At 44.2% G+C, this 249,323-nt stretch overlaps 1 protein-coding gene and 6 long non-coding RNA genes across 12 annotated transcripts; 3 read left to right on the top strand and 4 right to left on the bottom strand.

Moving 5' to 3' along the window:
- The first annotated feature begins 5,857 nt into the window (after window positions 1-5,857).
- On the top strand, window positions 5,858-169,537 carry LOC310673576. The gene is made up of 2 exons (XR_014509127.1): window positions 5,858-5,908; window positions 169,246-169,537. It is a non-coding gene; the product is annotated as an uncharacterized lncRNA (long non-coding RNA).
- LOC310673551 (uncharacterized protein) lies at window positions 38,233-48,967 on the top strand. Of its 2 annotated transcripts, XM_083432025.1 has the most exons (6): window positions 38,233-38,548; window positions 39,329-39,496; window positions 41,930-42,005; window positions 43,617-43,736; window positions 46,891-47,002; window positions 48,771-48,967. In XM_083432025.1, the coding sequence occupies exons 2-6, from the start codon at window positions 39,492-39,494 to the stop codon at window positions 48,791-48,793; spliced, it is 336 nt and encodes a 111-aa protein (XP_083288151.1). In that variant the 5' UTR covers window positions 38,233-38,548; window positions 39,329-39,491; the 3' UTR covers window positions 48,794-48,967. The 2 variants fall into 2 exon arrangements, 1 of the variants encoding a protein (XP_083288151.1); XR_014509092.1 differs by lacking the exons at window positions 46,891-47,002; window positions 48,771-48,967 and adding an exon at window positions 47,055-47,132 and having other exon boundaries at window positions 38,235-38,548.
- LOC310673571 lies at window positions 64,344-73,356 on the bottom strand. The gene is made up of 4 exons (XR_014509121.1): window positions 73,075-73,356; window positions 72,519-72,645; window positions 67,100-67,166; window positions 64,344-64,684 (listed from the first exon to the last, which is right to left on the bottom strand). It is a non-coding gene; the product is annotated as an uncharacterized lncRNA (long non-coding RNA).
- LOC310673553 lies at window positions 90,268-118,739 on the bottom strand. Of its 4 annotated transcripts, XR_014509094.1 has the most exons (7): window positions 117,282-118,739; window positions 114,626-114,706; window positions 112,174-112,273; window positions 107,759-107,928; window positions 105,235-105,291; window positions 92,552-92,799; window positions 90,268-90,494 (listed from the first exon to the last, which is right to left on the bottom strand). It is a non-coding gene; the product is annotated as an uncharacterized lncRNA (long non-coding RNA). The 4 variants fall into 4 exon arrangements; XR_014509095.1 differs by lacking the exon at window positions 114,626-114,706 and having other exon boundaries at window positions 117,282-118,071; XR_014509096.1 differs by lacking the exons at window positions 114,626-114,706; window positions 117,282-118,739 and adding an exon at window positions 116,884-116,954.
- Window positions 144,414-148,627, top strand: LOC310673574. The gene is made up of 3 exons (XR_014509125.1): window positions 144,414-144,655; window positions 147,109-147,166; window positions 148,103-148,627. It is a non-coding gene; the product is annotated as an uncharacterized lncRNA (long non-coding RNA).
- On the bottom strand, window positions 154,053-156,626 carry LOC310673565. Its single transcript, XR_014509112.1, has 2 exons — window positions 156,531-156,626; window positions 154,053-154,478 (listed from the first exon to the last, which is right to left on the bottom strand). It is a non-coding gene; the product is annotated as an uncharacterized lncRNA (long non-coding RNA).
- A 13,412-nt stretch (window positions 169,538-182,949) lies between the features above and the next one.
- Window positions 182,950-203,983, bottom strand: LOC310673570. 2 transcript variants are annotated; one of them, XR_014509119.1, is made up of 3 exons: window positions 203,872-203,983; window positions 202,252-202,355; window positions 182,950-183,064 (listed from the first exon to the last, which is right to left on the bottom strand). It is a non-coding gene; the product is annotated as an uncharacterized lncRNA (long non-coding RNA). The 2 variants fall into 2 exon arrangements; XR_014509120.1 differs by having other exon boundaries at window positions 203,819-203,929.
- Window positions 203,984-249,323: the final 45,340 nt, after the last annotated feature.

Below are 249,323 nucleotides of genomic sequence, written 5' to 3'. Positions count from 1 at the left end.
TGTCCCTGGAAAATAGGGACACTTGGTGGGTCTGGAATTGCTGCCAGTTTTGCTGATGTGGACAAGAGACATCTAATGTTTAAGACTGATCTGCCTTTCTGCCTTGTCACTCTGTATTTGTTCAGATCAGTTTCACCTGCAATATTCCAACCGAAGTCATTGTGTTCAAGGTCAACTGACTGAGGACTTGCTTGATCTCGGTCAATGAAAAGCAGCCCGTTTTCTATGTAATGATCTATGGAAGATTGGAGGCCCATTTGCAAGTCTGTTCAGATAAGAGGCTAACTACCTTTGAGCAGATAGATCATCATCATCACTCAAATGCTGAACTCATTCCCAAAGTGCCAATGGCTTTGTAGCCAAAGCGAGACCAATGAGCAACGAGACAGTGGTATCATTGTGCTCGGGGGAACTCGGAGGTTTGCAGAAACAGAAGCACAAAAAGAAAATGTTTTAAAAATCAAAGGTAGGAAGGCTCCCTCTTTCCCGCAAAATAAGCCCATTGATGACTTAGCATGCTCTGTCACCAGGGAATGTTCAGAGTCAGCTGGAAAAGAAAGACTGGAGTAGGAAAAATAAGAAGAAGAGGAAAATATACCTGATCAACTCACCTTGTTGTCTGGGGATGTGACTTCTGGGTTTCCACTCACTATGAAAATGTCATTATTTCTACCATGGGGTGGTGGCACATGATTCTGCACGGTCATGGCAATGCTAAAATTCTAGATTTCTCTTTTTTTAATATATGAGTGGATTTCATTTCCACTCTCAGAGAGGGAACAAAGTGAGGTGGGGCAGCTTTTACAAGCTGGGGGCCACATTTCCTCCTTCCAGGGGCCGCATGTCAGTGGCAGGTGGGGCCAGCGACAAAAGTGGGTGGAGCAACAGGTTTGACTGGTACCTTCGTTCAGTAGGATATATTCCAGCTACCCAAAGGTAAGAGGGTTAATAGGGCTCTAGGAGCCTGCCATGCCTACTTCCCAAAGCCTGGCTTAAGCCGGCACTGCAAGGGCTCGGTGATTGAACTGGATGAGTGAACTGGAAGTCTGAAAGAATTCCTCATTTTTAAGTGCCAGTATTCTCTTTTTGGAGTTTTGGTAATATGCTGTGCTGTGTGAGGCCATTTGACGCCCTGTAGTCCTTGTTATGCTTTTTGCTCAAGAGCTCAAGTTTTACGCATTTTAGAGTGCTCTCTTTTGAAAGAACAAAAAAAGGGGGGGTGAGTCAGTTTTAAACTTACTGCACAGAAACCCATTCCTTCAGTCCATCTCTGAGCCTTCATGGTGCTGGCTTAAGCCAGGGTTTGGGAAGAAGGCGCGAGTCTCTGGCAGGGTCCATATATATATATATATATGTGTGTGTGTGTGTGTGTGGTTTTTCAGATTAAAATTTTACAATCACATATCTAACATACAACATAAAAACAAAATTCCAAAGAGTCTCCTGGACTTCCCCCCTCCCCTTTGTGGGTCCTATTATTAATCATTTCCTCCTGCATCTTTCATAATAATCCAAATCTTTTACATCTCCATTATGTCCAAAATTCAACATTAAACTACAAGTGCTATTCCAATCCGACTAACGATTTAAGCTATTTGCAATGGTTTTTAAGATAAATTATAAATTTTCCCCATTCCTTATTAAAATTTTGGTCTTGCTGATTTCTGATTCTTCCGGTCATTTTAGCCATTTCGACATAATCCATCAACTTAATCTGCTATTCTTCTCTGGCCGGGACTTTATCTTCTTTCCATCTCTGGGACAATAACATCTGCACAGCCGTGGTCGCATACATAAATAGTCTTTTCTGCTCCCTAGTTTCTGGCAGGGTCCTAGAGCCACCTAACTTCTTTCCGAAGCCCAGTAAGTGTTTGCAGCACAACATGTACAAAAGTGCAGCAGTCAAAATAATAAATTATAAAAACAGTCAAAAGAAGATCCCATTACTAGTATGCGGTTGTGACACATTTCTGTTCATCTCAGAGCAAAAAGGAATATCTATCCATGCGAATGTGCTGGCCCTTACAGCAGATTCTGGAAGATATGCACAGGTACAGACCCTGAACATTGAATAAGATATAGCCAGAACTTTTCGAAAGGCATTGTGGAGGAGAGGAGACTTTGTAGCATAGATGCAAACCACTTGTATAGGAGCTGGTGGCTGGTCCATTTCTACCTATGCATTGGAGCTACTTTGATCCTTACACAGAACTGCGTAGTCCTTAACCACTTATTAAAGTCTAGACGCAACATTAAAAGCCTGTAAATTGGTTCCAGACATCTCCAGTCAAATTGTCAGCTAGAGCCGAGGATGGATTGGCGAATCTCTTGCGTAATTAAAACTGACTGTTACAGTTTCTTTCGCTTAATTGGTAACACTTTCTTTGTGAGCCAGTGAGTTAAGAATTTTGCTGGATCATTGAAACGAGTTCCCGGGTATCAGATCAGAGCTCAAATGCAGTTTTATGGGTAGCTTTGCAATTATGGTCTACCCTGGTGGTCTCTCCTCCTGCTGTATCTTTTCTAGTTTAAATTTATGCTTTCACCACAACCTTAAAAAGTTCTGATTTTTTTAAAAAACAACTAAAAACACCCCACGGTTTTCAAACTAAAAACTAGCAATATTTTCAAGTTTTCAATAAATATGAAATATTGCACCATTCAAAACCCTCCTCTTTCTTGCAGGGTGAATTAGATGTATAAATCAACAGGGCATCCTCTTACAGTCTTGGTTGGCTGATGCCTGTTTCATATGCCTTAAGAGGATGTCAGCAACTCATTCCACTGCCTCATAACCTTTCCCTTGCCACACTGAAGTGAATCCGCAGGTGATGGTAAACATTAAAAACTTCCCTAAACAGGGCTGCCTCCTGATGTCTTCTAAAAGTCTGATAGTTGTTTATTTCCTTGACATCTGATGGGAGGGCATTCCACAGGGTGGGCGTCACTACCAAGAAGGCCCTCTGCCTGGTTCTCTGTAGCTTCACTTCTTGCAGTGAGGGAACCACCAAAAGGTCCTCGGAGGTGGACCTCAGTGTCTGGCCTGAATGATGGAGGTGAAGACATTCCTTCAGGTATACTGGGCCAAGGCCTTTTAGGGCTTTAAAGATCAGCACCCACACTTTGAATTGTACTCGGAAATGTACTGGAAGCCAATGTAGGTCTTTCAGGACCGGTGTTATATGGTCTCGGCAGCCACTCCCAGTCACCAGTCTAGCTGCCACATTCTGGATTAGTTGTAGTTCCTGGTTCACCTTCACTACGCATTGCAGTAGTCCAAGCGGCAGATAACTAGAGCATGCACCACTCTGTGGGCAGGTACGGTCTCAGCCTGTGTACCAAATGGAGCTGGTAGACAGCTGCCCTGGACACAGAATGCATCTGTGATATTGTTTGTCTATTCACATGGACAATATTGTGCCATTTATTAGAATTTCATCTATACTTATAGATCATGTGTTAGTTTTGAAATGCATGCAGCTCAAGGATCCTAGCACCTTTGCAGAGTTTGCAAAAGAAAAAGAGGGCATCAAAGCCCAAGGCCTGCTCAGCTTGGACTACATTCTCTTAGTTCTGCCATTTGAAAGCAAAAGCCCCCCCCCTTCTCACCCCTCTTTCAGACATGCTTGCGGTGTGTGAAAAGATCTGTGCTTCTCGATTTGTCTTTGAGCCCCTGAAACAGCAGCCGCAGTGAGTGATGAGCATAGGCAAAGAGATTTCTTTAAGCATATTTGGTTTTCTATTGAAATATGCAACATGATCCAATTATGGCTAAGCAATGAGGTTCTTCACGTGCGCAGAGCCACAGGTTGGCCACTTAGCCTCCCATTCATTTCCTTAAACTGTATTGTCAACCGTGCTTCACCCTTGACTAGCAGAGCAGCTGCCCGTGTAGTTATAATCCCATTTAAAAGCCTCCCATTATCGTGCTAATATATTTATAAAGAAAGTAGGCACCTGGGATTAAGCCCAATGTTTCTCCCTTGAAAACGCAGCTCTGAGCTGGAATAATTCCTGAGTCCCCTCACTAGTTAGCTACGGCCAGTTGCTTTGTCCTAGTGCCAAATTGGCTGAATGAGATTAGCAATTAATACCGAACATGCTTTTCTGTGCTTGCAAAATCCTTGTGCTCGCCAGTCGCAATCATATTCTCATCGGATCTTTCTTATTATGCTGATCAGGCAGATATGGTGGGCTTTAGTGAGCTTATGCTCTTCCATGGAATTATGACGGGCATTAAATTAATGCCTTGTCATAGCAGGTAAGGAGTCGAATGAAAAGAAGGTGCTCGCAAAACTGTTAGTTTTAAGTTTATTTCAGTTCAGGTCATCCAAGTTTGCAAAAAGAAATTCTAAATGTTTGAGTTCTTCTTCTTCTTCTTCTTCTCCTTCTTCTTCTTCTTCTTCTTCTTCTTCTTCTTCTTCTTCTTCTTCTTCTTCTTCTTCTTCTTCTTCTTCCCCCTCCTCCTCCTCCTTTAAATGCAATGCCCTGGATTTAAAATAAATGTTCATTTTATCCACCAAACAGAGGTGAAAGATCAGTGGGTATAAACAACAGGGAAGACAGTTTTAAGCTGTGCATCAGGAATAAATTCCCAAATATAAAAATAGATCAGCCAAGGACCAAACTGCCTAAACAGTTTGTGGAATCTTTTTCCACAGGCAACTTTGGGGACTTACCTTTTTCTTTTAAGATACAGGGCATCCTGCCTTGGAGCAAAGTTGTTGTATTTTTTTTTGCATAGCATGTCCCCCCACCATTGGATAGGCAAACTGCTCCCTGAAACACTTCCCATCCTCCTTTCAAAGGGGTTGAGGTGAGCTGTGAGGGAAGTTGCGTGGTTTGGAGCAAGTAGTGATGTATGGAAGTGAGAGCTGGACCATAAAGAAGGCTGATTGCCGAAGAATTGATGCTTTTGAATTATGGTGCTGGAGGAGACTCTTGAGAGTCCCCTGGGCTGCAAGAAGATCAAACCTATCCAGTCTTAAGGAAATCAGTCCTGAGTGCTCACTGAAAGGACAGATCCTGAAGCTGAGGCTCCAATACTTTGGCCACCTCATGAGAAGAGAAGACTCCCTGGAAAAGACCCTGATGTTGGGAAAGATGGAGGGCACAAGGAGAAGGGGATGACAGAGGACGAGATGGTTGGATAGTGTTCTCGAAGCTACCAACATGAGCTTGACCAAACTGTGGGAGGCAGTGGAAGACAGGAGTGCCTGGCGTGCTCTGGTCCATGGGGTCACGAAGAGTAGGACACAACTAAACAACAACATGAAGTAGGGTGGAGAAAACTTTGAGGGGAGTTTTGAGCAATCTGTGAAGGGATATGCAAGGATTCATGGGGTGAAAAGGGAGGAGGGGTTGGCCAGCTGTGGAGGTTAGTTGGTAGGCAGGATTGGCAAGTGGAATGAGCAGAGGTGGCAGCCCCTAATAACCAACGAGCAGCAAAATCTCAGTGCCAGAATATACTTGCTAAGGGCTGGTATTTAACTAGGTTTTCCTCAAAATGGTTGTTGGCACCCATCTGTCTTAGGAGACAATGGAGTGAGCTTCCAGGGGTTGAGTCAAACTGCTGCAATAGAAGAATAGATCTATTGAAATTACTGGACCTGACTTAAGCATGGTCATTAATTTCAGTGAGTAACACTTAGTTGAATACTATCCTAAATTTACTTGCTAAAGCTTTGTATGTTAGATAGTTGTTACAGTACAGAAGCTCTTCCAGACAGAGATGGCAATGGTCCTAACTTTTTGGCACCTTGATTCTGGGGAAATACAGTGGTACCTCAGGTTACAGACGCTTCAGGTTACAGACTCCACTAATGCAGAAATGGTACCTCGGGTTCCTATAATGTCCTGTGTGTGCAGATGGTAGATGCAGGTGTTGCCTGGCACCCCAAATTCAATTGTGAGCCTTCAAAGTCCAGTAGCTGTCGCAGGTTGAATGCAGAGTAGAGAGAAGAGATGGACTAGGCAGAACTGATGGGCAAAGCAGCAGTAGAACAGCCAAGAGGAAACTACACTGGTACCTCGGGTTACAGATGCTTCAGGTTACAGACGCTTCAGGTTACAGACTCTGTTAACCCAGAAATAGTACCTCGGGTTAAGAGCTTCAGGATGAGAACAGAAATCACATGGCGGCAGCAGGAGGTCCCATTAGCTAAAGTGGTAGCTCAGGTTAAGAACAGTTTCAGGTTAAGAATGGACCTCCAGAACGAATTAAGTTCTTAACCCGAGGTATCACTGTAGTTCCTGGAGGAGAAGCTTTGTGCTGTTCAAAGTTATGAAGCCCTGAGGGAGCTCTCTGTTGGAAGATGGGGAAGAGGTAAAAAAGCATATCCCTGTAGCTCCTAAAATCTAGGAATCTGCAAAGATGGCAGCAACCCCATTTCTTCATCCCTACATCTGCTGGCCCCAACTAGGTGCATCTCAGCCAGCCCAGAAGAACAAGCCCCAAGTTCTGTTTGCATACATCTATTTGATGTGGCTCCTTAGAGAGGCACATTTTGGGTCTGGTGAGTCAGGTGAGATTATTATGCCAATGTAGCATTCCTCCTTTTAAGTTTGAAAATGAAGAAAAATGTATCTGGGGTTGGAAAATTGGGAGAGATGTCTTGTGGTTATCTACCAGTCCAAGAATAAAATTCCAAGTTTCTTTGGTACAGAATTCCTCTTTGCAATGTGTAGCAGTTAGGCTGTTATTCGAAAATGAAAAAGAGGATAAACTACCTTTTAAAAAACACCATTAATTTTCATTTTGCATTTTTATTTTATTTTTATTTTATTTTATTTTTTTTAAAAAACAACCGAAAGGGACATTGGGCAGATTCCATCTGAGTGAAAAAAGGGTGGATGGGGGGGGGGTAGCTTGTGGTTAATTAACCCTTTCCTCTCTGGTATCTTTTCAACTCCACATTACCCTCCCCAAACACCTTTTTCATTTGAAGGAGGAAAAAAACCTCTGTGTCTCCTCTATCTTTCTACTCCACAGGTGAAAAGGGAGCTTGGGGAGGGCGATTTTGATTTGAAAAACAACAGGAGGGGGAAATGTAAAATCCAACTCCCACCTACGAGAAGAGCTGCAGCAAGACAAGGGAGTGGTGACAATAGGCTGGGCCCCTTTCCTTGCAAAAAACCAGCATAGGAAAGATTGTGTATGATGCTGAACATGAATGCTGTACTAGAAAAAATCACAGTCACTCAGCCAATTTAGAACAAATGTTCCATGAATACGTCGCAAACAAAATCTTTTGTTTTGAAAGATTATATTTGAGCATGCAATTGTCTTTGTGTATTTTCGTTCTCATTTGTTTGTATTCTCTTTAGGCCTATTGCTCTTGGATGAAAATTGCGTTTTCAGATTTCATTGCAAAGCTACAGTGGTTTATGTTGAGTAGGTATGGGACCTCTGAGGCTTGGCATGTGTCTCGGGACAAATTCTGAACAAAAATACATTGTACGAATGCGCACGTGTTTGGTTTTTTTTCAGTCATGCAAAGCTCTTCGTGACAAATAGGGAAATGTTTTCTGAAGTGTTTCATCTTTGATCCCTCACCTTTAATGGTGAAAATGTTTTTAAATCTTTTTTAATCTTTTATACTACCCCTAAGGAGTATATGAATATTATTCACATATTTTTTCATAGCTAAAATGGGCAACTACTTAAACAATGCCTAAGTGGGCTTTGGGCTGAATTCTCTCAAGTACGCAGGGACGCAGGTGGTGCTGTGGTCTAAACCACTGAGCCTCTTGGGCTTGCTGATTGGAAGGTCGGCGGTTCGAATCCCCGTGACGGGGTGAGCTCCTGTTGCTCTGTCCCAGCTCCTGCCAACCTAGCAGTTCAAAAGCACGCCAGTGCAAGTAGATAAATAGGTACCACTGCGGCGGGAAGGTAAACGGTGTTTTCGTGCGCTCTGGTTTCCGTCACAGTGTTCCTATGCACCAGAAGCAGTTTAGTCATGCTGGCCACATGATCCAGTAAGCTGTCTGTGGATAGACACTGGCTTACTCTGCTTGGAAGCAAGATGAGCTCTGCAACCCCATAGTCACCTTTGACTGGACTTAACCCTCCAGGGGTCCTTTACATACCTTTACCTCTCAAGTATGCAATGGGGAAAAAATTGAGGAGATCTTCCCAAGCAGCTCTGTACACACCTGAGTGTTTGCTGAATGTATGAAGGGGATGGTCAAATCCCACCCACTGCGCACTGCCCTTCCCTCACCCTCCACAGGCTCAGCAGAATGTGCGAAAGGGGTCCTTATTCACCTTCAGCTGTGACCAGAGTCCAATAGTGACCAGAGTTCAAATAGCCCCTTTTAGGACTTAAAGGCACTTCTGTGCACACAGACAGAAGCCACCCCATAAGAGCCCATGCTGCAGCACTTGCTCTGGAGCATGGCTTGACCTTCAAGAGATTGTGAGAGGATGTCAGAAAAGCCTCGGTGGGAGAGACATGCAGCCATTTTGATTCCTTTTCTTGCAGGTACCATTACTGCTGCTGTTATTTCAGAAAAGGGAGTGGGCTTGCCAAGATGTACAAGGCTGAATCAGATAACTGCTGGAGATGGAAAGAGGTTGAGAGAACGTTGTTTCATTTGTAGTAGACTTCTAAAAGTGTACGGTCGTACCTTGGTTTGTGAATGCCTTGCGAGTCGAACGTTTTGGCTCCTGAATGCCCCAAACCCGGAAGTGAGTGTTCCGGATTGCGAATGTTTTTTGGAACCCGGACATCCAAAGTGGCTTCCGATTGGCTGCAGGAGCTTCCTGCAGCTAATTGGAAGCCACGCCCTGGTTTCCAAACATTTTGGAAGTCGAAAGGACTTCCGGAACGGATTCCATTTGACTTCTGAGGTACCACTGCCTTGGGAAATGATCCATAATGAGTTGAAAAAATGTTTAAAAGTACTTTCTACCCCAAACCAGAGTCCTTTCTGTTGGGGATAATTCAGACTGAAATTCCCAGGTGTCAAAAACACTTATTTATGTATGCCACTACTGTGGCTCATGTTTTTTTAGCCCAAAATCGGAAAACAAGCCAGGTCCGAAGAAAGAGGAATGGCAACTTAAGCTGATGGAATATGTGCAGCTTGCAGACTTAATATCTAGAATATGAGAACAAGAAGAACATACGTTTAGAGAAGCTTGGACATTGTATATTGAATATATGGGGGGAAATTGTGTATATTTGAAAACGTAGGCATCATTAAGATAAATTCAACAGTGTATATAAATTATGGTGGATGCAATAATGGAATACTTTAGTTTCTGTAAAATATGCAGGGATTTATGATATATAAAAGAAGCCATGGAAAGAGAAGAAGAGAAGTCATTGATATCTTAAGGACGTAAAAATTAGTACTTTAAATTGTAAAACAGAACATTTAATAAAAAATATATATAAAAAGAAAAGAAAAGGGAGGCCGATATTTTGCAGATTCAGATCTCGATCCTGTTAAACCAGGAATAACAGCTCTGCTGCAAGTTTCACAAGGATGTTCACATGGAAATGCAGCATATGTTCAGCAAGGCTCCCTTCCTCCCCATTTTGAGATGGGTGGGTGCCCGTAATATTCATTGTTTCCCCTTCAAAAGGCATTTTATCCTTGAATCTGTTGTTTTGTTCATTGTACTGGTCACTTTACCTTGTTTAAAGATCTGCTGCATTTAGTGTGTGTATGGTTTTGTTGTTAGTGCGTGCGTGCGTGTGTATATATTTGTAAGTGGCTTTGAGGATTGATTTTGAACATGGGATATAAATAATTTAAATCAATAAATAATGGATAAAATTAGATAGCAGGAGGGAGAAGGAGCCGAATGCAAAACAGAGAATTGTACTATAGGGTTACCCATCTATTAAAGTGGCTTCCGTACAGAGGAGATAATTTGTATGAAGCAGAGAGGAGAGTTGCGGAGTGATATCTGCTTTGTGAATCTATAAATAGTCAAGACTCTGTTCCCACCCCTGCAAATCATAGCCATTTACTTCCAAAGCAATGTCTCCATTCTCATTGTGGCTTGGTTCCATCTCCACTCAATGTCCCGTTAGTAGCAAATTAATTCAGTATCCACACCAGCCCTGTGAATCAGAAAATTTAATGTCGAGTATTGGTTTGGCTGCTGAGTTATTCCCATTGGGGTATGAATGCCCCATTCCTTCTTCTGCCTCCACAGCCCCGAGCGGTGCCAAAGCAAATAATGATAATAGAATGAAAGAAAGAATTTGCTGCGTGCAAATTTACTGCTCTAACTTTGCTTCAATGCCGAGCTGTGAAAAAAAAACAAAGCCAGCCTTCTCTATTTGTCTTCATTTAGAATTATTGCTCTACTTTTTATTACCATCTTTCCAGCTCACATTTCTTTTTCAGGGAAAGACTTATAGGATTATGGAATTGGAAGCGACCTCAAAGGCCATTTGCTTCAGCCACCTGCAGTGAGGCAAGATCTATCGCGCTCACACGCTAACAGAGCAACTCCGATAGCAGAATATGGCTTGGGACTGTCCTCGTTACAATTTCCCAGAAGGAAACAAGATGCTAGACTTCCATTGGCTGCCTCCCTGACAATTAGGGTAGGCCAAAATGGTGCCCTCCGACTGTTCTTCGACAGCAGCCCCCAACATCCCTCTCCACTGCCTATGCTGGCATCTCTGGAAGGCATCCTTTGACTACCATGTTTGGATCTAGTGTAGTAAACTGGGAGAAACTGACAAGACTTCTACAACTGGATTATAATGCCAGCTGAACTAAGGTGTCCATTGGCTTCGTCTTTTCTCCCGTAAGATTTTATTGAAGCTTTTTCATAATAGTGAGATAAAAGAAACCTATCTAAATAAAAACAAAAACAGAGAAAGAAAAAAGAAAACAGAGTGCTCTCTCAAAGGTAACTCTCTCTCTCTCTCTCTCTCTCTCTCTCTCTCTCTCTAATTTAGAATACTTGCATAAATCCCTGCATATTTTACAAAAACGAAACCATTCAGTATTCCATTATTACATCCATCAAAACTTAGGGTATTTACCATGTTGAATTTATCTTAATGCTGCCCACGATTTCTAGTGTGCACAATTTCCCCCATATATTCAATAAACAATGTTCAATCTTCTTTAAACATATGCTTTTCTTGTTCTCTTATTCTATATTTTAGGTCCGCAAGCTGCACATATTCCCTCAGCTTAAGTTGCCATTCTTCTTTAGTTGGGACTTCGCTCGTTTTCCATTTTTGGGCTAATGAAACACTGGCTGCAGTAGCGGCATACAAAAACAACCTTTTTTTTTTTTTACACCTGAGAATTTCAGTCTGAATTACCCCCAACAAAAAGGACTCTGGTTTTGTTTTTTGAAAAGTACTTCTAAACATTTCCCCCCAGTTCATTATGAATTATTTCCCAATACTCTTTTACCCTTTTACAGGTCCACCGCATATGAAAGATGTGGTGGACCTGGAAAAGGTACAGTGGTATCTCAGGTTACAGATGCTTAAGGTTACAGACGCTTCAGGTTACAAACTCCGCTAACCCAGAAATAGTACCTCGGGTTAAGAACTTTACTTCAGGATGAGAACAGAAATCGTGTGGTGGCTGTGCGGCGGTAGTGGGGGGCCCCATTAGCTAAAGTGGTACCTCAGGTTAAGAACAGTTCCAGGTTAAGAACAGACCTGCAGAATGAATTAAGTTCGTAACCAAAGGTACCACTGTAATTCTTAATCCTTGTCTCCCACTGAAAGTGCTGGACCCTCCCAGCTCTCACCTGGGGGTTTTCCTTTCCTCTCCCAGACTCTCACCCTGGGAGGTCTTCCATGCCCTGCCTCTCACTCAGGGTCCTTCCACCCACCACCATGGGTGTAATCCTTGGACCCCATAACAGCCCAGACATCCTGGCTGACTAAGAACTCAGCACATGGGGTGTTGGGAGCAGTGCCTTCAAGAGGAACAAGAAATCTAGGATCACAGTGTCTTACAGAAGTTGTTTGGACTTGATTTCCACTCTCAGTTGTTTCCACATATGCAAAGAACACACACAGAGAGAACTTAGCACAGATTGGTGAGCCTGGAGGTATTAAATGATGCATTGAAGTCATGGGTTTCCTTCTGAGCATTTACTGGTGCAGTAAACTTGAGGATCAGTCCCACATTCTGCTTGGCTTAGCTAAAAGGAACGAGGAGCAACTAAAATTTGGGAAATCATCTATAGATGAGCCGATACCCCTCTGCTTTTGTGAGAAGACTATTAAAGAGTGCCTTCACACATGGAGGAGAACTAATGGCAGTTCCAGATTTCTGGCCTGCCTTTAATTATCCCAAACAATTAAAAGTCTTGAAGCAAGTGTCCTTGAGGGATCTGTCCCAGCTACAAGCAGGAGAGTTCAAAGCCATTGTAATGCATTGTTAATAGCAAGGATGTAACTTTCGTTCCAAAAGAACCACCAGGCATTCATGGAAAATCATGGGCAATGGCTTTTTTCCTTTAAAAGAAAAAAGGGAAAAAAGATTCTGGATAATTTTGGCAATAAATAAGCTGCATAATCTTGGCAAATATGGATGAATTCATTATCTCCAACTAGTGGAAAATATTATAAATGGCAGTAAATGAAATAAATGGGTGTTTCCACTGCAATGTGCTATTCTCTGAGCCACCCAGAAAGAACACACTTTGGCTCACTGGGTGGGTAGGCCTTAGACGAAGTGCAAACTCGTGTTCCTGGGCTTAAATGCTTGTTTGAGGAGGGGGTGTTTTATGCTTTCATTGTAAAGGGATATATATATATATCTGACAGTCAAAAAGCCTTGATTTTTGGACTTAGGAGCGAAAGTTGAGTCTTCCAGCAAGCCTTATGCATTACTGCATTCCAGTGCAAACCACATTTTTCATTTGCAGTACACCTTAAGGGTTTGGAGGAACTCAGTGACTCACCCGAATGGAAAGTCATTCGTTGACCCACATATGCAAGGGAAATAAATGGTTTATTTTGGATTTGTTTACTGCTTGCTACCCATGTGCCGAACACCAAGAAGCAGTCTTTACGATCAGGAGAAGAATTGCCCAGTATTTGTGGGAAGACAGCAGAATCTGTCCTGCAATACAAAGCTATTCCGAACCAATAATCAATGCTGAATTCAGTAGGACTTGCTTCCAGGTAAATGTGTATAGGACTGCTGCCCTAGTTGGGAGTCATTCAAGGCATAGCAAAAAGTTGAGTCTTGAAAGGCTTCAGGCAGGCAGTTCAGGTGAGTCAGCTGAAAAAACCTGTTCTGTTCCTTTCTCCTAAATGTTGCCATTGATTGCAGCACACGTTGCAAAGAGCAGAACAAAGTGATTCCAGCGCTGTACATTCAGCTGAGGAAATGCACATGTCAAGTTCAGAACAGCCTTTTCGGTCTAAGTGTTCTTCTTTACATCTCTCTGGGACCTAAAAGTGGACTGACGTGGGCTTCTTTCCTCTGAGATGCTTTCATGGTGAATGTGGAAATCCACAGCTTCTTAGCTCTCCCGTTTGGTCTGAACTAGTAGCCACCCTCATAATAAATATCAAGATGGAAGATGAAAAAAAATCTTTTAAAATAATTCCAGTGGCACCTTTAAGACCAACTAAATATAAGCTTTCAAGGTATGAGCTTTCGTGTGTAGTACACACATCGTCAGATACTCTGAAGAAGGTCGCTTCAACCTTATAACTGTTGATGACTGTTATGTCAGTTGGTTCCACAGGGAAGGGCAAGGGATTTTTAAAGGGATAGATGACCAAAATTAGCTTTAGTATATACGTATAATGGGACATCAATATCTCTATTCAGACCAGGTGTCTCCATGGTGTTTAGTTTGGTAAGGAGTTGTAATTCAGCAACTTCTCTTTCAAGTGTATAGTAGTATATATAGTAGCCATCCTATTTGTCTACTCTGGTCCAAAAGTTACATCAGTTCAATTCCACCTAAACATTAGGAAGAACTTCCTGACAGTAAGAGCTGTTCGACAGTGGAATTTGCTGCCAAGGAGTGTGGTGGAGTCTCCTTCTTTGGAGGCCTTTAAGCAGAGGCTTGACAACCATATGTCAGGAGTGCTCTGATGGTGTTTCCTGCTTGGCAGGGGGTTGGACTCGATGGCCCTTGTGGTCTCTTCCAACTCTATGATTCTAAATCTAATTGAGAGAGAGAGAGAGAGAGAGAGAGAGAGAGAGAGAGAGAGGGAGGGAGGAATGTTTTCATCAAGTAATTAACCAGTGGCACTACATTCATTTATTTATTTTGGAGAGAAAAGAAAGCCTACAATCTTGCAGTTTTGCAAAAGTCATCCCATTGTGAGAGAGACCAGTATTGGCTGGTGCTAGTCTTGGCGCACTGGGGAGAAAGGCTCCAATGTGGTTTAGTTCAACTCAACAGCGAGGCATCTTTTGAAAGTGCTTGGCATCAACACAAAGCTTTGCTGTTTAGTTTAGCAAAGGTTGCTGGTGGACCTCAACATTTGAAAAGTTCATTAACAGCCAGCAAGGTGGCACATGGTTCTTTATGACATTGTACGCTGTGACATCAGAGTAACAGAACCAATGGCAGACAAAGGGTGTGCTGCTGGGCAACTGACTCCCTATTAGATGCACTAACAAAGATCTGCTGTGATATCAGAGGGTGTGTGTGTGTGGGGGAAGCTGATTCAATGTTATTGGTTGTGGGAAGTACTTGGCAAAGTTAAGGGCATCAGGAGAAAGGAGGTGCAGTTTGTGGACCATTAAACCCAAACTTTAAAAAAAAAAAAATACCACAGAAGAGGCATGGTAGTATGAGGAACCGCTTGGCAGAAATAAAGATCACTGTGAGTAACCAATCAGTTGCTGTCATTTTACAAGCTATTGTTCCTTTGTCAGTTCTGTGGGTTTCCACAGTTATGAGATCTGTTGAAGATAGACAAGACCAAACAGACCGACCAGGAAGATGGAAGTGAAAGAGCTTCAAAGGAGCCTCAGCATCCATGGAAATCTATGATGGCAGGCCCTCAGCTAGCTGGGGCAGAAAGACATGGCGTGACCAGGCGCGACAGCCCCAGCCCCCAGGGATCATAAGGAAGGAATAAAGACTCTGACTATGTGGTATGGAATTAAAATTAGGCCACAGCTTTATTTTTTTTAATAAATATTTTATTAAGTTTTACATGAGAAATAAAAACAACATACAGTAAACAACAAACAAAACAAAGAAAAGTACACAGTTACACGAACATAAGACACCAAAACAACAAAAATAAAAGCAGTTTTATCTTCATAATAGCCTTGCATTAACTTATTTCTCCGACTTCCCCAAACCTCCCTTCCCTGTATTCTAAATCATACAATTGAGCAACAAATCCCTTCCCTCTGTCATGTTTAAATTCTTATCTTAGTTTGAGTATCCTAATTTAACTTATTCAATACTTGTAGCTTAAAATATTAAATCTTTTAATTTTTGAGATTTTAAACCAATAATCTTTTACATTCAATCTGATGTCGTTCTAACATTCATTAATCTTGTAGTGTTTCTGTAAATAGTCTTTAAACTTCCTCCAATCTTCTTTCACCGTCTCTTCTCCCTGGTCTCTGATTCTGCCAGTCATTTCTGCGGATTCCATATAATCGATGACTTTCATCTGCCATTCTTCCAGCGTGGGTAATTCTTGTGTCTTCCAATGCTGTGCGATGAGTATTCTTGCTGCTGTTGTAGCTTACATAAAGAATGTCCTATCCTTCGTATGTACCTGTTGGTTGACTATGCCCAGGAGAAAGGCCTCTGGTTTCTTCGGGAATGTGTATTTAAACACTTTTTTCAGTTCATTATAGATCATCTCCCAGAAGATCTTAATCCTTGGGCACGTCCACCAAAGGTGGAAGAATGTACCTTCAGTTTCTTTGCATTTCCAGCATTTGTTATCAGCTTTATTAAACTTCTGAATGTAGGAAGACCTTGGCTTTGGCCTTGGGGAGTGTATCCCTCTCAGGCCCCCAGCCGGGGAACTGGGGCACTTCAGGGTAAATGGGATATGGGGGTGTTCTGTGAGATGTAAGTGCAGCCCAGCCCATATCCCCACAAGCAGGGTAGTTCACTGATGACCTTTCAGTGTATGTATGGCCAGTGACACCCATATATATAACCCCTTTAAGAGGGGACCCTGGAATTGCTGCCGCAGGGGGGTGAATCATCACTTCACACCCCTGCCCCCATTATAGGGAAGAAAAGACTAAAGGATTCCACCCAAGGCCATAACCGTCAATGTTGTGATGAATTGCTATGCTGAAGACAAAACCTGCCAATGCAGGAAAATTTCTTCCCGGTCCTTCAACAGCAACCAGCCAAAGACCGTAGCAGCGCCTGCTAAACAGGAAGAAAAAGTTAACCTGCAAACAAGAAAAGATTAAACAAAGGGATGGTAGGGAGGGTGAATCTCCAGAGCCGACTGCCTGGCTATTGTCAGCTCCACCCCCTATTTATAAATGGGGCTGGCCCCACCTCCCAGCAAGAAACTTGATTACTGAGGCTGGGTGTGAACCTCCGAATAACAACACTGAGAAGCAAGCCCCCATCTACTAGAGAGTTCCCTGGGAACTGTAGCCACACGTGCGATCCCGCAAAGGGCACCCACATATAAAGTATGAGTGTTCATTGTGCAATATTAATAATTTATTTATATCCCGCCCTCCCCAGCCAAAACTGGGCTCAGAGTGGCTAACAACAGTAAAATAAATACAACATTCTAAAATCATTTCATTATAAAATTAATTCAAAAATTAAAAGGAGATGTGATAGGTTTGATTGGCCCGTATCTATTAAAATAGATAAATAAAGGTCATAACAGTTTCCTTTGAAATAAATGTGTGTGTGTGTTAACTTGGCTATCTCATAGAATTGTAGAGTTGGCAGGTACACTGAGAGTCCAACCCCCTACAATGCTGCAATCTCAGCATTTTACCACATATTACAGAATACAGTGGTACCTCTGGTTACAAACTTAATTTGTTCCAGAGGTCCGTTCTTAACCTGAAACCGTTCTTAACCTGAAGCACCACTTTAGCTAATGGGGTCTGCTGCCAGCACCACCACGCGATTTCTGTTCTCATCCTGGGGCAAAGTTCTTAACCCGAGGTACTACTTCCAGGTTGGCGGAGTCTGTAACCCAAAGTGTTTGTAACCTGAGGTGTTTGTAACCCAAGGTACCACTGTATAGTGGTACCTTGGTTTACGAACTTAATCCATTCCAGAAGTCCAGAATGGCCCCGTGCTCAACTTGCATTCCTTGGCATCCTCAGTCTGCTCAGCTGTAATTAAAATGAGTTTCTCTTGAACTACCACATTGCCTGATAACTGATGCTGTGCCAGTCCATTGATCCATGCAGCCTACAACGGGAGAGAGAGAGAGAGAAAGAGAGAGGGGAGTGAGAAGATTATTTCTGTGATGCCCTTATATTGGCACCAAGGGGATGTCAGGCTTTGAAACCTCCAGTGTTTGAAAATCTAGGTCATAAAGTTCCACACCAATCTCCTGCCTTGGGAGACAATAGAAACATCATTTTCTTTCTTTCTTTCTTTCTTTCTTTCTTTCTTTCTTTCTTTCTTTCTTCCCTCTCTCTCTCTCTCTCTCTCTCTTTACATAATTTTTAAATTACATTTTCTGTTTTACAATTTTGAATCCTCATTTAAACATCCTTAAAATATCAATGACTTCTCTTCTTCTCTTTACATGGTTCATTTTGCATAGCATAAATCTCTGCATATTTTAGATAAACTAAACCATTCCATATTCCATCATTATATCCATCAAAACTTATTTACACTGTTGAATTAATCTGAATGCTGCCCACATTTTCAAGTGTGCACAATTTCCCCCGATAGATTTAATAAACATTTTCCAAACTTCTCTATACATATTTTCTTCTTGTTCTCTTATTCTGTATGCTAGATCTGCAAGCTTAAGTTGCCATTCTTCTTTAGCTGGTTCTCCCAAATCTCCGGGCAGAGATCTTTCCCAGCCCAAGAATCCTTTGTAACTGGAGACTGAATTCAAAGACTTCTGCATTTGAAGCTTATGCCCTGTCACTCTGCCGAGCTGTGGTCCATACACTTCCCCGCCCAGTTGCACTTCCTTTCCCATGCAGAGTCACCATTTACAACAGGAAGCTCAACCAGGGTGTGGTAATGCTCCTTGCCTGCTACAAGGGAAGGGTCAACTTCAGCTGCTGCCTATCAGTGCTCTGGGCAGAAGAGACAAAGCAGCATTGTTGTGCTTGCCATACTTTATTGGACTGGGCAAGCGTCACCACCAGTAGGTGTTATGTACTAAGCTTGGATCCTAGAGCAATAGGCAAGTAGGATCCTAAAATGCAGCAACTGATTGGCTTGCAGGAAAAGACCAATCAGGCTCCAGGAGGGAAGCAGAATCAGCCAATCGGACGGGACTCGTTGTGTAAATAATGTATATAAAAGCTGGAGGTTGTTTTTTTTTGGGGGGGGGCAATTCAATCACTGTTTTACAAGCTGCAATAAAGAGCATGAAATCACTACAGGACTCCGAGTATATTTCACTGTAGGCAAACTGAAATGGGCACTTTGTAAGATAAGACCTCTTCTGCCCCCTAAAACAAGGGGTTTTGTTCAACACGCACTGATCAGAAACACACATCTCCAAAGCTTTCAAATTCATTTTTGTCCCCTGTAAAATACATACGTTGTATGCCCTACCCACCCAAACAATATGCATTTTATGTGCACCTTTTTGTGCACCACAAAATCCAGGGAAATGTGCAATCCTGCTGGGAGATGCATTCTGGTCCTCAAGTGAGTTTGAGAGTTTTGGATCAGGTTGAATCACGGCGAAGAGCAGATTGTACAATTTTTTTCCTTTGCACCCGGTGGGCATGAGAGCTTAGAGAGAGCGGTGAGAATGTCCCTTTTGACCCCATTCCCTGAAGCAAAAGCAAAAGAGCCCACTCCCAACTCTTTGCCAAGGCTCTATATTAAGTCCTATATTTGTTTCATGATATGAATATTTGCATGCATGGAGTTTATCTCGGTTCATTCTGGGGCTATGCTGTCCCACCTCGAAGTCTGGCTTGGTGCCAATGCTAAGAAGGTGTCATAGAGGAACACCTCCCAAACATTTCTCCGGAAACACTGTATTGTAGCTGATGGGCTAGGCTTTGAACAGCCAACTTGGGAGACTTTCCGCCTCTTAAAGACAAGCTATATCTTTTTTTATTATTATTATTTAAAAAATATTACGTTGCCCTTCTTACTATGGAGGCGGGGGGGGGGGGGAGTTGGCACGAAGCTGCCACTATCAGCAATACACTTTTATTTCCTGCAACATGTAGCTCTGCTCTGATGTCACCTGGTATTTCCTAGGGAACACATTAATGTTCAGTACATTCTAGAGCAGGGCCAAAATGCCTCAACAAGGATATTTTTTTCCTCTGAGAAATTCTCTGAAAATTTACTCCCTCCCCCCAAGCTGTTGGAAAAAACCAGTCAGCAAAATGCCCCCTCCCTGACTTCTCTGCTTGAGAATAGAGTGGAGAATTTCATGCGCTGCTATGTATCCAGCTTTTATACTGTCTAACATTTTGCTAATACTGCTGAAGAAACCAATAGGTTTGCCCCCGAGTCATTCCAGTCCATGGACAAATGACATAGTTTGATTATGTATTACCTGAGCCAAAATTTCTCCAAAGGGAATTCTCTGAGAAGTTTTCTCATTTGAACAGTTTGAAAACTCGATCTCCCTCCCTCCCTGAGAATAATAGGCAAAATGCCCCTCTTAATTTTGCCATCTTTAGGTATGGTGGGGACAGTCTGATAATTTGCAGCAAAAATGCGTCCATTTAAATAATCACTGCCTTGGCGTGGTTAAGATTCAGTTTGTTGCTCAAAAGGCAAACAATGAGTTCAGGATTTTACCTGACAGGCCTTGAGGCGGCTACAGAGCAAGTGACCAATATAATTTAAATATCTGGCCTTTAAAAAAACCCCCAAAAAAACCCCATATGCAATTGAATGCCCAACAGTTTTGCTTCCGCAGAAGGGATCCAAGCATGCCAATTATTTCACTTCAAAAATGCATCCATTTCTCCCTAGGCAAAAAGAGTCTGATTATTTCCCATCAGTTCAACCCAGAATGAAGAACGATTTCCTCTTTATATTTAGCTGTTCGTTTCTGGCCGTAAGTCAGCTTCAAATAACCCAACGTTTCAACTTTCTTGTTATTTAAAAGTGTGTGAGTGTTTCAAGTGAGGTGTAATCAAACCAACGCCCTTAACCCCGCTGAGACACTGCTACCAAACTAATTATGCAGGTTGCAGCTGCACGATCTTGCTAAAGATGTGAGTAATAATTTTGCTTTAAAATTAAATTACTTATCTTTGAAAAATGCTTCCCCGCCTCTAGTGTAGCACAGGCAAATGGGAACACGCTTAGAATGCATAAGTGAAAATTCAGTAATGGAAAGAAAGGGAAATTGTCCAGACCTATCAGGGTGTAGCATATGTAAGCCGGGGGGAAGATGCAATGTTATATGGATGTAGAATTGCAATAAAAGCAAGGAAACTCTTAGGCCTCATGTATAGAAGACAAGGCCGGATTTAGATGAAGAGAGGCCCTAGGCTACTCTACTTGTGAGGCCCATCCCCATCCTCCATCCTCACAACTAGAAGAAAATGGAAGAGTGTTATAAACAAAATTGAGTGAAGCCAAGGATGATGACGGGTATTTAAAATTCTACAATTCACAATTTCTCCTCCAAAGGACATAAGATATTATTGTTAAATACCATGGTGATTTAAAAAAATGCATAAAATTAACACTGAAAAACTTTTGCAGTAACTGAACTTTGTAAACCTTTTGCGGCTTGGGTAGGCCTGGAACTAGTTCTCATGTCTTGTTCCTCTCTAAGGAATCAAGTTCAGCCTTCATGGCATTTCACCATGGCTCAGCATCCTCTGAGGTTAAACTTTGGCCTCTTGGAAGCTTGAAGGTTCCTAAACCTTCTATGAGTTACAGATGTAACTGCTATGACTGTCTTAGCAAACTCATAGCACACCTTTTGGGTGGTTTACCCTTTGTGGTCCTTTCAGATCTGCATACTATACACAAGTCTTCCATGCTCGGCTTCTCCTCTTCAGGAGAATGTTGGGTAGGCCGGGTCGTCCTCTTATATACCTGCTTGGGTTGAGAAGCCATCTGACTTTCATCTGAATCTCATAGCTCTCCTGTAGCTGCCTCTGATTATCATTTAACTATTGGGGGAAATAATTAGCATCACACATCATAGGCATGGAAGTTGCTGAACCAATTAACCAACCAGAAGGATTACTGTTAATAGCACCAGTTTTCCTATAACTTGATATTGCTGGAGAGTTTTGATGAACTGCAAAAGCATTTTTAGTTTGCTTTCTGTTGCCACCCTGGAACTTTTCTTTATTAGTGCCACTTTGTTTTGTACGATTCCTTGCAAATGAAGGTAAACAACTTTTCTGCTTGTATATGTTGATAATATAATTTTGGTTACTGAGGACACACAAGATTGTACAAAAACAAGATTGGCTGCAGGCCTGGCCAGGACATAGGTGTCCTGACTGTGACAAAGGTGACCCCTGTGCTTGCTTGCTTATCAGCTTTTGGAAACTTCAAGGTCCCTGCTCTCCCTTCTTATGGTCTTTGTATTGGACCTGGAGACTCCAACAGAGAGAATTCCATGTCAAGAAGGAGGGCAAGTGTGCACTCTATCAAATGACAGGGCAGAAGTTACACGGAGCAGGGCCTTTTCACTGGTAGTGCCCATTGTATGCCTAGCTCTTCCTAGACCTGCTCTCTTTTGGCCTGTATTTTGGAGCTTTATAAATTAGGAAGACTTTGGAAGAACTGGTTGATAAGTCTTATCAATTGCTAACGTATGAGTGGATTTTATTTGCTGCTATTCTGTGCTTCTGGTGCACCAGGGTTTTCACCAGCATAATAGAGTTGGCCAGGATGCCAGAAGGGATACGGTTTATGAGCCTTCTCCATTATCTGCACAGCAGGGGGTGTTCAGTCAACAGTGCAAAGGCTGAGCTGAAGCATTCCCGGCTGGTTACCTGCTTTCAGCAATAGGGGGCACAGTTTGGTAGTACCCAATTGGTTAACTGTCAGATTCTAGAGCTCCCTATTGGTGGCGCTTAGGTAATTCACAAAATACAGAGTCCATTCATAAAAGCAGTGTTCATTCATAAAGCAGTAATATAAATCTCCATTGCTACATATTGGGTGTATATTTCAGCGGTTGAACGTACAAGCTTATGGCTATGCTGTAGTGTAGTGCTTATGCGACTGTGAATAAAAGGTGGCTGGGCTCATTGTCTCAGGGTTTGGGGGGGAAGAGGTGACAAAACTGATTTCCAATAAGTGCCCCCCTTTATTTCCATAGCAAGTCCTTGACTCTGTACTCAGAATAGTGACACCAGGGAGCTAGAAGGTGCAGGGCTTGTCAGTCCAACCCCTGCACAGTCTCATCAGGGCTGACCTTAAGGCAATTGGAGCAATTGGGCCAACTTGGGCCCTGTGTGCTGCTCCTAAAGGGGCCCCTGCACCAGGGCAATGTAGATGGATTTTATTTATATCTATAAGATTTTGCAGACTTTGGCTGTGAACTGGGGCCCTACCAAAAATATATATTTAAAAAATCAAGTTGCGCCCCACTGCTTCAAATGGGGCCCCACTGGCTAGCCCTGAGTCTTATAGTTGCTGGGTCTGAGTTGCCCTGCCCTTGCATGAAGTCTTGGGTTTACAATTTTGGGAGAGGGGAGACTGCGACGTGGGGGAGCGGGCAGGCTGGCGAGGCCCCATAGATTTAGAAGCCCGAGTTGCCCTGCCCTCACATGAAGTATTGGGTTTGCAATTTTGGGAGAGGGGAGACTGCGGCACTGGGGAGAGGGCAGTCTGCTGAGGCCCCCTAGACTCAGAGGCCCTAGGCTTCAGCCTACTTAGCCTATACATAAATCTGGCACTGATAGAAGATTTTGACACAGTTTCAAAATCATATCCCACAGTGACACCGATAACACTGTCCCAAAGGATCCTCAACCTTCTTTAGCAGCTTTTGAGAGGGGTGCAGGGGGGTTAGAAGGAAGGGAGAATCAGCAAAAATCACCTCATCTCCTTTTTTGTGAACAGAAGCCTTCTCTGGATTAAGTAGCCTTCCCCAAGCAGAGGGACGCAGTTGAACACAACCCTATATTTTTATGTTAACCACCTTGCAGAATGCTCTGCGGGAAGGTGAGATGGAAATAATCTAAATTAAATAAAATGTTTATGTGTTGGAGGGATCAATACAATAGTCTCTATCTTTTTTTTAATTAAAAAAAAAGCAAGGAAGGAAAGAGGATATATCTTTTACAATTCCTGCCTCTCTAAACAATACAAAACAGCAAGAACGACTCTTGAAGATGTTGGGGGTCTTTTTGTGGGCTTTAAAAATGCACCATGCCAAATGTTTATCTCCCTCCAAGGGCTAGAGGCATCAAACAGCTGTGTATTTTCATTTATGCAAAGCAAAATATACCTGTATATAGATGTGATATATGACTCAGAAGTGAAGCAGTTCTGGCCTCATAAGCTTTGTGGACGGAGGGCTACCTGGGGTGGGGGTCATAGGCTTATGGGGGAAAGAGCTGTGGAAACGAAAGGGACAGGAATTCAGGGGTGGGGCTCAGACACACACACCCCGAGTTGCTCATGATGAGGCTACTGGTTTTCTTCTTTGGTGATCACTCGTAGCCGAGTAAGATTGTCTTCCATAAACACGGTTCTAACAGTGAGCCCATAAGTGACTGTGGAGGCCAATTCTTGATCCATACATCCTTCCACAGTGGGGGCATTGGTTTCTGGGCAGGAGTTGATCATGACAAGGGTTTGCCAAGTGTGCTTTCCTCTTAGCACGTTTCTCCCTTTTGTCCTGAGTTCGAGGATTTTCAAAGCCCATGACACCTTTGGTAAAGGCTGTTCTCCAGTTGGAGCGCTCGCAGGCCAATGTTTCTCAGTTCTCGGTGTTTATACAGTGGTACCTCGGGTTAAGAACTTAATTCGTTCTGGAGGTCCGTTCTTAACTTGAAACTGTTCTTAACCTGAGGTACCACTTTAGCTAATGGGGCCTCCCGCTGCCGCCACACTGCCGCTGCGCGATTTCTGTTCTCATCCTGAAGCAAAGTTCTTAACCCGAGGTACTATTTCTGGGTTAGAGGAGTCTGTAACCTGAACCGTCTGTAACCCGAGGTACCACTGTACTACATTTTTTAAGATTTGCCTGAAGAACATCTTTAAACCTCTTTGGTTGACCACCAGCATCACACTTTCCATTTTTAAGTTCGGAATAGAGTAGTTGCTTTGGAAGACGACAATCAGGCATCCGCACAACATGACCAGTCCAACGAAGTTGATGTTGAAGAATCATTGCTTTGACACTGTCGAAGCACTAGGCTACTACCCCAAAACATACCCCAAAACATAGCTAAGATTTATTTATTCGTCTTAAAATTGTGTCCTTCTTAGTGTGGGGAAAGGGGATGCATTTCAGTGGTAGAGCATCAGTATTGCATTCAGAAGGCGCCAATTTCATTTCCTGGTATCACCAGGAATGGCTGGGATTGGCCTCTGTCTGAACCCCTGGACAGATGCTGCCTGTCCGTGTGGACAATGCTGGTGTAGATGGACCAATGGCCTGACTCAGGACAAGGCAACTTTCTGTGTGACCGGAAAAAGCACATCAATAATGTCAGAGCTGGCTCCTGGTCCCAGCTCACAGAGGACCAACGCTAGCCGGTAGTAATGTACAAAAGTCTTTATTGAAGTACAGTTTCCATTTCCAAGCCGCAGCGCCCCAGCTCTACGTCTAGGGTTTAGACCGGCGAAGCTCCATCTGAATCTCCGCCCCCTGTACACCAGTTTAAGACTCTAACCTTACTCCACCTCTTCCTTCTCTCCTTTCTCCTCTGGGTCCTGCTACCCCCCTGGGTCCCTTCTTTCCTGGACTCTTCCGACGCAGACGTTGACCCCCCCTGACTCCTCCCTCTCTCTTCGACGGGCTTTAGGACCCGGCTCCCTATCCGGGCTGCCAACTGTGCTGCTCTCCTGTACATTTGAACTTGGCGCGCGCGCGCAGCTTTTAACCTTCCTCTTGACCGTTTCCTCGCTCCCCGACGGAGGCGTGGTCAATCCTGCCTCATGTTCTCCCGCTGGTGGCGCGCCGCCTGATCCCGATGCCTGGGACTCCTCCCCCCTACTGCACTCTGGTGTGGACGCTGGTCCGGATTTCCAACTGCTGCTCTCTGAGTCCCCTCTGGCCCCTTCTTCCTGAGGTGCCCCCCTGGGCACTCCCCTTGCCCTGACCATGGGAGCCCCTTTTTGTGAATCCTCCGATTCACTGGAAAGACTCAGAGACCTCGGACCGCTGTCATCGCTGACATTTCCTTCGGACTCCTCCCCCTCGCTCTCCATTTCCTCCCTATCCTGTGCCTCTGCTCCTGAACCCCTGACAAATAATAATAATAAAAAAACTCCAGGCAATTCTTTAATAGTTTTGGAGAACCGTGTGTGGCAGTGTCATTTTACACTCGCTGAACATGCTTTCCGCTGCTGCTCATTTGGCCTGACTTGCATAACTCCCTCACGGTGATGAGTAACGCATCTTTCACCATCTCATGTCATGATTCCTATACATCATCCCTGTCATATGTCTGTATCACTATCTAGGAACATCAGCTCTCACTTTCCGGTAAAGACATCCTCATCATTGCATACACCTGACTCAGAAGTCTGTGAGTTTATAGGCTTGGCTGCGAAAGCTATGACATAAGGATCATAGAATCATAGAATCATAGAATCATAGACTCATAGAATCATAGAGTTGGAAGAGACCACAAGGGCCATCGAGTCCAACCCCCTGCCAAGCAGGAAACACCATCAGAGCACTCCTGACATATGGTTGTCAAGCCTCTGCTTAAAGACCTCCAAAGAAGGAGACTCCACCACACTCCTCGGCAGCAAATTCCACTGTCAAACAGCTCTTACTGTCAGGAAGTTCTTCCTAATGTTTAGGTGGAATCTTCTTTCTTGTAGTTTGGATCCATTGCTCCGTGTCCGCTTCTCTGGAGCAGCAGAAAACAACCTTTCTCCCTCCTCTATGTGACATCCTTTTATATATTTGAACATGGCTATCATCTCACCCCTTAACATATCAACCACATATGTTTTTTCCCTCTTTCTGCATATATATACACACACACCTGTAATACAATACAGTCATACCTCGGGTTACAGCTGCTTCAGCTTGCATTTTTTCGGGTTACGGACCGCCGAAACCCGGAAGTACCAGAACAGGTTACTTCCGGGTTTCGGCAGTTGCACATGCACACAAGCACTAAATTGTGCTTTGCACATGCACAGAAGCGCCAATTCGCAACCCGCACGTGTGCAGACATGGGTTGCGAATGCTGTGAGTTGCGAACATGCATCCCACACGGATCATGTTCGCAACCCCAGCGTCCACTGTATCTGAAATCACTCTACAGGACCGAAAATTACTGGGGTCATGCTCCTGTGATGTTGGCATCCTTAGCAAATTCTCTCTGACCAAGGTCCTCCTTGGTGTCTCAGACCAGATGCCGCCGTGATTGTTCAGCAACTTGCAGAATTGGACCAAGGTCAACCAGCTGAGACCACTTACACATGGGGTTCTTTAGCTGTTCCTCACAACTTGCAATTCATATCCTAAACTGGTTTTTCCCTCAGGATCCTGATTACACATCGGGACTGGTGCCTGTGGTGGTGTATGTTCTGCACACCCTGGACAACCACACAGGACCAGAGCAGCTCATTATGTCATCCAGTTCAACCCCCTGGAGCTGTCCCATATGGGAATCGAACCTACAACCTTGGCTTTATCAGCACCATGCTCTAACCAACTGAGCTATCCAGGCTGATTTTCCTGCTAGCCACTCACATTCTTAACCACCACAACGTATCAGCTCATTTATCCCATTGGGTGCAAGCTGCCTATGTTATGCTAGCTGAAGAATGCAGAGTATTTGTTGGTTGTGGAAACTGTAGAAATTTAGAGACCCTCCTTCAGACAGCACATCTTCTTAAGGGCATGCATAGTGAGGAAGAAGACACATAGCAGTAACTCACCACTAAAATAATAGCTACCTATGAACAGGAAATGAGTAGCACGTCTTGTTTAATAGGTGGCTGGGTCATATTCTGCCTTGGGGGGAAAGTCTCCTCTCCTAGCTACCTGGCTATCTAAGGCAAACGTTGAACAGGCCGCCTATAAATGGGTAAATGTGTCATTTGAAGGTTACCTAAATTTCTATTGATTCTGTTTAGCTGGGTAGTTCCTTGAGGCACCACAACTAATGGAGAGACACATGCTGCCCGCTACAAACCATATGTACACATGCATACACATGTGTGGGCTTTGTGGAAGTGTATTGTTGACACAGATACACACATCAAAGCCTCTCAGACATCTTCTTAAAGGGTCAGGTCAGTCACTTTTTGGTCAGCATACTTTATTAATTCAAGGAAACAGGTCTGACAGGGCAGCTTAATAAATCATGAACCTCATGCATGATGTATGTATGGGTCAGGAAAGAGGTTAGGAAATTAGCTTAGCTGGTAAAAGTATAAGCTGCTCCAATCTAGAAGGTGTATCCGCAGGCCTTAAACCAGTGCCATGGGACACAGATTTATGATTTGAAAACTGAGCCTCACTGACAACATTTGACATTAAATCTGAATGATGGTTGGGGCATCCTTCTAAGCAGGATGGCTTTGTGGATTCAAAATGTGCACTGTCTGCAAATGAGATGTCACAAACAGTGAGATTATATTGGCACCAAGGGGATGTCAGGCTTTGATACCTCCAGTCTTTGAAAATCTTGGCCATAAAGTTCCACACCAATCTCCTGCCTTGGGAGACAATAGAAACATAGTTTTCTTTCTTTCTTTTTACATAATTTTTTAAATTAAAATTTCTGTTTTATAAATTTGAACACTCATTTAAACATCCTTAAAATATCAAGTGACTTCCCTTCTTCTCTTTCCATGGTTCATTTTGCATAGTATCAATCCCTGCATATTTTACATAAAATATGTGAGTAAAATTGCAAAATGCAATCCCATATTGTTTTTTTTAAAATATTTTAAAAAAAGCAACAAGAGGGGAAATGATATATAATGAATGGAAAAGGTTGCATAAAATAATATTTGTAAAAAAACAACCCAGAAGCTTCTCTTTCACAAATTATAGGGACAGAACCACCTAAATTGTATAGAGATTTATTTATGTATGCTACTACAGCAGCAAAAATGCTACTTGCCCCAAAATGGAAAGAAGCAGAAGTCCCAGCAAAGGAAGATGGATACAAAAACTTATGGAACATGCAGAAATGGTGAAACTTAACAGAAGAATAAGAAATCAAGAATATATATATATATATATATATATATATATATATATATACCGGTATATAATAAAAAAGAATGGAAATGATTTATGGAATATTTACAGATAAATTGCAAACAGATAAGAACATTGGCAGGATTATTGTAATAACCTGCCATTTCATAAGAGTATATATTTAAAGAAGATGAATAAATGAGCAAGTTAAGTTAATTTGGATATGCAGAAGATATTAAAAATAAATTTAAGGAACCTCAGGAAGGGGAGAAAGTCAAGCTTTGAAATTTTAAAATGATTGTAAAATTTGTGAAATGTATAAACTTGAAAAGTATAAAGAAGAAGATAGAGGTGCCACTTAATTTCCCACAATGCCCCAATGCCGTGTTGTTTTGGGGCATTATGGGAAATTCAAAGAGTAGGCAGACCCAGTTATCCAGTGCTGTTAGAAGTATGGGGCCTGGATTTTACTCCCGAGGAGGCTTAGAGCAGGCATCAGCGGTGGTCCCTGCTGTGATGCCAAGTCTCTTGCTGCTGCCCATGGACGCTAGTAGGGAGTCTTTTGAACTGTCATTTCTATCAAGCATCTATCAGAGGGGTTCTGTGGCGAAGCCTTAATCAGGGCAATTTCATTTCTATGCCTAATCCTCGCTTCCAGAAGAGCTCCCGCTGATGTCAGTCACAGGATCCAGTAATGACAGGCAGACTTTCATGGTATGGGGAAAATAATTTGCGCTGTGGCCAAGGCATGTTGTGATGTGTAGGACAATTAAGTCAAGCAGGAGCCAAGAGTCCTGGCAGCAATTCTATATGGCCTCATCCTACTGCAATCAAATTCTTCCTTTATTACTCAGCTGGCTTCTGAAGAAACTTCATGGACAAACATTATAGCTGGTTTTTTGGCGGCAAAGATAAAATATATAGATGTTTTCTTGGCTGTGCGCAAGCTTTGGAACATGAATCCCACTTCTTCCTTTTACCTTTATTCATGCACTATAAAAATTATTAGGAAATCTGGGCTTTCCGTAGGGTAGAGTTGGGAAATGTAGTGCCTCCAGATGTTCTTGGATTCCAGAGGTCAGGGGTGATGGGAATTGTAGTCCAGAAACATCTGGAGGGCCACGGGTTCTCTACCCCTGGCGAAGAGGGACGTGGTGTTGGTTGGCATCCATCTGTCTTGGGAGACAACGGAAGAATGTGCCTTTGGGGGTGAAGTCAAACTGTTGGACGGTTTGTGTCCACAGAGGCTAATACAGAAGAGACATGTTGTCAGGAACATGGCCACCCAGAGCGCAGGGGATGAGCTAGACTCAGAGATTGAACTAAGTGAACGAGGGTCTGATTCTGCAGATGAGAACTGGCTGACAGAATCGAGAGAGAGCAGCCAGACCCTTTTTGGAGAAGACTCTATTAGCTCTCAAGCAGAGGGAGAGTTGGAAGGCAGCCAGAACGTTGCTAGGCAACCAGCAGATAAGCAGATGTCTGAGTCTGGGTTGAGTCAGAGTGGGGAGGAGGAAGGTGGTCAACCTCTTCCTCCCCGTTCTAGGCGTTCGGATAAAATCAGAAGGCGACGGAAGGGCAAGAGGGAAAAGGCGGGAGTCTGGTGTCCTTCCTGCTGCGGGAGGGGCGAAACTTCAGACTGACCAACAAACGTAAATGCAAGCAGGTGAGAAGCTGGGCTCTGGATGTTTCTTTTGTAAATAAACATCATAAAATTGCAGGAGAGTCATTACTTCTTACCAGGGTTTGAGATCATTACATGAGATCATTACACAAGTTTTGTTGCAGATGGGGCAGATGAAGGCTAACTAACCAGCCTAAACTTCCAGGCAGGGAACATTTTCATAAGTAGTTACGTTGCGCTTTGCGTAAGTATTTCCTTATGCTTCACCTTTGATCACAGAGATCTTTGAATGGAGCACTTTTTGGTGGTCCCCCACACCTCTGAGATCTGGTCAACCCTTACCAGGGTCCAAAACTTCAGTGTGGTAGGTCCTGCCCTGAGGAACTTCTTACCAATAGATGTCCAGCAGGAATCATTCTTGCTTTCTTTTAAACCAGGGGTGGCCAAACTTGGCCCTCCAGCTGTTTCGAGACCACAACTCCCATTATCCCTAGCTAACAGGACCAGTGGCCAGGGATGATGGGAATTGTAGTCCCAAAAACAGCTGGAGGGCCAAGTTTGGGCACCACTGTTTTAGAAGTATTTGAAAACTGTACTGTAACCAGATCCCCACCCCCCAAAAAACCAACCAGTCTTTATTGATTTTCATAGATATATATTGTTTTTGTGTTGCACACCACCTTTTTAAAATGAAAGTGTGGTTTATAAACATTGAAATAAAATGAATAAATTACTAGGTTGCTTTAATTCAATGGAAAGATCAAAGAGGCAGACATCCTTTTTTCCCTGCCAGTCCTGCTTGCTGGAGGGTAGCCCTGTTGAGTTCTATGCGACTTATTTCCAAGTCTGTATGCTTAAGACTGTTATTCAAACACACACACGGCCTGGTCTGCAAGAATTGCAGGCTGGAATTATGCAACTCAACAGAAGGAGCTGGCACCTTATAAAGGGAAGGAGGCAGGAAGTGTAGCTGGCAGATCGGTTCCTCCACTTCTCCTTCGATGCTATTTTGTGCTCTTTTAATTCCTTGCGCAGCAAAGAGGAAACTCCAAAGGGACGTTTTTTGCTTGTTGCTTCCCTTTGAAGAACAAAACCATGCCTTTATTTACTTATTCCCTGTTTTTCATGACAGGGTTTTGACACAGTCGGGGGAGACAAATCATTTACAGTCTGTCCGCAGGGCTCTGCGAGCAACTTCACAACGTAAGAAATGTGAAGCGGAAAATCTTCCCCTCGAAAAGATGAGGAATTATAGGATAAAAAAAAAAGGCAAACAGTAAAACTTCAAACGTTAAAAGCTTCTGAAATGAGAATGGGTTTCAGCTTAGCCTTTCGTGAGCACCGGGAGAAGAGGCACAGCCTGGCGCAGCTTAGTGGAAGGCTGCCTCAGCCTCTGCCAAATCTCCTGATGCCCATCTCTTGGTCCCTCAGTCTGGCATGACCAGCGCAGGTGAGCAAAATCAGGGCTTTTGGGATTGGGAACAGAAGCCAGGGCGGCTTCTGTCACTTTGTGATGTCCCGACGAAACTGGGACACCTGAGGGGTCTGCTCTGTGTGTTTTTAATGTGCATTAAACATATGATGCGTACACAGCACTACAGTGGTACCTCGGGTTAAGTCCTTAATTCGTTCTGGAGGTCCGTTCTTCACCTGAAACCGTTCTTAACCTGAGGTACCACTTCAGCTAATGGGGCCTCCCACTGCTGCCACACCACCGCGCAATTTCTGTTCTCATCCTGAGGTAAAGTTCTTAACCCGAGGTACTATTTCTGGGTTAGCGGAGTCTGTAATCTGAAGCGTCTGTAACCTGAGGTGCCACTGTACTTCTTCTTCCTTAACTCTGCATTCCCATGTCTCCCTTGTCACACAGTTCTTCGACATCCATTTCCTGCTCTGCACTCAGGGGATCCGAGTTATGTGTGGAATGCTTATATATGCTTCCATTGAAATGTTAAATGTTTCAATGAGTTTTGTGGCCCCCTCCTAAAGGTAAAGGGACCCTGACTGTTGGGTCCAGTCGTGGACGACTCTGGGATTGCAGTGCTCATCTCGCTTTATTGGCCGAGGGAGCCGGCGTACAGCTTCCAGGTCATGGGGCCAGCATGAATAAGCCACTTCTGGCAAACCAGAGGAGTGCATGGAATCGCCGCTTACCTTCCTGCCGGAGAGGTACCTATTTATCTACTTGCACTTTGACGTGCTTTCAAACTGCTAGGTTGGCAGGAGCAGAGACTGAGCAACGGGAGCTCACCCCGTTGCGGGGATTTGAACCACCAACCTTCTGATCGGCAAGCCCTCCTAATTATGGCCTTATTAGAGCCACTGGGATGTGGATGGGCAAACTGCGTAGCAAAGGGAAGCGCTACTTGAAAAGGACTTTTCCAGTATAACCCACTTTCCTTCACAAAGCCCAGTATGGGGAAATGTTTAATCATGCAAAGCAAGTTATTGGGTTTTTTTTTTTTAAAAAAAATTCCAACTTCTTCAAAATGAAGGTCAGGTTCCTTTCTGGGTGACCGTCAAGGGCCACATGCCTGTGTGGTGAGAGAGACCAGAGGCAACAGGGAGCTGAAAAACTAATGTAAATTTTACTTTTGTACAGTAGGTTGTTTCTACAAACATACACAAACACACACCTCTATCCAGGGAAACAAGAGTCACAATCACAGTTCAAGGATGCATTTCAGGCCAGTTGAAGCACTCAAGGAAAAAGTGTTGCCACTGAAAAGTGTCATCTGTGGAGATGAGGTGAGGCTGAAAAGGAAGTTGGCTTGAGGACCAGAAAGAGTGTTCTGGGGGGACACAATTCACTCCTGAGGTTTTCCACTCCTCTTTTCCACTCAACCTAGAGGCTAATGAAATGATTTTCCATCATAAAGCCATTGAACAAGCCTCATCAATTGTCATTCCAGACTCTCCAAGTGTCTCTATTTTCCGGGGAAAGTCCCAGATTTACAGAAGCCACCCCAGTTTCTGATCTGATTCCGGAATGCCCCGTTTTTCCTTAGGATGTCCCTATTTTCATTGGAGAAATGTTGGAGGCAGTGGAGTTATGCAACCCCCAAGTCAAGGAGATAAGTAACTATATAGACTTTAGAAGACATCTGAAGTCTTCTAAACTATAGAAGACTATACAGCCCTGTATAGTTTTACTATTTTTTTTATATGTGTTGGAAGCTGCCCAGTCAGATGGGTGTAGTAGTAGTAGTAGTAGTAGTAGTAGTAGTAGTAATAATAATTTATTATTTGTACCCCACCCATCTGGCTGGGTTTCCCCAGCCACTCTGGGCGGCTTCCAACAAAGATGGAAAATACACTAAAATGTCACATATTAAAAACTTCCCTGAACAGGGCTGCCTTCAGATGTCTTCTGAATGTCAGGTAGTTGTTTATCGCTTTGACATCTGATGGGAGGGCGTTCCACAGGGAGGGCGCCACTACCGAGAAGGCCCTCTGCCTGGTTCCCTGTAACTTGGCCTCTCGCAGTGAGGGAACTGCCAGAAGGCCCTCAGTGTCCGGGCAATTTCAATGTCAGGGAAATGTTGGAGGGTACAGGAATAAATGGATACCTTCTTGACAGCCCCGTGAAGAAAGTTCGCCATGAAGGTGTCTGAAAAAGCCTCTAGATGTTAACGCAGGAAAACACAAGAGAATTTTTGACTGAAGTAAAACGCCAGCCCCACCACACTGTTCCTTCCTCATTTCTAGAACAAAAATATCCAGGATTAAATAAGAATATGTTTTCCAGGCTAAGTAGATCTTGCTTGCATCTTGTGGTATAAACAAGGAACAGAATATAATTTCCCGCCTTCGCTCCCTTGGCTCCTTCCATTGCCCCAGGGCTGAATAGCCTGGCAGTGCTCCCTTTTTGGGGGGGGGGGGCCTTGGCTCATGTGCTCTCTGGCTCCTTCCCTTCAGGGTCCAGGAGAATGAGAGCCCTCACAAGCTCTGCAGCTGTTCCGTTCCTTCTCTTGATAATGCCTTCCCCTAACAGGATCTGTCAGCGTGGTGGGAATGTATCCCCTTTTTCTCTCACCTGTGCCCACATGCCCACAGATGCCTACAGATGCACCATATTTTGAGGCTTGAGAAACATGTGTATTTCTTTCAGGCCGTGTATTTTCTTCTTTTCCTTCTCCTCCATACAATGAACTTTCTTAATCCTGAAAGGGGCACCGTCCTCCTAAGGCGAATCCTCAGCTTATCTGCCAGTTCAAAATTAGGGAAATAACTTAATGTCTCACATTGAATGCAAGTGATCTGTAGAAAACGTCAGGATGCCATGTATGATATTTTTCCAGGACTCATCCTCTTTTCCATGGGTATGTAAAAAGAGAGTCTTCATAGTGATCCATAGCTTTATGAAAAGACTCTATGACCTGAAAAAAGAGACAATGCACGTACTTTTGTAATCCAGTAAAATCGTAATTTTTTTAAAAAATATATCTTTGCTGCACAAAACATAACATTGACCCCTAAAAAGGTAAAGGTACCCCTGACTGTTAGGTCCAGTCGCGGACGACTCTGGGGTTGCAGCGCTCGTCTTGCTTTATTGGCTGAGGGGGCCAGCGTTTGTCCACAGACAGCTTCCGGGTCATGTGGCCAGCATGACTAAGCTGCTTCTGGTAAACCAGCGCATGGAAACGCCGTTTACCTTCCCACCGGAGTGGTACCTGTTTATCTACTTGCACTTGACATGCTTTTGAACTGCTAGCTGCAATCACACAAGGAGGAAAAAATGGTGCCATAATGTATTAGTAGGGGGTAGATGGGATCGGTGAAAGTGTGGCATATGCAGTTAGCTTATGTTTCCAAAATGTTAAGATGGAAGAGCGAAAAGACCATGGAACGTGGAAACAGATTTAAAAGAAATTGGTACTTTTGTCAAATATAGAACATGGAGAACATTTGGCTTGGCCCTAACCTGGAGGTAGCCAACCTAGGTTTTCCTTTATTTGTCTCTCCTCACATGCGCTTGGCTGGTTAGTCCAATAAACCCCTGAAATGCATTTTACATCTTCCAGTTTTCTCTGGCAGAATCCGAATCCCTGCTCTGTGCACAAATCAAACATCGAAAAAATGTGAGTTTTGTTTTCCCTGTTTTGTTCTCCCCTCCCTGTTCCACCCTCAATTTGTTATTGAAATGAGGAAAAGAGGTTCCCCATGCGAATGAAATATTCGTTTAATTTAAGCAGAGCTTTTGGAGTGGGCACAGAGAGAAACCACAACCTCCTCCTCATTTCCTGAACTCTATACTTAATATTAACATTATTATTATCATTGTTATTATGATTTCACTGTATTTATAAAACAGCCTTCCACAGAGCCCAGGGCAATATGCAACAAAGGATAAACAAACAAACAAAATTGCACTGATGTTGAAAACAAATGCAAAACTCAGATTATTCACAATATAATGAAGATCCTCTCAATCACACTGAACATGCTAGTTTGGCGTAATCGCAGAAAGAAAATCTTAGCACGAGGAGCATATATAAAACTCAGCAGTTATGGCGTAGAAAGTGGTGGCTTTCAGAAGGTCATAGGTTCCATTTCAAACACCTCAAGGTACCATTGAGAATAGGCTGGCCTCATAACCTACTTTACAACTGAGAAGAAATGCCATTGGCAGCAAAACCACATGCCTTCATCTGTTCCAGCTGCAGCAAAATATGTCTCTCCTGTATCGGTCTCTACAGCCATGACAGGCAACCTTCCAACAGTTTTGACTTCACCCTCAAGAGGTGCACTCCTCCATTGTCTCCCCCCTAGACAGACAGATGCCAACAACTGAGGACAGAAGGAGTCTCGGATTTGAGGAGTCCAAGTCCAGTTGAAAGATACATAACCAAATGATGGAAGAGAACAGCAGGGCAAGGTGGGCCTGAAGTTGTCCATCAGCAGTCAAAACCTGGACAGCATCCTGACCCTTCTAGGAAGGAGGAAGAGGGAGACAGTATAGATTTACAACAGGGGTTTGAGGGAGGTAGCAGCTCAGAGGCAGATGAGGGGCAAAGCTGGGAAATCATGGGAGAGCTGGGACAACACCCAGCTGACATGTTGTCATTAGAAAGGATTCCAGACCCTCCATCTCCCTGAACCTGGCAAGCCTTAAAAGTAGGAGAGCAAAGAGGTCAAAGACAGAGGGCACCTAGCAGCACCTGTAGAGGTGATGAATGAAGAAGTGGGAGAGATGGGGGGTGGAGATTCACTCGGGACAACACCATTATCCAAAAAGCTGGGTTCTATAGCCTCTCTCTGTGAAGATTAAAATAAAAAAGGATGGTAAGAAACTTTTCCATGTCTCTATACTTTCCTGGGCAACCAGCTGGGAGCAGCTGACTGCATAGTAAAGGTAAAGGGTAAAGGGACCCCTGACCATTAGGTCCAGTCGTGGCTGACTCTGGGGTTGTGGTGCTCATCTCGCTTTATTGGCCGAGGGAGCCGGCGTACAGCTTCCAGGTCATGTGGCCAGCATGACTAAGCTGCTTCTGGCGAAATCAGAGCAGCGCACGGAAACGCCATAGGTACCCACCGGAGCGGTACCTATTTATCTACTTGCACTTTGACATGATTTCGAACTGCTAGGTTGGCAGGAGCAGGGACAGAGCAACGGGAGCTCACCCTGTCGTGGGGATTCGAACCGCCGACCTTCTGATCGGCAAGCCCTAGGTTCTTGTGGTTTAACCCACAGCACCACCCGTGTCCCCAGCTGACAGCATACTGATGCTCAACTAGGTACATGTGCAGAAGAAATTTCACATGACGCCACCTGTTACTGTACATACATTACTAGAACCTGCTAAAGATCCAGAGCTCAATGGAATGCAGATGTCTTCCTGTCGCTTGGGTTATATCTGCAGGCATCGTGTGCTGAGAAACAGAGGGAGAATCTGCGACGATGTGCCGAAAGCCCTACAGCATAATCATAGGGAAGCTAAGGAAACAATGCAACATTTAGGATTCAGAGGATAACATTAGGAGCATTAGACCCCTTCACTTTCCCTCCCTCCTAAATGATATAAATGACTTTCACCTGCACAAGTGAGCCTGGAATAAAATACCACAGTGTCCTTTTGCCATGTGTGTATTTTGGTTATTGTGGGTTAATGTGGGAACCTGCAGATAATTAGCACAAAGGGCTATGCAAAGTGTTACATTTGTTTTAAGTGTTTGTTTTGGCTTCCCCTAACAGGCTGGTGTCCAAATCTTGTGCTCAGGCCCCACCTTGGTTAAATTTGTTCTGCTACACAGAACAAACTTTTAAAGCCACATATAACCAGGGTACATGCTGCAGCTGTGTTCGGGCTACTGCCTTACTGTCAACAAATACATCAGCACAGCCGATCTTTGGGGTAGCTTTTTTGTACAATCAAGAGGAAGTGAGGCCAATCTGTCTCTGCTGGAAACAATGCAATGGGTGGGTTCCTCCTACTTCCTGCCTCTTGTGGTTGGCTGATCAACCCCAGGATCTCAGTCCATATATATCCCCTGGTCCTTTGGTTTTCCCCTCTTTTCTTTTCTTTTTTAAATTTTATTTAGGATTTTCAGGTTTATACATTTCACTAATTTCACAATCATTTTAACATTTCAAAACTTGACTTCCTCCCCCCCCTCATTCTGTGGTTTCTTAAATTTATTTTTTAATATCTTCTGCAAATCCAAATTAACTTAATTTGCCCATTGATTCATCTACTTTAAATACATACTCTTATAAAACTGCAGGTTATTACAATAATCCTGCCAATGTTCTTATCTGTTTACAATTTACCTGTTAATATCCAATAAACGATTTCCATTCTTTTATAAAAAGTTTGTGATCTTGGATTCTTATTCTCCTGGTAAGTTTCACCATTTCTGCATATTCCATAAGTTTTTGTGTCCATTCTTCCTTTTCTGGGACTTCTGCTTCTCTCCATTCTGGGGCAAGCAACATTTTTGCTGCTGTAGTCACATCCATGAATAAATTTCTATACAGTTTGGGCAGTTCTGTCCCTATAATTCCCAAATAATGTTCCTCTAATGCCCTGTGTTATTATTCATCATTCATATTATTATCAGCACCAGAATGAGATCATAAAGGCCAATCTCTCTCCTTCAGGTGGACAACATCAGCACGAGGACACAATGACCAGTCTCTCTCCTTCATTGGCCATTATCAACATGAGGTCACAATGACCAGTCTCTCTGTCTCTCCTTCAGGGAGGCAGCATCCTCATGAGGTCACAGTGGCCAGGAGAGGAGAGGAAAAAACCAGATCGCAGCAGGCTGTGTGTGCAGATGGTAGATGCAGGTGTTTCCTGGCACACCAAATTCAATGGTGAGCCTTCAAAGCCCACTAGCTGTCGCAGGTTGAGGGCAGAGTAGAGAGAAGAGATGGACTAGGCAGCAACTGATGGGCAAAGTGGCAGGAGAACAGCTGAGAGGAGACTACAGAAGAAGAGAGGAAGGACAGGAGAAAGCACCCAGCATTTGGAGAAGAAGAGAGAAGGTAATTAGGACAAGAGTAGCAATGGCCACCTGTACTTGTCCCTGTGACAGTCATAAGGCAACCCATGAACCTATATAGTTCTGTCCCTATAATTCCCAAAAGCGAAGCTTCTCCTGGTCCCCCCCCCCATGTTATTTTAAACAACCTTTTCCATTCATTATAGATCATTTCCCCTTTTGTTTTGTTTGTTAAAATAAAATATTTCAAATTAAAATAATGCAGTGGTACCTCGGGTTAAGAACTTAATTCGTTCTGGAGGTCCGTTCTTAATCTGAAACTGTTCTTAACCTGAGGTACCACTTCAGTTAATGGGGCCTCCCGCTGCCACCGGAGCACGATTTCTGTTCTCATCCTGAAGCAAAGTTCTTAACCTGAGGTACTATTTCTGGGTTAGCGGAGTCTGTAACCTGAAGTGTCTGTAACCTGAAGCGTCTGTAACCCAAGGTACCTCTGTATGGGATTGCATTTCGCAATTTTACTCACAGCAAACCCCTTGAAATGAATGGACCCAAGATAGTCATGGGCATTCATTCCAATAGTTCTACTTTGACTAACATTGGATGAAGCTCATCCTAAGGGCCTGATCCTGTGATTGGCTGCTGCACTTGGATAATAGCATACCCTGTTAAGGTGCTGTGACCTGGTCCACAGTGGCCCAGTTTTCCCCACTGAGGTGGCCGTAGCACTTCAAGCAAAAGAGAGATACTCAAAATGCATTTTCATCTCCTAGCCTTCTCTGTGGCATCTTAATTCTCCATGGTGTCTTCTTCTATTCTCCAGGAAGCATTTGGTCATGTTAGATTTACCAGCACCAATGTCTGAGGGAGTCCACGCCAGACTGCAGGGCTGCCACCTCAGTAAAAAACGGATTGTGATGTCACAGAGACTGAAAAGGTTATTATGACATCAGCTTTCACACACCAATGTCTACTTGGCCAGCTGTATGAAGTGGGTCACTCAAATGGGTCAGAATATTTAATCCTGAGTACAGAGAGAAGGGGGAATTTTATTTATTTTTACAATGTGAGCACAAAAAGATCGAGCTTAGCTGTCAATGTGCTTTAGCATCATGCCAGACACAAATTGTAGAATCATAGAATTGGAAGGGACCCTGAGACTCATCTTGCCCAAACCCCTGCAATGCAGGAATCGCAACAGACAGTCCCCCATCCAATTTGAAACCATACCAAACTCTGCTTAGCATTATTATTATTATTATTATTATTATTATTATTAGGGTGTAACTGTGGTCTAAACCACTGAGCCTCTTGGGCTTGCCGATTGGAAGGTTGGTGGTTCAAATCCCCACAACAGGTTGAGCACCCGTTGCTCTGTCCCAGCTCCTGCCAACCTAGCAGTTCGAAAGCATGCCAGTGCAAGTAGATAAAGAGGTACCACTGTGACGGGAATGACATTTCTGTGCGCTCTGGTTTCTGTCACGGTATTCCATTGCGCCAGAAGCGGATTAGTCATGCTGGCCACATGACCCAGTAAGCTGTCTGTGGACAAACACTGGCTCCCTCTGCCTGAAACGAGATGAGCACCGCAACCCCGTAGTCGCCTTTGACTGGACTTAACCATCCAGGGATCCTCTACCTTTCTTATTCCTTTCTTATTCTTATTCCTAGCTGTGCAAAGGATTTGTTGCCTTTTTAAGCTACTTCCCAGCCTGAGTATAACTGCTGCTGGTCCGATACAGAATGAGGGATTAGAAAAGGGATGCAGGAGCCTCTTGGATCATCGCTCCCATCATTCTTGACCATGAGAGCCAGTGTGGTGTAGTGGTTAAGAGTGGTAGTCTCGTAATCTGGTGAACCGGGTTCGATTCCCCGCTCCTCCACATGCAGCTGCTGGGTGACCTTGGGCCAGTCACACTTCTTTGAAGTCTCTCAGCCCCACTCACCTCACACAGTGTTTGTTGTGGGGAAGAAAGGTTCTATCCCATTCCCTTTTGTGCTTATTTTATTATTTTATTTTAAAAAACCCACACATGGGAACATTTAAAAATATGACCCTCCCCTGCAGCCTGAAGCTACACAGGCTGCAACTCTATTCTGCTTCCTCTGTAGATGAGGCATATGCCATTATTTTACATTAAGTTCGCTGTCCACTCATCTTTGGTCGGCTTTTCTGGAAAACATCTTCAAATACATGATCGTTCCTCCCCCCCCCCCCCCCGTCCCATGGGTGCAATAAAGTTTCAGTGATAAGCATTTTACTTTACTGGAGACGTTTTAATTGCTATGCATTTAAACTGCTGTCACATTAGGAGTTAAAGATCTTAATTTCAAGGAAAGAACACCCTCCCCTTTAAAATGTTCCTAATATGAAGCGGTACATTTCAGCCTCTACTCCCCCTTTACCAAATTCAAACTGGATGGAAGAATATTTTGTAATAGACTGAGAAGGCAATATAAAATTAACTAAAGCTGGAGCTGGTGCCTTAAAAATATTTGGCAGGATTCCCTGGAAAGCCACATTTGAACATTTTTTAATATATATTACAAGGCAGACAAGAATAATTATCTTCTCTTGAAGTACTGCGAGTGAGAGAAGCGTATTGTTAATGCCTTTTGAAAGAAAACAACGCAGGCTGCCAAAGAAGCATGTTATGGAATCTGCTTCTCCCCTCCCCTCCGCCTTTACCAGTTTGATGGATTCATGTTAGTGTTGAAGAATACAACAAAAGCAAAATGCCTCTTTCTGCTGTACACAGGCAAACACGGACACATTAAGTGGATGTGACTTGCCAGAAGCCAAGGCAGGGTTTGCTCAATGAAAATGTCAATGCACTTTTTTTAAAAAAAAGAAAATTTGGCCCAGTACCACCAAGCTCTATCTAGGGCACACTAACATCGAATATCACCCCATAGATTTCGACAGAAAGGAAGGCAAGATTTGTGGCCATGTGGTCAGTGCTGCTGACAGGACCCATCTCCAGCAAACCTCACAAAGTATAATCCCATAATCGCTGTTTTGCCATATCCTTGCTGCGTGGTTACTTAATACACAGAGCCAAACGCTTTCCACTCCTTCCGTTGATTTTGGCTGGGGGAAATGGAACTGGACAACATCAGGGTGGAGCAAACTTTATTACATTTTCATCCCTCTCACTGCCCCCAAAGAGTGTCACAGCCTTCTCCAACAAAATGCCCTGCTAATGTTTTTAGATTATGATTTCCATTCTCTTTGGCTGTTGGCCGTTCTGGCTGGGACTGGTTGAGATTGTATGGAAAGACCCCAAATATATTTTCTTAGCAATTGCATGTTTTATCTTTTGATTAATAATTTTCTCTCTCCTCCTTCGAGAATTTCGGTTCCTTGCTTTGCATCTTTCAATTTGCACTGCTAATATTTTGCAACATGTCTCTCCTTTTCCAGCTCAGTAAGGAGAAGTGGTTGTATTCCCTTGAACCCAACCCAGAAAGCTTTTTATCCAACAAGGACATCAGCTGAAGTGCGTGAACTGACATTCAGATAGCCATGCAGCTGGTGATTTGGCAAAGATGCTGTAAGGCCATTTGTGATAATCTGAAAGTGCTATCAGCCTCCATGGACAAGTCTACAACAGAGTTAAGAATATTAATTATTGGCCTCTGGCTGCATGAACAACAAAAGATTTACTGGCTTGAGGCAAAGGACAAGATGCCCCCCGCATCCCACATATGTAGGTCTTGAGTGGTCTTGCAGTAGGGATGCGGGTGGTGCTGTGGTTTAAACCACTGAGCCTCTTGGGCTTGCTGATCGGAAAATCGGCGGTTCGAATCCCTGTGATGGGGTAAGCTCCTATTGCTCCGTCCCAGCTCCTGCCAACCTAGCAGTTCAAAAGCACACCAGTGCAAGTAGATAAATAGGTACTGCTGTGGTGGGAAGGTGAACGGCGTTTCCATGTGCTCTGGTTTCTGTGTCAGTGTCCCGTTGCACCAGAAGAGGTTTAGTCCTGCTGGCCACGTGACGCAGAAAAGCTGTCTGTGGACAAAAGCCGGCTCCCTTGGCTTGAAAGCATGATGAGCGCTGCAACCCCACAGTCACCTTTGACTGGACTTAACCGTCCGGGGGTCCTTTACCTTTTTATTTTTTATTTTTTACCTGCAGTAGAGTCTTGTTTCAACACTGGAAATGGGACAGTGTCGTTTGTCTTACCAAAGATGAGCAGGATAGTTTGGGTTTGTGCAAAGGCTTAGCACAAACTGTCTGTCCCCCCGACACCACAGCACCCGAAACCCCAGCATCTACCGGACAAGATGGCGGCTTCATACTGCCTGATAACAGGGCTGGCTGTATGATGACTTTTACATGGCTCTCTTGTTTCGATGGCCTGCAACTCTTTGGTTGGTAGCCATAGAAGCATTCAACCTCTGGCTTACTGTTCAAGGTAAAGGTAAAGGGACCCCTGACAATTAAGTCCAGTCGCGAACGACTCTGGGGTCTCTTTAAAGGCCGAGGGAGCCGACATTTGTCCGCTTCTGCAGACAGTTTTTCCAGTTCATGTGGCCAGCATGACTAAGCCGCTTCTGGCAAAACCAGAGCAGCGCACGGAAACATCGTTTACCTTCCCGCCGGAGCGGTACCCATTTATCTACTTGCACTTTGACGTGCTTTTGAACTGCTAGGTGGGCAGGAGCAGGGATCGAGCAACGGGAGCTCACCCCGTCGTGGGGATTCGAACCGCCGACCATTCGATTGGCAAGCCCAAGCGGCATAGTGGTTTAGCCCACAGCGCCACCTGCGTCCCTGTTTACTGTTCAAGTGCCTGCCAAAAATGCCCTGCTTCAGGATTACAACCAGCCTCTACAAACTAGAATGAGCTTGGAGGGCCTCCCATTTCTTTACATTAATCTTACTAGAAAGATTATAGCTTCCTATTATTTTGTTAACATATAGAAATTACTTAATATATATATATATTTAAAAAAGAAGAAGAAGGAAAAGGCTGGAAATACTTCTACTTTGCTACTGCTATTAATACAACTGTTACTGCTAATAAACAGTGACAATTACTTGGAAGCTTTGCTAGGCTCTCCACAATTCCCTTAATTTTCCCTGACTGATGTTCTTTACCCCTCAGAAAACAGAACATGTTTTGGAGGAATGTTCTTGGAAGCGGCAGGGAAGTGGATGGCAAGCAGGCAAATACGACAGGCAAAAGATGCAGAATTCTTTCCTGAGGAATCCTTCCAGACTTGAGGTTTAATAAGGGGTGGCTTGAGGTGTTCTGCGCCTGAGACAAAATCAGTGGCATAGCGTGGGGGGTGCAGGGGGGCCTGGCCGCACCGGGCGCAACATCTGGGGGGGTAGGGTTAGGGGGCGCAAATCCACAGATTAGGGGGCCCAAATCCACGGGTTAGGGGGTGCAAATTACTTGCCTTGCCCCGGGTGCTGACAACCCACGCTACGCCACTGGACAAAATGTCCTGCTGACCCCCTGCCTGTGATGGTTGTGTGTGAGGGATCAGGGAAAAGCCCTTGCAAAGCCTCACCCCTAGACAGAGGGTGGGGCAACTCTGCCAGGGCTTCCAGAACACCTTCCTATCATCAAACTCAGTGAGAGGAAGGTGTTCTGCAGAGCTTTGATGCTGGTCTCTCGCCACCTCTTTGGTTGCTTCCCCAGTGGTTGAGGAAGTTAGTGGGGCAGGCAGGGTGCCCATGGGAGGCGGCTGCCTCTTGTGACTACAGTGCTTTGAAAAAGGCAGTCAGGTCATGTATCCCAGCAGTGACCAGAGGAGGAATGACTGCTGGGATGAGCGCAGAGAGAAGAAAAACTGTGGTGGATCTGCAGTAACACACCGGGACAACTTCATCTGCCCAATCTGCAACAAAACATGTCTATCCCATATTGGCCTCTATACAGCCCCAGCAGCCATTGCAACTCCCCAATGGTTTGGCTTCACCCCCAAAGACGCAGTCCTCCCTCGTCTCCTGAGACGGATGCTAACAAACAACATTGTTAATATTATCATTTTTATTACTATTACGATTTCTTAGATTTCATGCCCACTCTTCACCATGGGGTCCCCAGTAGCAACGTATGTATGTATGTATGTATGTATGTATGTATGTACTGATGCAAAATTACATGCAAGCGCTTTCATTTAAATAGCAATGCAATATTTCTCACCATAGCAAGGAAGACCAGGTGGTCTATGAGACTACCAAGTCTGCAAGCCAGATGCTTGTTCATGAACAACTTCAAGGCTCCTCCTGCTCCCCCTTCTTTTATCTTCAAGCTGAACTTGAACTGGACTGTCCTTCAAAGAGCAGATGCTCTTCTGCAAAGTCAGAGACACTGGAGAATTGTGCTTTTGGATGTGAGGGGTTGTTGGGTAGGCTTTATGAGGCTGCTTCAGGGAGAACCAGAAAATAACCTGAGGGCCTTAAAAACATGCTTCTCTTATGCTTGTGATGTTGCTATGCACTATGTTGGTCCCCGTATTCGGGGCCGGGGAGGACCAATTGGCTTTGTCTTGGTTTTTTGCCTAGGGCCATAGTACTCCTCAAGGTGGCACTCCTGTGGGGATGATCCTATTTGAGGTATGTCATAGGTGTGTCATATGGGAAACACTGGCTTGCAAGCGCTCCAATTGGAGAACAGCCTTTACCAAAGGTGTCTTGAGCTTTGAAGAACTCAGGAAGGGAGAAACGTGCTAAGAGGAAGGCACACTTGGCAAACCTTCACCATGATCAACTCCTACCTGGAAACCTATGTCCCCACTGTGGAAGGATGTGTGGATCCAGAATTGGCTTCCACAGTCACTTACGGACTCACTGTTAAAACTGTGTTTACGGAAGACAATCTTACTTGGCTACGAGTAATCACCAAAGAAGAAGATGCCATAGGTCCTCCTTGCCTCAGGGGCAACCCCCTGTGGAAATACTTCCAGGAGACGGGCTAGTTGTTAATTTGTTCCTCATCTGCCTAGGAATACATGTGTGCTGATTTGAGTAAAAGGAGAAACTTGTGGTTTTCATTATAGGCTGTAAACATTCACAGCAGAAGGCCTTGAAGGACAATCTCCTCATATTCACTTAGCCTATAGAAATATTAAGTACTGGAATATGGTGAGGCTAAATTTATAAGACCAAGCCATATGGGGGTGCCTAGGGCCTAAGTCAATATTGTCACTTAGCCTATAGAAATATTAAGTACAGTGGTACCTCAGGTTAAGTACTTAATTTGTTCTGGAGGTCTGTACTTAACCTGAAACTGTTCTTAACCTGAAGCACCACTTTAGCTAATGGGGCCTCCTCCTGCTGCTGCGCTGCCGGAGCACAATTTCTGTTCTCATCCTGAAGCAAAGTTCTGAACCTGAGGTAATATTTCTGGATTAGCGGAGTCTGTAACCTGAAGCGTATGTAACCAGAGATACCACTGTACTGGAATACGCTGAGGCTAAATTTATAAGACCAAGCCATACGGGGTTGCCTAGGACCTAAGTCAATATTGCTCAACCTTGAGTGCCCAGATGTGGCTCAACTTGCGTTTCCATAATCTCTTATAGGTTTAGATAATGGTCAGGAACGATGGGAATTATAGTACAACGTCTGGAGGCCCAAGGCTGAGGAATGCTGGCCTAGGAATAAACCCATGCATGTATACACACAGCTCCAGGCTGCATCTAGGTGCTTGTCTGAATGCAGCCAAGTTGACACAGTCCAATTTGCCCCTCTTCAAAACAAAGGCAGTGCTAACCACTGTAATTTCAGTTGTGGAGCGGAAGGGAATACTCCTCAACTCACTTGATAGAACTCGATCCCTTCTCGTGGTACAGCAAATAGGCTTAAGCCACCCAGTCTCTTAGCGTAACTCGTCTTCTTAAGATGTGTGGACGAATAGGAAGCTGCCTTTAAAAGGTGTGTGGACGCACCTCTGGCTTGTAAACCAGAGGTGCCCCTGCCAGTCTGCAGCACACTAGCTCCAGAGCTGTGGTGGTGCCATTCGGTCGGCTACTGTGAGGGGTGGAGGAAAAGGCGGGAGGGAGAATCATGTCATTTATTTTTATTTTTAAAGACAAATCAGGCTGGAAAAGCAGGGCGTCCTGAAATATAAACTAGATGAAAACAAGCTACAATGAAATTGAAAGGGGGAGGGGGGGAAAAAACCCTACATCGGCGTGTCATTTTACAGTCAATGGAAAATTAGGACCAGATGAAGCTTCAGAGGCCCTGGGCATTTAATTTGCTGAAGTTGGTCAGTCCTTTGTGAGATCAGAATTGCTCTGTGTTTCCTTGGTGTAAGCAATACTGTGTTTGTTTGTACATGAGCATAATCTGGAGGGGGGGGGGGGAGAGAACAAGCAAAAAGAATCAGATTGTTTTGGTATTCTTATTTGCATAAACATCAGATCCAAGAAGGAAGGATTTGCCTGCGATTCGCGATGCCAAGAGACTTTGGGAAGCAAAACGGCATGTTAAAGAAGCATTACATTTCTTCCCCAAGCCCAGTTTTCTATGCAGGCAAGTGCATTTGACACAAGAAATACTTTGTTTGCCTGCATTTGTTTTGCAGGATCCCACTGTATTTTTGTGTTATGTCCATCGCTTCCATTCAACGAGGTCATGGTTCCCTGGGCAAGCTCCCAAACAGGTATTTTGCACAGCATTTCCTATCCTGAGAACCTCAACCTCTTTTCCAAAGCGAATTAGGTTTCTGGTCCTCATGTTTCCTTGCAGATGATTTTGTGCTCAGGAGGGGCAGCATTAATTGGCACCCACCACGTAGAACTACAAGAATGCAGATTTAACGAATATTTCTTTCCGCAGATAGAGAGAAGCATGGTTAATTGTGTTCCCTTGTACCAGTATTTGAGGGACACACAATGCCATTCTGATGGATGTTGCCACAGGGCTTCCACACTAGGTTCAGTATATGTGGTGATTGTCAGTGTGTTGCTTCTCTGCTGGACCAAGAGGATGTGAACACAAGGCGATCTCTTTCATCAGGTCTTTAAAAAGCAGGCAGAAGAGAACCATGTTAAGACAGGGGTTAGTAACCTGGTCCGGTCCCCCCCAGATGTTCCACGGCAATCACTGGTTTGCTGGCTGGGGCAGTGTTAGAAACTGAGATATGAAAGCCAGGAGCTAAATGGCACCTTAAACCTAGGTTGTGGGCGCAACAACAGAATGTCTAGGCTTGTTTTTTCATAACTAGAATACAAAATTGAAAATGCATGAACTGCAGCTAAAATATTGTGGTCATTTTTCACGTGATCTAGTCCTTCCCCTGCCCACCCCCCTAATATTCTTAAGAGGGTCTCTTCTCCAATCTTCAGAGAGTAACCAGAAGTGGGAGGAAGAAAAAGGCCCTCCTTTCCTTCTGCTCTGCAGTTTTAATCTGAAATCTTAGGCGCAATACTGCGCCCAGAGCTCAGAAACGGCTTGCGCTAATGAAGTTCGCTGTCACAAAATGTGCCTAGAACAATGGGAGTTTCGAACACCGGGCTGGGGCGGTTGTGAGCTGGAGCCCAGCAACTTCTGAAACAGCAGGTTCTCTATCGCTGATGTAAGACCAGATCCTTGTTCTATTTCTTGGAAAAGACAGGATAACTTCCATGAGCTATTCCTGTGTCTGCATCACTCAAAACAAAGCCTATGGGTGAATTAGGAATATACGCAATGACTCCAACCAGTCCTTCGATTCTAGGATCTTACAGTTTGCAGGTCTGTTGGCGAACTGGCTGCATGTGTGTTTGTCATTCAGTATTTCCGATCAACAGATCGTTCTTTAATTGGATCTCATCATCATAATAAAAAGAGTAAAGCCTCCTTGGTCTTTTTGTACAAGCTTCATATGCAGCTTTTGAAAGAAAGCTCTTTTCCTTTAACTGTATTCTGGGTAAGACGAATGCGGTTCCTCGAAAGGAAAACAAAAAGAGTTTGGCAAAGCGAAGTTGCCCAAAATCTCCAGGAGACTGTGCTCCATTAGATGATTAGAAAATCTGCGATGATCACACACATAGATCTGAGGGTTTGGAGGCACACAGCTGCAGTTTCACAATGTTGGCTATATTTGCCATCTGTCTGTAAGCAAGCAAACTCTTGGCTCCGGAGTCTGCTGAGTCTTTATTCCTCCTCCTTCTCATCACCTCTGCGCTGGGTTCTCCGAGAGGATTATTTGAACATTAAAAGAAAATAAGCCTTCCTCCTGTCCTGAAGTGTGCAACATAAATAATGGGCAGATTATTAATGCAGAGACAATATTTCTGTATGGCTCTTTCCTTAAACGATCAGAACTCGCAGCGAGCCTGAAAACCGGCAGAGATGCAGGGAAAACCAATGTAATCATGTCATCCGATATCGTGAAAAGGAGAAGGAGAAGCAGAAAAGAAGGTTGATTTTTAAAAGAAAAGGAAAACTTGGCTGGCTAATATGGTACTTTTGGAAGCTTGTTAAACTTCCAGAAATATGCAATGATTAATCATATACTCCCTGTTTCGTCTCCTGTATTTGCCTATGGGTCGCAGGAATGTGTGCTGATTTGGGTAAAAAGAGAAACTTGTGGTTTTCATTACAGGCTGTAAACATTCACAGCAGAAGGCCTTGTGGGGGGTGATCTCCTCCTCCTATTCACTTAGCCTATAGAAATATTAAGTACTGGAATATGATGAGGCTAAATTTATAAGACTATATGGGGGTGCCTCTAGGCCAGGGGTCTGCAACCCGCGGCTCCGGAGCCGCATGTGGCTCTTTTACACCTTTGCCGCGGCTCCGGGGTGGATACTAGCGAGGGGAGGAGGCGCATTGTGCGCCCCGACACTCCCCACTGTGGCAGGCGCTGTACTGGCTGTGACGTTGCATGGGGGCGGTGCGTGTGTTAGTCACGCACCGTCCCGACGTCACCTTCCCGCCCACCCGCGCGCCCACTACATTGTAAGGGGCATGTACGCTGGTCACTGCATTGAAAGGGGGCATGTACGCTGGTCACTGTTTTGAAGGGGAGTGAAGAACACACACACACAAAAAGGTAACTTGTTAATTTAACGTTTATTTCTATGAGGAGGAGTAATTCTGAGGGGTCAAACAAAGAAATAATAAAAAAGTGACAAAAAGTTGTTTTTATAATTATGAGTTTTGCGGCTCCCAGTTTTTTTTTTCTTCGGAAACGGGTCCAAGTGGCTCTTTTTGTCTTAAAGGTTGCAGACCCCTGCTCTAGGCCAATATTGCTCAATCTTGAGTACCCAGATGTGGCTCAGCTTGCATTTCCATAATCTCTGTTTGGTTTAGAATGATGGGAGTTATAGTACAAAGTCAGGAGGCCCAAGGTTGAGGAACGCTGGCCTGGACAAAGGGGAGAGTCAAGTGCTGAAAGCATGCAATGATGGGAGAGGCTGTGGCACGTGCAGTCAGGCACATGCTGAGCATGTCAAAAGATATCTTCAGTTTAAAAAGCCTTCTATAGAAGGTGATGAGAAACATCTCAGAGAGAATGCAAATCTGCCATTCAAGCTTAAACAATACTGGTCTATATGGAGTAATGGTCTTGGTCAATATATGTTGCATGTGGCAGTGGCTGGTGGGAGCATTAGATTGGCTCAGCTGCTGCACCTACATCATCATCATCAGCATCACTTTATACCCTGCTATCCACTCTGGGCAGCTTACAGCGTATATTAAAACACAAGAAAACATCAAATATTAAACACTTCCTGAGTTTTCCCACTACCTTGTCCCTCCCCTACTTGGTAACTGGTGGCAATACATAGCTTCACACTTAGCCCATCTAATTGTATGTAACAATAATTGGAGTCTCAACTAGATCATCCATGACAGATGGCCATCCAACCTTTGCTTGAAAACCTCCAAGGAAGGAGAGTCCACTGTCGGAAAGTTCTTCCTGATGTTTAGTCGGAATCTCCTTTCTTGTAGCTTGAAGCCATTGGTACAAGTCCTACACTCTGGAGCAGGAGAAAACAAGCTTGCTCCATCTTCCATGAAATAGCCTTTGAGATATTTGAAGATGGCTATCATATCTCCTCTCAGTCTCCTCTTTTCGAAGGCTAAACATACCCAGCTCCTTCAACCATTCCTCATAAGGCTTGGTTTCCAGACCTTTGGTAGTTGTGATGGCCTGGGACTCAGGCTCAGACTCGGAGCCAGAGGAGTCTCAGTCCGCACCAGATCCTTTGCTTCAGGCGGCATCCAAACCTAGTCTAGCGCCTGAGTCTGAAGAGTCCCAGTCTGCACAGGTCCCCTGCAACAAGCACAAGCTGGGCCGAGGCAGGGGCCTGGCTCTAGATGCAGGGATTGTTGCCTTCAGCTGGGCCATCACTTACAGCTGCTCCACTACCAGTTGGGTCAGGAGAGGCTGAGGCGGCCTCTGGGTCTAGTAACCCACCGACATCTCCCAAGCTGCAGAGACTAGGTCTGAGAGAAGGAGAGACCTGAGTACTCACAGGAGGAGTGCTCGCCTTCGGGCAAGACAGGGAGGTGAGTCACCGGGGGATCAGGACCGGCCATTACCCCGACAGAGATAAAAGGCTGTCGGACCCTGCATCAGGTTGCGGAAGCAACATTGCTGTTTGTCAGAACCTGCCTGTGATCCTGTGCCTGACCTTGCCTGGTTTCCTGCCTTATGTCCTGCCTTGGCCCTCTCGGACTGACTCCTCCCAGAACCCTTGGATTTGGGACCGGACCTGGACCGCGTTACTTGGGTTACCCCCGGGCCCAGCATAATAGTCTTGGTTGCCCTCCTCTGCACACATCCCCAGGATTCTTTGGAGTTAGGGGGCATTTGCTGTAGGGGGGAAGCATGAGCATATCCTTAAAGTACCTTTCAGTTGCAAAGAGACAGACACATGCAATGGAACGCCATGAAGAAAAATGATACAAAACAGTAACCAGCCCTTTCGCTTACAATCTCCATGCTTCTAGCAGAGCTTGAAAGACAAGCCCCTGGCATTATCTGCAAAGACACCGCGCCCCCATGTAATCTTTACGGAGGCTTTAAACAATTAAGTAATTGCAACAGGAACAGGAATGTTTGCATCAAAGGGGTTGAAGCAGCAATTTCCAAGTCGTATTGTTTTTGACTGAGACAAACAGCCTCAGGTATATTCACCAAAGTTATGACAGACCAATGCCAGAATTTGATATGGCTGCCCCACCCCCAAGATCAGTGTAGGTTTCTCTGAAAACATAAATGCCTGCAAGGTGTTACCTACATGAATGTATTTGCGCAACGAACTTTAAGTAAACCTAGCACTGAGGTGTTTTCAGAAGTAGTATCTACAGCTAAGCAGCCATATCCTTATTCATGGTGAGGGGTGCAAGTCCTCAGTAAACAGGTTTGTCGGCAGAGCATGAGACTCTTAATCTCAGGGTTAGAGCCCCATGATAAAGGTAAAGGTACCCCTGCCCGTACGGGCCAGTCTTGACAGACTCTAGGGTTGTGCACCCATCTCACTCAAGAGGCCGGGGCCCAGCGCTGTCCAGAGACACTTCCGGGTCACGTGGCCAGCGTGACATCGCTGCTCTGGCGAGCCAGAGCCGCACACGGAAACACCGTTTACCTTCCCTCTAGTAAGCGGTCCCTATTTATCTACTTGCCCCCGGGGGTGCTTTCGAACTGCTAGGTTGGCAGGCGCTGGGACCGAATGACGGGAGCGCACCCCGCCGTGGGGATTCGAACCGCCGACCTTTCGATCGGCAAGCCCTAGGCGCTGAGGCTTTTACCCACAGCGCCACCCGCGTCCCTACAGAGCCCCATGATGCCCCCCCCAAATCCCGCATTGCAGGAGGTTGGACTCAATGACCATTGGGTTTCCTTCCAACTCTTCAATTCTAAGATTTTATGATTTTAGGCCAAACCAGACTGGAATCTCACCAGTCAGAGTCAAACGAAGGCTACCAACACCCGGGCGAGGGAAACTGCTGGCTGCGCATGTGTTGTGCCGCTACGTACAACACATGTGTGGCGACGCTACATAGGGCGCATGCATGGTGTTGCGTGTGACACCGCTCATGCGTTGTATGTAGCAGTTTAGTACCAGCGCCGCCTGAGCGCTGTGCAGACAGTGGCGGGGTCCTCTGCTCACGGTGGTGGTATCCTCCGCTTGTGGCTGTAGCGGCGACAGAGGGATCCCCCCCCCATCTTTTTTTTTTTAAATAATATTTTATTTTCCACATTCAATAAACAAAAAAAAGAACAAATCGACAAACACATCAAAAGGAAAAAAGCAAAAGAGAAACAATACATACATTATACAAAAACAAAAAGAAAAATGAAAACGGTAAGAATAAAAGAGTTAAAAACAAATATTGTATCATTGTATTCTTCAGCATTAACTTGGGTCTGCGACTTCCCCATGCCTTCCCACTCTGTATTCTAGGTCTTATATTCTGGTAGTAAACTCTTTCCCTCTGGCGTATCTTTGGTTCAGATTAATATTATTGTCTTATTTATCCTTACATTTCCCTATGTCTTGTTAAATATACTTTCTTTAACATTGTCATTTTTATAATAACATTCTTTTACATTCAATCTGATAACCTCAACCGTTCGTAGTTTTATAATGCTTCTGTAAATAGTCTTTAAATTTCCTCCAATCTTCCTTCACCATCTCTTCTCCCTGGTCTCTGATTCTGCCGGTCATTTCTGCAAGTTCCATATAGTCGATGAGCTTCATTTGCCATTCTTCCAGCGTGGGTAGATCTTGCGTCTTCCAATATTGCGCGATGAGTATTCTTGCTGCTGTTGTAGCGTACATAAAAAAAGTTCTGTCCTTCACTTGAACCTGTTGGTTTACCATACCCAGGAGAAAGGCTTCTGGGGTCTTTCTAAATGTGTATTTAAATATTTTTTTCAATTCATTATAAATCATTTCCCAGAAAACCTTAATCCTTGGGCACGTCCACCAAAGGTGAAAAAAGGTACCTTCTGTTTCTTTACATTTCCAGCATTTGTTATCAGGCATATGATACATTTTTGCAAGCTTGACTGGTGTCATGTACCACCTATATATCATTTTCATTATGTTCTCTCTTAAGGCATTACATGCCGTAAACTTTATTCCAGTGGTCCACAACCTTTCCCAGTCAGCAAACATTATGTTATGGCCAACATCTTGAGCCCATTTAATCATAGCCGATTTCACTTCCTCATCCTGTGTGTTCCATTTCAGCAGCAAATTATACATTCTAGACAATATTTTTGTTTTAGGTTCTAATAGTTCTGTTTCCAATTTTGATTTTTCTACCTGGAAGCCAATTTTTCTGTCCATTTTAAATACCTCCATTATTTGATAATAATGAAGCCAATCTCGGACTTTACTTTTTAGTTTGTCAAAACTCTGCAGTTTCAGTTTGTCACCATCCTGTTCTAAGATCTCCCAATACTTCGGCCAATTTGCCTCCATATTGAGTCTCTTTACTGCCTTAGCTTCCATTGGAGACAACCACCTTGGGGTTTTGTCTTCCAAAAGATCTTTATATCTAATCCAGACATTGAACAGTGCTTTTCTGACAATGTGAATTTTGAACATTCTATGCACTTTAACTTTATCATACCATAGATATGCATGCCAGCCAAATGCATTATTGAACCCTTCTAAATCCAATATGTCTGTGTTTTCAAGAAGTAGCCATTCCTTCAACCAGCAGAAAGCTGCTGCTTCATAATAGAGTTTTAAGTCTGGCAGGGCAAAGCCCCCTCTTTCTTTAACGTCTGTTAATATTTTAAATTTTATCCTTGGCTTTTTGCCCTGCCAGACAAATTTAGATAGATCTTTTTGCCACTTCTTGAAACAGTCAGTTTTATCAATAATCTGCAGTGTCTGAAACAAAAATAGCATTCTTGGCAATACATTCATCTTAATTACAGCAATGCGCCCCAGTAGTGAGAGTTTCAAGCTAGACCACGTATCTAGATCCTTTTTTATCTCCGTCCAGCATTTCTCATAGTTGTCTTTAAATAAGTTCCCATTTTTTGCTGTCATAGTTATTCCCAAATATTTAACTTTCTTCACTACTGTTAAACCTGTTTCTTTCTGAAACCTTTCATTTTCAATTTCTGTCAGATTTTTTGTCAAAACCTTAGTTTTTGTTTTATTTAATTTAAAGCCTGCCAATTGGCCAAATTCCTGAATCAGTTCTAAGACTTTTTTTCCACTAGATTCTGGCTCCTGCAACGTCAAAACCAGGTCATCTGCAAAGGCTCTTAATTTGTATTGTTTAGCTCCGACCTGTATCCCTTTAACCAATTGGTCCTTTCTGATCGTATTCAGCAACACCTCCAGGACCGATATAAAAAGTAGTGGGGAAATTGGGCACCCTTGTCGTGTTCCTTTTTCTATTCTGAACTCTTCTGTCAAAACATTATTTACAATTAATTTAGCTTTTTGTTCAGAATAGATTGCCCCTATACCATTTTCAAATTCTTGGCCTACCCCCATGCCTTGGAGATTCTTCTTCATAAAACTCCAAGAGATATTGTCAAAGGCTTTCTCCGCATCCACGAATATCAGCGCCGCTTTTGTATTTATATTTTCCTGTAAAAGTTCCAAAATATCAATTATATTTCTTACGTTCTCTGATAGATGTCTTCCTGGGAGAAAGCCTGCTTGATCTTTATGAATCTCCTCTGTTAGTACCTTCTTCAATCTTCTCGCCAAGATATCCGCAAATATTTTGTAATCCACATTTAACAATGATATAGGCCGGTAATTCCTAAGTTGATGTTTTTCAACGTCTGTCTTTGGTATAAGAGTCACGAAAGCTTCTTTCCACGATTCTGGAGCCTTTTTCCCCTGAAGTATTTCATTACATATTTCTTTTAAGGGTTGAGTTAGCCAGTCTTTCAATGATTTATAATATCTTGCAGTCAGCCCATCAGGTCCCGGAGCTTTGCCTAGTTGCATATTTTGGATGGCACTCTCTATCTCTTGTTCTGTTATCCTACTGCTCAGTTTAAGTTTGTTTTCTTGCGATATTTTTGGTAGCCCATTCACTTTCAAAAATTCTTCTATCTCTGTTTCTTTCTGTGGTTGTTGAGAGTAGAGCTTTTTAAAATATTTTTGAAAGGCACTCCTGATCTCGTTGGGATATTGCAGCATTCTTCCTTCGACTTCCACACTTGTAATAGTGTTCATTTTTTGTCTCTTCTTTATTTGCCATGCCAATAACTTTCCACACTTATTTGCCGAATCAAATGTTCTTTGTCTCATCTGTTTGATTTTCCATTCAATCTCTTGGTTTATTAATTGCATGTATTGTACTTAATACAACTTTATCTCTCTTAATATTTCCTGTGATTTTGGGTTTGTTCTCAATCTCTTTTCACCTTCCTTGATCTTATCCAAAATCTTTTCTCTTTTTTCCTGTTGTAATCTTCTCTTGAGTGCATTTTGTTGGATCAAAAAGCCTCTCATAACCGCCTTACTTGCGTCCCATATAATTCTTTTCTCCACCGTAGTGTTCAAATTTATTTCAAAATAATCTTTCAGAGTTTTCTGGGCTTTCTTCACAAATTCCGCATCTCTAAAAAGAGAGTCATTCATCCTCCATCTGAAGGATCCAGTTGGTTGTAAGTTCATTACCATCTTAATAGCGTTATGGTCGGAGCAAGTCTTTGGGCAGATTTCCACCTTATTTATCTTTGGGGCCAGTTCTCTAGTGGTCCAAATTTGGTCAATTCTAGTCCAAGTCTTTTGGGCTTCAGAAAAGAAGGTTCCCTCTCTTTCCAGGGGATGTTTCGTTCTCCAAATGTCAATCAAGTCCAAGTTATCAGTCATTTCAAAAAAGGTTTTCGGTAGTCTCCCATCTTTGGTAACTACCTGTCTTTGTGCCTTATCCATATTCGTTGAGACTACTCCGTTCATATCTCCCATTAGAATCACATTGTACTCCATATAATCCAACAATGTCTCATGCAGTCTTTTAAAGAATTCTGATTTTCCTTCATTGGGCGCGTATACGCCCACCATCAAATATTTCTGTCCGTGATACTGTATTTCAGTAGCCAAGTATCTTCCTTGCTCATCTTTAAAAACAAATTTTGGCGCCAGGCCTTCTTTAGCATAAATTACAACTCCTCTTTTTTTTAACTTTGTCCGATGAGATAAATTCTTGTCCCAACTTTTTGTTAATTAAAATTTTTCTGTGAAGCCTGGTCACATGTGTTTCTTGCAAGCAAATCAAATCCACATGTTCTTTTTTTAATATGTGAAAAATGGATTTCCTCTTCCGAGAAATGTTCAAACCATTACAATTCCAACTCAAAAGCTGCAGAGACATGTTGTATTATTGTTATTCTGTTCCTCCCGTTGCTTCTGATAACTTGTCTTCTTCTGCTCCTGGTGGAGTCTTTCCATCCAAATTTAGATTCAATATTGCCTCTGCTGTCTTCTTCCTTCTTTCCTCTAGTAGGTCTGCTGTCCCTTTCTGTAGGTCCTCCCCGCAGGCCTCCAGAAAACTGTCTCTGTCTTCCACTGACTTTATTTTAATCTTTCGTCCTTTGAAACTAAAGGAGAGTCCTTCTGGGAATTCCCACCTGAAGATGATATTATTTCTTCTCAGCAAGGTCACCAAGTCTTTATATCTGGCTCTGAGATCGAGCAAAAGTTTGGGGATGTCTTTAAAAATTTCAGCTCTCGATTGAGAAATTTCCAAAGGTTTGTGAAAATGCAGACCTAGGATCTTATCCCTCTCCTCCTTGGATCTTAATGTGATCAGACAATCTCTGGTTTTAATCTTTTTACTTGCTCTTCCCAGTCGGAAAGCACTCAAAATTTTTATTTCTTCCTTTTCTGGATCTAATTCCCAAAATTTCACAAACTCTTGTGACAGGTAGTCCCGCAGGCTCTCCTTCTCAATTTCAGGCAAACCTCTGATCCTGAGATTTGCCTCTCGTTCTTTCAAGTCAAATAGAGAAAACTTAACCTTGTAGTCCTCCAGCTGTCTGGTCATCGATGGTAATTTCTCCTCCGTGGCAGCTGCGACCTGTCGAGCTTCTTCTGCAATCTTTCGCGTTTTATCGGAGTCGCCCAATAATTTCTCTATTGCAGCTGTATTTTGCCGGATGCTCAGCGTATTTTGATCTATTTTTGAAGATGCATCTGCAATCCCTTTGTTCGTTTCTACCACCTGATTTTTGATTTCTGCAATCTCCTTCTTCGTGCCTGACACCTCCGCTGTAAGTTTATCAATGGCCCCTTGTAGTTTTGAAAAGCCAGAACTTATCAGTTCATCTGTAGTAGACATTCCTTTCCCCTTCTGCTGTAAGGCAATGCCTCCTGTAGGGTCTAGAGAACCTCTTCTTCCTGGAAGAAAGGATTTGCCCGATCTTGTTGTCTTTTCCTGATAACTCTGATAACTCTCTTTCTCAGCCATAAGCCAAGCTTTCCCACGGTCAGACTGCAGCTGCAGCTGAGCTTGTGGCACAAACAGACAGTCCGATAAGAAATTGCAGTAAGATGTTACAGTGGAAAATTACCAATAGACTTGTGACGATGTCTGTGCCCACTAGGGAGACTCTAAGATTCCATAATCAGAAGAGACAAAATGTCCTTTGGTTTACAGTCAAGACCGAATTGTATCATCAATCCTTTTGGCGACAGTTTTATGGTTCTAACACCTTTATAACAGTTTTATAGCACCTTTAACTCTCATTAATCAAGCGCCGTCCACTATCCCCTTTCTGAGGCTAGTATTTTCAAATTCGACAGCTCAGAACCTGGGAGTCAGAGCGATGTTTCTGTTACCGCAGCCTCTTTCTCCGGGGGATTTAGTCTTTCCCAAAATACTCCCCCTCCTTCCAGTTCTTGGGAGGGGGGTTGCAATCCTTTCTATGGCTTCAGAGTAGCTTTTTCAGTCTCTTATTTTAGAAGGTTAAAAGCATAGTCTTTACTTTCTACTATATACAAAGCGGAAGGCTGACTTCCTGTTTAGACCTTCCCGCCTCTGTTCCGATCATTCTTAAAGAAATTTAAAGTCCCGATTCTTTTCCAATTCAAGTTTTCCAAATTAAAGTCCTTCAAATTTACTGTAGTTTACTCACGATTATTCTGTTTTGTAATCCAAATTGTAACAAGAAGAGGTCGAACGCTTTCCGATTGGCAGTGCGACGTCGCTCTGAGAAGGTAGCGATAGCCTCACAGCACCACGCCGGCCCCCCCTCCGTTCCCCGGGGCTATTTACGACCCGGAGACGATCTGGAGCTGCGCTTTCGGTGCCCGCTGAGTCCCACGGCCGTAGGCTTTCCCCGCCTGCGGTTTTATGGAGTTTCTGCGTCGTCGAAGCAGTAAAACCCCGTCCTTCTCAGAGCTCTTCCTCTGAGACATCAGAGGAAAGCAGCCATCTTCCGATCGCGTTCAGACCCGGAAGTCGATCCCCCCCCCCATCTTTATGGTGCTTGGGCATTGCCGGCGGCAAACTGCTATGTACAGTGAATGTGTGGCGTCACTATGTACAGCCATGCATGGTTTGTACATAGTGGTTTGGCAGCGCCACTGCCTGAACGCCGTACAGATGGTGGTGGGATCCTCTGCTTGCGGCTGCAGCTGTGAACGGAGGATCCTCCACATGCGGCTGCAACGGCGCGATGGCTGCTCGCGCTGCCATGCCCAGGGGTGGCGAGGCGAGCACCCCACGGGGTACCTTCTTGTCACCCCCACGACATACAAGACGTAACCGGCTGTACATTTGAACAAATAATCCAGTCCACTGGATCTTCTACTTTCTTCGTTGAACTTTATGAGCTACTTCTGTTGAAATTTACAATTCAATACAATGAATAGTATACAGTGGTGCCTCGCAAGACGAAATTAATTTGTTCCGCGAGTTTTTTCGTTGAGTGAGTTTTTTCGTCTTGCGAAGCACCACTGCAGTTAAACACTAACAACGGCGGGGAGGGGCGGGAAGAAGCAGGGCAGCTGCTGCAGCCGGTACCTCGGACTCACCCGCGCCTTGTGGCCACTGCGTGACGTGGCTGCTGGAGGGCGGCGGGGCTTAGGAGCGCGACTCTGGCTGCAACGCTGGCTTCTGGCGGCAACGGCTCTCTGAGAGGAGCGCACGAGGGCGGTGGGCAGCGGCGCGAGGCAGCCGGAAGGTCGGCCGTCAGCCGGAAGGTCGGAGGGAGCCGGAGGAGTCGTCAGCCGGAAAGTGGGAGGGAGCCGGAGGAGCGGGGAAGCGAGCGTGCGTGTGTGCAGTGACCGTCGCCATGACAGGAGAGGCAGGGCTGTTTCGTCTAGCGAAGCAAGCCCTTAGGAAAATCCGTCTTGTGAAGCACCTCAGAAAACAAAAAACCCTTTCGTCTAGCGAGTTTTTCGTCTTCCGAGGCATTCGTCTTGTGGGGTACCACTGTATATTATTTTTTATAGCTGGTTACGACTTGTGTGTTTATTGAATATGTTTCACGTAACCGGAGGTTTGTTGTTGTTTTACACCCCCCCCAACATGGCACCTGGTGTGCACCGCCCCCCCTTGTGACATCGCTGCTCCCAGTTTCCTAAACACCCACTGCCCCCACCGTGAAAACAGGCACTGATTGTCTGTTTTCTTGGGGGCAGAGGGAGGAATTTCACATATATGCAGTGCTTTTTATTTTTTCTAAAAAAATGTTTAGGGGTACTTTCATTTTGACTCAAGAAAATCACCATTTTATAATTCACATGGAAAAATAAATGCAGTAAACAGACAAAAGTACCAAGATTCACAAAATGTTTAGGGGTATGCGTACCCCTGCGTACCCCCAGAAAAAAGCACTGTATATATTCATGCATGTATGTGTGTGTAGGCAGCACTTTATGAGTTCTACGTGCCATGGCTGATGGGTTAATCTTACCAGGTGGCTGATGGTTTGTCTCATGATTTCTTACTTAAAAAAAAGAAAATAAAGAGAAAACAAAACACTGTACCCCTCACTGCAAGTTGTCCCTCTGCAACTTTCTGACAGCTCTACTTCCTGGAATGCTTTCAGAGCAATGTGATGGGATGCAAAATGTGGCCAGCCGGGAATGGAGGGAGCCTGTAGTGTTGTGGCGCTTTTTTATTTTAATGATTATTAAAAGCCAGAGGAAACTCCCGAGAACCTTCAGCCACCTGTAAATTTAGGAAAGTTAAGTTACAATACCCCTCCAAACATCGACCCCTCTGATCTTTAGGGTGGGTGGGGCTTCATTTTGTCCCCACCCACCCAACAAATTGCCAAAGGTAGCTACACTCAAAAATGCATATTTCTTTAAATCACATTTCTAAGCATATGTCTGCGGCAAACAAAATTTTAAGGTGCTTCCTAACTGCCATGTTCAATGCTGAAAAGTAGATTCAGATTTGGTGATTCAAATCTAGACATCTGCTCAGAAGCTTGCTCACTGGACATTTTACCGCTAAAAAGCTCAGGGACGCGGGTGGCACTGTGGATTAAACCACAGAGCCTAGGGCTTGCCGATCAGAAGGTCGGCGGTTCGAATCCCCACGACGGGGTGAGCTCCCGTTGCTCGGTCCCAGCTCCTGCCCACCTAGCAGTTCGAAAGCACGTCAAAGTGCAAGTAGATAAATAGGTACCGCTCTGGCAGGAAGGTAAACGGCGTTTCCGTGCCCTGCTCTGGTTTGCCAGAAGTGGCTTAGTCATGCTGGCCACATGACCCGGAAGCTGTACGCTGGCTCCCTCGGCCAGTAAAGTGAGATGAGCGCCACAACCCCAGAGTCGGTCACGATTGGACCTAATGGTCAGGGGTCCCTCCCTTTACCTTTAAGGTAATTTTCAGGATGTATTGGGCCAAGACTCACTGCAAGTTTTCTCCGAAGCTTTCCCCTATGTCCCATAAACATCTACCTAGACAAAAGCCCCTCTGCGTTCAGTGGGACTTACCCCTAGGTGGGACTGCAGCAGTGAGTAGCCTGCTGATTTTTCAAAACAACACAACAACAATAAATACATGGCTTCCTTGACAAAATGGCTTCTACATGGTTTGGCCCATCCAGTCCCTGCATATGTAAGATGGCATCTTCTTTGGTTCTGTTCCAGTTCTGGGAAGCACTGTCAGCTTGAAAGCATGCAAGCGTGACACGTGACGTCAATCAGTGTCAATCCAATGGCCAGGGTGAGATTCTCACATGGTATCAGTTAGAATGCGCTCACCACCTGGAACTTAATCATTTACTGTTTTATATATTCCATTAAAGTTTAAGCCCTCTTTCTTGTAATCTCCTTGTTCCGAAGACAAAGTTGTACTTTGTTGAAGGTGAATCAGTCTAAGAGAACAGGATGTTTTTGTATTAAATATTAAGTGCTCAAGGTTTACTTTAGCTGAAGGTCCTGGCTGGCTTTCACTCTTGATTGAAATCTGACAATCCTGCATTCCTACATAGCTGAGGAGCAGAGTGTGTGCTTGCCAGCTCCTGATAGCCCGACACAGCGAAGCATGATGTGAAGAGGTGCCTGCACATTCCTTGCCAAAGTGCAAACATTTGACATAATTTATTTAGAACTAAAATGGGGCTTTCCATTTTCGTTTGTCCTGCAATGAAGGAGCGTAGCATGAAGCAAACATTACCAAAGCTTCAAGGAACTTTGAGACAGCATCAGCCACCCCCATCCTATAGTGCATCTTCTATCATACTATTTCTTGGCGAAGATAGGAATGGTGGCGAGGCTGGAAATTGAAGGAGGTTGGGTAGCAAAATCAAGGGCTGACCCCCTATCTTAAGCCCAATGGGGCTTGAGTGCTGGATTAGGACTTTGGAGGCTAGAGATAGATCATTTTGATAGATAGATAATTTATTATGGTCAAAGACCAGCTCACATAATATAACACAATAAAAACAGCATTCATAAAGATAAAATATACAATCGGAGCAGATTGCAGCAATAGCTCATGTTAAAATTAAGATATATACATACACCCTTACAACTGAGATTTGGGCTACCATAAAAAATTGACCCTGAGGTGCCCCAAAGGGCTATTTCAGCATTTCCCTAGTAAGCTATTTTATTCTAGAGGATGATCTGTGCCTACAAATCTGGGCGCAGGTCGTCTTATGATCGTTGCCTAAGAGGAAAGAATTAAGTTTAGATTTGTCTGAAAGATTGGCGAGCCTCTTCAGCAAAGGATCAACGTTGTCTCTACGAATCTCAACATAATAAGGACATCTAAAAAATATATGTTCAAGGCTTCCTATTTCCCCTAATGGGCAGGCGCAAAGTCTCTGTGCATATGGGATCCTTCTATAGGAGCCTTCCAGAACCAGTGAGGGCAAGGCTCAGCTTCTAGCAAGAGTAAAAGCCCTTCTTGCATTTCTGGATGTGAGGAAATAGAGATATGCTGCTGGAGCGGCTACGTATCTCCCGTTTTCTATGATTTTATAATCAGGGACCCTTGTACAGTCCTGTTGTTGGAGGCTAGAGATCAATCCCCACTCATCTGTAAAGCTCACTGGGTGATCTTAGGCCAGTCCCTTGTTCTCAGGCTAATCTACATCACAGGGTAGTCGTGAAGAAGTAAAAATGGGGAGAATCATGTAAACCATCTTGAGCTCCTTGGACGAAAAGTGGGATACAAATAAATATTAGCTGAGCCTAGACTCCTGCTGTAGTTAGTCCCTGTTGTTTCCAGTCCACCAACGATACATAAATGATGGCTCCCCTTCCTATCTGCATCTTGTTTCCTTTGCATTGAAATGAATAGTATGGAATCATGTAATGATAATGTAATCAGCTTATGTTAAAATTCTGCCTCTGTGGACAGCAAGATGAATATTGTAGTCTTTGTTGGAAAGTGAGCTGCAGTGGAAGGGAAACAGCACTGCATACGACAAAGCAGAGGTTGGATGGCCATTGTCATGGAAGCTCGAGTTGAGATTCCTACATTGTGGGGAGCTTAAACTATATGATCATCAGGGTTCCTTCCAACTGATTCTATGATTCAAAGAAAGATATTGGTGCTTTCTTGCATCCCTACCCATCACCAATAGGGACACGGGTAGCACTGTGGTCTAGACCTCTGAGCCTCTTGGGCTTGCTGATCAGAAGGTCAGCGGTTCGAATCCCTGTGACGGGGTGAGCTCCTATTGCTCTGTCCCAGCTTCTGCCAACCTAGCAGTTCAAAAGCACGCCAGTGCAAGTAGAGAAATAGGTACCGCTGTAGCGGGAAGGTAAACGGCATTTCCGTGTGCTCTCGATTCCGTGACGGTGTCTAGTTGCACCAGAAGCGGTTTAGTCATGCTGGCCCCATGACCTGGAAAGCTGTCTGTGGACAAATGCTGGCTCCCTTGGCATGAAAGCAAGATGAGTGCCGCAACCCCATAGTCGCCTTTGACTTAACCGTCCAGAAGTCGTTTACCTTTACCTTTACCCATCACTAGCTAGCATAAGAGTACAGTGGTACCTTGGGTTACATATGCTTCAGGTTACATACGCTTCAGGTTATAGACTCCACTAACCCAGAAATATTACCTCGGGTTAAGAACGTTGCTTCAGGATGAGAACAGAAATCGTGCAGCAGCGGTGCAGTGGCAGCAGGAGGCCCTATTAGCTAAAGTGGTGCTTCAGGTTAAGAACAGTTTCAGGTTAAGAACAGACCTCCAGAATGAATTAAGTTCTTAACCTGAGGTACCACTGTATATGACAACTTCTCTCACAGCTCAGCACTTTAGCAGGATGCCAAACACAGAAAACGCTATTTAGAACCAATTTCTAGTGGAGTCTGTGTCCTGTTTGTTGCCGGTACTAGCAGTGCCCTTGTTCACTGTGTGGCAAGAGAGACAGAGTAGGACCGATGTGAGCGGAAGCCTCTGGAGCATGCATATTATGAAGATTTATTTATTTACTCTTTAGTAAAATAAATAAATTAAAAACCCTACAAGGTTAACGGTGTAAAATGTTTATTGAAAACATACCAACAAAGTGAGCAAACTCTTTAAAAAAACCAGTAGACATAACAGAATGATCACGACCGTAGATAAAATCAACAGAACTTAAAAACAAGTATAATAAAATTACATGTCTGGGTAGGCTTGCCGGAGCAAAAGAGGTTTTCATCAGGCGTCGAAAACAGTTCAGCGAAGGTGCCTGCTTGATCTTAATCATTCCAGAGCACGGCTGCTGTCATACTGGATCGTAGGACAGGAATGGCAATAATCCATCGGACGCCTCATGTTTACATTGTGTAACTTTCCCCCCAGCTGATTTGGTCCGATAGGCCACAGCTATATGAACATACGTCAGAACAATATGTAATAAAATGGATAGCATCCAAGGCCGGTTCACCCATAAGGCAAGGTGAGGCAACTGCCTCAGACAGCAGCCTCAGGTGCCAAAATCTCTTGGGCCAGCCCTGAGAGCATCAAATCTCCTCCCACGTCCTTTTGGCAATGCATCAACTGTGCCTTAAATGACTCGCCCCTAGCTTTAACTGCCCAGTAAATCAAGGAAGCCACATAAGCACTACAAATCCACCATTCAAAGGCTAATAATGATAATAATGGGAAAGTCCTGCATTGACCCTATGAGAGCGAAGGCATGGGTTGAATTTTCAGACACAAGTATGTTCTCCTTAAACTTCTTGGCTGATTTATTTTTTTCTCGTAGTAAATCCGGATCAGGTTTGACTAAATATTGACTGAAATGTAGCAGTGTGTCAAGAAACCCAGGACCTGATTCCGTAAGCTGATCCATATAAACTCCAGCTGTGCCCAAATAGAATCCATTTAGATTTAAACATTTGTTTTAGAATGTTGAGACAAAGGCACATGATCCCTTATTTTGGAAGCAGAGCATAAACTTTGACCGTATGGATATTCTTGGAAAGCCTTTCAAGAGTAAGGGAAGGGGGCCGGAGTCCTGAGATGTTCATTGTTATTCTATATATTACAAAGTATGTTCTCCTTCATGGAGAGCACGTGTTGCGGTGGGGTCTGACATGCTACCCCTCTGTTGCTGGGCGGGATAGTTTGGATGACCATCTGCAGTGATTGGGCTGTTGGGTTACTGGGAAAATCTTGATGTTGCCAATTAGTGGGACGGACCAAAGGTTATAAAATCAGGCCACGCAGCACTGACTCTGTTCTTTTGCTGCATGCATTGGAACACTCACCCACCCTCCCTAATTTGGGGCTATTACATTGACCTTGCTATGCCTGTCATGGGGTCGTCTGCTTTTGGGGCAGGGGCCTGGTAGGAATTTTGTCCATTTGGCTGATTGGCTGGTGCCATTTGTTTTTTGCCTACTGCATAGCGAATCGTCACAACTTGTAAGTTGCGGTTAGGCATCGGTTAAAGAATTGGTTGGTGGAGGGGTGAAAATTGGCGGTGCCTGCCCCTCCAATGCTGCTGCTGCAAGGGAATTCCGTTAAAGGAATCCAGGGGCTTGCCATTCTTTCATCTGAATCCCTGGCTGGGGTTTAGGCCGCGCAAGACTCTGGGAGCATGCGGGGAGAGGTGAAGGTCTGGTGCCCGGCTCAATGCTCTCCCCAATATGGCTTTTCCTTACTAGCTTTCACTGGAATCCAGAAGTCAGTTCTGTCCTAGGGTGGGGACAGATAGTCGGAACCAATTCCTTATCATCCACTCACATTTATGTATTTTAATAAAATTGTGGCCAAAGTTATGCCAAAAACCTAAACAAAAATTTTGTGTGAATTGTGATGTATTTCAGGGTGGCTTGGGAGACCTTGACATGCAACTGGGCTCAGCCGGAACTGCAACCAAATGTTGCAGTGGGAGTGCTGCTGCTTAAGATTCTAGCCCCTGCATTCCCCACAGTGCTCCTAAGAATGTTCTAGAACACATTTCCAGTTAAAGATGAGCCTCTCCTGTTTCTAGCAAAGCCCTCTTTTTGTCGGCTACCCAACTATGACATTTCGAAGGGCTAAGCATTCGGAACATTTAATGAAGCATATTTTCACAAACATAATTTCATGCATAAAACCTTGTAACTATTTATTCTGCTGTTATTCCCCACCACCACCACCAAAAAAACAAAAACAAAAAACCCCTTTCATCTTGCAGTTCTAAACCTGTCTCAGTGCAACTATATGAAAATGATGTACCGTTGATATTTAACTCCCAGTAAATTAGCAAAAATAAGGGACACGGGTGGCGCTGTGGTTTAAACCACTGCGCTGCTTGGACTTGCCGATCAGAAGGTTGGTGGTTCGAGGCCACGCGACAGGGTGCAAGTAGATAAATAGGTACTGCTCCAGAGGGAAGGTAAACAGCGTTTTCATGCGTTTCTCTGGCTTTGACAGAAGCGGCTTTGTCATGCTGGTTACATGACCTGGAAAAACTGTCTGTGGAAGTGGACAAATGCTGGCTCCCTCGGCCTGTAAAGCGAGATGAGCGCCGCAACCCCAGAGTCATCTGCGACTGGACTTAACTGTCAGGGGTACCTTTAAAACAAAAATGTAGAAAACAGGCACAAATATATAATGCAAATGTAAGGAAAAAGAAGGCACCTTTTATCATATGTGATGGACATGTAAGGTAGTACAGTGGTACCTTGGTTTTTGAACAGAATGCGTTCTGGGAGTCTGTTCGACTCCCAGAACCGTTCAAAAACCAAAGCGAGGATTCTGAGCTAGACATCTGGCTTCTGAAAATCGTTCAAAAACTGGAACACTCACTTCTGGGGTTCGATGGTTCAGGAGCCAATTTTTTCGGGAGCCAAGGCATTCAGCTTCCAAGGTACAACTGTAAAAGAATTTTGGGAAATGATATATAATGAAGTGAAAAAAATGTTTAAAATAACTTTTTCTTTTAAAAACCCCCAAAGCCTTTCTTTTAGGAATTCTAGGTGCCAAAATCCCAAGGGAGCAGAAAATGCTATTTATGTATGTGACCATGGGTATGCAGATCTTATTGGCCCAGAGATGGAAAGAAGATAAAGTCCCTTCCAGAGAAGAATGGCAGATTAAATTGATGGATTATGCTGCAATGGCAAAAATGAGCAGAAGAATCAGAAATCAGGAAGACCAAAATTTTAATAAGGAATGGGGAAACTTTATAATCTATTTTTAAAGCCATTGCAAATAGCTAAAATTGTTAGTAGGATTGGAATAACACTTGTAGTTTAATGTTGAATTTTGGACATAATGGAGATGTAAAAGATTTGGATTATTATGAAAGATGCAGGAGGAAATGACTAACAATAGGACCCACAAAGGGGAAGGGGGAAGTGCAGGAGATTCTTTGGAAATCTTGTTTTTATGATGTATGTTGGATATGTGATTGTAAATCTTTAATTTGAAAAACCAAATAAATAAATTTATATAACAAATAAACCTGTCTCAGTGCGGCAAAGGTAAAGGTAAAGGTACCCCTGCCTGTACGGGCCAGTCTTGACAGACTCTATGGTTGTGCGCTCATCTCACTCTAGAGGCCGGGAGCCAGCGCTGTCCGCAGACACTTCCGGGTCACGTGGCGAACCGGCACCAGAGCAGCACACGGAAATGCCGTTTACCTTCCCGCTATAAAGCGGTACATGTTTATCTACTTGCACTTAAGGGTGCTTTCGAACTGCTACGTGGGCAGGAGCTGGGACCAAACGATGGGAGCTCATCCCGCCGCGGGGATTCAAACCACCGACCATGCGATCGGCAAGTCCTAGGCGCTGAGGTTTTACCCACAGTGCCACCCCTTTTAAACCAACGTTGCTGTTTATTGCACAAGTTGTGTGGTACGCTCTGAGGGCAAGCTGTTGAAGATGTTCTTTTGCCTCAAAGTGTTCTGGAAGAAAAAGCACGATTTTGTTTTATGGTTAATTGTTCCGTAGCCAATCCAGTGAGAAGTCAAGGCTCAAAACCATGAATCATTCTCCACACTTGGCTCCAGCTGTGGAATAGTGCATCCCATAGGAGTCTTCTTATTTCTGTTCTTTGGCTGCTCATTGGCCTGGTCTAGAGTGGAAATTGCTGGCCCACATAAGTAGCAATTTTTTATTTCATTATTTTTTTTAAATGAAAATCTAACAGTTGGCTTGTAGGGTGGTTATCAACAAGAAGACAGAGTGTTACTGGGTGTCCAACCCACCCAGTAAAAAGTCCCCCACCCACTTCCCATGCTACATCTTTCATCACTTAAATTTGATGTTGCTCATGTGTGCTGGGCTCCGTTGAACTATCTCTTGGGGCTAATCAATTAATTATACATTGCATCTCTGTCCTGATGTATTTCATAAGGATTTTTAAGTAGCGGCATTGATTTTTGCGCTTGTGGATTTGTCTCCATTGGCCATCCTGCCCAGCCACCTTTACGAAAGACCAGAGGCCAAAGGTGAACTGGGAGGCTTCCGTTTAATTTTTCAAAGATGGCAGGTTATTTATGAGTACCGCTTTGCTTACGTGTCATTTTCCCTCTGCTAAGCAACTGCATCAGCGTTGGTTTGTTTTTTGAAATCGTTTTTATTTGATTTTCCAAATGTAAAGTTGTAACAGTACCAAATACATATCCATATATAGAGATTTCTCTGAATCTTGAGACTTCCCACTATCCCCTCCCTGGGTCCTATTGTCAACATTTTCTACTGCATATTATTTCATAATTTATATTTCATATCTTTCCATATTGTCCATAGTGTTTGTTGCATTACAAGTGTTATTAGAATCCTGCTAATGTTTTCATCTGCTTACAGTGGTCTCCTAAATAAATCATAATTTCCCCCCATTCTTTCTTAAAGTTTTGGTCTTCTTGGTTCCTGAGCTTTCTGGTCAGTTTTGCCATTTTGGTGTAGTCCAAGCAACCTTTTCCAGCCGTGGGCCGGTCCACCGTCCCTGAGACCATGTGGTGGGCCGGACTATTTTTTTTTGGGGGGGGGGGGAATGAACGAATTCCTATGCCCCACAAATAACCCAGAGATGCATTTTAAATAAAAGCACACATTCTACTCATGTAAAAACACACTGATTCCCGGATCATCTGCGGGCCGGATTGAGAAGGCGATTGGGCCGCATCCGGCCCTCGGGCCTCAGTTTGCCTACACCTGGCGTAGTCCATCAGCTTAGTTTGCCATTCCTCTCTGGTAGGGACTCTTCTTTCCATCTCTGGGCTTTCAACATCCATGTGGCTGTTGTCGCATACATAAAAAAGCATTTTTATGTATACATCAGCAGTTAAAGATTGAGCAATGCACGGGGGCGACATTCATTCTCCAGACGCAACATGGACTGAAACCCTGAAAGGCTGAAACAGTGGGACAAACTGGAACGAAGCTTGCTTGTACAATGGACCATGAGAATCTGGCTTTGTGTTACACTCATTGTGTGAAGAGTTGTGGGTGGCAGTTGTGGCACCACACAACTCACTACCAGTGTCAGGCCATTTTGATCCCTCCCAATGGCCAATGGGAGATGTTCCCTCCCTTTGGCCATGGAGAAATTCAGGTTTACCCACTTGCAATAATTGGTCAATCATGGGAGGCCTCAGCTCCTCACCTGACACTTTTTGGTCTCCCACCCTCCCATCCTCATTTCTGTGGTTTTTTTGTTTTTTTGTGGTTTATTGTTTTGCTAATGACCTTGCTATGCAATTTTTTGGTCGCCATATTTGAGTCCAGGAAGGAACTTCATCTCCAAATCAATTGGCTGGTCTCAAGGTTTTTGTTAGTATTCAGTGGTCTGTGTTTGCCTGAGCTTGAGTCTGGACCAAGGATTCTGAGCTCCTGTGTTCTGATATCCAATCACAGAACATTTCAGGATTTGGGCCTCTGCCATTGGCTCTTAAAATCTGAGTAATGATTCGCAGCTTGGATGTTTAGACATTTAATCAAGTAGGGAGTGGGAGTGGCCCAGGTCTTCAGAAATATATATAAGCAGTTGCTTTGCCCCTGTTGTCCAGTTCTGCTAATTCAATAAAGTTTATTGCTGTAATCAGTGTGTCTTGCCTCATGGGAACTCAAGTACACTTCAGTTTTTGTCTCCCTCACAGCAATTTCCACAGATTTGGCACTACTGCCTGGTTGTAGGGATTGATGAAACATCCTATGCCCTTTTAAAATGTGGGGTTTTTGCGGGGTGGGGGTGGGTTATAGGGTTGTTTTCATTTCAATTATATATTTTGTGGTTTTAAATTTTGTTTTTGTTCTGTGAACTGCCCTGAGACCTCCAGGTATAGGATGCTATATAAATTCAATAAATAATAATAGTAATAATAGTAATACTAGTAGTAGTAGTAGTAGTAGTAGTAGTAATAATACTACTATAACTATCCATTCTGATTTCTCTCAATTTGTCATTTTTTCCAGTCTTAAGTTCAGTTTTCCACATTTCTGCATTGCTTTTCTTTTTTAATAATAACAATAATGCCAATACAACAATTTGCCAGCATTTTATTATGCATTTGCATTTCTTCTGATATACACATTTTTGCAAGCAGTATCTCTCAATAGCAGGGGTCGGCATGGTTTACCTCGCCTGGGCCAGTTCACTCCAGCGGAGATCGCTCCGTGGGCCAGATTGTGTGTGCACCAGAGCGTGCGCGTGTGCGATTTCCAGCATCTGTGTCTGCGCAGACGTAATTTCTGGCATCTGCATCTGTGCAGACACGATTTTTGGCATCTGCACATGTGCAGACATGATTTCTGGTGCCACAGAAGCGAGTCCTCGCGCCGCATTGCGCTAAACTGGCGCAGCGCGTGGGGACTCACTGAGCAGGTGGCTGTTTGGGGGTGGCTCGTGGGCCGGTTAAACGGCCCCCGTGGGCTGCTTGTGGCCCATGGGCCTTAGGTTGCCTACTCCTGCTCAATATAACACATTTGTGTGTGCTTTTTTGTGTGTCAAACATGCATTTATTTGCACACTTCCCCCCAATATATATATTTTTGCACACATTGTTTTGTTGAGAAGGGAAGACTCGTTTTGTCGGAAGTCTTTTTTATTTAAGTGTTTATTTAAGTATTAATTAGGAAGATTAAGTTTTTTATGCATGTAAATCTGCCTTTTCTTCTTTCTTCTTTCTTCTTTCTTTTCTTTTTTCTTAATTCTTTTTTCTTTAATTTTCTTTTTGTAGTATGAGATTGTAAATTCTTTGTATATGTGTGTAATTTAAATTAATAAAGATTATTAAAAGAGAGAGAGAGAGAGAGAGAGAGAGAAGGGCACTGCAAAAATCGGAGGAGAGTGAATTTTGTAGCACTGTTACACTTTGATTCAAATATTTGTTTCAGGAAGCGGGAATCAAGTAAGGTCACATAAAAATGTCAGGCAACTGGATGTCTGCCCCACCCCAATCTAGGTGGACATGGGGAATTCACCGGAGGAATAGAGGACACCCCCCTTTGCTGTGGACAGAGGGAGAGAGAGACTCTGTCATATTACCTCGGTAGCTTCGTGTCACTGCAGCCCTCCATAAACAGCATTCCTAGCTTCTGATTAGTCAAATGTTTTGCATGTCTCCGAGGCCTTTCAGATAGCTAAAGTTGAACTTTATTTATTTCCTTTGGCTAACTCTCAAAAATATGAATTGTTGTCCACTGAGAGTGACCCCTTCATCTTTGCTAAATTGAATTTGGCCACTTTGACTAAAGATGGAGCGGATAATTTGTTTGCATGGCTCCAGGACGGTCGACATGTAAGCCAAACAGTCAGAAATTAAGGATGATGAATTATAGCAGGGATGGGAGTTTCACACGCAGGGTCCAAATGCAAACCCAATTTTCCAGGGACAGTCCTGGAATTATGAAAGCCATCCTGCTTCTGATTTGATCCCAGAATATGCCCAGCTCCAATGTGTCTTTGACCTCTAACAATGCTTCTCACTTGCCTGGGTGGGAGATAGAGGGTGTGTTTGAGGAGATGCATAACAAGTTGCCTACTATGCTAGGGTAAATTTCACATTTATTCCTATGCCCATATTTGTCTCTGATTCTGCCCATCACAGGCATTTGGTCTCAGAAGAGAATGTGGAAAATTTCCCCCAGCCCTGGGTTACAGTGCTGGGGGTCTGATTCTGAAGAGCCAATTAAGAAGGGGGAAAGTGAACTCTGCCACATTAGGCCCTTGCATGCAAAATAAAGAATGAATTAAAAAATGACTTAGAGAGAAATCCTACCTTACTAGGGTAGTCGCAGTGGGGAGAATTGGGTGGTAAAGCAACTCATGCATCCTGTGTCATGCCAATTTGCTGCAACAAGGACACTGACCGCAAAGTGAAGAGATTTACTATGCCAATTCCAAGGCTATGATTGTTCAGATGGGAAATGATATATAGAAGAAGAAGAAGAAGAAGAAGAAGAAGAAGAAGAAGAAGAAGAAGAGTTTGGATTTTATATCCCGCTTTATCACTACCCAAAGGAGTCTCAAAGCTGCTAACATTCTCCTTTCCCTTCCTCCCCCACAACAAACACTCTGTGAAGTGAGTGGGGCTGAGAGACTTCAGAGAAGTGTGACTAGCCCAAGGTCACCCATCAGCTGCATGTGGGGGAGCTGAGATGCGAACCCGGTTCCCCAGATTATGAGTCTACCGCTGTTAACCACTACACCACACTGGTGTATGAAATGAAAAAGGATGTTTAGAATAACGTTGGTACAAAAACCCAAACCAAAACAAAACCCATAAGCTCTCCAAAAGGGGAGACAGAAGTACCTAATTATAGGGACAGAAGTACCTAAACTGTGTAGAAGTTGTGCTGCCTCTCTGAAGGAGAGAGAGACTGGCCTTTGTGACCTCATGTTGATAGTGGCCAATGGAGGTAAGAGATGGCTATTGCACTTTGAAGGCTCACCATTGAATCTGGGGTGCCAGGCCACACTTGCACCTACCATCTGCAAACACAGCTTGCTGTGATCTGGTTTTTTCCCTATCCTCCCCTGGCTACTGTGACCTCATGAGGATGCTGCCTCCCTGAAGGAGAGAGAGAGAGAGAGACTGGCCATTGTGACCTCATGTTGATAGTGGCCAATGAAGGAGAGAGTCTGCTCCTTGTGTCTTCATGCTGATTGGTGTCCACTTGAAGGAGAGAGATTGGCCTTTATGATCTCATTCTGGTGCTGATAATAATATGAATGATGAATAATAACACAGGGCATTATAGGGACATTATTTGGGAATTATAGGGACAGAACTACCCAAACCATATAGAAATTCATTCATGTATGTGACTACAGCGGCAATAATGCTAATTGCCCCAAAATGGTAAGAAGCAGAAGTCCCAGCAAAGGAGGAATGGATACAAAAACTTATGGAATATGCAGAAATGGCATATCAGAAGAATAAGAAATCAAGATCACAAACTTTTTATAAAAGAATGGAAATGGTTTATTGGATATTAACAGGTAAATTGTAAACAGATAATAACATTGGCAGGATTATTGTAATAGCCTGCAGTTTCATAAGAGTATATGTTTAAAGCAGATGAATAAATGAGCATATTAGGTTAATTTGGATATGCAGAAGATATTTAAAATAAATATAAGGAACTGCAGAAAGAGGGGGAAAGAAAGTCAAGGTTTGAAATGTCAAAAGGACTGTAAAACCAGTGACCTGTATAAACCTGAAAAGTATAAATAAAAAATTAAAATAATAATTAAAATATATAATTGTTCAAATCCATTGGGGGACATGCCAAACCCCAAACCCCATCATTCTCTTGACTTGCCTCCATCCTCTACAGCACTTGTGCAGTATGGGAACTGCCAACTCTGGTGGGCTTTAAATACCTGCTGAAAAGAAATTTATTTCATCAAGCTTTCGCCGACTCTTCATTTCTGATCACTCACTGCTCACTTTTTCTGGTTCAATGCTCTCTCAACAAGCCGAGTTCCATTCACTGGGCAGAAAAGCAGCTACCACTTGAAGAAAATAACATTTGGGAAAAAACCAGAGACTTTTCTATTAGGCATTTTAGGTACAGAGATTCCGAGAGAGCAGAAAATACTTTTCATGTACGTGACAACAGCAGCGAGGATACTACTAGCCCAGAGATGGAAAGAAGACAAAGTTGCAACCAAAGAGGAGTGGCTGGTGAAGATAATGGACTATGCCGAAATGGTGAAATTGACTGGGGAAATCAGAGACCAGGAAGAGAAGAAATTCCAGAAGGAATGGGAAAAATTTATAATGTATTTAAGAGAACACTGTAAACAACTAAAACCCTTGGCAGGATTAGAGTTATGCTTGTAATGTCAAAATACAATGGAAAAATGGTTAATAATATTTCTAACAAATTAGAGAAAATAGGATAAGCTGAAGGAAAAAGGGATTGATAACGGAAACCAGGGAAGGGTGGTGGGAAGTCAAGGGTTTCTGAGAATCCTAACTCTGAAGGTGAATAATATGCTTAAATTGAAATTTGTTATGGAAAAACTAATTTTTAAAATTTCCAAAAAAAGAAAGAAAAGCAGCTGCCGCAATAAGTTTGCTCCCTCCACTCTTTTCCTGTTGGAGAGAACATTCTGCTCTAGCCACCATTTTCTCTTGGGATTGGAGAACTGAAAGGAAGAACACTGTGGCCTCAGCCACCTGCCAGAGAATTTAAGGCTACTGGATTATGTCTGGAGGTTTGGGGTACTACGTTTATAGAGTTGCAATCTGTTGTAAATCATCTTAAGAATCTTCTGACGGAAATACCAGGATACAACCCTTCAAAATCAATCCATCAGTAATGTACAAAGCTGCAACTCAAACAACCTTATGTGGTCATTTGTAGCTCTCAGGCAAAACTTTGTTGAGCTGCCCGGTTGAGCTGCTTCTGGAAAATGATGGGTCAGCTCAAGCGGAATCCAGGGGGAAAGGCTTTCTTTTGCCTCTCAAGTGTTGCCCAATGCGAAGCAGATGGGGAGGCAGCATCAGAAGGAGCACACATTGTTTGGCTGCTTTTCCCACGGCAAATGTAAAGTGTAGCCAGACATACAAGGCACACATGCTCCACCTGAAAATAAATGCTTTAGAATGGAGTAAACATATGTTCAAAGTTCTAGCCATTTATCCCACATTTTAGCATGTCTGTAGCTCTATTCAGGTGTTCTAGACAGCATCTTAAAAAGCAGAGTCATCACCTTGCCAACAAAGGTTCGTATAGTTAAAGCAATGGTTTTCCCAGTAGTGATGTATGGTAGTGAGAGCTGGACCATAAAGAAGGCTGATCGCCGAAGAATTGATGCCTTTGAATTATGGTGCTGGAGGAGACTCTTGAGAGTCCCATGGACTGCAAGAAGATTAAACGTATCCATTCTGAAGGAAATCAGCCCTGAGTGCTCACTGGAAGGACAGATCCTGAAGCTGAGGCTCCAATACTTTGGCCACCTCATGAGAAGAGAAGAGTCCCTGGAAAAGACCCTGATGTTGGGACAGATGGAAGGCACAAGGAGAAGGGGACGACAGAGGACGAGATGGTTGGACAGTGTTCTCGAAGCTACCAGCATGAGTTTGACCAAACTGTGGGAGGCAGTGGAAGACAGGAGTGCCTGGCATGCTCTGGTCCATGGGGTCACGAAGAGTCGGACATGACTAAACAACTAAAGAACAACAAATCTGAGGGAGGGAGAGCATACAGTGGTACCTCGGTTTAAGAACAGCCCTCTGCAAAACCAGAAGTAATGTCCGGTTTGCGAACTTTAAGAATGGAATGGTGGAAGGGCACCGGCGGTGGGAGGCCACATTAGGGAAAGCGTGCCTTGGTTTAAGAACGGTTTCGGTTTAAGTATGGACTTCCGGAACGGATTAAGTTTGTACAGTGGTACCTCTGGTTGCGAACGGAATGCATTCCGGAGCCCCGTTCGCAACCTGAGCAGAATGCAACCTGTGTCTGCACATGTGCATGCACGGGTCGTGATTCGCCACTTCTGTGCATGCACGTAACGTCATTTTGAGTGTCTGTGCATGTCCGAGTGGCGAAACCCAGAAGTAACCCATTCTGTTACTTCCGGGTCGCCGCAGGACGCAACCTGAAAACACTCAACCTGAAGCGTCTTTAACCAGAGGTATGACTGTAAACCGAGATACCACTGTACTAGTTTTGTCTCTCCTTGGCTATCTCCATGGGTCTCTGTGAGTTGGAGGGAAAACATCTGTATTGTGGATCCTTTTCTAACCCTGCAGTTCGTATGAGATTTAGTTATCCTTCCAACTTGTGGAGGGCAATGAAGCTAGCATGCTTACCCATGCTGTCCCTCATCATATGAAACATTTAGAACAGTGTTTCCCAATCTTGGGCCTCCAGCTGTTTTTCAACTACACTTCCCATCATCCCACTGGTCCTGCTAGCTAGGGATGCGGAGAATTGTAGTCCAAAACAGCTGGAGATGAAGGTTTGGGAAACCCTGACAGAGAAAACCTAACTAGGATTTTCCTGTCTTTAGAGTAAATAGCTGGATACTCCATTCACAATCCAAATCAAGTTAGTTGTATTATTCAGGGTGTATTTAGTTACCTTTGGTTTTCCTATCCTCCATTGTTCCTTATCTTCTCTGTGCACTTCTCAGGGCTAAACTCTTTTCTCTGAAACAGACCCAGTACGTCTGTTAGGCAAGGGAAGCCAGTGTGGCCTCTCCAGATGTTGTTGTCTCAGCATCCCCATCTACTTACCATTCTCACTAAGGCTCATGGGAGTAACAACTGGAAGCCAACATTTGCTCTAAGGTATTGTAGCACAGTATACCCAGCAAACTAATCAACATAGCTACTCTTCAAGAGCATGTACAAAGAGCAAGCATCTCCACCCCCGTTGTTCAGCCCAGACACTGAGGTCCAGTGCCGAGAGCCTTCTGGTGGCTCCCTCACTGCGAGAAGTGAGGTTACAGGGAACCAGGCAGAGGGCCTTCTAGGTAGTGGCACCCTCCCTTCAGATGTCAAGGAAATAAAAAACAATCTGACTTTTAGAAGACATCTGAAGGCAGCCCTGTTTAGGGAAGTTTTTAATGTTTGATGTTTTATCGTGTTTTTAATATTCTGTTGGGAGCTGCCCAGAGTGGCTGGGGAAACCCAGCCAGATGGACAGGGTGGTAATAATAATAATAATAATAATAATAATAATAATAATAATAATAATAAACAACTTATATAGGCAAGTTTTGCAATCTGAACACAGTGTGTTTTCAGGAAATTGTTTGTTAGACGAACGTTCACATAATGAGTGATCTATGAGGAAATTTCTAATATGTTCCTGCCCATGGGATTTTGACCCTCCTCCCCCAAAACACCCCCAGAAAATAACACTATGAGATCTTGTAAAGGCAAACAAGGAATGAAAAAGTGCTCTCTTATTTATCTGGTCTCTCCCACTACCTACCACCATGGTTTCTGTTTAAATGGCTGCTGTGGACCGGAAAAACACAAGAAAGTAAGGCTTGTTTAAGGCTGCTTATTTGTTTACAGTACTACTTGCAGCTCTGGTCGTTTGGCTATTTGAACCTGTAGTGTGTATAGTGAGATTTGGGTGTTAATTCCTTGTTTTTGGACCTGTGTGAATTATTCAACACTGTTAAGGGCAGAAGGATCTCATTTCCCCAAACACAATCTCATAAGTCTATTAAATTATATACTGCGCTTTAAATCCAAAGCATATTTACCAGGGCAGGGGTAGTCCTCCTGGTGTTTCTGGACTACAATTCCCATCATCCCTGACTACTAACCATGATGGCTGAGGCTGCGGGGAGTTGTAATCCAACAATATCTGGCTTTCCTGTATTTGGGAGTAAGTCCTTTTGAACTCAGCTGGACTTACTGATGCTTATACATGCTTAGGAATTTTTGTGGGATTTCTGTGCATGGAAACATTTTCCCCCAGTCTTTGCTTGTTGTTGTTGTTTATTCGTTTAGTTGTGTCCGACTCTTTGTGACCCCGTGGACCAGAGCACGCCAGGCACTCCTGTCTTCCACTGCATCCCACAGTTTTGTCAAACTCATGTTTGTAGCTTCGAGAACACTGTCCTACCATCTCGTCATCTGTCGTCCTCTTCTCCTTGTGCCCTCAATCTTTCCCAACATCCAGTCTTTGCTGGGGGGGGGGGGGGAAATTGTTGAACTGTGTTAAAATATGCAGGTGCCGATTGATTGATTATGTGAGGCTGTCATGCGTTTGGAATTAAGTCAGTCCCACTATTAATTTGGCCTTTTGCTTCATTCCAATAAAGCCCCTTTAATCTCTGTTATTTATGCAGATGATTCGTCAAGCGGAATCTTCATAATAATGACCACCCCTCCAAAAAAAACCCCAACACCCCCTTGCAACCATCCACAAAACATCTCTCTCTCTCTCTCTCTCTCAGGACAGATGGCGAGGGCTGAAACTTCATGAATTTGTTATTGACCTAATTGGAATCACATTTGTGCATTGTTCTCAAGATACACTGAGGGGGTGGATATAGAACGGTGCCAGTATAGAAATGTGGAACTGTGAAAATCCTACAGAAGGCAAGGGAAGTAGGGGGCATTTCAGAACCCCTTGGGTCATTCTTGCTGCCAGAGCAGACCACTGTTGACCCGGGGTCAGACATGGGGAGGCACCTCACAGCTGCAGTCGTTCCCCTTCATTTCCCAGTAGAGGTTCTTCTAGGGAGGGATCAGCCTTAAATAGGATATCTAAAGCCTGGGAAAAGCCACACAGATATGGAGCAATTTCCAAGCTAGTAATTAGGGAAGCTATATAGTCTCAATGAATGGAGTAAATAAAAGCTGTGAAGCCTAGCCCTGACTTCATTATGGTTCCTGAACGGGACCATGGAATAGGAATCACATATCCACAGATACAGAAAGTGGTCAGCAGCTACTGAACAGAAAACAAGATGCTACAGGTTCCTCTTTCAAGGCAGATCTGCCCCAAAATGGAAAACGAGTCAGGTCTCAACCAAAGAAGAATGGCAACTTAAGTTGACAGAATATGCACAACTTGCAGGCTTAACATACAGTGGTACCTCTAGTTACGAACTTGATTCATTCCGGTGGTCCGTTCTTAACCTGAAACTGTTCTTAACTAAAGGCGTGCTTTCACAAATGGGGCCTCTTGCTGCTCCTGCACCGCCGGCACACAATTTCCGTTCTCATCCTGGGGCAAAGTTCTCAACTCAAGGTAACTCTTCCAGGTTAGAGGAGTTTGTAACCTGAGCATTTGTACCCTAAGGCATTTGTAACTCGAGGTATGACTGTATAGAATAAGAGAACAAGAAGAACATATGTTTTGAGAAGACTGGAAAACGTTTATTGAATATATGGAAAATTATTGTGTACAGCTGAAAATGCCAGCAGCATTAAGATAAATTCATCGGTGCAAATAAGTTTTGATGGATGCAGATCTTAGGGATGCATCTCATTTGCCTTTTGGGGGCGATGTCAAATATGGCATTTTCAGTGCATCCATACATTTCTTCTGAAAAAGATCCCATTGCTAAAAATATATTAAATTCCTATTTTTCTACACAACTACCCACCAGTTGCATATTCTTTCTTTCTCTTCCCAAATTAGCCATGCAAGGGACCCCACTCAGTTAGGGATCAATGTTGTGATGTGAATTGAAGAACACTCAAACCTGAATGGAGCTGAAATGGAGCGCAAATTGGGAAGGCATATCTGTGTGTGCCAGTTCTATCTCCAGCACTCCTTTCCTTGCCCAATCCACCTGCAGCCTTTTGCAATGAGAAGAAGGTCTGAAAGGAGTTTCTAAGCCCATTTGGTTTAGAAGTACCTATGTTTTTTTAAAAAATGAGCAGAGCTTGCTGTGAAGTTTTGGCTTTTCCATGTGGCATTTGCTGCTATGATTCTTCAACATCAACTTTGTTGGACTGGTCATGTTGTTCGGATGCCTGATTATCATCTTCCAAAGCAACTACTCTATTCCGAACTTAAAAATGGAAGCGTAATGCTGATGGTCAACAAAAGAGGTTTAAAGACGCTCTCCAGGCAAATCTTTAAAATGTAGTATAAACACCGACAACTGGGAAACACTGGCCTGCGAGCGCTCCAATTGGAGAACAGCCTTTACCAAAGGTTTCATGGGCTTTTGAAGACACTTGAACTCAGGATGAAAGGGAGAAACATGCTAAGAGGAAGGCACGCTTGACAACCCCTCACCATGATCAACTCCCGCCCGGAAACTTATGTCCCCACTGGAAGGATGTGTGGTTCCAGAATTGGCCTCCACGGTCACTTACGGATTCACTGTTAAAACCATGTTCATGGAAGACAATCTTACCCAGCCATGAGTGATCACAAAAGAAGAAGATGACAAGCTGCCATAGAGAATTTGTCCATCTAGTTCACCATTTAGCCTGACTGCCAGCAGCCCTCCAGGTTCCTAACAGCAGCAGATGGCATGATGGGTTGGGGTGGAGGTGCTGCCCTGATCCCCCGGCAGCTGATTTGCAATGAAGGTGGTGCAATGTGGACATACCAGTGGAGGTCCCCAATATAGGTATCAGATTTTTGTTTGTATATAGAGTCCCCTTAACAGGCCAGTTTAAATTAAGCCTTTTCCTGGATCCCATCTCACGTCCAAGCCTAACCACTTTACTAGGTGGCTGTGAAGCTGAAGGAATTGGTAGCAGCGAAGAAATAAAAAATAGGCAAACATGGGTACTTGTAGGGTAGACAAGTGAGGCTGAAGAACCTGGGACCACTGGCATTGTGGGGTAGAGGTAGAAGCTCTCCACAAAGACACCAAAAACATAACGGAAACATCCCCCCCCCCTGGCATTTCGTCAACGGTGAATGGGGTGGTGAATGGGGGGGCAGCTGTTTAGGCTGACACCTAATTTTGTTTTTTTTTTAATTTATTATTATTTTTATTATTTACAATGCACACACAACATTACAGATACAACCATTCAAATACCGACAATACAAATACACTACACAAATACAAACATAAATATTACACCTATGTGGCTTCCCTCCACCAGTGTTCATCATTTCCTGTATTTCTTATATTCTTATTTATATTGCAATTTGTAACTCTCATCTTTAATATTGTTATTTAACTATTCATTTGTTATCTGTATCAACTTTACAAACTTAATCTAAACATGGCAGACACCTAATTTGGATAAGGGTGGTTTGTTTTTTTTAAGCTAAAAAGTCCAGGAATTGTGAAAAGCAAGTAGATTGCTAAGTTATCAGCCACCCATTAGTCCTGGAATTTACAACAATTAAATCCCTCAAGCGTCCCCGGCCAGTGAAGTTCGGAGCAATTTCCTCACATAGGAAGGAGGGTGGGAGGAGAGAATATTCTACTTGAGCAAGTGTTGTGATTAAGAGGAAAGGAAAAAGAGAAAGTCGGGTTGTTATCTTGGGACGGTTGCTAAGTTGGGAGATGGAGGTGACAGCTCCCAGAGACAGGTGACTGATGACAAAGAACACAGACCTTTTCTCAGCAAAGAAATACTGCTCCATGAAGTGGAACAGGCTGGCTTGCTGTTAAAAGCAAATCCCAGCTTGATATGGCTGAGCACATGCAGAAATCCTTAGCACTTCAGCTGCTAGCAGAACAAGAGAGAAAAAATACACTTTCTAATAAGAATAAATAAATAGTTTTCTTATTTACAGCCTGCCCATCTGACTGGGTTGCCCCAACCATTCTGGGCAGCTTTCAACATGTGTTAAAACATAATATAAACGTTAAAAACCTCTGAATTCAGGAGCCCCCGCCTCAGTATGCAACATGTTGAGTTGCCCGACTGGGCACCCACAATGAACATTTTGTGGGTGCCCAGGCCCCAGAGCCCCCTGGAGATGGTGCCTATGATAGCAGGAGAGGTCTCAATAAGCATTGTTAAAGCATGTTTAAAACAACCACAACAAATGGATATTAGATTTTTAAATATGCTCAGTGGAGGAATAATGTTGCTTGCTGCTTTCATTCACTGGCAGTGGGAGAAGTATGCTTTAATTTTTTTCGGCGACGTAGTTCACATGTCCTTGGAGAGACATCTTGATTCTGGGCTTGGAGAAGAAAAACTCTGGCCCCAGTGAATTCTCCCCAGGGAGACATTTATTTACATACCCTGCTGTGCAGCTTTGCATCCAGAACTGTGGAATGCACACTAATGTGCGAAGAAATACAAAACCATACTTAGCTGGCGTGCATTTAAGGCTATTTCTGCCCCTATATGAAATCCTGGGCCGAAAGAACAGCCAAAAAACTTGGTATTTCTCCATTACTGGGTGGAATACAAATAGCATTTCCCCGCTGCTTGAAAATCTAAACTTCTTGGGGTGGCAGGAACGTTCATTTCTAGTGAGGGGATTCAGAGAAATTAATCCCCCATATGCAGTAAATCTGAAATAAAGAGCGCTGAGAAAATCTGTGCAGTTGTTTGTTTAGGCAGATAAAGGTAAAGGGACCCCTGACCATTAGGTCCAGTCGTGGCTGACTCTGGGGTTGCAGCGCTCACCTCGCTTTATTGGCCGAGGGAGCCGGCGTTCAGCTTCCGGGCCATGTGGCCAGCATGACTAAGCCACTTCTGGCGAACCAGAGCAGCACATGGAAACGCCGTTTACCTTCCCACTGGAGCGGTACCTATTTATCTACTTGCACTTTGTGCTTTCGAACTGCTAGGTTGGTAGGAGCTGGAACTGAGCAACAGGAGCTCACCCCGTCGTGGGATTCGAATAATAATTTATTATTTGTATCCCGCCCATGTGGCTGGGCTTCCCCAGCCACTCTGGGCAGCTTCCCAAAAAATATTAAAATCCCCTAATACATCAAACAAATCCTCTAATACACCAAACAATCCTCTAATACATCAAACGTGCAGGAGGCACGTTCACAACCTGCAGCATTCGCAACCCGCAACGCTGCATCCGTGCACACGCGGGTTGCGATTCGGCGCTTCTGCGCATGCGCAAAGTGCGATTTAGTGATTCTGCGCATGCATGAGCGCCAAAACCCAGAAGTAAGCCGTTCCGGTACTTCCAGGTTTCGGCACGTCCGTAACCTGAAAACGCTCAACCTAAAGGGTCTGTAACCCAAGGTATGACTGTACTTTTGTAAACCAATAAATCTTTAATAAAAATATGTTAAAAACAAAACAAAACAACAGTTCAAAATTTGGCATTCAGCCAGGTCACATGGGATTTTCTACCTATAGATAAGAGAAAGCTGGTAAAAGATAGCAAGGAAAGTGATGGTCGGCCGTGAACTCAAGGCTCTTCTACTGGGTTTCAGACTTGATAACTGACCATCTTATTGTTTCCATCTTCATGAAATATCCTGCCATAAAATGAACCAGATGCATAACCCCAAGTTCACACATTCCAAAGTGCACGTTGAGTTACATGTTGCCAAACTCTGGGTTCTGTAACAGAATGGCAAACATCTTCCCAATCACCAGATGCTTAGTTCAAAGACTGCACCAGCGTTCAGAGCAAATATCATTTGTGAATTTGAGATGTTTGTTCAAATCAAACTTTGAGCATTGATTTTTAGCTTTAAAAAGGCTGAAAGGGCAGACCTCTTTGGCATTACTACTGAGCTTTCCACATGAAATATGTGAGACATTATACCACACAGCACATTCATAAGGACTTTTGCTTGCCCCATAGACATATACTACATCTAACATGCTGAACTGGTTAGTGGGAGGTATTTTAACAGGAATAGAGCCAAATTTTAGCCAACAGGTTGGATTCTGTTTCAGCTGCAAGAGCTAATCTTGGAAAATATATTTGGCCTCCCATTTCTCATTTTGCATTGTTGTCCTCTTCCTCCTCTTATCATTGTGTTACGTTTTAATTGAAAGAGACATTTGATCCCCACAATAATATTTTTCAGTACATGTTCTGATATGTCTCTTCCTTGTCATATATATAAATATTGCCAATCATATTTTATTGATCCTTCTGAGCTGAATTGACAGCCCAAAGTTAACTTTTACAAGTACTATGGGGCTTTTAGATAGCAAGTGCAATGGTAAATGTCAATGGACTGTTCTCAATGATTACTCTGTGACAATATGCCTATAGGCAAATGTAAACTCCGCCCATGCCTGAGTTGCTGCACTATTACATCAGCAATGTGATCAGAGACCTCCATTAATGCCTCCTTAGAGCAGTGGCATAGTGTCTGTAGGGGGGGGGGCACTGGGGCGGTTGCCCTGGGTGCAAAATTTTAGGGGTTAAAAATGTCAGCACCTGGGGCTGCCTCAAAACTGCTGCGCTCCATCGCTGGGCTCCATTGAAAACGGTTTCTCTGTGCAAACCAGGAAGTGACCTCTCCAGACAACTGAATGACTCTTCTTTTCTTATCTCTGCTGCTGTTATCTCCTGGGTGAGTGATGCAGGCACCATTAGGCAGTTGAATGTGCATGCATACTCAGCACATTTCCCTCACTCCCACTCACCCCTTCCACATGGCCCCGGGCGCTGACAACCCACGCTACACCACTGCCATTGAGACTTTCTGAGTTGCAGGTGCCTTTAGAAAAAGCAACACAACTCTCTCTGCTTACTATTTGGCAGGCCATGCTTCCCCTTTTAGGTGTAAAATAGACATACATGTTGGCACATGCCAGCTTGAGCCTTGCAAAGTCTGTTTTAATTTAGGTGGACATCCAAAGAGCCTGGCTAGTGCCAAATTGTTCCTGTAAGCTGAGGACCCCCCGTGACTAGCATCTTACATTGTGTGTTCTCCCCCCCCCCCCCCGTGTTGTTATCATTTAAAAGCCCTTGTCAGATGTTTTCATCAGCGGTGTCTGGTGCCTATTGGGATTGGTAGAGCTGGGCCATAAAGAAGGCTGATCGCCAAAGAATTGATGCTTTTGAATTATGGTACTGGAGGAGATTCTTGAGAGTCCCATGGACTGCAAGAAGATCAAACCTATCCATTCTGAAGGAAATCAACCCTGAGTGCTCATTGAAAGGCCAGATCCTGAAGCTGAGGCTCCAATACTTTGACCACCTCATGAGAAGAGAAGACTCCCTGGAAAAGACCCTGATGTTGGGAAAGATGGAGGGCACAAGGAGAAGGGGACGACAGAGGACGAGATGGTGGGACAGTGTTCTCGAAGCTACCAGCATGAGTCTGACCAAGCTGCAGGAGGCGGTGGAGGACAGGAGTGCCTGGCGTGCTCTGGTCCATGGGGTCACGAAGAGTCGGACACGACTAAACGACTAAACAACAACAAAGGATGGAAGGAAAGAAGCCCAGACAGTAGCGGGAGCCAAAGCCAATGGCAGGCAGAGCCACGTTTTGTCCCCATTCTCCCCCATGCTTCAACAGCAGGTGTCCTTATTTTCCAGGGACAATCCCAGAATTATGAAAGCCACCCCTTCTTCTGATTTGATCCAAGAATGTTCCTACTTTCCCCACCAGTGCCACTACCGAGCTTGGAGAGGAGGATGAGCTGATACTTTTCCTGAGAAGCAGTGGTAGCTGCAAGGGAGCATATCATTGCCTCTCTGTGGCTGCCACTGCCAGGCTCCTCCCTTGGGCAGCTCATAGGAGCTGGTGGAGAGCAGGAGATGAATGCAAGAGGCTGTCGCCCAGCACTGAATGACGCACTGGCTCTGAGTTGCAGGCAGAGGACAGGGCAGTCCTGGGCGTGAAGAAAGGGGGAGCCAAGTCGAGTGAAAGGAGCCTTTATGGCAGCCTTTCTCAACCTGTGGGTCCCCAGATGTTGTTCAACTACAACTCCCATCACCCCTAGCTAGCTAGGCCAGAGCGTAGGGATGATGGGAGTTGTGGTCCAACAACATCTGGGGACCCACAGGTTGAGAACTGCTGCTTTATGGGGGTTTTTATGCATTGTGTGTCCACATCTAATCTTGCCCCTTAAAAAAAAATATTTATTGGAGTGTGTTTATAAAATAAAATCAGGGTCAAGGCGTTTTCTCAGGATGCTGGAAGGTGTGTATGCTGAGTCCCCTTGTTGTAAGGTAAAGGACCCCGGACGGTTAAGTCCAGTCAAAGGTGACTGTGGGGTTGCGGCGCTCATCTTGCTTTCAGGCCAAGGGAGTCGGCGCTTGTCCACAGATAGCTTTCCGGGTCATGTGGCCAGCATGACTAAACTGCTTCTGGTGCAACAGAACACAGTGATGGAAACCAGAGCACATGGAAACGCCATTTACCTTCCCGCAGCAACTGTACCTATTTATCTACTTGCACTGGTGTGCTTTGAACTGCTAGGTTGGCAGGAGCTGGGACAGAGCAATGGGAGCTCACCCCATCGCGAGGATTTGAACCGCTGACCTTCTGTGGGTGGTGGGCAGAACCAAAAAATAGGGGGTGGGATGGAGGGGGGGTGTCAGTTGGATGGGCAGTGAGGAATGTCCCTATTTTCATCTGGGGAATGTTAGAGGGTATGAATGCTATGACTAGGAAGTAGGAAGCTGACAGACAATGGTACCCACAGATCTGTTTGTAAGAAATCAGGCCGTGCAGGTGTGTGTGTGTTGTAGGTTGAAGGCACCCTGAGGTTGATCAAAGCAGTGGCTTATTTGTGTAAATGGACCAGCCTCCACTGATTTTTGAAGTACATCACCCTGAAAGATTGAAATGCATATATAAATGTTTCAAGTAAGTGAATGTACAATTAGATATATGCAATCAACAATTTTTTAGAACAAAAAAATTGATTCATTGCTAGAACGGAGCACTGCCAAAAGGTGAGGTCAGCTTGGAATTTGGGGAGCTGTTTCAGGGGGACCGAACTGTTCCAGGGAAGCAAACATGGTCCTTGGTATGTCTGACATAGGTGTGGGCTTGTTAGGCAATGCATTCCACCTGCAATAGTCAGAAGGGGAACTCCAAAGTTAGACTTCGCACCTTGCCTAAAACGATTTTGAGAATGCACATACTGTATTATTTGCTCGTACCAAGGCTATGCACATGGAATGCACATTGATTTTAGAGTCAATAATTATTAGGAGGATCTTGGACCCTGATGGAGACATTCCTGGCCAGTGAGGACCCCCCCCCCCCAAAAAAACCCAGCACACTTGGCCTGTTAGCTATTTATGTATGTTCAGAAAAAAGGCAGTTGGTCTACACTGTGGATGTCAAACTTCAGAATGCACATACCCTGGTCAATATTTGCTGGGTCTAAAGGCACCAATTTAAACAGTTTTCAATGATAGAGGAGGTGCATTTTTGAAAGCATCCTAATGATAAAAAAATCCATTGATTTTTCAGGGTATTTGCAGTGGTCTTGCTCTCACATAATATTTAACAACCAATATAAAAAAACCTCTCGTTACCTAAGAGCAAAAACTTTGCAAAGACACCTGTTCTACCTGTATGGAATGGTCCCTGAGGTTGCTCTTATTCTATGTTGATACACCCTGGTTCAATGTTTGTGCCATTGTTGAGCGGACAGATGTCCAAGCCATTTGAATTTCTGCATTTTTATTACTTTTAAAGCCTGGTAAGTACCGTATTTTTCGCTCTATAAGACACACCAGACCACAAGACGCACCTAGTTTTTGGAGGAGGAAAACAAGGAAAAAAATATTCTGAATCTCAGAAGCCAGAACAGCAAGAGGGATTGCTGCGCAGTGAAAGCAGCAATCCCTGTTGCTGTTCTGGTTTCTGTGATAGCCGCGCAGCCTGCATTCGCTCCATAAGACGCACACACATTTCCCCTTACTTTTTAGGAGGGAAAAAGTGAGTCATAGAGCAAAAACTATGGTACAACTTGTAGGATTGAGCCAAAACTGCTCATAGGTGTTTTGGGTTAGGGTTAGGGTTAGGGTTAGGGTTAGGGTTAGGGTTAGGGTGTGTTTTTGCACATTTTTGAACAGTGTTGAAGAACTCCCAATTTTTAGTGATTTTTCTGTATTTCTTGTCAATATATTCACTTATTTTAATTGCCCACATGCCCTCTCACTCTCTCACTTGCCCTTAGTGAATTGGCCAAGCAGCCAAATCGATCTGGTGGGAATAAAATTCTGATGCCATTCACTGTGTAAACCTTGGGTGAGTATGATAGTTCCATGCAACTAAGCCATGAAGCATTTGCCTGAGTTGCCTGCAGTGATATCATCATGCTGTCAAATCTGATTGCCTATGTAGCTTATTCACTATGTGATCCCTGATTGTCTGGGATCATCCATATGGTTAATCTATAGGTGGAAGAAGCCACCTCCAAACAATGGCATAAATGAGGCTCAAGAAAAGTGAATATTCACAAATTTCCATCCATTCTAGAAAAAGGTATTTAGCTCACCAACATCTTTAATTCACTTCCTGTAAAATTGAAACACAACACTATCTAGCGCACCTTTAGAGACAACCAATCAAGTTTGGATCCAGAAACGTGTGGCAAATCCAAAACTGCCATGTCATAGGATGTTTCACCCCCATTGAGGTTAAGGGGCTTTTCAAAAAGAGTTCAAATTAACCCCAGAAGATTCATGCCTGGGAATCTAACAGTATATTTTTGTTCTTAATCCTATAAAGAAAATGAAAAACGATAAAAATGGCATTAGGAATCAACCTTTGGTTTGGCAAAACAAAATAATAACAATAATAACAATAACAATTATTATTAGTATTATTATTAGGTAAAGGTAAAGGTACCCCTGCCCGTACGGGCCAGTCTTGACAGACTCTAGGGTTGTGCGCTCATCTCACTCTATAGGCCGGGATCCAGCACTGTCCGCAGACACTTCCGGGTCACGTGGCCAGCGTGACAAGCTGCATCTGGCGAACCAGCGCAGCACACGGAAACGCTGTTTACCTTCCCGCTGGTAAGCGGTCCCTATTTATCTACTTGCACCCAGGGGTGCTTTCGAACTGCTAGGTTGGCAGGCGCTGGGACCGAACGATGGGAGCGCACCCCACTGCGGGGAATCGAACCGCCGACCATGCAATCGGCAAGTCCTAGGCGCTGAGGTTTTACCCACAGCGCCACCCGCGTCCCTGTATTATTATTATACCCCACCCATGGCTTTTCCATGTGACATTTGCTGCTATGATTCTTCAACATCAACTTCGTTGGACTGGTCATGTTGTTCAGATGCCGGATTATCGTCTTCCAAAGCAACTACTCTATTCCAAACTTAAAAATGGAAGCGTAATGCTGATGGTCAAGAAAAGAGGTTTATAGACGCTCTCTAGGCAAATCTTAAAAATGTAGTATAAACACCGGCAACTGGGAAACACTGGCCTGCGATAACTAGAGCATGCACCACTCTGGTAATACAGTCCGCGGGCAGGTAGGGTCTCAGTCTGCGTACCAGATGGAGCTGGTAGACAACTGCCCTGGACACAGAATTGTCAGCAGGAGGTTAAAGAAGATTATTACAGCCCATTGAAATCATTGCTCTGTGCTGTCTCCCCAGATGGCACCATTCAGGATATCATGAACTGCAGCTTCCATCAGCCCCAGTTGGCATGGCCAGGGGTCAAGGTTGATGCAAGTTAGAATCCAACAACATCTGAGAAGCACCATGGAGGGGAATGCTGGCTCAATGAAAGAACACATGCTTTGAATCCATTAAGGCCACATTATAGAGTCTCTGACAGAAGACCTGAGAATTCCTGTCACAGAGAACTGCTGCAGAGTAGACAACACAGAGTTTGTGCCACTAGCTGTCTGACTCAGTTTAAGGCAAGCACTTGGGTTAATTTCTATATTCATCACGGATTTTATATGGATACATTTTCTTTCTTTCTTTCTTTCTTTCTTTCTTTCTTTCTTTCTTTCTTTCTTTCTTTCTGGTGAATATTGATGGAGATGACTGCCATAAAATGCTATAGGCCTTTGATGTTTCTAATAGAGGATGCAAATGCTTAACAGATGAAAATTATGTTGCTAATAAGAAAATAACCATGAAATGCAGAAATACAATTAGAAAAACTTGTAAGGAGAGCTGAAATATCCAAGACACTTAGTGCTGAAGACGAAGGGGGAGAAAGGAGGCAAAGTATCCTTTGAAGTATGTAAATATTATTTCATTGATCTGCTGTGGGATTATTTTTTTCCAGGCCCATATTTCAACGTATATTGGCAAGGATGAAAGATCCTGTGCGGCATGAATTGTTGCAAATATCTGAAAGCTGAGCGGATGTTTTTTTTCCTAATGAGAAACATGGAATGCACAAAGCAAATAAGTAATCTTCCTCTCAGCTTCTTAGGTTCACGGAATGCACTGTAGAGCTACGGCAAACAAAAGAAAACAAATAATTAGCTTATGGAACTCTCTGCCATAAGATGTGGCCACTTAGCTGGTTTGAAGGGTGAGTAGATAAATCCATGGAGTCTTGGCTTAAGCGCATTTGCTTTTAGCTCCATTTCCCGATGTCCACCAGGGCCCACTGGGAACAACCTGGCACTTTGCTTGACCACCCAAGAATGGTCCTTTCTCCCCACCAGACCTCAATCTTAATATAAACTGAACATTCTCCACTCTGTTGGGGAACTACCAATTGCTTCTCAAGATCTCCCAGAGTCCACCCCTTGAATGTCACCCAGAGCCTTGAGAGACCTGGCAACCTTACACAGACAAAAATACATACCCACCAACATTTCTCCGATGGTGTCCCATTCCATAATGATAATTTTACTATTTATACCCTACACATCTTACTGGGTTGCCCCTGCCATCCTGGGCAGCTTCCAAGAGATATAAAAACATAATAGAACATTAAACATTTAAAAAACCTTCCTTATACAGGATTGCCTTCAGACGGCTCCAGCATTTCTTCAATGAGAATATGGACATCCTAAGGAAAAGTGGACACGGGTGGTGCTGTGGGTTAAACCACAGAGCCTAGGACTTGCCGATCAGAAGGTCAGCAGTTCGAATCCCCGCGATGGGGTGAGTTGCCATTGCTCGGTCCCTGCTCCTGCCAACCTAGCAGTTCGAAAGCACGTCAAAGTGCACGTAGATAAATAGGTACCGCTCTGACAACTGAATGACCAACCAACTGACCGAGTGACCAACCAACTAACCGACCAACCAACCAACCAACCGACCAACCAACCAACAGATCGACCAGCTGACCGACCAACCGACTGACCAACTGACCAACCAACCAACCGACCAACCAACTGACCGACCATACTGACTGAACGACCAACCAACCAACCAACCAAACCAACCAACCAACCGAACGGCCAACCAACCGACCAACCAACCTACCAAATGACCAACCAACCGACTCACCGACCGACCGACCGACCGACCTACCAACCAACCAACCAACCAACAAACTGACTAACCAACCGACCAACCAACCGACCGACCAACGAACCAACCAAACAACTGAATGACCAACCAACTGACCGACCAACTGACCAACCGACCAACTGACCAAACAACCAACCAACTGAATGACCAACCAACCGACTGACCGACCAACCAACCAACCAACCAACCAACCAACCAACCAACCAACCAACTGAATTACCAACCAACCAACCGACCAACCAACCAACCAACCAACCAACCAACCAACCAACTGAATGACCAACCGACCGACCAACTGACTGAAAAACCGACCAACCAACCAACCAACAGACCGACCAACCGACTAACCGACCAACCAACCGAATGACCAACCAACCAAGCAACCAACTGACCAACCAACCAACCGACCGACCAACCAACCAAACAAACAACCAACCAACTGAATGACCAACCAACCAACTGACCAACCAACCAACCAAACGACCGACCAACCAACCAATCAATCAACCAACCGAACGGCCAACCAACTAACCAACCAACCAACCAACCAACCAACCAACTGAATTACCAACCAACCAACCAACCAACTAACCGACCGACCAACCAACCAACCAAGCAACCAAACAACTGAATGAGCAACCAACCGACTGACCGATCGACTAACTGACTGACTGACCAACCAACCAACCAAGAAGAAACACACCAACCGCTCCGTTTCCGTGCGCTGCTCTGGTTCACCAGAAGCGGGTTAGTCATGCTGCCCACATGACCCGAAAGCTGTACGCCAGCTGTACCCCAGAGTCGTCCACGACTGGACCCAATGGTCAGGGTTCCCTTTTTACAAGACCACCACATATGATAAAAAGAACCTTCTTTCTCTTTACATTTCCATCAGTTCCTAGGATTCTTTTGAGGGGGAACCAGAACTGTTAAAATGCTACAAAGGTACTTTAAATGTGTGGTTATGGATGTGAGCTATGACTTCCACATCTCTCTGTGAGACCCTTTCTGCTTTCCTACTTACCTAACTAGCAGTCGGCTGGTAGAGAGACTGGTTATTCTTTCCAGAGGTCTGAACGGATTGCTCAAAGAGGATTCCTTTTCCACAACTCTCCTCTCCATTGCAGTTTTGTCTTGTTTTAAACTCCATTTCCCTCCAAACCACCATTCTTCTCTCCCTCCAGGCTTCCCGCACCCACATGAAATCAGGATGAGGGCTGCTAAATTTCTTTGTTTTTTTGCTTCATGTAAATATTTAGCAACCACACTTTCCTAAAAGAAAAATAAAATGAAATAAGGTGATGTTCAGCATAAAAACACATGAACAGCAAAAACATTTAAAAAAAAACAACCTAGTCGGTTAAAGAAAGAAAGAAAGAAAGAGAAAACGTTCACATCCCAAACGCCTGCCTAAACAGTGCAGTTTGTTAAAGAGGTCCAAAAGAAAGCAGGGAGCTTTCCTGCCAAACCTCTAGTGGCAAGGAGTTCCACAGGGCAGGGACTGCCACACTAAAGGCCGCAGGTGGTTCAACTTTTTCTGTAGGAGTCGGAAGCAATGCATTGGTGTAAACAGAACATACAGTAACAAATGGTGCGGTATGGCTGTGACATTTACCCGACCTCACTCTGGTAGAATTGCTACTGCATACTGGGATGGAGAAGGGCCATAGGGAAGGCAGCATGGTGCTAATACAACAGCAGAGCTGGCATGTTTGCACCATGCAGAACCCACCACTGCCTCACCCCTCTCTATTGTTTAGGAATTTTTATTGGAGGCTGTTGCTATTTTTGACATTATTATTTTGTATCTTTATTCTAGACCTTATTAGGATTTATTTGGAAATGGTCTAATTTGGTCGTGTACTTTTTGATGTCTCATTTACAGTGGTACCTCAGGTTACATACGCTTCAGGTTACATACGCTTCAGGTACAGACTCCGCTAACCCAGAAATAGTACCTTGGGTTAAGAACTTTGCTTCAGGATGCGAACAGAAATCGTGCTCCGGCGGTGCAGCAGAAGCAGGAGGCCCCATTAGCTAAAGTGGTGCTTCAGGTTAAGAACACTTTCAGGTTAAGTACGGACCTCCGGAGCAAATTAAGTACTTAACCTGAGGTACCACTGCATACTTTTATACTTTTGTTATGTTTGTAATTATGTGATATTTTCATGTCGTGTGCTGCCTTTAGCATGGTTTTAACCAGTGCTTTTTTCCCCCTGCAGTGACTATGGTGACTATGGGGTTGCGGCGCTCATCTCGCTTTCAGGCTAAGGGAGCCGGCGTTGTCCGCAGACAGCTTTCCAGGTCATGTGGCCAGCATGACTAAACCACTTCTGGTGCAATGGAACACCGTGATGGAAACCAGAGTGCACAGAAACACTGTTTACCTTCCCGCTGCAGCAGTACCTATTTATCTACTTGCACTGGCGTGCTTTTGAACTGCTAGGTTGGCAGGAGCTGGGACAGAGCAACAGGAGCTCACCACATCATGGGGATTCGAACCACTGACCTTCTGATAGGCAAGCCCAAGAGGCTCAATGGTTTAGACCACAGCGCCACCTGCGCCCCATACTTTTCTGGGGTACACATTCCCGACACCTCCCCCTCCCCCTTATTAAAAGTTTGGCACTTGCTGTTACAACTTCATGGTGAGTACTGGCACCTTTTTTCCTTAAAAAAAAAAAAAGCACTAGTTTTAACTTTGGAAAGGCGGCATACAAATATAATGATGTATGTATGTATCCCAGTATGCAGCAGCTACTCAACTGGAAGGAGGTCAGATCGGAAAGTAGGAGTGTCCCTATTTTCCAGGGATTTACAGAAGAAGTCCCAGTTTCTGATTTGATGCTGGAATGTCCCACTTTTTCTTAAAAAGATAAAGGTAAAGGTAAAGGGTCCAGTCGTGAACGACTCTGGGGTTGTGGCGCTCATCTCGTTTTATTGGCCGAGGGAGCCAGCATACAGCTTCCGGGTCATGTGCCCAGCATGACTAAGCCGCTTCTGGCGAACCAGGGCAGCACACGGAAATGCTGTTTACCTTCCCGCCGGAGCGGTACCTATTTATCTACTTGCACTTTGACGTGCCTTCGAACTGCTAGGTTGGCAGGAGCAGGGACCGAGCAACGGGAGCTCACCCCGTTGCGGGGATTCAAACCGCCGACCTTCTGATTGGCAAGGCCTAGGCTCTGTGGTTTAACCCACAGCTCCACCTGCGTCCCTTTTCCTTAGGACGTCCGTATTTTCATCGGAGAGATGTTGGAGGCTATGGAGTTATGTGTCCCCAGAGCTAAGGAGATAAGTAACTATACAACCTTTACAAGACATCTGAAAGCAGCCTGTATAGGGAAGTTGTTTAATGTTTAATGTTTTATTATGTTTTTATATATGATGGAAGTTGCCCAGTGTGGCTGGGGCAACCCAGTCAGATGCGCAGGGTATTATTATTATTATTATTATTATTATTATTATTATTATTTTCATTGGAGAAATGTTGGGTGGGTGGGGTGAGTGTGTATGTTTTCCTGGACCATGGGTATTTATTTTCATGGCTTTGTTTTTATTGAATTTTCACAGAAAAAAACCCTGCAGCAGACACGTTTGGGGGAGTAAAACAAAAATAAATTGGATTTCAAATCCCTCTAACTTGGGTATTTATTTTGTTTCATTATCAGGCCAATTAGAATGTTGACAGAAGAAAGCAGTTTGTCATCGCTCCCCCTCTCCCCCCGCAGCCGCCCAAGTCTAGAGCAAAGTTTAGAGGCTAAAGAGGCTCAGCTATAACAAGAGGGGAAGTCACAAATGAGGGTTTCATTAGACGCATGCCGTCCTCCGCTCCCACAGGTCTCAACAGGTGTAACATCAATCAGAGTGCATAGCCCTGGCCGCAGAACCTCTGAAGGTTTTCTGGCATTCTCTCTCTCTTTCTCTGGCTTCTCTGTTCAGGGTCAATAGCCGAGTGTCCAGGAAAAAGGCCACTTCTGGAAACATCTACCTTTGAACATCCGCTTTCATGTTAATGATGACAGCCTCACGATGACAACCTCGAAGAGCCTGTATGTGACGTACAGCTCCAACATTAGCTGTGACAAATATAGTGATACCTCAGTTTTCTAACGTGTCTGTTTTCGAACATTTTGGCTTTTGAACGCTGTAAACCCGGAAGTAAATGCTTCGGTTTTCAAACTCGCCTTGGAAGTTAAACGTGCCGCACGGCTTCTGTATTGAGTTTTCCGTAAGGAGTTTTCCGTTTTGAGGCTTCCGTACTGAGTTTTCGGTTTTTGAATGTTTAGGCACTCGAATGATCTTTTGGAACGGATTACGTTCGAAAACTGAGGTACCACTGTATTAAAAACACAACAAAACATCAACCATTGAAAACTTCCCCATACAGAGCTGCCTTCAGATGCCTTCTAAAAGTCATATAGTTTTTCATCTCCTTGACATCTACCAGGAGGGTGTTCCACAAGGTGGGTGCCACTGCTGAGAAGGCCCCCTGCCTTGTTCCTTGCAACTTCTCTCAGTGAGTGAACTGTCAGAAAGTCCTTGGAACTGGACCTCGGGGTCTGGGCTGAACGATGGGGGTAGAGATGCTCCTTCAGGTATACAGGGCCAAGGCTGTTTAGGGATTTGATCCCATATCTGTGAGGGGGGAGGAGAGCTTTCAGTTGTGGAAGGGGCAGTCTTCTGTTATGGAGAAGGATAGATAGTAACTCAGATTGAAAGAGAGCTTGATAGCTTTGCCCCAAGCCTGGAGTTCATTGTTGGGTGGGTGTGTCGCATCAGTCTCTCTCTCCTTCCATCTCCTTCTCTTATGTATAATAACACCATGGGTGGTCTCTCTCCTCGCTCAGCCTCCCTGCCTGAAATCTGGCTGTCTCTGTAGCTAGCTAGCTGTAACTCAAGCACCTGCATGCCAGACATCATGGCTGGCTCAATATGTACAGAACCTCAGCAGATCTGACTTCCAGAAGATGAGACAACCCTCCCTTCAGACAGAATTCTGCCAAAAGAGACCGTACTGCAACTGGGTTGCCCGTGTGGATAGCAAAAAAGGAAAGCAAAAATGAATGAGAGAGATGAGCTGTTGCTGTTCATATTTCTCAAGCAGGACAAACATGGTAGCTTCCCCAGTTCCAAGTTTAAAGCTCTTCGTTTTGCTTACTAGGCTCTGGGAGGCTCCTGGAAGATAATAATAATAATAATAATAATAATAATAATAATAATAATAATAATAATAATAATAAATTTTATTTATACCCTGCCCTCCCCAGCCAAAGCTGGGCTCAGGGCGGCTAACAACAATCAAAACAATCCAACATTCTAAAAACTTTTCACCATAAAATCAATCAAAAACAAATTGATGGCAACCAGCAAGCAAGACCCTGTGCAGATTGCCAGAGGAGGGGGTCAGGCTGCGCCCTGACCAAAGGCCTGGTGGAACAGCTCTGTCTTAATTGTCCCTGCCTTTCATGCGTTTCATTTGCACGATTGCAGCTGGCTGGCTGCCAAGCGCAGAAATCTGTGATTGTGCAAGTTAAATGTGCACAAGTTGTGAGTCGACGGCATGTCTCTTTGAGCTGGAGCACGGCTGAATTCAGAAAAGTGCAAATTTGGAAGGAGGGCTGCATGATTCTGTGGTGATGATTTTTTGGTCCAGGAAATGCAGAGTAGGTAGGTCTGTATTAAACAGCCAACTCAATCAAATTTCCCCCTCATCTCTTCTCAAAATATCCTTTCTCTGGCTGATACACAATGTATGGGATGTGTTAGTTGCCAAAATGGGCGCTGAGAAGTATGGATTCTCATACTCATCAACTCTCCTGCTTTTAGCAGGATGTCCTGGAATTACAGAGGCCCCCCCCGGCTTCTTATTGGATCCTGGGATGTTCTGTTTGGGCTCCCGTGAGAGTGCAGCCCCCAAAGACGCCAGTTTTGGAGGGCTGCGCTCTCATGCAAGTCACGTGACTCATGCAGGGCCCAAAAGACCCGCATCCCATTTTTTTCTGTGGGTTGTTGGAGGGTTTGGATTCTTAAAATTCTGCTCCGCCAATGCCTGCCATTGGTTTTGAAATGGAAGACCGGCCTAGGTATGAATCACTTCACAGCAGTGAAACTCACTGAGGCAGCAGCAGTGAGCATCAATCAGGCTAACCTACCTCACAAGGTTGTTTTTTGAAGCTAAAATGCTGTTCAAAGCAGTTCCCCAGAGGAGAGTGTGTTGGGGGTGGGGATGATAAAGGCAAAGGTACCCCTGCCCGTACGGGCCAGTCTTGACAGACTCTAGGGTTGTGCGCCCATCTCACTCAAGAGGCCGGGGGCCAGCGCTGTCCGGAGACACTTCCGGGTCACGTGGCCAGTGTGACATTGCTGCTCTGGCGAGCCAGAGCCGCACACGGAAACACCGTTTACCTTCCCGCTAGTAAGCGGTCCCTATTTATCTACTTGCACCCGGGAGTGCTTTCGAACTGCTAGGTTGGCAGGCGCTGGGACTGAACAACGGGAGCGCACCCCGCCGCGGGATTCGAACCGCCGACCTTTCGATTGGCAAGCCCTAGGCACTGAGGCTTTTACCCACAGCGAGTAAAACAAATACAGTGGTACCTCAGTTTTCGAGCGTCTCAGATGTTGTTTTGGTTTTCGGACGCCGAAAACCCAGAAGTAAATGCTTCCATTTTTGAACACGCTTCAGAAGTCAAATGGTTTCTGCTGTGTTTTTCCCAATTTTCTCCATTGACTTTGCAGGCCGCCCTTTGTGCCTCAGTTATCAAACGTTTCAGAAGTCAAATGGCCTTCCAGAACAGTTCGGCAACTGAGGTACCACTGTACTGGTAAACAGTAAGTCGGTTACAGAGCGAATGTAGAACTTGTCACTTTTAAGTGAAGGAAGACCATAAGGACTGAAGAACTATTTTCTTCTCTCTCCCACAGTCCCCTCCTGTCAACCCCCCTCCCTTTCACCTCTCGGGCTAAATGAGCAGTCTTGTTTGTGAGATGGGCTTTCCCAAATTCTCACAGCTCTAATCTGGATACCATTTAGTGTGACAGGCTCCTTCCCGGGTTCCCACAGCTGGTTAGTGTTTTGAATTCCTGGCTCATGAACTCATATCAGGCTACATGGGCTAATGCTCAGAGCGCAACCTAGGGCTGATATCTTTGATGACAGAGTAATGGAGGAAGCTCTGGTGCTTTCGCTGTGTTTATAAATCTGCTGCCATTTGTGTGCTGTTCTTCAAATTTTGGTGGAGAAATGGCAGATTGTCCATAATACCTCGTGGAAGCAGTTAAAGCATCAACAGAGGTGAAAATAAAGTGGTTAAATATAGTTGGTGAAAGGCCAATAGAAAATTCTGCCATCATTAGTTCCTCTCTCTCTCTCTCTCTCTCTCTCTCTCTCTCTCCCTCTGTGTGTGTGCATTTAGGAAGGTACACATTCTTTCACTAGTATTGCAGGCTGGTTACAAACATCACATAACAAATACTTCAGCTGATTCTTCCCAATAAAATAGTATCAGCCTTCTAACTTTGACCTCTCTCTCTGTAAGTGGCTAAATATTTAGGAAGTCTGCAGATCAAGGGTGATAATAATCAATGTAGGCAAGACACACACAGAGATCCTCAGTTCTTCCATCTGCAATATGGAGGAAAATAATACAGTGGTACCTTGAGTTACAGATGCTTCAGGTTACAGACGCTTCAGGTTACAGACTCCGCTAACCCAGAAACAGTACCTCGGGTTGAGAACTTTGCTTCAGGATGAGAACAGAAATCGTGCTCTGGCGGTGTAGCACCAGCGGGAGGCCCCATTAGCTAAAGTGGTACCTCAGGTTAAGAACGGATCTCTGGAATGAATTAAGTTCTTCACCAGAGGTACCACTGTACAATAATACTGCAAAACAACAAAATCTAAAAGAGTAGATAGCAATTGCTGATACCTCTGGATCTTGATCTGAAGATAGTTTCAGTGCTGAACAGCACCATATTCATGTAGAATAGGGGTAGTCATAATGGTGCCCTTCAGATGGTCCCACCATGCCTGCCCATTGGTCATGTTGGCTGGGGTTGATGAGAGCTGGAACCCAACAACATCTTGAAGTCACTGCACCGACTACCCCTGTTGGGCATATATATTTTGCTTCAGGATGAGAACAGAAATCATGCTCTGGTGGTGCAGCAGCAGCGGGAGGCCCCATTAGCTAAAGTGGTACCTCAGGTTAAGAACAGTTTCAGGTTAAGTACAGACCTCCAGAATGAATTAAGCTCTTAACCTGAGGTACCACTGTACTGCTATTTCTTACAGGGTTGTTGTAAGGATTACAACCAGATAATGCAGTTAAAATGCTCTGAACTCTTGAAAGGGCTAAAGAAATGTTCTCATATGATACTCAATCCATAATGTACACAAAAGGAAAACTTGTGTGTATGATCAACTAACACATGGTTATTGCAGAAATTTCCACTGTGGGTGTTTTTTTCAGTGTTTTGGTTTGACTGTTCCTTTTTTTAGTTATGTGTGCTGATGTTTTGGTGTTTGGTTCCATATTTGTAAATTGCTCAGGAGCCACTTTGAGTGCCACATTAATCACCACCTCCATAATAGTAATAAATAATCAGTATATAATAGATGATAATCAGAACAATAATCAGAGTAACAGTAATACAGTTGTACCTTGGAAGTCGAAAGGAATCCATTCTTGAAGTCCGTTTGACTTCCAAAACGATCAAAAACTAAATCACAGCTTCTGATTGGCTGCAGGAAGCTCCTGCTGCCAATCAGAAGCCGTGGAAGCCTCATCAGATGCTCGGGTTCCAAAAGAACATTCACAAACTGGACCAATCACTTCTGGGTTTGCGGCGTTTGGGATCCAAGGTACGACTATAAATAGATTTTCAGTCCCATATTAGACTGAAGATGATAAGCCATTAGGGTTATAGAAGCTTGAGGAACACATGTGCTTCAGAACTACCTGCAGAAAGCAGACCATCAGTCAGTCATGTTTTGCTCAGCCCTTGCCACTGCTTCGTGAGATATCTAATTCACACTTAGTCAACCCCAAACCCAGCCACCCTTCAGAAATTGCACTTCTCCAGTTTTTGCCTTGCAACTCGTCATCCAGGTAATGTGTATGAAAACACATACGGTATACAAAAAAAGGCATCATAGTGGGGAAATCGCTATCCAGAAACATGTATATTGAGAGAAACCCACACTAAAATGCTGAAGAATTTTCATGAGGACTTTTTTTTTAATGACATGGAAATTTGGAGAACTGAACGTAAGTTTGGGGAAAAAAATGAGAAACTGAGCATTGACAGATTCACCCACCTCCAGCCATAAATGAGCCACTCTTTCTTTACGTAACGGTAGCTTCCGGGAAAGCTCTCTCTTGTGTGGGTGAAGGAAGCAAACCCACTGGTGTCCAAAAACACAACCCAAATTGTGTCTGCTCATAAGTAAGTCCTAGTGAAGTCAATTGGGCTTACTCCTAAGTAAGTGAGGCTGGGACTGAAGCCTTACCATCAAGGCACCTTTTATCATATGTGGTGGAAGTGCAAGGTAATAAAAGCATTCTGGGAAATGATATATAATGATTTTTTAAAAAGTTTAAATTAACTTTTATTAAAAAGCCAAACAACAAAACAACAACAACAACACCAGAGGCTTTTCTATTAGGAATTGTAGGTGTAGATATTCCAAGGGAGCAGAAAAGACTTTTTATGTATGCAATGACAGCTGCATGGATGCTATTAGGCCAGAGATGGAAAGAAGATAAAGTCCCTAATAGAGAAGAATGGCAAATTAAACTGTTGGACTATGCCAAAATGGCAAAACTGACCAGAAAGCTCAGGAACCAAGACTAAAACATTAACAAAGAATGGGGGAAATTGTGATTTATCTTGGAGGCCACTGTAAGCAGATGAAAACACCAGCAGGATTGCGATAACACTTGTGCTACGGAGACAATGGAGTTATATAAAATATAGATTATTGGAAAAGATACAGTAGAAAATGTTTAACAAAAGGACCCATGTAGGAGAAGGTGGGAAGTCCAGAGATTCGAGGGAATATTTTAACTGTTGAGATGTGCGATTGTATTGTTATAATTTTATATTTGTAAAATCAAATAAAATTATATTTTTTAAAAAGAAGAAGTCTTACCATCCATTTACCACCCTTCCCACTAGCATTTATAATATGCGGATGGAAGCATGTGTGCTCAGGTTGTGCCCCAAAATAATTTTATTTGGATAGCCCCAGTGATTTTTTCCTGGGGGGACGCAGGGGGACACATACCCCCCAAAATTTCGTCAATCTAAGTTTGGCCTCATTGAGGAGCAGTATCTCAATATGAGTAGGAAAATGAGAGTACCCCTAAAGCGTGTTCTCACTAATAGAGAGCACGTGTTGCGGTGGAGTCTAGCAGGCCACCCCACTGTCGCTGGGCTGCTCTGTTTGGATGGCCACAGGCTGTGATTGGGTACTTGTGTTTCTGGGGAGATTTTGATGTTGCCAATTTGTGGGTTGGGCTCAAAGGTTTTAAATACAGGACACGCAGCTTTGAGCATCCTCTTTTGCTGTGTGCATTGGATCACCCGCCCACCCTCCCTGAAATGGGGATTTTGCGCTTGACCTTGCTATGCCTGTCATGGGGTAATCTGCTTTGGGGCAGGTGCCTGGCAGGAATTTTGTCCATTTGGCTGATTGGCTGGAGCCATTTGGTTTTTGCCTACTGCGTAGCAAATTGTCACAACTCGTAAGGTTTGCGGTTAGGCATAGGTTTAAAAATTGGTTGGTGGAGGGGTAAGTGCCTACCCCTCCAAGGCTGGTGCTGCAAGCGAATTCCGTTAAAGGAATCCGGGGGCTTGCCATGCTTTCATCCAAGTCCCTGGCATCGGGCTTGGCCTCTGGGAGCATGCGGGCAGAGGTGAGGGTCTGGTGCCCAGCTTCATTTCTCCCCGATATTGTTTTCCCTGACTGGCTTCCGCTGGAATCCGGAAGTCAGTTCTGTCACTGGGTGGGGGGGACAGATAGTCATAACCAATGCCTAAGCAACCACTCACAGTTATGTATTTAAATAAATGTATTTAAATTATGCCAAAACCCTTAAACAAAAATTATGTGTGATGTGTGAGTTATTGGGGTGGCTTGGGAACCTCAACATGCAAACATTTTTTTTAGGGAAAAAGCACTGGACAGCCCCGCACCTTTGTCTTTTAGCATTTGGACAATGCTGGCCTAAGTCTAAACCCCCTCTTGCTAAAATAGACTGTGCTTCTGTTGAGGAGCTGCTCTGTCACCATTCATCTTCCAGATTGGTTACAACTAACCGGAGCCGGTTCCACTGCTGGTCTCCGTTCAGGAAACATCCAAGTCTTTAAGAAACATGGGAGAGCAAATGTTTACTGACCGTGTAATTAATATGATGATTTGCTCTGTCTATTGGCCCTTAGCACCGCATTTCCTGTGAAAGTGGTAGAAAGCTTCCCCCTTTTTCTCTCTCCCCCCCTTTTTTTGAAAAGCAAGCTGCTATTTTACTTTGACGAACAAGTCATCTTCCAAATGAACAAATGATCTATTAGAAGCTGAACAGAGTATTCCCATGGGAATAGGCATTTTGCTCCTTTTTTACAGCTAATTTCTTTCATACGGCAGGTTCCCAGACACATCAAATGCCTCACATGTTAAGCTGTTAGTCAAGATTTATAGGCTCTGTGAGCGTAAGTCAATGTTAAATCGTTCTGATAACATGAGGGCTGGCAGGCAAACTTCTTCTCAGGGATTTTCATTTTCATTTTTTTTTTTAAGAGGGAGGGAGGGAGGGAGGGAGGGAGGGAGGGAGGCTGAGATCAAATCGGAGTATCTGAAGTGTTTCCTTGACATAAGAAATGCCTTTCTTTTGGCCCATCCTTCCTATGTCTACTTGCTTCATTGGAGACTTCAGCACTGAGATGTTCTAAGCCTGACAAGCTACAAACCGCTGCAGAAAAGTACAGTGCTGTAAAAGTGCTAGTTATGATCACAATATTAAAATGTCCAGTAGCTGGCCTATATACCCTACATAATGTGACAAGGCTGCCCAAAACATTTATTTTGCTACCTGAGGAAAAAGGTAAGATGGCGTCACCTCCACTTCCTCCAATCAGTGGTGTACAAAAGACGGTAAGCCCATACCCTCCAATATTTCTCCAGTGAAAATAGGGGTGTCTTTGTCAATAATACTACTACAGTCATACCTTGGTTGATGAACACCTCGCAACTCAAACGTTTTGGCTCCTGAACGCTGCAAACCCAGAAGTGAGTGTTCCGGTTTTCGAACGTTCTTTTGGAAGCCGAACGTCCGACAAGGCTTCCGTGGCTTCCGATTGGCTGCAGGAGCTTCCTGCAGCTGATCAGAAGCTGCACCTTGGTTTCTGAACATTTTGGAAGTCGAACAGGCTTTCAGAATAGATTCCATTTGACTTCTGAGGTACCACTGTACTACTAATCAGCCTCGGTCCTGCATACCTGAAGGAGTGTCTCCACCCCCATCATTCAGCCCGGACACTGAGATCCAGCGCCAAGGGCCTTCTGGCGGTTCCCTCTCTGCGAGAAGTGAGGCTACAGGAAACCAGGCAGAGGGCCTTCTTGGTAGTGGCACCCGCCCTGTGGAACACCCTCCCTCCACATGTCAAGGAAGAAGCAGCTATCCTATTTTTAAAAGACATCTGAAGACAGCCCTGTTTAGGGACGTTTTTAATATTTAGTGCTGTATTGTTTTTAACACTGGATTGGGAGCTGCCCAGAGTGGCTGGGGAAACTCAGCCAGATGGGCAGGGTATAAATTATTATTATTATTATTATTATTATTATTATTATTATTATTATTATTATTATTATTTATTATGTGACTGGGTTGACCCAGCCACTCTGGGCAGCTTCCAACATATATAAAAACATTTAAAAAAACTAAACCTTTAAAAAACTTCTGTATACAGGGCTACCTTCAGAGGTCTTTTAAAGGTTGTATATTTACTTATCTCCTTGGCTTGTGGGGTGGAATAAGTCCATACCCTCCAACATTTCTCCGATGAAAATAGGGACGTCCTAAGGAAACGCAGGACATTGCAAGAAACCAGGATGGCTTCTGTAAATATGGGGCTGTCCCTGGAAAATAGGGACACTTGGTCTGTAAGCCTAGCAGTTGAATGCTACTTCAACACTGGTAATGGGAGAACCTCCTCCATTGCAGCTAAGGGCAGCATGCTGGTCTGGGGGCTACAGAATAGGCTGTGTGACATATTCTGTGTGCTCCCTGGCCCTCAGCACCTGCTGCCTGAGATGGCTTCTTCCCACTGCCTAATGACAGGGCCAGCCTTTATAAATATATATGGGCATAGGACTACTCTAAATAATACACTGTAGGCATTTTAAAAAATTATAAAATGGATTATATAATCAATTGGAAAAGGTAGTAAGAGGATGCAAGAGATCCAAATACCTCAGCAACTACAACAGAGGCTGCATATACAGTGTATTTCATTTTTGCTTCTTTTCCGCTTCTTCTATCTGTCTAGGATTTAGCAACAGCACAATTTCTATATCCCCAGTCCAGCTGTTTGTTTAAAGAATTTATAGCCTATTCCTTTTCAGTTCTCAAAGAGGGTACTAACAATAAAATAACCACACAGAATAAAAGTGATAAAGATCAAAACAACAATATAGTGTGCTACCTGGATTCAGGTTGTGGCTTCCCCCTTCCTCGTCCAGCCAAATGTTTGTGATTGTATCTTCAAAGGAAATAGAAAACTCAACACCCTGAACGGAGACAACCTAAATTCACGAGCAAAGGCCATTTATCTCATTGAAAGCCGTGGGAGATCTAATGACAGCAGAGAGATTTCTTTAGAGGGACCACCGCCACATTATGCCCCTTCCCAAAGTTTGAGGTTATGTAAGAAGTAGGCATTGTTGTGGTTCTAAGCCTGAACTCTAATCATCTGCCATTTTGCAGACGTTCTGGTTGGAGACTGACTTACGGTGCCATATTTAGAACTGGTCCACGAGCAAACCAGTCACCCAGACAGCTGGCTTTTGGGAGGGATAGACTAGCTTAATAGAAAGTTTGAGCACTGGAGAATAATAATATGAATATAAATAAGAGATCCCTCTAGGGCATGATTCTCAAAGGGTGTGGCACACCATACTGGCTTGGCAGGAGAGGACAGCAAGTGTGTTGGGAAGATTCAAGGACAACCAAAGGAACATTTAAACAAATCCCTGTAGTATAGTATTAAAATTATTGTTTATATCTGCAGGATATGGGCACATATCTTTTCAAAATGAGAGCTCTTTTCAAGTTGTTGTTTTCCCCCAGTGTGTTCCTTATCAATAAAAAAAAATTCAGCATGGTGCAAGCAAATTTATATTCTGAAAGTGTGGCCCAGAGAAGAAAGTTTGAGAAAGCATGTTCTCCTTCAGGGAGAGCATGTGTTGCGGTGGGGTCTGCTGAGCCACCCCTCTGTTACCAGGCAGGGTCTCTAAAGATGGCCTGGGGCAGTGATTGGTTCACTGGGTTGCTGGGGTAAAAGTTATGCTGCAATTTTGGTGGGAGGGGTAAAAGGTTTAAATACTCTGCATGCAGCCTTGTACTTTCTCTTTTGCTGCGTGCAACGGATCACCCGCCCACCTGCCCTAGAGTAAGGCGTTGTTGCGTTGACCTTGCTATGTCTGTCATGGGGTCGTCTGCCTTTGAGCAGGGGCCTGGTAGGAATTTTTCCACCTGGCAAATTGGCTGGCTGGGTGGTTTTTGCCTACTGCGTAGCAAATCGTCACAACTTGTAAGGTTGTGGTTAGGCATTTGTTATAAATCTGGTGGAGGAGGGGTTAGGATAGGCTGTGCCTGCCCCTCCATGGTTGTTGCGGAAAGGGAATTCCGTTAAAGGAATCCTGGGGCTTGCCATCTTTTTGTCCAATCCCTGGAATGGGACTAGGGCCGGCAAGCCTTCGGGGAGCAGGCGGGTGAGAGTTGAGGGTCTGTGACTCAGTTCCAATTCCTCCCTGACTTGCTTTCCCCCGCACTGTCTTTCGGTGGTGCCCGGAAGTCAGTTCTGTCCCCAGGCGGGGGGACAGATAGTCTTAACCAATGCCTAAACAACCACTCACGGTTTGTATTTGAATAAAGTTGTGGCCAAAATCATGCCAAAAATCTTAAACAAAAATTACGTGTCTGTTGTGAGTTATTTGGGGGGTGGATTGGGGACCTCGACACGCAACCACTGATCTTAGGGCATCGTGTGGTCTAACACGACCACAATAGAACGCATACGAGCACACAACACAAATCAGGAAGCTGCCTGCACATGACTCTGGTCGGTCATGTAGTGAGCCTGAGCACCCTGTAGCACATTCCAGGGGGCCTCTTGCACTCAGCGCCATGGAAACTGCCCCCACACAGATGAACCTGATGGATAATAATAATAATATTTAATATTTGGCTCCCAACTGAATATTGAAAACATGATGCAGCATTAAACATTAAAAACTTCCCTAAACAGGGCTGCCTTCAGATGTCTTCTAAAAGTCAGATAGTTGCTTATTTCCTTGACATCTGATGGGAGGATGTTCCACAGGATGGGCACCACTACTGAGAAGACCCTCTGCCTGGTTCCCTGTAACCTCACTTCTCACAGTGAGGGATCTGCCAGAAGGTCCTTGGCACTGAACCTTGGCACTGAATGGTGGGGGTGGAGATGCTCCTTTAGATATACAGGGCTGAAGTAGACAGCTGCCCTGGACACAGAATTGACCTGTGTCTCCATGGACAGCTGTGAGTCCAAAATGGCTGCACACCTGGTCCTTCAGGGGCACCGTTATCCCATTCAGGACTAGGGAGTCCTTCACACCAGTGCTAAGGAGTCTACAAATGTTCCAGCTCATACGTGGCCACGTGAAAATGTTTCTCAGCAGTCTCCCATGTGAGACCGTCAACACTTCTTAATTTCTTAATACCCATCAACAGGAGGCCAGGAGATTATCTATCTATCATCTATCTATCTATCTATCTATCTATCTATCTATCACCTGCCTCTCACCCTAAGGTTCCAAGGCGGGTTACAACATTAAAACACAATATTCAGGAAAGTTAAAAACAACTTACGATCACAAAAATAAAGTGGCTCCTGAAAATATACACCTTTTGTATGGGAGAAACTTCATGGCAACTTTCCAAAGTTCAGTAGGTTAGTTTCTACTTACACTCCCCATTCCCTGCCATCTCTATCCTTCCTCAAGGCAAGCAAGAAGAGTTCAGTGACGTGTTTCTGCCAGGCAAAAATGTCACACTTAAGAATATTCCATGGGGTGAAGAGCTGTCTGTGAAGCAACAGAGCTGGTTTGGAAGAGGCTAGGATGCATGCTTTCAAGGGCTGAACTCCATAAAACAGCTAAGCAATTCTACTGCAAAGACCAGCTACAGAAGGTGCCGACTGGCTAGCATCAGTGACGTCACAACAACAACAACAACAACAACAACAACAACATATCTTTATTGTCATTGCCCCCTTTGGGGACAATGAAATTACTTGACTGCTCCATAAAAACACTAATTAAACAATACAGTATGATACAGCAAGGGAGATTAGTTGACTTTCAAAGTCCGGGCTTCCCATTCATGGCCGAGATCGCTCTGGAGAAGAAGCTATTCTTAAGGCGGCTCGTTCTTGTCTTCATCGTCCTGTATCTCCGTCCCGATGGCAAAAGCTCAAAGAGACAGTGACCAGGATGCGATGGATCTTTTACTACGTCCAGTGCCTTCCTATGGCACCTTGTGGTATAAATCTGCTCTAAGGTGGAGAGTGGGCAGCCAACAATGCTCTCTGCTGCCTTAACAACCCTGCGCAACCCCATCCTGTCCTGGGTAGTACAGCTTCCGTACCACACACATAAGCCATAAGTGAGCATGCTCTCAATGGCACAGTGATAGAAGGCAAGCAGCAGTTTCTGCGGAAGATGGTTTTTCCTTAGTATTCTCAAAAAGTACAGTCTCTGCTGTACCCTAAATTCCTAGAGTGGTTTTGCCATTGTTTTGGAAAATGTTTCTTTCCTTTCTTTATGGGAAGGATGGATACATAGTAATATATATATATATATTCCATAGGCAAGCAGGCTGACTGAAGCATGAGAGAGAGAGAACAGCTGATGGCCAAAACAGCACTCAGTTCACTGGTATAGATGTCTGTCATACACAGGCTTTCCTAGAATGTCTCTGTCTGTTTCCAGCCATAGTTGATCATTGGCAAGAAAAGGAATATATTGTCATTTTGTCCATTCAGTTTACTCAAGCCCACAATTTGTTTCCTTCCCACCTCCCCAACTACCCAGGAGAAACAATCAACATTTCTTTCATCTCCAAGGTCAACATCCTCTATGTATTAATGTGGCTATTATATAATGAGTTTTACATCTTGCTATAGGTTTAATTAGGATAGAAGCTTTTCCATGGTTGTTTAAAATCTTCCAAATTGTAGAGCAATTACTCTGCGTAATACCCCGACAGCTATTACATTTGGTTTTACTGCAAGCAATAATTGCTCACATTTTCTTACAAGTATGTAATCAACACATTAAGAAGGGAATCTCTTCTTGTGGAGATGAAAATGAGCTCATTTTCATTTAGCCGTTAAAAGAAAAATGTGGGAGATGCTCAAAAATAGCACATTCTCTGTCCTTTGGGGGGGACGGGACTACAAAAGGTTAGTAAAAAATAAAGAATCAATATGGTGTCCTTTCATCTTGGGATACCCGATACTGTTTAAGCCATCTACCCGAAAGGGTTGCTTCACTTATTTCAGGAGCACCAGCAAAAGCTTATTCACAAGACCCAGCCTGATAGTACTCAAGTTTGTGGTCCTATATAACAGTCCAAACCCCTCCTCATGTGTGCATTCTCTGGGAGCAGCCATCAAAAACAATCCAAATAGCCATGAGAAACGGAAACGGAAGCTATCTGTGACTTGGACCAGGTATGAGCAACATCAACTGTGCAAAGGCTTGCATGCTAGTTGCATTAGGGAAAATATATGATAACCAAGGAATCTGGGCATATCATTTCTCTGTGGAAAGGTAGCAGAAGATTATCTCTTCTTCACCACCAATTCTACCCTAGTGGACTCCACAGCCAGGATGGTAAAGGATGATGGGATATGTAGTCTAGCAACATTGGATGGGCACCAGGCTAGTAAAGGCAGGTGTAGACCTTTAGCTGTGCTCTATGCTATGTTCAAGGGACGCGGGTGGCACTGTGGGTTAAACCACAGAGCCTAGGACTTGCCGATCAGAAGGTCAGCGGTTCGAATCCCCGCAACGGGGTGAGCTCCTGTTGCTCAGTCCCTGCTCCTGCCAACCTAGCAGTTCGAAAGCACGTCAGAGTGCAAGTAGATAAACGGGAAGGTAAACGTGTTTCCGTGCGCTGCTCTGGTTCACCAGAAGGGGCTTAGTCATGCTGGCCACATGACCCAGAAGCTGTACACCGGCTCCCTCGGCCAATAAAGCGAGATGAGCGTCGCAACCCCAGAGTCAGTCACGACTGGACCTAATGGTCAGGGGTCCCTTTACATTTACCTTTATGCTATGTTCAGAGGGAATGAGGACAAACTTCCCCACCTTTAACACTTACTCCCTCCCCTCACTGGTTGCCTTAGCATTTTAGTGTGGTAGTCTTTGGGGGCACTTAGCAGAACCCGTGTTTTGTCCAATAAACATTCCTGTATGGGGGCATCTTGACTTCACCTGGTTTTGGCACGCCACAATCAGGTGCCGTCACACAGTGTGGCAACTTAGAATTGCAATAAATGATCACTCAGTCAAGAAGATTGCATCCCTTCAACAAGTAAAAACCTACTGGACTGGCATGTGAACCTTACTTACCTCAATGCTGGTGACAAGATAGCACCCCTCTCTTGCATATGAAGCACATTGTAGGTGGCGCTGTGGTCTAAACCACTGAGCCTCTTGGGTTGGTGGTTCAAAACCATGCAACAGAGTGAGCTCCCGTTGCTCTGTCCCAGTTCCTGCCCCCCTAGCAGTTTGAAAGCATGCCAGTGCAAGTAGATAAATAGGTACCGCTGTGGCGGGAAGATAAATGGCATTTCTGTGTGCTCTGGTTTCCATCACAGTGTTCTGTTGTGCCAGAAGTGGTTTAGTCATGCTGGCCACATGACCTGGAAAGCTACCTGTGGACAAATGCCGGCTCCCTCAGCCTGAAAACACGATGAGCACCACAACCCCATAGTCGCCTTTGACTGAACTTAACCATCCAGGGGTCCTTTACCTTTTTACCTTATGACAATTTAGGGGACTGAGAGGGCCATGTGACAACATGTAGGATGATAGGGGGTTCAGGAGGAACATCTGAGAACTGCTGTTGCTGCCCCACAGCATTTTCTGCCTGCGGCTGTTGCTCCTCTCTGTCTAACGGTAGGGCCAGTCATCCTGGATGATACCTGAGTTTTCTTTGGGAATATAGGATCCAGAACAGGAATTTGAACTGGCTAAGTGTGGTGTAGTGGTTAAGAGCCAGTGTGGTGTAGTGGTTAAGAGCGGTAGTCTGGTAATCTGGGGAACCAGGTTCGCGTCTCCACTCCTCCACATGCAGCTGCTGGGTGACCTTGGGCTAGTCACACTTCTTTGAAGTCTCTCAGCCTCACTCACCTCACAGAGTGTTTGTTGTGGGGGAGGAAGGGAAAGGAGAATGTTAGCCGCTTTGAGACTCCTTAAAAGGGAGTGAAAGGCGGGATATCAAATCCAAACTCCTCCTCTTCTTCTTCTTCTTCTTCTTCTTCTTCTTCTTCTTCTTCTTCTAAACTGAGTGCTGCCACTTCAAACTCTCCAGCCCCATAAACTGCAGCGAGGAGCTGCAAAAGAGCTTCACTCGTTATGTTCCATATGCAAAGAAGATCAATGGCAGGGGTTTATGGTTGACAGAGACGGTATCATTCTCAGATCATATTCCAACGTCATTCTGCAAAGCGGCGGGGGGTCTTTTCTGTATCGCAGCCTAGGATCAGAAATGGTTTCATGTGTGTTTCTCTTTATGCATGTGTGCGCACGTTGAATGTTTGTTCTTTGTTTAAATAGGCCACGATTTAATCAAGGCAGTATGCCCAATAACGCAACCCATTCTCAGCAGCAGGCAGCATCTTTGCTTTATCATCAGAAGTGATAAACCTAGGGAGAGTGTCAGAGGGGTTAGCCACTTGGTCTTGTCAAGCATCTCCTCCAACACATTTGCTGTGGTGGTGTGGGAACCTCTCTCTCTCTCTCTCTCTCTCTCTCTCTCTCTCTCTCTCTCTCACACACACACACACACACACACACTGCACATGTGCAATATGAGAACCTGTTCAGAAGATGAGGAATCTTCAGAAGATGAGGAATCTGGCACTTGCTAAGAACCGAAAAAGCATAAAGACACCCAGCAAGTTATTGGTGTGTTGGTTGGTGGTCTGTGCACATACACACACACACAATTTCAGAAGGGAGGATGCCAGCATATGGTTCCCATCTTGGAATTTCTCAAAGCTCTTTTTTCACGCTGACTCACAGATCGTTGCAACGGCTCGGGGACCCCCCTTGGTGGGAAAGTAACTAGTCAGTGCCTTGGAATCACTTACTTGACAACGTGTGCCCTGTCACACAGGAGGGGAACAAATTATAGCTCTCGGCGATCATGAAGTCTTCAGATGTTATGGTTTTCTTATACAGAAGGAACTTCTGTGTGAGGAAAACACATAAAGAATGTTTATATCCTCCTCTATTTCATGTGTGTGTGTGTGTGGACTGTGATTGCTTGTTGGCTGGACAGAATCCAGACCTTTAATGTACTGTTCCTATTTGCACACAAGTAGGGGTGGGCAGACCTGCCCATTTCAGTATCCCTCAATTTCTCACTTAGAATGATCATGGGCCATCTTAAAAAGCTGACCCTGATTTTTTTAGTTTTTTGAAGACTCTATATAGACACATGCAAACATATAGTAGAGCATCCCCCCCCCATTTGTTTACTTTGATACTGACATATCATCATCAATTACATGTTAAGTTACCTTTGATTTGGTGAATTTCACAAAAGGCTATCCAAAGGCTAAACACTTGGACTGATTGGCTGGAAAGGCTGTAAGAATGAATTAGGCATTTTGCTGTTCTCAAATGTGGCTGGATTAGAAGTTACAGTATTTTCCAGCCCTTTTGGTCAATCACTATTTCCCCCCATCCTATTTGACTACTGTGAATGTCACAGCTACAGCATCCTCCCCTCCTTTCCCCTGCCTGCCTTTTTTATGAATGGGATGCCCTGTTGGTCAATCTAATAAAGGTCTTTTCATTATACTTTCTCTCTATGTCAGATGGCATTTAGAGAGGTTAAAGGGGGGAGAGTTTCAGAAAACGCATGGCATTTTCCCATCGGCTACTGTTATGATAGCACAGATTAATGTGGCAAGTATGATGCATAACAGTTCATCAGCACATTTACGGCGCACATAGGCAGAAACACATTAAATGATACATTTTCTGTGAGGGTGCGATTTGGGCTCTTGAGTCCCATTACATCATCCACAGCATCTCTATTGTCAAAAATCCAAAGGGGTTCTTTGCAAACATCTTTTGACTTAAAAATAAATAAATAGCCAAAGCTAAACCCTAACTTGATTTTTATTTTCTAGGAATGTTGAAAAAGAAGAAGAAGAAGAAGACACGTCTCTAACCAAGGCTGGCACTGCCACTCTCATCTATTTTTGTCAGTCTTTCACAGCTGTGGTTGCAATGTAGTAGCAATTATGGTAGCCCAAGCCAATAAACCACTCTGAGGAAAGGAAATCAGTTCCCTTCGTTTGTCTGACATGGCCCAGTTTGGGGCATTCCATCAGCTACTCCTCAGTCATAGAACCTCTTAACAGATACAGCATGAATCATATTTCATTCTCAGACTCCTTTGAAAACAGGGGTTGGAACCAAAGCTTCTGAGTAATTAAAAAAGAAGAAGGAGAAGGCAAGAATATCCTCCCATGGTGAGCCACTCTATGCCGTATCAAGCCACGACTTGGCCTGCACACCTCTGTGTCTGAAAACAAGGGAGACTCTTTTGAAGAGTCTCACTGTTTATTTGCCTGGATCCCTCTGTGCAGACAGACAGCCCTGAGAAACTTCTGTACACATGCTACAGATGTTTTCCTGTCTGCCTTTTCTTTTGGCCGAATGTGTCTGACCTCTAACATGCCCACAGGGAAGGGAAACCAAAATAAAACACATATACAAAATGCGGGGATCAGCGGCTGGGCGGCAACACTGCTCTGAAGGCTCTGGACAGGGTAGTAGATTACAAACTGAACATGAGCCAAGTATAATAGTGGGTGCGACGACGTTACCCAGAAGGCAGTGCCATTTTTAAGCCCCATAAGAAAATGCAAGAATGAGCAAGCCATCCGAATGTTGTAGCCTTTGGGGAGACTTGTCTGGAGAAATCTGAGTCTAGAAGGGAACACGACATTGGAAGATGGAGGCTGAGCTATTTTTTGCACAGTGTAACTTGGAGAGCAGGGCAGGTGTTTGAGAAGCGGGGGAATGGTTTGAAGGAAAAATAGGAAAACAGCATACACAACTGTGCACATTCTGCATTGAGTAGGGCAGGCAGAGATTTCCTTCCTGTCCTGAGTTTGTTGCAATCAGCTCTGTTTCTTTTCTGCTACAGTTCAGCTTCTGCTAAAACCTACATTACCTGTCTCACTCGTGGCTGTGATCGAAACGAATGCAATTACAGTGGTACCTTGCAAGACGAAAAACTCGCAAGACGAAAGAGTTTTTTGTTTTTTGAGTTGCTTCGCAAGACAAATTTCCCTATGGGCTTGCTTCACAAGACGAAAACGTCTTGCGCCTTTTTCTTAAAACCGTCAATGCATTCCTATGGCAAACCGTCAATGCATTTCCTATGGGAAACCGTGCTTCGCAAGATGAAAAATTCACAAAACGTAAAAACTCGCAGAATTAATTAATTTCGTCTTGCGAGGCACCACTGTAACTAATTTCAATACTTTTCAATGGAAGGGAAATGTCAAAAACAATGCACACCTAAGAATTTTTGGGAGATGATTGTTCAAGGTCTTTGCAGCTATTGTTGGATATGTGGTGCCTTTTGATCCACGTTTAAGTCTTTTGGGAAACATGGAAAAGGATATTCAATCAGAACACATAACGACAGTAGGAAATTGGTTGAGAGCTGTAAGAGTTTTCCTGGCCACTAACTGGCCAGGAAACACCTCAAATACCCTTGATGATGGAATGGATGCTAAAATATTGTGCAATAGTTAAACTAGTGGAGATAGTTGGATCAAGGGAAGGGAGATTGGAAAAGAAGCAGTTTGAAAGATCATAGTACTCCTTTTTTCGTTTATTTAAATCAGCAGTATAATCTACAGGTTTTTTTATGATTTCATGCTGCTGAGATGAGCAACATAAGGAATTCATCATTTTGAATGCTGCAATATTAGGAAATATTTAGGAATTGGCTATGAATGATCTAACAAAAGCTGGATCTGGAGCAGGTATCATTTGGGCTCTCCTTCCAAAAGCAAAAATGAGTGGGCACAATTTTCTAAAACAAGCCATCAAGACTGTGTGGGGTACAATTGTGCATAATACATGCTTACACCTTTAGCAGACCCTGGTCTCCTTTTCAGAATTAACACCCGTTTGCAGCACGCTGCAGCTCAGGCTTCCCCCTCCTGTTTCAGAGGTTTAAACTGGGTAGCTAGACCTGGACAGTTTCAATCTCACCTGCTGAGAATATCAGCTTTCTGGTGTTTGGTGGGGACAGAGAACTCTTACAGTGAGCTTAATTAAGCATGGACTGTTTGACTTAGCTGGGTTTGGACTGCAATAGGTTATTTTTCCTGGCTGGGAGCCAACCAAATAAAGTTTGTCTAGGATAAGTAGAACAGCCAGCCTCCATCCTGCTGCACCCATTCATGAGTGTCTGAGCCACTCCATGGAATGTTATAGTTTTTGAAGTGGGGAGATCCTCGATTCCTTTCTCCGTTTTGCGTTGTCGCTAAATGGAAACTTTCTGTGGGATCTTAGCTTTCAAATCAGTGATAACCACCCCACCCCGAAGCTAACGCCAATACCAGTCAGTTACTGCACTGTCAGGAAAAGATTAACGTTGCGTCAGGGTGCGGAGGGCCATGTCTTCCATTATTCAGCATCTCCCAGCATTGCATTGCATTTTAAAATGTACACTTGGAATGCCATAGGCATGTGACTGAAATGTAATATATGGAAGCAGTGCTTTTTTTCTTAAAAAAAAATGCTTAGGGGTACTCTCATTTTCCTACTCATATTGAAATACTGCCCCTCAGTGAGGCCAAAGTTAGATTTACAAAATGTTTAGGGGTATGCGTACCCCTGCGTCCCTCCAGAAAAAACCCCACTGCCTTTAACCAATGACAGTTATCAGGATTCTTTTTTTTTGGGGGGGGGGGTGCCATAAGTATTCTTTAAATGTATGCTGTTGGTGTGACCTTAGAGAGAGAGTTGTGAGCAGATGAAAACATTAGCAGGGTTGCAATAACACTTGGAATGTGGCAAATGCTATGGATATAATGGATTTATATACAATATGGACTATTGAAAAAGATGCAGTAGAAAAGGTTTAATAATAGATCCAGTGCTTTTTTCCCTAAAAAATAATAATATATGTTTAGGGGTTATGGTGAATTGAATTATGGTGCTGGAGGAGACTCTTGAGAGTCCCACAGACTGCAAGAAGATCAAACCTATCCATTCTTAAGGAAATCAGCCCTGAGTGCTCACTGGAAGGACAGATCCTGAAGCTGAGGCTCCACTTCATGAGAAGAGAAGACTCCCTGGAAAAGACCCTGATGTTGGGAAAGATGGAGGGCACAAGGAGAAGGGGACGACGGAGGACAAGATGGTTGGACAGTGTTCTCGAAGAGACCAGCATGAGTTTGACTAAACTGCGGGAAGCAGTGGAAGACAGAAGTGCGTGGCGTGCTCTGGTCCATGGGGTCACAAACAGTCGGACACAACTAAACAACTAAACAACAACAAATGTTTAGGGGTACTTTCATTTTCCTACTCATATTGAAACACTGCCCCTCAATGAGGCCAAACTTCACAAAATGTTTAGGGGTGTGCGTACCCCTGCGTTACCCCCACCCCTGAAAAAGCACTGTATGGACGTGACAAGCTCATGTTGAGAAATACCTATAACATACTGTGGGGTTTGTCCGTTCGTTTGAAAATGTCTGTACAGGGGGAGAGAAAGGGTTAAAATGTAGACCAATAGGAAAACAGGAGGCAGAGCCTACCTGTTTATAAAAGGGCTTGCCCAAGGTTTGGGTGTGGGTAGTTGGTTGGTTTTAGTGGGTTGGTTGGTTGGTTGGTTGGTTGGTTGGGAAAGGTAGTTGGAAAAGCAGTTGGCAGGCAGTTGGAAATAGAGAGACAGTTAGGGCAGTGGGTTCTTGTGTGAGGGGAGGTAGAAGAGATAGAGAGAGGATAAAATAAGACTAAGAAGGTAAAGAGTAACAACATTTTGGAATGCAGTTTGTTTGTGTCTGCAATAAACTACACTCTTCTTTGTTAACTTGAGAACCTGCTGAGACTACGTGATTTACCGGGGAGGACCTGGTTGGTGGCAGTGGATTAGTGGTGTATGGGTCACTAGTCCATGAGACAACCGGGGGCTCCGTACAAATGCCACACATACCATCACACATGGTAGGGAGTCAGGGTTGACTGCAGCTCCCTGTCAAATGTTCATCTGAAGCCAAACCTGGGTTTGCACGGCGTAATGTGTGAAACAGCCTTCAACTGCTGCTTGGTCGAAGATCTTCCTGGAGTCTTCAGCGAGGAAACTTCCTTTTCTAATTTCTGCAAAGGAATGTGCTTTGAATGCAGAACTATCAAAACAGGAGAGCAAATGGGAGTCATGAACACAGGAATACCATTGGTGATGGTTTTAAAATGGGATGAGACAGTTGTGGCAAGCTTTCTCTCATTCACTGTTGAAAGTCAGCCTGAGTGAAAGTTATTGGGCCAGGCTCCCCCCCCCCCCCAGTGATTTGATGGGAGTTGGATGAAAGTAGGCTCTGGGGGATAAATTATCTGCATTTTTCAGGAGCCACAAAGGGCACGTTTCTCTTCTGTTGCTTAGACCAAAAAGTAATATTTACTGCTGTTTAAGCATGGTAGAGTTTTCCGGTACCCCAGCAGCATCTGTCTTTATTGACAAACAGAAGATCATGGGAATGATTCAAATTTTGTCAAGGGACAGCCTACGGTTCAATGCCTGAGGAACAATGCCACATTAAAAATGAAGGGAGATGCCGGTGAGCTGCCATGACTTGCAGCAATGACAAAGGGTTTATTTATTTAAAAAGAGAGAGAGAAAACCTTACTTTCTGCTACCTCAGTTAAAAGATACCCCCACCAGAAAATTCAGTACCTCCACCCCCAATTTTTTTAGACACTTCCTCTCCACCTTTGCGAGCAGGATTTAGTTGAAATCTATATTTTCTACCTCAAAGTGAACAAATCATCCATAGTTATCAATCTTTCAAAAAATGTAAATGCTCAAGCAATTGGATGCTGGGTAGCTGGCAATTCATCAGATTTAAACTAGATTGCTTCTGTACATGTCTCATGATGTGCTCAGTTTCTTATCTATTTGTGTCACAGGCTGAATACACATGGTCACCTCCGGACATTTTGTCTACATTCAGAAAGAACAGTAGATGCATCCTGGCCCCGCCCACAACAGCCACACTGAATTCAGGATGTCAGAGATTGGGCAGCTGTGTGTGGGATGTTGAAGACAAGCTCAATAGCCATGGTTCTTGCCTCTCTCCTTGTGTAGGCTACACACGTGGGGGCAACTGTGTGTCTATTCCTATGAAGGGCTTTGTACCATGCTCTTCAAGATGCCTTGGGGCAAAGATGCAAAAACCATTGATCAGAGGTGATTCTTGTTATTACTGCAGCTGTAAGATATGCCACGATGAGCAAATGAAGTGTGGCAAATCTTGATTCACCTGACATACAGTGGTACCTCGGGTTACAGATGCTTCAGGTTACAGACACTTCAGGTTACAGACTGAAATAGTACCTCAGGTTAAGAACTTTGCTTCAGGATGAGAACAGAAATTGTGCTCTGGCAGCACGGCAGCAGCAGGAGGCCCCATTAGCTAAAGTGGTGCTTCGGGTTAAGAACATTTTCAGGTTAAGAACGGACCTCCAGAACAAATTAAGTTCTTAACCCGAGGTACCACTGTACTCAGAGAATAACACTGGTGTGAACTGGCCTTATTTTCTTCAAATTGCATGAGAACATCTATAATATTTAGCTAAGCAGCCTTGATTTGCTTGTTTAGATTAATCAAATGCTGTCTACATATGGTTATGAGGAAAGCTTAGAACGGAACTGAATAATTAAGAGTTTGAGAAAACAAGAAGTCACAAAACAGGAACTCTTCTGAAATACAAACCACTAAATGGTTTGATATGAGACCACGTTGCTCCAATAACACTGGAATGAGTAAGAGTTGCGCTGGGTTTTCTAAGAACAAGCAGGTGGGTAGAACAAGTGCATAGAATGACAGTCAGTGTTTGCTTGGATAGCAGACAAATGTCCAGTGAATGCAGACACAATCAAAGCTGTTCTTTTGCCCAGTAAGAATGCTAATTATACTGCCTTCGAGTTTCATAGGGTAAAGTACACTCTGTTCATGGGAAAAACCCTCCACACTTTGAGATAGCCTCCCATTGAGTCAGAAATTGGCAGCAATGACACCAGCCCTTTTGTCTCTGGTCTGACCCTAAAACGGTTTCAGCAAAAAGGGGTCATGGCTTTGGATCTAGAAGGAAGTAGGAGAAGGCAAATTATATGGAGAATTCTGTCTTTACCAGGGTTCCTTGGCACCCTCCACCGTGCCCCAAATCTTCATCTTTTCCCAGTTCAGTCAAAACAGATTAGAGGGTATCAGGGATACATTGCACTTTGGAAAAGTGGGGCAACAGCAAATCACCAGAGCAATGACTTTAAAACAAAGTTGTTGCAAAGTTTCTAATGGAGCATCATTCCTTGCCATGCCCAAATGATAGGTTCATGTGGTCACCTTAAGAGATGACCCACAGCCTCCATTTATCATTTAAAGGTCCAGGTAAAGGGACCCCTGACCATTAGGTCCAGTCGCAGAGGACTCTGGGGTTGTGGCGCTCGTCTCGCTTTATTGGCCGAGGGACCCAGCATTTGTCCACAGACAGCTTCCGGATCATGTGGCCAGCATGAGTAAGACGCTTCTGGTGAACCAGAGCAGCGCTCAGAAATGCCATTCACCTTCCTGCCAGAGCAGTACCTATTTATCTACTTGCACTTTGACGTGCTTTTGAACTGCTAGGTTGGCAGGAGCTGGGACTGAACAACGGGAGCTCACCCCGTCGCGCTGATTTGAACCGCTGACCTTCTGATTGGCAACCTAGGCTCTGTGGTTTAACCCACAGCGCCACCCGCGTCCCGCTATATATTAGAATCTTGGAAATTACGGTACAGGTGTCATTTCCCTTCAAATCTGCAAACCTTTATACTGCAGACAAAACTTTAATGCAAAAACTTATGGAATACGCAGAAATAGAAAAACATAGCGGAAAAATAAGAAATCAATATCACAAACTTTTTATAGAAGAATAGAAATGGTTTGTTGAATATTTACAGATAAATTGTAATCAGATAAGAACATTGGCGAATTATTGTAACAACCTACAGTTTCCTAAGAGTATATATTTAAAGTAGATGAATCAATGAGCAAATTAAGTTGATTAGGATATGCAGAAGATATTAAAAATAAATTTAAGGAACCGCAGAAAGAGAAGGAAGGAATTCAAGTATTGAAATGTTAAAAGGATTGTAAAATTAGTGAAATGTATAAAATTGAATAAATAATAATAATAATAATAATAATAATAATAATAATAATAATACAGGGCATTCTATAACAAAATATATTTTGTCTTCCAGTGAAAGCAGGGAAAACAAGCTTCCTGAGGAATCTGTCAAACCTTCAGGTGCGTTAGTCCTTTGTTGCTTTGTTTGCTTCTGCAGAAAACCAGGGACCTGCATCAGGCTGGACTCTGAATTGGTTCTGTGAGAAACAAACGGGAGATTGGGGTAGGGGGCGGGTTGCAATAGCAAATGTTCTGACATGAATTGCTGCCCTAAAGGGGCCTGGCCACCAGGTTGTTTCACATAAAGCTCTAAACAGTTACCAGATGAGCAATAAAAGCAACTTCCCAGAACAGCAGATCAGCTGCAAGCTTGAGTCAGTGCATTTTTAGGATAAGGAGCCATGGAGTAGAAGCCTTCCCCACCCCCAAGTTGTCCTTACCTGGAACAGTTTGTTTCTGCTATTGTGTTTTGGTCAAATGAACAGGGGGGAAAAACGCTAGCCATTTAAGATGGCCTTAATGTGGCTTTGAAGAGGGGTGTGTACATCCGTTTTCCCCATCTGCACATGTGATGAATTGTTCTAATGATCAGCAACTATATCGATACTTATAAGGAAGATGATGCTGTAATGAATTTGCTAGTCTTTAAGGTACCAAGGCTCCAGCTCTTTCCATGCATTGTTTGCATGTAGGACATGGTAGTCTAGAAAAAATGCCAAGGCAGAATCTGATCTGAACATGTCAAACCACTGAGAGCCTTATAGATACAACTACAATTTCAAAAAGCCATACTCCAAAATGGATGAGGAACAAATACCCTAAATCAGTTGTAGAAATCTAGAAAACATTCAAAAAGTAAAAAATTGTTGCCCAGTGTTATTATTATTATTATTATTTTACATTTGTACACCGCCCTATACCCGCTGCTCTCAGGGTGGTTGCAACATAAAATCACAATACAGTGGTATCTCAGGTTACAGACTCTTCAGGTTACAGACGCCGCTAACCCAGAAATAGTACCTCGAGTTAAGAACTTTGCTTCTTGATGAGAACAGAAATCGCACGACGGCGGTACGGCAGCAGTGGGAGGCCCCATTAGCTAAGGTGGTACCTCAGGTTAAAAACAGTTTCAGGTTACGAATGGACCACCAGAACGAATTAAGTTCTGAACCCGAGGTACCACTGTATAGAAAAACAAAACAAAAACAACCCAGTCAACCTCCCCATCTGCAACATATTTTAAAAGAGTACTGGATGCCAATCAGCCAAAGGTCTGGTTAAAGAGGAATGTTTCTGCCTGGCACCCAAAGGTATATAATGAAGGCACCAGCTGAACCTCTTGGGGACGGGCATTCCACAGATGGGGAGCCACTGCAAAAAAGACCCATTCTCATGTTGCCACCCTCCGGACCTCTCAAGGAGGAGGCACATGAAGAAGGGCCTCAGAAGATGATCTCAGGGTCAAGGTAGGTTCATATGGAAATCCTTAGTTAAGGCAGACATCTCCGACGGTGGAATTAAATTTTATGCTAATGTGACCTTTAAAGCCCTAAATGGCCTCGGTCCAGTATATCTGGAGCGTCTCCAACCCCATCGTTCTACCCAGACACCGAGGTCCAGCACCGAGGGCCTTCTGGTGGTTCCCTCACTGCACGAAGCCAAGTTACAGGGAACCAGGCAGAGGGCCTTCTCGGTAGTGGCATCCTCCCTGTGGAATGCCCTCCCACCAGATGTCAAAGAGAACAACAACTACCAAACTTTTAGAAGACATCTGAAGGCAGCCCTGTTTAGGGAAGCCTTTAATGTTTGATGCATTACTGTATTTTAATATTTGGTTGGAAGCCGCACAGAGTGGCTGGGGAAGCCCAGCCAGATGGGCGGGGTGTAAATAACAAATTATTATTATAATAATTGCTCCGTCAGTGCAAATGTCTCTCCCTTCCTCCTGGCCTGGGGATTCTCTTTTTTTAAATAATAATAATAATATTTATTGAATATTTTATAATTATGAAGAGAACAACAATAAAGAAAAACAATACATAAATTCAACAAACAATACATCAACAATAAAAAGAATACAGTACAACAATACAACATAAAGAAAACAAAAACATTTAAACACACATCCAAATTTTATATCTATATCTTTCATTTGCTTATTTCCTCGACTTCCTCACACCTCCCTTTTTTGTATTCTAGTTCGAATTGCTGGTTCAACAAATCCTTTCCCTCTTCTTCAGTTTTTATTCTGTAATTTATCCTAACACATTTTAACTTTGAATTTTCCACTTTATCCCATTAACAATTAATATTCATGTAATTCTTAATAACATTTCTGCTAAAACCTTATAATTTCATTCCAATATTCATCTAACATTCATTAATTTTGCAATATTTCTGTAAATATACTTTAAATTTTTTCCAATCTTCCTCCATCGACTCTTCTCCCTGGTCTCGGATTCTGCCAGTCATTTCCGCCATTTCCATGTAGTCCATCAGTTTCATCTGCCATTCTTCCCGGGTGGGTAACTCTTGTGTCTTCCAATACTTTGCGATGAGTATTCTTGCTGCTGTTGTAGCATACATAAAAAAGGTTCTATCTTTCTTTAACACCAATTGGCTGACCATGCCCAGGAGAAAGGCCTCTGGTTTCTTCAGAAAGGTATATTCTTTTGACTCCCTCAGAGCTGATGGCATGAAGAGGGAGCAGAAGGGGGACAGATGCTGTTGAGTTAGTGGGGCTAGTTGTGCCGACTTCTGCTAGTGCAACTGTTCAGCTGAATCTGGCCCATAGATATATTTCATTGGAATACAAGCATACAATGGCTTAGCTCAAAGGCCGTTCACCTGCAGATGGCTAATTTGTAATTTCAGTGATTTTCTGCAGTGCTAACAAAGGACAAGAGAGAGATAAATAATTGCTTTTCATACCAGGTGCTTGTTGAGCGGAAAAAGTTATTTGGACTCTGAATATCTGAATCAGAACAGTGTGAAACTCTATTTGAAGTTATCCCAGATGGTCATTTGTAAAATAAAAACTTCAATTTAATGTGCCAATTCAGTGTTACGGAGGCAGAGAATGTGTCAGATTTGGATTCTCTATAGCATTGGCACAATTTCCCTTCTAAGTCTCTGTGAAATGTTTTTGACTACTTATAAAACCCATCCTTGCTCATTAATGTAAAATAAATTTTGAAGCCATCACAATATGTTCCTCACATTGATTCAAATGAATAAGAATTGAAACCCGAAAGCAAAGCAGCCCAGTCATGGAATATAAATTAATTCTGGATTTGATTTATTGAATATATACTCTGACTGAAATGTTCTCCATTTGTCAGAATCAGAGAATTGAATCACAATAGTCTGCACTCAGATAACACTTTATTCCATGTTCTTGACATTTCTTGACCTGATAATTTTTGCATTTGATGTGATCTTTCACATCACATAAAAGCCACTTGTAGTTGAAGTTTAGCATTCATATTTGTGTTAATTGTTTTCAGAAAAAAACCCTGCCTGCCACACTGTTAACTCAGAAAACCATGGGAATTTTGTGTTGTGATTTCACATGGCAAAATGCAACAGGTGGGAATGTAAAGGAATGTTGGAAATTGGGACAGAAGTGCTAGCATTACAATCAATAAAAGCAGTTCACATTTTAATGCAAAGTTCCCTAATTCCCTCTTCCTGAAACAATTCGTGAATCGAAATGCAGCTTGTCCATTGAACTTCTCTGAATTTTGCTATGTAGTTCTCCAACCAAATAATGTAAACAAATGTTTGGTGGAGGAAATGTGTGAAAAAATGCATATATTTCAGGAAATTGCTTGCAAAGGTGTGCATATTAGGGAAAACTGCATACCAAAATATGTATAAGGAGAAAATGCTGGTGAAGTTTCATCAGTTTATTGATTTGTTTTTTAGAAAAACCATAGACTGATGTGGAATGACCGCTCCCCGCTTAAAACGGGGGGCACCCTTTGTGTGGATGCGCACAGCCCCTGGATCTGGAGCGGCTCCATCAGCACAGGCTTGGCTTCGCCTTCCCCCAGGTGGGATACCTGGAGGTCTTCGCCTACCTCAGTAAGTTGTCCAGTCCCGCTTGGGAGAAGCGTTGCCAAGGAGACCAGGCCAGGTAGGGGAGGGACTACCTGCCCACACAATAGAGGGAGGATCTTACCTTGGAATCCTCAGTTGGCTCCAGAGCTTCTCCCACCATACCCACCCTCAGTTAAGTCTTATTTTGCAGGTTAACTTTTCTTCACAGGTATGCGGGCGCTGCTACGTCAAGGTCGCTGTTGAAGGGCCGGAAAGGAATTCCCCTGCATTGGCAGGTTTTGCCTTTCCCGTAGCAAAACGTCACAACTTTGGTGGTATCAGGCCTTGGGCGGAATCCTTTAGTCTATCTTCCTCTTTGTAGCTGCGATACCAGGGTTCCCTGTTAAAAGGGTTTCTGAGGGGAGGCTTTGACCGTACGCTGAGAGGTCGTCATTGCTCTCCCCTGCGACAGCGGCATAACGGGGGCGGCTATCTCTGCTTGAACATATGTTCTCCAGAGCTGGCCCATCCCCCCCCCCACACACACTGGGTAACCCTGATGTTCCCTAGGTCCCCGGCTGGGGACTGGGGAGGGATAACGCCCAATGCCTGAGCCAAGGTCTACCCACATCTGAAATATAATAAATTTGTGGCCAATTTAATCCCATAGCATGTTGTCTCGAGTCATTATTCCACATGACGGGGGGGGGCGCCCGGGGTCTGGGGGACTCCGCCTGTCCACGCAAATGAATTGAACTAAAAAAATTAAAGAGAGAAACCAAAATTGACAGGTTAGTCTAGGTTTTCACACAACTTAGGACTCAGCCACACCTCTGTTTACCGACCACTTCCCCCCGGGAAAACCCATGGTTTGGCTCTGAATCAGAACAAACGGTAGTTTGGTTTTCTGCTGATTGTGGTTTGTTCTGATTTAGTGCGAGAGCAGTGGGGAAAAGCAGTGGCGCAGTGGCTAAATAACTTGAACCTGAGACTAGAAAACTCATAGCAAGTGGGAAACTGCTCAGACCTGTGTTTTCCAGGCACAGAACAAGTGGGAATGTGGATGAGCCCTTAGTTTTTAAAAAATTCCACAGCATAAGCCCATATTTTCAAAGCAATGGACTCAAGGTGCCTCCGTATTTTCCCCACATTCTAGGCCTTGCTTGGGGAGTCCCACTATTATGTACTGAGTTGAATAGGATCCAAAATGCAGCAGTCTGATTGGTCCTAGAACAATAGGATCCAAAATGCAGCAGTCTGATTGGTCCTAGAATAATGCAGCAGTATGATTGGTCCGCAGGAGCCACCCAATCCAGCTCCAGCTGGAAGTGAATCCACAACCTGATTGGTTTACAGGAGAATCCTGGAATTAGCCAATCACGTGCAGCCCATTGTGTAAATAATGTATATAAAGCAGATATTGTGGGGGAACTTCCATTCCTCCTCACCACTGAGCAGAATAAAGAGCATGAAATCCACTCTTGACTCAGAGTACATTTCACTGGCAACGAAGGTGGGATCCGCCTGAGCTAACCGCCACACACAGCACTGCAGCACTGCCACCTGCCGCACCGCTGCCTCGCACCGTGTATCCAGGCTTCAGCTCCGGGACCCAAGGAACTCAGAATGGCAACTGACAGCAGCTTCTCGCCGTTCAAACCAGCATCCGGAGACTTGATCCCCACAAATGGCTTTTGGGGGGCACACTGGGTTGCAGTGGGGTGGCAAGTACAGTCGTACCTTGGATCTCGAATGCCTTGGCTCCTGAACAAATAGGCTCCCGAACGATCAAAACCTGGAAGCTGAATGTCCAACAGGGCTTCCGCGGCTTCCGATTGGCTGCAGGAGTTTCCCGCAGCCAATCAGAAGCCGTGTTTTGGTTTTCAAAAGTTTTGGAAATCGAACGGACTTCCGGAACGGATTCCATTCAACTCCCACGGTATGACTGTATGAGGAATTACCTGTGTGTAAGCATCCTTGTTCATTTGGTGCTACTGGATACAATCCTCAGAAGCCTGCAACAGAAATGATAATTAAAAACATTTCTGGAAGAAAGGATTCAAAACGAATAGAAGTGCCTATTCTTTCTTTGATTTGAAAGATTGTGGCAGCACATCACAACTTATGTAAACTGTGTGGGCATGTAATTGGAAGACCTATTTCAACTGCTGCAGTTTCTTATATTCCATCTACTTAGAGCGGACCCATCCATTTGATAAGATTTTCTTCCTTCTGGGTTCAGATTTCCTACAAAAGGCTTAGCAGAAGCCTTTGATCCCGGAAAATCCAAAGACCCTTTGGAAAGCTTTATGAACTCTAGAGAGGGCACATGAGCTGCCCCGGATTGGAATGACCTTTGCCTTTTTCATCTTTAGCTTTTAGGATAAGCCACCACCGTCTCACAAGTCAGGCAAAAGAAAAACCCTCTATCCGACTTGCAGTTCCTAATTAAGATTCCACTTTCCCAGGTCACAGGGACATTTAACATCTTCAGAGAATGAAGAGTTGACCGGGGAGGTGGGGAAACTCATACCATCCTATCTTGTTAGCAATCACATACAGGGCTTGAACTATTGGGCCAAGGTGGGGGAAGGATTTAATGAAATCTACAAAGCCCCACTTCCTGATTTTCCCCTCCCCCGTTTTAGCCAAATCTGCCCCACAGGGCTAGTCCAAGATACTTTGCTTCCTGAAAAAGCGACCCTTCACCACAAAGCAAAGTGTAAGGTATCCCAGGCCTTCCAACTGCCCCAGTTTTCCAGGGACAGGCCTGGATTTACAGAAGCCATCCCGGTTTCTGATTTGATCCCAGAATTTACCACCTTTCCTTAAAAGGTAAAGGTACCCCTGCCCGTACGGGCCAGTCTTGACAGACTCTAGGGTTGTGCGCCCATCTCACTCAAGAGGCCGGGGGCCAGCGCTGTCCGCAGACACTTCCGGGTCACGTGGCCAGCGTGGCAAGCTGCATCTGGCAAGCCAGCGCAGCACACGGAACGCCGTTTACCTTCCCGCTGGTAAGCGGTCCCTATTTATCTACTTGCACCCAGGGGTGCTTTCGAACTGCTAGGTTGGCAGGCGCTGGGACCGAACGACGGGAGCGCACCCCGCTGCGGGGATTCGAACCGCCGACCTTTTGATCGGCAAGTCCTAGGTGCTGAGGCTTTAACCCACAGCGCCACCCACGTCCCGGTAACCACCTTTCCTTAGGACGTCCCTATTTTCATTGGAGAAATGTTGGAGGGTATAGAGTTATGCGACCCCAGAACTAAGGAAATGAGTAACTATACAACCTTCAGAAGACAACAGGAGGAAGCCCTGAATAGGGAAGTTTTTAAAAATATTTAATATTTTTATTATGTTTTTATACATGTTGGCCCAGTTAGATGGGTGGGATATTATTATTATTATTATTATTATTATTATTATTGAATAGGATTTCCCTATTTTCATCAAAGACTTGTCGGAGGGTATGCAGGCCAGTTATTTTGGTCTCCAAAAATCCCCCAAGTACCTATTTTCCATCCCTGGCAGCAAAATAATAAATAATAATAATAATAATAATAATAATAGGCCTTTAGACTGATCCAAGAGGGCTCTTCTTACATTCTTAAATTATGGTCCAGCAAAGGTTGATTATATTAAATATACGATTGGAAAGGGTAGCGAGCCGGAGTTTTGTCTGAGAGTGTCTTCTAGTTAGGAGACAAATTGCTCAGACTGAAGAGGAAGCCTTTGGGCTGAGCTATTTTTACAGGGTTGAGTTGGATAGGTTCCTGAGTCACCTGTCTTGCTCCAGATTCAACTGATGCAGCTTGTAATGCTGCCTATGTAATGCTCCTTGGTAGCACAGTTCTGCAATTCCATCTGCAAGCATGTTGTTGTCTCAGTGGTACAGGAGATAACGCTGCCAGGAACCCTTGTGTGAAATCCCCCTTGCAGTGGTGTAGCATGTATTGCTAGAGCCCAGGGCCACACGGAAGGAAATTGACTGACAACGGATGCGTATTCAACTGCCTAACAGCGTCTGCGTCACCCAGGAGATCACAGAGATAAGAAAAGAAGAGCAAGTCACTTACTGGGTCCCAGGGAGAAGCCATTTTCAACTGAGCCCAGCAATGGAAGCACGCAGTTGTATTGAGACAGCACTGGGAATCAAAATTTTGAGCCCCTAACAATTTTGTCCCCGGGGCAACTGCCCCTGTGGTGCCCACTGACCCCATGCCACAGCCCCCAGTACATTGCAGAGAGGGTTGTTGGCATCCTGTGCTAGGGAAATGCTGCAAACCTCTCCAAAAAACTTCCCTGCTAGACATTTAAATCAACCCAGAACACCCCTGTAATTCAAATTGTCCTGTTGTTGGAGACACCAAGTCATTCCAGCAACATTTTAAATACTGGGGAAAGGAGCCATTAATAACAACAACAACAACAACAACAACAACAACAACAACAACAACAACAATTTATTATTTGTACCCCGCCCATCTGGCTGTGTTTCCCCAGCCACTCTGGGCGGCTTCCAACAAAGACAAAAAATACACTAAAATGTCACACATTAAAAACTTCCCTGAACAGGGCTGCCTTCAGATGTCTTCTGAATGTCAGGTAGTTGTTTATCTCTTTGACATCTGATAGGAGGGCGTTCCACAGGGCAGGCACCACTACCGAGAAGGCCCTCTGCCTGGTTCCCTGCTTCTCGCAATGAGGGAACCACCAGAAGGCCCTCACTGCTGGACCTCAGCGTCCGGGCTGAACGATGGGGGTGGAGACGCTCCTTCAGGTATACTGGGCTGAGGCCGTTTAGGGCTTTAAAGGTCAAGCCCAACACTTTGAATTGTGCTCGGAAACGTACTGGGAGCCAATGTAGGTCTTTCAAGACCAGTGTTATGTGATCTCAGCGGCCGCCCCCAGTCACCAGTCTAGCTGCTGCATTCTGGATTAGTTGTAGTTTCCAGGTCACCTTCAAAGGTAGCTCCACATAGAGCGCACTGCAGTAGTCCAAGCGGGAGACAACTAGAGCATGCACCACTCTGGCAAGACAGTCTGCGGGCAGATAAAGTCTCAGCTTGCATACCAGGTGGAGCTGGTAGACAGCTGCCCTGGATACAGAATTGACTTGCGCCTCCATGGACAGCTGTGAGTCCAAACTGACTCCCAGGCTACGCTCCTGGTCCTTCAGGGGCACGGTTACCCCATTCAGGATCAGGGGGTCCTCCACACTAGCCTGCCCCCTGTCCCCCAAGAACAGTACTTCTGTCTTTTCAGGATTCAACCTCAATCCATTAGCCACCATCCATATAATTTTATTTATACCCTGCCCATCTGGCTGGGTTTCCCCAGCCATTCTGGGTGGCTTACAGCATATTTATAAAGCATATCTGCCTCCTTTCCCAGTTACCCCCTTCTGTGTGAAACCCTCTTGTGCTGTGGAAATGGGGCAGACAGTACTTTGTGGAAAAGAGAGGTCATGTCCCAGCTTGGGAACAAGACTGGGTCATGCCGAACTGCTACCTTGCCATTGGCACAGAGACACTTGACGTTAGATCCTATAGACCCCCAACAAGGCTGGCATATGGGAGGAAGAAGGCTGGCAACCCTAAGTCATACAGAAAATATATATATATAAACATCAGATCTTTCTAAAGCCTTGAGATTTAATCTTGCTCCAATGAACTGGGTGATGCATTAAAAATGTGACTGCTTATCTCAGCTTCAGCTTACTCGCTGAAGTGGATGAGTGAACTTTGCACAGCTGGGTGTGTTTAAAGTAGTTAAACTGTAACATAGGTTGAAAAGGGTCCCGTACTATCACCTTGGCTCCTCTTGTGTAAATTATTACTTTGTATAAAACTGTTACAGCTAGGTCTGGCTTTTAAAACAACAACGTTAATTGGATATACGGCATAGAAAGACCAAGCTCAGACTCTGGGTATTACTATTTTTTAAAGAAAATAAAGGAATGCATTGTCTTAATGGGCACATAAAGGTAAAGGTAAAGGGACCCCTGACCATTAGGTCCAGTCGTGATCGACTCTGGGGTTGCGGTGCTCATCTCGCTTTATTGGCCAAGGGAGCCGGCGTACAGCTTCCGGGTCATGTGGCCAGCATGACTAAGCCGCTTCTGGCGAACCAGAGCAGCGCACAGAAACGCTGTTTGCCTTCCCTCCGGAGTGGTACCTTTATCTACTTGCACTTTGACGTGCTTTTGAACTGCTAGGTTGGCAGGAGAATGGGCACATACCTTACAACAATTAAGCAGGCCTTCACATTATTTTTGTCCCATGGTTTATACCAATGATGAAGAACCCTCAGTCCTGTTAAGGGGTCTCTGTGAGAAGTAATCTATAGCTCCTCATATTCTTTGAGGAAAATCATGTGCTTTAAATATAAGGTGTGCGCACAGCCCAGTTATCTAAAGACGGTAACTAATTATAGGTAAAAGTAAAGGTAAAGGACCCCTGGATGGTTAAATTCAGTCAAAGGAAACTATGGAGTTGTGGCGCTCATCTCGCGTTCAGGCTGAGGGAGCTGGCGTTTGTCCACAGACAGCTTTCCGGGTCATGTGGCCAGCATAACTAAACCACTTCTGGTGCAATGGAACACCGTGACATTAACCAGAGCACACGGAAATGCTGTTTACTTTCCTGCCACAGTGATACCTATTTATCTACTTGCACTGGTGTGATTTTGAACTGCTAGGTAGGCAGGAGCTGGGACAGAGCAACGGGAGCTTACCTCGTCACAGGGATTCGAACTGCCAACCTTCTGATCGGCAAGCCCAAGAGGCTCAGTGGTTTAGACCACAGCGCCACCCGCATCCTACATATATTAACTCTGTGGTATTACAGTCTGTGGCCATATTAACTGATACCGGTGAGAAATTGGCGAAATGTGTTTTTAGGGCCTTAAACGTGCCCAGTGCCTCTCGTTTCTTGAGACTTAACACAAGTAGTGTTTCTGTAGTTTTAATAATTAGAGATGGTAATGTTGTGGTTCTTTGGCCCCAGAAAATGAGAGGCACTGGATATTTTCAGGAGTAAAAAATAGCTTTAAATTCTTGCCCCTGTTTGACGTGCTGGGGCCTAATTTGGCAATGTTTTAAAGCAGTTTCTCCTTGATAAGAAAGCTTTTCCGTGAACCTTCGGCATTTGCTCTAGAAGAATGTAGAATGACTGCCCAGGGACTCTCTCTCAGCTGCTCCTTGTTTATCAGGGAACAAAGGCTTTTTCATATGTTTTAAAGTGGTTCAGAGAAGGTCTGGGATTAGCAAGCATGGAGTAAAACTGGGCCACTCTAGTGAAGTGTGGCGGAGATCTGAATTTACAAGCTTTTGCCCTTGACATAGAAACCTAGCCCAGCTCAAACAATATCAGGTTTTTGGAGAGAGAAACTCAAGTTCATTTCAGCTGAATTATTGTAAGACTGAAATATTGAGAAAATTATATTTCCCATAATCCCCTGTGTTCAGCAAACACTATGCGCAAGAAATTGTGCACATTTATTAACTTATGCTAGTCTCTGACCGTAATAAAGATTTGATTGATTGTACATAACGGCTCATACACCTTGCTTGGGGTGGTTCTCTTCTCTACGAGATGTTTGGAATTTTATCTCAAGCTTTCCTTGGGTCATTTATGGATTTTCCCAAGCTGCTGGCCTAGCTTTAAGAGCCCTCTATTTACGGTGATGCCTTTGTGTATATTCCTTTCCTTTCCAGGAAGGAGGCACTACGGATGGAGCTCCGCTAGGGCGGGGGGTGAGATTGTTCAGTGAGAAGAGGATATTGGTTGGGAATTAATGGTGACACCTGCTGAGGAGAAAGACAAGTAACCGGAAGATGTTTACTTTCCAGCTCGTTAGTCAAAGTGGGACTACGTTAGGATCAAGGAGATGGGCATGTCAAGATAACGGACTTCAGTCCAAATTTCACACCCCAGCCATGCTTTTTGATGCTTGTGAAGTTTGGCATAAACTCTGGAAAGGTTCCTTAGGCATTCAGCTTTAAGAAATAGTCAAATAACATTGTGACATTCTCTTGCGATGCAGCCATCGTTCATAGGCTAGCTTCAGATGTAAAGGAAAACCGTAGCTGGCATTTAATTCATGAATCCTGTCAGCAGGAGCCCTGCATAAGGATTTCTGATTGTGCAAAGGGTCTTTCCCTCTCACTTTCCCCCCTTGCAGCTGCTGAAAAGGGGGGGGGTATTGGGAGAACCTCTGGAATAGCATGCTGTGGGAGGAGAGGGGGAATTAATAGCAAATCAATATTCCTGAAAAGTGTGCAAGAAATGTATTATGGAAAGCACATGCCAAGCATGAACTGTGACCCATGCTAATGAGAGGAAGGTATGGAGAGGAGGGGAGAATCCCGGAGAAAGCAGTGAGACTTGAAAATATGAGCAAATTATACTGAGCAATGCACTTTAATATCATTTTAATCTCCTCGTTCTTTTTCATCCATTTCTGATGTTCCAATATCCTTGACGTGCTGCAGACATTCATATTATCCCACTGCAGCTAAAATCAGTATTCTGTTCTCACAATCACTTTTGCAAAACACAGAGGTGGGTTGAAGTCCTGAGGTAGCTCTGGGCAGGGGCGAACGAAGGTGTTGTGACACCTGGGGCAGGGTGTCGCTACGTAGGGTGCATGTGTAGCATCACTATGTACGATGCATGCGCCCGATGCCGCACATGCGCTGTACATAGCGGTTTGCCGGCACCACCGCTCCAGCGCCATATGGACGGTGCTGGGATCCTCTGCTCGTGGCTGTAGCAGCGATGGAGGGATCCCACCGCCATCTGTACGGTGCTCAAACGGCGCCGGCGGCATGTGCCGTACTTAGTGACGCCGCACATGTGCTGTACATAGAGGTTTGCCGCCGGTGCCAGGATCCTTGGCTCGCGGCTGCAGCCATGAACGGAGGATCTTCCACATGTGGCTGCGGCAGCACGATGGCTGCTCGCACTCCCGCGAGCCCCCGCGGGGTGCCTTCTTGTCACCCCCCCTCCAAGGACATGGCACCTGGGGCGCACCGCCCCCTGCCCCCCCATTGCAACACCACTGGCTCTGGGGGGTGGGGACCAAAAGTGGCTTAACTTCCATATGCTAAGATCTAGATGGCTCTCAGACATAAGACCAGAGGACTCCTCCTTCTATTTTGTGGGTTGCTTTTTTGCAATCCTGCCCTGTTGAGCGGCATTTTGTTTCCCATAAAAGCGAACTCCTGAGCTGGTGTAAATATCTCCCCAGTTGGGACAATGAGTGGTGTCATTTGGCAGAGATAACTTTGGATCCTAGTTGTTTCCTAGTCTGCCCTGAACACCCCCCCCCCAAAAAAAAAAATCGCCTGTGAACTGGCCTGTGCTGGCTGAGCCAGGATGTTGAAGATTTCTGTGGCAGAAAGTGGATCTAACACTGAATCTCTCTCTCTCTCTGATCCCAGAAAGGGAGTTCTAATACACCCTATGGGATTGCAGCCTTGATCCCATGAAAGCAAAAAAAAAGGGGGGGGGGAAGGGGTTTCTCATTCAGCTGCCAAACCACCTGAACACAAACAAAGCAAATCAAAAAACAAGAAGTGACACGTTCCACGTACATCTTCAGAGGAGACTTATACTGGAAAAGGCTGATTAGAAATAAGTATATCATGTATGGGACGCGGGTGGCGCTGTGGGTTAAACCACAGAGCCTAGGACTTGCCAATCAGAAGGTCGGTGGTTCGAATCCCCGCAACGGGGTGAGCTCCCGTTGCTCGGTCCCAGCTCCTGCCAACCTAGCAGTTCGAAAGCATGTCAAACTGCAAGTAGATAAATAGGTACCGCTCCAGCGGGAAGGCAAACAGCGTTTCTGTGCGCTGTTCTGGTTCACCAGAAGCGGCTTAGTCATGCTGGCCACCTGACCCGGAAGCTGTACACCGGCTCCCTCGGCCAATAAAGCGAGATGAGCGCCGCAACCCCAGAGTCGGTCACGACTGGACCTAATGGTCAGGGGTCCCTTTACCTTTACCTTTATGTCATGGAATAGAGAGAAATACAAAAGACCTTGCCTGTCATCTACAACCATTTGCATCTCTGTGTGGCTGGGAGATAAAGTGGCGACTATGACTCATACTAGTCGACTGTATCCCCTCCTTTGACTTCACTGTTGCTATTTCCTGATAGTAATGAAAATAATAAAGAAGGATTTTGGAGAGGGAGAATAAAGTGCAATGAGGACTTTTTGAATGTTATGTCTATGGATGTCCCATTGACTGACACAACATCTGGCCCTAAATATATTTACTGGTGCCAGTACCAGTAGTTGGGGTGGGTGAACTTGGTGGGTTTTGAGGTTTTTGACATGTCTCAAACTGCTAATTAAATATGTAAAGTTAGTTTGAATTCACAGACTTTCCCACCACCCCTATAATTTAAAGCTATAATTTCTCCTACCCACAGATGATTCACTTTTAAAAAGAAAAACATGGTTTCCTTGTACGTTTGGATTAGGAAAGCACCCAGAAAAAGGCAGATTGACGATATATGTCGTGTCTCAATTTTGCTGTCTTCTACACACACACACCCAACACATCATCGACACAGATTTTTTCCTTATTCTCTTCTACCTTTCACATTCTTATTTCATACATCTACTCTTTCAGGGAGTTCTCCCTCTTTTCTTTTAATAAAAAGGTAAAGGTACCCCTGCCCGTACGGGCCATTCTTGACAGAGTTGTGCGCTCATCTCACTCTATAGGCCGGGAGCCAGCGCTGTCCGCAGACACTTCCGGGTCACGTGGCCAGCGTGACAAGCTGCATCTGGCGAGCCAGCGCAGCACACGGAACGCCGTTTACATTTCCGCTAGTAAGCGGTCCCTATTTATCTACTTGCACCTGGGGGTGCTTTCGAACTGCTAGGTTGGCAGGCACTGGGACCGAATGACGGGAGCGCACCCCGCCGCAGGGATTTGAACCGCCGACCATGCAATCGGCAAGTCCTAGGCGCTGAGGTTTTACCCTTTTCTTTTAATAGTCTCTCCTGAATGTTTCCATTTATTTATTCATTTGATCGATCAATTGTTTTCTACTCCACATTTCAGTTCAAGGGGGATTACATAAAAATTTCAAAATGCAATTAAGCGGGTGGGGGGGGGGACCTTTTAAAACCACTGGTAGAAAACATCAAATTAAAAGCACCAACCGAAACCCAGGACAAAGGACACAAAATGCAGGTTAACAATACTGGCAATTGACACCCCTCTCAAAAGGTTTTATCAAAATTAAATGCTTTTTAACTAGCCTGATACTATAGAGAGACGAGACACCTTGATGAACCTCCATGAGCAAGGATCCCACAGTGAAGGGTCCATCTCTTAAAATTCCTTCTTGTCAGTCTCAGAAACCTAGGGTTCTTGAAGCACATTCTTGCCTCTTAAAGGTAAAGGGACCCCTGACCATTAGGTCCAGTCGTGGCCGACTCTGGGGTTGCGGCGCTCATCTTGCTTTATTGGCCGAGGGAGCCAGTGTACAGCTTCCGGGTCATGTGGCCAGCATGACTAAGCCACTTCTGGCGAACCAGAACAGCACAGGGAAACACCATTTACCTTCCCGCCAGAGTGGTACCTATTTATCTACTTGCACTTTGACGTGCTTTCGAACTGCTAGGTTGGCAGGAGCAGGGACCGAGCAACGGGAGCTCACCCCGTCGTGGGGATTCGAACCGCGACCTTCTGATGGGCAAGTCCTAGGCTCTGTGGTTTAACCCACAGCGCCACCCGCATCCCTTCTTGCCTCTTAACCTACTGTAATTGTTTAAATGCTTGAACCCCACCTGGCTATGTCCACCGCCTCAAACAAACCAATTACTGTGGATGGTCCCCTAAGCGGTCATTTGACAATAGGGTTGTGACTTAAGACAAAGGCTCTGCAGAACTTGTGCATGAGAAACAGCAGTTTGACGTTTGAATAAAGAGAGAAAGAAGCAAAACTTTCTAACTAGAGTTAGAAAGAAGCACCTGGGTCCAGCCTCAGGGGTGGAGAATGCACAAGATAGGCTCTTGTGTTCTTAACATTTTCAGTGGCTCTGCAGGAGTGCCTGTTTGCCTCCACTATGCCCTGCTTGCATATTCTTGTCTGGTTCTGTTGCTGAATCCTGATTCTCTATGCACCTCCATTTTAAAAAATGTTTTGTTGTTTTATTTATCTTTTGAATTACAATGTTTTTTATTAAGATTTTCACATAAAAGAAGAAAAAGAGAAATACAAAAATAAAAAACAAATAAAAACAATTCAAGTTTCATAGTATTTCTTGCATTTGCTTGTTTCCCGGACTTCCCCACACCTCCCCTCTCTGTATTCCAGTTCAATTATTTAGTCAGCAAATCCCTTCCCTCTATCTTATCCTTATCTTTATCTTAGTATATTATACCTTTAGTTTTTCGTCTTTTTAACCTTCCATTTTTCCATATTCCTTCACCACATTATTACTAATAACCCTTTAACCTCAATCCAACATCATTCTAACATTCATTAATTTTATGATATTTCTGTAGATAGTCTTTAAATTTCTTCCAATCTTCCTCCACCAGCTCTTCTCCCTGGTCTCGGATTCTGCCGGTCATTTTCGCCAATTCCATATAGTCCATCACCTTCATCTGCCATTCTTCCAGGGTGGGTAAATCTTGTGTCTTCCAATACTTTGCGATAAGTATTCTTGCTGCTGTTGTGGCATACATAAAGAAAGTTCTATCCTTCTTTGGCACCAATTGGCCGACCATGCCCAGGAGAAAGGCCTCTGGTTTCTTCGGTATTTATCTTTTGAATTACACACACACACACACACACACACACAATCAGTTTGTTATATGCTGCAATAAGGCTCCCTTTTGGGGGGAAAGCCAGCCTATGAAATCTAAATAAAATAAAATAATAGTATTTGTGAATTAAGAAAATATTTTAAGAACACCCTCAGTCTCCAGTGCTCTTTGATCCAAAGGAAATGTCTGGACTTAGTGCTGTTGCCCCTGAAACATCCCACTTCCTGCTTGGAAGTGGGGATTGTGTAAGAGTATTATTGGGAAAGATGCCAACTGTACGAGTTTATAATCAGCCCACGTCCTTTTCGATGTCTTTCGTATCATTTTACATTCGGACTCTTGTTTCCTTTAGGAGCAGAACTAATGCACCAATAAATGTGCTTAAAACTAAGCCAAATAAGCACACAGATACAAATGGCAGTTTTCTACTTTTTCATTCCGCAGCCTTGTCTCCAGCTGCTCTCCATCGCCTGACAATCCCGATTCGATCAGATAGCAGTGCACTGTTTAGTAGAATCCCAAACCTGTTGTGAGCAAGAAACAGATTTTCTCAGTGTTTCAAGTTACTGACTTTTTGGGTGGCAGAGACTGAAATGGTGGAAGGGGGAAGGGGCGTGTCAATGCTTAGGAACATCTTGTAAATGTGTGTGTGGTTTTCCTGGTTGAAGAGGACACAGCCTCTCATTTTGAAAATGCCACCAACTGATAAGAAAGAGATGCTGGTGAAGGTTCTTCTGACCCAGACTAGAGTATGAAATTAAGGGACTTGTAGAAGCTTGCTTCAAATGAGAGGTGAGTTTTTAAAGCCCTGATATGGCTGAAATGAAATTCTGAGTTGGAGATGAATTCTTGGTTTTCCCCACTGTCCATTGCTAAAAACTCTCCCAACCAGCCTACACACTTCCAAAACACATTCTCCCAACCCCTTCACTAACCTCTCAAATAGTGATTGGATCGACAGTGATGGCGGTAGGGCAAAAGATCATTTTCATTTTATTAGTTTATACCTAACTAGCCCATCTTTTCTCCCAGGAGCTCAAGGTGTTATCCATGGTTCTTCCCCCCACCCTTTATTCTCACAACATCCTTGTGAGGTAGGTTAGGCTGAGAGACTGCAACTGGCCCACAGTCACACACTTAGGTTCATGGTTCAATGAACCCTGGTCTCCCATGTTTTCTTCCAGTACACCACAACATGGCGAGGGCCTTCTTTACACTTCCTTCCATCCTTCTCCATTCCCCTGACATGCTGGTGAACCAGGCTTTATGGTCTAATGTGAACCCCACATCTGTATAGGGTGAAGACACTTGCCCTGGAGACCCCATTTTTGACATGAGGGTTCTGCCTCCTGGCCTAATACATCTTCAAAATGATGTAGCCAGTTCATCTTACCATGACTTCCTTTTTCTTGTTCCTATATATCAGTAGTGGTGGCTCTCCACAGATCTCCAGATGTTACTAGACTACAACTCATCCCTCACCATAGGACATGATGCCTGGGGATGATGGGAGTCCATCAAAACCTGGAGGAGCACATTTCCTCCATTCCTGCCATATCTGTTGTGCCACCATTCAGTAATTCTGAAGGGTCCTCTCCCGCAGATCTTTCCATCTGCACAGCAAACCAAGAAGAAAACACTATAAGCAGCAGCCCCAGCATCCCCATGACAAGATGCCTAATGGTCATCAGGGAGAGGAAGCAGAAGAGATCCTACAAAGTGCCTGAGATGGAACCTACAGAGATCAAGTGAGACAGGAGAGGGCAAGGGGGTGCCCAGTATCAGAGCAGACAAGCTTATGCATTTGTCTGAAGTAGCACGATCCACCCCAACAAGACTGATGCTAGAAGGAAGTCGCGGCACAACTGGGCCAGCTCTAACATTTTACAGACTGAGGCAGCTGCCCCAGGTGGCGAGTGTCTAGGGGGTTCTGGGAACATGGATTGTCAGTGAGGTGTTGGGGAACAGAGCCATACATGAAATGCAACCTGCCCTGAATCCCTGAAGGTTGTCTGCTGCCTTCCAGTGTGGTGGTGGATACCGTCCTGTTTGTCACCGGTGCTGAAGTAAAATTCAACTGCCAATCCATTCAGGATCTGGAATGGAAGGGGTCATCAGGCAAAACTGTGTCAGTGAATGGCCTGGGATTTGGACTCGGAGGCTGAACCTGAGGAATCCCAGCCTGCACCGGAGTCCCCGCCTCCAGAACCAGCTGAGCCAGGGCTGGGGCTTGAGCCTGAAGGGTCTTCACCTGTGCTGGATCCTCAGGTGCAGGCACCAGCTGAGTCTGCTCTGGCTCCTGAGGTGACGGAGGACCCATTGCCTGCAGGTGCTCCACTCTCAGCCCCGTCAGGGGAAGCTGAGGTTGCCTCTGGGTCCGGTAACCCTCCAGCCTCTCCTGAGCTGCAGAGGCTCAGGGCAGAGAGGTGGAGGGAACTAAGTTCCCGCAGGAGGAGTGCTCGCCTCCAGGCCAGGAGAGGCGAGTCACCAGTGGATCGGGGCCACCCTAATGCCTCGGGGCAGATAAAAGCCAGCCAGCCCCAGTCCCAGGTTGCGGGAGCAACATTGTTGGTAGCCTGTTCCTGCCTGCACCCTGTCCTGCTCTTCTGCCAGAGTTCCTGACCTCACCCGACTCCCTGCCTTGGACCCAGCTTCAGCTCTGACGGACAGCCTCCATACTGCACCCTCGACCTCAGACTGGACTCGGACCTCATCGCACTGTTAACCCTTGGGACCAGCACAGTCTGTCTCAGGCTGGCCCCGAGACTCAGAGAATGTATGAGGTCCTGAAGGGCCATGTCTCTCAGCAGTGCCAGAAAATTGCTCCCTGGCACTGCAAGGGGGAGTGTGGGAAATGGGCCTGTTTCAGTTCTGTCCTGGAAGGAGTGCAGTTGCTAGATGAATTTAGCGTGGTAGCAGTTTACAAGACACATGTCATGCTCTTCTTTCTTAGTCTCTCTTGACGTTTTTAACGGTGCATCCTAGAGCAAAGCCTCTCCAAGCCGGTGGATGGCAGGGTTCAGAGGCTTCATCGCGCTTGTGTTTAATGCATTAGCTGGCAAAGCTTCAGCGCAGGGGTGGCTGGAAGGGGATACATTTGGTAAATGTCTCCTCTCCCCTGCTACCTATCTGATTTCTCTTGAACCAAATTTGCTAAGCTCCAGTCAATTTTCTAATCTCTGCTTGCTGACAGACTGCAGGCCAAGAGAAAGACAAGTTTAAAACCCTGAAAATGAAGTGCATTTTATTTATTATGCTGTCTAAGATGTTTTCAATGAAGCAGACAGAGATAGTGCCTTGCCAAATTAGTGTCATGACTTTCCAAAGGTTTTGGCTAGTTAGGAGACTTCCAGTAAAAATACACGATGGCGCTCAGACCTCTTGTGGGCGATCCACACCTCTCTTGGAGCCTCCTCTTATTATCTTGTGGGTTCTGGTGGAAGGAAAGGGAGGGAGAGCACCCCCCCCATGAATGGCTTTGGACCTCTAGTAACTGTTCTGCAAATTATATTAATAACAAATGGAGAAAGAGTTTAATATGCCAAAACACTTGGTTCCTCCCCACCCCCCAGCCCCGTGCCTCTGGTCTTCCATAGCCGTGACAGCGAGAATATAAACAAACATTAGCAAGAAAGCCTGGTTTGATTAACGAGAACCAGGAATGGGAAGATAGACAAGAGCTGAAGGAGAACAGGATTTCGGCAGGCATTAAAAAGGATGACACTGCAGCTGATTCTTTGAAGACCCCGAATACCAGTAAATGTTCTTCCGGGCTCAAGAAATGCCTGCCCACTTTGGCCTTGTCACTTGGCATGTAGATCACACTCCTCACTGCTCAAACCTTTAAAAGCTGATTTTGGTTTGCTAAGGATTTGTAGTCCATAGGCAGCTGCTCCACTAGTTCTTTTCCAACTCCACCCGACTAATTTCCACGTGGTTCAAGTGGTTGCCCCCAGCTTGTTTCTGAACAGCAGGAAAGGGCCATAACTCAGTGACAGGCCATATGCCCAACAACAGGGGTAGTCGGTGCAGTGACTTCAAGATGTTGCTGGGTTCCAGCTCTCATCAGCCCCAGCCAACATGACCAATGGGCAGGCATGATAGGACCATCTGAAGGGCACCATCATGACTACATGACTATTCTACATGAATATGGTGCTGTTCAGCCCTGAATCTATCTTCAGATCAAGGACCAGAGGCACCAGGGATTGCTATCTGCTCTTTTAGTTTTTGTTGTCTTGCAGTATTAATCTTCATTGTCTTGCAGTATTATTGTACAGTGGTACCTCTGGTTAAGAACTTAATTTGTTCTGGAGGTCTGTTCTTAACCTGAAACTGTTCTTAACCTGAGGTACCACTTTAGCTAATGGGGCCTCCCGCTGCTGCTACACCGCTAGAACATAATTTCTGTTCTCATCCTGAAGCAAAGTTCTTAACCTGAGGTACTATTTCTGGGTTAGCGGAGTCTGTAACCTGAAGCGTCTGTAACCCTAGGTGCCACTGTATTGCAGTATTGATCTTTAACACTGTTATATTGTTGCATCTTTATTTGTCTTGTAAAGGTGGTCTTGGAAGATTTTTTTAAAGGGCTGGGTACAAATAACTTGGCACAAGTTTACCCCGCTGTGTGATCGCTGGGGAGAGGGTGGGAGGAATAAGGTGACATGTGCCTCTCTGCCTGGTTTTACCAGTAGAGGCGCCAGCTGCAACCAGGTAGGGAGAAAACAACCGCTGGCAGCAGCAATCAGAAATACCCAAATGGGGCATTTCAGGGGCACTTGTACAAATGTCTCATAGGTGTCCTGAGTTGAGATTTGCTAGCCTGGAGCCAGGATAGTGAAAAATAAGAAAGGAGTTACTGGTTTGCAGTGATGAATCTGACACTCCCCTTCTCCTCTTTAGGTTGCGCAGCCCATGGTCTACAAGGTAGGATTATCCACACATCAGCTCCATCAAATACAGTCAACTGAACAGGTGGACGATAGGAAGGCGACCTTAGGCTTCAGCTGATTCAAATGCATGAGTTTAGCTAGTCCTATATGATCCTATTCAACATCCTTTCTCTAGCTGAGTTGGTCCCCGGTTCAATGCTTATTATGGTTGTACATATTGAAATATAAAGAGAAGTATGTGCATACTGTACAGAGCCATTTGTTAGACCTTCCTTTCATTCATCCAATATGTATTGTCATCTGAAAATCAGACTTCACAAGTTAACCTGTGGTTTCAAAAATGTGAAGATGAAAGCAGTGTTGGGTGGTGTTTTTTAATTTATTTATTTTTTTAAGGAGAAGAAAACACTACATAAAGTCTGCGTCTGTGTTGCTGGATCGCTATGAAATAGACTTTTTTTTTTACCACCAGGAAAGTTTCTGAAATCTATTAATATTTCTGGCACCACCTTCAACAAAAAATGCCACTGGTTTCAGTTAACAGTAGGCATTTTAAATCTTATAGCAAGAATGTCAGAAAATGGCATACAGACATTATTTTCCTCTGAGAGATCCTTGAGAAAGTTGGGGGGGGGGGGAGGCAGAGACGCTAGCCTGGTTGTGGACCACAGAACAATAATACAGCATTTTGACTTTTACAAGCAATCATACTTAACACAACCATTATAATTTACATCTCCAGATGTCACCGTCCTTTCCAGAAACTCATTGAGGGCCTCCAGCCTTGAGTGATGCCTGAAAAGAACAGGAAGATGCACAGAAAACATTTGGTCCTCCATGCCAAAATATAGTTATAGAAAGAATGACTGTTTAGGGATTCTTTGAGGCAAAGGCATAAATTAATGCTTCAGTGTGCAGGCAGGATTGGATGTATGATCTCATTGCAATTTATCCTTCTATGCCAGGGCTGGGGAACTTGTGGTCTTCTAGATATCATTGGACTGCAACTCCCATCATCCCTGACCTTTGGCTGTCCTAACTAGGGATGGTGGGAGTTGGAGTTCAACATCTTCCCCAGCCCCATCCTAAATAACCAGGAAACCATGACGTCTGTCAGTGGAGATCAAATTTCAGAGATGCAACTTTTAAAAAATCCCAGGGCCTAAATATTAAGAGTACAAATTTGCATGGGTTATTTGTACCCATGGATTGGGTGACCATGCTAATCATCCTTGGCCATTGGCCTTGCTGGCTGGGGCTGATGGGAATCCAACATCTGGAGGATCACAGGTTCCCTCATCTCTTCCATGTGTGTGTGTGTGTGTGTGTGTGTGTGTTCCTGGCTAACCTATGAATAGTGGATCATGTGGTTCTTTCTCAGACTGTAGCAATCAATGAGCAGACATGTTGATGGATGCCTCCACCTACTTGTAAAGGTTACCAGTTCAGACATGGACCACAAACAACAGCTGCTAGAAAGCCCCAACCCTTACCTGTCCTTTCAGCATTGCTGCTGACCACACCTGATCATCTTCAGTTTTGAGGCAGCCTATGAGGTTGGGCTATTGAGTATACATCTGGATCCCTTCGCTACTGCTACTATGGATGCCTGTTTTGTTTCAAAAGTATACAGGCTATATAGGTAAAAGTAAAGGACCCCTGGACAGTTATGTCCAGTCAGAGGTGACTATGGGGTTGTGGCACTCATCTCGCTTTCAGGCCAAGGGAGCCAGCGTTTGTCTGCAGACAGATTTCCAGGTCATGTTGCCAGCATGACTAAACCACTTCTGTTGCAGCAAAACACCGTGACGGAAACCAGAGTGCATGGAAACACTGTTTACCTTCTCACCACAGCGGTACCTATTTATCTACTTGCATTGGCATGTTTTCGAACTGCTAGGTTGGCAGGAGCTGGGACAGAGCAACAGGAGCTCACTCTGTTCCAGGGATTTGAACCACCAACCTTCTGATTGGTAAGTCCCAGAGGCTCAGTGGTTAGACAAAGTACAGGAAAGACATATGGCCTCTGCCCACTTACACACTATGTGAATACTCTTTCAGGACTTCCTTCTTAGCTAATTTACTATTATTCATATTATTGGAATTATTGGAATTATTTCCTGGTCCAGGGCAAATAAATGAGCATTTGCTAAAGTCTTTCATAGCAGGCTAGAAGCTGAGCAAGAGGCTGTTAGAGGCTGTCAAGTTTATTCTCATGTGGATTAAGCAATTCCACATTCCAGGGGTTGAAGGCAGGTGATGTGTGAGGCTTCATCTAAGAGGTGAGCCATTAGGACAACTCTAATCTCTTTCTTCTTCTTTTTCTCAACGGGGGTGTCTCTTTTCTTTCTCTCCTCCACTTGACGCAGCTATCAGGGATGAACTTTGACAGAGGTAGTGATAATGTGTCAGGTACTTACAGCCGAAAGGGCTGGTGGGGAAAACTCTTTTCTTGTCAAGAGTTACTTTTCTTTTCCCTGTGTAGGATTAAAGAATATATGCCAGGCCACAATTCAAGTCAAGAAAGCTTCCCAGTGTCCCTCGAGAATCTTCTTGTGGTAGCCAAAGACAGAGCAAAGCTCACATGGCCTCTTAACATTTGGCAGATGAAAATAAGAACACGTGTGTTGCGTTAAGGGACTAAACAGCTCAGAGTGTGGTAGTAAGCAAGGCTGAGAAGCAAGCTGGTTGTTTCCCAGGGGGCCTGGCATTATGCCTTCCCCACAGAGTATTTCTGAACTGGTAATCTCAATGTAAAAGTCCTCAATAGATACAGCACTTTAAAAATATGTATGTCACATCCACATAGCACTTAAGGGCACAGAACAGCCAACATAGTGTCCTCAAGAGGTTGCTGGACTCCAGCTCCTATCAACTGGCATGGCTAATGACCATGAGTGATGGGAATTGTAGTTTCCTCAGTTGTCCCAGCTTGAGGATTAACTGTGCACATTGTAAATGTGTGGGACATTCATGACTGAGTAAAATGGTTGCTTCAGATAATCTTTTAACTTAAAAGTAATGACCGGGGTAGGGACGCGGGTGGCGCTGTGGGTACAACCACAGAGCCTAGGACTTGCTGATCAGAATGTCAGTGGTTCAAATCCCTGCGACGGGGTGAGCTCCCGTTGCTCGGTCCCTGCTCCTGCCAACCTAGCAGTTCGAAAGCACGTCAAAGTGCAAGTAGATAAAGAGGTACCGCTCCGGCGGGAAGGTAAACGGTGTTTCCGTGAGTTGCTGTGGTTCGCCAGAATCAGCTTAGTCATGCTGGCCACTTGACCCGGAAGCTGTACGCCGGCTCCCTCAGCCAATAAAGCGAGATGAGCGCCGCAACCCCAGAGTCGGTCACGACTGGACCTAATGGTCAGGGGTCCCTTTACCTTTACCTAATGATCGGGGTAAATGAATGCCACAAAATAAACCTCAAATCATTTTCCACAACTGTTTGCAGATATTACACCACCATCTTTACCTGCTGATGGCTATTTTTTTCTTTGTTTCTTTTCTCCTCAAGCTGACCCAAGGCATTTTGCAGCCTGAAGTTGAGCCCAGTTTATGCCTGACCCCCCACCCCAGGCCACCCTTCTTGAAAGTATTGTGATGCGATTCAGAAACCACTTCCAGCATCCACCTCTTCCTTCCACCTTCACAGTGCTGCCTTGAGAAATAAAGGCCTCTGGTTTAGCTTTAGAACATCAAAACTTAGCCAATTTTGATTTGGAACATAATGTCTCCCTATGAGAGCAGCGCTACCAATCCTCACTCTGAACTGGCTTTATGATATCACCAAAGAAGACAAATCAGATTGGCTACATGGCATGGTCATGAAGCCAAATCAGAGTGAGGGCAGGAAGCACTGACCCTGCTTGCATTTGGCTCATAAAGACACCCAATAACCAATTGTATTTGATGTCTCAAAGCCAAATCAGAGGGATAACATTCCTTCCTGCCATCTCTCTGGCACAGAGGAAGGAGAAATGAAGCAAAACAGCATTGTGAAACTCAAGTCACCCCGGCCAGAACTGCAAATAAGTGATGAAGAAGAGATAAGATGAGCAACATAGGGTTTCATTTGAAGGTTGCCACAGAAGACTGAGAGAACACCTAAGTCATGAAGTGCAACAAGAACTTTATTGTCTCCCTTAAACAAGAACAGAACAGACAGGGGACATGCCTTTCTCTGTCCACATACAACTAAATCCAGTTCCACCTGGTGTCTAAACTCTATAATGGCACTACCCACAAAAAAGTTAAACGTTTGTTACAGAATACTTGACTCACCCCTAGTTCTCGCTCAATATGTCATCATGGCAAAAAAATCACAGTTATCTCCTTTGAAGAAACATGTAGCAAAATCTGGCAGAGTTTCTCAGGAATGTTTTTGGAACAGAAGCAGCAGCACATGGTGGCAATTATTAGATGATTAACAACCTTAAAGAATAGTATGCATAGATAAAGGAAGGGCATTTTTTTAATTAATAGAAGAGAGGTCTTGATGCTATGTTCCAAGTGGAGCAAAAGGACTTATGTTCACCACCCATCAGCCCACAGACTCCCCAGCCTTCTGAGAACAGTATCCTTTTCCATGTGCTCTGCACAAAGTATTTTCCGCATGTTGGAGAATCTGGAATGACTCCCAAACATGTGGGAAGATAATGTCTGATATGAACAGATTTATTTATTTTATTTTTTAAAAAAACATCTTGTTAACAAGCACTTGCTGGCTTTGTTGGAATCATCTTTAGGAAGACTCCCTTTAGTTAATGTGATTTTTTTAAAAAAGTATTTTATTTGGCCTTGGAATGTTCATATTATATGGTGGTGTTTTTTCTTACTCCCCCCCCCCCCCCCCGAATCCTCTCCAGACAAATTTCATTGTATTGTTGCTCCAGGAAATTCTGACTCATGGAATGCTCTTAAGAGGTAAGCTTCCTTTTTCAGAACATTTGAAAAACTGCCTGGTAGAATCTATAGATAACCGAAACCCTGTTAACCCTAGAATAGTTAACAGGGGAAACAGTTAGATGTAGCTAATGACCACTCCCCACATTAAATGGGGGGTGCCCTTTGCGTGGTCGCACACAGCCCCCTGGACCCTATGCGGCACCATTAGCGCAGGCTTGGCTTCGCCTTCCCCAGGTGGGATACCTGGAGGTCTCCGCCTACCTCAGCCAGTTGCCCAATCCCACCTGGGGAAGCATTGCCAAGGTGATCAGGCCAGGTAGGGGGAGGATCTTATCTGGGAATCGTCACATATGAAGTGTCAACTCCATCAAAATGCTAATGCTTCTTCTTAAAGCTGATGTAGAGGAAACGCTTGCCAAGCACTTAACCATAGATTAGTAATCAAAATAGGGATATGGATTTGTGCCTGCTCAAATTTCCATGGTCTTTCTTAACTATGGTTTGCTGTAACCGTATTTACTTGAGTCTAATGCGCCATCAAATCTAATACGCACCTCAATTTTCAGAACCTTGAAATAATAAAAAAGTATTTGCTGGTGAATGTAAATGTGCCACCGAATCCGATGTGCACCTTAATTTCTGTAATGTAATTTGGCCAAAAAATGTGAGCAGAAAGAAACATATTAGGCTTTAAAATGAATCTTGAGAGGTTTAGTTTAACTGCTTAATCTCTGTTCTGATGTGTTTTATATTGTAATTGCTTTAAATTGTCACAGTTGCATCTGTGTTACGCTTTTGTTGCTTTTATGAGCTGCTCATTATGTACTGCTCTGTGATTATATATTAGTTTATGTACCCCCACCCTGGGAGAAGAAGGTAAGGTGAGAAATACTAGAAATATTTTTTTTTTTTAAAAAATGATTTTATGGTTCATAGTCCTTGATTTTTATGTAGGTCACCTGGAGAACTTTGCTTATAGGGCAGCACAGAATACCACAAGGAAACAAACAAATAATAAATCACTGAGTCATCTGTTCTCTATTGCTCAAAAGAACTGGGATGAAAGGTAGATCCAATTTCCCTGCGAGTCACAGTATGCCCGCGGAACAAGAATCAGATGTTACTGTTTTCACTTCGAAAACTTGTGCCTGCATTTGCAACATAACAACTGCACCCTTTTTATGTCAGGTTGTCAACTCTCTTTGCATGTTTCCCTTCGACCTGTATGAAAATGTCATCAGAGCTAAACTGAGCTGTTTTTCACGCCCGCTACCCCATAAACAAGAGAAAGCAGGACAGTCATTAAATTTTATGAATGGAATCCATCTTTTCAGTCCACCAGAAGCCGCGTTCATAGTGGTGCAATTTGAAGCTTTTAAAGGCTACAACACCACACGGACTAGACTAGAGCTTGCCCTTGGTTATCATTACAGCTTTCTTTTGAACTCCAAGGGGCTGGTGTTCAGCAGAAAATACCTTGCTTATATAGGGAAATATGCACAGACATACCAACATGTCGCAGCGCAATCTTAGGTGCTTCTGGAGATGCTTGCTCAAACTCACCTTCTGTCCAATTCTGTCTGATTCACTTTTGGTTGGGAAAGAATCCGTAGCCGGATGCTCAAACTCTTCTGTAAGACAGCCGAGAGTCTAAGAGTAGAGATGAGCATCCGTGGTCATGGACAGGATTTGGGGCTTGCCCAGGGTTGTTAACCTTCTTATCACAAGATGAAGGTATGACAGTAATGAAGGTTTGGCAATGGATTGGATGTAGGTGAAGCTATACTTGGAGTGGATTCACTGAAATCCATGTGACTTAAGTTCCATTGACTTCAGTGGATCTAAGTCTGGAGCCCACCTTCTCTTTGGAGGAGTGGGATGCTTAGAAGATGCATAACATACCCTCCAACATTTCTCAGATGAAAACAGGGACATCTTGTTGTTGTTGTTTAGTCGTTCAGTCGTGTCCGACTCTTCGTGACCCCACGGACCAGAGCACGCCAGGCACTTCTGTCTTCCACTGCCACCCGCAGTTTAGTCAGATTCATGTTTGTAGCTTCGAGAACACTGTCTAACCATCTCGTCCTCTGTCGTCCTCTTCTCCTTGTGCCCTCCATCTTTCCCAGCATCAGGGTCTTTTCCATTGAGTCTTCTCTTCTCATGAGGTGGCCAAAGTATTGGAGCCTCAGCTTCACGATCTGTCCTTCCAGTGAGCACTCAGGGCTGATTTCCTTAAGAATGGATGCGTTTGATCTTCTTGCAGTCCATGGGACTCTCAAGAGTCTCCTCCAGCACCATAATTCAAAAGCGTCAATTCTTCGGCGATCAGCCTTCTTTATGGTCCAGGGACATCTTATTCCGTGCTATTTTTCTAGAAAAAGGTGCCGGAACTCACCATGAATGCCTCCCTTGTGCTCTTATAATGGCAACGGCACACAACTGAGAGGTGCTGGAACTGAGTTCCTGTGAGTTCTGGCTGGAAAAATGCCCTGTTTCTATTTTACATCAGTGTCACCCCTCCCCAGACCCTTGATATACACACACTGCCAACGGCAGTGCACAATTCAAAGTGTTGGTGCTGACCTTTAAAGCCTTGAACAGCCTCGGCCCAGTATACCTGAAGGAGCGTCTCCATCACCATCGTTCTGCCGGGACACTGAGATCCAGCGCTGAGGGCCTTCTGGTGGTTCCCTCACTGAGAGAAGTGGGGTTACAGGAAACCAGGCAGAGGAATACAGGAAAGGGATGTGGCTGACTGAGCTGCCCCAATGGTTGTTACCAGGTGCAGTATGTAACAATACCGTACCAGCAAATGTCTTGGTTATATGAGAGAGACTTAGATGATACATGGTAAAACTTCCAGCATCCTACCTTGGGCATCAGAGGAGGCACCTCTACCAGATGTTTCAAGGCGGCACCTCCATGCCAGTAGTGTAGTCTCTATAGTTGGTGGCCATGACTGTCGAAGGGCCTCCTATGTGACTGTGTGAGCTAGGTCCCCTTAGGCTGCTTCTGTCATCACCATCGCTGTAGTCTGATGTGTTGATCCATACCAGTCGGAGGAGCTGAGGAGCACAGTGGAAACAGCTGGTGCCTCACTCCTCTCCCCATGGGTCCCACTGCACCACTGTGAGGGGCTGTGCGGCCCCCTCTTCTCCCTGCCCCACACTTCCCTATCCCCTTTCCCTGCTTGCAGAATTTGGCACTCTGCGTGATATTGGGAGAAGTCATGCTGGCTTAAGGGTTTTCATGACAGTCCCGGCATCTGGAGTGCTGAGAGAGCACACCTAACTAGTTTCTTGGAACAGCTTTCAATTTGTTCAGACAGTATACTTTAAGGTTTCCTGCCATGACAGTTAATCTAGTCCTGGGTGAACTACAAGAGTGGGGAGATGCCTTTTTCAGACCGAGGGCCGCATTGCCTTCTGGTTAACCTTCCGGGGCCACCTGCCAGTGGGGGGCAAGGCCCGAGACAAAAGAGGTTGGAGCAACAAATGTAGATGCCAACTTTGTGCAGTAGGCTAGTTTTGTCACACACTCACACAGGCCTTTTTAGATCAACAGTATCGAAGCAATGATTCATCAACACCAGCTTCATTGAATTGGTCATGTTGTTCCGATGCTTGATTATCGTCTTCCAAAGCAAGTACTCTATTCCCAACTTAAGAATGGAAAGCGAAACACCAGCGGACAACAAAAGAGGTTTAAAGACTCTCTCAAAGCAAATCTAAAAAAAATGTTGTATAAACACGGACAACTGGGAAACACTGGCCTGCGAGTGCTCCAGTTGGAGAACAGCCTTTACCAAAGGTGTCATTGACGTTGAAGAAACACGAACTCAGGGCGAAAAGGAAAAATGAGCTAAGAAGAAGGCACATTTGGCAAATCCTCACCATGATCAACTCCTGACTGGAAACCTTTGTCTCTACTGTGGAAGGAAGTGTGTGGATCCAGAATTGGCCTCCACAGTCATTTACAGACACACTGCTAAGACTGTGTTCATGGAAGACAATCTTACTCAGCCACGAAGAAGAAATCTCTATCCAGGCATACAAGCAAGCGGCATTATCGACATTCAAGGCAGGTAAAAACACTCAAGGAAGGTGGTGTCATGAGATAGGCTGTAGGGGTTGAGGAAAGCACCCAGTGCCAGATAGAGAGGCCTGGAGGACAACATTTGATCCTGGTTCTAAGGTTTCCCATAATTGACCTAGAATACCAATGAAGCCACAGTGGTTGCTCCTGGATGCTGTTAGTGGAAAATTGCATTTTCTCATATATATATATATGAGACCCAAACCCAGACCCTCTCCACAGATAAATTACAGACACCATCCAGTAGCCAAACCAGGGTGGCACCTCCGGATGCTGCACCCCCCTGCAATCCCTACACAGATCTGGCTGGCACAGGCCACAAAACCACAGCTCGCCCCTATACACGAAGCCAAGCCAGAGCACAACCAAGTGCAGTACAGCCATCTTCTCAGAAAAACTCTTCACAAAGTTCAAGAGTTCAAGACACGAAGGCTTTAGCAACTAATCCACACCTAATGACCCACCTAAGTGGGATTCAGGAAATCACTCAAGAAATCACTCAAGATATCCCTCAAGTAATTAAGGAACAAAAGAAGAAAAGGCACACTAGCCTGGGAACCTCCTCTCTGCCCAGAACATTGGAGGCTATACACCACACCTCCTCAACAGTATTTATAGGAACTCAAACACTAAGATCCTGCTCTGTTCCAGTAACAAGAAGCCGAAAGCACCAGCCTGAAGATGACGAGTGAGACCTCGTCGAAACGTCGCCTAGACACCCCAACTTTTACACGGGAAGACACCCGAGGACACCAAAACCTGCATTCCTGTACCCGTGAAAATCTACGAAAGCAAATATATATATATATATATTTTGGTTCTGGAGATGAGAGTCTTGGCTACGGAGTTTATTTGTGCAGGGTGGTGGTGTGATTGTGCATGTAAGTAGCGGTTGGTGTGTGTTTTTTTCCGGTAGATAGTGTGTCCTAGGGAGCCATCAGGTTTTTTGTAGATTAGGACGTCAAGGAAGGGAAGTTGGTTGTTGGCTTCTATTTCCATAGTGAATTGTATTTTGGGGTGTAGGCTGTTGAGATGTGTGAGGAAGCTATCCAGTTTTTCCTTCCCGTGTGGCCAAATTACAAAATTACAAATTACAAATTACAAAAACTTTGGCTCAGATATGTTGACGACACCTTTGTAATTTGGCCACACGGGAAGGAAAAACTGGATAGCTTCCTCACACATCTCAACAGCCTACACCCCAAAATACAATTCACTATGGAAATAGAAGCCAACAACCAACTTCCCTTCCTTGACGTCCTAATCTACAAAAAACCTGATGGCTCCCTAGGACACACTATCTACCGGAAAAAAACACACACCAACCGCTACTTACATGCACAATCACACCACCACCCTGCACAAATAAACTCCGTAGCCAAGACTCTCATCTCCAGAACCAAACGCCTGGCTGACGAAGACCACTTGACAACTGAGTTACAGAATCTCTCAAATGTGTTAATTGCCAATGGATACCAGCAAAACAGGGTTACGAAGCTAATCCAAAAAGAAACACCCCCCAAAAACCAAGACACAGAAGAAAACAATGGCATAGCCCTCCTTCCTTATATCAAGGGCACTACAGATAAAATTAGCAAAATCCTCCATAAACACAATATCAAAACAGCCTTTTGCACCAACCAAAAAATAGCCAATATCCTCAGAAACCCCAAGGATAAAATTCAGTTGGAAAACCAAGGGGTCTATGAAATACCCTGCAAAGTCTGCCCAGCCACGTACATTGGACAAACAAACAGACGAATAAATGCACGGATCGCAGAACACAAGAATGCCGTCAAAAAAGAAGAAAAAACTTCCTCTCTTTTCCAACACATGAAAGAAACAGGACACGAAATTAATTTTGCAGATTCCAAATTGCTCTTTAACATGGAACATCACCACAAGAGAATAATCATGGAAGCCATCGAGATAGAGAAACACCCTCACAACATGAACAAGCGTGACGACACATCCCGCTTGCCAGACATCTGGAAATTAGCCCTCCCCACAAAATCTGACACCAGATCCAGAGGCACACAGAACGCCATCACCAATCAACCACACCAGACCCAAACCCAGACCCTCTCCACAGATAAATTACAGACACCATCCAGTAGCCAAACCAGGGTGGCACCTCCGGATGCTGCACCCCCCTGCAATCCCTACACAGATCTGGCTGGCACAGGCCACAAAACCACAGCTCGCCCCTATACACGAAGCCAAGCCAGAGCACAACCAAGTGCAGTACAGCCATCTTCTCAGAAAAACTCTTCACAAAGTTCAAGAGTTCAAGACACGAAGGCTTTAGCAACTAATCCACACCTAATGACCCACCTAAGTGGGATTCAGGAAATCACTCAAGAAATCACTCAAGATATCCCTCAAGTAATTAAGGAACAAAAGAAGAAAAGGCACACTAGCCCGGGAACCTCCTCTCTGCCCAGAACATTGGAGGCTATACACCACACCTCCTCAACAGTATTTATAGGAACTCAAACACTGAGATCCTGCTCTGTTCCAGTAACAAGAAGCCGAAAGCACCAGCCTGAAGATGACGAGTGAGACCTCGTCGAAACGTCGCCTAGACACCCCAACTTTTACACGGGAAGACACCCGAGGACACCAAAACCTGCATATATATATATATATATATATGAGAAGGCTAGGCTTTATTAATTATTTAAACAATGCAGCCTATCGTGAAGGCACCTGCTTAGAGCAAAGAAATAGTTTTGTAGCTCTAAAATCTCTCCCCCACACACACATTGTTGCCAAAAAGGTAAGGATTAACAATGAATGACGAGAACAATTTTATATTAAAAAAGTAAATACAAACAGCAATTTATTTGGCAGAAAGAGCCACTTCCCATTTCTGGAGCATGTTAAACTGAAGATTATTGACCTCTGCAGCTGCTCTGGGCGCCAATGTAATATTTTATATGGCCCCATCAAACCTTTTTTTTTTAATAGGTAAAAATGTTGATTGCTCACAGCTAAATACCAGGAGCTTGTGAACATGCCAACTGGAAAGCATTAGCTTTCCTCAACGGTCCCAACTGCACAGCCAGCATATGGTTTTCTTCACCAGTCAGCGGACCCTGTGGCAAAGGACAAGCAGTCAGCAGGATTTCTGTCAGCATCTACTGAAACAAGATGGCGGGGAACTAGGTTCTCCCTAGAGGTGTGGTCCTTCAGATTTCCAGAGCAGTTGTTTCAGCTCAGTTGCTTAGGAACACTAGAAGACAACAATAACAAAGAGTATTGTGGCATCTTCAAGACAAAGGTTGAGATCCAACTTTATGTCAGGCTATGTTAGGCTCCACCCAATTTGCTCCGCAGAGACCCAACTAGACAGAGCAGATCTTGGTGTGTGTGCATGTGCAGGAGGAAGAGGAAATGGAAGTCCTGTCTGTAGGAGTAGGAAGGTCTGTTACACAAAAAGGACACCCCAATTGTCTTTCACACTAACACATGTAGAATGGCATACACTTTCAGGGATGAGACCAGGGTTTCCCAAACTTGGTTCTCCAGCTGTTTTTGGACTACAATTCCCATCATCCCTGACCACTGGTCCTGCTAGCTGGAGATGATGGGAGTTGTAGTCCAACAACAGCTGGAGACCCAGGTTTGGGGAAACCTGGAGTAGACTCTAATCAAGGACTTGCCAATGGGCACATCTGCAGACAATGAACATGTTCTGGTACAATACATATGCTATGGAACTGTCTCCCAGCTGAGATTTGACAGGCATCCTCTTTTTGACATTCAAGTGACCCTTGGACTTTTTTGCGCTGGCAGCCCTTGTAGTTGTGCAATTTATTTATTTTTTCAACAGATATTCAGGAATATTCTTTTAAAAAAATGTTACTTTGAATATTTTTATTAGGAATTTCAACATAACAATTTATCAAAAACATCATCCTCATCCCCCCATTTTTTCCCTCCCCCAAAAAGACCCCCCCCCCGACTACCCTCAGCTCCTTTCTCTGGTTTTTCAGCACATGTTATTCTCTGCAGATTATAAAATTGTAAAGATCCTTAATTTATCTATCTATATATTACCAATAAGAGGTTTGTGAATGTTTATTCAAAAGTAGCTGTGCAATTTTTGATTAGCCAGTCACCTTGATGATTATCAGTATCATATTTTATGATACGACAGCATAGACACGCTTCTATTAAAAATAAATTGATGTATTGATGTCAGATGATTGACAGATGTCAAGTTGGCTCATAGGATGGTGAGGGAGGTAAGGATCATATCTTCCCAGAGAATCCAGTTCCCCACCTCTGAGTTAGCAATTGCACTGGGAGAGCAGCTTTTCTTGTTACACAGGAAAAGGACCGAAGAAACACCTTTATTTCATTCAATTGGCTCTAATTCTTAATGCTAAAAGGCAACGTTTTGTATGAAGAACCAAGCATTCCCACACTATCATTTGCATTAAGCCATATTGCTAAGAGTTGAAGCTGCAAATGGAATCACATGGCCTTCGGGTTCTTTGCCACAATTGCTGTGCTGTGATTTAAACTCTTTAGTTGAATTTAGGGTGAATTGAATTCTGGTTATTACTGTTGTCACTTGGAGTACCGTTGCATGCTTAATAGCTTTGCAATGCTGGTCTCATCTGCATCATGCCAAGTAGTGTCCTGAGTAATGGATACCACTGGAAGATTAGTAACAACAACAAAGAAATTTGCATGCCTTGTGGTCAGAATGTTGGAATACTCCAAACCTTGAAATAATATTCATCTGAATATCAGCTGAAACCATACGCTTTAACTCTTGTAACTTGTAAAGGTTTAAGTTGTGTATTCTAAGGGTGGAAAAAAATGTACAGTTCACGTTTTAATGTGAACCTATTCAGTTCACACTTCCCAAACGAATATGCAAGCTGAAACACAGCTCTCCTTTGAAATTCACGCTGACCTGAATTTTACGGCCTCGTTCTTCACAAAGAAAGTGAACAAAAATGCGGAGGATAAACATGTATATTTGTGAAAATGCTGTACAAAACTGCATTCCATTAGGGGGAAATTGCTAGGGGGGAGAGTGTTTATTATCGGCAAAATTTAATTCTAATAGGACAAACAGGGCTTTAAAAATATATGTTTATATTAATTTTTAAGAATAGGAAAAATGGGGCTTTGTGTAGGATATTGGGTGTTTTGGAGTTTTGGTGGTGAAGGTTTCAGAGAAGGTCTGTGAGAGGAAAAGTTTGAAGCATGAAGGGTATGTCACAAATTGTCCTTCAGCTGTTTTGGCCTCTAAGTACTTTATACATACCAGCTCCCATTAGAAAATAGTCTCCTTTCCTCATATTCCCATCTCTCTCTCACTCTCTCTCTCTCTCTCTCTCTCTCTCTCTCTCTCATGTTGTGGAAGAGCCTGGGAAAATGTAATGACTTATGACCGGGTTCACCTCAAGAGCCTGCTGTGTTGAAGGAAGCATATTCAGCAATCGCGGCAGGGGACGCCTTTATAAATATCTGGAAGAAAGCAGAGTAGGTCCGCTTATTGATTAAATCTGCCGATACCAAGGACAGTGGGGGGTAAAGGGTTGGAAGGAGTGTGACTCAGAGAGATTAATCTTCAAATTAAATACATGACCTTGTGGTATTCGTTGCCCTTTCGAGAATAGGCCGTTGTGTATCCTTAGCAGTTTATTTGCCTACGAAAGCTGGGTTCAGAGGCAGCATCTGGTTTTCAGAGGTTTCCCATTGTTTTTATTCAGTTCTCCAGCTGGGATGGTTAAGGCACTTCAAAGTCAGGCTTGGATTAGAATTCAGAACTTTTTCAGCTAGCCAAGGTTTTGATGGTCACACTGCACAACTTCCTTGATGCCGTTTCGCCAGATCTTCCTTATGGAATATTTTGGTTTTTGGCAACAGATCTTGACTTTAGAGCAGCTATACAGCAGAATGACCACACACGTGTTGAAGCAATCTTGTCATGTCCATCTCATCTTGCTACAAGAGCATATTTAGGGGGGAAAGAGTGGACTAACTTTCATACTATGAGCCCTGGAGAACTTTCAGGAACTTTGTTTCCAGCAATTCAACAGAAAGCCAACAACTTCTTTATCTGCCTTGAGTTTAAGAGTCCTAAGAGTCAGGTTCAAGGGACGGCAGATGGCAGACTACTGCAGGGCTTGAAATTCTTGTACTTTCCTACTTGATTGTCTATCAGTGCAAACAGATTGTAGCATGAGCCAATGAACATCACCAGGTACTTAGTGGAGCAAGATCACCCAATGAATGCAGTCATTTTAGACTGTTCTTGAAGCATGAACCAAGGATACAGTAAAAGGTAAAGGTACCCCTGCCCATACGGGCCAGTCTTGACAGACTCTAGGGTTGTGCGCCCATCTCACTCAAAGAGGCTGGGGGCCAGCGCTGTCCGAAGACACTTCCGGGTCATGTGGCCAGTGTGACATCGCTGCTCTGGCAAGCCAGAGCCGCACACGGAAACGCCGTTTACCTTCCCGCTAGTAAGCGGTCCCTATTTATCTACTTGCACCCGGGGGTGCTTTCGAACTGCTAGGTTGGCAGGCGCTGGGACCGAAGGACGGGAGCGCACCCCGCCGTGGGGATTTGAACCGCCGACCTTTTGATCGGCAAGCCCTAGGCACTGAGGCTTTAACCCACAGTGCCACCCGCGTCCCTAAGGATACAGTAGGGAACAATAATTACTCACCTGCCTTCCCTCTTGAGCCTGTTCTCTGAAGGATTGAAGTATTCCAATGATGCCATTGTAGTTGCTGTTTTATTTTATTTATGCTTTTCAGATTTATACATTTCACTAATTTTACAATCATTTTATCCTTTCAGAACTTGACTTCCTTCCCCCTCTTTCGGCGGTTCCTTAAATGTATTTTTAATCTCTTCTGCATATCCAAATCAACTTAATTTGCTCATTTATTCACCCACTTTAAATATATACTCTTATGAAACTGTAGGTCATTACAGTAATCCTGCCAATGTTCTTATCTGTTTACAATTTATCTGAAAATATTCAATAAACCATTTCCATTCTTTGTTGTCCTGATTTCTTATTCTTCTGGAAATTTTCACCATTTCTGCATATTCTACAAGCTTTTGTGTCCATTCTTCCTTTGATGGGACTTCTTTCCATTCTGGGGCAAGTAACATTCTTGCTGCTCTAGTCACATGCATGAATAAATTTCTATACAGTTTGGGTAGTTCTGTCCCTATAATTCCCAAATAATGTTCCTATAATGTCCTGTGTTATTATTCATCATTCATATTATTATCAGGGATGACCTGTGAACCCGTAAGAGAAGGGACAGACTGTGCCCAAATAGCACCATCCTACAGAGCTACCGGGGATGTGGGTGGCGCTGTGGATTAAACCACAGAGCCTAGGGCTTGCCGATCAGAAGGTTGGCGGTTCAAATCCCTGCGACGGGTGAGCTCCCGTTGCTCAGTCCCTGCTCCTGCCAACCTAGCAGTTCGACAGCACGTCAAAGTGCAAGTAGATAAACAGGTACCGCTCCAGTGGGAAGGTAAATGGCATTTCCGTGCACTCCTCTGGTTTGCCAGAAGTGGCTTAGTCATGCTGGCCACATGACCCGGAAGCTGTATGCCGGCTCCCTCAGCCAGAGTCGTCTGCGACTGGACCTAATGGTCAGGGGTCCCTTTACCTTTACCTTTACAGAGCCACCACTGGATGCAACCCTGTAGCTTGATGATGCTACATGTATAATGAGAATCCAAGGTCAAATTTCTTGGGACTCGAATGCACCTCCAGCTCATTAAGGTTTTTGCAAATAGCTATCATGGGTGTGTATGGATCTGGATCGAGACCCCAGGGAAGTGCTGTCATTGAAGGCTTAGCAGGCACCCCAGACAGGAAGCTAGGGGGAAAAACTTCAGTCTCTTAAGCAAAAGCAGAAGAGGAACCTTATGACTTCATCCATGAACCACTAAGTCCAGCGCCACCTAGGGACTAGATCATATTATTGCACAGTCCACCCAGGAGGAAAGGTTAACCCTTTTCTTCCTGTGCCATTTTCCTGATGAAATCACCCGCCTCCGAGATCCTGTTTCTTCTGGCTAGAAAGGTATATGTGTCCAAGTCATGTTAGCCAGTAATATTTTACTTGCCATTCATGCTGCAACTGGAACGACATTATTTGCTAAACAGGAAGAGCTGCACCCATTTAGGACTCATGGTTATTCAGTTTAATTTTGACAATGTTGCTTTTTTACTGCCTAATCAAGTGATCAGTCGGTTAAAGGCAGCACAGTTGATCAGCTGGAAATTTTAATCAATTGGCATTCCCCAGGTTTCATGTGTCAACAAGAACATTATTAATTTCCCATTTCTTCTCCCTCAGACTTGTAAAAGGAACCACCCACAGCTTGAAAACAATGCGCCCAGTGGCTTTCTTTCATTACAGTCTTGAAAAAATAGAGCAGGAGAGCAGGGGAGCAGAGTGTCTCAAAAAAGAAATGCCATATGGTTGATAATGTCTTTGATAAACAGCATTTTGTGAAGAATAAAGCGGAAATAAAGTGATACCCCCCCTCCATAGTGCCACAGTTATTATTATTACTATTATTCACTGAATTTATATACCACCCTATAGCTGGTTAAATATACTGCAAGGGAAGGAAGGCGATGTAGAGACACACTCAGCCTATGCTTAACACACTAGGCTAATTGTTTGAGAACAGCTTATCATTTTGGAAATGTGACCCCGTCAATATTGTCAAGGTCATTGGAACTGGTGTCGATTTGCTAAATAGAGGATTGGCTGGTAAAATGAAATATGTTTTGCAAGAAGCTCTGTTCCCATCACTTTAAGAACTGAAGCTAGAAATTGAGTATGTTGGAATAGAGAATGCTAACAATACTTTGTACCTATGTTGTACGTTGGAGAGGACGTGTAATTGTAAGCTACTTTGGGATCCAATGTGGACTGGAAAAAAGGTTATATTCATAATAAATAAATAAATAAAATAACCCAAAGATGAAACAAATACAAAAATGTATTTGTTAATGTAACCGAAATGTAAATGAGATATAGCGTGGCCTCAAATTATTGAAATGAAGGTTGTGCACCAGCCACAAGATTTACTTCAGACTCCAGTTTGGCACTCTGGAAAAGAGCATGATTAGGTGAGAAGCACTTTGGAAGTAGTTCAGTTTGTCTTAGCATCCAAATCCAGATTCAGAAAAACTTAAATTTACCACCTCTCTCCCCACCCCCCCCCCACAACCTACTCACTGTTGTGGGCAAAAAAATGGCTATAGCTACTACTACAACAACACAACATGGGATTTGCATGTTCTTAATCCTACTTATTACAATTTTAATTTATTACCTGCCTTTCACCCTAAGGAGACATATAATCCTGTCAGTTATAGGCCTCTCTCTGCACCCTGGCATTTTCGTTACATGGCAAGCTTACCCAGCTCCACTGATTCTAGAACAAAGTGTCATGTGTGTGCAGCCCAAATTTACCTTTCTCCTTCTCTTTGTTTTTATGGAGGACAAACTGCTTTAGTTCTGCTTTGGCTTCTTTGAAATCAATGTCACCAGGTCAGTCTGTCTGTCTCTCTCTGTCTGTCTGTCTGTCTCTCTCTCTCTCTCTCTCTCCAAATCTATCATCTATCTATATCTATCTATCATCTATCTATCTATCTATCTATCTATCTATCTATCTATCTATCTATCATCTATCTATCTATCTATCTATCTATCTATCATCTATCTATCTATCTATCTATCTATCTATCTATCTATCTATCTATCTATCGTCTATCTAAAATCCTGACCCAGTGATAATAATTTATAAAATACTTGATTGCATTTATATTTACTCGCAATCTCATTTATAGTTCAGAAGCCCCAAAATACTGTCTGTGGTTTAAGGCAGGATTCAGGACTGGGTAGCCGTCATTCATAGAATGTTTAGGAAATGTGAGGGTTGAATTAAATAGATAGAGATGGATGGATGGATGGATGGATGGACGGAAGGACAGACAGACAGACAGACAGACAGACAGGCAATGAGTCCAGTTGGTGATCTTGAGCACAGGAAAGAGCTTTTGAACCAGTGGACGTCTCCACTAATAGAAAAAGAGGGAATGCAATTCACTCCCACCCCTGTAGTTCTTCACATCACCTTCAACCGTTTTGGAGTTTCCTCCAGTTTTCTAAGGCTGATAGGTGGGGATCGGTGGCTGTGTGAGAAAATGATAATCAGAAATGCCCTATATTCTTTTTCTCTATTAGCAGAGGCATCTGCAGGATCAAAAGCCCTTCTGTAAGCACAAGGACACCTATCAGATCTTGATCTGTATATGTATGTGTATAAGCATATTTTCTTTCTCATAGGCTAGTTTTGCAGATTCCAGACCTTAATAGGTCTCTTGACTGCACATCAAAACTCCATTATCACAAAGAACTGTTGCTAAATTCCTTTAAGACACTTACACTCATAGAGAAGTTTCACCAGCCTTCCTTATCGGAAAAGAGTCTTGGCTTGAAATCAAGCAGGCCTTTTGGGTTTAAAATCTGACAGGCTTCAAAGTCTCCCTTACGAGCACAAAAACTCAACCAATCCCATAGTGGAGTAGTGATTTTCCTGCCGCCCAGACTAGAGTATATCATGCTGTATGGATTAAGCAGCTTAGAGACTGGCAGCCATAAAGCATTCTCTGCAGGCTCTGATGTGGCTTTGGAAAAAAAAGTTTGGCAGGCACTTATGCCACATTTGCCTAACAACTAAAGCAAATTACTGGTAACATGAGAAACTTGCAAAGATCTCGCTGCCATTAAGAAGTTGCTTTTGAGACAACGGTATCGGCCCACCGATAAGGTATCATAAAAAAACCTACCATCTCCACCCTTTACCACCAGCAGCTACAGCTTAGTCAAAGGCAGGGGAATGCCAGAAGGCAAAGATTCATAAAAGGGAAAGGTGGATGGCAAAAAGGACTAGGCCATTTCATTTTGGAGTTGGGAAGAAAGGCAAGCGGAAGAGAAATCATGCAGAAAGGTCACTTGGCCTTGAGACGGTAAGGGTCACCCAGCGCAACAGCACAGAAAGACCAGAGGTGGGAAATGAAAACTACTAGCTCTCTCATGATACAAAGAAAGGACTTTAACAGGGTGGCATCTTTTGATGTAAAGAATATTTTAAAGAAGAGCCTGGTTTTATTTAAGACATACACACACACTTCATTTTCGACCCCCAAGGCGGTTTGTTTGTTTGTTTGTTTATAGTGTAGGAGATTTAACTGAGTCCCTGTGCAATGACTTCTGCTTCTGCAATGGGGCTTTCCCACCTCTCCTACCCCACTGTGCCCTCCAAAGTTGGCTCGGGATGTGTATGTGTGTCTGGAGACCCCTCGAAACATTGGATTGGGGAGGAGAGGGGGGAATCGTTCCATCTGGCAAGCCGAAATGCTTGTGCTGACAGTCAGCAGCGCACAATATTGAATTCCTCCCATAGGGTGGCATCCAATTAAAAACTTCTGTTTTAACAAGGATTTCCATTTGCGCAACAGAAATTCCCCCTCCCTCTCCTTTCCCCGTGCCATGTCCAAATCTTCTCCGGAGAGCTGGAAGGACTCCCAGAACAGATTTTTTTGGGGGGGTGGGGGGTGGGAGGAGTGGGCACATGGGGAGAGGAGAAAGTTGCACTGCACAGTCAGAATTCCTTGCACTAACGGAGCTACTTCCTTTGATGCTTTTATTAATTTATTTATTTTGTAACAACGTTTGTAACCTGCCAACTCATATGGGTGTGGGGGGAATCATGGTGGTGTACAATAAAGTCATTTAAACATCTTGAAATGTCGTAAGATGTTTGCCCATTAATTCAACAGGGCATTTTCTGACAATTTTAGGGGTGACTGGGTAAACACAGGGGAAGGTGGTCCTCCAAGTATCCTGGCTTCAGGTTGTTTAGGGCTTTCTAGCTTCTTGGGAGAAAAGCAATGACAAACCTAGACAGCATCTTAAAAAAGCAGAGACATCACCTTGCCAACATAGGTCCGTATAGTTAAAGCTATGGTTTTCCCAGTAGTGATGTATGGAAGTGAGAGCTGGGCCATAAAGAAGGCTGATTGCCGAAGAATTGATGCTTTTGAATTATGGTGCTGGAGGAGACTCTTGAGAGTCCCATGGACTGCAAGAAGATCAAACCTATCCATTCTGAAGGAAATCAGCCCTGAGTGCTCACTCCAAGGACAGACCCTGAAGCTGAGGCTCCAATACTTTGGCCACCTCATGAGAAGAGAAGAGTCCCTGGAAAAGACCCTGATGTTGGGAAAGATGGAGGGCACAAGGAGATGGGGACGACAGAGGACGAGATGGTTGGACAGTGTTCTTGAAGCTACCAGCATGAGTTTGACCAAACTGCAGGAGGCAGTGGAAGACAGGAGTGCCTGGCGTGCTCTGGTCCATGGGGTCACAAAGAGTCGGACATGACTAAACGACTAAACAACAACAAATGTCACCAGCAAGACCTTGACCATAGTCCAGTTAGAAGGAAAGTGCTTAATGGGATGCAGGTGGTGCTGTGGTCTAAACCACTGAGCCTCTTGGGGTTCCCGATCCAGAAGGTCAGCAGTTCAAATCCATACAATGGAGTGAGCTCTTGTTGCTCTGTCAAACCTAGCAGTTTGAAAGCATGCCAGTGCAAGTAGCTAAATAGGTACCACTGTGGCGGGAAAGTAAACGGTGTTTCTGTGTGCTCTGGTTTTCGTCATAGAATCATAGAATCATAGAATCATAGAGTTGGAAGAGACCACAAGGGCCATCGAGTCCAACCCCCTGCCAAGCAGGAAACACCATCAGAGCACTCCTGACATATGGTTGTCAAGCCTCTGCTTAAAGACCTCCAAAGAAGGAGACTCCACCACACTCCTTGGCAGCAAATTCCACTGTCGAACAGCTCTCACTGTCAGGAAGTTCTTCCTAATGTTTAGGTGGAATCCTCCCTCTTGTAGTTTGTATCCATTGCTCCGTGTCCGCTTCTCTGGAGCAGCAGAAAACAACCTTTCTCCCTCCTCTATGTGACATCCTTTTATATATTTGAACATGGCTATCATATCACCCCTTAACCTCCTCTTCTCCAGGCTAAACATGCCCAGCTCCCTTAGCCGATCCTCATAAGGCATTGTTTCCAGGCCTTTGACCATTTTGGTTGCCCTCCTCTGTACACGTTCTAGTTTGTCAGTGTCCTTCTTGAACTGTGGTGCCCAGAACTGGACACAGTACTCCAGGTGAGGTCTGACCAGAGCAGAATACAGTGGCACTATAACTTCCCTTGATCTAGATGCTATACTCCTATTGATGCAGCCCAGAATTGCATTGGCTTTTTTAGCTGCCGCGTCACACTGTTGGCTCATGTTAAGTTTGTGGTCAACCAAGACTCCTAGATCCTTTTCACATGTACTGCTCTCAAGCCAGGTGTCACCCATCTTGTATTTGTGCCTCTCATTTTTTTTGCCCAAGTGCAATACTTTACATTTCTCCCTGTTAAAATTCATCTTGTTTGTTTTGGCCCAGTTCTCTAATCTGACAAGGTCGTTTTGAAGTGTGATCCTGTCTTCTGGGGTGTTAGCCACCCCTCCCAGTTTGGTGTCATCTGCAAATTTGATCAGGATGCCCTTGAGTCCATCATCCAAGTCGTTGATAAAGATGTTGAATAAGACCGGGCCCAAGACAGAACCCTGTGGCACCCCACTAGTCACTCTTCTCCAGGATGAAGAGGAACCATTGATGAGCACCCTTTGGGTCCGGTCAGTCAGCCAGTTACAAATCCACTGAGTGGTAGCATAGTCAAGACCGCATTTTACCAGCTTCTTTACAAGAATATCATGGGGCACCTTGTCAAATGCCTTGCTGAAATCAAATCCATTGCACCAGAAGCAGTTTAGTCTTGTTGGCCACATGACCCAGAAAGCTGTCTGTGGACAAACGCCGGCTCCCTCAGCCTGAAAGTGAGATGAGCGCCACAACCCCATAGTCACCTTTGACTAGACTTAACTGTCCAGGAGTCCTTTACCTTTTACCTTTAAAATGCTTAATGCCCTTCACTTTGTCAATGCATCTCCTCCCCATTCTCAGACAAATCAGTTGGCAGTTTCCCTTTACTGTCAATTTTTTCTCCTCAACTACAGGACATGTCCAAAGCCATGCCCAAAGTCCATTTTGGAGGTCTAATCTGGCCTGCCAGTTCAACCCAAAAAATAGCTCAACAACTACAACTTTGGGATAAAACCATAAAAAAAGCTCAACAACTTCAAGGGAAGTAATAGTGACACTGTATTCTGCTCTGGTCAGACCTCACCTGGAGTACTGTGTCCAGTTCTGGGCACCACAGTTCAAGAAGGACACTGACAAACTGGAACATGTCCAGAGGAGGGCAACCAAAATGGTCAAAGGCCTGGAAACGATGCCTTATGAGGAACGGCTAAGGGAGCTGGGCATGTTTAGCCTGGAGAAGAGGAGGTTAAGGGGTGATATGATAGCCATGTTCAAATATATAAAAGGATGTCACATAGAGGAGGGAGAAAGATTGTTTTCTGCTGCTCCAGAGAAGCGGACACGGAGCAATGGATCCAAACTACAAGAAAGAAGATTCCACCTAAACATTAGGAAGAACTTCCTGACAGTAAGAGCTGTTCGACAGTGGAATTTGCTGCCAAGGAGTGTGGTGGAGTCTCCTTCTTTGGAGGTCTTTAAGCAGAGGCTTGGCAACCATATGTCAGGAGTGCTCTGATGGCGTTTCCTGCTTGGCAGGGGGTTGGACTCGATGGCCCTTGTGGTCTCTTCCAACTCTATGATTCTATGATTCTAACTTCAGTCCTAAAAAAAAAAAAAAAAAAGGTTAACAACTTTGGTTAACGACCATTCACTTCATGAAATCTGGCGCTCTTTGACACTACTGACCTAAAGCATTTACCTTAGTACTTTCCAGTAGTGAACAGCACTGTGGGGCTGTGTCTTTTAATTGACCTCCTGGCAAGGGAGTCACTGCTGTTTACCAGGAGGAAGATGGGAAGAGCAATGCAGCAGAGAGGTTGGTGCGATGCCAACACACTGGTGGAGCCAACATGGCAGTGTTTGCACTGCACTGACCTTCCTGGTGCCTGGCCCATCGTGCTCTCCTTCCCAATAAGCAGCAACAACTCAGTCGTCAGGACATCAGGCAAGTGCTTCCAATCTATCCTGCCGTCCGCGGCTGGTACTGTCTACCCCAACCATCTCTCCCATGGCTCACACAGAGATAATACTCAGTCCTGCTAATTAAGATCCTTTAACAGGGACCTTCTGTGTGCAAAGCATGAAGCTATGGTTCCTGTAATTGCACCCCGTTGCATTTCTTATTTTTGTCTTTTATTCTAATTTGAAAGTCTTGGTATGTTTTCTAAGCTGCTCCCACCCCAAATTTTGTTTTTTGATAATAAGTGGGTGTTTGTAGTAAGCCACTTTGGACACTGTGGGAAAGTGGCATATAAATTGATTAAGCTAATCATGGACATTAACTGCCTCCACACTAATAATGTCTCCCTTTGCCCCTAATAATGCTCTTCAAAGGGAAGTGATTTCCTGTGGGGAAGAAATACAGCCGTGTGTGTACGTTTGCCCTCAGCCTCTCCCCTCATATTTATTTATTTATGTTTTCATTTTAAAAAATACTTTGTGGTTTTCTTTCGATATTTCCCAATTAAGTTGCCTAAGGTAGGGGGAGAATGGCAAGATCGTCTCAGTATATTTTCTCTATAATTCTTTACAAGGTCCTCTGTGACTTTGGTTAATTGTCACATTGCTTAGCCCTTTTATTTTTGTTCTTTAAAAAAGGAAAAGAGAGCCTCATTTACCTTAGGTATAGGAATTTTAATGTCGGAAGCGAGATGGTTTATTCATTCAAAAAATATTTTATGGGAACTTGTTCCAAGCTGAAGGAACTCATGTAAAAACTCGCTCCCTGGGGAACCACTTTCTTGCAGTCTCACATCTGAAACAAAGGAGGAATTTTCTTTGGGTAAACTCAAAGCAGAAAGCTCAGGGTCACAAACTAGGATTTCCCTCGCCTGCAGGACAGCTTGTATACCGAAAGGCCCTCCATTTCCAGCAGATGTACGGAGACTCTGTTATATAACCCACACATTTGTTGTCCTGTCAGGCCAGGATGTGGAGTCAACCTCAGTGAAATTAAGGACAGCGAAAGGTCCTCCTCAGATCACAAGACTTTAATGAATTCAGAATGGATATTAAAGACAGCTCTGGAAGGTGGTCTAGTCACTCATTATTCTCCTGTGGGAAGGCTTTAGCGGTTAAACCAGATTAGCTAAATGCTGTCATTTCATAAGTCACTTGTGATTAAGAGCAACCAGTCTGGTTTTGTGCTCCCCTTCTTCAAAGAGAGGCACATGAAGCAGGAAAGAAGGGGTGGGCGAGTATTTATTTACTAGATTTACACTCCTCTGCCAATGTGCTCAAATCAAGTTTACAAAAATAATGCCTTACAACAACATGGCTGATGCTAAAGTAAAAAAAAAAAGGAATAATGAGGGAAGGGGGGAAATTTATGCAGGGTTACATGGAGCAAATCCCAGAGAGCCCAGTGAGACTTATTTCTGAGAAATAGGCACAGGATCAGGCAGTCATGTTCCAGTTCCAGTTCTTAGGCTGTATACACACTCTAGGCTTAAAGCACACCCAAAGCACGTTTAGCGCTGTGGTCTAAACCACTGAGCCTCTTGGGCTTCCCAATCAGGTCAGCGGTTCGAATCCCCACAGTGGAGTGAGCTCCCGTTGCTCTGTCCCAGCTCCTGCCAAACCTAGCACTTGGAAAGCACGCCTGTGCAAGTAGATAAATAGGTATTGCTGTGGCGGGAAGGTAAATGGCATTTCCATGTGCTCTGGTTTCTGTCACAGTGTTCCGTTCACTAGAAGCAGTTCAGTCATGCTGGCCACATGACCCAGAAAGCTGTCTGTGGACAAACGCTGACTCCATCAGCTTGAAAGTGAGATGAGCGCCTCAACTCCATAGTCACCTTTGACTGGACTTAATCGTCCAGGGGTCCTTGAACATTTTTTTTTACCTTCCTTCAAGAGTGTGGTGCTTGGCCCCAGCTAGGGCAGTGGAAGGGCCTTTATCGCCACACCTGTCCATTTCTGATACAGCCAGGTGGTATGGCCATAGACAGGAGGCGGGGATCTTCTCTAAGCTCAAGGGCCACATTCCTTCATGGGCAGCCTTCCAGGGACTTCCAATGGCCTGGCTCAACAGAAGGCAGCTTCAAGTTCTCCAAACTGCCATACAGCTTCAGTTTTTCATTCAGTGGGTCCCTGGTAGCTCCAGTTGCAGAGGATCTCAGGTGGGACTTCTACCTGAGACCTGGCTGCCAGTTGCAGTAGACCAGGGTCAGTGATGATGCAGTCAAACACAACTGGAGGGTATCAGGTTCCCCAACCCCAGAGTTGAAAATGTTGAGCTATGTGGACCAATGGTCTGACTCATGTTTATATGTTGTTACTTTACATGTTCTCTTAACACCTTGTGTTTGATGGCCAGGTAAGTAGGAAATGTACTGCTAAATTAGGATTTGAACCAAGTCTGTGTCTAATCCACTTACCAGTTTTTAGCTTCTCTACCTTAATCATTTCATCCCTGAGGCTCCTGGTCTGCTGGCTGGCATCACCAACTGCCTTTGTTCTTTCCATTTCAATAACACTTCTAACCCCAAAATATGTGGAGGAGTAGAAAAATGTCCCTGCGGGTTTCCTATGGCTGTCACTCCTCTTCATCAGACAAATGAAAAGATGTTTCAGCTTTTATTGCATGTTTTTTTTCTTGATGTCTGCAATTGAAAAATTATTGAGACAGGGCACAGATGTTCGGAAGGTTGGCATTTTATTCACATGAGTGTTAGAGTGGCAGAGTCTGACTCACACATCTAAGACGCTACCTCACTGGGATCCTGATCCTGATCTCATTGTATCCAACAGGCCAAGAATTGATGAGTCAGAAATAAGGAACAAAGAACCTTTGAAGAAACATGGTTCCAAGAATTCCTGGCAGTCTCAACCCTAGTTGTAAAGATTACAGTGAAGACCATCTAGACAAAGTTACAATGATATTTGTGTGTGGGAAAAGACTGGAGAAGAAAAAGTCTAGCATGTAGGGAGGAGGGCAGAAAACCCTCTGAAACAGATATTGGGAAATGTGGAAAATACAGCTGATGATGCGCAAATTCATATGGATCTGAAAAAAGAAACACTGACTTTTCAACCAAAATCCGCTCTGCCTCAACCTCACCTTTTCTTTAAACTGCAGTTGCTGATAGACCAGCCTTAAGGTAAGGTTGAGTTCACGCAATCAGTTCTAATGACAGCAAACACTTGATGGGCTTCTCCCAGCTTGCCTGCCACTGTGAGGTTATTGTCACAACTGATAGGAGAGGTGATCCTTGACAGCTAATCTGTGCTTGCTTAAACCATCTTATAGCTATTCTTCTGTTTTACCTCCACTTCTCTTGCAAGGGTGTGAACCGATATGGGTTGATATTTGGATGCTAAGGGGCCTTACTATGCATCAATCTGGTATTGCACTACCTCCATGAATGTTGGAAAAGAGAAGAAGTACAGCTTAGGGCCTCTGCCCAGCTGTAATCTTTCAACATGGTCACCTAGTGAGACCCTGGATAGTTGACTTGCACCATCCCAGGGCTCAACTCTGAGGGATCCCCATGGAAGGAGTTTGGGCACATCCCAATCATGACAGAGTGTCATTCCAACAGCAAGGGCTGAGTGGAATGAGGAACTGGATCCTTGCCCTACTGCCATGGGAACCCAACTTTCTGCTGTAGTTAATAAAGTTTTGGCTTGGTTTTACCCAACACCTGTGTCCTGTCTCAGTTACTTCACTGCTCTTGCAGGGCCTCAGATTGTGCCTCCCTGTGCAAACTGGCCATCCCTCTGGAAATTGTAATATTTAGTTTATTTACAAATACAGAGGTTGAACATAGCTGGAGATGGAGACTAACAATCCAATGCATTGCTTCTGAATCAAATTTCCAGGGAGGCAGCCAGCATATACCAAACTCTGTATATGTTGTGTGAAGACGATCAGATCAGAAGAGTCTTAATTTGCATCAGTCACCAGCCATAGCAATAAAATAAAATAAGATATACTGGTGACAGAGGCAAAAACTTAACTATACAAAATACATTTGGGAGGTTTACATCAATAATCAAATAATAGATCTTATTCTAATTGCCCCTGCTAAAAACCTTGCAGTTTTTGCTGTCACCTGATCATCTTGATCTGCTAGAAGAAAGGTCACTGTAGCAATAGCTGAGTGACCCGGCATGGACAATAGTAGAGGGGTAATATCCTCACTCCTCAAATCTTTATAACGAATGCAAGCCAGAAGCACATGAGCCACTGACACAATATCACCATCTCCACATGGACATAACCATTTTTCCAGAGGATTTTTTTGAAATTGACCTTCAAGTGCAGCTGAAGGCAGTATATTGAATCCTGCAAGAGCAAAAGCGCATCTATATTTTGGAATTGTTAAATTTTGCAGATATGGTGCAAACTTTTGCAAATAGTTTCAAAATCTCTAGGTGGGAAATAATCATACCAAGGACAAAATTTCCTTATTCTGGCCAAATTATTCTGTCGCTGTGCAAAGAAGTATTTCTTTTTGTCTAGCCTAAATTTTCTGCCATTCAATTTTGTTGGATGACCCCAGTCTCCTATTTAAAAAAAACAACAACTTTGTTTATTAGTGTTTGAAAATAATCTCCAAACAAGATGGCAAAGCCAGTCCCATGCTCCTGCTGATGCATTTGCACTGCACTGACATCCCTGCTACGTTACCCCTACCTCTCTTCAACTTGGTATGCAGCAGAGACTCAACCAGAGAGAGGTCAGGTAAGTGACACAGCCTTTCTGCACCATCTGCTACTGGCAGCATCCCAGAATGGCAGCTTGCTGAGTCTGGCACATGTGAGCACACTTTGAGGAGCAAACCGGCAGGCTACAGGTGAACAGAAGAACAGCAGGCAATGTTGGCATGGCATCTTAAATGCATGTGCCCCCTGCCAAGGGATGGATTAGGAAAGGGGGACCAGATGGCAAGAGGCAAGTGGTTGAAGCTACAGCAGTGTGCATGAGCCTGTATTGCAGCCTACTTAGCCAGCCTGCAGTTGACTGCAAATTCTGGACCAGATAAGATAGGGTTGCCATGCATCCATATTTCCCCAGACATAACCGGCATTCAGCTCTCGCAAACAGTGTCACTGAAATGACTGGGGAAATCCAGGCGTATGGCAGCCCATGTCAGTAGTGTAGATTTTGACAAATTTCAAATTTCATGAAAGATAGCTCAAAAACTCAACAGCTTGATAACTTTGCAGACAAAAAACAAAAACAAAAAATCCTCAACAACTTTTGTTTCTGGATTTTCACTTTTTGAAATGGCAACCCTAAGATAATTTCTTCCGGGAGAAATAATATTCAATTCTCAATATATATGAGCATTACAAGCTGAACAAATTCATTTCCTAAAACAGATGATTCTGAGAATCAGTGACCGCGCTGCATCTAGTTAGGATTTGCTTCTGAGTAGGAAAATAAGAAGAGTCTCCTGAATCATGCCAGTGGCCCAATACTTCAAAAGTATTGTAAGATCTCAAGCCCACCCTTCAAGAACTCATTGAATTCTGTAAAGAATTCAAGAAGATTGTTCCAAATTCCTCTTGAAGAAAATGGGGGGGGGGGGGCGGACCCTGGTAGCATGTGGCTTGTCAGTTTTGTTTTGTTTTTCTTTTCGCTGACACCAGAAAAGGGAGTTCCACTTTCCTGAGAAAGGAAGGTGGAATGACTCATACGGCACTGAGGAAAGCAAGACCCACACTGGATAAAAGACAAAGAAAATAATTCCTAGCATGAGCAACACTGGCTGTGCCAAAGAAAGGATTTAACAGAAATGGAAATCCCCTACCTGACGGTAGAAGGTAAAAGGACGAGTGCAGCAAGCGTTCTCCTTCCAGTGTTTTAAAAGACAAACCAGGTGCATTTGGACATTTGACAACTGAGCTAATCCTACCATTTGTGCCAACATTGGCATTTCCGATCCAGGAATCATTAATTATGTGGGTTAAACAGTAATATCATTTTCACATATTGGACTTGGTAGGCTTAGAGAATTCGTACATGAGCTAAAGGTGTGATCAAGGCAGGCACCTGCATGACGCTTACTCTGGAGGAATCCCACTGAAAGGACTTCCCACACTATATCACCAAAGCAGGGGCTAAAATTAACAGGCAAATCCTCCTGAAGGATGAGATGAGAATAGGTTGGGACTTGTATTACCAGGCAGTCAGTTAAAGTTTGCTGAAGTTGCACCAGCAATGGTGGCTTGGTGCAACATAGCAATCTTCACAATGGAAGGAAAGAGATCAGGCATAGGCAAACTCGGCCCTTCAGATGTTTTGGAACTACAACTCCCATCACCCTTGACCACTGGTCCTGTTAGCCAGGGATGATGGGAGTTGTAGTCCCAAAACATCTGGAGGGCCGAGTTTTCCTATGCCTGAAAGAGATCATAGCAAGAGCACCACATGAACAGGATCTGAGCCACTAAGAATTTTGACAAGCAATGGCACCGGGATTTTCTGAGTTTCCTGGTTTTGAATTCGTCTGGCTTGTAATTTCCTACAGAATGGCTTGTCTAGCCTGAAATGCTAAACAAGATCCTGAACTGCCTCAGTCAGCCTTCAACAGGCCAGGTGCCCAAAGCCAGCAGAATAGCAGGCTCATGGGCAGAAGCACTTAAGCATTAACCCCGCAAACTTGATGAAATTGCGTGCCAAGGCCCTGGGCCCCGCAGTTCCCTTAGATATTAAACACATGGAGATGAATATGTAGGTTTATGGGATAAATTAGGCCACAACTTTATTGGTTCCAGATGTGTTTGGTTTAGGCATGGGGTGAAAACCAGGCTATATTCCAACTCCTGCCCGTCTTCAGGGAGTCTAACTAAGGGTAAACCACCAATAGGGGGAGCCCTATGACATACATCAAATCGGGGCACTCCGCAGGGTCCCCGTTGGGGTCATGGCATGGCCCTAGCCCACATCCAGGCTTTGGACAAGATCCACACCCCCAGATCGCTTTAACAGGATACCCTTATTGAGGAGGGGCAGGCAGCGGCTACAACTTCCCGTCCCTTAAACAAAAGCTTACCCAATGCCTCATACCCTGATTGGACAGCTGGGCGCATGATGTGGCCAGGAGTAAGCATGATGAGGGCGGCATCCCTCAGCCCCCAGATGGATCACTGAGAGGTCCTGGATGCCTGGCTGCAATGCCACCCACCAGGGAAGGTGAGCAGACCTCTCATTGATTGCTGCAAAATTGTATGAATTCCTTCAATGCAATTTATAACATCCTGCTGCATGAACAAAGGGCATCGCATCAACTTGTGTTCCCTGTCACTTCAGTCATGCATGTGGAGCCAAAGAAAATACCATTCCCTATCTGCAGTGCACAGAGACGCAACACCGTCAGAATGCAGCCAGTAACGTTGACAAGCCAGGAACGAGAACTTTCAGGGAAAACATAGGCTTTCCCCCAAATGCTCTCCAAGAAAGCTTGCAAGAACAGAGCTGCTTTCAAGATGAGGGAACTCTCCCACTCATTTCCGCCATGCAAAGTCAAACATGCAAAACTGGCCTGTTTTTATTTGCATTGAAAGTGATAGGGTAAGTTTGCACAGCATAAACATATAGACGCCTTATACTTCTGAGTCAGGTTATTGATTGATTATGGTGTGCTCTGCCCAGAAGTAGCTCTTTCCAGGATTTCAGGACCTTTTCCTGGTTCCACCTACCCAAGATCCTTTTAACTGGACACAGGGCCTTAAAAACTACAGTGGTACCTCGGGTTACAAACACCTTGGGTTACAAACACTTCAGGTTACAGACTCTGCTAACCCAGAAGTAGTACCTCAGGTTAAGAACTTTACCTCAGGATGAGAACAGAAATTGCACGGCAGCTATGCAAAGGACCAGGGCTGTACTTCATACCTCTATTCATTGGACCTCTATTCATGAAATCACCTTTGAACACAAATCTCAAATGAAAATCAGGGCAGTTGTGAGTCTAAGGCTACAGATCCAGGGAATTCAATGGGCCCAACTTAATAATCCTATGCAGGTTAACTCAAACGTTAAGGCTAAATGAGTTCAGTGAGAGTTACTCTAAAGTAAACATATTGCAGCCTCACTTCTCAGTAAACAAGGATAAGATTGTGCCACAGTCCTAAGCACAGCTGCTTAGAAACTCAAATGAAAATCATTGTGATGTAACTCCAAATGAATACATTTTGGACAGGGAACACAAATTTAGGTTTTGGGCTATATATCCTTTCTCTAAACCCTCTGTTTGTTCCACTGTTTAACTCCATAAGCTGCAACTGAACATTTCTGGCTATAACAGTGGAATTCTATACAATTCTACTCAAAAGGAAGGCCCATTGAGCAATAGAGCTTACTGTGGGATAAACAGAGGATTGCAGCGTAGATATTGTTTCTTTTCTGGAAGCTTCTGTTCAGCACTCATACAGCATCTGCAATCCTATATTTAACCTGGGATTATTTTTATGGTCTGAGATAAGGAGTAGTGCCTTTGATTTTATCAGACATATTTCCAGGTTTTTTTTTAAAAGAATGATCTGGATCACTGGGGGTTCAAGAAGCACTTCAGAGGTACCCCTTTCACTCAAGCTGCCTCATACAGATCGCATTTCAACTCTGATAAGCTCTAAGTCCTCCCAAGGCAGCCCACTTTAGTTTAGAATTCATCCTCATCCAATGCGCACCCCTAGTTTTTAAATGGAACGGTCTTAATCCTCTGTTTCATCCATATCAGTTTACATAGTGTCTTTGTGCCTTTTAGTGGTTTGCTATTTTATTTGACAGCTTTTGAGCTCTTACGGTTTTATGAGTTTGTACTTTTTCCTTGTATTTTTATATGTTGTTCTGTTGTTCCCCGCCCTGGGAATTTAACATAATTTGGAAAGCAGGCTATAAATGCTCTAAATACAGGAGTTTTGGCCATGGATGTAGTGACTGGTATTTCTCCACTACTTACATCTCTCACTTCTGAACAGGGAATTTGTGGGGTGGGGAGCGGACGGCTAATTGACAGCAGACACAAGTTTTCATCGTATCTGAATGGTGTCAGATGTGAACAGGATATGTAGAGTGTTCAGGCCTGTCTCATGCATCTAATCAAAATGACAGACATGCCATTTATCCCTTCCATTTCTGTGTTTTTGAGATGCAAAGAAGGAAACAGAACTAGCTCTGATAAAACCTTCCATCTATTCCTGCCATGAGCAATGACTTCATGTGAGCGCTCTCTCTCTCTCTCTCTCTCTCTGCATCTCTCTGATGCCCTCCAGATGTTGCCAGACTACTGCTCCCATCACCCTTGACTGTTAGACATGCTGGCTGGGGCTGATGGGAATTGGAGTCTTACAACATCTGCAAGTCACTAGGCTGAGGAATGTTGCTCTATATGATGTTAACTGCATAAAATAGCCCCTCTTGGTTACACCCCATTCCTCCAAAACATAGAGGTCAGATGGGAAACACCTTTTTAAAACTCTTATAGGCAGAGGTTGACTAATAAAAGGATCTTAACGTATCAGAGATCTTCTTACTTTCCAGGCAGACGTACAGATAAATGATCTTCTGTGTTTATTCGCTGCCATAATTCACATGGAACATCTACTGAATCGAAAGGTGATGTTAGGGTCCAAACCCCTAGTCAATGTGAGTGTTGTGTGATTAAAAACTGCAGCTTTGGACTGCAGCCAAGTTTTTACAGGTCAGATAACATAGGGGAATATTTCAGTCTGCGCCACTTCCTGTGCTCCCCATGAAGCATGTTGAGTCAAAACATAATGAATGCTGGTTACATTCCTCTCAAAACAATAGTCCCTATTTACCAAACAGAATTCAACATATAGATGGTAGATATATATATTTTTTGAGGGTAAGTTTCTTGACAGTTAATTCCATCCCCTCTCCCTATATGCTCTACATCAGACATAGGGCATACATAGAAAGGGAATACAGTGGTGCCTCAGGTTAAGTACTTAATTCATTCCGGAGGTCCGTTCTTAACCTGAAACTGTTCTTAACCTGAAGCACCACTTTTGCTAATGGGGCCTCCTGCTGCTGCCACGCCCCCAGAGCAAAGTTTCTGTTCTCATCCTGAAGCAAAGTTCTTAACCCGAGGTAATATTTCTGGGTTAGCAGAGTCTGTAACCTGAAACGTATGTAACCTGAAGTGTATGTAACCCGAGGTACCACTGTACTGTATATAACGTTTGGAGAAGTCGTGCCATATTTAAAATATATGCAGAGAACATGTTACTTATTTTTGTTTTACTTAACTAATCCCCAGATCTGATGGCTGGAGGGCATTTGAAAGACATGGAGGTGCCTTACCGCTGGTACAGAAGAGCTGCTTCCATGAAGCGACACATCTGCAACTTAAGACCCTGCTACCCCGGCGTGTATCTCCCCAGGCATAGCGCTACTACTGCTGGCTCTTTGGAGGCAATAATCACCATTATTCCCCCAAAATGAGGCATTATTATTATTATTAATTGAATTTGTATACCGCCCTATACCCGGAGGTCTCAGGGCGGTTCACAGAAAAGATCAATCAACATAAAAACCACAATATATATAAAAAAACAAAAACAAAAACAAAAACAAAAACCCCAATTACACTCCCCCTCCAAAAAAGAGCCACATTTTAAAAAAGGTATAGGATGTCAATCAGATCAACCAAAGGCCTGGTTAAAAAGGACCGATTTTGCCTGGCACCTAAAAGTGTGTAATGAAGGTGCCAGGCAAACTTCCCTGGGGAGAGCATTCCACAGAAGGGGAGCCACTACAAAGAAGGCCTGTTCTCAAGTTGCCACCCTCTGGACCTCTTGAGGAGGCACATGAAGAAGGGCCCCAGATGATGATCTCAGGGTCCAGGGAGGTTCATATGGAAAGAGGCAGTCCTTGAGGTATTGCAGTCCTGAGCTGTTTAAGGTCAAGACCAGCACTTTGAATTGGGCCTGGAAACTAATTGGTAGCCAGCGCAGTCGCTCCAGTGAGCAACCTGGCCACTGAATTCTGCACTAGCTGAAATTTTCGAACCGTCTTCAGAGAGCCATTGCAGAGGTTGTCCTGGATCTACTGAATCCAAGACCCATTCATTTTTAGAGGGACCCCAGAGGGTTCCTATCCACAGCCTGGAGATGGAATATAATATAGCTTCTCTCTCCATCCCACTACAAGCAATGAAGGGGTATTTTTAAAAGTAAATGTCCACGCGGTAAAGAAAAAAGTCTGCACAAAAGCAAGCCCCTACCCATCCCAGCCAGAACACGCACCCCACAGTTCAGACTGCACTCTTCACACTTCAGCCTTAACGCAGCAGTGAGTATGTGGGCACACATTTAAACTTTAGTTAGTGGGGGGGGGGGGGATCTCTCTGCTAAGACCAACCAATTTTCAAAATGTGGTAGATAAGCTTTGGCGTTACACAGAACTCTTCCTTAAAATGATGTCCGTCAAAAAAAGAAGCAGCATTGGTAGAGGCAGTGCTATTTTTCTAGAAAAAGAGGTGCCAGAAGTCACAATGAACAGCTCCCTTGTTCTCTTAGAATGATAATGGCACCTGCCTAAGAGGTGCCAGAACTGAGTTCCAGTGAGTTCTGGATGAAAGCAAAGCCCTGGGTAGATGATGTTTCTGCGTGAGGAGACAGTGCTAAGGCCTTGTCTCTTTCTATGTTAAAATGTTCTGGAGTCAGCTGCTGATTTAATTCTAGAACCATACATGCATTTCTGAAGAGAGCTCTTCTATGGCTTATCTCAGCATGTCTCTGGCTAACCTCAAGTCTTAATTACTAAGGCTCATAAATGTTGCATCACAATATCTATTCAGTCTGGAAGGGCTTCCTCTTTTATTATGTTGACCAAAATCAGCCATAGACATGGGGCAGACAGAAGGATCATCCAGATGACTTATTTATTGAGCATTCATCCTCATTTGCTCGTGTAAATATTCTATGGTTGCATTATGCATTTGTTCTGATTTGTTTGTGGGGCAGCTATATGACAACAAACATTCATCATGATTTGCTTGTCGGGTGTTTTCACATCTTAATGTTAGTCATTTGTTCATGCCACACTTTTCAATGCTTTCGTTTTCCTAACTGCAAGAAGTCTGCTTGTCTGTTGTTGCACCAGGATGACACAATTAATCTACTTTAATTGTTATATGCACCTGAATCCCTCCTGCAAAATACTATTACAGTGGTACCTCAGGTTACATACGCTTCAGGTTACACACTCCGCTAGCTCAGAAATATTACCTCAGGTTAAGAACTTTGCTTCAGGATAAGAACAGGAATCGGGCTCCGGCGGTGCGGCGAACAGTTTCAGGTTAAGAACAGACCTCCAGAATGAATTAAGTACTTAACCTGAGGTACCACTGTAGTCTGGAGGTGCCTGTAGAGGTTTGGGATGGAGGATGTTGTTGTCTGAGCAGGCACTGAAAAGCCTTAAGGGATGGCTTGCTATGCAATTCCCTCCTATACATGCAGACAATGTATAGGCACAGCCTGTAGATTTTAAAACTTGTTTTCACAATGATAAAAAGCTATAAGGGACTCTGAATGCTGAATCTAATATTTAAATTTGCAGTGATACCATACACATGTAATAATATGAGACCGATAAGCCTTAGAAAGAGGAGCCACACCAACTGGAAGATTTGTCAAAGGATGACAAAATGTGAACTTTCTCTTTGGAACCACAAAGGTGCTGTTCTTTTAGGTACTCAAACAAGGTCCCAATGAATTTAAAATTGCTGGCAATCTGAATGCAGGTTCGTCAGTGAAAGCAGATGAATGAAGAATGGGTCATACAGACCCACACTGTTGAGAATTGTGTGGGCAGTTTGTAGGGTGCCTGGGGAATATTAAGGGGGAGGAGCAATTAAGTAATTATCCTCATTCTGTCATTCTGTCTGTAAGCAGAAATACGAGAGGAATTTGGGTCCTGATTCAGCACTGAACCACAGTAGGTTTGTTCCCCTAGCCGCATGTAGACCCAATGACTTAGCCAGATTATTCACCTGCTTGAAGGCTGTTGCAAGCTTCATCATGTTCCTAAAGCAAAACCACAGACATTCTTGCTTGGCTGCTAAAGTAGGTCTGTGGTTTTGACCTAAGTAGTAGTAGTACTTTCCATAGAGGGATCAAATGATGGCATCTCAGTGGGGACCAATTAATACCGCAAAATATTAGCTTTCCTTTCAGGACCACACGTAGGAGTAGAGTTTACATAGGTATCCCACATCTTAGATCACCATGTAGGGAGTCTCTTAAAAAAAAATGCAGGATATGCAAAGCTGTGCAATCTTATAAAATTTATACCCTTCATGATTTTCTTAGCAACACATTCATGTCAGGCAACAACAGCTAGCAAAAGCTAGCTCTTCAAGATTAATTTTCTTTGTTATAACCAGTCGGAATCAGTGTGGGGAATTTTATGACACTTCGTAGACAGTTCTGAGGGAACAGTTCTGAGGGAATGTAAATGTACAGACACTAATTTTGCCACCATAAACATAAATACACAATTCAAATACATATCATAAAAACAGGAGAAATAAATAGCTGATTGACGTAAAAGTGGAAAATATTGATTTGAATGGTTATAGTAAAATATGCAGGAAACTATGATATGTAATATGAACCATGGAAGGAGAAGAAGGAAAGTCATTGGATTTGTAAAATGATTAATTTGATATGTAGAAAAATGAAAACTCAATAAAAATTATATATATATTAAAAAAACCCAAGAGAAATAATCCACACAGCATAAGCTATACCTATATATTAGCATATGCAAATTTATGCAGATGTTCTCTTCTTTCATGATCCATAAGTGGCCAGCCTGAGCCCTCATCCCCACTCCCTGCTTGGGCACTATTGGTAGCAGTCCTAAAAGTCTCAAGCCCTCTATTCCAATTATCATTTTGTAAAATGTAGGAGAAACAAGAGGGTGGCTACTAATTGCTCTGAATTGCTCACCCCAGTACCAAGAAAGCCTTGGAATTTCAGGGGAAACATCAAAATTCATTTCATATTTATTTGTTACACTCTGATTGCCCATCTTCTTTTCTTCTTCTGGGACATAAAAAATGGATTAGATGAAAGTTTTATGTGCTGAGTTGGTCAGGGAAATCTGCCTTTCTTGTGCATATCTATAATTAAAATGCTCTGGATATGTAGTCTGATGGAAAGTAACAGAGATGGAAATGGAGACTGTATCTGATGGGCATGTAAATATATTGAGCTTGTTTTATGACTTGTTGTTCTTTTGGCATAACACAATCAGCCAATTACATATTAAAAATATGAGTCGTTGATTTGTTGCTTGCATGGATGCATTTATCTAGTCAATTTTATGGGATAGGGAAGTCAGATAGGCCCCAGACCTCTTTACAGATAGCCTGGTCTGTTGTAAGCTCTTGCACAACATCATAAAACAGATGCATAATCAATGTCTGACTTGGACAGTTTTTAGTGCAGTTTCTTCTTGAGAATGGGAATATCTGCAGAGATCTATCCCTTATTTTCCTAAACTGTGACAAATCCATAGTAGCTCAGACTCTCAGTTGATTGACAGCTTATGCCCTCTACCACATACATTCAAGAAGGTTCTATCAAGCAAACAATTGACAGTCCAAGCCTATACGTGTCTAAGGTAAAGGTAAAGGGACTCCTGACTATTCGGTCCAGTCATGCCCGACTCTGGGGTTGCGGCGCTCATCTCGCTTTATTAGCTTAGGAGCCGCCGTACAGCTTCTGGGTCATGTGGCCAGCATGACTAAGCCACTTCTGGCGAACCAGAGCAGCACATGGAAACGCCGTTTACCTTCCCGCCGGAGCGGTACCTATTTATCTATTTGCACTTTGAAGTGCTTTCGAACTGCTAGGTTGGCAGGAGCAGGGACCGAGCAATGGGAGCTCACCCTGTCACAGGGATTCGAACCGCCGACCTTCTGATCGGCAAGTCCTAGGCTCTGTAGTTTAACCCACAGCACCACCCGCGTATACGTGTCTACTTAGAACTAAAAGCACAGCACTAAATAGGGCTTACTCCCAAGCAAGTTAGTATAGAATTGCAGCCTGAATCTCAATATTTGCTACATAATGAAGTGGCTTTGATGCTGAATCACCACAAATAGATCTCAAACCATTCAGATGGTATTACAGTACCTTATTTTCCTGCTAGCGGCAGTTCCAGCCTTGCTGATGTCATCCATTTTCTCGCCATGTGTCTCTGATTAAGGACGTTATTGGTTTATTTATTACAAAGCTTTAGTTGAGTCTATCTTCCACCCAACACTGCCAGTCTCCAGTTTTTCTTTTCCTAAAGTATCTGTGTTTGGTCTTTAAATCATGGGATTTGTAAAACAATTTAACTCATATAGAGAAACATCTTGCCAAAGGGGCAAATAGAAAATATGAAAGTAAGCCCCCATTCCACCTATAGGAGCCCCTTCTTCCCCTAGGCCTAGGCAGAGGCAACTGGTTCCCTTGCAATGGATACAACTATGAAGTAGTGAATTGAATAGAACAGAAGGTGAGAGGTGTTGGGGGAGAGGTGTTTGCTGAATTCTGGGCTTGCACAGGGCACAGGTGAAATCTGAAAAACCAAAGTCCACCCTCTGGCCAAGGCTGGGGAAGCTATACCTCTCTTGTTCTCATGGTGGCCTGTTGGAAGTCTGTAAGCAGAACATGAACAGCACAACACTCTTGTGATTCTTAGCAACTGCCAATTTCCCATAAAGATAACTCAAAAACTGCAAAAAGAGCTCAACAACTTTTGTATTTTCACTGCATGAAATATGGCAACCCTAACTCACAGACCTGCCCCCTTTGACAGGTCAAGGTTGTATAATTGCAATTATTTCAAACTAAGCCACCTTGAGGATAATTCAATTTAAAGGCAGGGTATGAAACTTCAAAACAAAAAGGAGCAAAATAATAATAAAAATCCTTCAAAGCTCCTGTGCCTACAATAGCAAAGATTAATAAGCTGTATTGATTGTACTGCAGTAGCTGTCAGAGTACCTGCCATTTTCTGATATTCTGATATTTTTTAATACTTGTGTTAGTCCCTTAATTCACTAGGCAATTTTAAACTGCAAGAGCTTTGGGTCAGGGTTTCAGTGCATAGGGAAGCCAGACTTGTACAGTGGTACCTTGGGTGAAGTACTTAATTCGTTCCAGAGGTCCATTCTTAACCTGAAACTGTTCTTAACCTGAAGCACCACTTTAGCTAATGGGGCCTGCTGCTGCTGTTGCGCCGCCGGAGCACGATTTCTGTTCTTATCCTGAAGCAAAGTTCTTAACCTGAAGCACTATTTCTGGGTTAGCGGAGCCTGTAACCTGAAGCGTATGTAACCTGAAGCGTATGTAACCTGAGGTACCACTGTATATGCCATCTTTTAAGATCCAGCACCAACCTTTCATCCCAGATTGCACCATGGGACCTGCTTCTTTTTAAATGAAACGAATAGATAAACATACAGTAACAGTTTGTTCTTTTGCTGTTGGAGAAAGTCATAGCAATTCTCAATATTTTGTAAAGCTCTGGGTGAATTTGCAATCTTTGGCAACTCTGAAAAGACAGTTGGTAAGTGAAAATTGGTTGTTGGCTCTGAAAAGAGAGTAGGTAATGTTGGTTAATGTACTGCTGTTTTGCAATTGAAAAGTCTTAATGGAAAGTAGTTACTATTTTTTAAAAAGAAACAAACATAGGCTGTGTGATTGTTCCCTCCCTCTATGTCTATATGTTTTAATACTTCAAATCAACTAGTCTGATGATCTGGAAAATAACAACTTTTTAATATTTTTAAAAAATGCATTTGCCATTTTTCTTTCTTTCTTTCTTTAGGATGGTCAGGTGCCCTATGAAAAAGAAAGCCAAACAAGCAAAAGAGGAGGAGGAGGAGGAGGAGGAGGAGGAGGAGGAGGAGGAGGAGAAGAAGAAGAAGAAGAAGAAGAAGAAGAAGAAGAAGAAGAAGAAGAAGAAGAAGAAGAAGAAGAACAACAACAACAACAACAACAACAATTCTGATGGTGCCACATTTGTGATCCACCTTAGATTAGAACAGTGTCCAATTGTGAGTCCTGCCTAACTGGTTGAAGACCAGCTCCCTTTAGATCGCATGAGAGATCACAGGGTCAATTTCTTAGCACCGAATCCTCCTCTCCTTGAACCAGCTTCAAAGGTATCAGGATCAACTGCCTGGTGGCAAGTATAAACAGGAGGTACATTGCATTTCCCAACCCTTGGAAAGCACCAAAGAGCTCTCAAAGGAGCTTCTTCCTGACTCTGTGGTTACAGGGTGTTTTTATTAAACCACTTACGTTTTTTAGAAATGCTTCAGATCAGAAGCCAAATCCTAGGTCAGCATACCCAACTTCTTCCCTCTGCACCCTCATCTAAAGATGCTTCTCTTGATTTCCACTCCTTTATATCACTCTTTTGGGTCAGCTGACAAGAGAACTGAAGCCTCCTTTTTTCAGCAGATCAGCAGATCTGTGACTCCAGTTGGATTCTTTTTCCTTTTCCTGGTCACACTGTGGTGGGATCCAACACTTCTTTTGTGAAAGGGTTGAATACATCTTGGTTTCCCATCTCCTAAAGAATGGCAAGCCATCTTCATGTTTAAAGCCCTGTGTGACTTAGGCCTGAATCATCTGAAAGTGAGCCTTTCCCCTATAGCTTCTCTCTGGTGGCAGATGGTACCATCTTGGTAGTTCCACTGCCCTCAGAAGCTCAAGGGGTGGCAGCCCTGGCCTCTGACACCTGAGAGAGATATTTTTAGAGCCCATTCTATTCTCTTGATTGTAGTAGTTTTAAACTGTTTTAATATTGTATTTTTTAATTGCTGTGACCAACCCAGGGACCTATCTATCATCTATCTATCTACTTATCTATAGATATATAGATATAGATATAGATATAGATATAGATATAGATATAGATATAGATATAGATATAGATATAGATATAGATATAGATCAAGCTCACACCCTATAAGTGTCCCAGGAAAACCAAGACATCCCATTTTTTACCATCAGAGAACAGCCATTTGGTTGCCATGATATCGCATGATTTCTCAGTGTGATTCCCACCACCACACACACACACACACACACACACACACAAAAGAGAGTGATTTTTTCAGGACTGTGATTTTGCTTGGTACCCTAAAATGTGTGTTTTTTGACAATGTGCCTGAAAAAGTTTTTTTTTTTGGGGGGGGAGGGGTACCACAGTGGAAAAATGTGTGAGATCACGGCACCAAAATGGCTGCCATGCTTCGGTGATTAAAAAAAAAAAGGGAAGATGGCATCTGGGAAGATGGTGTCTTGGATTTTAGCTTTAAAGTTTTGGAGAGCAGGCAAAGTTCACATATAGGTGCTTTTATAAATCTGACCTGAGAAAAGTGTTTATGTGCAATCGTCTTTAATAATAATATAGGATTTTTCGTTGATTTTATTATAGAAGTCAATGCAAAATCTTGGCTTTTGCTTTTCCTATATCCAAGACAACTGCAAACTGGACATGAGTCAGCAGTGACATGAGTCAGCAGTGTGATGCAGCTGTGAAAAAGGCTAATGTGGTTTTAGGTTTCATTAACAGAACCACAGGTTCCAGGTCACAAGAAACACACACACACACACACACAGAGAGAGAGAGAGAGAGAGAGAGAGAGAGAGAGAGGTACCTCGAGTTACAAATGCCTCTGGTTACAAATGCTTCAGGTTGCAAACTCTTCTGCTAACCTGGAAGAGTTACCTCGAGTTGAGAACTTTGCCCCAGGATGAGAACGGAAATTGTGTGCTGCCAGATAGATGATAGATAGATAGATAGATAGATAGATGATAGATAGATGAAAGATAGATGATAGATAGATATTGCTTTATTCTACACTACTCAGACTTCATCTGCAGTGCTAGATGGATTGATATATTATCGGCAAATTAGACTGGGTTCTAAGGAGATGGATGAAGATGGTCAGGGCAATAGAAAACAAATCCTATGAGGAAAAATGTCAGGGAGCAGGAACGTTTAGCTTGGATAAAACTGGGAGGTAGGTGGGAATGATGCCACTTTCCAAAGACCTGAAGTGTTGTCACATGGAACAGGGTCAAGACATGTTCTCTGCTGCCAGAGTAGATCTAATTAGCTGAAGTTATAGGAGGGTAGATTTCAGCTGAACAGAAAGAGAAATGTTTTAGCAGTAAGAGCAGCTTGACAATGTTATAAGGCAGTGAAATGGATAGAGATTCAAATTGAATTATCGGGGAGAAGAGATTGCAATGTGTAGTGGGATACCGCCATCCGTGTTCTCAGGTTTCCAATAAGAACAGACACTGCTTCTTAATATAAAACAGAAGTAGAACACCAGTCATCTTAACAGTGACAAAGCAGCAAGAGATTCTTCTTCTCCTGCTGCCTCTGGAAGGCAGGTGGTCCTCCTCCTACAATGATCAGCCCTCCACTCACCATACGCCTGTTGCCTGTTACTTTACTGTCTCTGTGGGTGCTCAGATGAGTTTAGAAAAGAGTGCTTCCGTGCATTTACTCCAGAATTTGAGGCATCCACCAAGGTGTGCTTCTGAGTCTTCTCGGATATCCAGCATGCTGCCATAGCCAAAAGCATTCTTTATAATCTGCAACGTTTCTACACGCTATTCATGTACGAGAAGAGGTGCTGGGTTTCAAAAACAGGGCATCTTCACAATCACACCCAATTCTATCAGGTGCTATTTGTTTTAAATGATGGAAATATTCATTAATGTCCATTCACGAGAATGAGAAACATAGTATAAAGTAAATCAGAAGAGCTCCGGCCATCACCTTGATTCTACAAAAAACCTAGGTCCTCGTACATGTTCTTCCACACTTTGTGTCCCCGGTAGTTTATCATGCACTTGAAGAGATATGCAGCACACACTCGATAGCTTTGTAGACTAGTTCTCTCACTCACATATCCAGTCCCCTTTAATTAATGTGTAAACACAACCATGAGGATGTTTTGAATGGCTGGGGAAATTGTCAGCACATAGTGTGTGTGGCCATTTTGCCTTCCATCTTATGTAAGATACTCTAATTAAAAATCATGTTTTCAAAAGAAAAGAAAAAAAGTAATTTTTCACTGCTCAATCTTAGCTCACTTGCAATTTTCCTTCCTGTTCATGAAATGCCCCCCAGTTAGATTTTAGTTCCACGCCATTCTATACTCTGAAAAGGCAACAGAATTCTAGACAATGGTTGAATGTTATGATCTAAGAATCATATTCAAACTGTAGTTTTATGAGGTCATAAAATTCTACAGTGTAAAGGCTACATTTTTATTGCCACACTTTCTGTGGGCAATGTTCTCTTGACTGTTAAATGAATTTGTATTTCACAATTTTAGGTCCTCCGTTCGTACTAGGCTTCTACGCTACGTTAGCCATTAGCCGTGCTAGGTGAATGACTGTCTCCCACCCTGTCTGCAGCATTCTGGTCCCATGCATGAACATTTGCAAAGCACTGTGGGAAGGCAGAAGCCCTCCTCATAAGGAGCTGCTGGTCATAGTTCAGTGGTAGAGCACCTACTTTGCATGCAGAAGGTCTCAGGTTCAGTCCGACAGTTGGATTCAGTAGAAGGCAGCTTCCAGTGTTCCTGTCATGAGAATGGTCTCATAAATTCACAGTATCCTTTCCATCCTCCTCTCTTTGCCACCTCATGTTTCAACTGTCATAGGTGCATAGGCATCAGCTCGCAGTCAACCCATTGAGGACCAAGCTGGACATCCTGAGAAACTTTATAAACAGGACACCCCTTGCTCTCTGACCTTCAAAAGTTGGAAGCAATAGGCACAGCTTCTTTCGTATCTGTACTATTTTCTCACACATTTCCTTGGAAGCATCCTGGACGGGCTACCGTTATTAACAGGATATTGAGCTGGGTGGCCCACTGAATCAATTTGGTTCCTGGTTCTAACAAGTTCTTGACTTGTGTAGGCTCAAGGTGTCCTTCCTTCCTTCCTTCTTCCTGACTGACCCTACTTGGATTTTTTGGGGGGATACATATGAGTCAGTTCCTTCACTGTTATTTTCCTTCAGGTTGAATTCAAGGTCGCCTTGTTGCTTTCGCCTTACAAGGCTCTGGTAGATGGGAGTGGATGACATAGTCTTGTTTACTGTATGTTGGAGCTGAATATACCCCGAGATGTTTACAGGTATTTCCTGCACCACAGGAAAAGTGGAGGATTTCCATCCTCAGCAGAGGCGGCTCTCCTGACTCATTGGAGACAAGGAGCGCAAGCTGTGTGTTCTTGCTCCTTCCTGTTTCTTCACCCAGCGCAATGTGGTGGGGCTATTTGATGTCTGGAGAGGAGAGGCAGCAACTGCTGTGTGCCAAAATCATTGCTTCCTTGATGATGTGCTCAAAAAAAAAGTCCTGTGGGGGAGCTGATCTTTTATTTTAACTTTCAAAAGGAAGCTGTAGCAACACATACACACACACCACAGCAAGAATGACTAGATTCCAGGCTCTGCCTTTCACTTTGGCTGATTTAAGCATTTTGGGATGGTTGAAGTTTTCCAAACACCTCTACACTTCTAGGCCTGGCAGAAGGCTGTCCTCCTCCTTTCATGCTTTCCAGATGTGAGAGCTAAAGGGAAGCTGACTTACAAAAAGAAAACAGGCTTCTTGTGAAATGTATCTCTCTTTCCTTTCCAGAAATAAAAACAAGATTCCCGCCCCCCTTTCCTAAGAGAGTTTGGATCCCTTATTTAGACTGTTCGCATATTCATCTCTATTACTGAAGGCACATCCTTCCGCCAAACAGGAACCAGTTGAACGTTCTTACATTCTTCCCCCATCAGAACTCTGAGACCTGCTCTTTGGTTGGGGTTTAAGGATTTCTAACAGGATATAACAATCAACCACACAAAACAACACATCCCAAGATACTTGCGTTGGGGGTGCATTTTAATTTTAGTAAGCTGGTTTAAAGCATGTGGGTACAAGCAGAATTGTCCTAAGGGACACAAGGCAATCAACAAAACTCCTTGCCCTGATACAATTTTTCTTGAATTGCATGTGCAATAAAGGTTTGTGTGACTCAGTCTCAGTGGCCAGATATGGCAATGGCTTTCTATAGACCTCCATGGAAGAATTGTCTTTCCATCGTATAACTGTAATCTAAATTAGCTTCAGAAACAAATTATTAACTGCCATTTATACTTTAATAATCACAATGAGAGAACAAAGAACACAACTAGGAATGGCAGTTCTCCCAATTAAGGAATCCACCCCCTGCCATCCCTATTAATCTATGTCACTTCTATATCTTGTAATCTGAGCTTGTACCCTCTGTGCTTTCTGTTCTGCTACTTTCTGAGCTCTCCATGACTTTGGAAAAGGTGGGGTGAATGCTGTCCAGAGACTGCGAATCTGTTAACCCTCTCTCTTCCAGTGTTTCTTCTCCTAGCTGTCCCCTATCCAGTATTTCCCAGCTTCTGCCTTCTGAACTGTGCCCCTCTGCAAACCACTGTTCCAAATCTATGCTGTCCTCCTGCTCCTGGGAAGATTCAGGATCTGGAGCAGGGGGAGGGGATGGCTCCCACCATTCTTCCTCAGTGCAGCCCTCCTCAGCATGGTTCCTGACAGATGAACACATAGTCTGGCGTAATGTAAAACCTCTTCCTGTATTCCTATTTTCCTCCCAATGGGTATCTGTCACCAATGGTGCCTGTGCCTGTCATTTCTTACAGTGCAGACTCCAGCCCAGCACACATTGTATTAGATCGGATTTTAAAAATGCTGAATTCTAGGCTCAGGGGTGGGGCCAAGGGCCAAAAGTGAATGAAATGAAGTTCATGTCGGGAGAAGACGAAGTTTGGATTTGATATCCCGCTTTATCACTACCCGAAGGAGTCTCAAAGCGGCTAACATTCTCCTTTCCCTTCTTCCCCACAACAAACACTCTGTGAGGTGAGTGGGGCTGAGAGACTTCAGAGAAGCGTGACTAGCCCAAGGTCACCCAGCAGCTGCATGTGGAGGAGCAGAGACGCGAACCCGGTTCCCCAGATTACGAATCTACCACTCTTAACCACTACACCACACTGGCTCTCAGTAGGAAAGTTGGGTGCCAGGGGCATCGGCCTGAGTCTGAGAGGGAATGTAGAGTTCAGTCCAAGTTCCCCAATAGAATGCCCCAATCACATGGTTCAGGAAGTGTAACACCATGCCACTATTGCCCAACGAAAGCAAGCCATGAACAACAAACCAAGAGTGCTGATTGCTTCAGCTATATGGGGGGGGGGACATTTGCTCTCACACATTTCAATGGTGACTCATCAGATGCTATCGCCACCTTTCAGAAGAAGTCAAAATTAGAATGTGGGCATGCCAAACATTAGAAGAAAGAGTTCTGCTTTGTAATTTAAGAGCACTAAGCTGAACTTTAAAACAGTGTTATTTGGCATCATTTTTATTATTGTTTTCCCCCCCTTTGAATTGTAATCAGTGTTTGACATTCCCAAGTTTCTTTCTATAAAGTCAGAAAGAACAATAGAGAATTGGTGACCCTTTTTTTTTGGATGGCTACAATGACTTCAATATTTAATGGCTGTGATTTTGGCTCCGATTGTTTGGCACTTGCACTGGAAAGCAGTTAGACTCTCCAGCAGGCATATTCCAAAAGAACACACCCATTTCTCACAATCTCAAGTGTATATCAATGGTGATATCTCTTATGCAACAGTAAAACATATCATCTTTCCCAGATGCTTGTGTTATCTAATAGCACACGAGACGCTATATATAATATACGATTGCTCTGAATCCACTTGAGCTACACTTTATAAAGCTGTTTCTGTAAGTCTGGCTACATCAGAATATGGATGGGGCTGTGTGTTAAATGTGCATTCAGCTGAAAGCAATGCAATGCAGATGGACAATATCAACACCCAGATGCACATTCTAATTTCCTTTTGTTTGAAACACTGATTTATGCCTTTGATTCCATATCCAAAATGTGACTCACCTGTAGATCTCCTTTGCAGGGCAGAGGTGACATGCAGATCTTATCTAAACCTATGTAAATCAGTGGCGTAGCGTGGGGGGTGCAGGGGGGCCGGCCGCACTGGGCGCAACATCTGGGGGGGGGGGGCGCGCTCGCACTTGCAGCTCTCTGCCCCTACCTGGCTCACTCACTCTCTCTCACTGCAGTGCTGGCTGTGCGAATCCGATCCGAGCCGCCGGGTCGCCGCCCACAGTGGAGGGGAGGGTGCCAGGCACGTGGTGCGGTGCGGAGAGAGAGCGAGGGACTATCTGGGGGAGGGACAGTGCAGCGGGGGGGGGGCGCAAATTACTTGCCTTGCCCCGGGTTAGGGGGCGCAAATTACTTGCCTTGCCCCGGGTGCTGACAACCCACGCTACGTCACTGATGTAAATGAAAGCCACTGTAGTGTAGTGTTGGACTAAGCTAGGGCCTGAGAGACTTGGGTTCAAATCCCTTCTCAGCCATGAAACACAATTTATTTCATCCTAAACTACATCTCATATTGGCTAAAATGTTGCTTTTAAACTATCATGGATATTTATTAATGATTAGCAAAGAATTTTAAGGCAAAAAATGTTAAGAGTCAAATTGCTAAGATCAATGGACATCAGCAACTCAAGCCACAGATCACGGCCCCTGAACGTACGGGGTTCAAACAGGGCTCAGCAATTCCCCATTCCATGTTTTCTTGACGAAATCATAAAGAATGGGATTTAATTGTTGTCCTATGTGGGGGGAGGAGAAACAGGGTGCTAACAGGGCCGATGGGAACCCTCTGTGTTCAGGAACAGAGTCCACAATTGGAGTGGGTCATGCCCAAAACGTTTACATGTTTCCCCAAAATTTCATGCTCAGCGCCTTAGCTACAATCTGAGGAAGAACATTTTGCAACCTACCCTGATAAAGCACCCATCTCTGCCTTCCAAGTCGGTGAGCTGGATGGAACTCTTCAGGTACAGCTTGGATTATATTCCATGCCAACCAGGCAGAGTTTCAGACTCCCTTAAAGCTCAAACCAAAGACAGCAGATTATCCTTTCTAGAAGCCCGGAACAGTCAGTGAGTAGAGGCAGGGTGGGTACCTGGCTTCCAGACAGCAAAGTCATGGCCACTTACAGGGAGGGAGAAGGGATGGGACAGGAATGAGGAGGTTGGCACTTGGTTGTGTCGGAATGTTAAGGATAGTAGGAGAGGATATATTAATTAAATATTATCCTTCCTTCACTCATGCTAGTGGGTCATGTAGCAGAGCAGATTCCCCACAATTCAGCAGGAAGCTAGTTTGCAGATTCATTTGAATCTCTTTAGTTAAGCAATCCGGTCTGGCTTGATCAGAATGGATTATTCCTGGTGTCCCCTTTTATCCCTCTTAAAAGAATAAAGACACAAGAGTCTTTCCTTAAAAGTAACAAGAAGTTTACTCACATTCAGTTCACAGTATGATCTCTGAAGGCAGGCTTTAGCCATAGCTGTCAACTTACAGATTTGAAAATAAGGGATTTTCTGGGCACAGGTATGTTCAAATTCTGAGCCCCTACGAGCCAAAGACAGAAAGCCCAGCCAGCAGCCAAACAAAGCCTCAATTGGTGGTTCCCACAGCGCAGCAACCCAGCAAAGGGGATGCAGCAAGGAAAACCACCATGACCTCTCCGCTGGGAAGCGCCGAGCAAAGGCGAGTCCCCAGGCAACGTGGCCGATTTGATCGGCACCAGGCATGCAAGCTCTACCCTCCACCTCCGGCAGGGAGGGAGGGAGGGAGGGAGGGAGAGGAGCTGCCTCCTTTGAAACCCGGGAAATTTAAGGGACACCATCAATAAGGGACAGCAGTGGGACACGGCGCTGGGATAAGGGAGTTTCCCGCCAAATAAGGGACGGTTGACAGCTATGGCTTTAGCTAGTAGTTACAGAACATACTGTGAGTTCATCCCTTATGGGAATTGAGCCCATGTGCTGCTGACTGAGAGCAAGCAACCAGCAAAATACATTAAGAGAACAGCATCAAGAGAACAAAATGGCAGCAGGAGAGCAGCATGTCATCAAGAGAGAAGATGGCTGCATGACTCGGCTCTTTTATGGAGTCAGCCAGGATCACGCCCATCTCCCTGGTCACATGCAGGGGGAGGATGCTCCAGACCAGTGGAACAGGCAGTTATACTGACTGGATTAACATCGTCATTCCTGTGCCCACTCTAAGGAAACAAGGAATGTTGTATTTGACTGCTCTAATGGATTACATCCCACTTGTTGGGGGCGTTGATGGGGTCACTCTGGCACTCCTGCCCAAGCATCTATGCAGCACTAAGCTGCCTGTCACCTCATCCCCTGCCTCCCAGTGAGGGGTAAAACATGCACTACTTGGAGGTTAGGTACCTGGTGACAGCCCTCCTTACCAACCTCTCCTGCCAGAAACAACTCCAGAGAAAGCATTTATGCTGGTCCCGAGGGTTACCCGTGCTGCGAGGTACGAGCAGTGGCGTAGCGTGGATTGTCAGCACCCGGGGCAAGGCAAGTAATTTGTGCCCCCTAACCCGGGGCAAGGCAAGTAATTTGCGCCCCCCCCCCCACTGCACTGTCCCTCCCCCAGATAGTCCCTCGCTCTCCGCACTGCACCGCACGCCTGGCACCCTCCCCTCCACAGTGGGCTGCGACCCGGCGGCTCGGATCGGATTCGCACAGCCAGCACTGCAGTGAGAGAGAGAGAGTGAGCCAGGTAGGGGCAGATAGCTGCGAGTGAGAGAGCGCGCCCCCCCCCCGATGTTGCGCCCGGTGCGGCCGGCCCCCTGCACCCCCCACGCTACACCACTGGGTACGAGTCCAGTCTGAGGTCACGGTATGGAGGCTGCCCGGCAAAGCTGAAGCGGGGTCCAAGGCAGGGAGTCGGGTGAGGTCAAGAACTCTGGCAGAAGAGCAGGACAAGTAGCAGGCAGGAACAGGCTACCAACAATGTTGCTTCTGCAACCTGGGACTGAGCTGGCTGGCTTTTATCTGCCCCGAGGCATAGGGCGGCCCCGGTCCACAGATGACTCACCTCCCCTGGCCTGGAGGCGAGCACTCCTCCTGCGGGTACTTAGTTCCCTCTGCCTTTCTGCCCTGAGCCTCTGCAGCTCAGGAGAGGCTGGAGGGTTACCGGACCCAGAGGCAACCTCAGCTTCCTCTGACGGGGCTGAGAGTGGAGCACCTGCAGGCAATGGGTCCTCCACCCCCTCAGCAGCCAGAGCAAACTCAGCTGGTGCCTGCACCTGAGCATCCAGCACAGGTGAGGATCCTTCAGGCTCAAGCCCCAGGCCCGGCTCAGGTGGTTCTGGAGGTGGGGACTCCTGTACAGGCTGGGATTCCTCAGGTTCAGCCTCCGAGTCCAAATCCCAGGCCATCACAGCAGTTAAGCCAAGGCTCTCCCTCTATATAGTTCTTCAGCCCAGGAATGCAGTTTGGAGAAACATCAGGCCTGTTGGAGTATCTTGTCAGAGGAGACCCTGAATGAAGAATGAAGCTGCACGGGTGCCTAAACACTGCCACCCTCTTTGGTAACCTAGCTGCTAACTGTGAACCAAAATATAGTCAGGGGGTCAAGATCTAACATCGGTGCCAGGAGTTTTTCAAATGGCCGGATCTGGAACTTTTCACTTGGTGCTGCTCAGAGCAGGCACTACAAATTCAAATGGGGGCTATTAGCTTCAGTGACTCAGGGATGCTTTCGGAGCCATTAAACAAACCAGATCACTCTTTTAATGTCAAGGATATCAAATATACAGAGATGTTTGCACTCTGAGATTGTGAGAAGATGGAGCCTTTCCAATGACAGATCTGGGATGAACACCATATTAGCTTCTACTATTTACTTCTACAGTCCTTAAAACCATTTTTACTCCACAGATCAAAAGGCCAAAATCTGTCCGCAGATATAACTGAGCTGCGTTAGCAGTGAACATGCTTTGAGCTGTCGCAGAATTACACATTCAGTGCCAAACAATCTTAAGCTCCAACTAGAAATCTGACCGTCTTTTGGATAGAGATGTTTAAACTATTTGCCACATTAATAATTTGTGGCAGTGTCCCGCAGACTAAATATGCATGTGTTGCTGAATCATAAGTTCACTGGAAGCCCACAGTCAGAAAACTGGCCGGTTAAATTGAATCAGTATGAGAAAGTCAGCCTTCCTTACCTCTTGGCACTCTTCCCTACTAACAGCACTTCACCCCCTCCTGTCTTGAGTGGAGGTGTAACCCCATTTTCCTCCTGGACTTCTTGAGACACCTCCCACCTGGTTGTGTAGCCCCTGTCTTCACAGTTTTAGAGCACTGCTCAGTCTGCCCCTTCTGTTTCCTGGTCTTGTGTGAGATATCCCTTTCCCCCCCTCTCCATTAAGATGAACTCATATCAACAACATTAAAATTCAACATTCTGTAATTGATTCCTATCTTTGCCAGCACCACTTGAAATGTCTGCAAACATTATTTGATATTACAGTAATTCGACCCCTCGTAGTGATGGGCTTTTAGAAAGGACTCGATTCAGCCTACTGCATAAAATGAAAGCTCTGCTACCTTCTTCCACCATAAGGATCCTTGACAAATGTTGCTTTTCTGCTAAACTAATGCTAAACCTTCACCTTTACAAAGCACATCTCTCTATTCTAATAGATTCTCTTCCTCCACATTTCTCAATCATTTTGAGGAGGATGTGATATGATGTGTGGTTTATCTATCGCAGTGGCGTAGCGTGGGGGGTGCAGGGGGGCCGGCCGCACCGGGCGCAACATCTGGGGGTTAGGGTTAGGGGTGCAAATCCGCGGGTTAGGGGGTGCAAATCCACGGGTTAGGGGGCGCAAATTACTTGCCTTGCCCCGGGTGCTGACAACCCACGCTATGCCACTGATCTATCGCCCTCTTTAGAATGCTTCAGAAATACGCAAAAATAAAAATAGTTACATGTATGGTTCTTCTTGCTTCCTTCCTCCCCTCCAACAAAAAGCATTTATATGAAGACTCTTGCTCATTCCCAAGAAATCCATCTATGTTTGGTGCCCGATGAATTCCTGCACGAAGTATAGCAGATGTGTCGGACTAGGAGGGTGTGCTCTGACAGGGAGATTTCCCGGGAGCTAGAAGGCATTTTCTCATGAATCCTTGTGTCATGACATTTGACAGCACAGAAATGGCCCTGTGTTCCTTGGCTCCCATCAACAAGGCTTGATGCCATATTTGTTTAAGCTGGTCCTGAACAGTTTTTTCCAGAAGTGCCGTCATCCTTGGAAATCCCCTTCTCTCCAATTAGCTATTTTGAATCACTTTCCCAACGTCCTGTGCTTAAATTTTAACTCTCTTCCAAAGTGCTCAAAGCACCTGACGCAAAGGTAACTGCATTGAGTCTGCTGCAAAAATAGCAATCAAAGAATCTTTGACTTCCTAATGACTAATAACTTTTTTGTGGCATAACTTTCATAGACTGAAACCCACTTCATCAGATGCATAATCCTCAATTGGCAGGTAATATACATGTCAAAAGTCTGGAGTGGGGATTGGAAATAGTAGAGCCAAATGATCTACCTGAAATGTAAGAGGCCCAGTATGACTGTGCCATTTATAGGCAAAGCTCCAAGATAAGAACAGAGAATTAATTGGTGATAATATCATTGTACAAAGCTTACTATGCAAATGTAACATCTGAAGTAGGAGATAAACACCCTTATCTTGATCCATACTTACACTGAAAAGAATCCAATTTGCTGATAAAGTCTGGTGTAAAGTGACTAAGACCACAAATAGATAGGCATTCCCGATAGCCAGGGGTGGTCCACCCATGAGGCCAGTTGAAGTGATCACCTCAGGAGGCAGGATCCATAGGAGCAGCAGATCCTGATGTAGATCCCCCACCCCCATTCTCAATGTAGATCGTCACTCACACCTTCTTCCCTGGTGGGGAGGGAGGCACCATTTTGCGGTTTGCCTCAGGTGTCAAAATATATTGGGCTGGCTCTGCTGATAGCCATTGACAGACCTTTCCTCATCCATGAATTTCTCTAGTTAGAAGGCCACCATGCCTGCTGAAGCTGGTCTGGGTCTGGTCAGTGCCTAGATGAGTGACCAGCAGGGAATCACATGTATGCCATCTTGAGTTCCATGGCAGAAGAAACATGAGATTAAAAAGGCAGTACAATTGAATAAAAATAAGGCCATCTATGCCACTGTTCATCACAATTTCATTTGGGAGAAAACACATAATTTAATTATACATTGCCCTGATTTGTCCTGAACCTATTGCCAACCTATAACCAATTGCCAACCTATTACCAATCCTACCCCTTTTTCTGAAATACTGTGTTGTCATTCCTTTACTGACCTGTTGTTGTTGTTTAGTCGTTTAGTCATGTCTGACTCTTTGTGACCCCATGGACCAGAGCGTGCGAGACACTCCTGTCTTCCACTGCCTCTCACAGTTTGGTCAAACTCATGCTGGTAGCTTCGAGAACACTGTCCAACCATCTCGTCCTCTGTCATCCCCTTCTCCTTGTGCCCTCCATCTTTCCCAACGTCAGGGTCTTTTCCAGGGAGTCTTCTCTTCTCATGAGGTGGCCAAAGTATTGGAGCCTCAGCTTCAGGATCTTTCCTTCCAGTGAGCACTCAGCTGGTATAGCACCGGGTGAATGTGATCTTGCAGCGAGGACCCCGTAAGGAGTCTCGCCCCGCATTCTTTACACGCTGGAGTTTCTGGGTCAGTCTCAAGGGCAGCCCAACGTAGAGCGAGTTACAATAATCCAGTCTGGAGGTGGCCGTCGCGTGGATCACAGTGGCTAGGTCAGGGTGAGAGAGGTAAGGAGCCAACTGCTTAGCTTGGCAGAGATGAAAAAATGACACCTTTGTTGTAGCTGCAATCTGCACCTCCATGGAAATGGAGGTGTCGTAGATTACACCCAAACTCTAAACGGACGGTGCTGGCACTAATTGCACCCCTGCAAAAAATGGGAGTTGCCCCCCCAATCCCATATCATCCCTTCCCAGCCAAAGGACCTCTGTCTTCGAAGGATTTAACTTCAACCGGCTCCCACGTAACCATCCAGCCACAGCTTTCAAATATCTGATCAGTGTGTCTGAGGACGAGTCAGGATGGCCATCCATCAACAGATAGAGTTGGGTGTCATCAGCATACTGATGGCAGCCCAGCCCAAAACTCCGGACAAGCTGGGCAAGGGGGCGCATAAAGATGTTGAAAAGCATCGGGGACCCACTTTTAGTGGAAGCACATGGGTGGATTTCCACTGATTTTTGCTCCTCTCTAAAGATAATCATATTGACACCAAGTACTATGTAAAAGTAAACACATATAAAAGTAACTTGCATGTTACACTTATTCGCTTATGTGATTGTAGCTTTATGCATGTAAGATGAGCTCTACCCACACTGGGGTATGCATAAAAAATCCCAATATTAGTGAAAAAAATACATACTAAATATTATGCATATATTTATGAAAATAGCATGCAAAATATATTAGGGGAGAGTATTTTACAAAGATGTGTAATCTGGGGCTGCACCCACCTTGCATGTCTTATATGGCATCAGGTGTGGGGCTAGGTAAGGACATGACTGATTATGCAGCTGTTCCCTGCCAACAGCAGAACTGGACTCCCAACCCATTATCTGATGGGCAAAGCGTTTGATCCTGCTTGGTTGCCATCTCCTCCCACCTCCATGGGCCAACTTTGACAGGTGGATGGGACAACCCTCCTGTCAATCACCTGGTGATATGTTATTGGTGATAGCCTTTCCCCCTCCCTCCCTCCTGAGGCTACCTGAGTAGGACCATAACTCTCCTCTAGAGAGCACTCCTGTAAGAGAGACTGTAAATACGACACAACTTTTTGTTGCAGACCTTGCTTGTAGGGAAGCATTGATTTAAAAAATCCCTAGTGTCAGAGCAAAGCTTGTGAACAAGTTCCAAGGGGATGAGGTTTACAAGCTGAGGACAGGGAATTCATTTAGCACAATGATCTCTGGGTAAATCTTAAGGAAGGAAGCTCAGAGACAGGAAGGGTGGGTGTGGATAGGAAAATGCTACTCTGCATTGGGCCTTGAATCTTAGCCCATGGATGGATAAGACGGGATCTAGAAATTAATGTGTGATGTGGAGAATTCAATTATCTATCGAACAACCTTCAAGTCTGGCAGCTGGTTCAAAGCTGATAAGGAGGAGACTGGTCATAAAGTTCCCATGGAATGTTCTCATCCCTCGCTGGCACGTGTATGAGTTAAGAAAGCATGAATCAGAATCTAATTCTGCCAAACAGTGATTGGATCCCTCAGAGGCACTGGCCTATGAATTACCCTAACAACACGCTCTGTTGAGCTATGGGAACTATAGAGGGTGTTTGTTTTTCTCCCCTCTTGTCGTCCTGTAGCCTGATTTTTCCCACACTGTTTTCTTGTCCTTTTAGTTTTCAAAACATGCAGCTGAAAATGCAATATATTCATTGGGTTATGCCACCAACTTTTAAAGGGGAGAGGGGAAATCCAACTTTCATCTTGAACGTAGCTAAAATCAAGAAGTCTGGCGATGCTTGGAATCTCCTGGCCAGCCAAAACTTTGTGGCATGTCTGGAACTCTGGGAATCGGCCAATGGGAACATCTAAAAGGGGTCATCATGCAGACTGGTGTAGGACAGATTAATCACGGATGGCAAAGAATCTTCCCAGACTTTACTAGAGACATCTCATTCTTATGTCCAAGTTCACTTTTGTGCAGGAGAAAATAGCTCTTCTGCAGTTATTTCCCTGCTGTTTCTTTACACACATTTCCAGAACAAGGGGGGACATGGGTGGTGCTGTGGGTTAAACCACAGGGCCTAGGTCTTGCCGATCAGAAGGTTGGTGGTTCGAATCCCCGCAACTGGGTGAGCTCCCGTTGTCCGGTCCCTGCTCCTGCCAACCTAGCAGTTCAAAAGCACGTCAAAGTGCAAGTAGATAAATAGGTACCGCTCTGGCGGGAAGGGAAACGGCGTTTCTGTGCGCTGCTCTGGTTTGCCAGAAATGGCTTAGTCATGCTGGCCACATGACCCGGAAGCTGTCTGCAGACAAACGCTGGCTCCCTCGGCCAATAAAGCGAGATGAGCGCTGCAACCCCAGAGTCAGTCACGACTGGACCTAATGGTCAGGGGTCCCTTTACCTTTACCAGAACAAGGGAAGACACGTGGATAAAATCCCTGCACCCCAAGTTACGAGCAACAGTTGCTAATTCATGACACAGACATCAGTAGTGGGATGGCTTTATGAGTTCACCCCATCATGTGATCCATTACTAATGTCTGCCTAAGTAAAAGAGTTGCAGCTGCTTACCTGGAAGCAGCAGGGTGATGGTAAGGATTAGCTTTGTTGGTGTGTCTGCACAGCCCCACCCTCGCTGCCACCTTGCTGTATCCCCATTTGGGAAAGCGGCAGCAACGCCAGTGTCAAGAGAGCAGCTATCAGGCCCCAACTGACAGGTGTACACTCAGCCAACTGGCTCCCCCAGTAATAGAATTATAGAACCATATGATTGTAGAGTTGGAAGGGACCATGAGGGTCATCTAGCTAAACTCCCTGCAATTGAGGAATATCAGCTAAAGCATCCATGGCAGATGGCCATGCAAGCATTTGAAGGAAAGTCCATAACCTCCCGAGGGAGTCCATTCCACTGCTGAACAGCTCTTACTGTCAGAAGCTTCTTCCTGATGTTTAGTTCGAATCTACTTTCTTGTGACTTGAATTCATTGGTACAGGTCCTACCCTCCAGAGCAGAAGAAACATTTTCCCCGTGACAGCCCTTTAGATATTTGAAGATACTGTAGCTATCATGTCACCTCAATGCCTCCTCCTTCCCAATGTTTAGTGAAAAAGAAGACTCTTGGATTATTCTTAAATTACAGTGGTACCTCGGGTTACAGATGCCTCAGGTTACAGATGCTTCAGGTTACAGATTCTGCTAACCCAGAAATAGTACCTCGGTTTAAGAACTCTACCTCAGGATGAGAACAGAAATCACGTGGCGGTGGTGTGGCAGCAGCAGGAGGCCCCATTATCTAAGGTGGTACCTCAGGTTATGAACAGTTTCAGGTTAGGAACGGACCTCCAGAACGAATTAAGTTCTTAACCCAAGGTACCACTGTGTAAGGCAAAGGTTTATTGTGGTGGCAGTAATGTGTGTAGAAAGAGGATTTGTGAACCACAAGGATGTTGTATGGGCGCAACTCCTCCTCTACAAGCAAAGGCTGTCCCACCCAGAGTTAGGAGCAGAGGACAAGATTGGACTTCATCTGCCACAATGTTGTTCCCAACTACAGGGTTTTACTTTTCCCCAAAGGAATGAAGGCACCCATTCACTTAAAAGGAAGAACTTTGGGGTGCACTCAATAATGCATTACTACCGTTCTGAAGTGGGACAGGCCAGATAAAGGTTTTTCTGCCAGAGCGGGAACTATGTCCAAAATTATCGGGATGTAACAGAAGGAAAGGGAGAAACTTCCTAGTCATCATCCCCCGATAAAGGTAAAGGTAATAAGTAACCCCTGGACCATTAAGTCCAGTCAAAGGCGACTATGGGGTTGAGGCGCTCATCTCGCTTTCAGGCCAAGGGAGCCGGCGTTCATCCACAGACAGCTTTCTGGGTCATGTGGCGAGCATGGCTAAACCACTTCGGGTGCAATAGAACACCATGATGGAAGCCAGAGCTCACAGAAACGCCATTTATCTTCCTGCCACAGTGATACCTATTTATCTACTTGCACTGGTGTGCTTTCGAACTGCTAGGTTGGCAGGAGCTGGGACAGAGTAATGGGAGCTCACTCCGTCATGGGGATTCAAACTGCCAACCTTCTGACTGGCAAGCCCAAGAGGCTCAGTGGTTTAGACCACAGTGCCACCCCTGTCCCAAACCTTGATCCTAGGCTGGCCAGTGCAGGTGTTATTTTCTGTCAGAAAGTTGTCCCACAAGTAACTGGGCTGCTGACATTCTATACCAGGTATAGCAGGTATAGCCCAAAGAGGCTGAGGTTTAGACCAATTGAAATTCAGTCCAATTGAAGCATTTTTAATCCCAATGATTTTGGTGGTAGAATGGGATTTACAGCAAAAAAATGGATTTACAGCACTTGTTGGATCACATTTTTTGAAGTTTAGGTTAAACTTATACAGAATCTCAAACCCTATTTTGAAAGCCTTGAGTAGCCCTTATCTGAGTGCCGCAGAGGGTGGGTAAGGAAGGGAGTGTTCTGTGGGATCCTAAATCTGAACTAGTTCTTACGGATAGTGTGTCAAAGTTTTTTGTTGCTGCATAATACTCTTATCGTGCAATGTAGAGGCATCCAGATACCACAGAACATATTAGCTGTGCTTCTGACAGTCAGCTTCCAATGATAACAAAATCATATGGCTTGTTTTATGGGTGGGCTGAGTTTAGAAAACTCAACTCCCAAGAAGAGAACATTTGAAAGGGAAACTCCTTTCCACCATCGTACTAGTTCTTTAAAATCCTTCACCTTCACCCTTAATGTTTCAATCTGCTCTCAGTTGGTGGCATCATATAAGAGAGCCTAAAGCATTGTGGCAAAATTAATTTGGTTCACTTTAACTTCATCCCAAAAACAAAAAAACATGAACTGCATGAAAAAAATAAAAATAATTCCATTTGCTCTTTCCAAAGCCAAAGAAGCTAGACGAGTTCTCCAACATCTGTTTACATTTTCAATATATTCAGCAACATGAAGCACAAAATGATATTTAGGGAACAAATTCACTCACCTCAGAAGCTGGCTTCTGCGTTTTGATGCCATGTCACATATCACTAACCTTACTGAAGTGCTTCCAAGTCAAAGTTGGAAGATATTGAGTGATTTCAATGGGGCCTGGAGGATCAAACCATGAGAAAAGAGCATGACAAAATGCTGTGGCAGATTTTCATAAGAACTTAGGAAGTTGCCTTCTACTGTTAGGACATTAGTCCACCTAGCTCAATATTGTCTACACTCAGTAGTGACCAATGGTGCTACACAGGTGTGGGGATGCTGTGCTCTCCTGACTTCCTAGTCCTGAACATTTCTGTTGCTTACTGAGAGGGAGAGGGGATGGGGCAAAGCCAGTGTGGTGTAGTGGTTGAGAGCGGTAGTCTCGTAATCTGGGGAATCAGGTTCGCGTCTCCGCTCCTCCACATGCAGCTGCTGGGTGACCTTGGGCCAGTCACACTTCCTTGAAGTCTCTCAGCCCCACTCACCTCACAGAGTGTTTGTTGTGGGGGAGGAAGGGAAAGGAGAATGTTAGCCGCTTTGAGACTCCTTAAAGGGAGTGAAAGGCGGGATATCAAATCCAAACTTTTCTTCTTCTTCTTCTTCAGCATGGATGGAGTGTCAGATTGGCTCTGCCACACTATGATGAGCTATGTGGTAGCAACCTGCAGCCTTGGGAAGGCGAGGAGAACAATACAGACCCACTTTCAGGCAAGGAACATTCGAAGTCTTACCTGAGGATGGAACCTGGGTTTTTCTGCATACAAAGCATATGTTCTACCACTGAGCCATGGCCCTTTATCTACATTTTCCCTTGCCTGATTCATTTTATCACAGCGATCCATCATTTCTTCCATATAAAAGGAAACTGAGTTTTCCTTCCACATATCTCATAAAATATATTAAATTTGAGCAAAAGCAGAATATTCTGTATCTTACAGATCCAATGTTTAATAGAATGTTTTTTATTGAAAATCAATATTCTTGCTGTAGACAGCAAACGAAAACTTAACCCTCTTTTGGCTCAAGAAGCAACTCACTCTAAGAAATAAACTATTTATTTGCAGTACAGAAATCATCTCACTGATCCAGATCAGCTTGTACTTGTACTGATCCTGGATAATTTATGCATTTCACATTAATAATATTCACAGCTGTTAGTTTTTGGGTGTGAAAAATGTACATTGGGTATTTCAGCTCTTATTTACCATTAGTTTAGACCTTTGTTCTAAATGTTTAAATTTCATCTTAATTTTGAATTTAGCTTGTTCCCTGTTATAAGAATGACTGCAACTCTTAGTCAGCCAGTACCTCCTCCCTTTCAGATTTTTTATTTGCATTTGTAACAGAAAATAACCAAACAAACAAACAACAGTGATTGAAACAATCTATTGCCAGCTGACATTGAAACTAAAAATACCCCATTAACTCTGTTTGAAACATATGCATTAATAGGTTTCTAAATGAAATGGATAGTTATATGGCATGCATTCAAATGTAAAGCGGGCAGTGAGCTCTTCAAACCACTGGCTGAAACATGGAGAAAGTTTGTCCTTCTAGTCTAGCAGTATAAGTCTCTTAGCCACCATAACACATCGCAGAATCCATGTTTGTTGTCCATCGGCTAGTTGGGCAATACCTGGGATCAATCAAAAAGTCACAAAAATGTGGCAAGCTTTCAAGTTCTTCATGATGCTTCATCAGGTAAGATGTTACATGAAACAGGTTGCCATGACACTCCTTCAGGCAGTTGTCATCATCATGAGGTCACAATGGCCACTGTCTCCTTTTCAAGCAAGCAGCATCAGTAGGGAAGATGCATAGTTGACTTCAATTGCCAGCTGGCAAATTCAATCTCCTCCCTCTCCACAGCTGCAGCGTATGTAGTGTACACAGAGTCACCCAGAGGTAGGTGGGCATAATCTCTCTTTGTCTCACTGTGGAGGGCAGCAGCAGCAGCAGCAGTGTGAGAAGAGGCCACCATGGGCAGAGGAAAGGAGGAGACCTGGCAGCTGAACACCCCGAGAGTTAGAGGGTAGTGGACACTGTCAGAACAAGTTGCTTTGTTGGAGCTCTCCATGGTGCTGCCTTGTGGGCCTCTTTTCAAGGTTAGGTTGGAGAAGTTGATAGGTCTGTTCTGGCTTTTCTAGGCCGCTATGGCTGCAGACTTCTGAATACCAGTGGCTGGGAACTGTAGGAGGGGAGATTGCTCTTGTGCTCAACTCCTGCTTGCAGGCTACCCATGAGCTGGTTGGCCATTGTGAAAATTGGATGTTGTGCTAGATGGGCCATTAGCCTGAACCAGCAGGCTCTTCTCCTATTATTAAATGTACATCTGGTGCATATTATTGTATAGTTATGTTTCTCTCTCATTATCTTCCTTCTCTTACTGCTCTTCTGCTCCTTCTTTAGAAGCTATTTCATGCTCTGAAAGAAAGTATGGATCAGGCTCTTAAGCTTAACTTCACACAAGTTAACACATGCTATTGCATGTAATGGCCTATATAGTATACATTGTATACATACGATTGTGTACCCGTCTACTGCAATTATTAAGTTTGCAGATGACACCACCATAATGGTTTCAATAACAGGTGGAGACGAATCAGCATATAGTGGGGGGGGGGGTCCAAAAAATATCTACATGGTGCCTAGGGAACAACTTGCACCTTAATATCAACAAGACAAAGGAGATGGTGTTGGACTTTTGGAGGAAGAGAGGAGAACTAGCCCCACTGTACATCGGGGAGGGCTGTGTGGAGAGTCTCTTCCTTTAAATTCCTAGGAGTTTATCTCAGTGAAGACCTTACCTGGAAAATAAATACAACCCAGGTGGTTAAGAAAGCCTAACAGAGACACCATCTCCTCAGAGTATTGCGGAAGAACAATGTCAATCAACATTTGATGATCTCCTTCTAACGGTCAACAATAGAAAGTGTCCTTTCATACTGCATCACGGTGTGGTATGCTGGTTTGACAACAACTGATAGGAAGTGCCTACAGAGGGTGGAGAATACAGCATAAGATATTATGGGCTGTCCCGTGAATCCGCTGGATGACACCGCGGAAGAATGTTGCCTCAGGAGAGTGAGGAAAATTCTCAGGGATGATTCACACCCTGGCTGGTACTTTCTTGATCTCCTGCCCTCAGGTAGAAGATATAGAAGCATGATTAGCCACACCAACAGGGTAAAGAACAACTTCTTTCCGTGGGCTGTTAAGCTGCTGAATGAAAAGATAACAACAGGGCAACTGACTTTCGGGTTTGGCGTGTGTGTGTCAGTAAATGAGGGGAATTAAGACTAAGAGAGCTGAGTGGGGTGTGCTCGTGTAATCTCGCTGTATACAAGTTGTACAAGTGACAATAAAGTATCTCTCTCTCTCTAGATAGATAGATAGATAGATAGATAGATAGATATAATCAATGGGCTTGGACTGAAGTCCACGGGCATTGTGATTTTAAACTGCGGCTATTTATGCACTGTAACTAGTGCATAGACATGTGTCAAGTAGGATCGTAATCTCTACATAAACAAACACATTAGTTAATTGAGGCCCATTGATGTCTTTCAATTGAGTTTAATAGGCTTTTAATGAATACCAGCATGATGTTTTGGTAGAAAGGGGCCAATTTTTATCATATTGGTTAAAAATAAACATGAAAAGATGCATAGGTTGACTAACTTCTTCAGTCTGCCTGAACCCAAAGTGGAAGACTCATTCTGACATCATAAGCATGGGCCATATTCCATCTTGAACGTGCGGGCAAATTTCACTCCTCATCAAGAAATGTTGGCAAAGGTCTCAGTCTGGGTTTAGGAGGATCAGTGCCAAGCGGTGTTTGCTGTTTGATACTGGATTAAGCATTTCAGAGCTGAGTCGGGGAAACCGAACGAGGCTCCACAACCCAAACCACAGCACTGATATTTTGATCAGAATAAAACTTTCAAAGCACAACATCATCACCCGCTCATTATTTTGTATATTTTCTCTTTCTCACTTTTTTTTTCTTTTTAAAAACAAAACAAAAAACCCAATTCCCAATTCCCACTGTCTTCCCCACATACTTTCAGAGGCAAATATCATCAGTCGGCAATTATAAGATTTTTTGCCCTGCATACAAGGATTTTGTTAGTGTGATGTTTTTCATCTGGTATGTCTTTGTCTGTTACTTTCCTCGTGGGCTGTTCTGCTGAATAAAGGCAGACATTACTCAGAATGAGAATGGAGACTGTCTCTGTTACTCTTCACTGAGGCTTTATTTAAAATGCATGCTTTGCCAGTGAAGTTTGCATGGGCCTTTTATTCCTGCATCAGCTCTAGCCCTTCAGATGTATATTTGTTACACGGCAGTAATGCTTGTTAAAAAAAAAAAAAAAATCCATTGGTTTGCCACAGGCATTAACATTGCATTTTCAATCAACTATGAAACAGAAAGAAGGCATACAGGATACATAATGCATAATAAATCTGCTTTTTGCTTGAACTGATCTGGTTGCTCTACAGATTTAAAGGCAGAATTATAACAATTATAGAAGGTTTTTTCTACTTCTTAATGTCAGCTAATTAAGTTAGATATTGAAATAACATAAAAACTTATGTTATGATCCTAAGAACAAGCACTTCTCATTAAATCTGGTTTTAGAGGAACAGTGCTCTCTTCTCCCATGGGCCCCTGTCTTGATTAGTTAGTTAGTGATGTGTTTTCTTACATCATTTAGAGCCCAACCTTCCTCCCACAAGATAGTTCAGAGGGACTAACAATGTATAATAATAATAATAATAATAATAATAATAATAATAATAATAATAAAAAAATAATAATAGCCAGTGTGGTGTAGTGGTTAAGAGCGGTACTCTCGCAATCTGGGGAACCGGGTTCGATTCCCCACTCCTCCACATGCAGCTGCTGGGTGACCTTGGGCCAGTCACACTTCTTTGAAGTCTCTCAGCCCCACTCACCTCACAGAGTGTTTGTTGTGGGGGAGGAAGGGAAAGGAGAATGTGAGCCGCTTTGAGACTCCTGAAGGGGAGTGAAAGGCAGGATATCAAATCCAAACTCCTCTTCTTCTTCTTCTTCTTCTTCTTCTTCTTCTTCTTCTTCTTCTTCTTCTTCTTCTTCTTCTTTATTATTTATACCCTGCCCATCTGGGCAGCCTCCAGCAAAATATTAAAATACAATAATTCATCAAATATTAAAAGCTTCCCTAAACAGGGCTGCCTTCTGATGTCTTCTAAAAGTCAGATAGCTGTTTATTTCTTTGACATCTGATGGGAGGGCATTCCACATGGCAGGCGCCACTACCGAGAAGACCCTTTGCCTGGTTCCCTGTAACCTCACTTCTCGCAGCAAGGGAACCACCAGAAGGCTCTAGGCACTGGCCCTCAGTGTCCAGGCAGAACAATGGAGGTGGAGACGCTCCTTCAATAAAGTATAACCAATCAAACCCGCATTCAAATTGCAGCAGTTCATACCTTCAGTACAGAACTGGACAAATAAAGAACTGGACAAATAAAAATGATTTAATGTTGCATTGCACCTGAACAAACCCATGCTAGGGAACTTCCTCAGACTGCATGGAAGGGAACATGGGAAGAACTTGACATCATGCTAAGGCAATTGTTCCATCTGGGCAAGGGTTTTAGCTTGCTGGATGGTATGATCTCCTCTTCCCTCACACCACACCCCATTCTGGGGGTTTTCCTGATTGCCCCAAGTCTATTTCAAGAGCATGGGATGCACAGGTGATGGAGGAGGGAGCGGAAGCCCCCTTGTACAAGCAGAAGAACTTGCAATGGGCTTCTACTGATGGGAATCCCACCCTGTTGTTGTTTTAGTCTCTCTTTTTTAATATAGGTTAAACCACAGAGCCTAGGACTTGCCAATCAGAAGGTCAGCGGTTTGAATCCCCACAACGGGTTGAGCTCCCATTGCTCGGTCCCTGCTCCTGCCAACCTAGCAGTTCAAAAGCATGTCATAGTGCAAGTAGATAAATAGGTACCGCTCCGGCGGGAAGGTAAATGGCGTTTCCGTGCGCTGCTCTGGTTCGCCAGAAGCGGCTTAGTCATGCTGGCCACATGACCCAGAATCTGTACGCCGGCTCCCTCGGCCAATAAAGCGAGATGAGCACCACAACCCCAGAGTTGGCCACGACTGGACCTAATGGTCAGGGGTCCCTTTACCTATTTATTAATTTAAAGTAAATACATTTATGAAAGACAGATGTACATACAAGTAAACAAACATACAATCAAACAAACAAATAACAGAAAAATCAAACATACCACCACAGACTAAGATATAAGAAGATTAATATAATTATCATTAGGGACGCGGGTGGCGCTGTGGGTAAAAGCCTCAGCGCCTAGGGCTTGCCGATCGAAAGGTCAGCGGTTCGAATCCCCGCGGCGGGGTGCGCTCCCGTTGTTCGGTCCCAGTGCCTGCCAACCTAGCAGTTCGAAAGCACTCCCGGGTGCAAGTAGATAAATAGGGACCGCTTACTAGCGGGAAGGTAAACGGTGTTTATTTATCCCAAATAAATAAATATTCAACTATCTTCACATGGAATTTTTCAACACCTAGAACTCTGTTATTCTTTCAAGCAAACAGTTTCAAGTTGCATGGTGGCATGGGCCGTAATTTTCTATATTAAAGATTCAAATTTAGATCTTGTTATAATAAGTGCAATAATGTCAAAGAGTTCCTACTCTCTTAGAGCTCCACTAATGGATAATAGTAACCATTTGTTATGTATGCTACTACTGCGGCCTGTGTTTTGTTAGCCCCCAAATGTAAAATGAGCGAGGTCTCAACCAAAGAAGAATGGCAACTTAAGTTGACAGAATATGCACAGCTTGCAGACTTAACATATAGAAGACGAGAACAAGAAGAAGATACGTGTAGAGAAGATTGGAAAAAGTTTATTGAATATATGAGAAATAACTGTACAGCTGAAAACGCTGGCAGCACTAAGATAATTCAACAGTGTAAATAAGTTGTGATGGATGTAAGAACAGAAAACTGAATGGTATAGTTTCTGTAAAATATGCAGGGATCTATGGTATGTAAAATGAAACATGGAAAGAGAAGAAGGGAAGTCATTGTTATTTTAAGGATGTAAAAATGAGTACTTTAAATTGTAAAACAGAAAATTTAATAAAAATTAGACAGATAGATAGATAGATAGATAGATAGATAGATAGATGATAGATAATAGCAACCATTTGAATAGTTTCATTTAAGCTAAGCGTAATGATGCATCCACAAAACCCTTTGTCTCACTGGATACATCAGATCAAAATACTATAATGAAAAATCTAAAGTAGCTATTGTATATCAAGAGTCATCATTTCTTAGAGGGTTTTCTTAATGATCAAAGCAGGCCATCACATGATAATCCTAGTCATCACATGAGAAACATTCGCAAAGTTTGTGCCCAAGCAATCTGTGGCTCCGTTGCACAAACATTTGTGTGGTACTTCTTCTGTCTGCCGCCAAGTGCAACTCACGCTGTGTCCCAGAGGTGCCTCCATTTCCATGGCAATCGCTATTAATAGTGTGCCTTTCAATTTGTTAAGCATGAGGGATCTATAAAAGGGAAAGCTATTAATACAGCAGGGAATTTTCCCACAGTAAAAAGAAATCAAAGTTGAGCTTCATTCGTAAGACTGCTGTAAATGAAGGACTTGTTTCCGCCTTACCTCTATTGAGCTGTTTTATATAAGGCTGTGGTTTGTATATTTGCTGCGGGGAATCAGAGTACATCGCTACGTCATAGGATCGCAATGCCCTTTACCCTACAACAAAGCCCACTTACATCTTGGCATGCCTTAATAAACACCTTGGGCTGGAGTGGAGCAGGTTATCATCCTCCTCTCTCTCTCTCTCTTTTAATGATACAGCAAGAAAAAGAAAAAAAGAGAAAACACAGATACAGAATTACACACAGGAATAACAATAAACACAAAATTTTCTTAACAAACAATAAAACATAAGTTGGTCTTAACACTATAGACCTGACCTCCGTCTATTCCTTATTTCAATTTCTTATTACTTATTGCCAATACACACTTTTATCATCATTTAACTTTTTCTTAATATATCTTAACTCTTATGGCTAACTTGCAACTATTACTGAAGTTCCTCGAATGCTGCAACAGAGTTTAAACTACTATATTTATATTTCAAATATCCTTTGAAAACCTCCCATTTTGAGACAAATTCAGGTTATCATCCTTCTCTTGGTGTAGAATGATTGAGTCACATTTTTGTACACATACAGCTTCGTGAATGGGATTGTTGTATTTGGGGAGGGGCCACCCTGCCTTAGCTTTGCCAATACTTAGCAAGCATATCAAATGTAGCAATTTGGATCTTTGCAATCAATTGCATGTGCCTTTTCAGGCAAGGTCATCATGGAGGCTGAGGTTTTCCTCTAATATTGACCCTCTATTGAATTCAACACAACTTACTCCGAAGTGGAAATATCAAAAGCTGACCAGAAACTGTTTATGTATGCTACTACGGCAGCTAGAACTTTATTAGCCCAAAATTGGAAACAGCAAGAATTACTGACAGTAGAGGAATGGCAGACGAAGATGATGGACTATGCAGAATTGGCAAAGATGACGAGGGAAATTCAAAACCAGAGCGACCAAGTGTTCCAGGGAGAATGGAGTAAATTTATTGAATATATAGATAATCATTGTAAACATATAAAGACACTAGCTGGACTGTGGTAAAGTTCGCAAGGTTTAAAAGAAGAAACTTTCTGCTTGTGCTTTAAGTTTTAAATCATTCAAGTTAAATGTAGAAGTTAGATGATATAAATGTGCGGTTCTAAGATGTGTTTTATAAAAACCAGATGACGGAACGGAGGGAATTCAAAAGCTCTGCAGAGCTAAAAATTTGTGAAAGGTGATACAATGTTATAATATTGTGAAAAAAATGAAAATTAATAAAAAATATTATTTAAAAAAGGACTTAAAGGTAAAGGGACCCCTGACCATTAGGTCCAGTTGTGACCGACTCTGGGGTTGCGGCGCTCATCTCGCTTTATTGGCCAAGGGAGCCAGCGTACAGCTTCCGGGTCATGTGGCCAGCATGACTGAGCCGCTTCTGGTGAACCAGAGCAGTGCACGGAAACGCCGTTTACGCGCTGGAGCGGTACCTATTTATCTACTTGCACTTTGACGTGCTTTCGAACTGCTAGGTTGGCAGGAGCAGGGACCAAGCAATGGGGGCTCACCCCATCGCAGGGAGTCGAACCGCCGACCTTCTGGTCGGCAAGCCCTAAGCTCTGTGGTTTAACCCACAGCGCCACCCATGTTCCTCAAAAAAAAATTATGACTTACTCCCAAGTAAATGGGGTTAGAATTTCTGCCCAAATACTGATGGGGGAGATATTCATTTCAGGTCACATTTAAAGGCAAACCTACCAGAACACACTTCCTGAACCAATATGTAAAACAAAATGCAGCCGGCGTTCGAAATTCACATTTCTTTGAATTTTGCAATGCAGTTCTCTGGCCAGGTAATGTGAGCGAAAATGCATATATTAGGGTAGAGTGTGCATAAAAATGCATATGCTCATGAAAACAACATACAAAATGCTTTGTATTCGAGAAAAATGCTTGCAATCAATGCACGTAGTAGGAGAATACATTTCATGAGGACTTTCGAAAACGCCTTTTCGCAAACTGATGGGTGAAATGGAATACTTCATTGAAGACTGGGGTAAGGGGAAACTGAGATGCCAAAACTGAAGATTTCCCCATCCCTCATCTCTAGTTAAGTGGTTCTTGGGTAATATGACAAGGAAAAAGCTTTCCCTGAGATCTTGTAGTTCTGCTGCCAGTTGGAATTAGAATAACTGGTCTTGTGAGGGGCCAACAGTACGACTCAACAGAAGGCTGCTATGTATGTTTTTGTTAAGATGTTAAGATACAATTATCAGGGCTTTCATGTTTTTATCCAGCTCAGAAAAATCTTTATTTTCACTAGCCCCTAGCCATCATAATGAAATGAAGTGAAATGTACTGAAGATAGAGATGAAAACTTAATTATACAAAATACATTGGGAGGTTTACAACAATAATCAAATAATAGATCTTATTCTAATTGCCCCTGCTAAAAACCTTGCAATTTTTCCTGTCACCTGGTCATCTTGATCTGCTCACAGCCTTTCTCAAGCTGTAGATCCCCAGATGTTGTTGAACTACAACTCCCATCACCCCTAGCTAGCAAGGTCAGAGCTTAGGGATGATGGGAGTTGTAGTCCAACAAAATCTGGGGACCCACAGCTTGAGAACCACTGTGCTAGAAGAAAGGACACAGTAGCGATGGTTGAGCGACCCGGCATGGACAATAACAGAGGGGTAATGACATCACCTTGCCAACAAAGGTCTGTATAGTTAAAGCTATGGTTTTCCCAGTAGTGATGTATAGAAGTGAGAGCTGGACCATAAAGAAGGCTGATCACCGAAGAATTGATGCTTTTGAATTATGGTGCTGGAGGAGACTCTTGAGAGTCCCATGGACTGCAAGAAGCTTGGCGGATTGAATCCCTGCGATGGGGTGAGCTCCCATTCCTCGGTCCCAGCTCCTGCCAACCTAGCAGTTCGAAAGGACGTCAAAGTGCAAGTAGATAAATAGGTAGCGCTCCGGCGGGAAGGTAAACGGCGTTTCCATGCACTGCTCTGGTTCACCAGAAGCAGCTTAGTCATGCTTGCCACATGACCCAGAAGCTGTACGCTGGCTCCCTCGGCCAATAATGATGAGCGCCGCAACCCCAAAGTCGGTCACGACTGGACCTAATGGTCAGGGGCCCTTTTACCTTTACCTTAACCCTCCTATAATTTGCCAAAACTATACATTCCCTTACTCCTAATCAAAGCCACCCTCCCCCTCCTCTTACACCTTACCAAACCTCCATAGATCTCGCCCACCCTGGTACCTTTTTCCTCACCTTTGATGTTGCTGCAATGATCCAGCAACTCTGAAAGCCCAGATTGCTGTTACACTGTGGTCCATCTGTTGGCAGCCATAGAAATTGCAGCATGACGACACTCTTACATAGTTATTCTATGTACGGCATTTCCATGCACTCTAGCACTCGTCAGTTCAGTCATGCTGGCCACATGACCCAGAAAGCTGTCTGTGAACAAATGCCAGCTCCCTTGGTCTGAAAGCGAGATGAGTGCCGCACCCCATAGTCTCCTTTGACTGAACTTAACCCTCCAGGGGTCCTTTACCTTTACTTTATTCTATGTAAGGTAGGAGATTTGTTTAGGTAAATTCACCAGCATGTTATTTATAGTAACACTATTAATTAAGCTTCATGCCAAAGGGATCCTTAAAGGTAAAGGTAAAAGGACCCCTGACCATTAGGTCCAGTCGTGGCCGTCTCTGGGGTTGCGGCACTCATCTCAATTAATTGGCCGAGGGAGCTGGTGTACAGCTTGCGGGTCATGTGGCCAGCATGACTAAGCCGCTTCTGGTGAACCAGAGCAGTGCACGGAAACGCTGTTTACCTTCCCGCTGGAGCGCTACCTATTTATCTCCTTGCACTTTGACATGCTTTCAAACTGCTAGGTTGGCAGGAGCAGGGACCAAGCAATGGGAGCTCACCCCATCGTGGGGAGTCGAACCGCCGACCTTCTGATCGGCAAGTCCTAGGCTCTGTGGTTTAACCCACAGCACCACCCGTGTCCCTAGAGGGATCCTTACTATATCATTATGCTTATTTTATGGGTTCAGTTCCCTTTGATGGGTTTCACTGTTCTGAGTGGAATTGTACTAAGGACTGGGGAAGCTCTTTTACAGAGAACTCCATCAGCAACGTCCCAGGAAAGGTGTGGGAATTAAAAACAGGCGTGGACCCACTTCCCTATCAGAACAGCAAAACTAAACTGTTTGCTTACAAAATCAGTAAACTGATAAGGCAGCTTCACCCCAAGCAGGTGAACTCAATTACGGAGAGTATATAAATGTGTCATGTGATTATTAACTTGCTTGTAAAAAATTAAATAAATCAGTAGGTGCTAGTATAAATTTGCATATTCAAATAGGAGGAGCGACACTTATTTCCTTGTTTAGGGGTGTGTTGATTAAGGCAAGCTTTTATTTACCTCAGAATACAAACTGATATTTTATGACCTTCAGGTATATCCACTTTATATTTAGTAACTACTGTTGCTGCTGTTTGCAGTCATACATTCAGTGGCCACTGCACGCACACACACACACACACACACACACACACACACACACAATTCAAACATGGCAGTAGTGGAACATCAGTTTTGTGTGCAAAATGTCCCAGATTCAATTCCTGGCATCTTCAGATAGGGCAGGGAAATACTTCTGCCTGAAACACTGGTATGCCGCTACCAGTCAGTGTAGTCAAAACCCTTGCATATCGTTGCTTGTGTTTTTGCTGCTGGCTGTTTTGATTTCTGTTGGCTTCACTGGTTCCTCTTCCTGTGCATGAACTGGAGATGCCAGAGACTGAGGTTGGGAACACAAAGCATGTGAGCTATGGGTCCTGCCTACTGGACTAATCAAATAATAATAATAATAATAATAATAATAATAATAATAATAATAATAATAATAATAATTTTTATTTATACCCCAGCCAAGACCGGGATCAGGGTGGCTAACACCCGATATAAAAACAATTGATTGAAATACAACTTAAAAAAACAAGATTAAAATACAACATTAAAACATTAAAATGCAGCCTCATTTCAGTGGAAACTCAAATCTGAAACTTTTTTGGGGATGAAAACGTCAAGTCTTCACCAAGGCTAACTATCCAGACTGGTCCTACATGGGCCAGAAAAAAGCCAGGGAAGTCCCCAAATAGGAGTTCCATCACAGAAGGAGAAAGGAAAAAAGAAAGAGGGGGAGAGAATCAAATTGATTCCAAGCCAAAGGCCAGGCGGAACAACTCTGTCTTACAGGCCCTCAGAAAGAAATCAGATCCTGCAGGGCCCTGGTCTCATGAGACAGACTGTTCCACCAGGCCGGAGCCAGTGTTGAAAAAGCCCTGGCTCTGGTTGAGGCTAATCTAACTTCTTTAGGGCCCGGGACCTCTAGGGTGTTGCTATTTATGGACCTTAAGGTCCTCCATGGGGCATACCGGGAGAGGCGGTCCCGTAGGTACGAGGGTCCTAGGCCATGAGGGTCCATAGTCCCCATGGATCTCAGATGAGGAACCAGGGCTTCAGTGCTAGGTCTGAGTTCTAAAAGTTCTCATTCAGTGATGGCTGCTGTAATGGGTGGGAAACCATCCAGTCAGTTGCACAAGGAACAAGTACTGGAGCTGGGTGGCTGCAGTGGAGCAGCTGCAGCAAAGATCTATTTGGGGGAGGAGGGCAAGAGGGAACAAAAACAAGGATGGGAACATCTCCCCTGCCCCATTCCCTTGGGGGAACCACCATTCAGAGTATAATATTTCAAGCATGGCTTGCCTGTGAAAAAAATGTGAGATGATTTCAAAGATTAACAACTATTTTAAAAATTGCCCACCAGGATTGGAATACAATTAAAACTCTTTCTGCTTTGAATTCCCGTGGTTTAAATTAGGAAACCATTGTATTCTTTCTTGCAGTTTTTGTGTCAAGTTCCATTTTACTAGATTTGGGGGTAGTAAATAAATGTCATAGTGGTTTTCAGGATAATAAATGCTTCATGAGAACACAATTATGATTATGATACAAGAAGATATATTGCTTTATTCCGTGGAAACTAATCTTGATGCTTTTGATTATTGTTCTCAACCTGATTTTAAATGAAGTATGAAATGCAGTTTTCCCACCGAGCTTGGAACAATGACAGGATTTGCTTGTATCACTGCGCAGCACAAGTGTCTGCACAACATTGCCTAGAGATTTACCATATTTAAATCAAAATTAGAATCATGTTGACTTAGTTAAGTTTACTGTGCTTGAGAGCTTAAGTGCCAAACAGAGAAAGAAAGCATACAGAGTGGCAAAAGTTGTATGGCTTGACATAATTAGCCCCAAACCCCAAAGATGGAACCCATGGCATTATTGTATAGGAGTGAGTAACTTGGTGAGCCCCCGTTTCACAAAAATTACACACATTTGAAGGAGTCCTCTCTTTTGGTGTTTTTCGAGGGACTGCTGGAAAGGGTCACAAAGAGTGTTTGTTTTATGGCCTCTGGTTCTCTAGGATTGGCCATCTGAATTGTATTGGAAACACTGTCTTGGCTCCAACTAGTTTGAGCCCCACCTTGGCTCTAAGCCCAGGCATAGGAGTTGCTGCAAATGATCCCAGCTGCTTCACCATCACACATCCAAGGAAGTGTTACAGGAGGCCTGCCCAGTCACACCCCAATCCCAAAGCTTTGGTTGATGATCTAGGGATTTCTCTGAAGAAAGGATGGAGACCTGTGGTCCTCCTGGTTATGTTGGGCTCCAACCTCCACCAGCCCCAGTCACCATGGCCAACAGTCATGAATGTTGGGAGTTGTAGCCCAGTAATATATGGAGAACTACAGGTTACTCATCCCTGCCAGAAGGGGTGCTGCTCTACAGATGGTCCCCTTCACCCTCCAAATGTCATGTTACTCACAAACTGTTAGTAACCCTACAACCTGTTCTTCTCTTAACCTTTAATGTTGCTGCCAGGTGTAATCTGGTTGACTGTGTACTGAGACAACAAATACCAGTGAAGGGTCACTACTACAAGTACACCGTACGACATAGATCATTTTCACATCCAGAACTATTAACCAAGGCATGCATTTCTTAATTTTTAAATCATATTGTGATGGCCTGGGAATCTGATTCAGAGGCTGAACCTAAGGAATCCCAGCCTGCACAAGAGTCCCCGCCTCCAGGGCCGGCTGAGCCGGGGCAGGGGCTTGAACCTGAAGGGCCCTCACCTGTTCCAGATCCTCAAGAGCAGACACCAGCTGCATCCGATCTGGCCCTGGAGGTGATCGAGGACCCATTGCTTGCAGGTGCTTCTCTCCCAGCCCTGTACAGAGAAGGTGAGGTTGCCTCTGGGTCCAGTAACCCTCCAGCCTCTCTGGAGCTGCAGAGGCTCAGGGCAGAGAGGCGGAGGAAACTAAGTTCTCACAGGAGGAGTGCTTGCGTCCAGGCCAGGAGAGGCGAGTCACCTGTGGACCGGGGCTGCCCTATGCCTCAGAGGAGATAAAGGCCAGCCCGCCCAGTCCCAGGTTGCAGGAGCAACATCATTGGTTACCTGTTCCTGACGGCAGCCTATCCTGCTTTCTGCCAGAATTCCTGACCACGTCTGACTCCCTGCCTTGGACCCTGCTTCAGCCTCGGACCGGACATGGACCACACAGCATGGTAACCCCCCCCCCCAAGACCAGCACACATACATTTGCCTGGTGGCAGTGCTATTGGCGCCACCCATATTATATTAAGTTGCAACCTCATAGTGCATCCATATTCACCTATTGAAGACCAAATGTAGAGGTGAAAAAGCCCTCATCTATATGGTTTATGCAGGTTGGGGTGTGTGGGAGAACCTACGTTGCGCTGTACTGAAATCAGGGAAAGAGGGTTGTGTTGCACTCAGTCAGGTTAAGCTGGAGAGTTCCACCTTAAATTCATGCACCAGGGCCACTCTCCCATTGGTCCTTATGCATGAAGCAGGCACATTGCCTCTTGATGACCATTGTGTAGGAAATCTCCCCTAGTGGCCTTGTCTAAGGCATACAGCATAAGAACTGAGGAACGAACATTACAGCTGATCTTGTACAGAATGGAATTCGCGTGAATGTGTGTAAGGGGAGGGAGGGTTGGAGTCAGCATATTGGAGGGATTTAAAAGTTCATTTGCTCAAAAGAAGGACTAAAAGGGTGATGTGCATAGGATGTTGAACACTTCTTCGAACCTTGTAATGAAGATCCAGTGTTTCTTTCATTCTTGACACTAAAGCTGACCACTCTGTGTCACACAAATGTTAAGTTTTTAAAAGGAAAAAAACACCAGCTCAACAGCTGCTAATAATCAATGAGAATTAGCTGTCTGGAGTTTAATTTGTTGCCATTGCAGGAATTTCTCAGCCAATTAATGATCGGAGGGAGAGGAAGCCACAAGTCTATCAAATTCAATGGCAAAATTTCTCACTGAATTGAATCTAATTATACAAATTGTTTTGGCATGTTTTCGATAAATACATTTGTATGCCATGTGCTGGTGGTGTTATTTTCCAGAATGAACAATGATTTATATAATGCAGGGATAAGATTCCTTAGGCAGTGACTCATTATTGCACTCTAAACAGTTTCCAGTGGGAACCTTTTCCCCAAATGGGAAAAAGACCGTTCCTTACATGGCCCTGCTTTGGCACCCTCTTTTAAAAAAGTTACTATTATTTTAGATCACAATATTTTCTTATTGCCTTTTAAAATCACATAGTTATTTAGTTTTTGTTTTTTCTTAGCTTTTGTTTACCCATAACCTAGACAAAGGGGTCATACACACAAAAATGAGCTGGAATGTGTGTGTGTGTGTGTGTGTGTTATCTAAGTTGCAAAAATAAACCCTGTACAAAACCTTGCATGTTAATAGTCACTTTGTTGAAGATATGCAAATGGCACATGTTGCTTCCACTTCTAATTATGCCATGTGATCTACTGAAATATACTTTGTGAGATATAAGCACTGCTCCAGAGAAGCGGACATGGAGCAATGGATCCAAACTACAAGAAAGAAGATTCCACCTAAACATTAGGAAGAACTTCCTGACAGTAAGAGCTGTTCGACAGTGGAATTTGCTGCCAAGGAGTGTGGTGGAGTCTCCTTCTTTGGAGGTCTTTAAGCAGAGGCTTGACAACCATATGTCAGGAGTGCTCTGATGGTGTTTCCTGCTTGGCAGGGGGTTGGACTCGATGGCCCTTGTGGTCTCTTCCAACTCTATGATTCTATGATTCTATGTGTTGATAGGACCCAGCAAGGAGAAACAAATGGGTTGCAGCTATTTAAGATCACGAAGTGCCCTTCTTTCCTTGCTTAAAGGTCAGGTAAGATTGGGCCACAAAACACTAAAGCAGCCTTTGTCAGCCTGATGCCCTCCAGATGTTTTGAATGACAACTCCCAGATGTAGACTAAAATATCTGGAGGCCACTATAGTAGTGAAGGCTGCACTAACCCATGGTTTAGTGTTATGTCCAAAATGAGCCATTCGTGAGGCTACACATCTGTTCAAGCACACTTAGAGTTGGGATAGCAGAAACTATGTGATTTATGCTCTGCTCTGATCCATCTCTGCGTGCAATGAATGTCCAGAGCCCATCCCTTTTTGCCTGATTGTGCCCAGCACAGCAAGAGAAGAACTTCCCTTTTCCACTCACGTTTTTCGTAATTTGGTGTACACACACAGTTTGCCCTTGCCTGAATGACACAGGGATTGCCATATCTGCAGCCTAACTCATGGACAAGGGCCAACCTGAGCAGCCACTAATGTTGTTGAACCACAGTTCCCAACATTCCTGACCATTATTTTATTTATTTATTGAATTTAAATACCTATACCCAGAGGTCTCAGGATGGCTCACAAAGATCAAAATATATAAAATAAAAATAAAAACAATAACCCAATAACAACCCCCCCCCCAAAAGAGCCACATTTGAAAAGGGTATAGGATGTTGATCAACAAAGGCCTGGTTAAAAAGGAACGTTTCTGCCTGGCGCCTAAAGGTATATAATGATGGCACCAGGCGAACTTCCCAGGGGAGAGCATTCCTCAGATGGGAAGCCACTGCAGAGAAGGCCTGTTCTCATGTTTCTACCCTCCGGACCTCCCGAGGAGGAGGCACATGAAGAAGGGCCTCAGAAGATGATCTCAGGGTCCAGGGAGGTTCATATGGAAAGAGGCGGTCCTTGAAGTATTGTGGTCCTGAGCCTTTTAAGGGTTTATAGATCAAAACCAGCACTTTCAATTGGGCCCAGAAACTAATCGGTAGCCCGTGCAGTCAGACTAGGATCGGTGTAATGTGCTCAAACCGTCTTGCTCCAGTGAGCAGCCTGGCTGCTGAATTTTGCACTAGCTGAAGTTTTCAAACCGTCTTCAGAGACAGCCCTACATATAACACATTGCAGTAATCTAACCCTGAGGTTTCCAGAGCATAGACAACAGTAGTTAGTAATCCCCTTCTTCATAATCTTCCAGTCTTCGATGCATAAGGCTTCCTGGGCTTCAGCAACATTCTTGTATCTGCAATAAGAGGAGTCACAAGTATAGGATATAAGAAGCTGCCATATACCAGTCAGACCATTAGCCTATCTTGCCCAGTACAGTGGTACCTTGGGTTAAGTACTTAATTCATTCTGGAGGTCCGTTCTTAACCTGAAACTGTTCTTAACCTGAAGCACCACTTTAGCTAATGGGGCCTCCCGCCGCTGCCGCGCCACCAGAGCACGATTTCTGTTATCATCCTGAAGCAAAGTTCTTAACCCAAGGTACTATTTCTGAGTTAGCGGAGTTTGTAACCTGAAGCATATGTAACCTGAAGCGTATGTAACCTGAGGTACCACTGTATTGTCTAAACTAATTGGCAGTGACTCTGCAGGATTTCAGGCTGAGGTGTCTCCTAGCCATACCTGGAGATGCTTGAACCTGGGAGCTTGTTTATGCAGAACAGATGATCTGCCACTATGCTATGATGAGCAATCAGAGGTTCTTTCAGTCAACAGTAGTCACTACTATGCTCAGATAATTGCATCTGTCTTAAATGTGAAGAGCAATTCCAAGATTTCTCCAGGAGCACCTTATTTGGGGAGACCAATAGGCCTCTAACAATCACACATCACAAGCTTTCCCCACAGTTGATGAATAAGTTTTCCCTTGCTGAATTCTGCCCTGACAGACACAGGAGCCCTGTAGGGCTGGGGGTTGGGAGGGAGCAGTATCCCTACATGATTGCTAACTTCATAGTTTAATTACAACTGGCTCACTAGTCCTGATTTGTTTTATTTATATATAAATGAAGCCCATGCCTGAAGACTTTCCATCTGCTCCCATTAAAAGAAAACCACTGTAGGCAAAGTGATGGTGGTTTCCTTCCCACTTTTTTATACCTATTAATTATATTTGGCTTTGGTTTGAAAACAAGATGTAAAGTTGATACTAATCAGGTGAACTTGCCTTTATAATTATGGTCTATTGGTTAAATGCAAGTGTGTGTAATCCTGCTCAAACATCTGATGTGGCTTTGTTAGCAGCCTTTTTTTTATTCTTCTAAATGGGCAAGTTGATCGGGCAGAGGGATCTCTGTGCCTTATGTGGGAATGTTCTGGGGTGCAGGAGAGGATATATTGACTAATTATATCCTTATCCAACTTGTGCTAACAAGTTCCCAAAATATCAGCAGAGTTTATAGACATTCCCCTTTAAGTTCGCAACGGTAACGCTTGCACAGGTTCGCTAGAACCTCTATAATAATTACTCTGGTAATTACCCCTTTTGTTCCCTCTTAAAATACAAGACACAACACAGTCTTCATAAAAGTATAAAAGAGTTTACTCACGTTCTGTTCACAATATGATCCCAGAAGGCACACAGACTTAAAAAGGTAAAATACACTCAGAATCTATCTTATGGAAGATAGTCCCTTAGTCCTCTCTTGGCTGAGAGCCAAGAGAGCATCCTTAGATGTTTCCTCATCAAAGGAAGATGGCAGAGAGAGAGAGAGATGGCTGCCTGCCCTGTGCTTTTTACATTTACCTGCACAGGTGTGGCCACACCCACCTCTGGTCACATGCGGAGGAAGTCCGTCCCCAGGAAGTTTACCTGCTTGCTAGACAGACATCCCTCCCCATGTTCTAACATGTATACTCTAGGAATGTTGTCATTGACTGCTCCTGTGTTTACATCCCACACCTTAGTGAGCAAACAAAAGTGCTAGCTCCCTTCTTCATTCCTAACCCAAGAAATGACTTCAACCCTATTCACTGGAATGGAAGTGAACTGTTGTGTTTTTAAGCACCCATTTGTTGTTGTTGTTTAATCGTTTAGTCATGTCTGACTCTTTGTGACCCCATGGACCAGAGCATGCCAGGCACTCCTGTCTTCCACTGCCTCCCACAGTTTGGTCAAACTCATGCTGGTAGCTTCGAGAACACTGTCAAACCATCTCGTCCTCTGTCATCCCCTTCTTCTTGTGCCCTCAATCTTTCCCAGCATCAGGGTCTTTTCCAGGGAGTCTTCTCTTCTCATGAGGTGGCCAAAGTATTGGAGCCTCAGCTTCAGGATCTGTCCTTCCAGTGAGCACTCAGGGCTGATTTCCTTAAGAATGGATAGGTTTGATCTTCTTGCAGTCCATGGGACTCTCAAGAGTGTCCTCCAGCACCATAATTCAAAAGCATCAATTCTTCGGCGATCAGCCTTCTTTATGGTCCAGCTCTCACTTCCATGCATCACTACTGGGAAAACCATAGCTTTAACTATACGGACCTTTGTTGGCAAGGTGATGTCTCTGCACCCATACACCTACCTAACTCCGATCAAGGTCTCCATACAGTGTAAAGTTCCTACAAAGGATTTTGTGACTCTCCCGATGATGTTGTGGGATTCCAACTGCTGCTGAGGATAGGACCCAAACCAATGGATCCAAGTTACAAGAAAGGTGATTCCAAACACCAGGAAGAACTTTCTGACAGTAAATGCTGTGTGACAGTGGAATAGACTACCTCGAGAGGTGGTGGACTCTCTTTCCTTGAATGTTTCTTTTAGAAGAGGTTGAATGGCTATCTGCCATGTATGATCTAATTGAGATTTCTGCATTGCGGCAGGTTGGACTAGATAATTCTCAGGGTTCCTTCCAGCTCTACAGTTCTATGATTCTAGGTAGGCAATGCAACTATCACAGGGATTTATTGATTGTGCAGTCATGGCCAACAGTGAACAATACTCAGCTTAATAAAAGCAACGTATTCAAATTTTATTCATGCTTAATTCTTCTTTTCCACTGAGATCACAGTTAGTAATCAGCACTCTTTTTCCCTCCTTTAAAAAGCCAATCATTAACATTTTCTTGCAATTACTTTGCTATTATTGAAGTAACAATAGGTATTAACATCTAAAATGGACAAACCTATATGAACTCAACTTTGCATGGGCATCTTATGTCCCTTAATAGTGTCCCCTAGCAGTGTTGCTTTATTACAATTTTTATGAATTTTATTGCAACTTCTTAAGACATTTCTATGTGCAACAGGGAGATCCGATTTCTTTTGCTGATTTGAAACTTTGAACCTTTGCAATGCTTATTTGCAGTACTTGTGATTCTCTGGGAGAAGTCTTCCGCTGCTTTTGTGGCTAAAAATGACAAAGGGTGCTTCTAGACTGCCGCTATTTTCACTATATATGTTTTTGTATGCGTTGGAAGCCGTCCAGAGTGGTTGGGGCAACCCAGCCAGGTGGGTGAGGAATAAATAATACAATTATTATTAGTAGTATTATCACACACCAGCCAATTCATGTAGTGCAATCAGGGCCGTCTTTACCATATGCAAAGATCCGCCCAGCGCCCCCAAATTTAGTGCTGCCCACGTCTACACCCAAGATATACTTCTCTGCAGTTGCAGGTAAGGCCATGGCGGCATCGGCAGCGTCATGCTCTTCCGAGTCTTGCTGCCATCGCCCTTCAAGAGCCAGGCACCCGAGCTCCGCAAAGGTGCGCAGCTTCACATCCGGGTGCTTTTAAAAGCTCCCCAGGAGGAGGAAGGAGAAGAAGAGGGATGCAGCAGTCGTGCCAATAGCAGGTGAGAGAGCAATGCCTCTCCATTCAGGGCGGGATTCCGGGGAGGAGAAAGCAGCCAGGGTGGAGGCAGCAGCGTCAGCCAGCTTTGAATGTCAGCTTGATCAAAATTATTTATTATTTGTGAGTACTGTGTCCAGTTCTGGGCACCACAGTTCAAGAAGGACACTGACAAACTGGAACGTGTCCAGAGGAGGGCAACCAAAATGGTCAAAGGCCTGGAAACGATGCCTTATGAGGAACGGCTAAGGGAGCTGGGCATGTTTAGCCTGGAGAAGAGGAGGTTAAGGGGTGATATGATAGCCATGTTCAAATATATAAAAGGATGTCACATAGAGGAGAGAGAAAGGTTGTTTTCTGCTGCTCCAGAGAAGCCAACACAGAGCAATGGATCCAAACTACAAGAAAGAAGATTCCACCTAAACATTAGGAAGAACTTCCTGACAGTAAGAGCTGTTCGACAGTGGAATTTGCTGCTAAGGAGTGTGGTGGAGTCTCCTTCTTTGGAGGTCTTTAAGCAGAGGCTTGACAACCATATGTCAGGAGTGTTCTGATGGTGTTTCCTGCTTGGCAGGGGGTTGGACTCGATGGCCCTTGTGGTCTGTTCCAGCTCTATGGCTCTATGATTCTATGATTCTATTTCATAACAAGTAGATGGTTAAGAGCTTAGGCGTTTTCAGCAGTGGGCACCTGCCCCCCCCCCCCGAATTCGGCGCCAGGGTGCCATGCACCCCTTGCACCCCCGGTTAAAGACGGCCCTAAGTGCTATTATAGGCCACATTTGCATTATATATTTTAAGCATCTTCATACCATTTTAAATAGTCATGGCTTCCCTGGGTGGTGTAGTTTGTTAGGGGTGCTGAGAGTTGTTAGGAGAACCTTCTTCCCCTCCCAGAGTGGCTTAACAGCCAATCCCTCTTCTCATGGAACTCTTGGAATTGTAGCTCTAGGAGGGAAGAGGAGTTTCATAACATAGGAATCAAAGGCAAAGTGAAATCTTCTTTGAGAGGACAAGCAGGGAGAGAAAAGAGGGCACGGTGCTCCAAGCTCCTAACCATGCACTTAGCAAATGCAACATTAACATGCTTTAAAAATCAGGGAAAGATCACTGTCATTAGGCAAGATGCAGTGGTGCTGTTAAAAACGAACACAGCATTTTATTTCTTAAGAGTAAATCTAATTTAAAATAGAAGAAGCTATCCAGTTGAGACCATTAAAAAGAATTAGTTGCATGTAGCCGATGAGTCTTCCAGATGTCTTCCTTGCTAGTTATGTGATTTTAAAAATCTGGAAGTATTCATTTTTGTGTGGCATCTTCAAAAGATGGTGTGAGTACAAAAGTGTCTTTTATTTATATCCTTTAATTCGGGAGAATTAGTCAATATCTCTTGAGCCATCTCTGCTCTCTCGGCAGCAGCCATTAAACTGTTTTATTTATCTATTTTAAATATTTATGAATCGATTACGTGCACGGATCGCTAAATGATTTAGAACAGAAACAACTTCAGAACAGCATATATCCCAAGTAAAACAGTAGGGTCTTAAAGGCGATCAGATAAGATTAATATTCAACAAATGCTTGCTAAAATAAAAATGTGTTCATTACATGCCAAAATCCATAGTGCAAGCGGCTACTGTGTTGAATGTTCTCTTCTGAGTATACAGGAATTTGATTTCTGGGTCATGAGGCTGCTCCAGAAGTTCTGCCCCTGGTGATATCTGCTATCTAGCAGGCCTATAGGGAGTGAGGCAGTCTTTAAGGAACCCTGGACCTAGGTTGTTTAGGGCTTTGTAAACTGGTACCAAATCTTGGTTTTTTTAAAAAGGTAAAGGACCCCTGGACGATTAAGTCCAGTCAAAGGCGACTATGGAGTTGAGGCGCTCATCTCGCTTTCAGGCTGATGGAGCCGGCGTTTGTCCACAGACAACTTTCTGGGACATGTGGTCAGCATGACTGAACTGCTTCTGGTGAACGGAACACCGTGATGGAAGCCAGAGCACACAGAAATGCCATTTACCTTCCCGCCACAGTGATACCTATTTATCTACTTGCACTGGTGTGCTTTCCAACTGCTAGGTTGGCAGGAGCAGGGACAGAGTAATGGGAGCTCACTCCGTCATGGGGATTCGAGCTGCCAACCTTCTGACTGGCAAGCCCAAGAAGCTCAGTGGTTTAGACCACAGTGCCACCCCTGTCCCAAACCTTGATCCTAGGCTGCCCAGTGCAGGTGTTATTTTCTGTCAGAAAGTTGTCCCACAAGTAGTTGGGCTGCTTACATTCTATACCAGCTGAAGCTTTGAGCGTAGCACCACATAAAGCCAATGACAGAAATCAAACCATACAACCACTGGATGGACAACTATGTGTAACCTCTCCTGGTCAAGGAAGTCTGTTTACCCTCTGGGGGGGGTGGCTTTGTGGGCAGGCACCACGTCCCCCCTATGAACCAGCTTATTGTCAGGCGGATAGTACTCCTACTGCCAAATTGGCCAATGGCAGCAGGCATTCAGGCGGCATCACCTGGGCGTGGTGCCAACCCACTAGTAGCGGCGCTTGGCAGGGGAAGGATAAATATCCAGGCAGCTGGGCCTTTCGGCCTCTCTCCTTCTGCTCCAGTTCTCCCGCGCACCATCAGATTAGGGTTCTTTACCAATGGTATGACCTTGTTATGGGTAATGCTGGTTGTCGGATTCAGGAGCCGGTCAGGAATTTTTCCCATTTGGCAAAATAGCACCGCCATTTGGGTTTTCTCCTACTTCATAGCAATAGTCACAACTTTCTGAGGCATTGGGTTAGCCTAGTCTTGGTTGCAGGGGTGGTTGTAGCCCCCCCCCCATCCCTCCATGGGTAAGGGTATCCTGTTAAAAGGATCCGGAAGGAGTGACTCCTGTCTGGTGCCCAGACGGGGGCTATGACCATACCACTCCTCCAACCGGGACCACTTGGGAGACGCCCCAATTTGACGTAGGTCATAGGGTGTCCCGCCCCCCTGCCCCCGCTGGCTTCACCCTTAGAAACACTCCTGACAGACAGGTGGGAGTAACATGTGCCGTTGCTTACCTTTAATGCCTATGGCCAAACCTTTCACATCATTAACCAATAAAGTTCTTTGATCCCCAAATCCCCAAAAGCTGTGTGTTGTCTAGTTATTTGCACCTTAGGGAATAGGGTGGCAGTGGGGCCTAGCCACACAATGGTTGTAGCTGTCTCACCAGCCAAGGTTATTAAAAGGACACCTGAGCCACTAAAGCTAGCTGAGCTTCCAGTGACAGTGCTGGAGTACCACAGACCACTATCTTGCTCCTTTAAAGGGAATGTAACCTCATCCAGACCCAGAAACCACTAGCCCACAGTGCTTCTTGTCTCGCCAAGATTCGAGCTAAACTTCTTGGCCCTCATCAGTTAGTCCAGCCACTGATCAAGGGCTTGCACAGCCTCTCCTGAGAGCTAGGATGCTTTTGATATGTTCTTTGTGGTTTCAGCATGGAGACACGGAATCATCAGGTGCCAAACAGAAAGGCACTGAGTGAGGATATCAGGAATGGGACTAGCCCATCCATGAACTGTCTGGGACGGGGCTGGTTTCATGGTTCCACTCCTGATGCGAGTGCTCTGCATGTGAAGAGCATGTGCAGAGGACTACAAGGGCATGCTCCATTCCAGATAATGAGTAGGGACGTGGGTGGCGCTGTGGTCTAAACCACTGAGCCTCTTGGGCTTCCAAATCAGAAGGTTGGCAGTTCGAATCCCTGCAACGGGGTGAGCTCCCATTGCTCTGTCCCAGCTCTTGCCAACCTTGCAGTTTGAAAGCACACCAGTGCAAGTAGATAAATAGGTACCACTGTGGCGGAAAGGTAAACGGCATTTCCATGTGCTCTGGTTTCTGTAACGGTGTTCCGTTCACTAGAAGCAGTTCAGTCATGCTGGCCACATGACCCAGAAAGCTGTCTGGACAAACGCTGACTCCATCAGCTTGAAAGCGAGATGAGCACCACAACACCATAGTCACCTTTGACTGGCCTTAACCGTCCAGGGGTCCTTTACCTTTTTCTTTTTTACGGTTGTACTAGAGCCTTCATCTCATGATAGAGAAAATAATTTTGTTCTTACCTTCAGGAACATGATTTGTTATAAGACATTCCCTCCCCTCCCCCAAATGTGTTCTAATTCAATCCTGTTTTGATTCAGGTGCATATATCTTTGGAAAGATTTATGGGGGAGAGAAGAATACAGGTGCCCTCCAGATTTAAAGCCCCTTGTTAAGTTTTCCATAATACAGGGAAATGTCTTCTATAGCGAGACTCAGACTCCTTGGATGCCAAACAGTTCATGAAGTGCAAAAAGAAGTTATTCTGGAGTATTTTTAGACTTGACCTTAGTGGGGAAAATGTACAAACCAAGTCAACATCCTGCTTACAGTCAGAACTAGACCACTGGCAACAATTTGCATGTGTGCGTGCAAATGCTAGCAACCCATGCCTTGATCATGGTTGAGAATACGTGCGGTAGGATTCTGATGATATTTCTATCAATTGCACATAGCTGTGGACATTTTGAGAACATTTTACCTGCGATGACAAAAAACCGAACATGCCAAAGCCTAGCTAGTGCCTATAGCTTTCGAGTGCTGCTAACCTTTAAATAAACTGGGCATGTTATTTGTCCGAACAATGACCTTATTGTTTAGGCTAAAATACAGTGCACAGCCAGCTATGTTAGGAAATGAGTGAATTGTGGGGCTGTCAACGACTATTTTGGTCCACACCTACCTTATCTAGGAATTCCTTCCAAGTGTTTGGCTTTAAAGAAAAAAAAGATTGCAAGTGACAACTTTGTAAATGAAGGGGCTCTTCCATCGAAAGACAGCCAGGTTTGTTTGTTTTGCTTTTTTGAAGAAAAGTGGACATCCAAATATAGCAAATTTTTGAAAGTTATCAGCTACAGTTTATTCTTTTATTTTACCATATGCTATTTCAACTTGTATGCTCCTTTCCCACGTACATCTGCCCCAAATGCTCACAACACAGGAACAAACACATCATATAGGCTAATAGTTAGTAGAAAATATATAATAGAATAATGATATCATTCAGATTATAGGAGTAAGCCAATCAAAGTTCATATATACAATATAACAGAGCAGTAGCGGGGACCGTCAAGCCATGTGTTCAAAACCAATGTCTAAGGACAGCCTCACAAAAGGCGTTGGTGGCCCATCTAAGAGGAATTTTGGGGCCTGGACAGACAGAGGATGCCTTGGTGTTTAAGTGGTCAGGAAAAGAGAGACTTTAGAGCAAGGTGTGCTTGGAAGAAGAAGAGGGAGAAGACAGGGATCCATCTTGCACAGGCTGGCTAGGAGAGATGCCTTTGACTCCAGGGCTGCACTGCTGTGGGGGACAAGCACTTCTTGAAATGACCATGCTGTAAGATCTGGACTCCATCCATGCAGACTGAAGGTGTAAACAGGTGAATAAACCACATTTCTTAAAGCTATGACAGTCTCCACCAATTTGCCCCTCCTCACTCATCGCTAAATAGGGTTACAATTGTAGTCTAAATCAGTTAAATACAGATTAAACAATCTTGGTACAGATCCACTGCAAGATTGGCAGAATCAGTCACTAAAACATGACACACTATAAGTTGATAATAATGTCAATCAATTGCTAGAATGACAATTGCTAGAAGACAAGCCAGGTACAATAAAACTTGCCAGTAAACTTCACTACTAATAAATATACATTGTAAATATACAGCCAAAGTTTCCTCAAAGGTGCCAAGTGCAGGAACTAGAAGCCAGATTTCTTACTGTCATTATACAAAAAGTGCTAGATGCAGAGGTATTAGGACAACATTATTTAAGGATTAAATAGCAAAACGGTTTTGCAAGACTAAAGAGGATAAATGGAATGGTGCTAAGATCGGTTTAGTGAACATCTGATTTTGCTTCTTAAACTCAATGACTGGCATGGAAAGTCCTGTAAAAACATGGTAGGTGACATGTTCTTTCACATCGGAAACTTTCCATTAACTTTTCAAGTAGTGCAACCCATCATGCTTCAAACAGGACCATATGGAAAAGTTTATGCACAAGGAGCACACTTTCCAGGAATAGCTTTTTTCTGGAGGACAAAAGTTTAACGCTAAAAGGAACATTGAAGGAAGTGAGAGTTTAAATAGAGAGATTTGGGCTCTCTTAACCTGTGAGAGTTACGTGACAAAGCACATTCCAAACACCAAGTAGGTGAGGTGACATCCTTGATTAATTGGACCAATCCCCTGCTAGTTTTTGAGTTGTGTTGTTGTTGTTGTCGTTTAGTCGTGTCCGACTCTTCGTGACCCCATGGACCAGAGCACGCCAGGCACTCCTGTCTTCCACTACAACCCACAGTTTGGTCAGATTCATGTTCTAACCATCTCGTCCTCTGTCGTCCCCCTCTCCTTGTGCCCTCCATAGTAGCATGTTGGACACCTTCCGACCTGAGGGGCTCATCTTCCAGCGTCATAACTTTTATATGCCTGTTGTCTTTGTCCATGAAGTTTTCTTGGCAGGGATACTGGAGTGGCTTGCCAATTCCTGCTCCAGGTGGATCACGTTTGGTCAAAACTCTCCACTATGACCTGTTCATCTTGGGTGCCCTGCTCGGCATAGTTCATAGCTTCTCTGAGTTCTTCAAGCCCCTTTGCCACGGCAAGGCAGTGATCCATGAAGGGGCGTTTTGAGTTACACCATTTGAACTAAAGAAAGAAAACCAGGGCAAAACAAAATCAAAAAGATGCTGTGAGCAAGACCTTCGGTTTCCCTCTCCCTCCTTTTTATACCACAGCAAATTTGGCCCTGTACACACAACATGTTGGGCTTTATGCCAATAACCCATCTTCCTATGGAACAGAGTCTTGTACATAAATACTGCTTGACACCCTGATTTTTTTTTTTTAAGTGCTTTATAGCTCTGATATAGTTGTCATGTAAAACAAATACTGGGTTTCCTGTCTTCAGTTCCTGTGTTTGGCTTCTTCCTTGGACATTAATAAGAGCAGTATTTTATTTCTCCAAATTCTAGTAGGCCAAAGGTGGCCCTCGCCTTGGAGGGCCTCATCAAAAGGCCTGCTCCAGAGTCCAGAAAGGAGTTTCATATTTCTGAAGGTTTGCCTAATCACATTCTATAACTCTCAAGTTATACAAGTCATAGTTTGTTCCTCCTTTTATGCCAGTTCTGGGAAAGTAATGGGATTCTTGGACAGCTGTGAGCCCTCTCAGATGTGTATAGCTTTTGTGACTTTATACTATGAGCAAGAGATGTATTGGACCAGATGTTCTGTATGTGATTTTTTGGTCACTGTTTTCCTTCATTCTGGATGCCCCACACAAAGTGTTCTCAAACTGAAGGGAGTATAAGCTATCCCCTGATTTAAAAGCCAACTGAAAGAAAGATGTCTTCCTTTAGAGTTGTACAATGATAAAGTCCATGCTTTGTAAATGATGGAACTGCTGAAATCCTTTGCACCTCCCCTTAAGGGCAGGAGCAATGACCAGTAGGAAATCTGAGAGCAAAGGGGCCCTTTCAACATCAGATTTGTTCCATTTCTCAGAAATGGTGGTCCTAGCATGTGAGTGAGAACTTGGCGGGGAACCTTCCCAACAGAACACAGACTTCCAATGTTGCTGAGTAATGGGGGAGGGAGCTGTACCCTAGAGACTCCCTTATTGATAAAGGTATTGATGGAAGGGATAAGCTGGATCATAATCTTGGGCAGAGATGGAGAACTTGTGGCCCTCAGGAAATAGCTGGACTCCTATCAGCCCCAACCAAAAGGGCCAGTGGTCAAGGAAGATGGAATTTATACTCAAACAATATCTGAAAAGTCACAGTAACCTTATATCTGATCTGGGGCCTCATTTCTGATCTTCATAATCCACCATTGCACGAGATAAACTCATTTACTGTTGATGTAGGCCCAAGTATACGGACCAACTTCTTACATGAAATGTTTTTTTTCCAGGACCAAGATAGGACTAGAGCTATGCACAAATGAGTCCTCAAAATTCTTCAACATCTTGTGAGCAGAGAAGTGTGTGCATGCATGTAGGAAGGAGATTATTTCACTGAAATTCCCCAGAGGGATCAGCCAGGGTTGGGGGTTTTTTTCTAGAAAAGAGGTGGTGGAACTTGCTGAGCACCCATCCACGTTGTTGAGCTTTTTTAAGGCAACACTGCTGCTGAACCTTCAGCATCCTAAAGAGCTGCCAGAACACACCAAATAAGTGTCAAAACGCACCTAAGAGGTGAGTTCTGGCTGGGGGGGAGACACCCTGTGGGATAGCTTTGTTGTCTTCTCCTAATTTCTTGTTGTTTTTGCTGCTACAAGTGATACCAGCAGCTACCTGTGTTGGTCTCCTAGCCACCATTTTGCAATTTTGCCCAAGATTTCATGTCATTCCAGGGCATTCGGGGGTGGAAGTCAGGAATGACTGCAACAGAAAAATGATGGAGTATATTTGCAGTAGGGCAAAAAAGGTGAATGTTGAAAATTTGTTATACTTTTTCAAAAGTAAGTGACTCCTTTAGAGTCTATGTTACCTAAGATTGTAAGAGCCTATGATTGAAATCTCTTACTAACAGAAGCTGGTTGAATAAAAAGCAGTTTACCTTTTGGTTAAAAAACGTATTTCGGTTAGTATGGGCTGTGTATAGTGGGGAGTAGAGAACCTTATACATTAGGCTCATATTTCTATGATGTTTTGTAATTATTATTATTATTTGCTTAGTGTTGTTACCTGATGCTGGAGGCTGAACCACTAGTTACTAGGTGGTGAAACTATGTGTCATTTCCCCCGTTTTTGAGCGAGTTACAGGACTTCATGGCTTAATGTAATAACTTTGTTTTTCAAAACAGCAAAAGCGACCGTGGTTTGGGGGAGAAAGAGTTACAGCAATCCCTTTCTGACTGGTAATCAGGATAAAACTTAATGGCCTCCAGTTGCTTTGGCTCGAGAGCCAGCGGATGTGGGCACACTCGGAGCAAACAAGACAGCAACACGATGACGATTCTTGACATTGGAATGTAGATGTTGGCACTGACCACCTAGTCCTTGGTTTGGTTTTTGGCTGGCCTCTGGTAACATCCTCGATTAGCCTGTGATGCTGGCTTGTGCTGAATTGCAAACTAGCCTGTAGGAGCAGCCTGAGGTCAACCCACTGCTGGGGCTCTATGGCCTTAGATTTGCACAGAGTTCAGAGGATAAAAACAAGCATCAGTAGCCTAGGTTTTGTGACATACCTGCCTTATGATGGAGGCAGGGCCTGTATGTTGCTTATTGCCTTCTCCCTCTCTGCCCACCCTTTTACAGGCCAAATGCTGCTTTCAAGGATGTGAAGCAAAGGTGAGGCTGTTCCAGAAGGCATGCAAATACCATTTTGGTAGTCAGGATAACCCTGAGACTAATTGGGAATTGCTGCAAGGATGAGCTCACATATGTTTATACCCAAGGCGGATTTAGGAGAGTTGCAACTGGCTTGGTCGCACTGAGTGTGGAGCCTCTGGGGCACCACAGGGGATGCCCAAGGCCTGTCACTGTTTTTATATTCATTTGCTTTGGTATATGCTAATTGGCTTGCTTTGGTGCTGTGCTTATCTGTGGGCCCTAGGGTGCTGGGCTCATGGCCTTGGGTAGTTGCAACCTATGCCCACACTGGTCAGGTGGATTGATGGGAGGTTCTGCCCAAACTGGCATATGCTGTCTTTTGTATGTCACACTTAACGTATTGTTGTTGTTGTTTAGTCGTTTAGTCGTGTCCGACTCTTCGTGACCCCATAGACCAGAGCACGCCAGGCACTCCTGTCTTCCACTGCCTCCTGCAGCTTGGTCAAACTCATGCTGGTAGCTTCGAGAACACTGTCCAACCATCTCGTCCTCTGTCATCCCCTTCTGGTGTGCCTGGTGTGCTCTGGTCCATGGGGTCACAAAGAGTCGGACACGACTAAACAACATCAACACAAGGCAAGAATGCTAAACACACACTCAGAGACACAGCTTGAGTCTCTGTTTCCCCCTTTTCAGTGGCAAAGAGGCACCTTGAATGCTGCTGCTGCTATGGTCACGATGGAAGTGATAAGTGATTGCTGAGCTGATGAAGAGGCGGGAAAGCATGCCAGTCTCTGCCTTTCAAAAAAGAAACTGATTTAAAAAAGATAGAAGCTTTATCATTCCTCTCTGACAGGTTAATTTTTCCTTTTAACTTCCTCTTAGAGGATGCATAAGCAACATCCTCTTGGGAGAGGAAAAGTGAGCCTGAAAGAAGAACTGGTAAACATTATATTTCTACAAGGAGAGACGTTTTCAAACAAGGAAACTGTGGGAGTCTGAGGGCATGTTAATAACCTGAGGTTTGCACTCAGGAAGTGTACTTGCAACTTCAACATCCTAAACAAGTATCCCAAACAAGTAATATGCAGAAAGAGCTAACACACACCACAGACCACCTAATTGGAGAAACCTCTGAGCCAGAGTTGGGGCCCACAACAAAGGCCATCTGCTCCCCATATAGGTTGCACACACAGAGCAAAGCTGGCTCATATAAAGTCCTGCTTATTTGTCCTGTTAAGCATATGGGTCTTTACCTATTCAACTGCTATTGCTGCAGTCTGGAGATACTAGGTTAGCAAAATTCTCTATTTCCCTGTTCAGTAATGCCACACCTGGTGAATGTGCTGCTGAAATAGAAAGGGCAATTCGTAAACTCCCATTTGCTTCCCATGCGCCAAGTATAGTCCCCATGGTTGCAAAGATTAGATCTTCCTTTTGTTATGGAAGTTTCTGCACTAATTTTCATGGGCCATGTCAATCCTGCCCTCAAGAGTTATCTATGAAAAGAGATGTGCGAGTCACCCTGTGAGTCACAGGGTGACCACTTTGTGCATCGGGCAACATGGGCTGCTGTATGCCACAGCTGCTTAATAGGATACAACAAAGCTGTTAGTCTAAAATATACTACTGAACTGGTTGCTGATTTATTTAGACAAAGTCAGAGTGAGCATAGCACCTGTTCAACCTAAGAACTGGCACATGTGACCTCCCTCTTTATAATGGAAGTTTTCTTTCCTTTTTCCTAGTGCAAATGGATCATCTCACCTGAACCTACCCTTTTGCATGCTGTTACTCTCTTCTCACTGAGGAGGTTTACAGTGGCATGCCATCGGCTTCGTTCATGGCAAATGGCCCATAAGAAGGGATCTTCTACAAGTAGATGACTGGCTAAGGTAAAAGGTAAAGGCAAAGGACAGTTAAGTCCAGTCAAAGGCAACTATGGGGTATGGTGCTCATCTCACTTTAGACTGAGGGAGCTGGCATTTGTCCACAGACAGCTTTCCGGGTCATGTGACCTGCATGACTAAACTGCTTCTGGCACAATGGAACTCTGTGATGGAAGCCAGAGCACACGGAAACACTGTTTACCTTCCCGCCGCAGCGGTACCTATTTATCTACTTGCACTGGCGTGCTTTCAAACTGCTAGGTTGGCAAGAGCTGGGACAGAGCAACGGGAGCTGACCCCGTTGTGACGATTTGAACCGCTGACCTTCCAATCGGCAAGCCCAAGAGGCTCAGTGGTTTAGACCACAGCGCCACCCGCGCCCCATAGCCATAGAGTAAGCATGAGCAATCACGGTCCCCAATTGGTAGGTATCCCTTGACACCACTTCAAACAGGCTACCCTTGAGCCTTCTAGGCATTTAAGGGTACCTGTATTCCTTATTTATTTAAATAGTTATAGGCCACACTTTTCATAAAAATACAAAAAGGTTACATACTGTTACGATATGGATGCAATGCAGCTGCAAACTGGTAGCTTGAAAACAAAACATGATGGGAATGTTGGGACTGTCCGTGGGAAACAGTCAGTTCACAGGGCAATGCACCGGAATTTGCTCAGAGTGTAATTTGAGCTCTTCCTCTTGCGTTTGTACGGGAAGTACAAGAAGTCTTTGTCACTTGACTGCTGGAGTTTGAAGAGTACAGACATGTTTTCTGTAATGCTGCAAAGACAGAAATAAAGGCATGTAAATACATTTCTGTCTGTCTCCTTTCCCTGCCAGGGAGCAGGAGGGTGGGGGGGTGTTCTTCCCACGTTTGGGAAGAATCGCCTATCGAGACCTAGCCTGTGCTTGCTGGGAAATGCAGCCAGGGAGGCCAACAGGAGACCAAGCCAGGTGCCTGGGAGATTTGCCAGTTTCTCCCGATATAGGCTTGATTTCCGACACATACAGCATACAAAATTGCAATAATATCAGTCAAAAACTGGTTGGGAAAAAGAAAAAGCTGAGGGATCTTTTTCTACTTGAGGATGCCCAAAATATTTTTCCTTGGCTTAGGAAGGGACATTAGTTTCTTGCAAGGTTCCACATATTATATCATATATCAGTGGTGGGGATTTATGGGGTGTATGGGGAGGGGTAGTACCTCTTGTGGGGAACACGTTGTGCTTATTCTGGGTTTGTTTGTCCACCTTTGGTCCCCACCATGCACTCAGCTCTCACCTGTGGCTCCTAGAAGCTGTCAGCATGTGACAGTGGTTACAACTGTGGGAAACGACTTCAACTCGCCGGCTAAACCAGATATGGGTAGCTGAAGGGTCTCAAACCTTTGCTGAGTTAGGGACTTCCCCTGCAGGTGAAGACAGGCTCTGGCAGATTGAGCGAATGAGACCAATGGTGCGTCCAACACTCAATAAGGTGGTTTCTGCATGTGCTAGAGGGAAGACCCTGCTGCCTTGCAGGATGTGCTGGGGAGAAGAAAGGGCTAAGGACTAAACTCTGCAAACAAATCCAGAGTGGGGTCCCTAAGACAGTTGGACAGCACCTTGTATGCCTCCTTCCAGCAACTCCTGCAGCCAAGCTGGTGTCAAATGTCTTCCTCTGCTTTCCTTTGGACCACATCATCAAGGCCGAGAGTTGGGTCTTGTCATCTGGGATGCCCAGGACCTCCATACACACTGCCCAGCCTTGCATCCCAGTGAGGTCCCTTTGGTGCTCTGTACACAGCAAAAACAATGTGGGAGGCAGCCATTATGAGTTACAGATCTCTGTCATCACAGCACTCACTGTGATCAGTCCTGTATACCTGAAGGAATGTCTCTACCCCCATCATCCAGCCCGGACACTGAGGTCCAGCGCCGAGGGCCTTCTGGCGGTTCCCTCGCTGCAAGAAGTGATGTTACAGGGAACCAGGCAGATGGCCTTCTCGGTAGTGGCACCTGCCCTGTGGAATGCCCTCCCACCAGATGTCAAGGCAATAAACAACTATTTTACTTTTAAAAGACAACTGAAGGCAGCCCTGTTTAGAGAAGTTTTTAATGTCTGACGCTGTATTGTTTTTAATATTCAGTTGGAAGCCGCCCAGAGTGGCTGGGGAAACCCAGCAAGATGGGCGGGGTATAAATAATTTATTATTATTATTATTATTATTATTATTATTATTATTATTATTATTACTATTATTATTATTATTACAGTGATACCTTGGGTTACATACACTTCAGGTTACATACGCTTCAGGTTACAGACTCTGCTAACCCAGAAATATTGCTTCAGGTTAAGAACTTTGCTTCAGGATGAGAACAGAAATTGTGCTCCGGCGGCGTGGCAGCAGCAGGAGGCCTCATTAGCTAAAGTGGTGCTTCAGGTTAAGAACAGTTTCAGGTTAAGTACAGACCTCTGGAACGAATTAAGTACTTAACCTGAGGTACCACTGTATCCCACTCCTGTATTATATGAACTTTAGTTGCAAAGATGGCGAATCTAAGGCAAGCGAGCTTCCCAATCGTTTCATGAACACATTTCACTTGTATCAGTGCTGTCACAGTGATATTTCAGAAGCGCAGAGACAGCTTCTTGACAAATGCCAAGCATTCTGTAATGCTAAAGAGTATCAAGCCTGTGGTTGTTATGCCTGCTCTGTGCTCATTGTTCCTGCTTCCTTTCAGATGTAATTATTCTGACACTTATGACCTCTCTGTCTGCTCCACCCAGGGCAGATTTTACAGTGTCTGCTGCAGAAATATGGATACGTCCAAATGACTGCTTCATTCAAATTCTTCTCCTGCTTTTTTGGTGGAGGGTATTGTTTTATTTGTTATTATGGATGAAGGATAGTACAGAAATGTAATTTTATATATAGTTAGATTTCTCCTCCAAACTTCTCTTTTTCCACATTGTCCACACCATGTATAATTTTACATACCTCTATCCTGTCCTCCCACTACTCATCTTTTTCCAAAACTTTCAACAGGACTTGCTTATTTATTCTCCAGAAAAAGTGTATAGGATTAAAGTCTAAATCTAGACTCTGCTAAAGAATCACTTCCATGGCAGAATTGTCTGCATCACAAACATGGATAAAAGGCAAATGAGGAATCACAAGGAGCCCAAGAGCTGCTTTTTCTTCACCGGGAACCTGATTTTTAACCAAAGCAGTATGAGACACTGGATACACAAGCTTGAATTTGTTGGCCTAACTATGCCCAAGAGGCTTGCTGTCTGGTTAGTAGGATCAACAAAAGAAACAATAAAGCATTTTTTATTAGCCTTGAAGTCAGACCACTGGGAATTTTTCTTTCCAGGGAAGGGCCCACCCTACATATATTTCGAAAAAATATGTTTCCTCCTGCCCAAGCCATATAAACAACAAAGAGAGAGAGAGAGAGAGAGAGAGAGAGAGAGAGAGAGAGAGAATCAGCAATACTGTGAGGTCCCCTCACCCATTTAAGAATGTTGCATAAACTTGAATCATACTTTAACCACTGTGAGCAGGAATTTTTGAAAGGTTGAATTTTACTTGGCACTGCTCCCTTCACATGCTTAATCCAGGAAAGGGGCTCTGGAGGGTTCAGGAATACAGCAGCAAATCTCACCCATCCCCAATGCATAGGTGCTCATTTCTATGTCTGCATCATGAATACAAAATCTTTACACATAGGCTTGGGCATGTGGTTGGGGACCATGGCTTGTACATATCTCTGCACATGTGAAAAGTACTATATTGTCTCTGAGCATGGAGGTCATGTTTTTATTACTGTGTCGAGGAAGCTTCAGCTAGTGCAGAATTCAGTGGCCAGGTTGCTCAAACCAAGACGGTTTGAGCATATTACACTGATCCTGGTCCGACTGCGCTGGCTGCCAATTAGTTTCCGGGGCCAATTCAAAATGCTGGTTTTGACCTACAAAGCCTTAAATGGCTCAGGACCACAATACCTTAAGGACCACCTCTTTCCATATGAACCTCCCTGGACCCTGAGATCATCTTCTTAAGCCCTTCTTCATGTGCCTCCTCCCTGAGAGGTTCAGAGGGTAGAAACATGAGAATGGGCCATCTCTGTAGTGGCTTCCCATCTGAGGAATGCTCTCCTCAGGGACGTCCGTCTGGTGCCTTCATTATACATCTTTAGGCACCAGGCAAAAACGTTCCTTTTAAACCAGGCCTTCGGTTGATCTGTTTGACATCCTGTACAGTGGTACCTCGGGTTAAGTACTTAATTTGTTCTGGAGGTCTGTTCTTAACCTGAAACTGTTCTTAACCTGAAGCACCACTTTAGCTAATGGGGCCTCCTGCTGCCGCTGCACCGCCGGAGCACGATTTCTGTTCTCATCGTGAAGCAAAGTTCTTAACCTGAAGCACTATTTCTGGGTTAGCGGAGTCTGTAACCTGAAGTGTATGTAACCTGAAGTGTATGTAACCCGAGGTACCACTGTACCCTTTTAAAGTGTGGCTCTTTTTTGGGGGGGTGTCATTGGGTTGTTGTTTTTATTCTGATTATATATGTTGTGATATTTTCTGTGAACCGCCCTGAGACCTCCATGTATAGGGCGGTATATAAACTCAATAATAATAATTTATGAAAGATCTGTGAACCGCCCTGAGACCTCCAGGTATAGGGCGGTATATAAACTCAATAATAATAATTTATGATAGATCCAGGGGATTCTCATGTGCAGCAGGGGCTGTGTGGTTATCATGCCAACCAGACACATATGAGAAGCCTGAGAGCATGATCCGAGTGCCCACTTGTGATTCCCCACAGCTAGTATTTACTGACAGATAATGATCCGACAAGGCTACATGTTTAGCTTCTAAGTGCTGAGATTTCAAAGTGAGCAGCAGGTTTTGCTAGGAAGCCCTCCCTCTCCTTGGTGCTACCTCTGCGCAGTCTCCCTGCATCCAAACACTTTGAATGTCAGGCTAAGTTCAATCAAATTTCCCCCCATTCCTTGACAATCTAGAGGAAACATATTAGCGAGTCCACAGTCAGCTGCATTATTTACTCAAGCCTGGCCTTGACAACAAGCAATCTCGATAAGGTGGCTGGATTCCTATAGAGAAAAATGAAACAATAAACACAGAAATATGAGGAAGAAATTACACCCATTAAATACGTGGGGACTGATGAATGATATGATGGCTGTCTATTCAACTTGGAAATTTTACACATGATTGAAGCTTTATTTAGTCTAATGAAATGTGCTTCCTGAATATTGCATCTGAGTGACTGCATGACCCAGAGGACAATGGAAACTATTATGTGATTAGACTGAGATCATTCTCATTTTAAAGTCATTGTGATATGATTTTAAGGTTTTTAATTAGCAGCCCATGCTTTCATGTCCATTGCTTCTTTTATTGCCAGGATTCCAATTCTGGCCCTTCTGCATATTCTTTTGAACAGAAAAGGCAGCAAAAATGCTAATTCTAATTCCTTATTCATAAAAAATAAAAAGGAGAGGAAATCTTGCTTGCACTGATGAGAACTCACAACTTTTGCATACTGCTTGATTGTAACAAAACCCCTAAGTGGTGAAATTAGAGGATTTAGGCAGGGAGAAACGAGATTCTGTTCACATTTAAAACTGCTACCTAATTTGCAGCTTTCTAAATATAATCTGTACTCTGAAACACAACCGTCCTTTGAAATTCACACTTTTTCCAAATTTTGCAATGCAGCCAAGTAAATGTGTACAAAAATTCATATATACAACTCCTTGTGAATTTTCACAAGGGTATCAAACTGATGTGGAGATGTGCAGAAATGAGCTTAAGACTGAGATGGGGGAAACCTGAGAAATGAAGGAAAACCCAAAGCGACAGATTCACCTGTCCCTAAGCAGAATCTGCCATCCTCTAATTTCTGAGCTCAGGACATTTTTTTCTACAACCTAAAGAGCTAAAAACTTGATGTGTGGGTTTAAGCCCCACAATAGGCAAAAGATTCCTGCATTGCAAGGGGGTTGCACTAGATGACATTGTCCAATGCTACAATTCTATGATATGATTATACACAGACATAGACACACACACACACACACAGAGAGAGAGAGAGAGCGCGCGCTTAGAATTGACACTATAATTCTGTGCATAAGCAGAGTAGTTTACAACAGCTCAGTCCATTGTCTTTGTGGTCAAGATGAACCCAGAACCTGTGTGCTGTGTGGCAAGTCTCTGGTGTAGGCTTCTAACCAGGAAAGGTCTAGGTAAGATTCACATTGGACACAGACTGAGCACACGACAAGGCCAGTTGTGAAACCACAAGCCTGTGCCTTCTTGACTCGCTCCTTTCATTATTTATCCTGGGCTGGAGCCAAGCCTCTCACAGCAAGAGCACTCCACAAAGAGATGTGGGGAGGTGAATTTCCCCCCTCGCCGATTCCTCCTTTCACTGTGTCCCTGAAAATCTGCTTTGGGTGCTTGGGGGAACCTCTAGAATAGCATGGGAAGTGGACCAGAGGATGCAGTGAAGGGGGTGGAAATTAATAAAAATTGTCTTGTGTCCTCATCACCCTACATACATTAGTGGAGCCCTCCACTAGATCAGAGGCCCTTGTGTTGACAGAAATACTCTTTCCACAAATGGAAGAGCACCTTTGAATCAGACTCAACGTTCACATAATTTCCTTTGCAGAACATTAGTGCAGACTGGCTCTTACTCTTGCGTAATCCCATCTGACAGCAGCTAAAGGTGCTGTGTAGTGCTTATTTGGATCAGCTGCAAATATATTCAGTAGAGTTGTCCAATTGATGCCAGATGCAGATCTGGATCTGCCTTTTAAATACCATTCATTCTTTGTATCTCACTTGGCCTTCATTAATTTAGTCCTATAGCAGCGAAACTGCTCTGTACGTACCAAGCTCTGTGGTTCTGGCCACAGAGAATAATCAAGAGTTTGGAGAGAGTCATTAAAAATCTTGCATTAATCACGCAAGACTTCTCTCTCCCAACACACACACACACACCCTGACTCAACCCTAACATACTTTATAATGCATTTTTATGTGATACTGAGGTTTTGGCACTATAAAATGATTTGGTTAATGAGTTTCAGGTGATGCTTTAAAAGTAACAAGAGGGGAAAGGAAGTGCAAAATGGCAGCTTTGTCACTTGGGTCCGTGAAATTCTTCTGCCACCACTTTTGCTGCTGAATTGGGATGCCCACACTTTACAGAGCTTCCCTGAATGAATCAAAGTGAGCAGAGCAAGGGCAGCATTTGGGCCTGGCTATAAATATGTGAAGCAACATAGTGATGTCTTTGCCTATTACTTGGTGTAAGGGATTCATTAGCAGAACAGGCCGATTAGCCATCAACAAAAGCGAAGGGGCAGCCAAACCAAGACATTATAAATATTCATTAAAAACAAAACAACCCAGTATGTTTCAAGACTGTACTGGACAGTTTCCAACTACCTAAATTCATCTTGTCGATGCATCCAGCAATCCCACCATACCCTTCCGCAAAACATCCTGCTTTTCTGTATGCACCTGTAAACTTTCGGATCGGTGCCCATAAATGTTGGCTGCTCCTTTATTGCTGTTTTTAACTAAAATTCAAGTGGATAAGCAGGAAAGGAACTGGGAACAGCCTGACAGTAAATAGGGATTTGCTTTATGTTGATGCTTTAAATGTAAGATGTCAGTGACTTCCCTTCTTCTCTTTCCATGGTTCATTTTACATATCATAAATCCCTGCATATTTTACAAAAACTGTACCATTCAGTATTCCATTATTGCCTCCATCAAAACACTGTTGAATTTATCTTAATGCTGCCAGTGTTTTCAACTGTACACAGCTATTTCCTATATATTCAATAAAGGTTTTCCAATCTCCTCAAAACATATGTTCTTCTTGTTCTCTTATTCTATATGTTAACTCTGCAAGCTGCGCATATTCTGTCAACTTAAGTTGCCATTCTTCTTTGGTTAAGAAGATTGCACTCAAACATGCAAAATCACAACCACTTGCTGGCAATGTCATATAACGTCCACAAATCAAGATGAATGTTCAGTAAATAGCGGGAAGCAGGCACGGTGCAAATGCCCTTCAATCTGGCATTCCTGCTGGTGTGTTTGCAGTGCACCAACTTGCCCAGCCCCTCCTGGTAAGCAACAATGACTCGCCTGCTGGGAAACTAGAGTCCCACGTATTTAGCAAAGGAGCATTAATATGAAATATATTGTTATTTCTCTTTCTAAAATTGAATACAGGGATCTGCCCACATGCCCATGATCAGCACAACATGTTCGGTGCTGAAAGGGGGCTGGATGGACTTGTGTGACAGACAGGAACTGAAACCCCGCCCCCAGAAGGGGGGGTCATATGTGGGACAAATCTCACCCCTCCTCAGAAATTCACTTTGCATCCTTTTTGCCATCCTCAGTAGTCTCCTGTTTCCGATGCTGCCAAATGGACACATTCCTTGCTCTTCCGGGCTGGTCCATTTCATCTCTCCTCTAATCCATTGTCCACAGCTCCAGTGTTGATGCTGCTAAATTAAGCTTTTCACTTGTTAGTTTTTGGGGCTTTTTTTAAAAAGGGGGGGAGGAGAATGCTGCCATAATCCTTTGGTTCAGTCCCATAAACTTTCAAAAATGCCCACCAGTCCCCTGAAATCCATTTTGGGATCCCCCACCACCTTAATTTCATCCCACCTTCATTTCAAGTTGAAAGTTCTCTATGGATAATTCTCAGTTCAACATTAGCAGTTTCTGACAAGAGAAGCTGAACCTTGAGTAAAGGCACACACATGCACTTATTGTGCACAGATACCCAGGCCAAGGCTCTGGGATAAATAGGTATAAGTTCTTTTGCTGTGTGTTTCTGGCAATACTTAGCATTTATCTACAATGGTGAAGAGTTCTTCCTCAACCGGCCTTTTCCTTTACTGTTTTTGTAACTCTCAAGAGACTGGGAAAGGATCGCTTCATACAATGCACATCTGAGCTCGGAGGGGGCGGGGGGGAATCACAGCTGCAATGAAAATTCCAGTCATGCGCTAGTGAGCCCATCATTTTGAATATTGATGGACAATTTATGCCAGCATTAATGCGATAAGATAAGAACTGTCAGCAGAACAGAAAAGATGTTGGCAGATATATTGTTTAAGCTGACCAGGAAAACAAAGGTTCAGGTTTGCTTTTCGCTTAACATGCATATCTTTTATAATAATGACTGTTAGCACAAGGAAAGCTTAAGCATCTTTCTTCTCGCCATGTAGGTGGTAAAAGATTCAACTGGTGCAATTTGCTTTCGTTTATTTTGCTTTGTTTACAAATACAAACCCCTCAACTGTCCTGGGAAAACTGGGACATCCCAATTTTTCACATGAGAGCACGGCGGCCATTTTGGACACTGCAATCACATGCTGGCATAACTTTTGAAGGTCACGTGACTTGTATAGGAGAATGGCCCCAGAAGGCGGCATCCCAGTTTTTCTCCTTGATGTGTTAGAAGATATATGAATACCTTTATGACAAAGTGAAAAAGAAAAGATGTCTTACCCATGGGGTGTATTAGTTAGCACAATGGTGGAACTGAAGCCCACAGTGCAGTACTAAGGTTGGGATGAATGTATTATAGGATTTGGGCTGGGTTCAGGGCTGGCTCCAGAGGGAAGCAAAGACTGGTGATTTCCCAGGGCTCCAAAGAAATGTCAGCTTCCCTGCCACTGCTATCCTTTCCACTGTACCCAGGAAATCTAAGACAATTAGATACCGCTTACAAGAATTCTCAGGTTGCATGGTACACCTCTTCTAGGCTAGGCCTCCCCACTGAAAGTGCCGTGTCTGGGGGGCCCCCAAATTCTTAAACTGCTGGGATTTCTCAAACTGGTTCCTAATGGTTGCCACAATTGCCATTGTTGCCAGTGTCTCCATTTGAACCTTAAACTGCTCCCATGCTAGTAAAGCTGGTTGGAAGCAAAGACGGATGGAAATAACATCCAGAAGCCACAAGAATGAGATCTGGAGTAGAGATTTTAGACTGAGTCCTCAATTCTTCCTCTTAGTGAAATACTGAACCCTTTCATCGGAAACGCAGGCAGAATACTGTCGCAAATAATTCAGCCTCTCCTTCTAATACAGGTTCGTGTTGTATATAGATCCAAAACTTTGGGGTTTGGACACTTGGCCTAGTTCAAGAATGCCCAGTAATTTTACCAAACTAATTCTGATCATGCCAACATCCATATTAGATATGTGCATTTGGAATCATTTTCATTTTCTGGTCAGCTCAGCTCCTTCATTTCGAATAGTAATTCTTAAGAGCTTCATTTTCACTGAAGGGCAGAGTGAGATGTGCCAATGAATGATCAATGAGCAAAGTGAAGGACATGCCACTTAGAAAAGGGGCTCCATTTAAAAAATTGTTAGCTTTTGTATTGTAAAAAGGGAGAGAGATGGAACCTTGGGAATTCCATGAAGACTACTCTTATTCTGAGTCGCTCTGGGTGGCCAAATATAGAAGATGATGATGATGATGATGATGATGATGGAGGAGGAGGAGGAGATGCTTGAGGAACTATCAGGATAAAGTTCAACAAGGTATCTCAGAACAAGGAGCTGAATGCAGACGGAAAGGCCTGCGTCAATGGCCCTGTGATGTTAAAAGCCTGAGAAACAGTGGTTGATGACTCAGACGACATGGTGCTAATCTCTCTTTATTGCTGGCAGCAAAGATGCTAACACAGAAAAGCTTTGAGACACAAAATGAATTTTACCCCTGAAACAGTCCAGTTCCATGACTGGAGGGCCAAATAATGACTCAGCAGCAAATGCATCTCCCAGTAACAGAATTTCTCAGTAAGTGTCCTTGGCTGGATATGATTGCCCTCCTCTCTCTCTCTCTCTCTCTCTCTCTCTGTCTGTGAGACAAGATTGTTGTCTCAGGTATTTTCTCATAGTCAGAGTCCTAGGTCAACAAACTTTTTCATCAGGGGGGTGGTCCACCATCCCTCAGACCTTGTGGGGGGCCGGACTATTTTTTTTTGGGGGGGTGAACGAATTTCTATGCCCCACAAATAACCCAGAGATGCATTTTAAATAAAAGGACACATTCTACTCATGTAAAAACTCACTGATTCCTGGACCATCTGTGGGCCAGATTTAGAAGGCGATTGGGCCGGATCCAGCCCCCGGGCCTTAGCTTGCATACCCATGCAGCTAATTCCATCCCTAGGGCCTTTCCAGGGCCAAATTTGCACAGTGGGTTTCTATGATGCACATGACACAGCAGCAAAGAAGCATAGGTAGGCAATCAGTTTGCAAAATCCTTAGACAAAGAGGTAGAAGGAACATCCAAGGCATGTTGCTTCCAGACTAGGCCAATATTTGGGGGTCACAGAAAATGTTTCAAGTAAATGGCCTTTGGGAACATGCTTTGCCAGCTGTTTCAGCTTCACTCCTTCCATCCTCTCATTAGAGGTTACTAAAGGAGCATACACCAGTTCTCCTTTCTTGCCATTATTCTTCCAGGCCATTGACCCTTCCCCCTCTCTCTGTTCCAAAGGACTTGCTGAAAGTCCACTTCACATCAAACGGAAAAACTGAAACAAGGGCAAATAAACATGGTTGACAGAGGATACTTGAGCCTTCCTTCTCAATCATTGGCGCTTGACTCCTGCTAATCAAGAGTGAAATTAGTTCCAAAGAGAGGGTGAATGGCAAGCCAGAAAACGGCAGCTACAAAAGTGAAGGCAAGTGCTTGGAGATGACAACAAGCCAGAGGACTCCGAAATGGGAGCCCTCTCTCTCTTTTAGTCTCTGAGGATGGAGAAAATATAAATAGAACTAAGTCCAGTTGAGAGAGCTGGCACAGAAAGCAGTTAATGGTGGGAGCTGTCACAAGCCCACACAAAAGTTGGTAGTGTTAGCAAAATCTGGTATTCAAATCCAGGTTTTCTCCCATCGTGTTTAAAGTCAGAGTGTGTGGTTGGTGGAGTACAGAGGTATGGATGGTTATTGCTTAAAATGTGGAATTTTAGTAGTAATAGCCGCCATATTGAATGCAGAATTTATATTTAATATTATATACTGTATTTGGAGTTTTTATTGAGATGTAAACTGCTTTTAGATCTTTAAATATAAAGCTAAGTTTATAGGCTTGCACTAAGGTAAATAGGCTTACAACTAAGGTAAGCTGGGTTAGGGATGCAGCCTTGCTATCTTGATTTTACAGTTCCGTATAAAAGTAGCATTCTCGTTTCCATTCAAACAGGGAGAGACAGTTCTGGCCCTTTTTTTACATTTTGCTTTTCATTTCCTGAATTGTAAGAATTCCCGTGTGCATATTAAACATTTTACAGGTACTCTGATGGCAGCATGGTGCCCCTTATACGACTCCCCTCCTTTTTTTGATAATACATTTTATTTCCTAAAGGTGTACTTTATATAGAGAATGGTCACATGTGTGCTTCCTTTCAGCAGTTCTAAATGTCTGTAAGAAAACATGGTTCTACCAATCCGATGGTCACATCAACACCATATAAGCACATGGCTTCCCTCGAATAACCTTGCCAACTATATTTTACCGCTCACAGAGCTACATTTCTCAGTTAACAAACTACTGTTTCCAGGATTCATTGGGAGGAACCCATGCGCTTTAAATATACAGTGTGGATGTGACCCTGCACTCTCCTCTAATCATTGTTTTTCAAGCCTTTCTTCAGGGAAATTCATTGAACAGCAATTCAGATTTCAGAAGGTCCTACCTCTTCTGTTTCTGGTTAATTGGCTGTGTATAGTATAGGAAATAAAAGAGGTTGCACGCCTGAATTTTGAATTACTGGCCTCTGAATCTCCTTAAAGAAGGACCATTGGGGCCCAAGACACATAAGATCAATAAACTTTTTTTTCCCTTCTGTACTCCATTTTTCTTTTTTGGCTTTTTTTTCAGGTAAGTGACAAACTGCCTACTCGAGAGTGAGCATTTCTGTGCCTGCTTATGTGCCCGTACTTTTCTCAACTCCTCCTATCCTGTCAGACTCCAGCACTTCTCCCTTCATCTTCCTCCCTCAATAGTCTACAGTTTCTGTCCCCATCCGTCCCCATCTCCTACCTCTCTCCTAAGCCCTCTGTTGGGAAGACAAGGAAAGTTGAAGCCCTGCTGCATCTGACAGTATCTGCTCTCCTTCTGCCAAGTTGAAACCAGCAGGTTTGCTTTCATCACAATGCCCAATCCTGATAGACTCTGCAAACTGGTGATGTTATCACCCTTGCTAGCTTTCTAGAACAAGAGGTGCCAGAACTCACCCCGAATGTTTCCCTTGTTCTCCTATAATGGCAATTTCCAGCTGAAGGGGGGGGAGCCCCGGTTTTAACACCGGTCTTGAAAGACCTACATTGCCTCCCAGTACGTTTCCAAGCACAATTCAAAGTGCTGGTGCTGACCTTGAAAGCCTCAGCCCAGTATACCTGAAGGAGCATCTCCACCCCCATCGTTCAGCTCGGACACTGAAGTCCAGCTTTGAGGGCCTTCTGGCAGTTCCCTCACTGCGAGAAGTGAGGTTACAGAGAACCAGGAAGAGGGCCTTCTCGATAGTGGTGCCTACCCTATGGAACGCCCTCCCATCAGATGTCAAGGAAATAAACTATCTGACTTTTAGAAGACATCTGAGGGCAACCCTGTTTAGGGAAGTTTTTAATGTTTGATGTTTTGCTGTGCTTTTAATATTCTGTTGGGAGCTGCCCAGAGTGCCTGGGGAAACCCAGCCAGATGGGTGGGGTATAAATAAATTATTATTATTATTATTATTATTATTATTATTATTATTAAGCTTTGGCCCATGTGTCTTTGGCTGCCTCTACCCACTTCTGGTGCCAAGACATGTTAGGGAGCCCATTGAAAATAGAAACCCTTCAATAGACGGGGGGGTTTGTCTGCCAGCTCTCCTCTTCTCCTCACCTGCTGCCTCTTTGCCTACACAACCTTGCACATTTGAGGCGGAGAGAGTCTGGTTACTGTCTACTGCTGGTGCCCACCTCAATAAGAAACTTCCTGGTT

The sequence above is a fragment of the Podarcis tiliguerta genome (assembly GCF_965153285.1).
Source record: "Podarcis tiliguerta genome assembly, chromosome: 3".
NCBI lineage: Eukaryota > Metazoa > Chordata > Lepidosauria > Squamata > Lacertidae > Podarcis > Podarcis tiliguerta.
This window is presented reverse-complemented; position numbering and strand designations above follow the sequence as displayed.

Excerpts from the sequence above, each read along its gene's own strand:
- LOC310673551 (XM_083432025.1), top strand. Across the intron at positions 42,006-43,616 it reads CAACAAGGACATCAGCTGAA|AAAACAGAACATGTTTTGGA; the intron begins GTGCGTGAACTG and ends TTTACCCCTCAG. Across the intron at positions 47,003-48,770 it reads AAGCCCAGTTTTCTATGCAG|ATCAGAACTCGCAGCGAGCC; the intron begins GCAAGTGCATTT and ends TTTCCTTAAACG.